Consider the following 288358-nt stretch of genomic DNA (forward strand, 5'->3'; position numbering starts at 1 on the left):
AAATCTAACAATAGTTAATAAGTCCTATCTTGGTCATCTTTTACTCTGTTTACATGGATCTGAATACAGTACATGCTTCAGCACCTGAACCTACTAATATTTGTGCAACTGATCATTTTTTAGAGCATGCTTAGAATGACTCTTTAGCTGTGGACTTTTAAAAAGTCAGAAATTTGTTTCAGTTAATATCACGCTTGGTCTTTCTACTCCTTCCCCCTTAAAGTTCCTTACAAAAGTATCTCCTAGGCTGCTCTAGATTTGATTTTGACAAATAGGGAAGAACTGGTTGAGAATTTGAAAGTGTAAGGCAGCTTAGGTAAAAGTGATTATGAAATGGTAGAGTTCTTGATTCTAAGGAATGGTAGGAGGGAGAAAAGAACAATACAGATAATGGATTTCAAGATGGCAGATTTTAGCAAACTCAGGGAGTTGGTAGATAAGATCCCATGGGAAGCGAGTCGAAGGGGAAAAACAGTTCAAGAGTGTTGACAGTTTCTCAGACATTATTAAGCAAACTATCCCACTGCATAGGAAGATAGGAAGTCTGGCAAGAGACCACCCTGGCTTAACTAAGACACCTTCAATGATCTGAAACCCACAAAAGAGCCCTACAAAAAGTGGAAACTAGGTCAAATTATGAAGGATGAATATAAACAAATAACACAAGTATGTCAGAATAAAATTAGAAAGGCCAAGGCACAAAATGAGTTTAAACTAGCTAGAGACATAAAGAGTAACAAGAAAACATTCTACAGATACCTTAGAAGCAAGAGGAAGACCAAGGGCAGGGTAGGCCCATTATTCAATGGGAGGGGGAAGGGGGAGAACAATAACAGAAAATGTGGAAATGGCAGAAGTGCTAACTGACTTTTTTGTTTCGTTTTCACCAAAAAAGTTAATAGTGATTGGATGTCTAATATAGTGAATGCCAGTGAAAATGAGGAAGGATCTAAGTTACAAATTACTTAGACAAGTTAGATGTCTTTAAGTCACCAGGTCCTGATGAAATACATCCTAGAATACTCATTGACTGAGGAGATATCTGAGCCATCAGTGACTATCTTTGAAAAGTCATGAAAGACGGGAGAACTTTCAGAGGACTGGAAAAGGGCAAACATAGTGCCCATCTATTAATAGGGAAATAAGCACAACCCGGGGAATTACAGACCAGTGAGCTTAACTTCAGTACCTGGAAAGATAATGGAGCAAATAATTAAGCAATCACTTTGCAAACACCTAAAAGATAATAAGGTGATAAATAACAGTGAGCATGGATTTGTCATGAGCAAATCATGTCAAACCAACCTAATAGCTTTCTTTGACAGGGTAATGAGCCTTGTGGATGGGGGGAAGCAGTTGATGTGGTATATCTTGACTTTAGTAAGACTTTTGATACTGTCTCGGACGACATTCTCATAAACAAACTAGGGAAGTACAATGTAGATCAGAGGTTCCAAAACTGTGCAGTGCGCCCCGGCGCAGAGGAACATTCAGGTGGGCATCGTGGGGCCTGGGCCAGCCCCCATGGGAGGCAGGGAAGGAGCGCCCCCCAGCTGCGGCCCTAGCTCCCGTCCCCAGCTTTGGTTCTGTGCCTGGCTACTGGCTCCTGCCGTTGCCCGGCTGCAGCTCCACTTCTGGCCTGCCCCCAGGCTTGGGCCCTGGCTGCGGCTCTGTTCCTGTCACCTGCTCCCAGCCCCAGACCCGCTCCCAGCCTCAGCTACCTTACCCCTGCTGCATCCCTGCCAGGGCCGGCTCTAGGCACCAGCGTCCCAAGCATGTCCTTGGAGCAGCACTTTTCAAGGGGCAGCATTTTTTTTTTGATTGGGGCAGTAAAAAACCTGGAGCCAGCCCTGATCCCTGCCGATTTTAATTTTTTAAATAATTGTACTCTTCTCATAGTTAAATTACTAAACTACTTTTGCTCAGACTTTAAATAAACAAAACTTGGACAGAGACCAGGGCTGGAAAATTTTATTTCCAAAGATGAAGTTTCAGAAAGCAATGAGCAACTGCAAACAGTATTTTAAATGGAAATGTTATAGCACATTTGTTACAGTGGTCTTTGCCAGTTTTTCTACAATGCAAATATGTTGATGCTTTTTTCTTGCAACAGTCTGTGATGTGATGACTATAAGCAAGCTTATTCATTTTTAAAAAACTTTTTATTAAGACAAAGTTACAATAAAACATTAAGTAATGCATAATGTAGTGGGTTCAGGATCAAATTCATATTCCAAGAACCTGGCTAAAGATGCTGGCTGGAGAGCGCGCCCCCCCCCCTCCCCCTCCCCGAGTATGCTAAAAGGGGTGACCAAATTTTCTAAATATCTCTCCTCTTTTTGGCACTTCTCTTTTGTATGTACTTGGTGTGAAAGCTTGTCACATGACAAGGACAGTCCACATTTTACTATACCACAATTTCACAGGAGGAAAACTCACATTTTTTCTGATAATATGCAATACAAAGTCTTTGCTGCTAACAATAAAGCAATTAATTTGCTGTCCTGTTTAAAATGTAGATCCTTCACTGAAGCATTAAGTAAGCAGGTCAGGGGATCTCTGGGAAGCTGGCATTTTGCTATTAGATGAATCTCTGATAATTTCATCTGAAAACCATCTAATTCCTGGACGCCACCACCACAGAATCGTAGGGTTTGAATGGACGACAGTAGTCATCTAGTCTAACCCCTTGCCAAGATGCAGGAGGAGTTGTATCTAAATCATCCAAGATAGATGGCTATCTAGCCGCCTCTTGAAAATCTTTAGTGAAGAAGCTTCCACAACCTCCTGTTCCATTGTCCTACTGTTCTTAGAGTTAAGAAGTTTTTCCTGAGATTTAATCTAAATCTGCTATGCTGTGGTTTGAACCCATTGCCTCTTGGCCTCCACTCTGTGGTAAAAGAGAACAACTTTTCTCCATCTTTTCTATGGCAGCCTTTCAAGTATTTGAAGACTGCTATCATGTCTCTCCTTAATCTCCTCTTTTCAAAACTAAACATACCCAGTTCCTTCAGCCTTTGCTCATATGGCTTGCATTCCATCCCTTTGATCACCTTTGTTGCTCACCTTTGGATCCTTTCCACTTTCTCCACATCCTTTCTAGACATTGGTGACCAAAATTGTACACAGTACTCAAGCTAAGGCCTAACCAGTGCCGAGTAGAGTGGTACTATCACCTCCCGTGACTTGCATGCTATGCCTCTGTTAATACAACCTAAAATTGCATTTGCTTTTTTTGCAACAGCATCATATTCCTGACTCATGTTGAGATTGTGATCCACCACAGCTCCCAGATCCTTCCCAGCAGCGCTGCTGCCAAGCCAGTTTTCTCCCCAATATGTATTTGTGCATTTGGTTTTTCTTCCCTAAGTGTAACACCTTACATTTGTCTTTTTTAAAATTCGTTTTGTTGTTGATAGCCCAGTTCTCCAGTTTATCAAGATCCCTCTGAATTTTAGCTCTATCCTCCAAAGTATTGGCAACCTCTCCTCCCCAGCTTTCTGTCATCTGAAAACTTGATCAGTATGCTCTCTCTACCTACATCCAGATGTCAAACAAGATGTTAAACAACACTTGACCCAGAAGAGATCCCTGTGGAGCCCCACTTGAGACCTCTCTCCAATCTGACATCATTCCATTAATAGTTACTCTTTGTTTGTGATTGTTTAACCAATTATGTATCCACTTAATGGTCAGTCTGTCTAGCCTGCATTTCTCCAGCTTACTTATCAGAATGTCATGTGGGACTATGTCAAAAGCCTTGCTGAAGTCCAGGTGTATTATGTCCACTGTATTCCCCCTATCCAAATCAGTTACCTTGTCAAAGAAAGGTACCTGGTTTGGCATGACTTGGTAAATCCATGCTGTCTGCCAGTGATCACCCCTTCATCCTCCAGGTATTTACAAATTCAATGTTTTATGCATTGCTCTAGTAGCTTCCTAGGTATCGAATTCAGGCTGATGGAGCTATAGTTCCCCGGCTTCTCCTTTTCCCCCTTTTAGAGATGGGTGCTACGTTAGCTTTTCTCCTGTCTTCCGGGACTTCTCCTGTCATCCGTGAGTTTGTAAATAATATTGCTGGTGGCACTGAGATTTCTTCAGATAATTCCTTCAGTATCCTTGGGTGAATAGCATCCGGCTCCGCTGGTTTGAATTCATTCATATTGGTCAAAAGATCTCTGACATGTTCTTTACTTATCTCGATCTGCATCCCTTCCCCCTTTATTGTCTGTGGTAACTTTGCATCAGTCTTCTCACAAAAAATAACATGTGACCGGATGACTAGCAAAGTAGGCATTGAGCAGATCTACCTTCCTAGCATTTTCTTTTATCAGCTTACCTTCTCCATTGAGCAGCGGGGCCCACACCATCCTTGATCTTTCCTTTTTTTCTGACATATTCGAAGAACCCCTTCTTGTTCTCTCCAACATTCCTTGCCAGCTGTAATTCATTCTTTGCCTTGGCTTTCCTGATTTTGTCCCTGCATGCTCATGCTATTCCCATGTATGCTTCCTTGGTGACATGCCCCCCCTTCCATTTGCTATATGTATCCATTTTGGTTTTTAGATAGCTCCTTGTGTGGACATTGGCTTCCTGTGGCTCTTCTAATCTTTCCTCTGTGTTGGAGTAGCTTGATGTTGAGCTTCTAGTATTATATCTTTTAAGAACTGCCAACCCCCTTCAACTCCTTTTCTTCCTAATTGTTTTTTCCATAGGACCTTGCCTACTAATTCTCTGAGCTGGTTGAAATCTGCCTTTCTGAAGTCCAGTGTTCTGGTTTTACTGTTCTTAGGTCCTGTTTTCCTTAGGATCTTGAATTCTATCAGATCATGACCACTTCCTCCCAAATTCCCGACCATGTTCACATTTGCAACTAATCATCCCTGTTGGGCAAAACAAGATCCAAAATTGATGACCTCCTGGGTGTTTCCTCAATTTTTTGAATCAGAAAGCTGTCCCCTACATACGCTAAGAATTTGCAGGACGTATTATGATTTGCTTCAATAGTCTTCCAACAGATACCAGGGAAGTTAAAATCGCCCATTAATACTAGCTCACTTGTGTGTTGGCTAATTTGTAACCTGCTTGTAGAATGAATCATCGACTTCCTCTTCTTGATTTGGTGGTCTATAGTAGACCCCCACCATAACATTGGTACTGTTCTTTTCTCTTGTTATCCTCACCCAGAGACACTCAGTAGGTCTGTCACTCATTTCCCCTTGGACCTCGGAGCAAGCGTATACATCCTTGACGAAAAGCAACACCACCTCCTCTTTTCAGAACAAGGTATGTCCCTCAGTGCTGGTTCTCCAATCATGGGAGTTGTGCTACCAAGTCTCTGCGATGCCAATAAAGTCATAATTTTCTTCATATACCATGACTTGCAGTTCATCCTGCTTGTTCCTCATACTTCTGGCATTTGTATACATCGTATACATTGAAAACATTTGTATACATTATATCACCTGTGCAAATATATTCATCTTTCCCCACACCTCTCCACAGAGTGCATCCTGAGTGGCGCAAAAAGGGTTATTTTTTGAGGTGTTTCATTTTGAAGATGGGTGTAATAAGGACCACTACAAAACTTTACAAGAAGACTTTTAGTAATTGTTAAAATACCTTCTCAATCACAGTAAAGCTCAAGAAATGTAAACTCTGTGCCACTCAGTATGAGATTCCCCCCCCCCCCCCATAGGGAACAAAGATCTACTTTGAGCTACTTTAAAAAAACCAAAACAAACAACACTACTTAATTATATGTATTGTCCTCTCATCTAGAAGGATTCTAAAGACACTTACAAATTCTATACTGTACATAGGGATCACTTACCTATTACCCAGGTTTTAGTCAGGGTGCATCATTTCCATTTTTGTCAGATTGGCACATAAATCCTATCTGTTCAACCTACATTATTATTCCTCTTGTAGGCAACTTCAGGCTAGTACCTGCATGCCAGAGCAGTTGGTACAGAATAGAAGAAGTTATCAGGCTTCCCCAAGGCCAGATTGCACTTTATAAAGGAGGAAAGGGAAGGGAAATCTTCTGTCTGCAGATGTTAAAACTTTGATAAAGATATATGGTACTGCATGAATCTGCTTTGGAACTGCTTGAGGGCAGTTTTAGATGCTTTCTGTTTTGTGGATCTCATAAGCGCATGGGGTAATGAGTCTTGAGTGATGGGCTAGAAGATGGCCATGGGTACCCATGATGTGCAGTGTACTTTCCAAACAGGAAAGAGATGGTTTGAATCTTAAAGAGCTTGGGTGGGGGGGGGGGGGGGCGTGTTCCTAAGGCCCCAATCCTGCAATTAATGGTGTGTGCAGTTTGTTGAAGGCTTGATGTGGCCACAGTAGTTCTCTTGCTTACAAGGAATTTCAGACCTTAATCCTGAAAATTCTTAAACATCTGAGATGCCCCATTGAACTTGTGTGTGTATATGTTAGCTGGGCTGGAATCTAAGGGTACGTCTACACTGCACGCTTGGGCTCTGATTCGGTTTGAGCCCAAGCCCACCCTTCCATCCACACACAAGTGAGTTTGACTCTGTTCAGCAAGCATTCAGGACCTGCTGGTGGGATGGGTGAGAGCCCAAGTCCCATTGAGACTCTGGTCCTAGCCCTGTTATTCTGGAGTGTGGATGCAGGTCAAGTTACAGATGGGAGTCAGAAGGCCTGTGTAGTGCAGTATGGATGCATTAGCATGGCTGTGAGACCTGGGTCCAGTAATTGTAAACCCACGTTTGCAATGCATTGTGGATGCCTGAGCGTATGCTTGGAAACACTGAGTCCACAGGCCCGAGTCCAACAGACCCAGTTTAGACAGACAGGTTCTCTTCCAGTGTAGACAGACCCTAAAAGACAGAGTGGATGAAGTGTGGAAAGGAAAGATATAAAACAAAGGGGTCTCACTCCTTTCAGAGTGGAGTGTGTGTTTTTGTAACCTTGCTTTTTGTATCTGCTGCCTTTCCCATTTTGTTGAAATAAATCATTACCTAATTTTAAAATGTTCTTTTTTTTTTTTTTTTTTTTTTGAAACCCCACATTTTTACTGCAGGTTTGAAGGGAGTTGCAGGAGATGGATCTTTGCAATTGGATCCCAAATACAGAAGTGTCTGTGGTCACATAGCTTTGGAAGACAGTCATAAGAGCAAGATAAAGGGTTATATGACTTTCACTAAAGCTTCTGTCAGTATTACCTGACTCTTATTGAGAGCATATAAAAAACAGTGTTACTGTCCAAATTCACGTGGACTACAGGGCAGCTTTCCAGCTGATGTAAATACTTGTAGGTTCATTACCTTCAATGGAGCTGTGACCATTTACAGTAGCTATTGTGTCACTTTGGACAATGAATACAGTAGCTATGGATCTACCCAGGAGCCAATGGTAACTCACAAGTCTGAGGCCTTCTCTATGCTATGGGGGGTAAATCGACCGAAGTTACGCAACTCCAGCTATGTGAATAATGTAGCTGGAGTCGATGTAGCTTAGGTTGACTTATTGCAGTGTTTGCACCGCACTGGGTCGATGGGGGAGAGTGTCTCCCATCAACTTCCCTTACGCTTCTCATTCCGATGGAGTACCGGAGTCGATGGGAGAGTGATCTGTGGTTGATTTAGCGGGTCTTCACTAGACCTGCTAAATCGACCCCCCTGGTACATCGATTGCCACAGCGTCGATCCACAGTAAGTGTAGACATTCCCTGAGTCTTCCACAGCATGCCCATGAGATCAGTCTCTGATTAATGGTAACCTATATTTATACACTTTAGTTGTTAGAATACTTCCCTTCCCCCACTCCAATAGAATTTCTTTAAAAAGCATGAAAACTCTTTAGAAAAATTCAATGACTTAAACTTGTTCAGGTAGAGCATTTTTATTTATTTTATTTTATTATTTAATAGCTCTCAAGAAATGTCATTTAGGGCAGAATTTCTATCATACTGTAAGATTATTTACAACATACTTTCCGGAGCTTAAGTAATTGGCCAAAAATAGTAGCTATACTTTAACCATACACACAGACTGAAGGAATTTGAAATGTTTAGACACAGTTGATTTATATATCTAATTCTATAAATGGAATATTTTCTTCCTTCCTAAAGGGCTACTACTGGATTAATAAGAGTCTTAAACTATGTTTATCATATCATTTTAGATAATTTAAACTGAATCTTAAATGTGCATTCTATTTTTTTTATTGTGTCAGCTTGGACAATGAATATAGGTTAGACAGGGTTTTTTTGTTTTGTTTTGTTTTTTGTTATAGTTAGTGTTTGAAGAATTAGAGTTTTATTAATAAATGTTGTTAAATGTTGATTTCATGATGCACATACAAAACCAAGATAAAAAATGTCTATCAATAGTCAAAATGTACAGATAGGCAAAGTAAGAAACATACTGCTTAAGAACTAATTAGAGTTTGATGTAAGCATATTTACTTAAAATATTTTGACATGTGATGTTGACAACGTGTTTTAACACTTATAAAGCTTTAACTTTTTGATTCTCATTGTGCACTGTCATTAAAAATTGTCTGACCCCTCCATGAATTCTCACAACTGTAAAAATATAAATCAACAGAAATAAATGCTTAAATCCATAATTTTTCACAACTATGAAAATGTAAATAGGTAAATAAGAAAGCTTAGAAATAAACATAAATATTTGTAAACATTATAAAAAATTGAATTCTACGAAACCTAGGTATAGTCTATTTCATTTTCTGGTCTCGCTGCATTGTTCTAGTGTATAATATTTGGGTTGCAAACATGACAGTGGATTTTTTTTTAAATGTTTCCAATGGAATTAAAATAAATAAACCTTAATTTTGGCCCATACTTAATGTCCCTCTAATATTTCTTTATGTAAGTTGTTGGAAAGATACCTTGAAGTACTCTTATGTTTGACTTCTGTTTATCTGAAAAAGAAAATAAAGTTATGGCTTCTTGTAATGTAATGTTACTATAATATTAAAGGATTCTTGGGGTATTCTAGACTTCATTAGTTTCAAAACTCATGACTAAAATGCTATAGTTTCCTCAGCAATGAAGAATGATGCATATCTGTCAGAGTTCATAAACTTTACTGGTCTCCAAAAAAAATCTTAGTCTGATTAGTTACTTCACTTCCCCATTGCTTTTCCCCACTGACGTATTGTGTGGCTGCCCAAGTTACACCCTTCTTGAGACCAGCCACATCACTGGAATGACATTGGGTTGTCTGAATCATGAACATCTTGGCAGCAGTACATCTCCCCCCCCCCCCCCCTTATTGTATGCAATTGACATTGTGTACCAATTGACTTCATTAATGTCTCATCTTCAAATATGTATAATTGATAACCTGAGCATTAGTGGTCATTAAATATCTTGAGACAGTTTTGGCAAGAAGTAATCTATTTTTCCCTGGCTAAATTTCTGGTTTGGATAATTATTTTGCCCACTTCCCCTGTTGCATCAAATGGATTTAGCATCTTTCACTTCTTCTTGTGTGGTCTTGTCGGATATTATTAAACAGGGCGAAGTGATTTCTAGATGCCTATAGGGTAAATCCTACCTTTTACCTCCAAACAACATAAAGTGAGGGGAAGATGTGTTGCTACAAGTAGCTTCTTATTCATTAGAGATCCTGTCAGAACAGAGTCAGCATCCATGAGTCAGGACAGCTCAATGAACTGGGCAACTTTTTAGCTGTCTTTCCCTATTCCTTTCCCAAGGAGACTCAATATGCATGTTTATGTTAAGGCTGATTTGTGCATGCTAGTAGCAGACCTGCCATGTTCTCTCTGTCCAGGGTGTACTCTTCAGCACGTTAGTTAAGAACATCTAGTGCACCTGGGAGACATTCTGTCTAGCCACTCCATAAGCAACCATGCATGAGTGTGGGGTTGCCTTTCTCAACCTTGTCCAATATAGAGGATGGTGTAGACTGTAGAGTATTAACAGAACCCTTTTGTGAACCATATTTCCAAAAGAAACAATATAACAGTATTTGTTCTGCATTTTAAAATCTCAAATTTCACTATTCCCCTTAAGTAGCTCAAGATTTTACATTGTTTATCTGTTTGAGATTTCCATGTTTTAAGTAAATTCCAAAATGGATATAGAGAGAGGCTTCAACATTTTGGCTTAGATTGTGAATGCAAGCACTACGTTCAGTGGGGAAAAATACCATTTCTTAACATTTTTTTTTTTCTGGGTTTACAGTTTACATCCTTGGCCTATGCAGAATTGCTACTTTTAGAAGAAATTTCATTATCTCTAGAGTGACTGAAGAAGAGTTTACTTCTGGAGTTTGCTTACTTACTTTACACTGGAGAATAAGCACATGTAGAGACTGTGCTTCTGTATTGTTGAGAGCCTACATCAGGAATGAAGCTGCCATCATGTCATCCAGAGACAGGAATGTTGATATCAAAGAATTCTTGGCCAACATCAACTTGGTGCAGTATCTTCCTTACTTCAAAGAAGCTGGCTATAATGCTGTGTCAGACTGCATAGGAATAAATAATAATGTGCTCCAGCAAATTGGAATATCACCTACTGGACACCGCAAAAGGATTCTTAAGCAGTTAGAGATCACATTTTCAAAAATGCAAGAAAAATCTGTGTCATCTGAAAATCTGAAACTCAAGGACTTGGAGGAAATAGGGGAAAGTCATTCTTTGTGCTATGCCCAGGTTTCCAAAATATCCAATTTAAGTTCCAACGGGGTTGCTAAAGCTAGTCCAGAATTTGTAGCATTGCCAGCAAGACTTTTTAGTAAAGAAAAGAGTGAATTTACTGAACATGAGTTATTGGAAGTGAAAGATGGTAGCTTTTCAGATTTGGAATCTTCTAGTTCATCGTACCAGAAATCAGATTGTTCAGGAGATGCTGTCAGCCTTAGTGGAAACATCGAGAAAAGTGCTAACTTTCAAAAAATACCTAATATGGATGTTGCACTGGAAAAATCAAAGGCACAACAAGGTAACTTGCACTTTGACAGCCATTCTGCATTATATGTCGAAGATCCAAGTTCTTGGTCTTCTTTTGCTGACTCATCTGAAACCAAGTCCAGTGAGAATGAGCATCTAACATTCTCAGAGGTGGACATCTCACCAAATGTCCTACCAGATTCTCCGTTCTTTGAGTTTAAAGGTGAAATGGTGGATAATGACTTGTATGGTCCTTGTAAGCAAAGCTGTACTAAAGTAGTTCCCAGAACAACTCGGTCATTTATGCTAAGACATCGGCCTGTTCCAGAAATCCCAGGTTCATCTAAAATTGCAGCTTCACCCAGGTAATAATTGAAAAACACAAATTGTGAGACTGATACTGTAACATTTAAAATTGGCCAACTTTGTCAGTGGCAGTATGTGTAAGTACACCTCTACCCCGATAGAATGCTGTCCTCGGGAGCCAAAAAATCTTACCGTGTTATAGGTGAAACCGCGTTATATCGAACTTGCTTGATCCGCCGGAGAGCACGAACCCTCCCCCCCCCCCCACCTCCGAGCACTGCTTTACCGCGTTATATCTGAATTCGTGTTGTATCGGGTCGCGTTATATCGGGGTAGAGGTGTATTCTTCTTGAAGAGTTCATAGACTCCTGGACTAAATGTAGTATGTGGGGGTGCATTTTTGTTTTTTGTTTTTTTTTTAACTGCTTTGCAATTCAGTTGTTTGCAGTGGCAGTGTAGCCATGTTGATTCCAGGATGTTAGAGACACAAGGTGGATGAAATAATATCTTTTTATATATCTTTAAGTCTGAAGTAAGCTCTGTGCACACTCGAAAGCTTGTCTCTTTCACCAACCCTAGTTGGTCCAATAAAAGATATTATCTCATCCTCCTCATGCAACTCTGTGTAAAACTGGTACATTCTCACTACATCAATCAGAACACACATACACCAAATTTAACTTAAGCAAATATTTTTTAAGAGTTTACTATTTTACAAAAAGAAATGAATACATGAATTACTCCTAGTAAGAATTAACATAAGGTATCTGTTTTTTAGACTTACTAATTTTTATAGCTTCCTTTTTAAGTATATGGATTTAATAATTGCTATGCTACTAGCTGCAAGCAGTCTTGAAATTGGTTCTATATTGTGTCTTTTTTGTGATTTTTATATTTCTACTATCTGCTGGTGTACCTACATAACAGACTTCTTAAAATACGTTATTAACTATGTTGTTACTACTTCTTGAGCATTTCACTTTCAAACTCAGGCACTTAGAAGCAAAGAAATAATTATGGGTGAAATTCTGACCCTGTTGAAGACGGTAGGAATTTTACCCTTGATTTCAGTATGGCCAAGATTTCATTCATTGAGTATAAATCCATATTTCACCACAACTGTAACTCTGATTTATAGGTTAAGTTTTATTTTAATGTATTACTTTTAGTATCTTGATTTTAATACTTTAAAGGGATAGTGCTAATGGAAAATATCAGTTACTATATTATAACAGAGAATACATTATGATACAAAATCAAGGAAATTACACCAACAAGCTACATTAAAAGAGTGTTGTATAGATTGCAAAGTTGAGCACTCAAAGGTCAGGCAAGGCCTTCCTGTGCTTTGAATGAGGTCGGAGTCCTGTGTGTGTGGGAGGGGTGGGGGAAGTATGTAATCATGTAATTAAATGCTGTAGCATAATGCATATGCTCATGGGGGCAAAATTAAGTTGCATGGGCACCTTAAATGTGGGATTTCCTAATTGTATAATGCTTGGATCTGTAACCTAAATAACATTCTGCTAACTTGTTTTGGTATGAAATTTCCTAGGGAGTGAAGGGTGTGTAAGGTTAAAAACAAATTTTGTTACTGGTGAGGGGTAAATAGGCTGCTGAGGCCATGTGCTGCATCTGAGAAAGTGTTTGGGGGAGCCTGGCCTGGTGTGCCTCTCCACCCACCCAAGTTGCTCTGCTAGAGCCCAACCATTCTCAGCACAGTGATGGCAGTGGTAGCAACTGCTTTAGTGGTGGTATGGGCTCTGCTTTTTTTGAGTGTTTGTTTTGTTACTGATTTGGCATTCTACCAATTTTTTCCTGTGGCAGGCAAGTGAGAGAAGGGGAAGTGACTCTTTTTTCTAACAGTTTCTCACCAAACCCTGAATGGAATTTCACTGGACAAAGAAAAGTACTTTTTCTAGCCAGAGGTCTTCCCCACTGCCAAATTTCAAAAGCCTGTTGCAAACAATGGAGGTGCGAGTTTCTCAAAGTCTGCAAGTGTCCTCATAATGCGACGTGTTAGGCAACCTAAATATAGATGTTGCTACTGCAACCCACACACATTCTGGGTGTGGTGTTCTGTCCCATCTACTGGCACTGAGACCACTTAGAGAGAGAGAGAGATAAAATGAGTCTGCTCTACAGCCTTAGCTTACAGCCAGTTGGCGGTAGAGGCTCATGCACTAAGTTCCAGAGGCCCCAGCTTCGATCCCATCTGCTGACGACTGGGGTCTGTTGGCATTACACTACCAGCTCTCCATATACCATATTCTCAAGAAACGGAATTGTATGCAGTTTAGTAGGAAAAACAACTTCTGATGGTATAAGATAGGGGAACTTGCATTTGAGTCAGTTTATAAATGTGCATAGATAAATTTCATCTTTCAAAACGACTGTGTTGAGTTCATATTTTGACTCTGTTGGTAAAAGAATTGTATTTAGTTTCATGTAATAAACAGTATTGTTGTTTTGCTAAAAGGCAATAGCAAATGGAAGATCAAACCCAAGCCCAGAACCTTAATCCCTTGAGGTTTGTCTACATTATGAAAATCTGATTACAACACTCTTTTTAATGATATCGTTACCAGTATGCTGTTGACCCCAGCTTTATGGCCTGTGTAAACAAGGATGAGCCTGACTACCGTTGGGGTTATTAGCTTGTCAGTGTGGTCTTCATTTCTAGCAATCATAGAGTTGTGTTATCAGCATGTCAGCTAACTGCACTATATTAAAAATAGTGTTTCTACAAATTTGTCCTGATTTTGAAAAGCTGGTGGTTTGATAGTCAAGGCCTAAGCTTAGCTAAGGCCATGTTATCTCCTGGCCATATCTCTGAGCCTCTCTGTCCACTAGTTACCTCATCTGTCAAATGTGCCTAATTACATTTTAGCACTTATCTAGTGCTTTTGTATTGTATGTCTCAAAGCAGGTTACAAAAGTGGGAGAACATTATCTCATTCACAGTTGGCCTGAGTACAGATTTATTTTTTTAAATACTTTAATATTCCTGTCCTTAAACTGCATCTGGCTTATTGAGCTAATGTTGAGCTTATTGAGCTAATACTTGTTTTTAAACATATGGCGATGAAAGGTATCCTCGGTGCAAGAGGATACCATTTCCATGGGAGGGAGCTCCAGTTATTAGGAAGAGACAGGTATTAGTAATGGGCGATTCAATCATTAGAAACATAGGTGGGTTTGCAATCACCTGGAGAACCACATGGTGACTTGCCTGCCGGGTGCAAAGATTGCGAGTCTCAAGACATCTAGACAGACTTATGTGTAGCGCTGGGGAGGAGCCAGTGGTCGTGGTACATGTAGGTACCAATATCATAGGGAAGGACAGGAGAGAGGTCCTGTTGGCCAAATTTAGGCTGCTAGGTGAGAGATTAAAGTCCAAGACCTCCTTGGTAGCATTCTCTGAAACGCTTCCAATTCCACATGCAGGGCCAGTTAGAGAGGCCGAACTGCAGGGTCTCAATGCATGGATGAGATGATGGTGTAGGTAGGAGGGGTTTAGATTTATTAGAAACTGGGGAAACTTTTGGGAAAGGGGGATCCTATACAGGAAGGATGGTCTCCACCTAAACCAAAATGGAACTGGATTGCTGGCACGTAACATTAAAAAGTTCGTAGAGCAGTTTTTAAACTATGGGCTGGGGAAAGCCAACAGGTGCAGTGGTTTGGACAGAGATATCCCTTAGGGGAGAATCTATTAATGGAGATTTTCTATATCCTAGTAAGGAGGAGAGGATGGAAGATGATAAAATATGGGTAGGATCTGATGAGAAACAGTCAAATGAAAGAGTCCCGTTCAATTACATCACATAATGGCAGACAGCTAAAAAGTGATGATTTTAAGTGCTTATATACAAATACTAGCAGTCTAAATAATAAGATGGGTGAACTAGAGTGCCTTGTATTAAATGAGGATATTGATATAATAGGCATCACAGAAACTTGGTGGAATAAGGATAATCAATGGGGCACAGTAATACCTGGGTACAAAATATATTGGAAGAACAAAGTAGGTTGTGCTGTTACGGAAGTGGCACTATATGTGAAAGAAAGCATAGAGTCAAATGAAGTAAAAATCGTAAATGAATCGAACTGTACCATAGAATCTCTATGGATAGTAATTCCATGCTCTAATAATAAGACTATAGCAGTATATACTATTAACCACCTGATGAGGATGATGATCATGACTGTGAAATGTTCATGGAGATTAGAGAGGCTATAAAAATAAAAAACCTCAATAATAATAATAATTAATAGGGGGTTTCAACTATCCCGTGGTACATGCCACCTCAGGATGGGATGCAGAGATAAAGTTTCTTGACACCTTAAATGACTGCTTCTTGGAGCAGCTAGTCCTTGAACCCACAAGTGGAGAGGCAATTCTTGTTTTAGTCCTAAATGGAACACAGGATCTAGTCCAAGAGGTGAATATAGATGAACCGCTTGGTAATAGTGAAAATAATACATCCGTGTGAGGGGGGCACAACAGCAGCCCACCACGGTAGCATTTAATTTCAGAAAAGGGAATTACACAAAAATGAGGAAGTTTGTTAAACAGAAATTAAAAGGCACAGTGCCAAAAGTGAAATCCCTACAAGCTGTATGGCAACTTTTTGAAAGCCCCTCCCCCCCAATAAAGGCTCAAATTAAATATATACCTCAAATTAAAAAAACAACAACATAGTAAGAGGAATAAAAAAGTGCCACCCTGGCTAAACAACGAAGTAAAAGAAGCAGTTAGAGGCAAAAAGGCATCCTTTAAAAAGTGGAAGTTAAATCCTATTGAGGAAAATAGAAAGGAGCATAAACTCTGGCAAGTGAAGTGCAAAAAAATAATTAGGAAGGCCAAAAAAGAATTTGAAGAACAGCTAGACCAAGACTCAAAAAGTAACAGCACATTTTTTTTTTCAAGTACATGTTCAGCAGGCTTCCTGCTTCCCAACCAGTGGGCCCCCTGGATGATTGAGACGCTAAAGGAGCACTCAAAGGGGATAAGGCCATTGTGGAAAACTAAATGAATTCTTTGCATCAGTCTTCACGATTGAAGATGTGAGGGGAAATTCCCAAACCCAAGCTATTCTTTGTAGGTGACAAATCTGAGGAACTATCCCAGATTGAGGTGTTATTAGAGGAGGTTTTGGAATAAATTGATAAATTAAACAGTAATAAGTCCCAGGACCAGATGGTATTCACCCAAGAGTTCTGAAGGAACTCAAATGTGAAACTGCAGAACTACTAACTGTAGTCTGTAACGTATCATTTAAATCAGCTTCTGTACCACATGACTGGAGGATAGCTAATGTGACGCCAATTTTTTTTAAAAAGGCTCCAGAGTCAATCTTGACAATTACAGGCCAGTAAGCCTAATTTCAGTACCGGGCAAATTGGTTGAAACTGTAGTAAAGAACAGAATTATCAGACACACAAATGAACACGATTTGTTGAGGAAGAGTCAACATGGTTTTTATAAAGGGAAATCGTGCTTCATCAATCACTAGAATTCTTTTGAGCGGGTCAATACGCATGTGGACAAGGGGGATCCAGTGGATATAGTGTACTTAGATTTTCAGAAAGCCTTTGACAAGGTCCCTCACCAAAGGCTCTTAAGTAAAGTAAGCTGTCATGGGATAAGAGGGAAGGGCCTCTCCTGGATCAGTAACTGGTTAAAATATAGGAAACAAAGGGTAGGAATAAATGGTCAGTTTTCATAATGGAGAGAGGTAAATAGTGGTGTCCCCCATGGGTCTGTACTGGGACCAGTACTGTCAACATATTCATAAATGATCTGGAAAACTGGTAAACAGTGGGGTGGCAACATTTGCAGATGATACAAAACTACTCAAGATAGCTAAGTCCAAAGCAGACTGCGAAGAGCTACAAAGGGACCTCACAAAACTGGGTGACTTGGCAACAAAATGGCAGATGAAATTCAATGTTGATAAATGCAAAGTAATGCACCTTGGCAAACACAATCCCAACTATACATATAAAATGATGGGGTCTAAATTAGCTGTTACCACTCAAGAAAGAGATCTTGGAGTCACTGTGGATAGTTCTCTGAAAACATCCACTCAATGTGCAGCAGCAGTCAAAAAAGCTAACAGAATGTTGGGAATTGTTAAGAAAGGGATAGATAATAAGATAGAAAATATTGTATTGCCTCTATATAAATTCATGGTATGCCCCCATCTTGAATGCTGTGTGCAGATTAGGTCACCCCATCCCAAAAAAGATATATTGGAATTGGAAAAGGTACAGAGAAGGGCAACAAAAATGATTAGGGGCATGGAACAGCTTCCATATGAGGAGAGGTTAATAAGACAGGGACTTTTCAGCTTGGAAAAAAGACGACTAAGGGGTGATATGATAGAGGTCTATAAAATCATGACTGGTGTGAAGAAAGCAAATAAGGAAATATTATTTACTCCTCATTACACAAGGGCTAGGGTTGACCAAATGAAATTAACAGGCAGCAGGCTTAAAAAAAACCAAAAGGAAGTATTTCTTCACACAACACACAGTCAACCTATTGAACTCTTTGCCAGAGGATGTTGTGAAGGCCAAAACTATAACTGGGTTCAAAAAAGAACTAGATAAGTTCATGGAAGATAGGTCCATCAATGGCTATTAGCCAGGATGGGCAGGGATGGTGTCCCTAGCCTCTGTTTGTCTGAAGCTGGGAGTGGGCGACAGGGGATGGATCACTTGATGATTACCTGTTCTGTTCATTCCCTCTGAAGCAGCTGGCATTGGCCACTGTCGGAAGATGGGCGTCTGGGCTAAATGGACCATTGCTCTGACCCAGTATGGCCGTTTTTATGAAATGTGGCATCACTGGGTAGACTGAGAGACTCAAAGAAACATTTGATACTTTGTATCAAATTATACCAAAGAGCTACTTTTATGTATTAATTAAAGAAAAGGAACTCCACCCATATCTTTTAAAAATATTAAAATGTTTTAGGTTGTGGAAAATTAGGCTTTTAACTATAAAAAGTGTGTGCTCAATTTTTTAAGAGAATCAAAATGGGCATGTTTTATGTTAATCTTAACTTTGGAATAGTTGTTCCCACTCCATGATGATAAAACACTCCTGCAGAGCTGAGACAGGAATCTGGTGTTTCAGCTCCAAACATGGGGGTATTGAGGAAAAGAGAGAGAACTGTCTATTATAAAAATACCCTTGTCCCCTCTCTAAGCTACAACCGTTCTGGACTCTCACCTGCAATAATGGAAGGGAACATATTGCACATGTAGTGCCCCATCATGCTCATACTGAAGTCGCCCCTGCCTTCCCAAAGCACAACCTTCCATTGATGTAGGATTGAGCCCCAAATTAGACGCTGCATTACCAACAATTTTTATTTGCTTAGCCATAGCCTAGTTTCTTCAAATTGATCTCCCTAAAATCGCATGTACTGGTTTATAACTGTGTGAAAATCATGAAGGGGTAGTAATAAGCTGTTTTGGAGGGAGACAAATGTTGTCAGAATTTTAAAACAGATATCAAACTTCACGGAACCATTTTCCTTTGCTCAGCAATTTTTAAAGCCAAAGTAATAGGATGATTAAAATGGCAACTAGATGCAGTCTTAAGTTTAATGGAGTTCATATCTCTCCTTGGAATGTTATAAAAAAGCATTCCCTCCTAATTGCTATTGAACGGTATTGGCTTTGTCCTTATTGCATCCTGTAGGGTTTTCACACATGGGTAGAAATCCAGCTTTCCCCTGGGAGTCTCAGCACTTGCTTCTAGACCTGGGCAGACTTCAGTCATGAAATCTGTATGGACAGAAGAGCTATTTTAGGCTCTCTTAAGTGCCTTCCAGCACAAAAAGTTAATACTGTGGCTCTCCTGACACCCAGTAGAAGTGCTGTGACTGTGTCATACTTTGTTATTACTAATAAAGCACTTACCTCCATTGCAATTACATGTGCTTCTCTGTGCTGCTGGCTCTCCTCTGCCACAAAACAATGTATCCTCTTTACCACAACATGACAAGTTTTAGAAGTTTTAAAAGTTTTAGTTTTCCTGTTCCTCAGAAGTACATATGCTAGGACTGTGGTCGTAAGGGGGCCTATATAAATATATGGTGCATGTAGGTTTTTAGATGGTGTTTAGTATAAAGGTTTTATTCCCAGGTATGTAGCGAATTAAACAATTCTGTCAAGTATCAGAGGAGTGGCCGTGTTAGTCTGTATCCACAAAAACGAGGAGTCCGGTGGCACTTTAAAGACTAACAGATTTATTTGGGCATAAGCTTTCATGGGTAAAAAAATACTTCTTCAGATGCATGGAGTGAAAATTACAGATACAAGCATAAATATACTGGCATATGAAGAGAAGGGAGTTACCTTACAAGTGGAGAACCAGTGATGACAAGGCCAATTCAATCAGGGTGGATGTGGTCCACTCCCAATAATTGATGAGGAGGTGTCAATACCAAGAGAGGGAAAATTGCTTTTGTAGTGAGCCAGCCACTCCCAGTCCCCATTCAAGCCCAAATTAATGGTATTAAGTTTGCAAATGAATTGTAGCTCTGCAGTTTCTCTTTGAAGTTTTTTTGTTGAAGTATGGCTACTTTTAAATCTGTTGTTGAATGTTCAGGGAGATTGAAGTGTTTTCCTATTGGCTTTTGTATGTTACCATTCCTGATGTCTGATTTGTGTCATTTATTCTTTTACATGGAGACTGTCCGGTTCTGGGGTAGTTACCTTGAGGTACTTAACTTTCCTGCCGCAACAGCCAAATACTCTTAACCCCTGTAAACAGTAGGTTGGCCCTCAAAGTTGTAACATAGAAATTTCCCCATTATGTTGTCTTGACCCGGACAGAAAAGGAAATACAATTTAGTCAATGTAAGGCATTCAGCAAATAAATGCCAATATACAAAGATAAGGAGTGACCATTTGCTCTAACCCAGTGGTGTCCAAACTTTTCCTGTTGTGCCCCTCCCCCTGTAATGGAATGTGTTCGTGTTCTTCCCTCTCACCCCCGCTTCCCCCCCCCCCCCCATTACTACAGTTAACTCAGCAGAGGAGCTTGGGCTGGAGCTGGGGACAGAACTGGGATGGGAGAAGGGCTTGGGCTAGAGGTGGAGCTAAATGAGGGCAGAGCTGGGATGGGGGCAGAGCAGGGGGCGGAGTGGAGCTGAGGCTGGGTCTGGAGATGGGCTGGGGACGGAGCGGAGCAGGTCTGGGCTTGGAGTGGCGCGGAACTGGGTGGTGCTCTGTCCCCAGTCCCCATGGAGTCTGGCTCAGGCCCCGCTGCGTGCCCCCTCGAATGTTCCTCTGCACCCCCATGTGGGGGCGTGCCCCACAGTTTGGGGACCACTGCTCTAATCCCTGTCTCCCAGGGCAAATAGTGTTGCAGGCTGCAGCAGGAGAGACAGAATAGCCCTTTACTCCTCCCTCTGCTTAAGGGGCAGGGCAGCTCCTTCCTATCCAATCATCATTAGAGCCAGAGGTGGGCTATAGTTAGTTGGGAAGCTGGGCTACAGTTACTTGGGAAGGGCATGATGCCATTGGCATGCACCCAGGTAAACAACACTACACTGCTCACAAGAAGTCCAGCCCAGCTGTTGCTTTTTCAGCCTGTCTGTGTGGAGGGGAAGGAGACTGGGGAAGAACAGGCACCCCGAATTATGTCTTGTATCTCTTGATATTGGAAGCTATTGTACCTGATGTGCTACGATGATGCACCAATGCAGCACCACTTAAACCAGTTAAACCTAAGGGTATGTCTACACTACGGGATTAATCCGAATTTATATAATTCGAATTTGGGAAACAGATTGTATAAAGTCGAATGTATGCGGCCACACTAAGCACATTAATTCGGTGGTGTGCGTCCATGTACCGGGGCTAGCATCGATTTCTGGAGCGTTGCACTGTGGGTAGCTATCCCATAGCTATCCCATAGTTCCTGCAGTCTCCCCCGCCCATTGGAATTCTGGGTTGAGATCCCAGTGCCTGATGGGGCAAAAAACATTGTTGCAGGTGGTTCTGGGTACAGCCTCACCCCTCCCTCCATGAAAGCAACGGACGGCAGACAACCATTTCGCGCCTTTTTTCCTGGGTGAACACTGCAGACTCCATACCACGGCAAGCATGGAGCCCGCTCAGCTCAAGACAGCAGTCATGAACATTGTAAACACCTCGCGCGTTCTCGTGCAGTTTATGCTGAACCAGGACCAGAAAAATGAGGCAAGGCGGCGACGGCAGCACAGCGACAAGCGTGATGAGGACATGGACACGGACACAGAATTCTCTCAAACCGCGGGCCTCGGTGCTTTGGAGATCATGTTGTTAATGGGGAAGGTTCTATCCATGGAACGCCGATTCTGGGCCTGGGAAACAAACACAGACTGGTGGGACCGCATAGTGTTGCAGGTGTGGGACGATTCCCAGTGGCTGCGAAACTTTCACATGCGTAAGGGCACTTTCATGGAACTTTGTGACTTGCTGTCCCCTGCCCTGAAATGCCAGAATACCAAGATGAGAGCAGCCCTCACAGTTGAGAAGCGAGTGGCGATAGCCCTGTGGAAGCTTGCAACGCCAGACAGCTACCAGTCAGTCGGGAATCAATTTGGAGTGGGCAAATCTACTGTGGGGGCTGCTGTGATGCAAGTAGCCAAAGCAATCACTGAGGTGCTGCTACGAAAGGTAGTGACTCTGGGAAATGTGCAGGTCATAGTGGATGGCTTTGCTGCAATGGGATTCCCTAACTGTGGTGGGGCGATCGATGGAACCCATATCCCTATCTTGGCACTGGAGCACCAGGGTACCCAGTACATAAACCGCAAGGGGTACTTTTCAATGGTGCTGCAAGCACTTGTGGATCACAAGGGACGTTTCACCAACATCAACGTGGGCTGGCCGGGAAGGGTTCATGATACTCGCGTCTTCAGGAACACTACTCTGTTTAAACGGCTGCAGCAAGGGACTTACTTCCCGGACCAGAAAATAACCGTTGGGGATGTTGAAATGCCAATAGTTATTCTTGGGGACCCAGCCTACCCCTTAATGCCATGGCTCATGGAGCCATACACAGGCAGCCTGGACAGGAGTCAGGAGCTGTTAAACTACAGGCTGAGCAAGTGCAGAATGGTGGTAGAATGTGCATTTGGCCATTTAAAAGGTCGCTGGCGATCGTTACTGACTCGCTCAGACCTCAGCCAAACCAATATCCCCATTGTTATTTCTGCTTGCTGTGTGCTCCACAATCTCTGTGAAAGTAAGGGGGAGACCTTTATGGTGGGGTGGGAGGCTGAGGCAAATCGCCTGGCTGCTGATTACGCGCAGCCAGACACCAGGGCGATTAGAAGAGCACACCAGGAAGCGCTGTGCATCAGAGAAGCTTTGAAAACCAGTTTCATGACTGGCCAGGCTACAGTGTGAAATTTCTGTTTGTTTCTCCTTCATGAAAACCCGCCCCCTTTATTGACTCATTCTCTGTAAGGAACCCACCCTCCCCCTTCCCCCAGCTTGCTTTCAAAGGAAATAAAGTCACTATCATTTAAAAATCATGTATTCTTTATTAATTGATTATAAAAAGAGGGAGAGAACTGACAAGGTAGCCCGGTGGGGTTTGGGAGGAGGATCAGAGGGAAGGAAAAGGCCACTAAAAAAAGGTTAAAAAAATGACAGCCTTTTGCTTGGGCTGTCCACTGGGGTGGAATGGGAGGGTGTACGGAGCCTCCCCCCCCGCGTTCTTACACGTCTGGGTGAGGAGGCTATGGAACATGGTGAGGGGGAAGGGGGGTTATACAGGGGCTGTAGCGGCACTCTGTTATCCTGCTGCCGTTCCTGAAGCTCCACCAGACGCCGGAGCACGTCTGTTTGCTCACGCAGCAGCCCCAGCGTTGCATCCTGCCTCCTCTGATCTTCCTGCCGCCACATCTCATCTTGAGCGTCTCTCCTCTGCTCACGTTGGTCCCTCCTGTCCTCACGTTCACTGGCTTCTTTCCTATACTTTGAAACCGTGTCCTTCCACTCATTCAGATGAGCTCTTTCACTGCGGGTGGATTCCATGATTTCTGCGAACATATCGTCTCGCGTCTTCTTTTTCCGACGCCTTATCTGAGATAGCCTTCGGGACGGAGGAGGGAGGCTTGAAGAATTTGCAGCTGCTGGAGGGAGGGAAAAAAGGAGAGAATTTTTTAAAAAGATACATTTTGCAGAACAATGCTTATACTCTTTCACAGTGACCAACACTATTCACATTACATAGCACATGTGATTTCTGTGCAAGGTCGCATTTTGCCTCTTAATATTGAGTGCCTGTGGCTTTGCTGATAGAGATCACAGACGCAGGTCTGGGCAACAGAATTCGGCTTGCATGCGGCCATGGTAAGCCATTGTCTTTTGGTTTCTGCGCCCTCCTTTCCCACATACCAAGCAAAGCCCGTTGAGTGCTGCGGTTTTCCTGTTAACCTTCAGCAGCAGAAAACAAACTAACCCCCCCCCCCTCCAATTCTCTGGATGATCACTTTATCCCTCCCCCCACCGCGTGGCTGGTATCAGGGAAGATCCCTGCTAGCCAAACGCGAAAAGCTCTGGGCCAATTCCCCCCCCCCCCGCACTTGGCTAACTGCAGGGAAGGATTTCTTTTCAGCCACAGGCAAACAGCCCAGTAGGAACGGCCACCTCTGTCCCCTTAATTAAATTCCCGTATTTCAACCAGGTTTCCACGAGCGATATCACTCTTCTGAGGATTACACAGCGAGATAAAGAACGGATGTTGCTTGAATGCCAGCAAACACCGGGACCATACGCTGCCAGGCTTTGTCATGCAATGATACCAGATTACTTGCTGCAAGCATGGCGTGGTCAAGTGTCCTACCATGGAGGACGGAATAAGGCTGCACTGCCCAGAAACCTTGTGGCAAGGCTTTTGGAGTACCTCCAGGAGAGCTTCATGGAGATGTCCCTGGAGGATTTCCGCTCCATCCCCAGACACGTTAACAGACTTTTCCAGTAGCTGTACTGGCCGCGAATGCATCCCAAGTCCTCAGGGCAAAGTAATCATTAAAAAACGCTTGCTTTTAAAACAAGTTTTATATTTTAAAAGGTAAACTCACCTGAGGTCCCTTCCATGGGGTCGTGGTCTTGGATTCTGGCTTCGGAGGGTTGGGAGGGTACTTCAGTCAGGCTGAGAAAAAGATCCTGGCTGTTGGGGAGAACGGAGTGCTGGGTGCTCTCCGCAAGCTCGTCCTCCTCCTCTTCCCCGTCCGCAGAATCCTCAGGTGTAGCTGATGAGATTATCCCCGCCTCGGAATCCACGGTGAGAGGTGGGGTAGTGGTGGCAGCCCCCCCTAGAACTGCATGCAGCTCGGCGTAGAAGCGGCATGTCCGCGGCTCTGACCCGGAGCGACCGTTTGCCTCCTTTGTTTTTTGATAGGCTTGTCTGAGCTCCTTGACTTTCTCGCGGCACTGATCTGAGTCCCTATTGTGGCCTCTCTCCATCATGCCCTTGGAAATTTTTTTCAAAAGTTTTGGCATTTCGTCTTTTCGAACGAAGTTCTGCTAGCACTGAATCCTCTCCCCATATAGCGATCAGATCCAGTACCTCCCGTACGGTCCATGCTGGTGCTCTTTTTCGATTATCGGTCTGCATGGTTACCTGTGCTGATGAGCTATCTGTGGTCACCTGTGCTCTCCACGCTGGGCAAACAGGAAATGAAATTCAAATGTTCGCGGGGCTTTTCCTGTCTACCTGGCCAGAGCATCCGAGTTCAGATTGCTGTCCAGAGCGGTCACAATGGTGCACTGTGGGATAGCTCCCGGAGGCCAATACCATTGAATTGCGGCCACACTAACCCTAATTCGAAATGACAATATCGATTTTGGCGCTACTCCGCTCGTCGGGGTGGAGTACAGAAATCGATTTAAAGAGCCTTTTATTTCGAAATAAATGGCTTCGTTGTGTGGACGGGTGCAGGGTTAATTCGATTTAACGCTGCTAAATCCGAATTAAAGTCATAGTGTAGACCAGGTCAAAGTGAAACTGTTGCAACAGCATGGAGGACAGGTTTGCAGTCATCTGTCTTTGAGAAGGTAACTCAAGTAATCTGCCAATCAGAAAAAGCACCAGTCTGTCTGGAGAGTCAGTACCTTAATTATTCAGAGGAAAGATGTGAAGTAGAATTAAATCCTAAAATAAGAGTTCTCAACAGGCTGCAGTATTTTGCCTTCCCAGTTCTAGAATTCATTTCATATAATAATTGTGTATTGGCAAACATCTAGTGTTTCATATCACATCTGTTTCCAAGTTATTTGTCAAACAGGTATTCATTAAGTCAGAGTAAATAAATGTATTTGTTCTGGCACTAGTTAGAATTATCTCAAGAATGTCTTACTTGTTATAAAGAGAGATTTTCAAGATTCTATTTCCAAATCTTATTTCTGATACTTGACTAAAGGCCCATTGTTTGCTTACCAGTGGGTGTCCTTATCTGAAACAAACAAAAAAGATTTTGGAGACATTTTGCAGCCATTTCCTGCCATATAAAGAAATTCAAGTAAAGGAAACTATATTTTTAATATGATAGGGTGCCAGTAACAACTAAATGTAGGTAGGAACAGTGAGTCATTGCCATTGCTGAGTGTTTACTTGCTCATTTCTAAATCTTTCCTCCTTCCCTCTCTCAAGTCAAACCAGTGACTCACTGTTTTAGACATTGTAGAGAAATGACTTTCAGTTCAGAAGAGCGTTTTATCTATTTCCATTTAATCAGTGTGGATATCAGTAACACTTAAATTCAGACTACACCATGTACTTTTTGCAGTCTTAAGTTGTGAGGGAAATGTGTTGAAGAGAGGTTCATATTAGGGTTTTTTAAAACCAATCTACTGTAAGGCTTAAAGGTTTTTGTCTGTTACTGTTATGTTCATGGAATATACAGAGAGAAGTTAGATGAAAGCATAAAGAATCTTCCTGGAAGGTAACACTTATTTCTTAGAATTCAGAATAACACACACAAACCTCAAAACAGAGAGACACAAAGCAGGTTGTTCCCTTAAATAGAAAGGCACATCTCACCCCACCTTACTATGGGCTTACTGTTTGCAGACCGACTACACAAGATCCAGACCACATGTTTTCCTATACAGGCCCCTAGATGCTAGCAGGACCAGCAACTCCCTTGAAATTTCAAGCGACAGCTTACAATTCTAACGTAGTTTTCAGTACAACACTGTTACCTCGATGCAGTGTAAACTGTATCAGAACGAACAAAATTTACCTGAGAGATCTTGTATTTTAGTGGTAAATGATAGAAGAAATGCACAGATTCTTATTAGCTTTTTAAAAAAATTAGAAGACTGGGTGAGCGATCACTTTAAATTGTATACCTGGAAAATACTAAGGTAAGATTGAATTTAACAAGTGTAAAATTGACCTTTGATTTTATTAAACCTTGTTTTTACTAAATATAATTTTTGGGCCTAAATTTTACAAATTTGTTTTCCTTTTTAAATTTTTCTAGGCTTGGGAATATAATTCTTCCAATAAAAATGTTAGCAAGTTAGTCTTAAACATTGATAAGAAGTTTCTTATTCCAGAGCAACAGGAACAAAATGTTATGGTAGTCAAGGAAGATGAGCAGACTAATTCCCAAAGAAATAAATATTGACCTAGAACTGAAGCAAAGTACTGCATGATATTAAGAGCATTGCTCAGCAGATGGGATAGGTGGACCGAGAAGACCAATAGGTTGCGTCTACACTGCACACTAGTGGTGGCGGTGTATAGGGCTTGTGTAGATACATGCCACAGCGAAAAACAAGCTGCGTCCACACTGTGGTATGTAGCTACATGCAGCATTGAAAGGCTTTGGTGGGGGGAGGTAGTGGGGAAAGGCTTCAGTGGCTCCCTGGTGGCAGAGCCTTTCCCTGTGGCACAGAAAGATTCCAGCAGTGGGATGCTAAACTGCTAAAAATAGCAGTGTAGAGAGGGGAGGCACTGTTTGTGTGAGTAGAGAGCCATGTTGGTATATACAAATACTTTATTTGCCTAAGCTGTGCCTTACCGTCTATACTGCTATTGATACCTGTTCTGGGGGGGAGAGGGGAGGTAGCTGTACACGTACTCTACACATCACTGTAAAAAGTGTGCAGTGTAAACATGCTATTAGGCTGTGTCCTTATCTTTCCTTACCGTGTTCCTCCCCTTGTCCCTGTTTGATTGTTAGAATTTAAACTCTGAGCCTGGGATTTCTGGTATTTTGATCTCCATATCTTACTTTTTCAAAACTGAAATATAGGGATGATTTAGTAGAACCGTGACATTGTTTGGTCCTTTTCATTTTGTAACTTATGTTCCCGTCTACAACAATTAGCTACTCCCAGCCATTCATAGAATCATAGAATATCAGGGTTGGAAGGGACCGACTGCCGCCCTCACTGCGACCACCCGTGGCTTGCCGCCCCAGGCACGCGCTTCCTGCGCTGGTGCCTGGAGCCACCCCTGCGACTTATACAGCCCAAAATGCCATTAACCTTCTTGGCAACAAGGGCAAACTGTTGACTCCTATCCAGCTTCTCGTCCACTGTAATCCCTAAGTCCTTTTCTGCTGAACTGCTGCCTAGTCATTCGGTCCCTAGTCTGTAGCAGTGCATGGGATTCTTCCTTCCTAAGTGCAGGACTCTGCACTTGTCCTTGTTGAACCTCATCAGGTTTCTTTTGGCCCAATCCTCTAATTTGTCTAGGTCCCTCTGTATCCTATCCCTACCCTCCAGCGTATCTACCACTCCTCCCAGTTTAGTGTCATCTGCAAACTTGCTGAGGGCACAGTCCACGCCATCCTCCAGATCATTAATGAAGATATTGAACAAAACCAGGACCGACCCTTGGAGCACTCCGCTTGATACCGGCTGCCAACTAGACATGGAGCCATTGATCACTACCGTTTGAGCCCAACGATCTAGCCAGCTTTCTATCCACCTTATAGTCCATTCATCTAGCCCATACTTCTTTAACTTGCTGGCAAGAATACTCTGGGAGACCGTATCAAAAGCTTTGCTAAAGTCAAGGAATAACACGTCCACAAAGCCAGTTATCTCGTCATAGAGGGCAGTTAGGTTAGTCAGGCATGATTTATTCATTATAAATCACCTGAGGACGAGGAACTGAGATCAATATATTGAAAATGACTTGATATACTAGATAAAGCTTTATGATAGAATGAACTAATTTCAACATAAGGTTATCTGCCCTAAAAAGGAAGAGTCTGTAAAGAACTATAATGGAGTGTTTTTTAGCAGAGTAAATTAACGACAAAATTACTAGCCATTTCCAAGACATGCCAAGTCTCATTGGATCTTGTGACTGCAGGTGAATGTTTTGACACTTCTGCATGATGGAGCTGCCTTTTCAACATGAAAATCTCTAAGGTCTTATTTTGAAAATTTTAAAGGATATAAGAATTTGGGATAGACTATCATTTTGACACATTAGTGTCTCAAAGGTGGATGATAGTGTTACATCCTGCTCCAGTATTCCACTGTATGGCAACTCCAATCTCTTGCAATTACAGGTTTCCATATGCTTCTATAGCTTTTTTTTTTTTAGATTATATTGGAGATATCCCATCTCCTAGAACTGGAAGGGACCTTGAAAGGTCATCGAGTCCAGCCCCCTGCCTTCACTAGCAGGACCAAGTACTGATTTTGCCCCAGATCCTTAAGTGGCCCCCTCAAGGATTGAACTCACAACCCTGGGTTTAGCAGGCCAATGCTCAAACCACTGAGCTAGCTACTAGGCAGAGTCCTAGTCACTGTTCCTAGCTCTGATCCTGTCAGGCAGACTGCAAGCTCAAACCCCCTTGTTTGCAACATGAGACTGCCGCCCTAGAAGTTACAAAGTGGCGGGACCTCCTACCACCTGTTGAGGGTGAGAAGCCCTGGTGGGCCAGCCTATATTCCACCCTTGTCCCGAGGCCCGCCGGGGATATCAGCTGGCGGCTCCTTCATGGGGCCGTGAGCACGGGCGTGTACTTGGCGCAGTTTACCCCTGTCCCAGCCACCTGTCCTTTCTGCGGCGTGAGGGAGACTCTGGCTCACGTTTACTTGGAGTGCGCCAGGTTGCGGCCCCTACACCGGCTCCTCACCAATATTATGTTGCGTTTTTGATTGCACTTTTCCCCTCACCTTCTCATTTACGCACTCCCTATCCGTGGCCCCACTAAGTCACGGGACTTCCTGGTCAACTTCCTCTTGGCCCTGGCTAAACTGGCCATTTATAAAACCAGGGAGAGGGGGTTGGCCGATGGAGGCTCCTGGAGGGGCCTGTTTCCGGTCCTCTGTCCATTCATGTATCCAGGCAGAGTTCCTCTGGGCAGCGTCCACTGGCTCCCTTGACACCTTTGAGGAGCAGTGGGCGCTGTCCGGGGTTCTCTGCTCGGTGTCCCCGTCAGGTTCCCTTCTTTTGACCCTTTGACCACACTCCTGTCCCTGTTTTTACGTTAGTTGTCCCCCGTAATCATTTGAGTTTCAGGCCCTCTGGATCCTCCCCTTAGGCTGTGGGGGGACCCTTTAGCAGTGGGCGGGCTTACGCCCGCCCACTTCCTGAAGCCCAATAGGTAGAAGTTAAACCAGTGCCTCAGACTTTGAATGCCCAAGAGCTCCGCTGTATCTGTGCGTGCTCTGGGCTTCTAGTTTAAACTTTTCAGGGACAATGTGGCAGGAAAGGAAGGAATTTAGGCTTAGCAAAGGAATTTCTTAACCACAGTAACTTTACCCTTAAAAGGATTTGAGAGTTACAGCTCTTTTAAAAATAACAAAAGTCCTGAGATGTCCCTTCCCCATGTCTGATCCTTCTGCGAGTCCAAGGTTTGTCAGCATTCCAGGCTGTACAGAGTCCCTCTTATGTTCTCTCTCCTAGGCATCATGTTTACATGGGGTGATGGTTGGCCCCCAGCTTAAAGCATCATGTTACTCTTATGGTCTGTTTGCTTGCCATTTGTTCCTCCTGAAATGTTTTAGCCGCCTCCCCTTGTCATGCTGGCACCAGCTGCATAGAAACCCTTTGTTCCATGGAGGTGGACCAGTAGGTGTGTCAGTCAAAGTCCATAGTTTCAGATTGCCTTCTTGATGGTAGTCCTTCAATGAGGTGTCAAGCACTATTCCTGGGTTAGGCTGTAGTATGGAATGGAATTCAATAGTCTTACCTTAGGCAAGTTTAGACATGTGTTCAACACACAATACAAAATAGAGTTCAAAATTTGATACACATATCGTCTGTGTCACAGTTAGCAGTTGGCCTGTAAGAGGAAATAATTGAACTTTGACTTCTTGATGAAGCAACGTTGTGGAAGTTATGAATGTAGACAGCATGACTAGTAGGACTTTGATAAATGTGGGGGAGAGCTGTAAACCAGGAATTTCCTTTTTTGGCATACTTGGTAAAAATATTGATCTTTATGGCTTTTGGATGAAAGATGCTGGTCTGAGAATTGTTAGTGTAATGCTTAAATTTTGTGTAGCGCTCTGAGAGCACTTTAAAAAGGCTAAGTAAGGATCCATATTATCATTTTTACAGATGAGGAAATAAAAGGATAGAGACACTGATTTTTACAAGGTCACAGAGCAAATTAGTGGTAGAGATTGCAATGCTGATGGAGAGTTTCCTGTCTTCACCAATATGAAAGAACAACCATGGTTTTCTAATGCAGGGTTTTTCAGAAGCTGCCCCTTAGCAAATTCAAAATCATAGTGTCGTGCAAATTATAATGAGGATTAATGGCATTCATACAGAGAATTCAGTAATATTGAAAATGCATGACTTTAGCAGTACAAAGATGACTATATACTCACATCTAAAAATCTGCATTCAAGTATTCATAGGACAGCACAGTAGTAAATATTACTGCATACAGTAATGTAGAATGCATATGAAACTATAATCTTGTTTGCCATCTAGGAAACCTGAAATGGCAGTCACGAGCATTATATTACAGTGGTTACTGATAGCTATTGCTATCTTTTGATTGCAAAATAGTTTAATTTATAACTCTGTCTTCAAATGCAAAACTTCCTGGAAAAGAAAATTACCTTTTGAACTCAGGACATTGAGCAAAATCCTTTCAGCAACTCAGAGCATGGGATCCTACTTCCTCTGTATCATGCAATGTCCATTTGATTTTTATTTAAGGCTAAGTTGTTAGTCTTTCTCTGAAAAATACCTGGCTGGAGATGCCACTCTCTTCTTGGGCTTGATCCTGTGCTCATTGAAGTCCATGACAAAGCTTCCATAGACTGTAATGGTACAGGATGAGGGCCCTAATACACTATTACTTAAATAGTCAATATTTGAAAAAAGTACAGAATTCTAACTGGATAATGTAATAAGGCCAAATTGAAAAAAAGTAAGGCTTATGCTAGGCTCAATAAAATATTCAGTATGATATATACAGAGAGGGAGTCTGAGTTGTTCTTTAATTTTTATATTGTTCTGGTTATTCTCCTCACCCCCCGACTTAGAATTAGAATTAAGAACACACAAGTGGCTGGCATGTTTTAAGTAGTTGTTTTAACCTGCATGTTATGTTGCTACATGAAAGTTATGTACACTTTCTGACAAACATTACTCAACTTCTTTGTTTGTTTCAAGTTCTCTGCTGGAAAGAAGAAATGTGGATGTTTTAAATATTTCTGAGAGCCCAACTTCTTGTACTGGGAGCCCAACTTCACAGAAAAGTGAGTTGAATGCTGTTATATTTATATTTTAAATTGAGAGAACAGATCTCATTTAAATAACTTACCAGAAATTGATATTGAATTATTATAGGAAAATCTGGTAAGCTGGAAAGGAAAGATAAATATAATGCCAAGCAAGTAACCATATCTATATGGTACCATATGTTTTATGTAGGGCTGTCGATTAATTATAGCTAACTCATGCAATTAACTCAAAAAATTAACTGTGATTAAAAAAATAAATTGTAATTAATCGTACTGTTAAACAATAGAATACCAATTGAAATTTATTAAATATTTTTGGATGTTTTTCTACATTTTCAAATATATTGATTTCTATTACAATACAGACTACAAAGTGTACAATGCTCACTTTATATTATTATTTTTATTACAAATATTTGCACTGTAAAATGATAAAGGAAATAGTATTTTTCAATTCACCTCATACATGTACTGCAGTGCAATCTCTTTTTCGTGAAAGTGTAACTTACAAATGTAGATTTTTTTTGTTACATAACTGCACTCAAAAAGAAAACAATGTAAAACTTTAGAGCCTACAAGTCCACTCAGTCCTACTTCATATTCAGCTAATCGCTAAGACATAAGTTTGTTTACATTTACGGGAGATAATGCTGGCTACTTTTTATTTACAATATCACCTGAAAGTGAGAACAGGTGTTCGTATGGCACTTTAGTAGCAGGCATTGCAAGGTATTTACGTGCCAGATATGCTAAACATTCATATGCCCCTTCATGCTTTGGCCACCATTCCAGAGGACATGCTTCCATGCCGATGATGTTTGTTAAAAAAATAATGCGTTAATAAAATTTGTGACTGAACTCCTTGTGGGAGAATTGTATGTCTCCCCTTCTGTTTTACCTGGATTCTGCCATGTATTTCATGTTATAGCCGTCTCGGATGATGACCCAGCACATGTTTGTTTTAAGAACACTTCCACTGCAGATTTGACAAAATGCAAAGAAGGTACCAATGTGAGATTTCTAAGGATAGATAGGGCACTCAACCCAACGTTTAAGAATCTGAAGTGCCTTCGAAAATCTGAGAGGGATGAGAATGCTTTCAGATGTCTTAAAAGAGCAACACTCCGATGCGGAAACTACAGAACCCGAACCACCAAAAAAGAAAATCAACCTTCTGCTGGTGGCATCCGACTCAGATGATGAAAATGAACATGCGTCGGTCTGCACTGCTTTCGATTGTTATCGAGCAGAACCTGTCATCAGCATGGACGCATGTCTTCTGGAATGGTGGTGGGGTGAAGGGACATATGAATCTTCAGCCAGGGGTGAAAGTAAGCTGGTACAGGCTGGTACGTTGTACTGATAAAAAGTGGCCGCTGGTACTGGCCTGTACTCAGCTGACGTTAAAACGCGACCATGGCAAAGGAGCCTGCTTAAAGAACTTCCGCGGCAGTGCTTTAATGTCATCGCCCCTTTTGCCCCCCTGCCTGGGCCGCCGCCGGGAGGGAGGGACAAAAGGAGCAGCTGCCCTGGTGCCGCAATTTAAAAGGGCCCAGGGCTCCGGCTGCTGCTACCGCAGTAGCGGCCAGGGCCCCGGGCCTTTAAATTGCTGCTGAAGCTCTGGGTGGCACAGGCCAGGCAGTGCGGATGGGCTGACTGGGGGACGCTGACCCCCAGCCTTGTCCCTTCTGTCTGAGGCGCGGCCCCTTCTGGGGGCCGGAGCCGGCCCCCGTACAGGTAAGTTTGGAATGTTACTTTCACCCCTGTCTTCAGCGCATCTGAAACATAAATATCTTACGATGCCGGCTACAACAGTGCCATGTGAACGCCTGTTCTCACTTTCAGGTGACATTGTAAACAAGACGTGGGCAGTATTATCTCCTGTAAATTGTAACCAGACTTGTTTGTCTGAGCAATTGGCTGAAGTAGGACTGAGTTGACTTGTAGCTTCTAAGTTTTACATTTTTATTTTTGAATGCAGTTATTTTTTGTACATAATTCTACATTTGTAAGTTCAACTTTCATTATAAAGAGATTGCATTACAGTACTTGTATTAGGTGAATTGAAATATACTATTTCTTTTGTTTTTTACAGTGCAAATATTTGTAATCAAAAATAAATATAAAGTGAGCACTGTACACTTTGTATTCTGTGTTGTAATTGAAATCAATATATTTGAAAATGTAGAAAACATCCAAAAATATTTAAATAATTGGTATTCTATTATTGTTTAACAGTGCGATTCATTTTTTTAATTGCTTGACAGACCGAGGTTTATGTCCTTGTTTATAAACTATTATCAGTTTTTAAATAAAGGGAAGTTAGGAAGTTTTTTTTTTTTTTTTTTTTTTCTCTTCCTCCTCCATCCACTTTTACTTGCCTAATCCTTGGATTTCAATGTATTTTATACTAAACAGTCAAGTGGTTATTTGTAAGCAGAAATTATCTTAGATGAAAAATGTATGCAAAGGGTTCACGTCTAACCCAAATAACCTAATACCATTTAATTAAGTTCTATAGGATTGTGAGGAAATAAGAACAAGAAGAATTTCTAGTGTTATACAGTTACACAGGAACAGGTTAGCAATGTTGCTCGGTCGCTTATAAACAAGTTAATTTAACTCACTGACAACAATTCCTGTGCAAGTTCAGACGTATTCATGTCAAGCAAATAGATCACACTGAACTGGAACCTAAACATTGTGCTGAAATTTGCCTTTGCCAGAAAATGAGGGAGCAGAAAAAAAGGGCTACTGATTGAAAACTAAAGAGTCCAAAGTCAGTTTGATAGATACTTTAAAACTGATATGTCCAAATGTCATTGATAGTGAGACAGTAGAATAAGTCAGAGGAAGATGATAACGACAGAAATAACTTGGAGAAAAAGAATTAAGATGCTGGATTTCAACAGGGGGCAGGAAAAATGTTCTCATTCTTTAGAACAATTAACGGATAGTCTGTAGGATAGAACTTCTATTGAAATGCAGCATCTTCATTCTCTTTTTCTGTAAAGAATAAACTATTATAAATTGTGGGTAGAACACACAAACTTTTGTATATTTTTTTGTTTTGTTTTTTAAATGTAGCACAAGTAGAAATTGTTAAGTATACTCCTAAAAATCTTTTCAGTTTTAAGATGCTTAAAATCTTCTAACCGTTTTTTTTCCAAGAAAACCCCCTATCCAATAGTGGGGCTTGGGTGAGAAGAGACTGTAGAGCGTAGTGCAACAAATTGAACATTGCCTTCACCCTAATTTTCAGATACGTTAGTCCAGAATGCAACATAAAGCAGGTCAACACAGAGACCTGCTCTGAAATAACAAAAGGTGTGTTTTAAAGCCGACTTAATTGTTCAGTGTGAGTCACTGTATGGAAACTCTCTCTGCCCTTCTTCAGAATAAAATGACTAAAGTTGACTGGGCTAAAGTTAGTAACAAACTAATCTTAGCTACGTTTACTTTAGCCATTTTTATTATGAATAGGCGTGAGTGTCCACAGACAGACTTGCACTGAAACAACTAAATCGACTTAAAAAACAGATCAGTACAAATTTGCACGTAGGACCAATCCATTCAAGAGTAAATTTTGCTTTTTATTTGCTGCAGTGTAAACAGAAAACATATTGAAGATACAGCACTATCCCATACAGATTTGAAGTACAGTACTACTTTCTTATTGATATAACTTTCTTTTTTTCTTTAAAGAAACCTCCAGTGAGGAAAAGCCATCTGTCATCTCTCCATATGGGGAAACTTTTCTTTTCAACAGCCCTGCAGATGCCAAGGTAAATTGAAAGGTCTTGGTGTAAATACTGTAGTGCAGTACATTATTTGTTGCCCATCCTTCCTACTGTATGAATGCGTGCGCACACACTACTTCATGAATTACTTGTACTACAAATATTTCATGGACTAGTAACTTTGATATAGTGAAGAGTGAGATGCACTTTTTCAGCAGTAGTAGGCCTTGCATGAAGTATATAAGGAAAGCCATACCAGATCAGGCTGGTGGTTCATCTAATCCAGTGTTTTTCAACCTTTTTTTGGGCAAAGGCACACTTGTTTCATGAAAAAAATCACGAGGCACACCACCATTAGAAAATGTTAAAAAATTTAATTCTGTGCCTATATTGACTATATATAAAGTAATTCTCTTGAATAGGAATCAAATAAACACAAAGAAAGTATTTTATAATTACTTTATTATGAAATAGTAAGTAAACAGAAATATGAAAAATTATAAAATACTTTATTCAGTGCGCAACCTGGGCCTGTTTGGCTGAACACAAAGCTGATATTCTGGCTGGAATCGAAGAAAGACACACACGTAGCTCTTCGTCAACAGCTCTCAGTCTCTCTCTGTATTTAGTTTTTATAGCAATCATGCTTGAAAAGCTCATCTCACACAGATATGTAGTGGAAAATGGGAGCAATGTCAAAATAGCTTTGTTTGCCAGAAGGGGGAACTCCTTGGCAGTATCCAACCAAAAACTGTCCAAAGGTAGATCAGCAAATCTTAGCTTGAAACCACGATTTTGTCTCAGTTCAGTTAGTTCCTCCTGCTCCTGTAAAGTCATGTCCTTTCCACCAACTGATGCTGAGCTATAAGGGTCCCTAACCCAGTCAAGGCATTCAGTGGAGACTGAAGAGAAATAAAATGACAACTTCTCCTCGAGAGTTTTTAAATGTTTAACTATTATCTCACACAGTGCAGCAGTGTGAACACCTTGCCATTGCTTGGTGAGTGTGAACATTTCAAGATTGCCACTTTCCACGTGTTGATGCCAGAGTTGCACCTTTGAACGGAATCCATTTATTTTATCTGTACTTGTAAGCAGGTTTTCATTTCGGCCTTGCATTCGTGTGTTCAGTTCATTCAGATGATGAAATATATCTGCCAGGTATGCCAGCCTTGCACACCACTCATCACTTGCAAGCAGCTTTGCGTAATCTGACCTCTCATTTGTCAGAAATACTTTAAGTTCCTCCCGCAGCTCATACACACGAACCAAGACCTTGCCACGCGACAACCACCGGACCTCCGTATGAAACAGCAAGGTTTTATGCTTCGCTCCCATCTCCTCACACAAAGCTGCAAATATGCGACTTTTCACGGGTCGTGACTTTACAAAGTTTACCATGCGCACAACATCATCCAACACATGAACTAGGTCTGCTGGTAAAGTCTTGGCTACGAGGGCCTCACGGTGTAAAAAACAATGCGTAACAATCACATCTGGATTTCTTTCCTTCACTCTGCTTACAAAGCCTTTGGTGCGCCCGACCATGGCTGCAGCTCCATCGGTGCAGACACTTGTGCAGTTTTCCCACTTAAGTCCTCCTTGTTCAAGGTATTCTGATGTGACCCGAAAAATTTCTTCTCCTGTTGTTTTTTCTGGCAATGCCTTGCAAAAAAAGAAGTTTTCTCTAATTGCATCACCATCAACAAAACGCACATTGGCCAAGAGTTGAGCATGTCCACTGATATCAGTAGACTCGTCAAGTTGCAATGCAAATTTCTCACTGATACGGATCTTTTCCAAAACCACACTTTCGATGTCTGCAGACATGTCATTAATACGTCTGGAAATTGTGTTGTCTGAGAGAGGGACTTTGGCTATTTCCTTAGCTGCTTCAGGTCCGAGCATCTCCTCTACAATAGCTTTGCAGGCGGGAAGTATTAATGTCTCTGCCACAGTGTGCGACTTTTTTGACTTGGCTATAAGTTCAGCAACTTGATAGCTAGCTTTAAGAGCTCTTTCATTTACCTTTGTGGTTTTTCTCATGAAAGTTGCCTGTTTCTCCGTGTTTTCACGCAGGCGAACAAAATAGTCCGCATTCTTGTTTTGAAGCGAAGGGTGTTTCGTTTGGAGATGGCGTTTAAGTTTGCTTGGGACCGTAGCACTGTTAGCTAGCTTTTCACCACACACCACGCACAGTGGAGTTGGTTTGTTTGCATCTCCGGTGAAAGTAAATCCAAATGAAATATAGCTTTCGCTATATTGCTTTGTGCCAGAGAATTTGCTTGAGCTAACCATCTTTGCTTTCTTTTGATCCCCACTCATACTTGGGCTCTCATCTGGCTCCAAATTTTGTTCAGAGTCCAGTTCTTTCCTTTTCAAAAACTTGTCCATCACTTCAGTATCTCACTGTCACTCAGTACTTACTGCGCTTGTCTCCTCCAGATAGCCGCTGTCCGTCACACTCAGCACTCTTCTGCGCATGTCTCCATCCAGATCCATCAGTCAGCGCTCTTCTGCTCATGTTTCCTCCAAATCCAGATCCATTGGCGCTCTTCTGCTCATCGGCGATCTACTGCGATGTCTCCTCCTGTCCTCCTCCTGTTAGTGTAACAGTGACACCGGAGCTATTTATAGTCCTTAACATCAGTGGTGGGATTCAAAAATTTTAGTAACCAGTTCCGACATTCAAGCATGGTTTAATATTTTTTTCCCACGGCACACCAGGCAACATGTGTACCCATCTATCAACCCAACAGTGGTTGAAAAACACTGATCTAATCTATTCTCTGTTGCCAGTACCAGATGCTTTAGAGGAAGATGCAAGAAATCTGGCAACAGACGTTTATAGAATAACCTGCCCCAATAGAAGTTTCTAACTCATCCCAACCAGTTGGCGTACACATTCAAGTGTGAAGCTGTCCTAGTATCTAATGTAACTATAGGTATTCTCATTATCAAATGTCTAATCCTTCTTTGGATGCTCTTGTCTTCAGTAATATATTGTGGGAATGAGGTCCACTGATCAATTGTGTGATATAAAAATATTTCCTTGTATCAGTATTAAAACTTGTTGCTTTTTTGCTTTTCCCTATCTGTTCTTGTAATATGCAAAAGGGTAAATAGTAGCATCTGAATTCCCTTATCTGAATTAATTTTTCCTTATACGTCTGTCATGTCCACTCTTATTCATCTGTGTCTTCTCATAGGGGAGTCAAAAGTTGTTGTCAATGGGGAATCCTCATTGAATGGAGTTATTTCAGGTGGGGTTCTGCAGGGTTTAGACTAGGCGCCAATGCTGTTCAACATTTTCAGCAATGATCTAGAAATATAAAATCACTGCTGATAAAATTTGCAGGTGAGGCAAAGATTGGTGGAGTGGTAAATAATGATGATGACATCCTACCTCAGTGCTCTTCACTATTTTTGAAGGGGGGCCACTTTGGCAAAAAACCTTCAGTGTGAGAGCCACATCAACTACTAAATTAACACATTGCTTACTACTCCTTAATGATGTAATGTTACAGAGCCACTCATGTAACTAAAACAAAGTCTACTTGTACAATAAAACGATACTCCTTTTATAAAATAACCAGGAAAATATATGGAATTAAAAAGGTACCTATGCAGGTAAACTTTTTAAGAGCAGAATAATGCAAACCTTACTTTAAAAACTGGATGAGCGAAAGTGTGCCTGTTCCTCCTTGACTTTGTTCATGGAGTATTTGTAATCTGTCATTGCAATCCTAGTAAGGCAGTCCAAATGTTGGTTGGTCAATTTGTTCCTCTGTTTTCTTTTCACCCCTGTGGGTGGAGCTGAGGATGAGGGGTTTGGAGTGTGGGAGGGGGCTCAGGGCTGTGACAGAGGGTTGGGATGTTGGGAGGAGGGCTCTGGCTGGGGATGTGGACTCTGTGGTGGGGCTGGGGATGAGGAGTTTGGGGTGCTGGCAGGCTGCCCCGGGGCTGGAGCCAGAGGACTCCCCCCTGCCCTCTTTTCCCCCCTGCCGGCAGGCAGCACGGAGCTCCGGGGGAAGGGGCCCTCTCTCCCCCCTGCCGGCAGGCAGCACAGAGCTCCGGGGGAAGGGGCCCTCTGTCCCCCCTGCCGGCAGGCAGCACGGAGCTCCGGGGGAAGGGCCCTTTCTCCCACCTGCCGGCAGGCAGCACAGGAGCTCTGGGTAAAGAGGACCCTCTCTCCCGTCCAGCAGCAGGGAGCTCTGGGGTCAGAGGAGAGGGCCCACACGAGCCCTGCAAGCCCCAACTTGCTCCCCTCCCCAGTTCCCACCCACCCCCTACCTCTCTTCTCTCCAGGTCCCTGCTGCGTGGCTCTTTAGAGCTGCAGTGTGGCTATTTATAGCCTGCTGCACGGCTGTGCAGCTTAGAGGGAACTTAGCAAGCTGCACTTAGGGTCGATGGGAGCCGCCACTGGCTCACGGGCCTTGCAATGAAGAACACTGTCCTACAAAGGGCAATGTGGATCTCTTGGTAAACTGGGCCAATTCAAACAAGATCTGCCTTAGTACAACCAAATGTAAAGTTATATATCTAAGAACAAGGAATGTAGACCACACCTACAGAATGGGTACTGTGTCTTGGAAAGTAGTAACTTTGAGAAGGATTTAGGGTGCATAGCGGACAAGCAACGAAACATGAGCTTCCAATGTGGTGCTGTGGCACAAAGGGCTAATTTGACCTTTGGATGTATAGATAAGGAGTAGGAACAAGGTAATTATTTTACCTCTGCGTATGGCCCTGGGGAGACTGATACTGGAATTATGTGGACAGTTCTGGTGTCAACATTTTAAAAAGGATGTTGAAAAATTGGACAGGATGCAGAAAAAGGTCACATGATTCAAAGTCTGGAGAAAATGCCTTATGGTTAAATACCTCTGCAAGTATATAACTATTTCTATATTTACATGAACTAAAGATAGAGTCATGTGGTATTTGCCCCAATTAGGAAGGGAAAGAAGTCACACAAATGACTTTTTAAGCTTCTTGCTCCCCCCCATCCCTCCTTATGTGCAGAATGTCTTGCTAACACTGATTATTTAATTTTGTGCTTGAGGTTGAAAATACTTTAAAAATGAACAAAATGCATCTTCTATACTTGTATTTAGCAGATGAAAAAGATTTCTAGCCTAAGTTATGCCTTTGCAGTATTGGGAGTGTTGAAACTTATCGGTAATGCTACTTACCCTGGTTAGAATAGTTACAAAATAGAATACAAAAACACACCTAGGATGGTTATCAACAATCTCCTTTTTATAAAGGCACTACATGTAAAATTATTCTACCATTAAACAGGCCATGTACATTGGATTATCTGCCTAATAGAATGGAATTGCTATTTCTTTACAAACTCAGATCTTATTAAACACAACTGTTTATAATATAAACATGAATAATGTTGAGTCTTTCTACAGACCAAAAATACGCTGGTATTCTGTTAGTGTGGGTAATCAAAATTTCCAAGTTGTTAAAGGTAACACATACTACTAATGTTCAACTGCATCAGAATATGGTTTGTGGTGGTGGGAAAAGAAAGATACTAAAATTTACTGAAAAAATCAGAAAACACTAGATATTCCAAATATCCTAGGAATGCATAAGAAAATACTATGTAGTTCTTAAGAAAAGTTTAATTATCAAAGTCTGTGTAACTCATATACACACACACGTAGCAAACTAGTATTCTGGACTAGTTAGGTAAAGCCTGATCATTGTATATTCTAAGTGGCTGGGTGTTAGATGTTACACCACTGGGACAGGAAAGATGTCAAGGGAGCAGCTGGGAAGAATAGGCTGCAGTTTATATGGGCAATGTCTGGGGAAACCATTAATCAGTCACTAAGGTGTTACAGCTGAGAGATGAGTCAACATGAGGGAGCTGGGAATTCATGTGGTTATCTGCACTGAAGATTGACTGGAAACCTGCCTGAGTTAAACCAGGGGGGAAGGCAGCTGATTGGAGTGGAGACGTCTGAGGAGCTGCCTGAGCAAGAAATGGTTTTATGTATTGATTAAACTATAGTACAAGTCAAACAATCTTGTTTTAGAAGCTACTTTTAAAAGGCGTCCAATCTGAGGAGTCAGTTATATATATGTATGCTGGTGCACTCTGCACATGCTCAGTTTATGGTTGTCCTGTCTCTTTCTGTTGCTGAGATACAACCTTCAAATGTAAGTTTGATGTACAGCTTCTCCAACCGCCTCCCTCCCCCCCCCCAGCAACAATAATGCTGGAAACTAAACCCTTCCTTTCCATCGCCATTTAGCTGGATATAAGTGCACTTCAAAGCTTAAATGGGTTCATTTATATGCTTCCATCATAAAACAGGAGCATATTGTGGGGTTTGGTTTTTTGTGTTCCAAAGGTTGTGGGAAACACAAGAAAACTGAATGTTAATGTAATAATGTAATAAAGTTGTCAGATCAACTTTTGGAAGTTTGTTTTTTAAACAGGGAAAAGTGAAAATTTGTGAAATACTTACCTTTAAATAATTTGGTCTTTATTTGGAAGCATTTGATATCACCTGTCCTTATATCGTATGCAAAGAAGAAGTGCTTAAATGTCAGAGTGGCACCTTTACTACTGTGGGTGTCGTGTTCCTGATTTTATATTTGCAAAAACATTGAGGTCATGTAGCAATCCAAAGCAAATGCATGTCTCTATAATTGATTTCTTTTTTCCAGGAAATCTGTGGAAATGAATTCTTGGCTTTTGAAGAAAAAATTGAAGATAAAGAAGTGACTGAAGAGCATTGTCTTCATGATAAATCACGGTATTACTTATGAATTAAGGACAAGTTTAAACCTATTCTCACACCTGTCATCAACGTCTTTATTGAAATACAGTAAAATGGTTGACTTGCATCCCTGGGATCACAATCAGGATGGCATAATATGTTTATGGAGATCTGACCCCTCCCCAAAATCAGTCTGAGTTTGTAGTCTATGACAATCTAGGAACATCTTCCCCCTGGTTCCTTAACTTTGTTCAGACTTAAGTTGATGTCGTTTGAATCACCTTGTTCTGCTGGCGGTCCCTCCCATGAAAGCAGGGAAATTGTGAACTTTATCTTAGATACCTTCTAGGGGGCCGTTGCCTGCATGCTACCTTCATCTTCCCTTCTCCCCACCAACGCCAGTACTTACTTTTGGGGTGGGGCTGTGATACTTACCTCACACTCCAGCCCCAATCTTCAACATATGGGAGCTGTCAACTGATGCCAATTTGCCCATTGAAGATTTTAAAGGGTTGACCTGATCTCACTTGGAAACAGGCCAGGCCACAACCCTAAAGACATGAATGGGGTCCAGTATGCTGGGGACAATGAATTCCCTTTGAAGTTCTGCAAAATGCATAGAATCATAGAAGATTAGAGTTGGAAGAGACCTCAGGAAGTCATTCCGACCTCCTAATGAACCAGTAAATATTGTGTTACTGCTAAACACAGTGATTGGGCATGGTAGGATTCACTCTTGGTCACTATTAAAGTAAATGTGGTTTGTTTCAGTGTAAGGTCTCTAACCTCATAGCAATTTAGAATGACTGTTTACAATAATAATAATAATTATTATTAGTTTTGTTTATTTATGCAATGTACTTATTTAATAAACCAAGAGTAAAATTCTGTTTTCTTCTAGTGTATTTAATATCCAGAAAGGGAAAGCATCATCTGAGGACCATGTGAAAAATGAATTGATCTCTCAAGAGGATACATTTATGTTACCAGAACAACTTGCTAGTGAATCTGAATATACTACTGTGGAAGAATGTTCTCCGTATTTAAGAACAAAAAACCATAAAGCCAAAAAGTATTCTTCATTCCCTACTAAGAACCGAAGCAGAAATCTGGAACAGTCTGTTAAAGAATCAATTTATTTTCTGCCATTTGGTGATAAACAAATTATCACCCCGAACGATTCAATAACACCCTATGCCTGTTTTTATGGATCATCAGTAAAGAAGGTTAAAGCAGGGTGGTTGGATAAACTGTCACCTCAGGGGTATGTAGTATTTTCTATTATTATTTAATACATCTTATGTTTGCATGTTATGAAAATGAGTTATATTAGTCCAAATAGTAATTGTTTTCTTTGGGGAAAAAGTAGGATTTATAGGGGAACAGATGGGAACATTAGTAATAAATATGGTGTAGGTTTTTTCTTTTGAATTCTTTTCAATTTTTGAAATAATGTTGCTCATTCCAGAGATTGATTAATAGGTGCACTTAAGGAAAGATACGTTTTTAATGAAACAGTTAGCAAGCACTTACGAATTACAGGTTGTGGATTCTGCTATAAATTGTTATTGTGTCTTATCCTGAAACTTTTTAGAAAAGTTCTTCATTGGACCACAATCAGAAATACAATGGACTCTGGTGTTGTAAGTTTCCATTTACCAGACTTGTTGTAGGTACATATAAAAATCGCTTCCTAGATTGGAAACATTGCTGAGTTTCTCAGGCTTTTTGGTTCCAGTGCTGCCCTATCTTCTGATCTGATTCATAGCTTTTTTTTTTTTTTTTTTTAAGTTCATGAGGCACAATTTATTTTCTGGTCTAACCTTCTGCAAAGCACGCACAAAAGAACATTATCCATCACCTGAAGCCCATAACTTCTTTGAGCTACAGCATGTTTTTTAGAAAGACATCTAGTCTTGATTTAAAGACCACAAAGGCTGGAGAATCCACTATATCCTAGTTACATTGTTCTAATAGTTAATTACCCTGTTAAAATTTGCAGCTTTTCATAATATGAATTTGACTAGGTTTATTTTTTGAATCATTGAATCTCTTTCCTTTTTACCTTTTTGTTCTATATTAAAGAGCCATCTGCTGTCATATAGCTCTTTTCCATGTATGTACTTGTAGACTCTAATCAGGTCACTTGTGAACCTTATCTTCAGTAAACTAAATACATTAAACTTCTTTAGTTTTTCACTTTAAAGCAGGTTTTCTAGACCTCTGATCATTCTTGTGTCTCTCTTCTTCTGAACTTTCTTCCAATTTGTCCACACATTTTTTGAAGTGTGGACACCTGAATGGGACACGATATTCCACTAATTCATAGATTCCCAGGCCAGAAGGGACCATTGAGATAATCTAATCTGACCTCTTGTATAACACAGGTCACAGAACTTCTCCCAACAAATCCCTACAGCACTTTTTTTTTTTTTTAAAGGAATAAATATCCAATTCTGATTTTTAAAATTGTCAGTGGAATCCACCACAACCCTTGGTAAATTGTTCCTATGGTTAATTACCCTCACGGTTTTAAAAACTCATGCCTTATTTCTAGTGTAAATTTGTCTAACTTCAACTTCCAATCATTGGATCCTGTTATACCTTTCTCGGCTAGATTGAAGAGCTGACTATCAAATATTTGTTCCCCATGTAGGTACTTCTAGTCTGTAATCAAGTTGCCCCTTTACCTTCTCTTTGATAAGCTAAATTGAGATCCTTGAGTCTATCAAGGATCTATCTATAAGACATGTTTTCTAATCCTTTAATCATTCTCATGGCTCTCCTCTGAACTTACTATTTGCAAAAGATATCAAACTGGCCATAACATTTAAATAGTTAGCAGAGCTGTGCAGAACACTTACGTTGTAATTCATGTACCAATGAACTGAGTCATGGGCCCTATTTAAACTCCAAGTATGTGTCCCACGCTTTAGGAAAAGCTGTGTAACACGATGCTAAATAGAATTTATACCCTGAGAATTCTATTTTATGTTCATTGCAAATCTTAAAATTAGAGCACAATTTTTCTCTCTCCACTTAATTCTCTAAAAAATATAAAGCCACTCAGTTTACTTGGTATATAAAAACTGAATTTCCTTTTTCCTCTGCACAGCATGTTGAGGTAGTACTTGTAGGATTTATTGACATTTTTAATGGAAACTGGATTTTACACTGGCCTTTTCAGGTTGAGAACAGTTATGATTTATTGTTGTCATAAAATACATGTTAGTTAATTAAACCAGAGCTGCTGTTATTTAATTAAAGTTTTGATAAACTCTCACAGTCTACTAATCTTAAAGCAGAGCACTCATTTAGCAGGAAGGGAAATAATGTTGGGAAAAAAGATGTTAGAGAGGAGTCTCATTCTTGCTTAATTAACTGTTTAATAGGTTTTAGAATTGAAACTCATATACAGATAACTAATGGGCCGTCAACATTTTTAATGAACAGAATGGACTATTTCAGGTTCATGTAGTTTTTTTTAAAGTGGTCTTTATATAGAGTTTATCATCTCTGTTTGCTCTTAATAATCATAGAATCATAGAATATCAGAGTTGAAAGGGACCTCAGGAGGTCATCTAGTCCAACTCCCTGCTCAAAGCAGGACCAATCCCCAACTAAATCAAAAATACAAATCATGTTAAATCACTCCAGTTAATAATGCATATTTTTTTTTAATGGAATTTTGTTTCATATATTGTACTTGGTAGTCCATGGCCTTGAGTAGGTGCAAACTCTGGGAATAGGGGTGTGGGTGGTAAATGGCTTGTTGGTCATGTGAACTGTATCCTGAAGTGCCCTTTTTGGGGGGATGGCAATAGGGTGACAGATGTCCTGATTTTATAGGGACAATCCCGATATTTGGAGCTTTTTCTTATATAGGCACCTATTACCCCCCCACCCCATCCTGATTTTTCACATTTACTATCTGGTCACCCTAGATGGCAATGAGCCAGTTGCTACAGGTTCTCAAACTTCTCTCTTGGGGCTCCAAGCAGGGGTTGAAAGTAAGCCGGTCTGGTCCGGTGTACCGGCAAGAGCCAGTATGCAGCTGACTGTACTGGCAGGGGGCAGCTTCCCCCAGGCCGGCGATTTAAAGGGCCCGGGGCTCCCGGCAGTGGCTGGAGCCTCAGGCCCTCGAGCCCCAGGGCTCCCGGCCGCCACCACAGCAACTGCTACCATGGGCCTCCGGCGGTGATTTAAAGGGCCCGGGGCTCCCAGCCGCCGCTACTGGAGCCGGAGCCCCGGGCCCTTTAAATCTTGATTTAAAGAGCCCGGGGATTTAAAGGCCCCACCTCTTTTGGTTTGAGGCCCCACCCCCTGCTCAGGACTCCAGCATATTGGTAAGTCCTTTAAGTTACTTTCACCCTTGGCTCCAAGGCACCTAAAACCTTAACTCTGTTTCCATGAGGAGCAGCCAATCCTTGATCCCCTGTACTTGTGGATCCTGTGTTCCTTTTCCTTATGACTTCTGGGAACACTGAAGATGGGACAGCAGCAAACCAAATCAGGGAACAGTCTCACTTTTGCTGAGAGATTCCCAGGAAGGAGTGTGTGCCTAATGATAGAGGACTGAAGGGACAAGGGTGCGTGCAAATAATTGGCATGAACCTGAGTACATGTTTGCCTGCACTAGTCCCTGAACCCATCTGGGACTTCAGAAATTTATAGGAGTCCTAGTCTATTGTTAGTCTAGTCTATTTCTTCCTATGGTTCTCATCCGAGAGAGGTTTTCTTTCCACTGTCTCTGTTTACTTGGCAACACTTCTTATGGTGAGCTCCCATTTTTCTTTAGATTAGGAATCTGATTTAGCATTCTTTGGATGATATCAAACATTTTGATGAGAGATTGAATAAAGGAGTACCGGATGTTTTCAGAGACTTCTGTGGCTTTAGCATGTACACATATAACTTTATGCGCAATAATAATTCTATAAAATGTACAATTGATTTGAGTAATAATTCATCAAAGGAGTTCATCTTGTGGTGGGAGCCGGAGGGGGGGCAGGCTTTTAAAGGGATGCTATCAACATAGAAGAATTTCAGACAGGTGTGGGTTTCTTTATTTGTTGTTACAAACACCGAAGTTTCTCTAGAACAGTTTTGGGAGAAATTGTTGTTTCTTCAATTTGCTTATTTTTTGCACTTGAACACTGTATATTGAATTACACTGTTTGTCCTGTTTAGATGGTCAGTTCCCCCCATTTGTGTGTGTGTCGAAACAGCAGCATGGATGACAAAAAGATGTAGGGTGAAATCCTGATTCCATTGAAGTCGATGGCAAAAATCCCATTTATTTCAATGGGTCAGGAGTTTGTCATTTTAAAAAGCAAGAAAATGTGGCTCTAAAACTGCAGAGTTTCAGAAGTAGTATGATTTTAACTTTTTTTTTTTTTTATATTACTGAAGATTAACTAGATAGTTTCTCATTAACCCTTGCAGTCTATTATTGCTGTTTATAAGCAGCAGAGATGGAATTTACAGACACAGATATTGGTTGTCAGATCCCTCCATTAAAGAATGACTTGCCACTCTGAAGTTCACCTGGGGACTGATGACAAAATATTTTAGCTGATCAGAACCATCATGACTGATCATAAGGAGATAAATAGTGTTAAACATCAATGTCCCAGGCCATTTAAGGCTTTGTAGATGATCAACAAGTTTGAACTGAACCAGAGACGCTTATGTCAGCCTTTTCCACATGATTAGTAGGCAACTGCATTTTGCATCAGTCCTAGCTTTTGAGGTATCTTAAATGGTAGATTCAGACTGGAAGCGATGGAGGCAAAATTACTTTGGCAGAGTCCATGTTGCAGAGGAAGGATTATGGTCTCTTGGCCAGCTGAAGATGGTGGTAAACACTCTGGGAGTATTTTATCAGCACCTCTGGGCTGTGGTAGAGTGTGGCTTATGCTCTTGAGTGGTGGTTTCTTAGGGTAATCTACACTATGAAATTAGGTCGATTTTATAGAAGTCGATTTTTAGAAATCGATTTTATACAGTCAGTTACGTATGTCCACACTAAGCGCATTAAGTCGGCGGAGTGCATCCTGACCACTATGGCTAGCATTGACTTACGGAGCGGTGCACTGTGGGTAGCTATCCCACAAATCCCGCCCATTGGAATTCTGGGTTAAGCTCCCAGTGCCTGATGGGGCAAAAACATTGTCGCGGGTGGTTTTGGGTACATGTCGTCAGTCGTCCCTCCCTCTGTGAAAGTAACTGTAGACAATCGTTTCGCGCCAGACACCAGGGCGATTAGAAGAGCACAGCAAGGCGCACTGCGCATCAAAGAGGCTTTGAAAACCAGTTTCATGACTGGCCAGGCTTTGGTGTGACAGTTGTGTGTGTTTCTTCTTGATGCAAACCCGCCCCCTTTGTTGATTTTAATTCCCTGTAAGCCAACCATCCTCCCCGCTTCAAAATAAAGTAACTATTGTTTTGAAACCATGCATTCTTTCTTTAATTATATATAAAAAAAAGAGATAACGGACAAGGTAGCCCGGATGGGGTGGGGGAGAAGGGAAGGACAAGGTCACATTGCTTATTATAGCCACACTAAAAATCAAACTGTTTGAATGACAGCCTTCGGTTGCTTGGGCCATCCTCTGGAGTGGAGTGGCTGGGTGCCCGGAGCCTCCCCCCTCCCCTCTGTGTTCTTGAGCGTCTGGGTGAGGAGGTTATGGAACATGGGGAGGAGGGTAGGCGGTTATACAGTGGATGTAGCGGGGGTCTGTGCTCTTGTTGGCTTTCCTGCAGCTCCAACAGACGCTTCATCATGTCCGTTTGCTCCCCCATTAGCCTCAGCATTGCGTCCTGCCTCCGCTCTTCGCGCTCACTTAATTCTTTCTTGGCCTCTGCCACTGAATGCCTCCATGCATTAAGCTGTGCCCTATCAGTGCAAGAGGACTGCATGAGCTCAGAAAACATGACATTGCGAGTGCATTTTTTTCGCCTTCTAATCTGAGATAACCTCATGGACGGAGATGATAGGGGGAGCATAGAAACATTCTACGCTCTACGATTCTGGGGGGACTGCATGGTCACCCGTGCTGCTGAGTTCGCCACGCTGACCAAACAGGAAATGAAATTCAAAAGTTCCCGGGGCTTTTCCTGTGTACCTGCCTAGTGCATCGGAGTTCAAAGTGCTGTCCAAAGCAGTCACAATAGAGCACTCTGGGATAGCTCCCAGAGGCCAATACAGTCGATTTGCATCTGCACTACCCCAAATTCGATCCAGCAAAGTTGATTTTAGCACTACTCCCCTCGCCAGGGAGGAGTACAAAAGTTGTTGATTTTAAGAGCCCTTTAGGTCGACGGAACAGGGTTGGTTATGTGGACAGTCATTTTTAAATCAACCTAATGCGGCTAAATTTGACCTAACCCCGTAGTGTAGACCAGGCCTTAGCTTCCTGTCCACTAGTGGGATGTACTGACATGGAAGTACAAGTAGACTTTGTCTGCAGGGATAGGGATGTGAGAGAAAACATCTTGCTTCTTCCAGATCCCCTGTGTGGTTTAAAATTCATTGCCTACTAAGTTGTAAAAGTAAATTGCTAAAAGTGCTTCAGTTTATATTTGTTAATATTATCAATATAACCAAAAAATGTGGTTATGATAGGGAAGATTATAATGTTGATAAAAATATGAAATAGATCATAAATAAATTGGCAACACTGCACCTAATGGTAGTGATCATTCTTTTTTCTTGTATCTGAAACCAATATTTTAAAATATTGGAAAGAGAATGTGGCTGAACTGAAAAATGAGACTGTTCTAAATTTGTAAATGTTTAGGCCTAAATACTGTTAGGCATGCTTCCACTCTTCCTATTGTTCTCTATTTTCTACTGGGAACTTTTCAATGTGGTACTACCTTTTTTTTATAATAATTTAAAAATATTTCATTTTTAATTTACAGAAAACGTATGTTTCAGAAGCGCTGGGTTAAGTTTGATGGAGACAGTATTTCTTATTACAATAATGATAAGGTAAGCATCTCTTTGTGTGTGTGTGTGTGTGTGTGTGTGTGTTTAAATAAGTATGTTTTGGTCTCCTACCATTTAACTGGAAAGGTAAAGTGCAGATGAGCTATGCTTACTGTAACATAAAAGAATTCAAAAATAAATATAAATTAGTATTTGTTTATAACTTGTTTCTAAATAGTATTTTCACTTGCAAAAGATTAGGATGTGACACTATATTAAATGTTTGAAGATACTATTGGGATCTTCAGCTAATATTTCTTTTTTTCTGATCCCCTTCCTGACCTTTCCAGAGAGGTATTCTCAGAACTTCTGCTTTTTTTGTAGAAGACATGTGTACTGCAGGATATCTGAAAAACTGAACAAGATCATGCAAACCATACTGCAGGGATCAAATTCTATTTAGCCGATGGTAGTGACTTTTGTCCTGGCTTGTCATGGCAAGCTGAGCATGATGGATAAGCACTGATAAGCTTGAAAAAGGGATTGAATTTGGCACACATCTTTTTTTCATTAATCAGTGTGTGGTTTCTGTTCCTGATTTTAACTTTCTTCTGGGAATCGCCATATTGGACAAGACTGACTAGCTTTTATCTGAATTGGCTTGTATATAAAGCCAACAATATTCTAAGCTGTATAGTGCTATGCAATTGGGGAGTGGAAAGAATTTCTTCCTGACGCCCACTGGCTATTGGCTTATACTTCCAAACCTGAGAATTGATGGCTGCTAAACTTTTGCCACAGTTAGTGTAAATGAAGCAGCTCTTGTTACTCCCACTACTGTCCTCTGTGTGTGTGTGTGTGTGTGTGTGTGTGTGTGTGTGTGTTGTCTTGTGTTGAAAAATCTTATTAAACTATTTGTCTTGGCAACTGTGAATTCCATAGGTAAGTTATCTTTTGATATATGTTGTACAAAATAACTTTTTACCCATTTTAAATTAGTTGCATCAGCTTTTCATCAAAAGACTTCTTGTTCCTTGATGAAAATTGGTTATATAGGAGTTTTATGTAACGTTTCACTCTACTACTCTTCCAAATCACTGCTAAATATATTGAACACTATCAGTTCCAGGACTCATCCCCTGGGTACCTAGATATTTTGTTGCTGAAAGTTGGCCATTTATTCCTGTTCTTTGCTTCCTATCTCTCAAGCAGTATTCACCCAGAAGAGGACTACCTCTTGCCCTATGGTTCACAAGATCCTGATCTTCTTTTAAGTAGAAGAAAATGAACTGAACTAAACTCCAGATCAAGACACACATTTGTGTGTGTGTATGTGTGCTGGGGCTGACAGTGTATGGATATGAGTTTATTTGAAACATCGAGAGCATTTTCTGGCAAAGAAACAATAGGAGTGCCTGGCTAAAACAAAACACCAGTGACCAAGGCCATCTCTCTTTGCAAAGACTGTGACTTTTCTGAAAGCTATGGTGGAGACCAATAATCAAAACTCCTGTAGGGGCTTTATATTATGATTATTTAGATCCTTAAGAACAAATGAGAAATGTATAGCACAGAATGGTCTGATATACTACCAGGGCATAAGGACTACACTGAAGGGGATAAGGAGATTAGACAAAAGCTGAATGATTTCTTTTCATGAATCTTCACCATGTAAATTAACTGGGGGTAAGGGAGAAGGCCTACCCAAGGTTACTTTGTTACACTCGATGTCAAAGTAAGGCATGATCGGGGGATGGAGAAAGTGATAGAATAATTTCAAGATTCAAATGGCAGTGAATCACTAGTCCTAGATGGCATTCGCTCAAGGGCAGGAGCTGACGAACAAAGTAAAGCCACTAACAATATAGAGAATTCAGCATTTGACTGAAGCATGGTCACCATTGTAACTAATGTGTTGAAGAGAAAAGGTGCTAAAACTGACTTTATTATCGATTATTGAGCCATACATCTGTACTAGGTAAAACAATTAAAAAGATAACTGAAGATAAATGCTTGGGATGAGAGCCTCCCTGCCACCTCAGCCCTTACTACATTTGGTGCAGGAATGGGAGAAGCCAGTCATAAGGATGCCTTCTGAGGATCCCCCATAAACCCCAGCATAGGTGCGAATGTGTTTTGAGGAAGGCAATAAGGAGCCTATAAAAGCCTGACTTAACATCTCTTTAGCCCCCTCTTCTTCTCACCCTTGGATTAGGGGAGCATGTTTTTGCTGGATACATATGTGAATTGGCCACGTGACATAGTCATACTTATGCAGATAATTGCAGAGCCTGCAGATCTCTAACTACACGAAATATCTTGACAATGAGGAGTCCGGTGGCCCCTTAAAGACTAACAGATTTATTTGGGTATAAGCTTTCGTGGGTAAAAAACTCACTTCTTCAGATGCATGGAGTGAGAATTACAGATGCAGGCATTATTATACTGCCATGTGAAGAGAAGGGAGTTACCTCAAAAGTGGAGAACCAGTGTTAACAAGGCCAATTCAGTCAGGGTGGATGTAGTCCACTCCCAATAATTGATGAGGAGGTGTCAATACCAAAAGAGGGAAAATTGCTTTTGTAGTGAGCCAGCCACTCCCAGTCCCTATTCAAGCCCAAATTAATGGTGTTAAATTTGCAAATGAATTGTAGCTCTGCAGTTTCTCTTTGAAGTCTGTTTTTGAAGTTTTTTTGTTGCAGGATGGCTACTTTTAAATCTGTTGTTGAATGTTCAGGGAGATTGAAGTGTTCTCCTACTGGCTTTTGTATGTTACCATTCCTGATGTCTGATTTGTGTCCATTTATTCTTTTACGTAAAGACTGTCCGGTTTGGCCAATGTACATGGCAGAGGAGCATTGCTGGCACATGATGGCATATATCACATTAGAAGATGTGCAGGTGAATGAGCCCCTGATGGTGCGGCTGATGTGATTGGGTCCTCTGATAGTGTCACTAGAGTAGATATGGGGACAGAATAGGCAACGGGGTTTGTTACAGGGATTGCTTCCTGAGTTAGTGTTTCTGTGGTGTGGTGTGTAGTTGCTGGTGAGTATTTGCTTCAGGTGGGGGGGCTGTCTGTAAGCGAGACCTGCCTCCCAAGGTCTATGAGAGTGAGGGATCATTTTCCAGAATAGGTTGTAGATCGTTGATGATGTGCTGGAGAGGTTTTAGCTTGGGGCTGTACGTGATGGCCAGTGGTGTTCTGTTATGTTCCTTGTTAGGCCTGTTCTGTAGTAGGTGACTTCTGGGTACCCATCTCGCTCTGTCAGTCTGTTTCCTCACTTCCTGACCTGCCCATCTACTAATGTGATATATGCCATCAGGTGCCAGCAATGCCCCTCTGCACTGTAGTATCCGGGTTCCTTCCAGTAGTGTATTGAGCAGCATGACTAAAATCTGTCATGTGTGTTTTAACCTCTCACCAGGGAGAAAATTATGTGTGTAGTGTTTCTTGTAGGGTTTTGTTTTCAGATTTAACTGCAGGCTGAGGATAACAGTGATAAAATGCAGTGTTTTATTGCCAGTAAGCCCACAAGTCACTTTTAATAGTTATTCCTTTATTTTAAAAATGATCTAAAGAGTTTGTGTATATATAGAGTCTTCTCTTCATGGTGGTGTTAACTAGAGTGTGGATAACTCAAACTAACACCTCCCAAGTTAACATAGCTCGGTTGAGAACAGTCACACTGCAAAACAACATTCAAGAAACGCAGCGTGAATGTTATTAGCTGCACAGAGTAGCTGAATTTCTCGGTCCAGAGCACTTGAGCTTTAACCCATACCCCTGACAGGGCAGCTTGCTCAAGTTTAAAGCACCACTTAACTTGAGCTAGAGATTTTTGACTGGTGTTGGGTTTAGGGAAACACACGAGTTATACCTGGAACCAACGCTGCAGTGAAGACAAGTGTTCAGTGTGTTCCTCTGTGCAATATCTTCAGAAATCAGGTTCTACTCTGACAGAGAATGTTTTCTGTATTTTAAATGTCTAGTTTCATACTGTTTTTCACAAATACGAACACAAATTAATAATAAGCAAATCCATATTGTGAGGTGCCGACCTAACCAGTTTTATGTAGCTACTGCTAGTCCTTGGCAGCTTTTAACTACAAACAGCATTCACAGAGGTATACTAACGCTGCGTAGATGCTGAGAAGTTTAAAAATATTTCTGTATTTTATCTTGGAACACTACATATGCTAAATTGCCTTGTCTGCTTCATTTTAATTGAGAACTTGCAGAAGGTGAAGGAGTGAGAAGGAGAAGTTTGCCAAATGGCAAATAAGTTAAAAGAAAACTAAAGGGGTTGGGGGGAGTGAGAGAGTTGTATGTTTGGCACCCCCACACACTTATACTCAGTCCTTCTAAGCATCAGGGTCTTACCGAGTTTTCTGAACCACTTTTCTCTGACCTTGTTCAGCAATATCAAACCAGTAGAGTGGTTCTCTTTTAATAAGTACACATTTTTCTTTCTCTCATACCCGAATATAATATATGAAGAAAAATGTCCAATTTCCTGCAAGCAGTCATTGACCTTGATACTGTTCTTCACTGAGCCACTGATGCTGCTCATTTCTTATACGTACACAGGCTTGAGCAAGCTAGTGTGGTGAGAGCAACATCCTGTGTGGTTACATCCTTAACTGAGTGTGGTTAAGCGGAGAGAGTTTTATAAAAGGAAAATGCAATCTGAGGCTGCTTTTCAACTACCAAATCTGCATGTTTTTTTGTCTCAATGTGCTGTCTGTTTTTGACATAAGGAACTACAATTCCACAAAACCTAAATTATAGTAAAGCAAAAATGTTGGTATGGTAAGGTTATCATTTCAAAAGTCTGAGGAGCTGGAACATATTAATTAGAGCTGTATTGAAAATGATAAATCCGTTTCGTGTATGATTTCAGAATCTGATTTCATTCTGATTTGGAATGAAAACAAAAAATATAAAAATTATATGCAAAACAGAATGCAGATTATTATTATTATTGAAAAGTCAAAATGGTTTGTTTTGATAGTTTTGAAACAAAATTCTGCCTACTGAGCTGAAGGAGAGCTGGGAGAACTGGCTACTGGCTCAGACATTGCTTTTGCCAAAGAGCCAGGAGCCTGGAAGCCGGGGCCCCCAGCAGTTCTCCACGCTGGCTGCTTAGGATCCGGCCAGGCAAGCTGTCAGGGAACCAGGGAAGGTTCTGTCAGAGCTGTGTCTGGGTTCTGTCAGACCTAAATCACAATCAAACCACCTCCAGAAAAAGGCTAGATTTTGATGAATCTGCCCTCTCTGACAGAAAACCATTCCATCTGAGAACTTCTGACCGGTTGTGATATTAATATGAGTACTTCTGGTGGGGAAGGAAATAGCTGAATCTTTCTCATTTGATTGCTTATTTAGAAAGGTTTCTGAATGGCTCGGAAATTGTCCTCATCAGAAAAGAATATTTTTAATACTAGGCGTTTATTTCCTGTGCATAAGAAGTAGCTATTGACAAACGATTGATAAACTATTCCAGTTTCATTGTATTTACAATATGTACAGAATGCATCTGGATGTTAAGTTGTGTTGATTTTGCACCGTGCTAAAGCTTTACTTTTCACTTTCCTATCAGCTGGTACATGCTCAGAACTTGTCATTGTTCCAACAGTCATTGTGTCTACCCACCCTCCAACACGGTTTGCGTTTCCCTATCTAAAAGCCAGATGAGCAAGCTCAATTCCCTCAGTCCATTGTGGACTTTCAGTCTCTTTGTGTAGGAGCTTCTCGTGCTATACCAGAGGGTCTCTTCCTCTCAGACGTTGTCACAGAGTCCCCGGGTGATGCTCTGGAACTGCTCCCCACAAAGCCAGTCAGGACTTTGGGGAGCCTCCTTTCCCTTGGAGCAGACTGTCTTCAGGGCAAGAAGCTCACTCGGATTTACCTTCCTGGGTCTGACCTTGGAGCATTCAGCATATGCCCCTCCATGCGCTTCCCACAGAGAGTCCGCCCAGGCGGGGTCCTGGGGAAGCCAGAGGGTTCTGCACCCCCCACTTCGCAGTCAGACGTGACTCTTAGCCAGCCAGTAAAACAGAGGTTTATTAGATGACAGGAACACGGTCTAAAACAGAGCTTGTAGGTACAGAGAACAGTACCCCTCCGCCAGGTCCATTCTGGGGCCCAGCGAGCCAGACAACCCTGTCTGCACTCCCTTCCCGTCCCCAGCCAGCTCCCAACTGAAAAACCCCTCCTTTCTGGCCTTTGTCTCTTTCCCGGGACAGGAGGTCACCTGATCTTTGTTCCCCTTTAGCTAACCCCTTGCAGGGGGAAGGCCCCCAGCCATTTGTTGCTAGGAGACAGAGTGCTGGCCATTTATTCATACTGGCCTTTATCCCACCACCTAGAGACTTAAGAAATGCATAGGGGAAACTGAGGCACCCACACAGTATTCAGAGGAAACATTAAGAACAGTCCCACTTCGTCACAGATGTAATAGTTAATGTAACAGCAATTACTTGAACTTCCTTAGAGATTTAAAAACACCCCATTAGTTTTTGTTAAATGCGTTGATCTTCTAGTGAAAGAGTGAAGGTGAGCTTTCAGCTGAGGCAGTCTGCAGTAACTTTAATTTTGGGATATTCTTCCTGTATTGGGTGAGACTGTGTTAAAGTTAGTCATTTGCTCTTTCTGCTGCCTCAAATTGAGGTGAATAGATAAAACCCAAGTATAACAAGTCTAAATTCAATGTCATGACCATGTGAGTGTGCATGTTTACCTTTCAACTGTGGTAGTCTATTTCAACTGAGGGTGGGGGTGGAGGTGGTAAGTGCAGTTCAGGTGCTCTGCGTGATATAATCTTGTATCACATCTAAGCCACAGGAGTCATAAGTGAGAAGGGTGTTCTGGGTAACTTGTGGCAGAGAGAAAAGAAGCATCTGTAGGATGTTAGTTTGCTATTGGTTGTGCTTCTGCTGCTCACATTTGTCCATCTCTACCTGCAAACACTTAGTAGCTGTATGTTCCAAATGTCTTAAGGTGAAAAAAGGGCTGGTTATGCCAACAAAGGATAAAGGCCTGGGGAAACATAACAGTGTAAGACCTATGTAAGTGTGCATAAAAAGAATGGTTTAGTGCATAGGGTACTGGACTGGGATTCTAAAGTTATGGGGTCAGTTCCTGGTTCAGTCAGAGACTTCCTTGGGCAAGCCGCTTCTTTATCTACTCTGTGTTCAGTTCCCCATATTTAAAAGTGGGGATTATATTTCCCAAACTCACAGGGTGTTGTGATGATAAAATCCAATACAGATTGTGAGGCACTCTGAAATTATGTAGTGAGGTCCATATAAATATCTGGAGTGATAGATTTCAGCAGCATTTGTATATTGTCCAGCATATGTATATTTCTGCTATGCAACTCAATAGATCAAAAGATTGTTAATCGATAAAAGTATATAGTAAGACAGCTGCATGGCACTCCAGTGCCTTCGACATAAAATACAAAAAAACAATAAACTGAAAGTAGTAGTCAACCTCAACAACAGCCCCAACACAACTAGGCCTTCACAAGTGTCTCTGCTCCCAATGCTGTCCTTTGGGATCCCTTCCTGTGCCCTCCTTCCTAAGGGCATTGTAAACCTGGATCTGTGTGACCTGTGCTTCTGGACTCGGGGTGTCCAAGCCCATGCTTTAGTGTCCACTCTGCATTGTAAACCTGGGTTTACAATTGCTGGGCCTGGGTGTCTCAGTCATGCAAATGCTGCACTAGCCAGACCTTTTGATTTGGTTCTGAGACTTGAGCTATGCCCTTGCTACAAAGTGATAGGGCTGGGACGCAAGTCTCAGCAGGCCTTGGACTCAGACCCACCTCCCAGCAGGGGCTTAGGTCCTTAGTCTTGAGTGCTTGCTGAGCTGAATCAGACATGTGTGGACGGTAGCAGGGTTTGGGCTCAAACCTGAATCTGGGTTTACAATGCAGTGTAGATATACCCTAAAGTCTGAGTAAATTGATACTCCTTATAGTATGCCCCATCTGTCAAAAAACCTGGACTCTTTTAGATAAAGGAGGGGAAACTTTCCAAAGTAGAAGGCCCCTGATGGAGAACATTCTGCCACTTCCCTGCTTCTTTATTTTTTTATTTTGAGGGAGCTGTAGTATGAGAGTCATTGTTGATTGCAATACTGCCAGCATGGCACATGGGGGAGAGAGTCTCCCATGTAGGACGGCTTAGATAACACGCATCTAAGGTTACCATCAAAATAACTAACTTGAACATAAAGGATGGGATGAACATTTTTATTTTATGTTATTTAATGGCTAGTTGGAGGGGATGGTTTTAACCATGAGCTACAGTGGTAAGAGGAAATGTAACATTTTAGCAATTTCTAATTGCAGAACTCTTTCCATCATCAGCCTGTCTTTTCTTGTATTTAGACCAAGTACAAGAACTTTCAGTCCCAAAGTCAATAGGAATAGAAGTGCTATCTCTAATCTGCCAGTAAAAAACACATAGTCTTACAGCAGCTGTGTAGCTAGTCATAGCTACAGCACCAGTTCTGGTAACTAGAGTTACCAAAGTCTTTCCATTTATAAATTCCTGTTCCAAGTTGCTCAGAAGTTCCTAAAATTTGACCTTCATTAAAATTTGCCAGGTCTGTTCTCTGCCCTGAAGGGGTGTATATTTTCAATTTCGGCAAAATGCATTTGTGTTTCTTGGTCCCAATGTCCAAAATGTGTTACCTGTCGGGGAGAGGAGAGAAACAGAGTACAAAGAAAAGTTATTTTTTAGCAAATACTATGAAATAAGAATAGTTGTTGGTCATATTAGCAATCTGATAGAGTAATGCTGCTACAATACCTAACATAGCCAGTAGATGCCTGCAAACACCGGAACATAATTATATCTGAGTGCCGTTAGGGCATCTGCTATTGGAATTTGTTACCTTATGATTCTATTTTGTGAACTGTAAAAAAAACTTTAATGCAGCACCCAATTTTTTCTGACAAATGAATAGCTACTGTGTTAAAATCCCTTTTCAAAGAAAATATACCCTTAATGATATGGTCCTCTGTGTGTAATCCTTTATTTCATTGTGCTGACACACTAAGATTAAATTACCAAAACAGTAGTTCTTCACATAATTGTAGAAGTGTTTGCTTGAAATAAAATGCATCATTTTTATTGCATCATTATATTTTTGATATATTGCAATTGTCCGAACAGACTTCATTGAATATATATGTATTTAAAAGGGAAAAACGTGAGACATGTAGGATGTATTTACATAGATCAGTAATACAGTGAATAAATAGAACATATATCTAGTGGGCGCTCAGCATTTAACCTTAAAAATGATACATTGAGTGCAGACACAGAGGATAATTTTATTATAAAAAGATCTAGGTGGAAAATTATTGTAACTAGAATTTTTTTGTGGGAAACTGATTTAACCCTTTCCAGTCAGAAATATGTTGCTTTCTCACTTGCTAAATCCCAGTAGCATATTTGGGTTCTAATCAGAAGGCAGATTGACCCAAGCATAGAGGGGTTGGAAAAACCCAAGCTCTGAAGCCAAGCAGTTTTTTAAAAGTGCATTCTAGATCAGGGGAGGGCAAACTATGGGCCACATCCGGCCCACCAGCCGTTTTAAGCCAACCCTCGAGCTCCTGCTGGGGAGCAGGGTCTGGGGCTTGCCCCGCTCCATCCAGGGAGCAGGGTCGGGGGCCGCTCCACGTGGCTCGCGGAAGCAGCCACATGGCCCCGCTCCAGCACTGCAGCCAGGGAGCAGGGTCGGGGGCTCCTCCACACAGCTCCCGGAAGCCGCGGCATGGCTCCCTTCTGGCTCCTATGCGCTTCATTGGCCCCCTCCAGCACTCCAACGGAGAAGGGACATGCCGCTACTACCAGGAGCCACTTGAGGTAAGCACTGCCCAGAGCCTGCACCCCTGAGCCTCTCCCCACACCCCAACCCCCTGCCTCAGCCCTGACCCCTCTCCCGCCCTCTGAACCCCTCGATCACAGGCCAGAGTACCCTCCTGCACCCCAAACCCCTCATCTCCAACCCCAACCTAGCCCGCACCCCCAGCTGGAGCCCTCACCCCCCCCCCCCACAGCCCACTCCCCCAGCCCAGAGCCCCCTTCCTCACCCTGAACTCCTCTTTTCTGGCCACACCCAGAGCCCACACCCCCAACCAGAGCCCTCACCCTCTCCTGCACCCCAACCCCAATTTTGTGAGCATTCATGGCCCACCATACAATTTCTATTCCCAGATGTGTCCCTCGGGCCAAAAAGTTTGCCTACCCCTTTTCTATATACTACTATCCTATCTGATTTCCCTGCATATGCACGCTCTCTCTCTCTCTCTCTCTCTCTCTCTCTCTCTCTCTCGAACTTGAATACCTGTGATGTGTGATCCCATTGGTGTAAGGGATGGCTTGACCTTTTTGTTTAAAAAAAGCAAACAAAAAAACTAGAGTCGTGCTAAACTCTGGTAGGCTTTCTCCATCACCCCACCTCTATTTTGGGCCTTCTTGTCCCAAACACTGTTGTGGAGCCAGAGACCGCCACCCCCACCTAATTAGAAGTATTAGGACTCCCAGACATTTTGCCATGTTAGAGAGAAGAGAACATCTGAGTCTAGAGGGAGGTTCCCTGGTTCTTAATTCTTTTGTTACTGTTCTGCTGTATGGTCCCTTCTATCTCTGTCTCCATTCCAATCCCAGGCTAAAGGTAAAATCTATGCATCTCCTGTTCTCACTGACCAACTATGTGGAAAATACCTTCCTGGTGTTATGTCTGGGGGAAAAAGTTGACTTGGTTCTTCCCTGACACTGTTCAATGAGTCAAGTTTATCTTGCTACTCTGAAACCTGTCAAAAAGTTTATCTGTGTAGCTGATGTTTCCTGAAGTCCTAGAGATACCCAAGACTGTGGTAAAACTAGGGTAAATTACAGTTGTCTACTGTCAGGCTGACAGTGGCATTTTGGAATACAGAGTTTCATAAACTCCATTTCAATTGGAGTTTATAAAATGTGGTTTTACTGTATATTGGATAATGTACCTGCATGGAGTCAGACTCCTTCTGAGAAAGGGGCAACTGTGGATAGCTACATAAGGGTGAAATTGGTGTTATGTAGCAAATTCTGAGGGGGCAGAAGTACTTTGGTAATCAATATGACTTATCAATAATGCAATAGACTGAATTAATATGTGAACTTTACAGGCATAATGGCATACATCTGAGTAGAACTACCTACAATTTTATGAAGTTGTATTAACTATTTTTATTGTTTTTTATATAGGAAGTTTACTCTAAGGGAATAATCCTGCTCTCAGCGATAGTTACAGTCAGAGTCCATGGGGAAAATAAATTTGAAGTTGTCACAGCTCATAGGACTTTTGTCTTCCGAGTGGAAAAGGAAGGTAAGCAGAGCACATATTTAAATGACAACTGTTAGCAGATCATATTGGTGGCTATAGGTAAATAACATTCCTAAAATCAATGTTTTTGTGTGCATGTTGTCACTTCCAGCAAGGTCACTGGGATCCAGCTATCTTGGGCTCATATGTTGTAGGTTTTTGTGACAGAACTTTATTCCATACTCCATGGATAGGTTACCTCCCAACTAGAGGAGAGACTGTTATCAACAGTCTTATGATTCCAAAGTTAGTCTAAAGGCCAAGTCATTGAGTCCTCTGTGCAGTTCAGCCCTAGGACTATTTGACAGTGATTGTCTTAGCCTGAGTTTTTCATTTACTAGAACCAAGTGCCTTTCCCGTAGCCCAAACTGCCTTTATTAAAGGCCTACTTTCCTAAAGCAAATTTGTGCTTTAATCAGATCTGCTGGAATATGCAGATTGTTTTATGTTGCTTGGTCAACTCTTTGAGGGACTTAATTGATAGAAATCCCAGTTTGAAGTACTGTATTGGTTAGGGGAAAAAAATAAAGGGTATTTTCCAGCAGGGTTTTTTTTTTTTTTTTTTTTTTTTTTTTTTTTAAGATGGCATAAAGCAAAATTTTTCTGGGTATTCTTTAACATTTATTAGAGCTACTTATAATCCCTGTACTTTCAGCCATCTGCTCTGAGTGACTGTTTAGTATAAAAATGACAAAGAGCAAAGTGAAGTTGATGGCTTGGATGTGGCGATCGAAGAAATCTGGCTTGGGTTTTCTGGTGGCTTATATTTAATGTCAAACGTGCAGTGTTTCCAATGAGGTTTTTGATAGTGAATAAGGTTAAATTAAACTAGAGGCCATAGTAATTTCTTGTAGATTTTTTTTTATCAACCTGTAGAGTGTATTATGCAAAATCAATACCAAAAAGTGTGTACAGCTTGAGTTATTTATGAAAAATCCAATAAAAATGGAATATTAACTAGAATTTATTTATTTATTTATTTACAGCAGTGTACACTAGCACCATTATAGTTAAAAGTCTGTCAGCATTTCCATTATCAACTCCAATTTTTTATGGAGTTATAGCTTGGCTATAAACATTTGCTCCAGGCTATAACTTTGAGTGCAGTATCCCAGCCTTATCAGGTTTGGCTCAAATCATTTCAGGCATTTTTACATTGTTGGCTGGCTTCAAAATAGATCTGCAATTTTTTTTAAAGATATTTTTGTTTTTTGTTTTTTTAACTGTTGCTCAAAAATATTTTCATTGTAACATGAAATTTTGTAGGGCCATAATCTGCTTTATGTACTAATGCCTTTGAATAATGAGAAAACAGATCAACTATTATTTTTTATTTATACATTTTTTAAAGTGTTCCTCTGTATGCCCTATGACAAACTTTTTATATGGGTTACAAATTGTATTTTTCTTAAATGTGCAACCCTCCCTTGACAGAACAGCCTGCTTAGGCATCTGTTGATTTACTGTTCTAAGTAGGTTTGGGACAAATAAAATGGTCCGTACCAATAACTAGAGCCATTTGAAGTATTCAGTAATGTATATACCCAAATTCCCTTTCCTGTATATGCACAAACTATTCTTGAACCAATCTCAACTTGCATGAATTTGTTCATGACTGAAAAATATTCAGGGGATGTTTCCAAGGGTTCCTGCCATTTGTGGCTTTGCATAAAGAATTCAAGAGCAGGATTTTTCAAATATATTTCAGTCTGAGGCTTGCTTGTGAACACTTCGCTGTGAGAATATCAAAGCATGAATGCGCTTTCTTTTTGGTCACCTAAGTCACATGTTGTTGTTTCTGTTTCTGGATTGGTAGACCATAATGCTTGATAAACAGAAAGTGGGCCTGAATAAATCATAGTTCTCTGATTCTCTCATGGCTTGTCTAAACAGGTTTTGCTTCACTTTAGTTAAAGTTAGGTGGGTAGACAATTCCCCAGGGAGGCCAGGAGCATTTTCTGAAGAGTTACTCTATGAAGACGTAAGTAGGCATAGGGCATTGAGGGTATTTTAAAATATTTTCCTTACCTACTTTCCACAGAAGTATTATGCTCTGGCAGACATGGATCCCAGGCTTTTGGGGGGAAAGAAGAAAACTGGATTTAAAAATGAGGGGAGGAGAAACTAACTGTGAAATAAGTTTTGTGAGCTGCTTACAGTAGACTTTGCATTCATTTTTTTTCTTGTTCCAGATGCACAAAGTTTGTATGTGAGCAGTACTAATCGTGAAGACTTAACAGTCTTAGTACTGGGACAGGAGGTTTAAGACAACTGTCTCACATGGTAAATGTACACTGCAGTGCACAGTTAGACATATGCACTAGCTCTGCTTGAGCTAGCATGCTCCAAATAGCTGTGAGGCTGGGTGTAACATGGGCAGCGGCTTGGGCTTGCTGTCAAAGTATGCCAGGGGTCCAGGCAGGTTTGTGCTTGGATGGCAGCTCAAGCTGCCACCCATGCTACCTCCAGCTACACTACTATGTTGAGCGTGCTAACTCGAGCACAGCTAGCGCATATCTGTCTACTTGTGCTGGGACGCCCGCTCCCAGCTGCAGTGTAGACATATCCACAGTTATGTTAATAAACAATGTCCCACTCCATTTTGAAATCTGAATATGATTTTATTAGAATTCAACGTTTGTGGAAAACTTTTTTTATATTAACTCAGCTCCATCAATGAGCTCATTGATGGAGCTACATGTTGAAATACCTTTTTTATGCACCTATTGATCTTTTGAACTATCCACTCTAAGAGATGTGCTTGAAACGCCTTTCCTGAGATGATCTGTCAAACTGCTATTCTGTCTTCTTTAAGATTCCTCCATGACACACCCTTCTAAGATGATGTTTATAAGAATGGAGTTGAACAGACATTCATGCCCCACCTTGCTGTGCACATACCTTTTGCTGAGTAACAACTTTTTGCTTATCTTTTTGCTGTAATCCTTGTTCTGCCTCCCATGTCTGCACCCTATTATTTTGTCACCCTCTCTTTGCATTCTTTGGGATACGGATAAGGTCTGTTTGGCTGTAATCTAGACTTATAATACATTTTTAGGTGCTGTAACATATTAGAGTTAGTTAAAAAAAATTGAAAATTCAACACTGAAATTTTTTTCTGAAAAAAGAAAAATAATCAGTTTCGTACTGTTTCATAACTTATTCTGTGAATTAAATCTCCCAAAGCAAATGGAGTTAAAGCTTTCATCATAGTCCTGCCACAAGTGGGGGCAAGTCTAATAATAACTCTCATAATATTCATCATTAACATACATCTTGATCTTGGTCCTGTGCAATAACTGGACAGAGTGGATGAGTGAAGGACTGAATAGAATTGTATTACTTCAAATACTTGCTTTTGTAGCTTTTGTAAGCTGTTAAATTAATAATGCATGCAAAGAGTATTCAAACAGGCATTTCCTAAATTCCTTGGATAATGCAGACTTTAACAAGGTATACCATAATGAAATAGACTGTAAATTGCAAAAATATTTTTGCATAAAAACATTAGCTATATTATCAGTATTATATAGGCCTAAATTTTCAGAAATTCCTGCTGATTTTGAATTCCCCAATTTTTGGGTGCTGAACTTGAGATATCTATCTTCGACCATATTTCCATAGTTTGGATTCTCAACACTTTCAGGAAATCAGGCCCTTTTAAGTTGTTTCAAGCTGGCCACCCAAAAATCACTAGTTATGTTTGAGAACGATGTGGGTGAGGTAATATCTTCTATTGGACCAATCTGTGTTGATGAGCGAGACATGCTGTCAATCTTAGGCAGAGCTCTTCTTCAGGTTTTTCCAGTTAAGAAGTGTTTCTCAAGCTTTTTGATACAAAGGACTGGCTTGCTGCCTTCCTAAACTGTGTCAGGGAGATCTCTGGGACTGGCATGAGTCCACGGACTGGCTGTTGGGAAACACTGTAGTAAAAGATATTACCTCACCCACCTTGTCTTGCTAATATCCTGGGACCAACGCAGCTACAGCACCACTGCATAGTCACATTTGAAAATTTAGGCGATAAAAGTATTGTGTTCTTGGAGAAGTTGAATGTTGACAATGGGAGTTACTGAAGTGCAGATTCTGTCTTAAGTCTTTACCTGATATATGTTCATGCTTATTTTTTTCATTCCCTTCCCTCATGGAAATATCCACAGTTAAATTAGGATAACCCCCCCCCAGGAAAATAAACCTTCATGCCAACCACTATCTAATAGGGTTAGAAAAAAACTTCCCCTCTGTCCTAGAATGGTCTAGAATAGTGATTCTAGCACTTATCTCTCAATCGTCTAATACAGACCATTGCCAAAGACAGAATACCAGGTTAGATGGACTGCTGGTCTGATCTGGCGTGACATTTCCTATGCAACACAGTAGCTTAGTCAAAAGAACTGGAGCACCTTCATGGGCATGTATGTGAAGACAGCGGGGAAGCTGCAACATTACAGGAACATGCTGCACTTGTCTAATTTCCTTTTCCTTTTCCTTAGATGAAAGGATTGACTGGATTAATACAATGCTCAGTGCCTTGAAATCACAGTCCAATACCTCTCAAACTCGAACTGCTATCACTCCTGAGAAAAGTGGATACCTTGAACTAAAAGGATACAAAACCAAAATCTTTACTTTACTTCTGGGGAACAATGTGTGGCTCTGCAAAAACGAACAGGTAAATGTTGTCATACATTTTTGTGAAATAATGCTTGTAAAAATGATTAAACTAGTGAGTTAGAAAATTATGCCACTTATTGGATGGTCACATTTTAGCTCTGTGTTTCACACAGCATTGTTGTAGTTCTGAAAGGGCTTTTAAAAGCAAAATGTGTGTCACCACCTCCATTGTACAACAGGGAAAAACAAACTAGTGATAAGCTCCGGATATCTTTATAGGTCAGTGGGAGAGATGGGGTTAATTTAGTAGATTGCTTACAATATACACATGTAGAGTAATCATAGACCGAGGATGTATTGTATGCAATGGCTTAATTATTCGGACTTTTAAACAGTACAGTATGAATAGTATGTACTTTTGATTATCTGTAGTATTTAAATGGTATCTCCACTAAATTTTAAAGAAATGTCTGTATTTTAAGAAGTTTGACTTCATCAATGTTGCTCATGGTGCACTACAAAATTTTAAATAAACAATATAAAATAACAAAATAGTAACTTGACACTTTAATTCCGCTCATATAATCCAGTGATTTATCCACAAATATTTCCTAGCATAATAATAGTACGGAAACATGGAGTTCCCACGTCACACAGAGATCTTGCTAGCTGGAATTGTTAGGAAAGCCCCAAGTGGCAGGGGGAAACGCAGACAAACAAGTTTTTGTTGTTGTTGTTTTGGTTTTTTCCCCCCTTCCTCCCTGCAGCCCCTACTCCCAGGGTGGTGCCTTTGTACTGTTACAATCTGACTCTTTTGTTCTCTTTCAATCCCTCCACCCCCCTCTGTCACTTTGGTAATGCATGCTAACCCAGACATGGTGTCAGAGCAAGCCTCATATGCAAAGCCTTGAGAGAGATACAATACCTGCTCTTTTTCCACTCAAGCTTCCATGTTTCAAATAGGAATCGGGACAGTCAATAAGGTTGGTCCGTCTGTAATTTACCCTCATTGCCTTCAACTTGGCCTTCTCCTCTGTGAAGCTACCTAGATTTGTGCTGGGGCCTATCACGTGTTTGGGATTAGGTCCCACCATTCTTTCCCAGGATATGGCTGCCCACTGAGAGTCGCGAAGGAATTTCCCTCTCTAGACCCATGTGCAGTACTTGAGGGTGTGTGTATGTAAGGAAGTCTGAGACTCACCAGATGCATTTTGTGTGGTTGGATATCAAAACTAATTGATTTGTGCACAAATTGTGGCCCAGTTCATTTGTTTTTTATCATTACCTTACTTAGGCTTATCCCAGTGCTAAACCATATTGTGGCTGAGATAATGAGTGGTAGCTACATCTTATTTTTAAGTTTGATATTTATTTTCGCTAGAGGGAAGGTTTGTCCTAAAGGGTGCCCTGAAGAGGAAAGAGTCTTGTTAGGTGCCCTGTGGGGGCATTTAGGGCCTCCATCATGATTCAGTCATGACCACAGTAGCTAGTTAGGTGCCCTGTAACTTGATATATTTATTTCAAAAAAGGTTAAGGCCAGTGGTCTGTTAAATACAAAAATTAGTCAGTCTACCAAGTAGCAATGGAAATGTATTTCATCTTGATTGTCTTCATTTCCCCCAGCAGAAAAGATGTTTTAGGTCCCAATCCTGCAACTTCTTTTTCATACCCATGATCTTCAGGGTGGTTCCATGTGGGTATGAGGTCTGCCTGAATGAAACAAGTTGCAGGACTGGGGCCTCTCATGAATCCTGTGGCCATCTACAAAGGTAATAGTCCAAGCAATGTCTTTGGCTAAAGCAACAGCAACACCAGCTGTTGAGAAACTATATATTTTTTCATATTCCAGTTTTCAGTCAAATACCTACTGTATTGTCCATCAACCTAATATCCTGTTTTGTTATCCAGATAATGTTGGGGGCATGTCTTTCAGAGTGAGTGGCATTGGTATTCTACTAGCCTCTTCCCCCAAGCTTTTAAGTGAAAAGTGAGGATAAGCCATCACTACATTGAAATGAGGAACAAATAGAAGTTTAGAGCCATCATCACTTATACCTCCAGGATAAACTGTTACTTAGAATTAAAACATTAAGCAGTTTTCAAAATGCTTGTGACTGTAGCTCTGCCTTTTATTTGGAACTGAGTTGTTTTTACTAAAGAGAAACAGCCAAACTTTTAAAAAAAGTATCTAACTTTTAACCTTCAAGCACAAAGCTGCTGATACATTTACAAAGGGAAATTGTACAAATTTGAGGCCAGACTTTGAAAATTGTGCAGCCCCTGCATTTGGGTCAGATTTTTGAAAGTGTTCAGGACTCAGTGGCTCACACAGAGAACAGCGGAAGCTCTTGGTTGCTGAGCTCTTTTGAAAATCTGGTCCTAGATGTTGTAACCTGTTTGCATCTGCAGTTGATTATGCCAGCAACACTGGAGTCCTGGTTTGATCCCCCTTCTACAACTTGTTCTTCAGTAGTTTTCTATTAAGAATAGGAGAATATACAAAGCCGCAAAACCCTCTGTTACATTTATTTAGAATATCAAGAATGAGTCTTCAGAAAACATTTTTCTAGCCATTATGTTTTATTCATGCTCTAGCTTACTGTTCTTTTGGGTGGTTTTTTTCCCCCCTGTTTGTGGCTATAATATTCTTTTTCAGACTTCTTTTAAATCACCTCATTTTCCCAGATTTTTTTATGCTGTTTCTTTGCTTGACTGATTTTTTTATGCTTTTTTTCTTCCCTCTTTTCTCATTCCTTCTGATGTTTACTACATTCTCTTACTTATTTAATCTCTCATTCTTTCTTTCCTATATAACTTATTTTTATTTTTTTCTTCTCTTGTTTTTTCCCCATCAGCCAAAAGTCATTTGAAATAGTGCGAAAACAAGTTGTTGTGCTGTTTCTTTTTCTTATTATATTTTTCAGTGGCAAGACAGTTCCCACTCTTGCATCACAGGGAAGGAAATTGTTTTAAGGAATGGAGAGAGTGTGGGGATTCCATGAATATAGTGCATCATATACAAGTATAAGGAAAATAAATGACTTAACTAGAAGAAGTTAAATGGTTGGATGGAACATGGCTATCTTCATCTGGAGCTCCTTGGTGTCACAAGCTGACTCAATCTTCCTCTGACAGGACACCAATCTGTTGAGTTGGATCTAAATGCAGGATTCCATGTGTTTCTAAGCCCCTGAATCTGGATAGTGATTTGTCACTGTTCCTAGATCTGGGTCTCTCAGGCATACTCCCAGATGCAGATCCTACATTTGAAACCTTGGGCAGTAAATTCCCCCCACAGCCTAGCCACCTTAGATCTTGGAACCAGTGCAACAACCCTCCTTAGCCCGCAGTTGCTTATAGACTAAGGCTTTGTCTTCACTACCCGCCGATCCGGCGGGTAGCAATCGGTCTATCGGGGATCGACTTACCGCGTCTAGTGAAGACGCGGTAAAATCGATCCCTGATCACTCTGCCGTCGACTCCGGAAATCCACCTCGGCAAGAGGCGGCAGCGGAGTCGGCGGCAGCGCGGCAGCGGTCGACTTTCCCGCGTCCTCACCGCCAGGTAAGCCGACCTAAAATACGCAACTTCAGCTACGGTATTCACGTAGCTGAAGTTGCGTATCTTAGGTCGGACCCCCGCTGTAGTGTAGACCTAGCCTGAGTTCCATGTCACCTTGGGTGCCTTGAGCTTTGCAATTAAAGCTTTCAGGGACATTTGGGCAGATAAGCAAAGAATACTGGCCTAGCAAGGGAATTGCTCAACATCAGGCATTCTACTCTTAAATAGCACTAAAACATACAGATTGTTGAAAAACAACAAACAGTCCTGCATACTCTTCCTCTGACTCTGATATCACCCCTCCTGTGAGTCCTGGATTTCTTCAGTGTTCGTAGTCACTAGGCAGCCATTCTTGCCTTTTCCCTCCTTAGCCTGCTCTACTTGCATGTGGTGGTGGATGGAAGCTTCCCTCTTTTAAAAACAGTCTCGGTCACCCTTTTGCCCATGTGCTTCAGGCCAGTGATTCTGGGCACTTACTCCCACCCCCACAGGGCTGGCTCCAGCTTTTTTGCCACCCCAAGCGGCGAAGAAAAAAAAAAAAAAGGAAAACCCGATTGAGCTGCTGCCAAAGGGCCGCCGAAGAGGAAGAGAGGAACTGAAGGACTTGCCGCCGAAGACCGAGACGTGCCACCCCAATAACGGATGGAGTGCCGCCCCTTTCTATTGGCTGCCCCAGGCACCTGCTTCCTTTGCTGGTGCCTGGAGCCGGCCCTGTGCCCCCAGCTGGCTTCTGTGTAGAGTCATTACAAGTTATTGGCCTTACTGATAGCAAACCTGTTGCTCCAGTAGGAGAGTGTCATTGAACACTGTGGTTGCATCATAGCTTCTCAGCCATAGTCTTTCTTCCTCTAGGCATCAAGCCCCTGCAGCAAAATTGATGCTCTAATCCACAACTGCAATACAACGTGAAAGCTGCAATACAAAGTAGAGCCTCTGAAACAAAATGGGGTTTACAAAACAAAATGACACAATTTAACACAGAAGCAAACATGTCCTCAATCTGTCACATGCACTCTAGTATTCCTGAGTCCAGAATTAAGAAAAAGCTTGGGAAATATGCAGTGCAAAAACAGGTTGGGCATATGGCCTATTTCAGTCATTTTAGTTATTAAGAATTTAATGTGAAGAAAGTCTTTTGTAGTTGCTTTGAAAGACTGTCCTTCTATTCTAATGTTTCTTGGGTATTTGGAAATCAAGAAGGATGGCTTCCCTCTTTAAACATACTACTTTTCTTTTTTGTACTTCTTCCTTTACAGGTAATCCTTCCATTTTGATTTAGTTTGAAGTTCAAACACAAATTATTCTTCATTACTTTTCTTGCAGCATTTAATTGAAGAGGAAAATAAATAATGCAGCTTTGAAACCAGTAGAGTGCTCTAGTGTTCTAAAAATCTGTCTCTTTTGAAAGAGACAGTATTTTACCCAATAATTACCAGGCAAATATGCTCAGGGATGTCCTCGTATCCTAGAATTCACATCCATACTAGAACTACATCCACAGTGACTTACAGGGGTTTATTATAACTGCAGTGCTAAAAGAAGCTATTTAGACACCTTACTATCTTGAAATGAGAGCAGATCTAGCTGATTTATTGATTTCTATTAAACTTGATAGAGAAAAGTCCAATGGCACTTTACAGGATTTTTCCTTGTTTTTTAAAAGTAGAGACCAGTCTGAGCCAAAATGCCAGATCCTAACATAACCATCATGAACTTTGTGAAGTTCAGATTGAGATCAGAACTTCATGTCTCAGGTCTATTTTTCGTTAAAAAGTGATTGGTTTAGCTAGAGCTTCTGGCAGTGATATACTGCTACTATGAAACCATCAATTTCTTAGACTGCGTATGTAGTGTGGATTTCTTAAACTTCCTCAGTGGAGCAAAAGTGAAAAATAGAACATACAGAATCTATTTACTCAGCCCATAACTTACAGAAATTCCCATTTCTGTTTTAAAACCGTTCGTTCATGCACAAATTGGTGTTGTGCTTGATCCTTTAGGATGGCTTAAATCTGTGTTTGTAATGTCAGTCTGCTGTGATTGTAGTGTTGGTGACCCCTTCTCTCCACTGAGCTGTAGGAGAAGATTCTGGCAGACACTTGGACAGTTGGCTCTGTCAGGGAGAGCCTCCAGCTGTATCTGTGTGGTGAAGAACTTTGTCAGTGGCTTTGAGAAAGAGTTTAGTGGGGTTTTTCTCCACCTTTTATCACTGCCTCAAATGATTCCAGACTGTGGCCCTGCGACTGGTGACTTGTGAGGTTTGTGGAGCTCTTTTTTCCTACACTCACAGGGATTGTGGAACAGTGTGTGACTTTCTGTGTGCAGCTGTGTGTGTCCCTTCAGATTAATGTCTTCAGCTTAATGTTTGAACTTCTCTCTTTGAGTTCAAGATTCTTTATCAGTGGGTCTTTTTTATTAAAAACTTTTCATATTGATTCCTTGGGTTTGTGTGTAACAACTTGTACCTCTGCTTTAATTTTCCCATTATGGCTTAAATGTTGTAAGAGAGATGGTTAAATGTTGCATATGAAGCAAATGTTTTTGATGAGTTAGCAAAAATGGCAATGAAAACTATTTAGCATCTATTTAGTGCCAGTACAAATACCCAGTAGTATTACTTGTAGAGAGTAAGACGAAATGGATGAAGGTGCAAGTAGAACTGAGTTTGAACAAGGCCTTGAAGGTGAGGAGCCTGCACTTGGCGTGGCAGGAGAAAGGGAAGCCATATAAAATGGATCAAAGGAGTAATAGACTATGACTACTTTGATTAAAAACATAGCTGCCAATTAGACTATGAGGTGAGACGTAAAAAAACACAAGGAACCCAGAAAGGAGAAGGATTGATTATGCTTAGTGACGATTTAGCAAGTATAGATGAGGGTTTTAGCAGTAGAGTGATGGGGAAAGGATGACTAACAAAGGAAAAGGTGATAGGACCTACTGAACGAAGGAGGTCATGATCCCTTTCTGTGTGATTCTGGTTCATCCACACCTGGGATATTGTATTCATTTCTGGGAACCACTTTGCTGTTAACAGATATGGGGAAGTTCAAAAAGCACAACAAACACGATGAGAGGGTGGAGGGCATTGACTCTTACTTAGTTCCTTTAGACTTCTCTCCATAGTTTGACTGCATGATGATTAAGGGAGAATGTGAATCAACAGATACTAGAAACACCAAGAATGGAGAGGAATTCTTTAGTGCAGTATTTCAGGTTGTAAATAAGACTAGATAAGGGAGAGAGAGGGGATGAGAGATGGAATGAGAGAGGACAGGGAGTGGGAGGAATTGAGATCAGGGGATAGGTTGTAGGTATGAGGTGGGAGATAAAGAGAAATAATAGAAGCAGATAGTAAAAGGGAAATGCCTGATCTAGAAATTGGCGAGAACCAGGGCAAATTATCATTAGGATTGTGGTAGAGGGAAGATAATTTTTTTTACTGGATAGCACGTGTGTGGTTTTGGAGATCTTGTGCTAGTGTTTCTGAGGTGCTGCATGGATAACGGAAAAGGTCTAGGTCTGAAAGAAAAACAACTTTGTTGGTGGTCAATACTATAAACATATAAATAGGTCACTACCAAATATCAGTGTATGAATTTATCTAATTTAATATGCCATAATTGTGAAGGAAGTGGTATGAAACTAAGTGTGTTTTGTTTTAGTTCATTCAGTCTTTGGACTTTATTTTAAAATTATTCAAGTCCTGTAGCAAGATATAAGTTGTGCTTATCTCAAAGTCCAGAAAATCTGTTCCTTTGCATTCTTTAAGGTCAAATGTGCCATTGACTGGAACTTGTTCTATTGAAGTAGAAGCACCAAACATTGAATGTGATCCAACCAGGGAGACAGTTTAAGTGACAGTGTTGCTATCAAAATGTAGCTGTGAGGATAAATTAAATCTATGCTCCTGGTCTTCCAGCAACTCCTCAGCATCAGATTGATTTTTGCCATGTTTTGGGTATTCAAGACGAACAGAGACTGCTCTTAAATCAATCGGTGTTTATGCAATTAAAAACTCAAAGGTGTATTCTTGAAAACTTTCTTTTTACTAACAGTGTAGCACAGAATGATCCATGAAAAGAAATTATTGAAGTGCTTTGCCCTGAATGAAAGTGCTCCATGCAGATTTAAACTATATACTGCAAGTGCCAAAAATAAGGCTGAAAATAAAAGCTAAAAGAATTAATATTAATATACAATAGCTGAGCATGAGAAATGACACAGTGACTATAAACATCCACATGGGAAGAAATAGTCCTATTTAATACCAGTGATTTCTACACCTGAAAATAATGTTGCAGAATTTTGTATCCAAGTTATTGAAGATGTCATCCAAGAGTACAGAGAAACGTATGGCAAGGAGGTCCCATCATTTGCTCAGACAACAAAAATTAAATGAAAAAGATGAATACTTCTCAGGTGCAGGCATCCTAAACTTCTGACTCATGGTGTGATACTATTAGGATCTCATTTGAAAAAAAAGTAACACCTGACACAATCCTAGAGTTTGTTATGGAAGTTCAAAAACTCTTCCACTATGATCGAAGGCCTCATGATGAATTGGTCAAAAAAAGAAAGATTGAATCCCCAGCTTTCTAATGGCATTCTGTGGAATTCAGGTAGACTTTCTGTATGTTTGCATCTAACTACTATGATCATGTTAAAAATTTCAATGAGCAGAAGGATGACTCTGATCAAACATAATGCACAATAAGAGTATGTTTACACTGCATCTGGAAGCAAGCATCCCAGCCTGGGTCCACAGATGTGCTAGTGGAGCTCACACTATGTGGCTAAAAACAGCTGTGTAGATGTTGCTCCGACTCTGTGGCTTAGTGCTTAGGCTCTCAAATCTAGGGAAGGAGCAGGGCCTACTACAACATCTACACAGCTATTTTTTAATATGCTAGCACAAATCTATTGACTCAGGCTGGGTGGCTTGCTCCCAGATGCAGTGTAGACATACCCTAAGGGACTCTATGGAGAGGCACTAAATTTACAAAAATAATTGTAGGAGGTTTCAGAACAACTTGACAGGGTAGAATGGTACTACCATCTCAATCTATACTTTCTCTAACGAGAATTGGATCCACACCTAAACAAAATCCTTGGCCATATACACCTCTACCCCAATATAACGCTGTCCTCGGGAGCCAAAAAATCTTACTGCGTTATAGGTGAAATCGCGTTATATCGAACTTGCTTTGATCCGCTGGAGTGCGCACCCCTCCCCCCCCAGAGCGCTGCTTTCCCGCGTTATATCCGAATTCGCGTTATAACAGGGTAGAGGTGTATGTTTTTGTTTTTTAAAATAAATAAGTGTTGCTTTGCAGAAACCAGTGGCTTTGCATCAAACATCGTATTTTAAAATAAATCATTGAAATCCAGAGTCCTAGGAATAGTTAGCACTGCACCAGTACGTGCATTTTTATCTGCCATAGTGCTAAGGACAGAACACATCTGCATTTCTACCCTTAAGTTTATTTTCTAATTGCACAAGCCAGACAGTTCCACATCTAGTTATCCATTATGGATTATACAATCCTTTAACATTCACATGTATACATGGGCTTATTTTATATTTGACTATCTAACAACCAGTTTTAAAACTACAAGAATTAAAAAAAATCACTTTCTTTTTTCAGAATAGTGAGACAGCACCATTTTTAATCTGTTCTACATACAGGAGAGCATACGAAATTTAAGTAGAACCGCATTGGTACCTTAGTCAATTCCAGCTAATCATGGTGATGTCAACCTTTATAGGAGAGGAGTGTTTGTAAACTTCAATAAATTGTTTAGGTTTTTATCAAATTAGAGGTAATTCAGAACACATTTGCCCAACCCCAAATAAAGAAGTAGCTTTTTGAGGTACCAAAGAAATGACACCAATTCCTTCCCTCTGTATGCTTTTTCTCAGGTATGAAACTGTTTTTCATATCAGAAACACTCATCTAATGCCTTATATGAATTTGGTAAAATTACAGTGCCTTAATCTCAAAATTCATTCTCTTTGAGAATTGAGAGTAGGGCTTTTGTTTTGAGGATTACAACAACATACCATGTCTCTAGGAAACATTCTCTGTGCATATTTTAATTTTTAAAAAGACGAAGGAGGAACAAATTTCTTTTTATATTGACTGCTTTGTCCTGGGAAGGAAATAGATCTAAGAGTGTCATGTTACTACAAGTTTTGGTTATTTAAAAGATATCTTTCATTATTTAACTGCCATTTGTGAAGAGTTTTAGAATACAGTATTTTAAATGCAGTTTTTGTTTAGGCTGTTAATTCTACTTTGCACTTTAGCACTTCCAAGCGCTATACAAAGAATCTGTAGGACATTACAGTTTTCTACTAAAAAGAATGCACTTACTGGACACATGAGACCTCAGGGATTTGACCCTACTCTTTAGTTCCTGATCCTACAATTGACGTCTTGTGTCCATGCAGAGCCCCATATGAAGTGTGTGGATGAACAGGTCTCCCCATGTGGACCTGATTGCATGACTGGAATTTTGCTTTTTCACTCAGTTCTGACACCCCCATTCAATAGAGTCACAAAGTTGGTGAGGTGGTATTTTTTTATTGGACCAACTTCTGTTGGTGATAGAGACAAGCTTTTGAGCTTACACAGAGCTCTTCATACTCCCATTAATTATCTAGTAACCATTTTTTTAATTAAGATTGGTGGTGCTGTTGTTGGACTGATGGGAAAGCAACAGGAAAAAGGATGATCCTTTTCCTGAAATGACTTAAAGACTAGGCCATTTGAGTTTCCATCAGCTAAGAGTTGGTCTACTTTGAGGAAGATCTTTGGAATTGTATTTATTTAAACTACTACGAACATTAATCACTGAATGATTTAAGGGATGTGTTGTTTTTATCTTTTGAACTTCTATACGTGATTCTTTGATTGTCCCTGCTGTCTTTTTACGTACATGTATTTTATATCACAAGATGCAGTTCCAGTTGATAACTTACCGTATATAATTATTATTATGTCTTATTTTCTAGAGTGGATGTTTCTTCCAATGTCCACACTTCATGCTAAATAAATAAAGCACTCATTGCTTGTGGAGGGGATATTTAAGATATACAGCATACTAACAATAAAGGGAGTACCATACTGTGCTTTCTCAGCAATAATCCAGGGCTCTTGCTAGTAAACTGCTTCAGCAACAATCTTGAACTTTATCAGCTCAAACTGAATGATTGCCTCATAAAACACTGCTGTGCTAGCACTATTACTTAAATTAAATGTATCTCTTAATATTTTTGCTCATAATGTAGTGCTATCTCTAGCATTCATAACTTGTAGGTTTTATCCTTTAGCTTGCATAACCAGTTGTACTTTATAATGAGAATGTAAAGTAAAAGTGGCCATAGATTATTTTTTTTTTAATTTTAATCTAAAGAATGTAATGGTTAGCTAATTAACTATAGTCACGATGATGCCTTTTTGACTTTTGATATTTTAGCCTATAATCAACCCTTTTAAGGATCACAGGATCATCCATTATTTAATGCCATTGCATAATTAGAGTATTACAACTTTTTTTAAGCACAGCTCAGGATATTTTAAATAAGGATTCTTCTTCAGTGGCTGTGGCTCAGTACTGGTGAGATTGTGGCTACAGACTGTATCTGTCAGGTCTTCCTGATACTGAAGAATTTCTTTCCAGTTCTCTAACTGACGAGATTGTGGCAAAATAGGTTCTGTTGTATTTAATTAGACCTAAACAGCCATGAGAGATGCTTCCAAATGGTGAGATGGAAATAGTTGCACCATGGTGATGAATTCATGATTGAGTTAAAAATACACCATGAGGAAAAGATCAGGAAAGGGGAGTAGTTGAACAGCTACTCTGGCACGTCTTTTCCGGTTTAGTTAGTATAGCTGGCAGAAACATATGCAAAGTTTTTAATGCCACTTGAAGCAGCATTAAATTCATGTGAGCACACACATGAGGAGAGGGAGAAGCCAGTGGTAGCCAGCCATACCGCTGGTGCAGAGAATAGCAGAGACCACAGATGCATGAGAGTCAGACTACCCAATATTTTTCCACATTATTGATGTAACTATGCTTCTGTAAGGGAAAAAAAAAAACTAGTACCTTGGCGAGGTCACAATTTTAGCTGTGTTATGTTCTCTTCTGCATGTCTTCATATGCAAAGGGATGTTATAGCTCTGAGTAAGTACACTAACTTACCCTGTTAAGAATATAAGAACGGACATACTGGGTCAGACCAAAGGTCCATCTAGACCAGTATCCTGTCTTCCGACAGTGGCCAATGCCAGGTGCCTGTTAATGTCATCTTTCCATTGTTTTCCAAACTTCCAATTTCCCCTCTTCCTCTTAAAATTAATGGAGTAAAGGCACAAATATTGTAGTATACGGCCCGTTGTGACAGGGTTGGGACTCACCCCCTGGCACCTCCTATTGGTTGTCTCGGGAATTAGCTCTGTCCAGTGGAGTGCCCCCTCCTGCTGGTGTCCCGTCCGTCGTCTTGCCCTCGGTTGGCATGTGGACCCGCATCGCTCTCGGGCTTGCAGCGTCCTCTTCTGGACCACTGCCCTCCGGCAGTGCCCCTTAGTCCATCCACACCCCCTTCCGGGGGGGGGGGGTTAACAGGAGTCTTTGCACTGGCCTCAGCAGCCTGCCACAACCCCCAAGTCTAGCCCCTCTTACATCAGGGGGCAGGTTGCAGCCTGACTTGGCCACTGCTCCACAGCCAGGTGCAGCACAAGGGGGAAAGGGGGGGACCCAGGCCCGCCTGCTACTCTGGGTCCCGACCCAGGGACCCTCTAACGGCAGCCTCTCGGCCCTCCTTCTCTCCCCTTGCCTTCAGCCTTCCCTGGGTCACTTCCCCTCTGACCCCATTGTACCCTCTAGGCCCTTCTACTCGGGGCCAGCAGTCTGGCAGGTATCAGGCTGAAGCTCCACTCTGCTTCCCTGAGCCTGCCCAGCACTGCGCTGTCCTGGGTGTTGGTCTCCTGCTCAGGAGACGGACCTTCCTCCCTGAAGGTTTGGGACAGACTGACTCTCCTCTCTCAGAGCAGCCTATTTATAGGGCTGAGCCTGGCCCTGATTGGCTGTCTCCAATCCGGGCCCTGATTGGCTCCCAATAAGCCCTTCTCTTATTGGCTGCTGGGCTGTACAGGCGCCCTGGCCTGCCACAGCCCCCTCTAGCATGGGGGTGGGGCAGATATCCCACCACACCCGTCTACTTGCTTAGTCCATTTTCACTATTGGCATCTATTAATAATGTCCAATACACCAGCCTTTCAAATATTATTTCAGGATGATCTTAAAAAGAATATACCTGTGTTTATAGTTGGCACTAGCAACCAACCACTCCTGGAAAAAACTCTCAGAAATAAATTGTATGAAACTTGAATGGCTTCACTGGAGTTCTTGCTGCTAAATGCTAATGTTGGAACAAAAGGTGTTACATTAGCACAAACTCTATTGTTGAGTATTCATTATACTATTCATTTTCATTCTTCGATTCATACCAAGGTATAGTATGTCAGAAATATGTCTCCTCATATATGCAGGAGTAACTCTACTGGAATTTAGAGAGAGAAAAAATAAAAGGTGAATAGAGTGCATCTTTGCCACAAAACCAGAAAATGTTATCACATCACAGTTCTGCATGACTCTTTGGTTCTAGCTATTCAGGTGTTTTAGTTGTACAGTTCTGTCATCTATTGATTTATAGATACTAGTGCATGGAGATTTACTTAAAAATTAGCAGAAGGCCTATTAGGGTTATTTCTGTATTAACTTCTTGCCCTTCTGATTGTGAAGGCTTGAGGCTCTACATAGTTCCTGTATGCACAATGCAGCCTGAATGGAGTTTTGTAGGATTGGGGGCAGAGGCTTTGCCATTGACTTCAGTTGGGCCAGGAATTCATCCCTAAATTCTAGGTCAGCTCAGCATTTGAAATGACAGGACCCTGCTGTGCAAAGTATATTGCCTGCCCCTTGACTGTGTTTACAGACTGCATCTGTCAGGTCTTCCTGATACTGAAGAATCTCTTTCCAGTTCTCTAACATCATTGTAACACTTTTGATAACCTCTCCCTGCCAGTTGCTACAAAATGCTGTTGCTGGGATTCTGAATACCGAGTCATATAACTCTAATTCTGGCTCAGCATCACCACTTGCAAGATAATCTCTTTAGGTGATCTGTTTGATCTATAAAACCTTCACAGTTTTGGTCTAGCTTGTCTGTCTAACATGGTGATCTGTTGTACCCCAAGCCCTAAAGGAGGTCATGATAATAATCTTTTGTATAGTACCTAACCATGACATGCAGGAGAGTTGTTGCTTTGTTTAAGACATTCTGTTTGGTATCCAGAGATATCAGGGTGCTGCCGCCATTTGTCTCTAAATCAAAACAGAAGACTTTATAATTTGGCTGTTGCTGACAGCAACTTGGCATTGTAGACTATTAGTTTATTAAATCATGCTGTTGTGTAAAGTACCTTGAACTATCTTGGCACAAATACTGAATGATATATTTTCAGAACAATGTCAAGTGCATTAAAATTGTTTACCTACCCACGTTAATAAATATTAAGGTGTGTGATACAGCAGGGCCAGGGAGCAGTGGAAGAGTGATTGAGGGGAGATATACAAGCCCTAGGGCTAGGCTAATTAAGGTGTGGTTCCCTGTAGATTAGGGAGGGTTACTACAGGTTAATTGGAGCACCTGTAGCCAATTAAGGCCCTGTCAGGAGCCTAATATACCCCCCACCTGGTTCAGGCAAACAGTGTGGAGTGAGGGAGGATTGGAGTTTGGAGGTGTGTTGTTGAGAATTGAAAGGCCAGAGAACCGCAGGAAGAGAGACCCTGCCCCAGCAGAGCAGGGAGACTCCCTCTCCCAGCGTCAAAGACTGAGGGTAACTCTACACAAGGGGGAAGAGGGTAGGAAATCTGCAGGGGTTGAGCGGGGGTGGGGCTCAGAGTGAGGGGCAAACCCAGACCCCTTCCCTGCTTTCCTCCTCTACCATCTTCCTGGGTCACTAGCAGAGCCCTCAACCCCCACAAGAGCAGGGACAAGGGGTGGCATCCTAGTCCTCTGCCAAGTAAAGGGACCCACCATACCAACATCGGCCATTGTGTGTCAAGTGGTAAATTTGAAAAGTTGAAAAATGCAAAAGTTACACTTCCATTCACTACATTAAACAGTTCGTATTAATGCTCTTAAAGGAATCTAACTAGTGGTCAAAAATACCACATACTATATGCGCTGAAGCAGAGTTAACATTGGCAACTTTTCTTGTCTTTTTGAAAATTCAAATAAGTTTTTGATTCCCACCTCCCTTTGTGAAAGCAGCTGGGGAGAAAGTGTTGAGACGTGAAAGGAACTAGGAGACAGGTAGAATTGTTATGCTTTGAGGGGGTCACAGTTCTGTAGCTTATCCTGGGTTCTGCAAATCTTTCCTGTGTCCCTATTCATAAAATGACAAGGGGGAAGCTCCATGAAATTAGTGGCAGATAAATGTAGAACAAAAAAGAAAAGGGGAAAAAAAAAAAAGAATACTCCTTCATTCAACGTTTAATCAGATTGTTCAATTCCAGTTACTGAGTAGCTTCTCACAGTAGATTTTGGAAAAAATGTCTTGCTAGTTTGATTTTTAGAAATGTTGTAATATTTTTAAAATAAAGGGAATAGCATCTCGTACTTCAGGAGTAAGCTTATTGTGTGTGTGTGTGTGTGTGTGTGTGTGTGTGTGTGTGTATATATATGTATGTATGTATGTATATGTATGTATATATATGTATGTATATTCATTCCATTGGATATTTTATCTTCTTTGTCCTCAGCAGGAAATGTTTCAGTTCCCCCATGTCTGATTTTTGGTTTTTAATTGGGTAAAATATTACACTCATACCTAATTTGACTTGGTTTGAAATGAGTTGATTTGGAGAGTTTAAGGAAACCATTCAAAACAAACACAAAAATATTGGTCCATCAACTGCAGCACAATTGATTCAGTTCAGTAATGCTGCATTAATTTAAGGTGCAGTCCTGAAGTTTTGAGGTTGGCCTGTTCAGCATTGGACCCATATTTTATTTTTGGATTTTTTTCACTGCAAATTCTTGATATTAGCTCTTCTAATATGGAAGTTATGGAAGTTATTCACTGTCTTCCACGTTTTGGTCAAACTTTATTGTTAAGACAATAATAACTTTGAAATTGTAAAAATCACTTCCACTATGAGAATATATAAGCTTGTGCTAAGAGCAAATAGTTGTGCTTTTATGAACCCAGGGAAAAATAGAATATATAGGATGGAAATGGTGACATTTCACTAAAATTATATAAACCCATAATGTGCTGGGTATAAATCAAAACTTTGTATTATGTGATAAAGCAATAAATGGCTTAATGGTAAATCACTTAGATTTGAGAAACTTACATTGTGCTTTACTCTTTTATATGTAATCCCATTAACTATCAGAGAGCAGTTAGGATGAAAAGTGCGAACCAACATATTTGCCAATCTTTTTGAAGAATCACAATATACTTTTAATATAAGAATTTGTCTGTTATCTAACTTGATTCTCAGAAGGGCTATCCAGTGCACTTGGATCAAAAATCATTTTGAGTTCAAAGAGGCATCTCTAGAGGTTCAGGAGACTTATAAGGCCCAGGGGCGGCTCCAGGCACCAGTGCATGCCTGGGGCAGCAAGCCACGGGAGGCGGCCTGCCAGTCCCTGTGGGGGCGGCAGTCAGGGAGCCTTCGGCGGCATGCCTGTGGGAGGTCCGCCAGTCCCGCGGCTTCGGCGGCAATTTGGCGGGAGGTACATCGAAGCCGCGGGACCGGCGGACCTCCCGCTGGCATGCCACCGAATCAGCATTACCAGTTGTACCTCCCGCAGGCGTGCCGCCGAAAGCTGCCTGACTGCCGTGCTTGGGGCGGCAAAATACATAGAGCCGCCCCGATAAGGCCATCAAAGTTCTCTGTTCAATGTGTCTTGGTGCGGCCACTTTACTAAAGCCCAAGTCCCCTCCTGGGCTGGACTGGAGAAGAATATGTGGATAAACTTTGTAAAGCTACCTTTTGGTATTCCCTGCAGTCTTTTATGGTACATGCTATCAGCTGTGCATCTGTGGATGGAGCCCTTGGTCACCGAATACTTAAAAGAGGGTTTCTGAGACTCTCTTTTCAGAAGTTCCCTTTTCCCCACTCGCTTCTAGTTCAACCTGAACTGAGCTAAAGAATGCCAATAGCTGCAACTATAGCTGAACCGCTTGCTAATGGTGACCATAATAAAAATGTAATATCCCTGTAGGGGGGAAAATACCAAAGAAGGCCAACACTGTAGCATTTAATTTCAGAAAGGGGAACTCCACAAAAATGAGGAAGTTAGTTAAACAGAAATTAAAAGGTACAGTCCCCAAAGTGAAATCCCTGCAAGCTGCAAGGAAACTTTTAGAAAACACCATAATAGAGGCTCAAATTAAATGTACACCACAATTAAAAAAAAAACACAAAAAAACATAATAGAGGACCAAGAAAGTGGCACCGTGGCTAATCAACAAAGTAAAAGAACTGATTAGAGGTAAAAAGGAATTCTTTAAAAATGTAAATCCTATAGAGGAAAATTAGAAAGAATAAACTCTCGCAAGTCAAGTGTAAAAGTATAATTAGACAGGCCAGAAAAAGAATTTGAAGAGCAACTAGCCAAAGACTCAAAAAGTAACAGCAATTTTTTTTTAAAGTATATCAGAAGCAGGAATCCTGCTAAACAGTCAGTGGGGCCACTGCTAAAGGAGCACTCAAGGGTGATAAGGCCATTGAGGATAAACTAAATGAATTCTTTGCATCAGTCTTCACGGCTGAGGATATGAGGGAGATTCCCAAACCTGAGCCATTCTTTTTAGGTGACAAATCTGAGGAACTGTCCCAAATGGAGAGGTCATTAGAGGTGGTTTTGGAACAAATTGATAAATTAAATAGTAAAAATCCTCAGGACCAGATGGTATTCACCCAAGAGTTCTGAAGGAACTCTGAAGCACCTGGTATTGGCCACTGTTGGAAGACAGGCTACAGGACTAGATGGACCATTGGTCTGACCCAGTATGGCCATTCTTATGTTCTTATTAGTTTTCCTAACTCCCTTCCTGTTGGCTTGGCAAAGACTCCCACTCTGCCAGGCTTTCTAGTCTCAGGCTTTGACAAAATAATAGTTTATATGTAGCGATACCTTTGAGATCAGAGGGATTCAAACTGGAGAAGTCAAAGAGGGAGAGGTAGAGATTGGGAAGTTTGTGTAGTGTTTTGTCGTCATCGTGTCAGTGAGTAAAGCAAAGGAACCCAGTATGTGTGCTGTCTTAATCAAAGCATAGAAAGCAAATTAGCCAGTAACTGGGGAATATAATTTTCCTACTTGAAGGTCCTCTTAGTTTTTCAGTACTTCCTCTGTCTATGACACTGAACTAAAATGTGTGGAAACTTTATCTCTGGTCTGGAGATTAATTTAATGCTGGTGAAGAGTCCCAGCAGCAAGTCTGAAGTATTTAAAAGAAATATTTTTTGAAAAGGGAGGAAACTTCTGTTATCTCATTTAACTGTCCAGGTAGTTGTGTTGATTGTCTAAGCCAGTTTACATAAGAACATAAGAACAGCCGTACCGGGTCAGACCAAAGGTCCATCTAGCTCAGTATCCTGTCTACCGACAGTGGCCAATGCCAGGTGCCCCAGAGGGAGTGAATCTAACAGGCAATGATCAAGTGATCTCTCTCCTGCCATCCATCTCCACCCTCTGACAAACAGAGTCTAGGGACACCATTCCTTACCCATCCTGTCTAATAGCCATTAATGGACTTAACCACCATGAATTTATCCAGTTCTCCTTTAAACGCTGTTATAGTCCTAGCCTTCACAACCTCCTCAGGTAAGGAGTTCCACAAGTTGACTGTGCGCTGCATGAAGAAGAACTTGCTTTTATTTGTTTTAAACCTGCTGCCCGTTAATTTAATTTGGTGACCCCTAGTTCTTGTATTATGGGAATAAGTAAATAACTTTTCCTTATCCACTTTCTCCACATCACTCATGATTTTATATACCTCTATCATATCCCCCCTTAGTCTCCTCTTTTCCAAGATGAAGAGTCCTAGCCTCTTTAATCTCTCCTCATATGGGACCCATTCCAAACCCCTAATCATTTTAGTTGCCCTTTTCTGAACCTTTTCTAGTGCCACCTTCCATTGTCTCTGACTTGTTTTTAACATATTCATACAGAATAGTGTTTGATTTGTCTTTCACCTTACAGAGTATGCTTACCTGAACAGTCTTCCTCTCTTTCTGAAGAGGAACTCTGTGCACCATTTCTGCTTGCTATACTACAGGAAATAAAATCAAACTATGAGTTTGCTGACATAGAGTAAACAAAAATCATTCATGTAAAGCTATTGTCACCCATCAAGTAGGCAAATACACCTAAAAAGGAAGGTAATTTGCCATATTTTATGATTTGATGAGGATATTAAAATATAGGCAGACATAATTTCCATTATATATTTCAGAGGGGACCAATCATGGTCATTATATTTGAGGCTATTGTCTGTGGCATAAAAACACAAGGATACAAAAAAGATGACTGTTCTTCTGCAGCACAGACTTAGGACCCTGAAATCAGCATTGCTAGTTTTGGTTAGTAACCCTCTTTACTGGAAGAGGTGCACACACAAAATACATTCCATTAGTAAATGAGATTTCAAAAGCCCCTGCACTTAGCAAGGCTTTCTGAAATCACATGGAAGATGTGATATGCTAGTGGTTTTATGCCTGTTGGAAACCTAGTTTTGAAAAAAAAGTAAGACTCAAACCACCAACATCTCAGCAATAATTCCCCCCTGCTCCGAGTGTTTTTTTTTTTTTTTTTTACCCCGTGGGCATGCCGTACTTTCATCGAACTACGTTCAAAAACTCCATCTAAAGTGCATCTTTTCACTTTTTGATTCTTACAACAGGTCTGCTTTTTTTTTTTTTTAATTTGGAGAGGTTTTAAAGACCTGTCAAATGGGGTATCCCAGACCCAATTCTTAACTAAACAATCACTAGTGCACTTCTATAATAAGGCTTGTTTGTTGATGACCTACACACTTCCATGAAAATATATATTTTTATATTGAATCCTATTTGGGTAGTACTTGCCATTAAAAGTAAGTAAATAAAAAGATGTATGTAGATGTGATGTTCTTGAAAAGAAAAGTTCAAACTCAGTCCTGTTACTTATTTTTATGCCTACTTTGCAAATATTTGGAATCTCATAGACTATTTGGAGATAAATAAAACTTGGGGAAATCCACTCAATTGAGAAGTGTTGCCAGTCCGTTTATTGAAGAAAAAAAAATCCAGTTTTTATTTGTGAACTATGAAACTAGTACATTTTCTTCTTGCCAAAGCAGAAGAAAAAATGATTTGACTATAAAATTACTTTTATGTGTAGAAAATGGGTACTAAAATTTTTGAAACTTCTCTCTCTGCCTTTAAGAAATGAGTAAAAGCACTGTGCTTTCTAAACAAAATTCCAGCTCACTGGGGTGAATATTTTTTGTACAAATAGCTTTTGGCTTATTGGTTTAACAATTCAATAATTTATTGTGGAAGCAGGAACTCTACCTTCTTTTGGGCTTATCACTGAGTCTTGCATTACATCCAACTACTGCAATTGAAGGAGTTATAGAGAGGAGGGGCACTAGCTTTGCATGATCCGCAATCTAGATCTCTTAGGGTATGTCTACATGGAACAAAACAAAAAAACGCGTTGGCGAGTAGTCTCAGGGACTGCGTCAAATAACTCAGGCTCGTGGGACTCGGGCTGTGGGGCTAAATATAGCAGAGTAAACATTCCGGCTTGGGCTGTGAACTGGGCTCTGAAACCCATCCCATTGCTGAGTTTTAGAGTCCAGTCTCCAGCCCAAGCAGGAATGTCTGGTCTGCTATATTTAGCTCTGTAGCATAAGTCTCGTGAGCCTCAGTCAGTTGACCCAGGTTCTTAGACTAGTTGCTGTGGGTGTTTTTGTTTTGTTTGTTTGTTTTCTCAGTGTAGATGTACCCAAGGCACTTAAGATCCTTACTCAAAGCTTTCACTGACTTCTCTAGCAGTTTTGCTTGAGCAAGGCAGGCATAATAAAAATCCTTTAAAACTTCAGCACCAAAACATGACTACACACGTATGAGAACTTAGGAAATCATGATAGAGCTTGATACCTTTTAAAAGTGGTCTCAAGAAAACGGGCTTGATAAATATATATGCAAAATTCTAGGTTCTATTTTAGCTTCTGTTCTCCAGAAGTCCAGATGGCTACTTGAAATGTTAATAGTAACAATGATATTTGTAAATTCCCTTGCACACCAAGGAGTTCAGGATGCTGAACACTACAAGATGGATGCTATATGTGACATAAAAATAGATAATCAAGAAATAGATGGAAGAGCCCTAATACAAGGTAAAACTGAAGGCAGAGATAATAAATGAATTTCCAGATATTAGTTAAGTGTTGAGGTGTGGTCATAATAAAATCGCTCTTTGGGGGGGGGGAAATATTTAAAGTGGGGAATGAGGAGTGAGATGGATGTTAAATGGGAGCAAGTTCCACATCATAAGACCTGTGTTAGCAATGTCTGTGACCTGATACATGATGACAAGATTTCTTAAACAGTGGATGGTGTCAGAGTAAACACCCTTTGGGCAGAGCCAAATGTTGAATGTCTTGAATATATCCTGGGCTTTCTCTGTTAAAGGCTTTTTTATATTTTTATTTTTATTTTGTTTAACTAGCTGGATCATCTTAATTCCATTTCATAGCTTTACAGGCAGCCAAATGGAAAGAACACAGGACAGGCATAATATGATCACAGTTGCTCATGCCCCTCTCCCCCCCCCCCCTTCACCATTTATGTAAAACTGGGGAGATACGATGATGGTTTGGTCTGCGGCGCCATCAGTCTACCTTTGACATACAGCTCTGTCTCTCATTCATGGCACCCAGATGGTGTTAGGCTGTTTTGCTTTCCTGGTGCCTGGCAGAGAGAGAGTGAAAAGTGGTAGAGAGCAAGTGTGGCTGGAATGTTTGGACAACTACTATCTATTGTTATTAGCAACTACTATGTATAATTATTAGCAACCTCCCCTTCAGTCTAACTCATCATAAAGTACAAGGCAGGATTGTGTCCCTTCAGGACTTTCCAGAAAACATCACAGTCGATCCCAGGACCACTTTTCTTTAACCCCCAAACTTAATATTTTACTAATAGCTTCTGATTGCTTTCAGAGAGAGAATACCACATTGCTTATTATATGAGTATTTGCATTTCATACAGTGCTTACTTAAACAGCATATGTACAAAAGAGAAATGAATGGACCATCCTTAAACTACTGTAGCATTGTCTTCTCCCCATATCGGCTTTTGTCAAGACTCTTTGCTACCTGTGTAAACAGCTTCTTGTAATAACTGCATGATTTGTAATTGCTACATCACAGCTTGAAGGCCTTTATTATAACACTTCTTAATTTTATTATACCCAAGTGTGGTGACTTGTTGGAAACTGAGCAAAGCAGTTGTTCCACCCAAAGTGGTGTGTTTGGGTTGCAGGGATAGTAAATTTCTATGGCTCTTGGTAATCATTATTAGACTATATCTCAAATTTTCTATTTTACTTGGTAGTATTAGACTACACTGAAACAAGGGCTACACCATCTCATCCCCCAAGAATCAAAACTACAACTATTAAAATGCTTTTCAGAGATAATCATAGATGCGTTTGTTTGTTTGTTAATGGATCCTTACTTATGTGCTTTGTCAAGCTTTCTCCCCTCCCCCCCCTTTAGGCAAGGTTCCCCAAGAGAGGCTATTATCTAACTTTCCCCACATTGCTTTATTAAGTTGTCTGTTTCCACAATGATTCAGGATCTTGTTAAATGTTGGTTTTGTTGGGTTACTCTTTTCTAGTAGACAGACTGGGTTGAAGTTAACTGTTGAATATCTTGGGTGTAAGCTAATAAGCTAATGAAATTCACCTGAGTAGCGTCTTAAAAATAAGTATCAGCGGGGTAGCCATGTTAGTCCGGATCTGTAAAAAGCAACAGAGAGTCCTGTGGCACCTTATAGACTAACAGATGTATTGGAGCATAAGCTTTCATGGGTGAATACCCATGCGTCTGACGAAGTGGGTATTCACCCATGAAAGCTTATGCTCCAATACATCTGTTAGTCTATAAGGTGCCACAGGACTCTGTTGCTTTTTAAAAATAAGTGACACACATGACTGGGATCCTGGAAACAATAATCTCCCTTACTACACAACCCTGATTCATCCCCAGAGCAGGTCCCTTTTGTTCTTTAAATGTGGGATCCTTTTTGGTTGGGACTGAGAATGTGATCATGTGGTTAAAGATGGCATCATAATGCATACACACTGTGGGGATGATTTAAGGTTGCACAGGTAGCCTTTATACTGGTATTTTCTAACTTTTGAATGCTTGACTTTTAAACCTTGAAAATATTCTTTTAACTTCCCTTTTGCGTGTGTAGTATTTATACGTATACCATGTGCTTTGTTGACATTCTAAAGCATCAGCAATAAAAGGGTATAAGAAACTGTGCCTATGTGTTCTCTCGGTGCTCAATTAAAATCTAGGTTTAAAAGATTTTAGGCTGAAATATGAATGGCTTAAATCTTAAAGGCTTGGAAAACCTGATGAAATACAACTGGGGAGACTAAAGCAAAGGATACCTTTTAAAAGGAGACAAGTCAGTATAGCTTTGTGGAGAAGAATTAATATAATCAAAGTGATTCCTAGACTACTGAGCAATTATATTTTTCAAATTCTGGTGATACATATCTTAATTTTCTTTCATTCCATTAATATGGAAACAAATTTCTCAATCTCTACATGGTGGAAATAACTGCTCTGCTCCAGCTGAAAATACTAAACTACACTCTACCTAAAAAATAAGGGAGTTTTAACTGCCTCATCTGAAGGTACTCCAGCTACTAGCTTTTAATCTATTTGAAATTATTTGGCTGCTAGAAAATCAAATAATGTAGGGCTAATATAGGCATAATATGGAAGGTCTAAATCATGTTAAATTGCTAAGGGACTTCTTAGTTTTCAGAAGGAAGCCTTGCTGTAAATTCCACAAACCTTGTGACAACTTGCATAAAGTAAACCTCATATGAGCTACTCCAAAAAGCAAAGGTAAATCTAAGGAAACATGCAAGATCATACTTTTGAAGCAATGAATTGATTAAAAAAGATTAAAGGGCACACACTCTACTGGGAAAGGAAAATTGGAACTAGAATGGTTTCACAAGTCTAGAAGACCATATTTTAGACTGGTTTGGAGGACTGTCAAAAAGGTGAACTGCAATCGCGAGAATAGTTTTATTTTTACCCTTTGGTGCTCTTTTACAATGTCAAAGAGACTTTGAAGATTTTTTTCCCTGGTATTTTTTTAAATACAGTATGTATTTTTAATCTTTTAAATATCAAGTGTTGAATTCCAGGTTTTTACTGGACTTTAGGATTGAACAACTTGATAAGGACAGCAGTATCACAACAGACTGAAACCTGAGCTGCAGCATTCCCAGTCTTCCGCTGCCAGTGGAAGGGATGTTGAATCTTTTCAGAGAGCTATGCTCTCTCCCCCGTACCCCTCGCTCCATTTTGTCATGACTTTGAGTAAAGCAGGCTAGAACAAAAACCCGAAAAACATGTCCTTTTATTCTCATTCTGCTGTAACCCTCCAATCTAAACATTCCCCTCTTCTCTCAGTAAAGCTGCTGTTCAGTTTTCAGTCTTCTGTGGTGTCGTCATTATGCCTCTTGTCCTCCAGCAAAAAGCGGAGGAATTTAGGTCTGATATTTCTAATGCAAAAATTACCAAGTAGAGTTTGATTCTTTAGAATAAATGTTTGAGGTTGTCGTCATACATCATAAAGAAGCAATAAAGGGCACATGTTCTGGGGATTTTTTGCTGTGCAATTTAACTGTCTCTTATAAGTCTTTCAAGAGACTACACCACACAGCAGTAACGGTATGTTCAGTAAAAAGTAGAGCACACTGGAACACAGCTATTTATAACTTTTAAATAACCTTACAAAACCACTTGCAGAGTTTAAAGAGGTGGTGAAACAAATAAATCGGAAAGGAGGTGAAAATGTTCACACTTATAAGAAAGTTTCATGGTATCTAATGTGAAATGAAATACCATAAAGAAATCCAAGAGTGTTTTGGTAAGGAACCTTCTGTGATATTCCTCCAAGTGCTGTGAAGTGCCTAACTTTTACAATATCTACTGTTTAAGCAAGAGTGTCTTTTGTGAGGTGGTGAAAGCATAAGAACAAAAAAAGGAATCATGTCACTTTCATATTTATATTTATTTCCCTCTATCTATGATCTATAGTACTTAGCTGGCCCCCAATTACAAATTATCAGAGCATCACACAATCTTTAATGTATCTATCCTCACAACGAACCTGTGAGGTTGGGCAATGCTATTATCCCCATTTTACGGCTGGAGAACTGAGGCAGAATCAGAAGTTAGGTGCCTAAATTCCTTTGAGGACCTGAGCCTAAGTGACCTGTCCAAGGTTATATAGGAAGTCTGTGGTGGAGAAGGGAATTGAACCCTGTGTCTTTCTGATTCCTTTTGAGTGGCTTCATATTTGAAACTTCTGTTGTTGCCTTTGGTAATATGGGCCATATTAATTACAGTGGCCAAATGTATGGGAAGGGGGAGAAATAATTAATTATGCAAAAGGGCTGGGGAGTGGATAAGTTGATTCCCCCCCCCTCTGCTTTTCCACCTTAATCCTTCCCCATTCTCCTGCCCCTCACTCCCTCTTTTTTTTTTTTTTTTCTTCCCCATTGGCGGTTGTAAGAAGTATGGATAAAGCACAGTTAACCTGAGATCCTGACTGGAGGGTATGTCCTCTGAAATCCTATTTCTCATACTTCTTCCAGTCACTCAATATCCATTCTCTATTTAGCAACCAGAATTGTGCACAATTCTTCAGGTGGGTGCCGTTTGTTCGCTCAGCTCTGCCTTCTTATGAGTTGTTATAATCAACAAATCATTTAGTTTGCTTAAAAGTAAGGTAGTGAAGAAATGATAGCCTTTAGTTTCTTGTTGGCTATCTTTCTATCTTGTTCTTCCCATGTGACTTAACCCATCATAGCCACTGTAGCTCAAAACTAAATATTTGCTTTTTTCAGACACAATGGTGTTTTTTTTTTTTTTAACTTTTATGCATCAGGCTTCTGTTAATTTAACCAGTGAAGTCGGACTTTAAGAATACTTCATTGCTATAGAACATGCTGTCAAGTCTATGCTCAGAAGTGATTATACTCCTCAGTCTGTGCCCATAGAACTGATCAGAGAGGATGAATTAGTCACTGTGTAGGTTCCTCAGAGAGCTTTTGGTCTTCTCTAGAATAGGTACATCAGGATCAAAGTCATTGTATTAGAAGAAAATGTAAGGAAGTGGCGAAAGTGAAGAAAAATAAATGCAAACATGTTAGAGGCATAGAATTAAAGTAAAGGGAGGGGGGAAATGGCTAAATCTAAAAGGTGAAAAACTTGCATTAGAAAGAGTTTGGCAGGTTTTAAGGGCATATAGTGAAATTCTTAGTTTGAGAATTAATTGCCACAACGGTTTTTGGTAGCTTCAGTTTTGTTGTTGATGTACTTGAAATCTAACTTTAAAAAATTACATGGAACAACTTTAAGGGGTAGTTTTGGTGTCAGTCTTGCAGGAAATCATAAACAGTTTTTTTCCCCCTACAATCAATTAAGCAACTTTAATTGAAATAGAGTCTCAATGCCTCCATACTGTTTTAGGTTCTGCTCTAAAATGAAGATTATAAATTTTTTGGGGTAGGGACTCTGTTACTATATGTGTCTACAGTGCTAAGCCCTTTGTTTCCTACTGTGATGCAATTATTACTTAACATTTATGATACAAACATATGAATTTATTATTGTTATGAATTTTCATTTTCTTGCTCAATTTTGTTTTTAAAAATGGAAGCAAGCTCATGTTCAGCATCTCTAACAAGACCACAGATCCTACTATTAAGCATTTTGTCCAAAGGTTATTTCAAAGGCAAGCATTACTGTCCCCAGTTTATAGATTGGGAAACTGAGGCACAGAGAGGTGAAATGACTTGCCCAAATTCATTCAACAGATCAATGGCAAAACCAGTCAAATGTTCAAGAACTAGAATTTTATAAACGTTATGAAAGCATTGTCTTAGTATTAGAAATGCCTAATATATATATGCAGCACTATATATATAGATATAGATATAGATAATATGTATAGTGTTGCACTGTAGAAACCGAGGTTATCAAAAACTGAAGTATGATTTAATCCAGTGAATCATGTTTTAAAATCGAGATTTCTCTTAGACCACTTTACCTCGCATTAAATTGCATAGAACATTTACCTGCCCACTTGTGATCAAATAACATCCGTCTAGAAACTAGAGGAATTATTACATAGAAAAGTAATATTAAGAAAGTATTTAATGTATTTTAGCCCTCTCTCAATGCAGTCAAGAAGAGCTTGTTAATCGCTGATTTAATAATTTTGAATCTTCTGATTAATGAAGAATGAAATCTTTAATTTTTTTCCTTTTTTTTTCTGCTAGGATTTTAAGACTGGGTTTGGTATCACTATAATCCCTATGAATGTGGCGAATGTAAAACAAGTGGACAGGACAGCAAAACAGTCTTTTGAAATAATCACTCCCTATAAAAGCTTTAGGTAAGAGCTGTTCACATTTTTATGTATAAAAATTTTCAGTGCTGGTAGTAAATTCTAGAAATGTTTGCTTGACATTAAAATTAACCTTACTCGCTTTTGGTAAAAATTGCAGTAATTTAAATATGATGATTCAGTGTTTTTATAAAGTTGTAAGATGTTATTTCTTTGGCTGACTTGTTAATCTATTACATCCCTTTCCAAGTACAGTGTCTACTAGATATCCCAGGCCTTACAAATTCTTATTTTTATAATATAAGGATGAATTGAGTTTGTGTGTGGTTTCATTCTAAGCAAGGGTAAAGAAAAAGGAGAGGTCACTGTAAAGTCTTTTTCTTTAAAATAAATAAATAAAAATGTCAGGTAAAATAGGTACCGAAAATAATACTTTGTCCATGTAATTAGCTATCAATTTATTCCAAAAAAGGATCATATGACACCCCTTTTAAGAACTTCCCATTGAAGCTAGTTGCAAGTTCATTATGTTCCATGGTGAATGATATTGTAAACAAAAGCATGAATACTAATAAAGATATACAAACCTTTTTATGGAATGTCATAGTAAACTATTGCACTTTAAATGAAACTGCAGTAATATAGAAAAATGATTTTCCTTTTCCTATTCCTTTCCTTGGATTTCTGGATCTTAAGCTTGGGACAGGCGACTGAAAAGCAAGCATAATTTTCAGTTTCATTGGTGACCTGTCTGATTCTAATTTCTAGCAGCATAGAACTGCAGGTAGATTGGTCATGATCAATGACTTGAGTCTGTGGCTAACTGGGTCAGATAGTGAGTATTTTACTTACACTAAACCAACAACATTAGATGGTCTGTGCAAAGGAATATCCTATTTAGAGCTATTACCTATGGGATAGTCCATCTCTACTGTTTAGTAAATACTAATAGCTCCTTTGACTATATCTTCCTTAGTCATTTGTGATACTGTGGCTTAAACTCAAGTTTTAAATCTGATTTATATTGAGTAAAAAGATTGTAAGCAACTCTGGAACGAAAGTTGAGTGTGCCAAAAACTACTATTGCATTTAAATAATTTAGCTTATAAAGAAATTATATGTTGGAATTTTAAGGGAGTTTTCATTAAGCAACAAAATGAAAGAATATATCTTGTCTTGATATTTAAATCTCTAGGGAAGTCAGATTTTTGAACAGCAATTTCATTTGTAAATTAAATGCATAAGAGGAACTGTAGACCCTGTTTAATTGGGCTTTAAAATAAAGATCAATAATGCAGAAAAGTCAATTGTTTCAGCTTTACAGCAGAGTCGGAAGGAGAGAAACAAGAGTGGATTGAAGCATTGCAGCAATCGATAGCAGAAACTCTCTCTGATTATGAAGTAGCTGAGAAGATATGGTTCAATGAGTCAAACAGGAGCTGTGCTGATTGTAAAGCTCCAGATCCTGACTGGGCATCCATCAATCTCTGTGTTGTCATTTGTAAGAAATGTGCAGGTAGAGTAATTAAAAATAGGCCGTGGTGGTTCTCCAGGATGTCATTTGCATACCTGTGCATGTCCTTGCATTGTTTTTGTTTTGCTTAAAGTGCCATTTATAACATGTCCTTGCAAAAGTTTTGAGGAACAGAAATTAATGGAAGTTTGTGATATTTTTAAATTGAAGTATAGATATATTTCATTATTCTAAACCACTTCCATGTATGAATGTGTCCAATCCTCTAAGTTGTTCAGTGCCCTTGAAATGAGTAATTCATTGCGATCAGTGGAAATTAAGCCTCCTTAGTGTCTCTGTAGAGGCACTGGGTACCTTTTAGCCGTATAAATAAGGACTTAGGAGCTGGCATACTGGGTCTGACCATGGTCCATTTTGTCTACTATCCTGTCTCTGCAGTGATCTGTACTAGAGCTACAGGGGAGTGTACAGAACAGGGCAATTTTGGAGTGATCCACCCTCTTCTGGTAGCCAGAGGTATAGGGTCACCCTGAGCATAATATTGTGTCCCTGACCATCTTGCCTAATAGCCATTGATGCACCTATCTCTTTGAACCAGTTATACTTTTGGCCATTACAATATTCCATTCCAGTGAATTCCACAGGTTAGCTGTGCATTGTGTGAAAATGTACTTCCTCTTGTTTGTATTAAACCTGCTTCCTATTAATTTCATTAGTGACGCCCTAGTTTTTGTATTGTGTGAAAGGGTAAATAACATTTCTGTTCATTTTTTTCCACACCATTTATGACTTTACTGAACTCTATTATATCCCCCCTTAATAGTCTCTTTTCTAAACTGAACAGCCCTAATCATTTTAGTCTCGCCTCGTATGAAAGCGAGATGCAGCAACCAGAACTGGACACACTATTCATGGTGTGAATGCACCAGGGATTTATATAGTGGCATTATATTTTCTGTCTTATTTTCTATCCCTTTCCTAATAGTTCCTAACATACTGTTAACCTTTTTGACTGCTACTGCTCAATAAGTAGACGTTTTCAGAGAGCTATCCTCAGTGACCTCAATATCTTTCTTGCGTGGAAACAGCTAATTTAGAACCCATCATTGTTTATGTGTAGTTGGGATTATTTTTTCCTTTGACCTTGTCAAAGGATTTCTGAAAATTGGAATATATTATATCGACTGGATCTCCTTATCCACTTGCTTGTTGACTCCCTCAAATAATTCTAATTTCCAAAGAATTGCCTATTTCAGTTGTCTGGTACAGAGGTTGATGTCAGTATTCGGTTACATACTACAGTTAATAGTTCTGCAATTTCTTATTTGAGTTCTTTCAGAACTCTTGGATGAATACCATCTAGTCCTGGTGACTTATTACAGTTTACCTTATCTGTTTGTTCTAAAACCTCTTTTACTGACACATCAAATTGGGACAGAACTTCCGAGTTGTCAGCCAAAAAGAAGAGCTGTGATGCGTGTATCTCTACATCCTCTGCAGTGAAGACCAATGCAAAGAATTCATTTAGTTTCTCTACAGTGGCCTTCTCTTGAGTGCTCCTTTAACAAAATCTTACGAGTAGACATTGCAAAGTAAACATTTCAGAAATTATCTCCAGAACTTCAGTACATATTTTATGGTTACCAAGGAAATATTTTTGAGATGTTAGTAGAAACCTACTTTAAAATGGCAGGTAAAACAGGATTTTTACATTTGCAGTAAGGGGGGGGGGGGGAGGGATAAAAATTCCAAGTAGTTTAACAAAAAAAATCTTTAAATGTCCCCTGTATCAGAAAAAAATCGGTGATTTATTAAATATTTAAAGAATTGCATAAAGGTAAACAGTACAGGTTGAACCTCTCTAGTTCGGCACCCTCAGGACCTGATTGGTGCCGAAACAGAGAATTTGCTGAACCATGGGAGGTCAATGCAGAGTGCCAGCGGGTCTCCATAGGCACGGGAAGTAAGAGTGCGGGGGGGTAGTGGAGCACCCCCAGGCTTTGTGCCCAGCATGGCCCCCCGCCTGGGGGCCCTGCTGTGGCCCGGGGTCCCAGCCACCGGCACCAGGTCCTCATCCTTCCCCTCCCTCTCGGATCTTGAACGCCGTGAATCAGCTGTTTGCGGTGCTCCGGAAGAACTGGGAGGGAGGAAGAGGAGTTGGTAAGCACAGGGCCGCCGGTACGAGAGAGGCACAGGGGAAGGGGTCAGTAGGGGGAGCTTGACGGCAGTGGATGCTCTGCACCCACTAATTTTTCCCAGTGGGTGCTCCAGGGCTGGAGCACCCACAGAGTCGGCCCCTATGCTGGACCACGTATATTGCCGGACCAGGGAGTGCCGGATTAGAGAGGTTCAACCTGTATTTACATAACATGGAAAATACATCATTCCTATTCCAAAGAATTTACAATCTTTTCATAATTTAGGATGCTGCTTTTATTATAATGTGAATTGCACAGTATTGTAATTATCTAAAAATTTCAAACTTCCTGCAGTTTGACCAGTCTGTGTTGAAAACAATCCGCATAATAACTACTGTCTTTATTAAAGTCATGTTTTTGTTATTTGTTTAACACAAAAGGCTCAGTTGAAATTAAATAATATTTTTAAATAATTTATTTTTATTAAGGACAGCACAGATCTTTAGGGCCCAGAGATTCAAAGGTCCGGAGCCTAAAAATGGATGCCAGCATTTGGAGCAATGAGCTGATTGAGGTAGGTTATGTGATAACTGAACTTCTTGAGATACTGTGAAAAATATGTTAGACCTGTGTGATTTTTGGTATAAAAGTTGCTTTCTCATTTGTGTTTAAAGGTTCAGCTCATTAAAATAAATGTATAAGCCCTATTCTTGCATAATGTATTTACTCTTGAACAGAATTGCCAACCCAAGTATTCAAAAATCATCCCCCCCCCCCCAATTCATGAGATTGGTTGAACAGTCATTTAATTTTAAGAAATAATTATTATTGGGTTACTTTTAGGGCTGTCGGTTAATCACAGTTAACTCATGCAATTAATTCAATAATTAATCACAATTTTAAAAAATTAATCACGATTAATCGTAGTTTTAATCACGTGTTAAACACTAGAATACAAATTGAAATGTATTAACTATTTTCGGATGTTTTTCTACATTTTCAAATATATTGATTTAAATTACAACACAGAATACAAAGTGTACAGTGCTCACTTTATATTATTATTTTATTACAATATTTGCACTGTAAAAATGATAAACAAAAGAAATAGTATTTTTCAATTCACCTCATACAAGTACCATAATGCAATCTCTTTATTGTGAAAGTGCAACTTAGAAATGTATATATATATTTTTTTTGTTACATACCTGCACTCAAAAACAAAAGAATGTAAAACTTTAGAGCCTACAAGTCCACTCAGTCCTACTTCATATTCAGCCAATTGCTAAGACAAACAAGTTTGTTTACATCTACTGGAGATAATGCTGACGGTTTCTTATTTACAATGTCACCTGAAAGCGAGAACAGGCATTCGCATGGCACTTTTGTAGCCGGCGTTGCAAGGAATTTACATGCCAGATATGCTAAACATTCGTATGCCCCTTCATGCTTCGGCCACTATTCCAGAGGACGTGCTTCCATGCTGATGACGCTCGTTAAAAAAATAATGCATTAATTAAATTTTGACTGAACTCCTTGGGGGAGAATAATGTGTCTGCTCTGTTTTACCCTCATTCTGCCATGTATTTCATATTATAGCAGTCTCAGATGATGACCCAGCACATGTTGTTCATTTTAAGAACACTTTTCACAGCAGATTTAACAAAACGCAAAGAAGGTACCAATGTGAGATTTCTAAAGATAGCTACAGCACTCAACCCCAGGTTTAAGAATCTGAAGTGCCTTCCAAAATCTGAGAGAGACAAGGTGTGGAGCCTGCTCTCTGAAGGCTTAAAAGAGCAACACTCTGATGCGGAAACTACAGAACCCGAACAATCAAAAAAGAAAATCAACCTTCTGCTGGTGGCATCTGACTCAGAAGATGAAAATGAACATGCGTCGATCTGCACTGCTTTGGATCGTTATTGAGCAGAGCCCATCATCAGTATGGACGCATGTCCTCTGGAATGGTGGTTGAAGATGAAGGGACATGTGACTCTTTAGTGCATCTGGCACGTAAATATCTTGCAATGCTGGCTACAACAGTATCATGCGAACGTCAGTTCTCACTTTCAGGTGACGTAAACAAGAAGTGGGCAGCATTATCTCCTGCAAATGTAAACAAACTTGTTTGAGTGACTGGCTGAACAAGAAGTAGGACTGAGTAGACTTGTATGCTCTAAAGTTTTACATTGTTTTAATTTTGAATGCAGTTATTTTTTTGTAGATAATTCTACATTTGTAAGTTCAACTTTCATGGTAAAGAGATTGCATTACAATACTTGTATGAGGTGAATACAAAAATACTATTTCTTTGTTTTTTAACAGCACGAATATTTGTAATAAAAACAAATATAAAGTGAGCACTGTACACTTTGTATTCTGTATTGTAATTGAAATCAATATATTTGAAAATGTAGAAAACATCCAAAAATATTTAAATAAATGGTATTCTATTATTGTTTAACAGTGCGATTAATCACAATTAAGTTTTTTTAATCGCTTGACAGCCCTAATTACTTTTATTTCCTTTCCGTTTTTTCCAGCTTCACGCCAAAACCATGAGGGCTGAAATATTTCCCCACTCTCCCCTCAATACATTTTTTTTTTAACAGAAAGTTGCATGACTCCAGGAGCTGGGGCTTTAAGAAATACATTAAATATTATCCTGAGATTAGCAATACAATCATAATTTGGCAATACTGCTTTAAATACTTCTTAATGTTGCGTAAATGATTTTGATAATTTTGATATAAATTAGATATGCAAAGCCAGACTGTAGCTGGTCTCTACAGTGGTCTTCCACCCCACACACACTCCTATATCCCCACACTGAGAATCAGTACAACTGCAGTCCACCCTCCAGAATGCAGTCCATTATCCAGCAGTGACGGCTCCCTGCTAACATTAACTGAATGCAGTCCACCCAGTGAGGGAGCATTGCTTTGCTATGACTTCTTTGGAAATGTTCTTAATGGGCCCTTAATCTAGCCCTAAATTGGACTCCTCCCTATTACACACTTGTAGGAAAAATTCAAGTTCAGTTCAAGAAAAGGAGTGAGTGAAATTTTAAAGCTATTCTCTCTAGAATAATCTTCCTGAGAATCTCCTGCAGTAGTGGTGCTTAAAATATTATTTTGTTTTGAGAGACATCCAGCAATGTTTCCCCCTTTTACTCCCAGGGAATATTTATCCAACAATAAAATCTTTTGAAAATGGGAGACATTTTTTAAGAGTAACCATATCTGTTCTCTACAATGAGATTCCTCTTCATCACCTCACATCTTCCTTTTGCTGTGAGAAATTAGTTGGTTACTTTGACAGGTAAAAGTTGGTGTTTACTCCCAAGTTTATAAGGAGCACTAGGCTGGTACACTGTGCTTCTGTATATATTTGCCTATCCTCTGTTGCTAACCTTTCTACAGATCTTGCCCAGTTCCTTTTGAAATACTGTGTCTGAGTAGCATTGTTAAGCCTCGGTTGTTACTGGTGATTAATCATGGACATAGAACTCTGGACTCTTTCATTATTTATCCACCATTTTACAGGACAGCATAAGCAATGATTCTGTTGAGGCTTCCATTGTTTTTCCCCAGAGTCAACTCCATTTTCTCTAATCATCTTTCACTTTAGCAGATTAAAAGATTTTATAGTTTACCTCAATATCTTTTGCATTGAATTACCTTTTCTTTTTCTTTGGCAGCTTTTTATTGTCATTGGAAATAAAAGGGCAAACAGTTTTTGGGCAGGAAAACTTCAACCAGAAGAGGAATTGCATATGGACTCCCCTCTAGAAAAAAGGATAATGTTTATTACACAAAAATACAAAGAAGGAAGATTCAGGAAAACTCCTTTGGGCTACAAAACCAAAGAAGAATTAAATAAGGTAATATTGTGGTAAACTAAGTCCCGCCCTCATTATTTGTGAGTGTGAATGTGTGTAGTTAGAGATCCCTCCCAATCACTCTACCTAAGTTCTTGTATAACCTTTTTTTAGACTGGTAGGAGACAACGTCCTGGCTAACATACTGCCACTAACAGTGTTATTGTCCAAGGCTACATGTGAGCTATTAGAGTCAATAATGACAGATACTTTTTATCTGTACAGTCCACTGCATTATCAGTATGTAGCTCTTTGCTTACTCAAGTAGTAAAATACCTTCATCATAAAAAGTCCCCAAATTTTAATTCCATAGCATTTAGCCATTATTTGGGGGTAGAAATGATTGAATGATCTGTTGTGATCTGTGGTTGATCTTCTGAAGGGTATGGAGTTAACTGGTAGCACTCAGTATATGCTGCCTCTACACACAAGTATCTTGAGAGGCCTTTAATAAAAACTTCTCAATATATTGTGTTAAATTAAGCCTGTTCACCTTGCATTTTAGGTGCAGGTCATGTTGTTTGATACTGTTGTTTGGATTATGCTCTTGCATGCAACAAATCATATGGCATACAGTACAATTACTCTTAAATGACCTCGATATGTTTCATACTTTTGATCTTCTGAAATATTTCCGATATGTATAATGTCTGTTAATAGTTCTTAAAACTATGACCCATGTTATTTTTGTTGCTGCTTTTTCAATCTGTTTCTTTGTGTTTGTAAAAGATGATGGTATCTCCTGTTAATATGCCTATTCACAACCATACATTAAATCATGGATTTCTAATTTTCAAGTACATACTTGGCAGATTGAAATTCCCACTGCAGTGGTTTGTTTCTTCTACTACAGCCAATGTAGTATATAATGCATCTGACATGTAACATCATTCTACTACATTAAATCATGGAGTGTTATCAAGTGTGAAAGTAACTCATGTGCACTCTCTTATATGGTAGATTGTACGCCATTAGAAGAGAAGCAAGCTGGAACAAATGAAATGAGAAATCTAGAGCTCTCAGTATTCCTTTTTACACAAATAGATTGTCATCAATTATTAGATGGCATATTTAAGATTAACTTTTAATTTTTGTATAGCTTTCTTGATATCTAGTATTCTGTCTCATAAAGGAGACCTGTGCTTTCCATTGATGATTTGAGCACATAGTCACATGTACTGAGGACCATGGATAGGGAAGAAGTGCTGTGGTCAGGGTTAAAATACACAGAGATTGGACAGATTGCATATTTGATTACTTCTTAGTCAGACTTGGGAAATGTGTGTACATACACACTATTCAATGAAGTGGGGGAGCGGGACAGGTGGGTTGGGTTTAGCAAATAAGAGTTAGCAAAAAGTGATTTTGCTCCCAACTGGAAAGAGAGGAGCTCACTTATTGAAAGGAGAACTTGTCACTGTATTAAAGAAATAGCTATATTTTATAGTCCTGTAGCCATGAGAATTTGCAACAAATGCATATTCATTTCATTCAAAGACAGTCAAAGGCATCCAGCCCACCCACAGTGTAACCTTACTGTTTGCCATGGACTTGACTAAATTCTATCACAAACCCTCTGACTTCACCACAACAAAAACTGATTCCTTATGCTTCATGTGGAGAGGAGTGAATTTCACCCAAAACTGCTTAGGAAAATAGAATGCTCTATTTTCATTGTGTAACTTGTCTGTAATAACCAGGTAATAAATCAGTGGCTATATGGTAACTGTAAACAACAGAGAAAAGTTGTAGTTGTTTATTTCTGTTTTGTAATCTTTATTTTTCTAACTACACCTCTACCCCGATATAACGCGACCCGATATAACACGAATTAGGATATAACGCGGTAAAGCAGCGCTCCGGGGGCGGGGGGTGGATCAAAGCAAGTTCGATATAACGCGGTTTCACCTATAACGCGGTAAGATTTTTTGGCTCCCGAGGACAGCGTTATATCGAGGTAGAGGTGTACTAAAGTCTATAATTGGTGTGTGTTAATCACTTAACTACTGGATAACTTCAGATGCAATTATCAAGTGCTCTGCGGGGACATGACATTATTTTGTAATTACTTGGCCATTGCCAAGTAATTATAGAATCATAGAAGTGTAGGACTGGAAGGAACCTCAATAGGTCATCTAGACCATTATTGGATTATACATGCCTTGTAAAATAGAGTGATAGTATAATCTCTTTTTAATTGACCCCAGTCTTTTCATCAGAAAAATATAAAATATATATGGAGATAGTGATTTTATTTATAAATAAATAAATAAATAAATGGAGATATCTTATCTCCTAGAACTGGAAGGGACCTTGAAAGGTCATCAAGTCCAGCCCCCTCCTTTCACTAGCAGGACTAAGTACTGATTTTGCCCCAGATCCCTAAGTGGCCCCCTCAAGGATTGAACTCACAACCCTGGGTTTAGCAGGCCAATCCTCAAACCACTGAGCTATCCCTCCCACCCCATAGTTTAGTCGTTTTGTGGGGGGAGGGAGGGAAGGGAGATTCGGTCAAATGTCAGTTAAAAGTTCACAGTATCAGTATTCAGAAAAAGAAATCAGCTAGATAATACAGAGTCCTGCCTAAGTACTGGAGACTGGACTAGATGACCTTTTGCGGTCACTTCCAGCCCCTCAGTTCTATGGGTCATTTTCACTCTTTTATAGTAACATAAAGTCCTTTCATGTATACTAGATAAACACATGTTGACTTATGCAACTGGCATGATAGAATTGCTCAATGCAACAAGAGTATTTTGTCTTTCATTTCAGAGAAACCTGTTTGTTAAATAGTTCAAATAAATTTATATTAAATGCACACTAAATCATGGAACTTAAACTGGTGCAGATTGCAGAAATCATGTACCATAAGTTCTCTTGATTTAAAGATGTGGATCAATATTTTCAAAAGTGATTTGATTTGACTAATGATTGATGTCACCCAACTTCACACTTGTTAAAGGGCCCTCATTTTCAGGAAGTGCTAAGTACCCACCCTCTGAAAATCCGGCCCCTTTTAAGTTATCTCAATTTGGGTGCCCTAAAATTGAGGTGCCCCAGAATCATTAATCACTTTATCAATCAAAGACATGATTTTCAAAATACAATCTGTTAATTTCACTTAGCATAGAGTCTTGGGACCAAATTCTGTCCTTTCAGTCAACCCCAAATACCAGGGACTTGACAGCAAGAGCTTTCTGTAGAAGTTTAGATGTGAGAGGGAGAAATTCTCTTAAGGCTATGGAGGGAGAGGGTTAGTGGAGTACTTCCTATATGCAGTATGTTACCTCTACAAGCATATCTGTTGACTCAAGCCAGCCAACCCTGTGTAATAACTTCACACAGCCTTCCTTCCTCTGCAGAACATGGAGGATTCAGACCCCACTGCAGGGGCGTTAGAAGGATCTCTAACTATTACTCCCTCTCCCGCCTATTACTTTCCACTATACGCAGAATCGGTGAATGAGGGTGTGGGGGTTTAGTTCAGGGACAACGAAATTTGCACCTAAATAAAAAAAAAATAATACTTACTCCCATTCATTTTCTGTTTTAAACTGACTTGTCATTTCCCCCCCTACATGATTAGGCCCTGTGTGCTGCAGTAGTTAAACAAGACGTGTTGGAAACAATGACATTGCTATTTAGTGGAGCTGATGTTATGTGTGCCACTGGAGATCCTGTTTACAGTACTCCTTACTTACTAGCCAAGAAAGCAGGACAAAGGCTGCAAATGGAATTCCTCTACCACAATAAATTCTCAGGTATAGAGTTTTATTATGTCCTCTTCATGTTTTTAATGTTTTTAAACTCTCTTTATGTAACAAGCTAATGGAGAAAAATCTAGAACATCGGTACTGGATTGAAAAAGTATAAGTCTTTGACAAATGTGCTTGGCGTGGTGTAGGAACATGGGGTGGTGGAATTAGTTAAATTTCATTTTTGCTAAAATACAATTGTGTTTTTGACGCTACTTCCTTTGCTAAAACATGGTGCTTAAGGTCTCACTTAATCGAGAAAAAGTCACGTGTAACTTGCATGCTTGTTGGTGGAAATCAAGAGTCTTCATATTAATCACAGAGAGAACCTGGAGAGACCATATGATAATGATTGTGGGACTTTTACTTAAGTATCCATTTAATTTGTTCAAAGCACATTTCTGAGGCTGTTGGTGCTTACTACAAGCCTTTGAATCATTAACAGTATCTGCAACACACAGACTTATCCATCTTTCACAAAACCATCTCCCAAAATATAGCTCATCCTTTTAATCAAGTCAGCATAAAATAACAGCATTACTCCCACCAAACCATCCTGGTTCCTTCATCTCATGCCTTCTGTTGTAGCTCAGAGAAAAGAGAGAAACCTTAGAGCATGCCTTGAAAGTCAACAACTCTGGACTGATCAGGGAGAGGAGAGAGTTCAAGGATTCTGGGAAACACTGCCATTAATACCCTCTGTCTTAGATCAGGTCAATATTAGCTCATACAGCTCTGAGATGTGGTCTCAGGCAGTGAGTTCCCAAATTATTTAGGGCTTTGTATTCCTTATATTCCACCCAGACATTAATCAGAAGCCAGTGCAGACTCTGGTGCCTGGTGTAATGCGCACTCTCACTTAAGAAGCAGCCATATTCCATTCAAAGGCAAGTGGTGCAATGAACTTAAGGCCCCAGATAGTCAAGATGGGAGTCTTGCAATCTGCTCTATGTCTCTGTTCCCCGCAGTGCTCAAGCCAGGATAGCTATGTAGTGTGCCTGGCATAGGGCCCTCCCTTCCCAGAGTAAGGGGAAACCGGGAAAGCTGATGGTGACTGTCACAATCTCGTTTTGCTCTTTGCTTTGAGCTTGCAGCAAAGGCATGATTGAGACTGGAGGAAACAAATTCTTTGTTCAAGTATATTAAGTGAAGTTTAGTAAAGCAACTATTTTACCTTTTTTTTTTTTTTTTAATAAAAGCATATGGTGCTTTACATTTATCCTTGCTGGATTACAGTAACATCGCACCTAATGTAAGTATTTTAATTCACACTTCATTATTTTACTTAATATATGCAAGAAATAATTCAATTAGAGCAATATATAAAATACTAGGAATATAATTTAAATCATGCATAGCATGAGGTGAAGAAAACTGCATACACTATCAGTTATGTATTCAAGAAATGAGACGCAGGAGGTCAAATGGCTGTAAATGTTAATAATGGAAATTCTGTGTGTTGTTTATTGTCTTTGTTCTCTGCATAGATTTCCCAAACTATGATACTGGTTTTGAAAGTGGCTTCTCTCAAGATACTTCACATTCTACTTTTCTTTGCGAATTTTTATACAAAGTTTCTTATAATGCTGCTAAGCTATTTACAGACAGGAAATTGAAAGAAGGTAAATATCTTTTACTTTCTGTACTTGATTGATTCTGTACAATGGATGAGTTTAGTGTCTTAACGTCTAACAATAGACTTTTAAAAGTTCTGTAAAGACAAACTACATCTCTAAAATGACACCAGTGTTTAAAGAAGCAAAAGAAGTTAGTATTCACTCAAAGAAAATCACAGTAACCACAAATCTCTCTGGTCAGAATTTGCTGGAGAAGAAAAGGAGAAAGACAAATAAACGTCTGAAAAGTAAAAAGGTGGGAAGAACATTTAGGTTACCAGAGGGAAAGACTGGTGTCCCAACCCCCAACCACTGCGTCTTTAATGGACTTCATACAAAGGTTTTGCTAAAAGTTAGTCTTTTAGCTCCATAATGGGGCGGGACGGGGGGGGGGGGGAAGAGGGGAGAGGGAGGGGAGAAATATGGCTGTTCATTAACAGTGTAATTGGCCTTGCATTTCAACAATCACTGAGAAATCCTGAATTTCAGGTTTCTAGTTTTCTGAGTAAAATCACCAGTACATCACGAGCTAAGAAAAGGAATAAAAAACAGCATAGGTCCAAGCCTCAGCATTCAGATTGCATCCAAATATACCCAGTGTTCAACTGTTTCAAATCCAATGAGATTCAGCCTATTACAGGCAGTTCAGGAATATTGCTTGAGTTGCTGCAATTTTCCCTCTTGACCTCTAGAAAGCCAATGTGCTGCATACAGCCTTAGTGGCTGTCACAGTACCGGGGCATCCCTATGCTCTTTGAGCACCCAGAGCATTGTTCAGTTTCAGCACAGTGGAGCCATCCCCTCTCCAAGTTTTACAGCAACAGCATCCTTATCCCAGCCCACCACAGAACAGTGAAGGGGAGTAAATGGAGGCAGTAGCCCAAGGGAAATTTGCTACCTACCTGGATAGAATTGAGAGTTGGTGACTGGGAGCTGCTGGAGCCTTCCGGAAATTGGAGGCTGAGGGAGCTGGGGAAACCTCTGAACAGTGGGATGGAGGGGAGTCATGGACCCAGGGGCTACATTTTTGGTATGTGATCATTCTATTCAGAGACACAAGATGGGTGAGGTAATATCTTTTTTTGGACCAACTTCTGTTGGTGAGAGAGACAAGCTTTTGAGCTTACACAGATCTCTCCTTCGGGTCTGGGAGACTTACTCAGAGTGTCCCAGCTGAATACAAGAGGGAAAAGATTGTTTAACATAAGTAGTTAACACATGTTTCAAGGGACCATTCAAGGTGACGAGGTCCATTGATACCCTTCCAGTGAGACGGGAGGAAAGGGGCAGGAAGCATCTGGGGGAGTTGTTAGTGGGTTATAGATTGCTGTAATGAGCCATAAATCTAGTGTCTCTGTTTAGTCTATGATTTTTGGTGTCTAGCAGAGTAATGAATTTAAGCTGCTAGGCTGGTCTTTTGAAGATATTGTGCGGGTTTCCTTTGAGGATGAGGCCTGATAGGCCAGATATGGAGTGATCACTTTGTGAAAAGGTCATATGTTGTTTTTGTCTTTTATCATTTTTTCTGTGAGAGTTCATTTGAGAGCATAGGGATTGTCTGGGTTCATCCACATAGTTGCTATTGGGGCATTTAGTACACTGGATGAGGTATACCACATGTTGTGATAGGCATGGATCTTGAAAGGTGTGTTGGGGGATGAGGGCGGATCATTGTAGCAGTGAAGCTATGGGTACAGGTTTTGCATCTGTTGTCCTGGCAGGGTCTGGTGCCGCTTTGAGTTGATGTGTCCTGGTCTCTGGGGAGCTTGCTTCTGATGATAAGCTTGAAGAGGTTGAGGGGTTGGGGTTGTTTGAAAACTAGAAGAGGGGGTTCAGAAAGATTTCTTTCGGGATGGATCCCCATTGAGTATGAGTTGTACTTGTTTGATGATACCCATTTAGGCTGCAGTGTGGGGTGCTATGTGACAGCTAAGGATGTGCGGTTATAACAGAATTTATTTCTGCTGATTTTTCTTAAGTTATTTGGGTAGTCCATTCCAGGATACGGTCTACTTCTCTGGTGGAAGGGGCTACAGAGAGTCCTGAGGCACCTTATAGACTAACAGACGTATTGGAGCATAAGCTTTCGTGGGTGAATACCCACTTCGTCAGACGCATGTAGTGGAAATTTCCAGAGGCAGGTATAAATATGCAGGCAAGAATCAGTCTAGAGATAACGAGGTTTGTTCAATCAGGGAGGATGAGGCCCTCTTCTAGCAGTTGAGGTGTGAACACCAAGGGAGGAGAAACTGCTTTTGTAGTTGGCTAGCCATTCACCGTCTTTGTTAAATCCTGAGCTGATGGTGTCAAATTTGCAAATGAACTGAAGTTCAGCAGTTTCTCTTTGAAGTCTGGTCCTGAAGTTTTTTTTGCTGCAGGATGGCTACCTTTAAATCTGCTATTGTGTGTCCAAGGAGGTTGAAGTGTTCTCCTACAGGTTTTTGTATATTGCCATTCCTAATATCTGACTTGTGTCCATTTATCCTTTTATGTAGGGATTGTCGAGTTTGGCCGATGTATATAGCAGTGGGGCATTGCTGGCACATGATGGCGTATATTACGTTGGTGGATGTGCAGGTGAATGAATCCCTGATGTTGTGGCTGATCTGGTTAGGTCCTGTGATAGTGTCGCTGGTGTAAATATGTGGGCAGAGTTGGCATCGAGGTTTGTTGCATGGATTGGTTCCTGAGTTAGAGTTACTATGGTGCGGTGTGTGGTTGCTGGTGAGAATATGCTTAAGGTTTGCGGGTTATCTGTGGGCGAGGACTGGCCTGCCTCCCAAGGCCTGTGAAAGCGAGGGATCATTGTCCAAGATGGGTTGTAGATCACTGATGATGCGTTGGAGAGGTTTTAGCTGAGGACTGTGGGTGATGGCCAGTGGAGTTCTGTTGGTTTCTTTCTTGGGCTTGTCTTGCAGTAGGAGGCTTCTGGATACACTTCTGGCTCTGTTGATTTGTTTTCTTATTCCCTCGTGTGGGTATCGTAGTTTTGAGAATGCTTGGTGAAGATCTTGTAGGTGTTGGTCTCTGTCTGAGGGGTTGGAGCAAATGCGGTTGTACCTCAGCGCTTGGCTGTAGATGATGGATCGTGTGGTGTGTCCGGGATGGAAGCTGGAGGCATGATGGTAGGCATAGCGGTCGGTGGGTTTTTGGTATAGGGTGGTGTTAACGGGACCATCACTTATTTGTACCGTGGTGTCTAGGAAATGCACCACCCGTGTAGATTGCTCCAGGCTGAGGTTGATAGTGGGGTGGAAGCTGTTGAAATCGTGGTGGAATTCTTCCAGAGTCTCCTTCCCATGGGTCCAGATGATGAAGATGTCATCAATATAGCATAGATAGAGAAGGGGCGTGAGTGGATGAGAGCTGAGGAAGCATTCCAGGTCAGCCATAAAAATGTTGGCATATTGTGGGGCCATGCGGGTGCCCATAGTGGTGCCCTGGGTCAGGAGGTGTGTATATATAGTCATCAAATTTGAAATAATTGTGCGTGAGGATAAAGTCACAGAGCTCAGCAACCAGTTGTGCTGTGGCATCATCAGGGATACTGTTCCTGACAGCTTGTATTCCATCTGTGTGTGGGATGTTTGTGTAGAGAGCCTCCACATTCATGGTGGCTAGATGGTGTTTTCTGGAAGATCACCAATGCATTGTAGTTTTCTCAGGAAATCAGTGGTGTCATGGAGATAGCTGGGAGTGCTGGTGGCGTAGGGTCTGAGTAAAGGGTCCACATATCCGGACAGTCCTTCAGTGAGAGTGCCAATTCCAGAGATGATGGGGCGTCCAGTATTTCCAGGTTTGTGGATCTTGGGTAGTAGATAGAATAACCTCGGTCGGGGCTCTAAGGGTATGTTGATTTGTTCCTGTGTTAGTGTAGGGAGTGTCCTGAGGATGCAGTTTCTTAGTATATTCCTCAGTGGGATCTGAGGGAAGTGGCCTGTAGAATTTGGTATTGGAGAGTTGTCTGGCAGCCTCCTCCCTTGGTGTTCACACCTCAACTGCTAGAAGAGGGCCTCATCCTCCCTGATTGAATTAACCTCATTATCTCTGGATTGATTCTTACCTGCATATTTACACCTGCCTCTGGAATTTCCACTACATGAATCTGACAAAGTGCGTATTCACCCATGAAAGCTTATGCTCCAATACGTCTGTTAGTCTATAAGGTGCCACAGGACTCTTTGTCGCTTTTTACAGATCCAGACTAACACGGCTACCCCTCTTCTCTGGTGGAGTGCCCTTGTTTGGTGAAGGTGGTTTTAAGTGTGTTACGGTGTATATCCTGGATTTTCTCCTTGGAGCATATTCTGTGGTATCTGAATGCCTGGCTGTAGATAACAGATTTCTTGGTGTGTTTGCGGTGGTTACTGAATCTATGAAGGTAGGTGTGGTGCTCCATGGTTTTCTTATATATAGTTGTCTGTAGGGTTCCATTGCTGAAGCTGATCATGGTGTTCAGGAAGTTGATGCTGGTGTGGGAATGTTCCAGAGAGAGTTTAATAGATGGGTAGTGTTTGTGATGAAAATCTCTGAGGGAGTTTGTCATCTGTCCAGAGGATGGAAATATCATCAATGTATCTCAAATATATTATTGGTTTTGTGGTGCATTTGCCGAGAAATTCTTCTTCAAGTAGGTCCATGAAGAGGTTGGCATATTGGGGAGCCATCCTAGTACCTGTGGCTGTTCCCATGGTTTGGCTGAGCAATCTGTTCCATCTTGTATTTAGCTGTGATACTTAGAGAAAGTTTTGCAGGCCTGAAGAAGAGCTCTGTGTGAGCTCAAAAGCTTGTCTTTCTCACCAACAGAAGTTGAATTTCGTCACCCACTTTGTCTAATATCTTGGGACTGACATGGCTATAACACAGCATAGAACATTTTATTTATGCATATAAGGTTGAATTTTCAATTTGTAGTTGCACATTGTGGAGTGTGCAGGGGGAGTTAAAAAAACAGAAGACAGACAAAATTCCATCACTGGTGCTTTTTAAAAAAAAAAAAAAAATTCTGAGTTTTGGGGATTCTGAATCATATTCTGATATTTTGGGCGTTGGCACTAAAACAGTTTGAAAGCTTTTATCAAAGAATTCCAGGTAGTTCCAAGACTGAATTATATTAAGTGTCACTTTTAATTCCAAAATGCAAATACCTGTGTGATGGCTGCTATTTTGGCCAGCACACTAGGGATTGAACTAGGGACCTCCAAAGCTGAAGAGCCAATTCCTATAGCAGAAACTGTAACAGACTCTTATCCTCTAAGGATTGAGCCCAGAGGGGAACCGATAACCCACATTCACCAGTATCAGAGGGGTAGCCGTGTTAGTCTGAATCTGTAAAAAGCAACAGAGGGTCCTGTGGCACCTTTAAGACTAACAGAAGTATTGGAGCATAAGCTTTCGTGGGTGAATGCCCACTTCATCAGACACATTCACCAGTGGGTTATACCAACATTTTCAAGGACCATATGTGAAATACAGGTCTGGATCCAGTCTTGAGCAGACCAGACATGGTGTTTGGATTTCTGTATGTGGAATAGCATAGTTCTGTCCTTTTTTTTTTTTTTTTTTTTCCCCATGGCACTTATATCCCTCTCACTGGCAGAGAAACAAGGATATCTTTGAAATCTGAGCTGCAGGATTTTAAGGAAATGGATATTTTGTCAAATATGTTAAAATATGCCAATAATGCAATGTATTATTAAAGGGTTGTAGTGCATATTTCCATTCTTGAAGTTTTACTAAAGTTTTGCGACTTTAATTCACCTCTAATATAAAATTACTACTTAGGTCCTTTAACAAAATAAATCTGTTTACAAGAAGAGAGACTGTGAGCATCACGCCAAAGTGTTCTGTAATGGCATCCACTACTGTGAATGAGAGCTTTATAAAGAGTAACTTTTCAGAGGAAGGTTATGCATTTAAAACCTTTTTGATTTTGTTGTTCAACTAAACGAGAATTTTTACACCTATTTTTCTGACCAGCATGAAAATTCTGATAGATGGCTCTCTTCCTACCAAAAGTTCTGCTTCACTTTATTTTCACATATTATTTAGTTACTTGATTAAGAAAGTAAATAGCAAAGTCTTGTTTTAGTGCTATGTGATGTTTTGGATTAGCAAGATTATAGAAATATACTTGAAACATATCGAGAGATTCAGAATTTCCCAATAGTAGTAATTACTGAAAATTCCCAAATGTTTCTCTCAGTCTTGGAAAAGCCCCAAACACTTCATTGAAATGCTTACTACCGGCATTTTACTTAAAGAAAAACACCATAATTGAAAAAGAAGCAGATTTTTTTTCTAGTTGCCTTCAGCCTCTGAAAAATTCCCTTGTAAATTTATACAGTATATGTTTGGTCTTGAGCCTTGATTATTTATTCGGAGTGATTTAAAATTTGTAAGGCAAACTGTTTATAAAATTCATTAGTATCTAATTACACTTAAAAAGCAACAGAGGGTCCTGTGGCACCTTTAAGACTAACAGAAGTATTGGGAGCATAAGCTTTCATGGGTAAGAACCTCACTTCTTCAGATGCAAGTAATGGAAATCTCCAGAGGCAGGTAATTTACCCCACTGTAAATGACTCTGATAATTACACTTAAACTTTGTTTGCCTTCTTTTACTAAAATCACTAATATTAAAGTACTTACCAATGGAAAACAGAGGCACAGAGAGGCTAAGTGAACTGCTTAAATTCATACAGGAAATCTGTAGTGGAGAAGGGAATTAAACCCAAGTGTCTCAAGGATAATGTCCTAATGACTGGACTATTCTTCATTCCATGAAAATGGCAGATTTGTGGATTAAATAAGTATGAATTAGTGGCTTTCTACTGTGTTTTAGATACAGGAGAAGATGGTAGGCCTGCTTTTTGTGTACTTCTCATCCTATTACCAGCACTGACTTCAGCAGGGATGAACAGCATTTGGAGAAGTGTTTGTTTAGTTAACAGCTGTTAATAAGCAATGAGAAGAGCTCTCAAACATTGCTACTGTTCTGGTGCAATACATCAAAGAATAGTGTTTATTTTTTGTAGGGGAGAAAAAAAAGCTGGGTTATGGGTGTCTTCTAAAACATTTAGCATTCCAAAGCCATTCTCCGCAAGATTATAATAATTCAGCTAAAATTCTGGTCCTATTAGTGTTGAAAATCTCTTAAACTCTACACTGAAACTTGGAATTTTGCATAGACAGGCAATTGTTTAAAAATGAATGATCATATTCCTTTTTAAAACTGATTGTATTCAAGATTATATACCAAGTTGTGAAACTAAGCTCACGCTGCGCTTCAGACAGTTGCAAAATCTTTAAACTTGTCAATACGTATTTTAAGCCGCCGGATGTTTTCCTAGGTCCTGGTTATGAGAACTGATCTGTTTTTTTCACTTTAGCTGCGTTTTACTATACAAGAAAGTGAAGACTGATAGCAGTGGATGGCATAACCAAACAAACTGTAGGCTAGTGATGTTTTTTTCCCCCTCAGTTATCTTATATGTGTGTCAGCTATGTCCTGTATGAACATTCCTATTCTAGGGCCAGTTAAATGGAATAAGAACAGGAGTACTTGTGGAACCTTAGAGACTAACAAATTTATTAGAGTATAAGCTTTCGTGGGCTACAGCCCACTTCTTCGGATGCATATAGAATGGAACAGATATATCTCCTCAATATATGTTCCATTCTATATGCATCCGAAGAAGTGGGCTGTAGCCCACGAAAGCTTATGCTCTAATAAATTTGTTAGTCTCAGAGGGTACGTCTACATTTACCTCCGGGTCCGACGGCAGGCAATCGATGTTCTGGGATCGATTTATCGCGTCTTGTCTAGACGCGATAAATCGATCCCGGAAGTGCTCGCCGTCGACGCCGGTACTCCAGCTCAGCGAGAGGAGTACGCGACATCGACGGGGGAGCCTGCCTGCAGCATCTGGACCCGCAGTAAGTTCGGACTAAGGTACTTCGAATTAAGCTACGTTATTAACGTAGCTGAATTTGCGTACCTTAGTCCGAAGTGGGGGGGTAGTGTGGACCAGGCCTAAGGTGCCACAAGTACTCCTGTTCTTTTTGCGGATACAGACTAACACGGCTGCTACTCTGAAACCTGTCATTAAATGGAATAGTTTGTGGTGAGGACATATGTTCATTGTGAAGAACTTAAAACCAAGTCCTATGAGGAGCTAAATATGCTCAACTCTCACCTGCAGATTATTTTTATCCTGAGGTTACTTCTGTCTAAATTTTAGTGTTTCTCATTTATAGCTTGTCCTGGATAGGACCGCTGAGCCTAATAATAACAAATTCTTGCTTTACCTATTCAAACCACTGTACAGACATTAATTAAAACACAAAGCTATTGTATGGTCCTGATGTCTGTGCCCACTGGAGAAAATTACCTGAGCATAAATCCTTATTAGCCAATTGGATCACAGTTGTTGGCAGAGCCAGTTTATGAAATGGAAGAATCCAAGAACAGGGTTTTTTTTTTCTACAGCCTACATGCAAAATTACAAGGCTGAGAAGGTTCTGCAAATCCAGCAGTATGGCTGATCATCCCTTAGGACCTGATCCTGTGCAATACTGAGTCCTTTCACTCTCCTAGTGGAACGTAAGAAGCATTCCTAAGATTACCTAGAAATATATAGAGGGACACAAAGTTTATAATATGTTATCTCTTAAACAGTGTATGTTTTTTAGGTTTCTGAAAGATAGGAAACATCCAATTTTAATAAATGTTTCCAATAATGGTGTAAGTTGCTTAAGTTATCTATTTAATAAATAAATGTATATGGTAGCTTATGGGTATTCCTATCTATGCTTTGGTAATTAATTCAGGATAAAATGTGGATTAACTCAACCTCTTATAAATGCTATGTATTGTTAACATTACTATATTGCCACATGTTCACAGCATTGTATGCACATAAATATCATCTAACCTCAACCAGAAACTGTTCCTAGTACATTTATCCTCCAGACACAAACATTTGTCTGTGACACTTAAAACCTCCTCAACATTGTATTTGTTAAAGAACTGTTGAACATGAGATCTTCTAAACACCAGCATAGTTACAGTGTATATACAATATACCCCACTGTAAATGACTCCATTGAATTCCATGGAGTTTCACTGTTGTGAGCGAATGGAGAATCAGGCTCATAATACATAACCCACTCTCGTTCCTGTCCTCCTAAAACACAAAGCAAACTAAAAATTGTATTCGATTAATGAAACAATCCTTCGTGTGTTCTCTGATTTGACAGCATGAGTTGCTAGTCTTCTGGGAGCAAATTTTTCATGTTTTCTTGATCACTTAAAATAATAAAACTTTTGACACTGTTTTTCTTGTTGTGTTCTGTAGTCTGCAATGCATATAAGTTCTAGACAGTACAACCATTCATGTTTTTCCTAGAATCTTTGAAAGGTTTAGATTGTTTTCCTTAGCCTTCTGACATTGAGTGGGCACTGTAGCATCACCTTACAGTGGAAAATGGATTGACTCTGTGTTGGCCTCTATTTCCAGTGTTCATGGAAAAAATAGCAGCACCTTTTCTCTGTTGTATGCTATGATTCAACTGTTCATTTTGCAATCAACTGTTGTCAAGATACATTATTCCTGAAACTTTCAATGTTTCTAACTTTGGAGGTTTTTTTAATTCTATATCTTATGGTTCTGTAACACCAAACAAACCAAATTCAGTATTAAATTTAAAAAGCAGCAAAGAGGAACTTGTAAAGCAACTTGATATCTGTACTTCTAATACTCAGAAAATTTAAAACGAGTGCATTATGCTCACAAATATCTGGTTGAAGTACCATACATTAATATTCTTTCTTTAGGGTTTTGCTATATGAGGTATAGGTATTGCTGTATGAGCGCTACAGGTGCAATCCCAGCCCTATTGAAATCAGTGGAGAAGTCATTCCTATAGCTATGTATCTTATATAATATTAATGATTGTAGTATCCTGTGACATACTGAATGTCTTTTTAACCACAGACTGCAATAAAAGGTGGTGTACTTTGGAAAGTGGCTTCTTGAGTTACTATGAAAATGATAAAACAACCACTCCTACTGGTATGATTGACATCAGTGAAGTTATCTGTCTTGTGGTGCACAAAGAAGACTCCTTTTTAAATACAGGGTAGGTTCCAAAATTAGTCATTCAAAATAAATGAAGACATTTTCTAGCCTTTGTCCTAAGAAGTGACAGCGTGTTCACTATTGCTTCACATGTTCCTGGACTCTTACAAAAGAGCTGAGCTGTTTTATGTGGGTGACAAGAAATAACTAAGTGGTCTTTGGCAATTTTTTTTTATTAGTAGACAATAAAAATGTTATGCAGGGTAACTTTGAAAGGGCAGCATAAATTAAAGTAAGGAAGTCCACATTTTCTGTAAATGGAATTTATCCTTAATATACAAATTGCTAAATGATGATAAATTGAAACATTAATTTCGGAGACTGACTTCTCCCCCAGGCCAAAACATTTGGCTTGTGCCTCTCTTCCTGCAAATAAAGGAGGGCAGTTCAGAGATGTCCAACAGTCTCTAGGGTTTGATCATGTATCTTCCAACCCAGGGCTCACTTCTTCTGAAATGAACCTCAAAGCATGACTATTGAAGAGTTAAATAATTTCTGAACAGGATGTACTTTCCAGTATAATAGATACTGTCCTAGCCACTTACAAGATTTCCACTCTATTGATTTATGCAAGAGTCTGGACACACATCTCCTTCAGGTGTCAACTCAGAGAGTGAACAGCCTAGAAAGCCAGGCATTCTTGATCTTCTGGATTTCTTACACCGTAGGTTAAAACTACGTATCGACATATCTCTGTGTCAAACACCATCATGAATGCAGGCTCATCTAAATCCCTGGTAAATGTCTCTACGGTAATGGGTTTCCTTAAGGAAACATATATTCAAATGAGCAATCAGGCCTAACTTCCCTACTTTGGATCTACTCACAGTGCTACAAGTTGATGTGAACCATCCATTCAAATCAATGGCATATATAACTCCCTTAATTCCTTTTCCTAAAGCCCTGCTTCCTGATCACAACTACATTTTCAAAAAGTGTCTTCAAAATCTGTGTCTTGGAAAACGTGACCTTTACTGGGAGACTCTGTTGCCTAGTGCATAGAGCCCTGGACTTGAACTCGAGAGATGTGGGCTCTATTCCTGGCTCTGCTACTGGTCTGCTGGGTGACCTTAAGCAAGTCACTACCCTTCTCTGTGCTTCAGTTTCCTCATCTATAAAATGAAGCTAATGATGCTGAACTCTGCTATAAAACACTTTGAGATCTACAGATGGAAAGGGTTTGATAAGAGCTGAGTGTTCGCATAATGGATTGATTAAATGAACCCTTTGAGATGCCTTCCACCCCTACATTTTTATGATTCTCATTATTATTTATTGTTTTGTGAGGACAAGAATAGTCACATGGTTTAGGTTCTAAACTTGGATTTGGGGAATACATATGCACTTTCCAGCTCTGTCAAAAGACATCTTGTGTAATTCGGTTCCCATCCTAGTGAATAGGGATGATATTTCTGCCCTGCTTCTGTTGTATTTGAGATTTTCAGAAAGCACAGTGATGGGAACATACATGTATCTAGATTGACAGTAGAACTGGTCGAAATCATTTCAAAGGTTGGGGGGAGGAGGGAGAAATTTTTTCCTGCTTTTTGACTGACAGAGATAGAAAAGGTAGTCCATTGTACTCCAGAGTCTTTCACCACAGAACTTTAACTCTTCTTGCCCTAGATCTTAGGAAATCATTCTATCCTCATTTTGCCCAAAGCCTTAACACACAGGAAAAAAACACATCATGCAATACAGTGAAATCTTGGCTTCATTGAAGTCAATGGCATAACACCCGTGGACTTTAGTGGTGCCAGAATTACACCTTAGATGTGTGAAGAGAAGTTAAAGGATACCTTAAGCAAGAAAAACTCCCTCACATCATCTTTATCTAAAACATCCAAAACCTCCAGAGGAAGTGCCAGTAGTATTGTATTATGTGAAGCCACAGACACACTGATTCCAAAAAGAATCAAAACCCATTCAGCAAGTTTCAGGACAGTATCCTGGGCGGAAAGGACATTGAAACCCACAAAGGAAATCTATAAAGCTGACACCTGCTGATGCATGAACACATTCATAAACTGCTACAGGCTTGGCCTTTGTTTTTTTGCAGAAGCATTGTTTGGCAGGAAGGTGCTCTACGGGGCCCAAAATAAATAAATACTACTACTACTACTACTACTAATCTCTCCCTAATTAATTCTACCTTACCAATTGTATCTGCCTGGGTGGAAGGTCTAGAGTTGAAAACTTCTTGCCTCATTTCCTTTCTGGGAATGATATTTCCTCCAGTCCACCCAACCTGAGAAGTTTGTTGGGTGACTATATGATGGCCTATTTAATTTCATGTCTGTTCTTAATGGAGTGGAATAAGCTGTTACTGTTGAGATGCTTAACCTACTAATAATACGAATTTCCATATAACTTTGGAAGTGCTCACTTGGAATGAGGGTGGAGGGGCATGAACAATCTGCAAAGCTTGTAGACAAATCTGAACTGCCTCCAGTATTTGCAAGAAGAGTCACAACCCAAATGTGTTGGACTGGGGGAGAAATCTTGGCTAGGAATTCAGGCTGATTTTCTTTGATAATGGCAGCATCATTATTTTTATGTTACAATTAGCAAAATGTGAATTTTGATTAGCCAACCTTTAAAATATTAGGTATGTTTTAATATTAGTAAGGAATCATTTGCAACATCCTTTTCAGTGGGTAAACAGTCTGTTTATATTCAACAAGCATAATATGTTTTAAATGTATTGCAACAATGATTTGTCCTGAAATTACATAAAATTTCAAGATCAAGTAATACTCTTCCAATGAAATTTTCATTTCAACTTAATTCAAAGCCCAATATGCAATGCCTTCACAAAAGGTATTGACCTAAAAAGTACTGTAACCATCCTGCTATGACTGCATAATATAAACGGTTTTATAGTATTAGCTACTTTATGTATGTAACATTAAAAGAAAAATGCAGATGGATTTCCATAGGAATGAGAGTATGAGAGAGAGAGAGAGAGAGAGAGAGAGAGAGACAAAAAAAATTGAGCTCTTGGCTATTTCATATTATCCTAAATACAACTTTTTTATTCTCTTGCTTGCTTTAGGGCCATTTTTACCTTTGAAATCTACTTACTGACAGAACGTGTTTTTCTATTTGGCGCTGAAACCGCACATTCACAGAGAAAATGGACCTGGGCAATAGCCAAGGTAATGCTGATAATTATCTGTGCAAATTAGGCCAAGAGCCTTTACATAAGATCTAAAGTGGCATTGTTAGCTTAGAATCGTCTGGGAAACCGTTCTTTAATGTAAGTTGATGAATACTGAGCTATCTGGTGTGCAAAGGCTTTCTGTGCAGCAGAAGAAAATATATACTGTAATGTAGATGTGTATTGAGATAATGCAATGAAACACAAGGAGAATTGGGATGCAACATTCTAACACTGACCTTAAGAATACGGTTGTATATGTGCTAGTGTCTCAGTAGGTGTTAGTATCAATGGATACTGATCCCTGCAATAGGAGCTTACATCAACTGAGCAGTATGGCTACAATTATGCTTCTCACATATTTTCTACTGAAATAAAACAAGGTACATAAAGGTTACATTACTTATAATAAAAATAGATCATTGACTTTGCAAGCTTAAAGAGACCAGAATTGGAAAAATGTACTATTCCTGATTTTACATTTGGTCTTAGGATTTAACGTATGTATTTATTTTTTATCCTTATTAAGGGGTGCAATATCTATCTATATTGTCACCTCATCCCCATTTAATACATATGCATTATTATTTTGTGTATGTATAACTTTGGTATTTGCAGTGCCTTATTTTTTCTCATTTTTCTTGGCAGCATTTTGTTCCCTTCATGGCTGAATGTTTGTTAAAGAGAGACTATGATCTGATTGGCCAGCTGTACTACAAAGATTGCCATAATCTTGATCAGTGGAGAAAAGGCTGGTTTGCTATAGATAAGTCAAGTCTACATTTTTGTCTTGAAATGGAGAATGCTCAAGAGGATTCAATACATCTAAGGAGACTGCAGGAGCTAAGTAAGATTTCAGAGAATATTTGAAATGTATTAGCGTGTGTTCTAAGAAACTTATTCTGATCCTCGCTTTTGGGAATATCTGTATAACATTAAAATCATGAATGTCAAGGAATTCAATGCACACATCCCATTGCATGCACCAAATGCCATCCCCATCCACTCTCATACTGTGCTGTCTATCTATATCTGTTTCTCTTTTTCCATTGGTTGCCCAGATTAAAGCTATTTTCATAGCATCATAGTTAGTAAACCAAGTCTGGTCTAGCTATAGTGGTATCTTTCTTACAAGAGTGCAGGATCATAGAATAATATATGACCTATTGGGTCTGTTGTCTTTTTTTTCCTGTCAATGCAGAAACATTCAGTGTGTATTCATGAGACGATTGACTGGTCTAGTTTAGAAGTATGCAAATTTACTGGAAAATAATAGTCCTCTTGGAAAACTATTTCACCATCTAGTGTTTTTCACTCTTCTGTTACTTTAGTATCAAATTTTCCTTTGCTCAATTTCATGATGCGAGGAAGATAGGAATATATTTATTTAATATATTCTATAGTAGATTACACTGTGCTCCATAATAGAGTAATTAGATTTTGGAGCCCTCTTTACTTTTATAATATAATTATACAGAGCAGGACAGCATGGAATATAGGGCAGGGGGTGGAAAAGGTTAGAAATTATGCTTTTCATAAATTTTATTATCTCTTTATATATAGTTCTTCATACATGCTATCATTCTTATCTATTTGTAGCTCTATCCATCTGCACAGCTATTATATATGAGACTGTTTTGCACTTCAAGCAAGATGTAACTTAAAAGCCAGCAGACCTCTTGGCCTCCTTTAATTTCCCCATCAGTACTGTGAAAGGCATCTATTTCTTCATGAATTCACATACCTCTGGCTCTCGTTTAATCTTTGGAATACTTTCTGAGCTTGACTTACAGTTGTCAGGTCTGTGGTCATCAAAATCTGAAACAATTGCATTGGGATTAGTTATATGAGAATTCAGAATTTCAGGGTTTTTTGGCTATGCATTTGCCTGTGCAAGGATGCATGTTGGCCTAATTTTTGAATATTGGTCCTTCGGCAAGTAGTATTGCTTCGATTCTGATGATGGAATGGACATCGTGTAATACTAGTCACATAATTCCTTCTGAATTCCTAGGTACCCAGACTGTCCATCCTCCTTAGATTCTGACTTTTCAATTGCCAAAAAGTAAGGGTCTTTCCTACTAATGAGGAAATTGAATTATATACTGGTCACTGAAGTTTGCAAAATAATGACTCTTCAGAGTCACTCGCCACTTTTTCTCCCATCTTCCATGTGTTCAAGCAACAGTGAATTTAAATGAGGTATTGTGTATATGTGACACAAAAATGGAAGCTACTGGCATTTGATTCATGCACCAGGATACGCTTATTGAACTTGATTGAAATTCAAGATTTTGCTGTCTCTTGAGGTGGATGGCAACATGAAGATATTCCACAGACTCTTTGAAAGAGATTACCTATTCAGAGAGCCCAGTTTGTAGATAGACACAACAATGCTTCAACTGAGTTTTACCTATCAAAGCTTTTACTGATTAGATAATACTGATTATAAAAATATAGTGGAGTATGTATATACTCGATATGTACACTTTTATATAGGCGGGTGTCTATGTACATATGTATACTTACGTACACCTATATAGACACACACAATATAAATCAACATAATCAAGAGTGGAAATGGTCTTCACACTACACTAGTGAGTTTTCCTCCATAATATGATATTGTAAATATTCACAGCCATTGGAATGCAAGCAATGCAAGGTTCAAGAATACTTATGCACCTGTACAGTACTGTAACATGCTTTTTTTCCAGGTCAAGGTTAATTTGATACAGCAAAACAGTGAGGTGGGAGTTACATTAAAAATCTGCTTATTTTTACTTGGTTATTATCCAGGTTGTTTTTCTTGATATACTTTTGGATCTATTGTAATTTGTTTTTATGCTTTAATAATTTGCCATATGTTCACTTTTTCAAAATGCATGCTAAATTTAAAACATTTTGATGAGCTTCATGTTCCTTTGGTCATTTAAAATTTGTTACACATATTTTCAAGAGGAAAATGTCATTATGTTTTGTTTTCAGCAATCAGCAGTGTGATTCAAAATGGAGAAAAAATAGATGTCTTGCTGCTTGTTGAAAAAGGAAGGTAAAGTGTTCATTTGTATATTATCAATTTTAAAACTCTAGTAGACGTGGTCTGATTTTTAGGCTGATTGGGTGGTAGGATTCTTGCTTATCTGTCATGTTTTTTGCAGTTGTGGTTTCTAAGTAAATTGTGGCCTTTTAAAAGAAAAAAATTGCTCTGTTATTAAGTAAATCTTAAGTTTGAGTCAGAAAATGCTAACTGTGTATTTTAAGTAAGTAAAATTTTCATATTGAGAGATTATTCCATCACTCATATCTAGGCCTCTTCAGAAAGCCCTAGTTTTCTTTCCCAAATAGACAAAAAGAACAAGAACCCCTCTAAAAATTTCACACTGCTTCTGTCTTCACATGACTACTATATCCCAGGTTCTTTATTTAAATCAATTTAGAAGTAAGAGTAGAAGGTGGTATGTGTGGTTCATCCTTTTTATTCTTAATTTAATGCATGACTTTAATCAGTAACATACTGGTAGAAAAAGGACTTTTTGATACTAGTTGCAAGGGAATGTTAGTGAAGCAATGTCTATTTCAAAGTAGAATTTTGTAGTTTTGCTATCTAAATTGTGCAATTTTCCTTGTACAGACAAGGACAAGTATGCTCAATAACTGGTCAAAGCTACTTGTTGACTGATGTGAAACCTTTATAGAATTAAGATGAAAAGCTTTCACATTCCTTAGCTATGGTTTAGTTGGATAAAACTAAGTGAAGGATGGCTTACCCACGCCGTTAGCAATTTCCTGCCAGCAAGATAGCTGAAGGAAAGCAAGCGTGATGAAAACAAAACTGACAAGATAGTGATAAGGGGTGTGAAAATGAAAGATTCTTTTCTTTATGCAAGGTTCAGACCTTAGGAAAACAGCACTGTGTTGGAAGTCTAAAAACATTCTCAGATTAAGGGGGAAAACCCTCATCTGATAATGGGACTGTTGATAATTATATGATATTGAGGGAGTGAACAATGTGCAGGTAAGTACAGAAAACAATGATACTCGGACTAGTGGACCGTTTGGACATCTGGTGATGGCAGAAGATAGGTTGTTTTCTCTTTCATTTTTTGTGTGTGTGTGGGAGACAACAATTGCAAAGTTGCATTTATGAATGATTTGATTGCCATTTATAGCAAACCTCCAATATCCTAAATACCTGTTACATCTATGTCCCAAGTAAATTATTGTCTTACTCTAGGAAACTCATCTGTGTCTCCAGTATCTTAATTCTCTCATAAGCACTTTTTAATTTCCTAAAAATGTATTGCACATCATAACTGAATATGGCAACTCAGATGGAAAACTAACACCTTTCCCTGAGCCTTTTTTTTAAAATAAACATATTGAAAGGCTCAGTGATAAAACACACAGCCCAACTAGGGACAGTGGGTATGCTATTCAACCATAGTCCAACAGATTATACCATACATATAATTTCAGAGATATCAGTGCTCGGAAAAGCTTCTAGCTCTAAGTCAGATTTTATTATTGCTTTCATTATAATATTTCTGTCAAGCAGAGACAAGTTTTCCCTGAACTGCTTTGATAGTTTAATGGAAATTCTGAACTATTTGGAAGTAATTCCAGCAGGGGCATCAACTGATTTTTTTTATGGTGAGCATGAATATGTTGAATTTTTCTCCACTTAAGTCTGCCACACTAAATTTAAATGCATAGTGTTCGCATTATCTGAACCATTAAAAGCCATATGGATATAAGAGCTTTGGCATAGTAATGGTTTCTTAGGATATTACTCCATAATTATCCAGGTTTTCAGCATGCCTGCCAGATATTGTCTCTGTTAGTGATAAGCAATTTATTGTGGCATGATTTTGAAGAGTTGAAAATACTACTTTATTATGGTTTCTATTCAGCTTTGATATATGAAGACAGCAGATTAACCCGTTAGTACATCTATATGGAATTCCTCAATATTAGTTAGTATTGACCAAATGTGTGGTGGTGATGAAACAGCAAAGCCTGCAGACTTTCATATTATGTCCATCAACTTGTGATCATGTTTTTGTAGTGTACAATTTGCTAAATGGAGTTCCAGGGGCTTCTAGGCATGATGAATCTATATTCTGCTATATTGAAATCCTTGGTATTACTTCATAAGTCATTTAGAGAAAAATTGCACAGTCCAAAGTATCAATAAGTAGCTAATGGGAATGAGACAAGATGAGAAAAGTTTGTTACAGAACTATTAGAACTTCGAAAGTGAACAAAACACTTAAAATTTATTTGCGTCAGTGAATGAATCAAGATGGCAGATCTCCTGCCTCCTCTTTTTTTTTCTTCTCGAATACAGTTGGGGGAAGTAACGAAAATAACTTGGGTGAAATCTTGGCTCCAGTGAAGTCAATAGGAGTTTTGCCATTGACTTTGGTGGACCAGAATTTCATCACTTGTTTATTTGAATGGTTCATGTTTTCATAAGTAACACTGGCAAAGAAAGGATGGGGGGTGGGTTTAACCGCTTGCATAATTACTTATGAATCTTTATGCCTTAAATTACACTTAAAATATACGTGTGCTGTCATAGCACAGGAGGTTTGGTACATAAAAATGATTCATAATGTGACAATCTAAAAGTTTGCTGACAAATTTGACCTATAAAGGAAGGACCAGGCACAGAGTTTTATTAATCTTGATGATATTCTGGTCATAGTAATAAAGCTGCATGGTGTTATTAAGTCTTAAATTATGTTACCTGAGCAAACCCTTTGCTTATTTCAGAGGCTTAACTTAGGCTCCAACCCACACTGAAAAGGAGGAAGGGACCTTGCATGTATTTGAACTTTGAGAGAGCCTTTGATAAACATTCTTAAGCAACCTAAGCAGTCATGGGATAAGAGGGAAGGTCCCTTCATGGATCAGTAACTGGTTAAAAGACAGGAAACAAAGGGTAGGAATAAATAGTCAGTTTTCAGAATGAATAACAGTAAATAGCCATGTCCTCCAGGGACCTGTTCTGGTATCAGTACTGTTCAACTTATTCATAAATGATTTAGAAGAAGGGGTAAACAGTGAGGAGGCAAAGTTTGCAGATGTTACAAATTTACTCAAGATAGTTAAGTCCAAAGCAGACTGTGAAAAACTACAAAGGGGTCTTACAAAACTGGGTAACAAAATGGAAGATGAAATTCAGTATTGATAAATGCAAAATAATGCACATTGGAAAACATAATCCCAACTATACATACAAAATGATGGGGTCTATATTAGCTGTTACCACTCAAGAAAGAGATCTTGGAGTCATTGTGGATATTTCTCTGAAAACATTCACTCAGTGTGTAGCAGCAATCAAAAAAGCTAACAATGTTAGGAGCTATTAGGAGAGGGATAAATAACAAGACAGTAAATTCATAATGCCACAGTATAAATCCATGGTATGCCCATATCTAAAACAGTGCTCGCAGTTCTGGTCGCTCCATCTCAAAAAAGACACATTTGAAATGGAAAAGGTACAGAGAAGGGCAACAAAAATGATTAGGGGTATGGAAAGGCTTCCATATTAGGAGAGATTAAAATGACTGAGACTATTCAGCTTGGAAAAGAGATGGCTAGGGAGATATGATAGATGTCTATATTATCATGACTGATATGGAGAAAGTGAATAAGAGAGGCTTATTTACCCCTTTACATAACACAAGAATTAGGGGTCACCCAATAAAATGAATAGGCAGCAGATTTAAAATAAACAAAGGGAAGTACTCCTTCAAAAAATGCACAGTCAACCTTTGGAACTAAATCAGAGTCAACTGTTCTCAGAGTCTATAGTATTTCTCTCTTTAAATTTCTAGCTCCTTGAAAAAGATTTGAGTGAGACAGTCCGTTAAGGCAAAACTCCAATGGACTAGCCAAATTTACAATCCTTTAAACCTATAAAACAAAAAACAACCACTTGAAATTTATTTTGATTTAACATTTAAAAAAAAAAAAAAAAAAGCTTGGAACACAGAGGTGTTTTGGTTTTACCTGGTGACATTCAGTAAGACACAGAAACTGAAGCAGCAATCCTTTTTCCATCTCCTGTATCTGGAGCGCCCCACAGTCACAGTGTAGCCTTATACTGTAGCTACACATACATATATATTTCATCCCTCCTGTTGGTTCCCGCATCCAGTTTGCTCCTTCATGCTATATCCCTAGTTCTCTTACAGCCCAGGCACTACCCATTTGGCAAATCCATCTCCCATTCACTCCCTGTTTCCCTTGCTCTCCCACTACTGGGTGACTGATCAAATTGGGTTGGAGAGTCTTGGTGGCTTGCTGGTGGACTGTCTAGTGGGGAGAGGAATAGTGTCTGTGAACAACTGTAGATGAGTAATGGAGCATATATTATAAATTGTAACATAAACTAGTATAATTATTATTGCTGGGGTATAAAAGATATTGTACTGTAGAAACTATTGGTCCGGCTCAGCATTTTTAAGAAAAGGAAGTATTCGTCTCTGGAAAAGTTTATGCTAAATCACTGGAGTTTTCCTTTAAGGAATAATGAGTTATTATATAGGCATATTTTTATTAAAGGTGTTTTCTTCAAGAGACACTTCCCCACCTCCTCTTAAGTGTGGGTGAATATTTTCAGACCAGAATGTGATCCAGATGGTGCTTGTTTCTCTTGCCCTTTTCTTGTACTTAGGGTGTTTTTTCTTATTTAGATGATAACCGCTTCCTACATCATGGTATAATTTAATTATACTGATGGTTCATTACTTACATTGCTTTCTTGGTTACCTTTTCATGTCAACAATAAGACTTTTTGTGAAATACAATCATGAGCATAAAATGGGGTGGAAACTACTGACATCTAGGGGTTAATCTAGACATAAAACACAAAGTTGTACATAGCTGAATGGATGTTCTCAGTGCTACCATCATGACGTTGTGCAGGGGTATAAAGACCTTCAGTTGCCATTTGAAAGATTGCTGAACTTTGCCCCTTGTTGTTATACTTGTCTGATTCTGAGCAGCTTCTTCACTTTTGTCCTCTTTCAGTTATCCCCTTCCAGTTAAATAAATATAACAATCTTCTTGGTAATTTTCCACACATACTGATTACTAAGTGCCAGCAGAAAGAATGTGAATGCTTAGGCCATGATCCTGCAAGCTGCTCCATGCTGGTGGATCTGCTTCCAACAGCCCAGTCCTGCATTATAAATTTCTTGGGGCAGGGACCATTTCACCTAAAATGAAACTGCTCACAAGACATAAAATTTGATCAGTTTTGTTTACTGGTAAAGGGAAAAATAGATTAAGAAGCTGTGGTTGACTTGCAGCACAGCTCAGTGCCCTTTATGACAGGTGGACCCTGGCTGAAATCTGATTCTTATTCCAATAATAAGCATTACTTAGATAATACAGCATTTGCTTAGTGTGTTCCATTGTTAAAAACCTTAATTTGTACAAACCACTTACCGTATATACTCATTCATTAGCCCTTTCGTTTATAAGCCGACCCCCCAAAATGGATAGGTAAAAATAGCAAAAAACTGTATGACCCTTTTATAAGCTGACCCTATATTTCAGGGGTTGGAAAACTTTGGCTCCCAGCTTGTCAGGGTAAGCCGCTGGCGGGTTGGGACGTTTTGTTTACTTGGAGCGTCTGCAGGCATGGAGCCCCTCAGCTTCCTGTGGCCACTGTTCACCATTCTCAGCCAATGAGAGCTGCGGGAAGTGGCGCATCTATTGGCTGGGAAGGCGAACTGCAGCCACAGGGAGCTGAGGGGCTCCATGCCTGCAGATGCTCCAGGTAAACAAAACTACAATGTATTAGATCAGGGATCGGCAATCTTTGGCACGCGTACTGCCAGGGTAAGCGCCCTGGCGGGCCGGGCCGTTTTGTTTATCGGCCAGTCGCGGCTCCCACTGGCCGCGGTTCGCCGCTCCAGGCCAATGGAGGCGGCGGGAAGCGGCGCGGGCCGAGGGATGTGCTGGCCACCGCTTCCTGCCACCTCCCTTGGCTGGAGCTGCGAACCGCAGCCAATGGGAGCCACGATTGGCCGAACCTGCGGACGCGGCAGGTAAACAAACCGGCCTGGCCCACCAGGGTGCTTACCCTGGCGGGCCGCGTGCCAAAGGTTGCCGATCCCTGTATTAGATATTCTATTAAATGATTCCATAGAATTTAAAATCATCAAATTTTGATGTAGACCCATTTATAAGCCAACCCCCGGTCTTTGATGCCTCTTTTTTTTTACCAAAAATATTCGGCATATGAACGAGTATATACGGTACTTTTTTGAGTAAACTTTTTAAACCCTTATTGCAAATCTGCTATTTTGATAGTATATTTTCTTAACTGTACTTTAAAATGTTTGTATACAGTATAGGACATTTGGAGAGCATTTCATATCTAAGTTGCTGTGCAAAATAATTGTCAGTTTGTATGAAGGGCAGTCATTTATAAACATAATAGAAAAAGGATTTGTTTTCAAAGATTGAAATTTATAAAAGAAATAATGAAGTCCATTTGAGTGTGTTATTGACAGGTGATTCAGTCGTGAGCAGAATGAGACACCAGCTCCTTTTACTGTTTACTGATTTACTTTGTCTTAAGCTGTGACTGGATCTCTCTCTAGTAGTGGGTTTTGTTGCTTTTTTGCTGCTGTTTGCTGAAAAATGTGTGGGCAAAGAGATGAAAGTTACATCAATAGATGATGCTAGAGCTGCAAAGCTGTCCCCCCAAATATATATAGTACTATAGAAAATCTTGTAAACTGTATTACACTTATTCCCACATACTAGGGGGTGCTTCGGAAACACTTTCCTCTTCATACCACCTTGCCGTTGGTTTGTAACATCACATTCTTACAGACAAACATACCAAATATGGCTTAGGGTTAGTAAAATGTTTCGTCTGATGTGTCAGGAAAGGGTAAATTAAATCTTATTCGAGCGCTTGCTCATGTCGATTCCATTCTAGGTGTGTGCGCGCCCATGTGCACAGTCGTCAGAGATTTTTGCCTTAGTGATAGTCTTAGGGTCGGCTGTAGCGCCCCCTTGAGTGCCACACTCATGCATTGGTATATTAGGCGCTGCCGAACCTACGCCCTCTCAGTTCCTTCTTACTGTCTGTGATGGTTGGTCGGAGTGCCTTGTCTCGCATCGCAAGAGCATTAGCAGTTCTTACAGTCCATTGTTCTGTCTTCTTTATTGTTAGTTGATATGTATTTAGCTAGACCTAGACCTTTAAGTTAACTGTTAGCATAGTAGTTTAGGCATTGGAGTTCCAGTGGGGTCCCAGGTCGTATCCACTGTCAATGAAAGGACCAGGCGAGTAGCACACCAAAAAATAAAGATGCCAACAGGATGGACTTGTTTGGCAAGAAAATTTATTCGACAGCCAGCCTGTAATTTTGGGAGTCTAACCATCAGCCCCTGCTAGGCCTCACACCTCAACTGCTAGAAGAGGGCCTCATCCTCCCTGATTGAACTAACCTCGTTATCTCTAGACTGATTCTTGCTTGCATATTTATACCTGCCTCTGGAAATTTCCACTACATTCATCTGATGGAAGTGGGTATTCACCCACAAAAGCTGATGCTCCAATACGTCTGTTAGTCTATAAGTCTTTGTTACTAGGCAGGAACAATTTCAACCTGTGGGACTCCATCAGCAAGTTCAAGGAGAGTCTCCCACAGGACCGAGCCCAGGAGTTTGCTGCCTTGGTGGAAGAGGGCAAAGCAGTGGTGAGAGGTACTCTCCAGGTGGCCTGGGACGGTACAGACTCAGCGGCCTGGGTAGTCACCCCGGTGGTGGTCATGAGGTGCACCTCCTGGTTACAGTCTTCTGGGCTGTCCCAGGAGATGCAGACTACCCTTCAGTACCTCTTGTTTGAGGGAGCAGGGCTCTTTTCAGAGCTGACTGACGCATGGCTCCATGGCCTTAAAGACTCCTGTGCCACCCTCTATTCCTTGGGCCCACACACCCCTCTGCAGGCTAGAAAGTTGTTGCGTCCCCCACCGGCTCTGCCTCCATCGAGGTCCTGGGTGCTCCCTGGTACAGCTCCTACTGGAAGAAGGACAGAGACAAAGGATTTAAACAGCGTCACCCTTCATCTTCCCATTCCTCTGCCCAGCCTGGTTCTTCCGGGGCGAAGAAAGCAAGAAGCAGATGTTTTGAGGATGCGCCCGAGGATGGTGCCCCAGTCACTTCCCAGGATCCACTCCCCTGTTCTTTCCTCAACCGCCTACGCCCCTTCCGGTTGGCCTGGTTGCGACTGACCTCAGACTGTTGGGTGCTCGACATAATATCTTTGCCCTGCGATTTGTGGCCGACCCTCAGTCCCACCCACCCCCATTCCCTGTCCCTCTTCAGGGACCCTTCTCATGGGCAACTCCTCATTCTGGAGGTCGAGAACCTCCTATGCCTGGGGGCGGTAGAGGAGGTCACCCCAGACTTGAAGGGGAAAGGGTTCTACTCCCGCTACTTCCCAATCCCAAAAGCAAAAGGGGCCTCAGACCCATTCTGGACCTGCGCTTCCTCAACAAGTCTCTCAGGAATTAAAATTTTACATGGTCTCTCTGGCCTCCATTATTCCCTCCCTGGATCTGAGAGACTGGTACACTGCCCTTGACTTGAAGGACGCATGTTTCCATTTTCCCAGGGCACAGACATTTCCTCCGTTTTATGTTGGGCCACCGCCATTTTCAATTCACGGTGCTGCCATTCAGGCTCTCGGCAGCCTCAAATGTTTACAAAGCGCATAGCTCCAATGGCCACTTACCTGAGGCACCGAGGCGGCATCTCAATCTGATTTTCTCCACCTGTCATGACCTAGGGCTTTAATAAACAAGAAAAAATCAACCTTCATTCCAGTACAACTCAGAGTTCAACAATGAACTCAACTCGACTCTACTCAGGCCATAGCCTTCCTCCCCGAGGCTCAGTTCCAAGCCATGGCAGAACAGGAAATGCCACTTTTTCTGCTTGATCCGGGGGATTGACAGAGGCTCCCTTTTGGATGCTTTTCTGCTCCCGTGGTAGGAGGCTCTGTTGTACGCCTTCCCTCCAGTGCTGCTGATTCACAGAGTCCTCATGAAAATCAAGTAGGACAGGGCGAAGGTGATCCTCATAGCGCCAGCTTGGCCACATCAGCACTGGTTTGGCAAGCTGCTGGACCTCTCGGTGGCTACTCTATTACAGCAGCCGCTCAGGCGGGACCTGCTGTCCCAAAACCACGGCAGTCTTCTGCATCTGAACCTGACGGCGCTGCATCTGACGGCTTGGCTACCGCATGGTTAAATGTGGAGGAGCAGGAGTGCTTGGCTGCTGTCTAGCAGGTCCTGTTGGGCAGCAGAAATCCCTCCACCAGAGTGACTTACATGGCCAAATGGAAGTGGTTCGCTTGTTGAACCTCGGATAAAGGTATTTGGCTTGAGCGAACCTCGCTGCAGTTGATCCTGGACTACCTTCTGCATCTCAAGCTCCAAGGCCTGTCCCTTTCATCTATCAAGGTCCGTTTGGCCACTATTTCAGCCTCCTGTCTGCCGTTCAAGTGTAGGTCAGTTTTCACCCAGAACATGACTGCCAGGTTTTCTGAAGGGCCTTGAGCATCTCTACCTGCACATCAGGTACCCTGTTCCGCCATGGGACTTCAATCTTGTGCTCACAGGACCCCCTTCAAGCCTCTGGCTTCCTGCTCTCTCCTTCTCCTGTCCTGGAAGGTCGTGTTCCTAGTTGTGATAACATCCGCCCGCCGGGTAACTGAGATTAGGGGTTTTACCTCAGAACCTCCCTATATGGTCTTCTCCAAAGACAAGGTCCAGCTGCGGCCGCACCTGGCTTTCCTGCCCAAGGTGGTCTCAGTTTCTTACGGGCCAGGACATTTACTTACCTTCTTTTTTCCAAAGCCACATTAGTCGGAGGAATGTAGATTGCATTCCCTAGATGTCAGGAGGGCGCTAGCCTTCTACATTGAAAGGACCAAGCTATTGCGCAAGTTGACGCAATTGTTCGTTTCAGTGACCGTCATGATGAAAGGTTGTCCAATGTCCGCTCAAAGAATTTACTTTTGGATAACCGCCTGCATTTGCTACTGCTACAATCAGGCAAAGGTGCTGCGTCCGACAATCATAACTGTCCATTCATCCAGGGTGCAAGTCTCTTCGACAGCTTTCCCAGCCAATGTGCCTATCCAGGACATCTGTAGGGCGGCCACCTGGTTGTCCGTCCACACGTTCACATCCCATTACACACTTACCAAGCAGGCCCAGGATGATGCTGGCTTCGGTGGAGCAGTACTGTAAGCCGCTAGGCTATGAACTCCGAGCCCACCTCCAAGGATATTGTTTGAGAGTCACCTAGAATGGAATCGACATGAGCAAGCACTCGAAGAAGAAAAAATGGTTACCTACCTTTCCGAGATGTTCCTCATGTCCATTCCATTACCTACCCTCCTACTCCTCTGTCGGAGTTGCCGGCAAGAAGGAATTGAGAGGGCGTAGGGTCTGCAGCACCTAATATACCAACGCATGAGCACGGCACTCAAGGGGAGGTGCTACAGCTGACCCTACCGATACCGCTAAGGCAAAAATCTCTGACTGCACGTGGGCGCGCACACACCTAGAATGGAATGGACATGAGCAACACATCTCAAAGAACAACAGTTACAAAAAGGTAGGTAACTGCTTGTTTTTTTTTTTAAATACATAGATAGCACTGTTAGCTGAACACACATTTTGACTGTCTCATAAGATTTAGATTAGAGCTGGACAACAAAAGAGTTTGTAATTTAAGTAAGTAAATTAATTGAAAAATACATTTTTTTTCAGTGAACCAAAACTATTTGCTAATTTGGTGAATAGTTTTGACGGAGGAAAAAACCTGAAAAAATAATAATTGTAATTTTGTAAACCTCAAAATGTTTCAGTTTCAACATCTCATTTTGAATCGAGATTTTTCTAAACAAAATGTCATTTTGAATTGACGGTTTGGTTCTAAAACGTTGTTTGAACAAAATGAAATTAAAAACTGGGGGCGGGGGGAGGGAGAATAGTTTTGGTTCAAAACAAACTGCATTTTTTTCAGTTCGCCCACCGAACTGAAAAATCAATTACGTGCTCAGGTCTAATTTAAATGCAACTTTAATCCTCCTCTAGGTCACCACTCCTCCCTCAGCAAATATATTAGAGTCCAGTGATTTTTTTGGGGGGTGGGGAGCGGGGCAGTAGCCATGGCTGGATTTCATTTTCCCCTCTCTCCCTGTTTGGTGCTGCTATACATGCTGAAACTGCTTCTCCAGCTACTCCTGCCTGCTTGGCTGTCTCTGCCCTGGAGTTTGGGGTAGGGTCAATGTTATATTTTTGAGAGAAGCTTGAATACCTACTTTCATACACTCAGAGTTTAAGGCCAGAAGGCACTTCCTGCATAACATAGCCCAATGCCCTGTCCAGCAATTGCAGCCAACTTCTGCTGTAGTAGCAGAATTTTCCAGCCGTGGAATCCTGGAAACCACAGGGCTGTCATCAAAATATAGCTCTCCTTTTTTCCTTCTTTGTTACAAGGAAGCCAATGCCACGTTCGCTCCTTTCTTAGAATTAGGATCTATTATGACAGCTTTCAAATTTTAGAAAACAAGGTGAATTATCAAGTTACAATATATTTTTGTATGCCACTTAGTGACTCTGAGCTGAGTGGAATAACTGGAAGACATTGAAAATATTTGTACCTACAGTATGCTGCTTTCCTATGTGTATTAGAATTCTATTATTGAGGTTTCTATTCACTTCCTTTGAGCGACATTCAACCACAAGATAAATCCCGTAATTTTTCAGCAGCAAAAAGAATGAATAATGCATAAGTGTGACTTTGCAGAGAATGCTGTGCCCATCATATTGGAAAGGAACTGAAAGGATCCTCCCCCTCTTCACTAGCATTCTGAATGGCTGCCAAAGGGTACTTGGGAGCAATGCATTATCTCCTGTCAACCTCTGCCCCCAGAGTCCGAGAGCACGGCCCCTGCAAAGCTCTCCCTCTCTTTGTGCCCAGTGTGAGACAGACCAGCCTACTCGTTTGCCATATGGTACAGTGTGTGCTATCAGATAAGGACAGGTGGTGAAGCAGTACTTCTGAACGAGTGGTATTGGGAGCCAAATTCTCAGAGAAGCAGTTCAAAATGGTGACTATAGCTGCTCACCTTTCCGCAGCCCCAGAATGATTTGTATTTTCATAATCCCTATTGGAGCACATAGGGAGATTTAAAATCAGGCCAGATAAGAGCACGTCTATTGTCTGGGTACAGATTTGAAAGAGGTCTCCAAGATGCAGGGCTGCTTCAGTGCCTGCTGTGTTTTGCACCTCTGATCCTGCCACAGAACCTGGCAGGCCTGAAGGCAACTGAGGCATCACTTGGCTGGTCTTGGCTGTGCTGCAACGTGCTATGAATGAACTTGGCACAAAATATTGTAAATAAATAAAATGTTACTAATTCATAGAGTTCTGTGCTAAACAATCACAATAAATCTGGTTCATATTCTCCTCCTGCTGGTAAAGGAACGAATCTGGGAACGGTCATTAGATAACTGAACACTTTCGCTATACGTAAACCATTAAACAAGTCTTGGAGCTGCCTCCCAGGAGCCAAAGCTAAGTAAGGACAAACAGAGTGAGGATTTTTACAGTCAGCTTAAATAACAGCCAAACTGAATGGTTCAGGGTAAGGAAATGAATACAGAAACTGGCTAAGTTACTTTTCCGTGGTGCTCAGAGTTTCTTCTCCCCACTCTGCTTCCCTCACCCAGATCTATAAAATTCCTGGACAATCACTGCTGTGTGTAGCAGAGAGGATGGGGGAAGGGAATTAGTTCAGGTAGCTCAGCTTCCTCATAGGGACTTAGGGTGACCAGACAGCAAATGTGAAAAATCGGGACGGGAGTGGGCGGTAATAGGACCCTATATAAGAAAAAGACTCAAAAATAGGGACTGTCCCTATAAAATCGGGACATCTGGTCACCCTACAGGGACTTCCTCCATCCACACCCTTGGCCTATATTGTCTCCAGTTCTGGATCTCGGGGAGAAAACAGAAAAGAGAAGGATACCATTAATTCATCTTATTAAGTTGGGAGTGAGGCTGTGGTCTCTACTGAACTGTGACTCGGTCCTGAGTGTGCACTGCAAGAGTGGGTGCACAAGAGCAAAAAGAATAAAGCATTAATAAAGGCCCCATCCCAAATCCTGTGTCAAGGTCCATGGATTCTAGTCTGTCTCTACTGTAACACATGCTGGCACCAGTATATAATACTTGTACTACTGTGGATAATATTTTGCTGGAAAATGAAAGCACTAAAAGTAGAATAGGCCATTACAACAGCCTCCTGTAGTATATTTAAGTCAGGTGCTCTGATGGCTTATTCCAAATATTACCTTGAGCCTTTGAATCTATTTGCGTGTATTCATTTTTCATGAGAACTACTGTGCTGCTTCGGAAAAGTGAGAAGTTTTCTATCTTCTTTCCCTTATTACTGTTTCAAAATATTTTCCAACTTTGCAGAACATTATACATCCATGGTCATACAAAGTTGGATTTCACGGTCTGGCATACTGCAATTGAAAAAGCAGCACGTACAGATGGTAATGCCTTACAAGATCAGCAGCTCAGCAAAAATGACGTTCCTATTATAGTGAACAGCTGTATAGCATTTGTTACACAGTATGGTAAGTGGAGTAGAGATTTTATTCAACTCGCTGAACTCCTAGGATCATTCATATAATACTTAAGAAGCATCTCTATCAGATTGCATTGAATGAGTTTATGTGCTACTGTAGCTAAAACCCATACTCGTTTATTAACCCTGTCACTGCTTTCAGCAGGTGCTTTGTGTTGCAGTAGTTTTTGATGTGTTAGAGATGTACAGTGCAACGTACCTGATTATAAGTGAAACTTTGGGAACTGCAACTTGAACCTGGCTGGCAATCCATGCGTCCCCTTTATAATTTTATGTTGTGGAGTTTGATTCACTGCATGGTTAAGCCCGAACTTTAAGCCCCATATGGCAGGAAATCTGCCACATGCAGTTGTGCAAGGTCTCTGCAACCCCCTCTGCACCTGAGCACCCAGAGCTGGTCAGCTGATCCCAGGAAGTGAATAAAGTCAACCAGGATGAAAGAGCAGGCTGAGCATATATCCTGAGAGATCTCCACAAACTGGGATCCCAGACTGTATTTTTAAAGCTACTGCTCCCTCTCCGACCTCTTTCACCACCTGGCAGAACAGCCAAAGGAGGACAGGGGCATCTATCCTCTACTAAGGTAAATCTGTCTGGAGCACAGTTTCCTGTAGAGGGTGTGTGCAAATTGCCTTCACCCTTTGCACCATTGAGAATTAATCAAGCCTAGTGTTCTGAACCCTATAAAGACATGCTTCCAGAATATGACAGTGTCTGTGTCCTCTGTCAGCATGGAATAGGTTTAATGAAGCGTGCTCCATACATACATATTTTAACACTGATGGTTTGTCTAGCTGAATAACTTTTGTTTTGAATATGGTAATGCTGTCTTATGGTAAACCGTGGTATCCCAAGGTGTAGTGTTCTTGGCTGAAACCAAGAACAATTGTTTGCTTAATTATTTTTGATTCATTTGCAAGCTGAAGAATTTTTATAAATAACATTTTATTCTCCCAAGTATCATAATCTAGTTGTATGTGTTTAACTGTTACTGAAGCATGGGAAGTGTGATGCTGTAGTTATGAAGGAGAAGGCACGTTTAGGCTAATCCCTTGTTTTCAGACATTTTTAACGTCCCTTTCAAAAATTAGCCTCAGGGTTAAAATGCTTGTTCTTAGCTCAGAGGTATATAGTGTCCTTTTTAATGGGATGATTATGATAATTAGTATTCTGAGTGTGAGAGAAATAAAGTGTACTCAGCTGAGACAGTTACCAGATGCTTCTTTCTTGCTAGAGTAGTGGTTTATACTTAAAATATTCCTGAAAAGGAACAAATTGCCATAAATGAATTTACCAGGCCCCACACCAAGGTTAACAATGCAGAACCACTATCAGATGATAGTGCTTTTAGATAACACAGTAGAGGTGAGTTTGAAGGAGAATGTAAGCTGGTGATTTTCATGGATTTTGACAGAGTTTCCCTCCATACATAAAGGGTGCCATGGAAGAAAGCAGGGATGCATTTGTTGGAAACATGAACTAGCTGGCAGCAGAGCTGGCATGGTTGGCAGCATTTTTAAGGAGAAGCAAGGGAAAAGCAGCCTCTACAAAGAGAAACAATTAAACTGACTACACACACAGTGCTGTCAAATGCACACATTTAACAAACTTAATATAAAAGGCTTTATTTATCTGTAGTAGTCGAAGGTGACGTTCATAACATATTTTCAGGTGTTTTATATTTCAAATTGGCAGTGTCTCTTTAAGCTTCCAGTCCACCCATGGGAACAGTGGAATTGCCAGTGGCTCCCTTGTGGTGTCTGGAACTTGTCCACCTGAAAATGAGAGAGAATCAGCAGTGCCGTCATTAAGGCCTCGGGAGTCAAACATCTCAGAACAAACACACACATTAAAATAATACCTTTGGATTAGTCTCGAAGGGTCACTGGGGGAGGGACAGAAGTGCAGATATATTAAACTGGAAAGAAATCACCTTATATAAAGAGGCAGCGCCCTTTCTCTTTATCACCTCTTTTATGATGATTATAAGAAGTCCATAAATGATTGTTGGAATTTGTAATTTTAAACTCTTCCTGAAGTAGTGCTCATAGAACAGTTTGACATTAATAAAAATCCACTAGAAAGAGGCCTATGTTAACTGTAACTGGGTTTGGTGGTGCTAGTCAATGTTGTGTAAGGAATAATGTTTTGATTTTAAGAAAACACTTGATTTTTCCCTTGTGTTCCTGTATTTAAGGTTTAGGTAGCAAACATATCTACTCAAAGAATGGCGATCCTTCCCATGTGAGTGAGCTGCTAGAGAGCTTCAAAAAAGATGCAAGAAGTGTTAAACTGAGAGCTGGAACACATCAGCTGGAAGATGTGACTGATGTACTGAAATGTTTCCTGTCTCAAATAAATGATGCACTTCTCACTAAAGAGCTTTATCCATTTTGGATCTCTGCACTAGGTAATACATGCAGGGCAAAAATAAATAAGTCTTGTTCATAGCTCAGAAGTGATCTTTTAGGAAAAGAACATGTAAATGTGAACTCTTATTAACATGTTTAATACAAAATATTGTATTTTATATTTAATATATATGCACAGAGCAAACATCAGATTATTGAATAATCAATAAAAGGATTCTATATATATTATTTAAAAATCACTTTGAGAAATTATGGGTGAAATCCCAGCTCCACTGAAGTCAGTAGCAAAAGCATTAATTTGTACACTCGGACCTGTAAATAATGCTCTTTGCCTGGTCTTCTATGTCTACTGCTTGCAAATATACAATCTTGTGTTGTGTTCCAGTAAGATCTCCCAAGCTAAGTAAGGTTAGTCAATAGCTGGATGTGAGGTTTGCAAGTAACACACACGTGCTGGAGAAAGTGGCACTGGAGTTCCAATAGAGGCCATGTATTTAGTAGGTGGTGCCTCTTCCTCTGAGTACGTACTGAAGAGCCCTGGTGGTTAAGGGGCATGATACTAGTGATGCGATATTCCAGGGGTGGCCAAACTTACTGACACTCTGAGCCACATACAACAATCTTCAGAAGTTCGAGAGTCAGGGCGCGCCTGCCAGGATTTAGGGCTTAAGCCCCAAGACCATCCTCCCCGCTGGGCAGAAGTCAGAGGCAATGTGTGAGGGGGACACATGGCGTCATGTGCCCTCCCAGATTTTTGCCAGGGTTTGCTGGCCCTGCTTGGTCACCTGGTACCACTGGGCCTCCTCCCTGCACGGCAGCTGCAGGAGCCGGCAAGCTGAGAGCTGCGCCTTGGGTAGAGACAGCGGCAAACAGCTGGGAGTTGCAGGGAGAGTCGCTGCTTTTGCTGCTGCCTCTCCCCAAGGAGCTAAAGCAGAAGCCCCTTCCTGCAGCTTCCATCTGTTTGCTGCTGCCTCTCCATATGAAGCTAACACCTGGGAGCTGCAGGGAGGGGGGCACTGAGGGTAAGAGGGGAGGCATGCCTAGGGGGGTTTGATGCAAGCTGTTGGAGGGGCCAAACCTTTAAATTGTGTGCCCCCCCCCAACTCACAGCAGGCACCAGTCGTCACTGGCAGAAGCCCTTAGCTCCACCACCCCACTGCATGGCAGAAACCCCGAGCTCCCTCCTCCCAGTCTGGTAGGTGGAGAATGGGGGCTGTGGGAGGCTCCGGGAGCTGCACTTCAACTGTAAACGAGCCGCATGTGACTCACGAACTGCAGTTTGGCCACCCTTGCCATATTCTGCATGAGACATATATCAAGCTCTTGACACCTGCAGTCGTTAAAGATCCTTTGGCTTAATTAGTTCTATATGTGTGTATATATACACATCAGTATGGATATATGTGTGTTACTAAATCTGTACTTGTGCTGTTGAGTAATTTGTTGTTTATATATGCCTCTCTTTAAGAAGTACAAATCAAACAAACTTAAACATTAAAGAAAACAGTGAGACTTCAACCTAAACCCAACTTCATCTTATTTTAGAAGCCCAAGGATATGTCTCTCCACCTAATAGAGATCAGGATCAAGTCCATAGTCACATGTTAACTGGGTTTAAAATTAGAGTGGTTGGTTGAAAGGTTTTTTGGGGTCCTTAATAGTTAGGAAACATATAAACACGCATTTATCTACTCTGTAAACAGTGCTAGCATTATACCTCCTGGTATAATTATAGGAGGTGAAGATTTTACTATTAGGACCTTGACTTTTGTTGAGGTCAACATCAGGGTTTATTGACCTTGGAGATAAATATTGACTGAAATGAAAATAAATGATGTTTACCTGCAGGGTCAATAAATCTTTATATTGTTTACAAATAAAAGTGAGTAAATATAATTAAGAATTATGATAACATAAATATTAACACCCTTGTAGTTTAAACTTTTGAGGTTCCCCCCCCCCCAAGTACGGTACTGGAATTGTAGATTCCTTTCAGAAGAAGGATGGCCCAAGTGGTTACATTGCTAGCCTGGGACTTGGGAGAGACAGATTCAATTCCTTTATCTGCCACAGATTCCCTGTGTGACCTTGGTCAAGTAGCTTAGTCTTTCCATGCCTCAGTGTCCTATCTGTAAAATGGGGATAGTAGCACTTTGCTACCTCACAGGGATGTTGTTAGTATAAATACATTAAAGATTGTGAGCTGCTCAGGTACTATAGTAATGAAGCACACAAGATTGATACCACTGTAGTTCACTTACATGACACAATCTTATTGACTATAAATATGTCCAGTTTCATTTTAAGAATAAAACATTGAATTTAAAAAGTATATAGCAGCATTAATTGCTCTCTAACTTTGCAAAAGATGGAGGTAAATAAAGAAGTTTGATGAGTATTGGCCATTTGAGAACTTGGCAAATTCATGGGAAAGATCGCACCAGTAACTTAGAGAGACAATGTGGGTTAGGTAATAGCACATATTGTAGGAGACCATTCAAAAAGAAGGAGTTAGTAGGTTACAGATTTTTGTAATAAGCCATAAATCAACAATCTGTAAACCACTAACCCCCTCTTTTTCTCCTATGACTGCAGAGGTGTTAATGGGCCACTCTACCTTGAATGGTCCCTTATACTATGTGTTAACTACTTATGCTGAACAATCTGTTCATCCTTGTATTTTGCTGTGAAGATGGGATTACTTTTCCCAGACCTGAAGAAGAGCTCTGTTGCTGAAAGCTTGTCTCTCTCATCAACAGAAGCTGGTCCAATAAAAGATATTACCTCACCACCTTATGTCTCTAATATCCCGAGACCGACATCGCAACAACAACACGGCTTAGTACCAGTAACTGGCCTTTGACCTCAACTAAGACGAAGTGTAGGGCTGAATTTTGAAACGTAGATTGCTCTCATTGAGTCAGCAGTCAGAAAAAGTTTCATGAGCAACATTTTAAATTCGTTTTTTCAGGGAAGGTCCATAATGAAGTCTCATTGACTAACATCCTGGCTAGTGCATGTGACTAGAACTCTGTTCCAGCTTTGCAGCAGAGACTCTTGTAGTTAAATATTACCAGGAGTACTTGTGTGACAGTTATAAATAAGTGAGAGAGGATAGGTACACGAGGTATATGTGGAACAGAAATTTAAATCAGTTTTTTATATTTTCCAAGTAGTGAAAAACTATATGCAACAGTGCATTATATTTTTATGTAGTATTCTTAATACACCATTTTGCTAAACGCTTAATAGAGATGGTTAGTTATTAGCTGGAGAGAACAGAAAATTTGCAAAACAAGCTTTGAGGCAGAAACAAAGAGGAGGGGAAGAAAAGCATGATATGAGTTAGTGGTTTTATTCCTGAGCCTGGCAAGGTAGGCAGCAGGTTCGGCTTTAGGCACAATGGAGAGAGTCAAGGTAGATGCAGGGTAGAGAGCAGAGTAGATCAATGGATAACACACTGGACTCAGGAGACTGGATTCAGTCACTGGCTCTTCCACTGACCTGCTGTCTGATCATGGGCAAGTAACTTCACCTCAGTGAGCCTCTGCTTCTCATTTCACCATTCATCTCTCTTGTCTGTTTAGATTGTAAACTATTTGGAGCACTGTGTGTTTTCACCCCAGTTGGGGCTTCTACATATTACTATAATAATAAGGTGCAAAAAAAAGTATATTCTCTCCAAATCAAAGCAATTTACAAACTACAGACACATGCACTCTCTACATATTAAGGCATTCTTTGATGAAAAACAATTTGTTGCTTTCTGGAGGCTGATTGGTTGAATTGTAATTTTAAATGACTAGATGTTGCCATTGTAGTGGATCAGTATTGTTCTTGTTTTGGGACATGCATTGTGGTGAATGTCCAGTGACTTTTTGTTTCCTCCTCCATTAGATACACAGAATGAAAAGGAACGAGTGAGGAAGTATGGAACTTTTATTCAGAGCCTTCCACCAGTCAACAGGGCAACTTTGGCAGCTTTAATTGAACACCTTTACAGGTCAGTGTGTCAGCAGATCGACTCAGATTTCGCACCACAGTAGAGAACACTCAATAAGCATTTTTTACTTCACAGGCATGACTGAAATGTCATTAACACTTCATATATCGATAAGTACCGTTCAGAGCTATTCAACTAGTCATGGCTAATTTTACTGATTCATAAATAGGATTAATAGGATTTGCATAAATTTGTAATCTATAAACTGTATTTTTCTTACATTTTAATTTTAACTATAGATACCAACACACTTTAAAGAACAATCTTGCACTGACAGGAAGCTGCAGATATATAGTGAATTTTAAATGAGCCGATTAAGACCATGCTACCTGAATCTGTCATCCTCCAAAAGAGATGGGGCAGAAAGACCTAGGGAGTTTTAAAGGATTTTTAAAAGCCCTTTCTCATAAGCTCCATCATGCATAGCAGTTCCTGAGAAGAGAAGACTCTGAGGGAGAGTCTAATATGTATGATGGCTTTAAGAATTAATTTTCCTAACTATGTTTCATTACTTTTTAATTTTGCAAGTGTAACAACCCGGGGGAGTGTTTGAAACCGTAGACTGAAGCACGCAGCAAAACCCGTATCTCTTTCTAAGTAAGCTGTGAAGAGTGTATCAGAATTGTACAGCTTGGATGCTCCTGCACAAGTCAGACTGAATTAAATGGTTCAGTGTTAATTGTTGTTAAATAGATTTTTGTTTTTTTTTGGTAGTAGCAACTGAATACGTTCCACTAATATTTGTCATAAACTAGCTGAATATCTGAAGTGGGGGTTCTGGAATGCCTGCTTCAGTACAATATGCGGAGTTGAAGAATAAAGCTACAACAGAGGTTGTCCTTAAATTATTCTATCAATATAAATAACAATTTTTAAGTCTTTAGTGATAATTCTTTATTCTTCTTCGAGTGATGGTCCCTATTGTCTTACATTGTGGGTTATGCATGCGCACCATGCTCCCGCAGCTAGAGAATTTGAAAGCAGTTTCTGCTGGTCTGTGGATGTGTCCTGGCTCATCTCGTGCCCATGATGAAGAGGATAAAGGTTGGGGCAGACCAACTGCCTCTTCAGTTCCTTCTCACTGCCGCCACATGGTCTGAGTCAGATACTTTAGTGTCCTCAGCTTTGGCTTTGTTCTACAAAATAAAACTTTTCAAACTAGATGATTTTTAACAATTTTAATAGTTTTTACTGTTTAGTTTCCCAGGGGGACCTTTCCACTGACTTGTTCCCTGTTCGGGAACTGGACTATGCCCAGGACTCCAGGCTTCAAACTCAGTGCTTCCTACTCATGATCCTTCTCGATCAGCAATGACCACCAACGCTGTTTGTACTTCCTTGGGGAATCTCTCATTGCAGTGTGGTGCAGTATCTGCTGATTGTTCCCCAGCTGTATCCGAGAGAGGCGGGAACTTCATCTCCACAAATATCTCTTGGAGGACCCAGGCAGGGGTTCACCCCTGTACATTAGCCTGATTCAGCAAAAAGTGCACCTCCTGCTGCAAAGTCCGACGCTGACGCAGGAGAATCTACCCCGACAGACCCCACGGCAGGGTCTTATTGGGAAGCTAGGAAGCACTGTCATAAGCATGAGACTAAATCTTCCTGTAAGTCCACTTCATAGAAGTTGGACTCAGCTGTAAACAAGCCCATCGGCTTGACCCATGAGGATTTAATATGTCCTAAATCCCAGCAGTACGACAAAGTCCATAAGCATTGGACTCCACCTGTACCAGACTGTATTCCATCAGTACCATCCTCCCTGGCTTCTTCCAAACCCCAGGATCCTCCAGGACTGACTAAATCAGATCACTGCCAACTATGGATACCACCCTCCTCATAGGCTTTGGTGGCCTGGACAAGCAGAACCCCTCTCATACCAGGGAGATCTGTATCTGTTGACCGCCTCACAGGACATTTTTGCTCTCCCAGATCCGGAATCTCCTTCTCCATTGGGCCCCTCCATTTCCAGGGACATATCACCACCTCCGGGAGAATCAACTGCTGGAAGGAGCTCATCACCTGACCCATCTGCAGAATACATCTCCCCTCCAATGGCACCAACAGTACCACCACTGGCACTGGAATCAGCCTTCTCCTCATCAGGAGATTCTGAGTCATCCAATGAACTGCTCTTCCGTTATCCTGTGTGTCCTCCACCACTCAAAAGACCCTCACTGGCTTGGGAACAATCTCTACCTCATCTAACTTTGAGCTTCTGCTACCCCATGCCATGGGGGCCCCTGTGACCACCTATCAACCACGCCTACTGGTCTACTCCCCCTGAAGAGTTGATCCAATTTGCCAGGGAGACACCCCTTGCCTCTCCGCTAAGGGGATGCTCAGATCTGCTCCCGGATATGACAGAGGAGGAGGAACATTACGGTCCTGAACTTGTAGTTCCACTGGAACCAGGAAGGCTGCCATCATCATCCCTGGATAAAGTGGTGACTTCTAGCCCCCCTGCCTCCTGATGACTTCAGGCAGTTCTAGGACCTTCTCTGCAGAGTTCCTGGAAAGTTTCAAATTTCTTTTGAAGAGATCCAGGACTCCCAGCACAAACTCTTAGACATCTTGCATGCTTCTGGAACCAACAGAATAGCTCTCCCTGTTAATGAAGCCATACTGGAGCCAGCTAGGACAGTTTGACACACTCCTACCACCTGCACTCCTACCACCAAAGGGGCTGAGAAGCACTATTATGTGCCGGCCAAGAATTTTTGTTTTCACTCCCCTTTCCCAATTCACTGGTGGTCCATGCCTCTTCTGAAAGGGCTAGAAAGCAGCATCCCCCGTCTACTCCTGCTGACAAAGAGGGAAAATGCCTGGATCTGTTTGGAGGAAAGATCTTCTCATCATCCAGCCTCCAGTTCAGGATAGCCAAATACCAAGCATTACTGGCTTAATACGTTTTCCTGAATTACACCAAGTTTGTGAAGTTTGACAGCCTTCCGTATCAAGGCAGATCTCTTTTTCAGGCTCTGACAGACAATAGCAAACTGGTAGCCAGGACCACCCTCCAATCTGTAGTCGATGCTGCCTCTAGAGCTAAAGCTACCGCCATAGTCGTGCGCAAGGAGTCATGGCTCCATGTGTCAGGATTCGCTAAGGAGTTCCAGAATATCATTGAGGACCTCCCCCTTGATGAATAGGAGCTCTTCCACCAGAAGGTGGACGAGTCCTTCTATACCCTGAAGGTTTCCAGGGTTGCCCTCCACTTGCTATGGATATGCCTGTCACTAAGAGGAAGTTTCACCACCCACAGGTCACATCTAGATTTATGGCTCAGCAATTTTTCTATCAGAGCAACTTTGAACCAATACATAAGAGACCAAGAGTTCAAAAGTCCCACTTCCTTACACCCTCGGCAATAGGCTTGGCATCTCAATCCCTGGCTCAATGTTATTTTTGATGGGAGCTCAAGAGCCTCAAAACACTAAGCCCAACACCTCCCGCCCCTGCCCCACAGTATTTGGCGGTCATCTGGAAGTCTTTTTCAACACCTGGAGTGTGATGACAATGGATAAGTTGGTGCTTAGCGTCATCCACTCTGGCTATACAATACATTTTGCAACACTACCTCCTCCAGAAACCTCCTCCCCGGCCCTGGGGGAAACTCTCATGTGAGAGTATTCTCAAGAAATGAACTCCTTATTGCAGCGAGGAGCAATAGAACCATGTTCCCCCTCAAGACCAAAGGAGAGGGTTTAACTCCACCTACTTCCTAATATCCAAAAAGAAGGGCACTTGGAGACCAGTGCTTGACCTCTGCCATCTCAACTGTTTCATTCACAAACTCAGATTTTGCATGGTCACATTGGCAGTGATAATTCCATCTGTAGAAAAGGCCATGTGGTTCATGGCTCTCAATATGAAGGATGCATACTTTCACATAGCCATTCATCCTGCCCATAGATGCTCTCTCAGATTCATGGTGTGCTTCAACCATTTTCAATAAAGAGAACTTCCTTTTGGGATAGCAACTGCCCCTAGAGTCTTTACCAAGATATTTTCAGTAGTAGTAGCAACAAGGCCTGGCTTACACTGTGGGACAAAAGGTATGGCTTTTTACAGAACACCTCTGCACAGACAGACCCTCTCAGAAACTAGACCACCACTTCCTTGGCCTGTATCGGATCAACTTAGTAACCTTTGAGCTTCAGTTCCCTCAGTCCCTTAGGGACCACCTTGTATTCCGTGTGTCACTCCTAAAACCTTACACTGAGAATACATTTCCCTATAGAGCCTAAGCTCCACAAGTACAAGGTCAAGCGGGGTAAATTGTGATACCTGATTGACTGGGAAGGTTACAGCCCAGAGGAATGAACTTGGGAGCCAGCAGAGAATGTTCATGTTCCTGCCGTGGTTCAGGCCTTCCATAGGAGCCACTCAAGAAAACTGGACCCATGTCTCCCAGAGGTGCCCCTAGGGGTGGGGGTTATGTCATGATGCACAGGCCTTGAACCCAGGTCCACAGGGTTTACAGGAGCAGACATGCTGCAACCCTCCACTGGACCAACTGCTGATCCAGGACTCATGAAGCCCAGTCCCAGTTTGAGGCTCTGCCTCTGATGCCCCATTGGTAGAGCCCCAGAGCAGCTGATTGGCCTCCTGGCCCTACTTATGACAGCATCAGGAACAGGAAGTTGCCTTAAAAAACTGGGATCCACCTTGTGCCTCCTGCTTATGCTCCCCCTCCCCCCATCCCCTGGCTTGACTTCCTGGCATCCTGACTCTGGCTTAACTCTGGACTTCTGACTTTTGGTTCTGATCTCCAGTCTGGCTTTGGTTTCTGACCTTCCAGGATCCTGGCCCAGCTGACTTCTGACTGTGGATTCCAGCTCCTACCACTAGGTCTGGCTGCCCATGACCCGGCCCTGACAGCAAGAACATACCTGTCCAAGGATAGGTTCTAGACCATAAATAATACCATAGCTCATGTGTCAAGCAACCCTTGAGTACCAGTCAAAACATCTCTCTCTCCTAGGTCATATGGCCTCATGCACCTATATCACCCTGTTTGCAAGACTCCACCTTCATTGCCTTCAAACTTGGCTACAATCCCTATACTCCCCACACCATCATTCCATGAACCTCATGGTGACAGTTCCAGCCAAGCTAGTGTCTTCCCCTGCTATGGTAGACAAATCCTCTTCAGATAAGCACTAGTGTCCCTTTTCTCCCTTCCCTTCCAGACAGGAACATTATTACAGACACATCCCTATTTGGTTGGGTGGCCACATGAATAGCCACCGAGCACAAGGCACCCGGACATCTCGAGAGTCCAGGATGCACCGCAGTATCCTGGAGTTGTGAGTAGTCTGGAAGTCATTCAAGTCCTTTCTTCCATTCATCCATGCTCACCATCTCCTTATAATGTCAGACAATGTTACAACTATCTTCTACATCAACAAGCAGTGGGGACTGAGATCCACTCCCTGTCAGGCCTCTGGAACTGGTGTATCAGCAATCAAATCACCCTACTGGCAGCCTACCTTCTGGGAAAACAAAATGTGCTTGCACATTCCCTCAGCAGACATTTTACAATCGACCAAGAGAGGGCGATCCATGATTTGGTACTGCACAATATTTTCACTCTATGGGGACCCCAACCAGGGATCTGTTCACCGCTTTATAGCAAACAGGAAGTGCATCATGTATTGCTCCAGAAGAGCCCTAGGATGCCACTGTTAAGGTGACACTATGCTTTTTCCTTGGTGGGACCAGTTCAACTGTCTTCCCTCCACTACCACTTCTGCCACAAGTTCTACACAAAATCAGTGCAGGTCATCCTGATAACCTCCTTCTGGCCAGACAGTTCTTGTTTCCTAATTTCCTCCTCATGTCAGCCTCACCACCAATCATTCTCCCAACATTCCATGAGCTCCTGACCCAGTGGAAGGGCAAGATCAAGCACCTTGATCTGCATCCGTTCCACCTCAGGACTTGGTATTTCGATAGGCATTATCCGTAGAATGTTCATGCTCCACAGCCATATGAAACATCCTCTCTAAAAGTAGAAAGGATTCTACAAAAAATGTTACCTAGCTAAGTGAAAGAGCTTCTCTTCTTGGGCGCACCAAAGAGGCATTCACCCAGAGACTACAAATCTTGCTTTCATCTTGGAGTATATTCTCTCTTTTTGAAGACAACAAGTTTGTCCATGAGCTCCTTGCGAGTCCACTTGGCGGTGATCAGTGCATACCATCCACTTTCTTAGGGCTACTTGGTCTTCACACATCCACTGACCAATAGATTCTGGAAAGGCCTAATAAAAACCTTCCCACCTGTTCAGAAGCCTATTCCCCAGTGGGACCTAAACCTTGTTTTCTCAGTACTCACAAGGTGTTTTTTTTTTCTTTGAGCCTTTAATTATAGTCCATGTCCATCCTTTTCATGAAGGTTGATTTCCTTGTGGCCATCACCTCAGTAGAAGGGTTGGCCAACTTGGAGAGATGATGGCCGATCCTCCGTACACTACATTCCATAAGGATAAGGTTTCTTTGCATCTGCACCCCAAATTTACCCCTAAAGTAGCTTTGGAATTTCACCTTAAACAAAACATTCACTTACCTGTGTTCTTCCCAAAACTGCACACTTCCACACAGGAGCAAAGACTCCACTCCCTCAGTGTTCGGTGGGCCTTGGGTTTTTACCTACAGAGAACAAAACAAATCAGGAAATCCCTAAGACTTTTGTCGCTATAGCGACTGAGTCAGAGGGCACGTCATCTGCACCCAGAGAATCTCCAAATGGTCTCTGGCTGCATTCTACTCTATCAGCTTTCGAGCCTCCCCCCCACTCTGCATGAGTTAAGAACTCATTCCACCAGAGCGCAAGCAACACATATGGCATCTCTTCAGGAGGTAGTCCTCCTCGAAATCTGTAAAGCGGCCACATAGGGCTCCATTCACACATTTGCAAGACATTATGTCCTGGTGCAGGACTTTTCTGCTGATGCCTCCTTTGGTATGGTGGTACTCTGCTCAGCCCTACCATCTACATCCTCCTCCTACTTAGGTACTGCTTGTTAGTCACCCACAATGGAATACAATAGGGACATCACTCGAAGAAGAGGAGATTACTTACCAGTAACTGGAGGTTCTTCGAGATGTGTGGTCCCTATCTGTATTCCATTATCCACCTTCCTTCCCTTCTGCTTTAGAAGGAACTGGAGAGGTGGATGATCCGCCTCACCTTTCACTCCCTTGGTTGGAGGCACAAGATGAGCTAGGGCATATGCACGAACCAGTGGACACTGCTTTCAAATTCTCCAGCTCTGGGTGCATGGTGCGCATGCATAACTCTCACCCGAATACAGATAGAAACCATGCATCTCGAAAAACCTCCAGTTACAGGTAAGTAACCTCCTCTTCCAAGTATAGGAAATGCAGGAAATAAGGTTAAAATCAGTAAATTGTGAGTTTTTAAGGTGCCCATGTAACCCCACACCACCTGGGTGTGGTGCTCTATCCCCTCTAGTGGCACCTCGACCACTTAGAGCTTAATGAGTCTGCTACAGCCTTAGCTAAGAGCCATGTGGCTTTTAGCTCATGCAGTAGAGGCTTATGCATTTAGTTCCAGAGGTCCCAGGTTTGATCCCGCCTGTCGGTGTTACACTCACTTTAAGCAGATATAGCAAAAGTTGGCACCTAGTGCCCTGTGGTATTTTAAAGAAATGGTTGTTTCTTAAAGAATCATGTAGAGCATAATGTGCTTAAGCATGTATACGCACATATAGCAGTGACTCTTAAAAAGATTTGGAGATTGTGGTGGAAGCATAATCAGTTGAACACGAGCTCCCAATGTGATGCTGTGGCCAAAAGGTTGTGATGGGTTCTCCATCACTGACAATTCTTAAACCAAGATTGGATGTTTTTCTAAAAGAGATGCTCTAGGAATTAGTTTGGGGAAGTTCTGTGGCCTGTGTTATACAGGAGGTCAGACTAGATGATCACAATGGTCACTTCTGACTTGGAATCGGTAGGAAAAAAAAAACTAGTACAATTGGTTAGAAAATTTTAACAGCACTATAGAAACAAAAATGTTTTAAGAGTTTCATTATCTCTTCCCCCATTTTCTGACCATATCTAACTTATACAGATCACAAAATGAAGTAGTAGTATGAAAATGATTATTGACATGACACCACTCACTACCATAGATCAGAGGCAGAAAGAAAGCATCAATTAATGTTTGTGTAAAAGTACATGAAATCATTACATACATGTAAAAGACTAGATAAAAATAGGTTAATAATTTTGTTTAATAAAACTATACTGTTGAAAATACGGCTGTTGGAAAAGCACTCTGTGTCCTTGAGTCGAGCATGAGCAGTGTCAAGAACAATGGAGTATTCTAAATGGATTTATTCTCTTTCAAACAGGGTGCATAAATGTTCAGAAATCAATTATATGAACCCGCACAATCTAGCCATGGTGTTTTCATCATGTTTATTTCAAACTAAAGGACATACCAGTGAAGAAGTCAATGTCATAGAAGATCTAATTAAAAATTACGTACAACTCTTCGATGTAAGTATCTTACATAATGTAGTGGCCTAAGTGCTCTGGTAATAGAATTTTGTAAAATGTCTGAAAATCTCTATGCATTTCATGATCTTGCACAAAGATGTTGTCTTCACAAATGTTTTTTGTGCAATGTTGGTTCCACTGCTTCACAGTGTGCAGGATTCTCTGATGCTTTAGCTCTGTGGCCATTGCTTTTTATTTGGCTGCTTTTAGACATTAATTCTGAACTAGTCTAGACTGAAGAGAAAAAGCTGCGTTTAGAGAGTTGCTGTAAATCAGTCTTTTCCAAATGAGTGCACACAACTCTTCTCACTGGCATGAAGATGGCATAGTTTTTAACAAATTCCTAGATTGTGATCTTTGAAAGTGGTATGTTTGTTCACCTATTATGGTTCTTGTGTTGCAGCTAAGGTATTCCCAGACTTTTGACTCCGTTAATGATGATCACTTCAGAGAGATACTGTTTTCTTCCAAAGCTCTTTGCAGAAGAACTGAATCCAATTGAATTTGAATTTATTCATTACTAGTGACTAATCTTTGTGACCCATTATGCAGCATTCTTCTTTTTTATCTGGGGTCACAGAGGAAATGTGTTGATATTATAAAGAGCTCAGCGGTATGATGGATTTTATGGAAAAATCCTCTTTAGATTTACATTCGGTAAAAAATAGTGCCTCTTGTTTGATACTAGAAAAAATCTCTCAATCAGATAAAATACATTGTAAGTGTAATCATTCCTAACAACCCTACTTGATTTTCTTAGTGTTGTTAGCCATTATAAAGAATCCACTAAGGATGATAAAGCATTATGTTAGTTTCCCTCTAACTTACCGAAATATCAATTTTTAACAGATAAATGAAGATCAGGTCAAACAAATGGATACAGAGAACAGCTTTATTACCAAGTGGAAAGACACCCAAGTAAGTGGTGAAACTCAATTGATTTGGGAATGATCGTAACAAAAGAATATTTTGTTGTCATGTAGCAGTTTTGTATTTCTTTATGGTGATTTGCATAATGTACCCATTTCGAAAAGAGACATAAAACAGCAAAGTGAAACAACTGTGTCTATGCAGCGTTGTTCCCATGAAATTATGATCTAACACATAATGGGACTATATCTTACCTATATATCTCACTCAGATTTCAACTTTAGATGTATTTCGTTCCATATGTTTTATAAACTGTAGGAAGTAGTGATCGGCATTGTTAGGAAAACATTTTGAGCTCCTATCTTTAGGATAGAATTCTCTGTATGTATTGGAGTTTTATAAAACAGGCTTATCAATAGATAATGGCGTGGTGTGAGCTTGGGCACCTCTGATTATCTTAGTGTTCAAACAGAACACACAAAAAAGAGGCCGTTTTCAATGCAGGGAGGCTTCAAACCATAACGTTTATTTAAAAAAAAAAAAAAACCACTTTGAATTGTTCTGTGAAGTTATTAGGAAGCTGTTGCATGTTATACTCTCTGCAAGAAGAACTGTTAAGTGAGTAGCTACATGCTTCATTAGCTAAGGTTTGAGTAGTGTTCATGTGTGGTCCCAATTAGAGCACATGGCAGTGATTCTAAGACAGGAGCTGAACCTTGGGAAGCTGTTGCTCAGGTGGGCAGCTGAATTAACCATGACAAAAGGAAACCTATGGAACTTGTGATTTATGTAGGAGATCTGAAATAAGGTTGGGGAGAAGCCCTGGGAAGTTTGGGAATTTAGTAGGGCTACAGGAGTTAGTGTGAGGGAGACACATCAAACTATAAGTCAGTATTGGTGGCTGCCCTTCTCGGTTATGCGTGTGGTGTAACACGTAAATCTCAAAGTACCTTAATTCATCAGTAAAAGTAAGTTTGTTATGGTGCTCATGGAAGTCAGATGTTCCATGATTCTCTGTATTTCTGCTGAGCTGTATTACTTTGTCTCCTCCCCTTCTGCCATGGATGTCAAATTTCATTGCTCTGGGGAAAGGTGCTGTTGTATGGCCCTTTTGTGGATGTGCATGTATGAAAACTTGAATGCCTCGTGTGTGTGTGTGTGTGTGTGTGTGTGTGTGAGAGAGAGAGAGAGAAAATTCTGCCTCGTGTGAAGATTGTGTTGCCACTGGCCTCGTTCATGCAATGTGTGCACCTGACTTGCCAGTGCAAAGGGCTAAATATAATACCACCACATGCCTCCTGCTGGCAAGGGACTGAAATTTACATTAAAAAAGAAATACGGCAACATCTTATCTCTATTGCTTTTGAGTGGTGATGCTATTGAGAGAAGACTTTTGCTGGGAGGAATAAAGTCTTGATGCCTAAGATCTAGGCGCGTAGAAAGTTGGAGAAAAGATAATTTTTCTACCTTCTAACTGTGTGATTTCCTGGAGACTTAGCACCAAGAAATGCCTGCAATGAACAGTCCCTTTCAAAGGATTTTATCCCCATAGGAAGTCATGGGGGAAGCTCCAATGGCTATGGTGCTATTTGCAGTTTCTCCTGGTGTCACTACTGGTACAGCCACTGAAGCTAAGAGCATAAATGAGAGAAGTGCCTTGGGAGTGATTCCACTGGTACTTCCATGTGTTTGGAGTTGGTGGAAAAGAGAAATAGAAGGCGTTGGGCATGGGTGACCAATTTGGGAGCTCTGGTTGCTGATAGCTGAGTGCATTCAGCCAAAACTACAGTTCTGGACAGAGCGGAATGCTAGGAAGAGGCAGATGTGATGTTCCATGTTTTATTGGAAAGATCACTATGGCACTCTCTTTAGGAATTGGTTCTTGTTCTGAATGCTATTTTCAAAAGGAAAGAGGCTAGAGGCTTGCTTTCTCATTTTTAAAATTGAAGTTTAAGCTTCCTGCAGTCATTTGGTGTCATTTAAAAAAAAAAAATCCATTATGATATACCTAATTTTCCCACAGTAAAACCAAAGTGAGACAGACCCTTGTGAATGATTGACCAGTTTATGTGGGGACTTTAGTAGTTGCCGGGAAGAAGAATTGTGAGAAGCCTGAATTGTGTTTCTATTTGTTTTCACTTTCTTGCAACAAATTCTGCTCTATTCATAATCAGACTTCATATGTGATTGTTCCACCCACTGCATTTTATAGCCCCTGGCTTGAGTCTCATCAACCTATCAATAGCTGAGTTTAAATTCTTCCAACAAAAAGCACTTTTATTTCAACCTTAACACAAACAAACAAACATATTCAACCAGAAATTTCCAGCTCGCAGCTGAAGAGTGATGATTTGTAGTGTAATGTGATATTTAGATTTTTGAAAGTAGTAGAGACAATGCTTCCATTTAATTATGTATTTAATTGTCAAATTCTCTTCCTTCTTATTTATTTTAAAGAATATTTGAGTCACTACTCATATTTGTGTGAAATGTCATAGTTTCTATGTATGTATGTGTTGAGACTCTGGGAAATAACTTACAGTAACCTACACAAAAACTAGTTGTTTTTAAAGAAATACACTTCTAGAATTGTCATATTCTATTTTTAAAATCAAAGACAATACTCATTTCAAAGGTTTTATAAAAATAAGGGAAGCTACTGCCTAGAGATTATATTTACTTTAGTTTAAGGAAAAAAATGAAAAAAAGTATGCATTATGCGTTTAAATTAACCTGTCCAGATGTCATTTTTAAAATCTGTTTTTCCTTCAATTGCTCCTTTTAATGGAAAAAAGAACTCCAAAAAAGTGCTAATGCTGGGTAATAAAAACTGTCAAATCTTCATGAGGCCCCACCTGAGGTAAAGTATCTTGCCGTTGATTTTTCTGTAGATATTGTCACATTGCTGTTTAATATTGTAACTGTAGATGTATCCTGTTTATCAGTAAGTGCATGTCCTCTTTCTGCAGTACCATCTCAGAGAATTCGTGATGTATTGTACAGCTCCAACACATATGTGATCTCATCTTCACTCTATCTAGCTCTTTTTTGTACTGTACTTTGTGCAGCATTCTTATTTGTATGTATTTGCTTACCCCAAAGAGAAACTCTTGTGGAATGTAGACTTTGTTCTCAGTTCTAAGTAAAAAAAATCTGCTTTTCAGGAAGTACTATTTCAGTTTCCTCTTCCACAAACAAATGGCAAAATGTATCAACAATATCTGTGTTTTGGCAAATCTCACTCTGGAAAGAAATAGATTTTTTTTCATGGATAGATTCTTACAGTAAATTACTCCTCCTCTTTTCACTCTCTCCAGAAAGTACTTTGTTATGCAAGTCTGGGCAAGTAGAATTTTGAGTCCTCTTATTCACTGCTTGTGGGTGAAATGGATGAGCGCTATACATTGTTTTATGGCTTGATCATTTAATATAGTGTCCTCAGACTATTGTAGTTTTGAATGGCTTAATGGCATATATTGTACAAAATGCAATTCTTCTCAGTGATTTGCAAGCAGTACAGATGATCCTAGCTTAAAGCAGTCATTGCTGTTTTAGTTCTTCTCTCCATTTCTAGGAAAACAAAGTGTAACATTTCATAGAACTACTTTGGCCATTTGGGGAAATAATATTTGGCATGCAGATTTTCACTATCCAATGTAAAAAATATTAATGGAGCTGCAATGTTTAATTAAGTCACTGTCAACACAGTGTACACAAAACTCTAATGTACTGAGTTTGAGTCACAAAAACAGAGCAACACTATAGGTTGATTTTCTAAGTAATAATCACTGAGTGGAAAGTCATTTCATACCAGTGACTTGCTGGGAAAGCCAACAGACCTTAACTCAGGTAGCCATTGGCAGCTTGGAAGTGCTTGCTGCAGGGGTGGCTGTTTTTGTTAACTTTATAAAAATGTAAAGGAAAAAATAATTACTTTTTCAACAGTTGAGAAGATAAAGTTGAACTGCATATTGCCGGGGATACAGTGTTCTTTTTACTGTACCAGTCTTTTCCTTGCAGTTAAAGACCTGTGTGGTAGATAACAGGAAAGTAGAATGACATTGTCTCTGTGCTACTAGGATTATAAAGATGACTCGCATGCAATATTTAGCAGACTGAGAATTTGACTGGTAGAGAGGTTCTTAAACAAAGGTGGGGATAATAGCCCTATTCTCCAGAACAGTCAAACTCATCACCATAGAAATCTCTTTCAAAACTTTCTCCAATCTCATTTATATTTTCTAATAATAACTATTCATAGAGGAGAAACTACTTAAAATGTAATACATGGTATATTTATTATTCACAGTTAATAGACACTGAACTGCTACAACATTTTTTATTTTGGTTAAAATTATCGTACAAAGTAAGGCCTGATCCTGCCATATTTATGTGGAAGTTTAACTTCAGCAGACAAGGGCACAAATTCTACCTTTGTTTCTCACCTGCATGAAGTTAAACATCCCCACTTGAAAATACTCTGTCCTCTCATTCTTTGTAAAACATAGACTGCAAACGCTCACCAATGGCTGATTTTATTGCTTCATTTTGAAAGCTTGACTGTGGGCATTTTTGTTTTAAAGATCAGATTTAAAAGTTCTGAAAATTTGTGTCCCAGGGGTTAATTTGTGTTTGAGTTTGGAGTTGTTCTGAGCAGGAAAATCTTCTAAAATAAAGTAATGTATCCCTGCCCCTTTCTCCTTTACCAGCGCTGTCCTTACGTTTGGTTTTAGTAAGGCAGGAAATAACCTGATACCGTGTTAAAATGTAAGGAGTGCTCCTATCTCCGTTTCATTTGAAGTCCCTCTGATATTGTTCCCAAGACTTCGATGGCCATATGTGGCAATTCGGTTGTCAAAATTAATACATTTTCCCTTCTGAATTAGGATTAGTCTCTGTGGCCAAGCAGCAACTGAGTCTTGTGGAACTTCTATGTGTCAGCAACTGCAAAGAGTAATTTTTGCTGGATCAGACGCTTCTAATATATTACTGTGATGTCTCAGCTTTAAAGTGAACCTTTTTGAAACTTGCTATATGTATCTCATGCATATGTAAATACACTAGTGTATTCATGCACTCCTCTGAGAGCTGTTTTGTGCATGCATGGAGAACAAGGTATATAGACTGCATCCTCTCCATGGAGTGTTCTGCCTGCCTGCCTGCCTAAAGCACAGTGGCTCCAGAAACTTCCTCTAGGGTACTGTGCTTCTATCCTACCTGCTAAATATTCTAAGTGGGATTTTCAAAACCACGCAGCACTGGCCTAACTACTTCTCACAGTCAACCTATTGAACTCATTGCCAGAGGATGTTGTGAAGGCCAAAACTGTTATAATGGGCTTCAAAAAATAATTAGATAAGTACATGGAGGATAGGTCCATCCGTCAATGGCTATAGCCAAGACTGTCAGGGATGCAACACCATGTTCTGGGTTTCCCTATGCTGACTGCCAGAAGCTATGAATGGATGACAGGGGAATCATGCAATGATTGCCTGTTCTGTTCATTCCCTCTGAAGCATCTAGCAATGGCCATTGTCAGAACACAGAATACTGGGCTAGATGGACCATTAGTATGGTGGTGCTTATGTTCTATTGAAATTAGAGGGTATTACCATGGACTTCACTGGGAAGAGAGTTAGGTCAATACTGAGTGCTTTTAAAAAGCCCAACCTTCCTCTTTAGTATTATGAATGTGACTTGCAGCTGGCTGCCAACTGACACTGCATAAGGTACACGGTCATCTAGTCCTTTGAAATTGTGTCTACATCTAAACTTGGAGCCAGAGGCGTGTGTGATTCTCATCTCACGACAACCATGCACTGGCTCTGCTAGAGCTAGCATGCTACAAAAAGTAGTGTAGCCGCGGTAGCATGGGAGCAGCAAACAGCAGCATGGATTAGCTGCCCTGCATACGTAACCATAGGTAGAACCCTGCTTGGATACAAAAATACGGGTCCGCATCCGATCTGCATCCACAAGAATCCACTTGTGTCCAACTCACGATCTGCACTCTATCTTTTATCTGCATCCACACCACACCTGCAGCAGCAGCGTCTGTGTGCGTGCGTGTGTACTGTATATAGGATCTCAAAGGCGGGGGAAGCAGCTCTCTGCAGCTCATAGCCTATGAGGCTGCTTCCCTGCCTTCAAGACCCTATACACCCCTTATACAGAGAAAGGGGAGGTGATAGATCAAGAAAGGCAGCAAAATCCCCCATGCTCCTATCACCAAAGTTTAAGCAGACAAGCAATTTAGGAAAACTCTCCCATCTTCATTGCTGAATCAGGTCAGTTGGAGAGGGAGGCAGCTGCTTCTGCAGAGTGAGTCAGTAGCCTATGTTTCCACAGCTATACTACTATTTGTAGTGCATTAGCTCTATGAGAACTAGCATGTCTATGCGAGCTGGGAATCACACTCCAAGTTTAGGTGTAGCCTGAGTGAGAATCTTATTTCAATTAAGATCTGAGAGTCAAAACACTGCTCTCTGGAACTATAGTTGTTGTTCCATCATAATACATTCATGTAGGAGCTAGAGCAGGGAGACTAAATAATGCAGGCACTTAAAATGAACAAACGTAAAGGGGATATAGAAAACTGTATGGAAAAGCTAACGTGCCCAGATTTCTTTTGCAACCCAAGAAAGGTCTCATGTCTGAAATGTCACTTAAGATGATCTCGTTTTCCATTCCAGTTGGCAGTTCATTAACCACTCTTTGTGTTCTATCTGCCAAACATTTTGCCAGCTGTTTGTAATTTGCAGCACATTTCTTTTATGTACAGTTGTTTACATAACCCCAGTAGAAATCAAATGTCAACTTCGTTCTTTCTTGCAACCCTATTTTGTAATATCTAAAAAGCAAACTTTACCAGGAACTAAGATTTTCAGAGTCTGTGCCACTGTAATTAAGAAGCTTTCTTCAAAGTAGCTTCATGTTTTCCCTCACAAATGCTTCCATTAGTTTTCTATTCTCAGAAGCTAAGCTAACTTTAAAGTCACAATTTCTCCATTATGTCAATGTTCGTAGAAATTGAGTGACGCAGTGTATTTATTTTTCAGTCTCTGTAAACTAATCAAAATATTTTTTCATAGCTTCCCTTGTTACCTCATTATTCTACTCAATATCCTATTACATACACTATGAAGCTTGAATCTGTTTGCCCTGTTCAGCCTCCTCAGGTTTTAACCCATATATATGCATGTAGGTGTGTGTTGTTTAGCATGATTGTGTCTCAGAATTGTGACCCAAATTATTGTACTTACCATCATTTGGATGCTAGTCTTGATATTGGATCAAATATGAAAGGTCCAGTTTTTTTCAAATTAACTATTAACCTCCCCCTTTCCCCACACTCTTTTCATTCTCTTCCATATTATATCTTCCCTGAAACCCTGCTACTGTATACACAATCACAGGATTTCAAATTATGCCCCTTTAAATTGGCATATGACTATCTTCTTAAGAGTGTAGGTTCTGCACCTAGCCTCAGTACTTAAGTCACTTGATATTTTCTCTTTGGAACAATGAAATTTGTCGTCCACAATGTAGATGGCTTTATGGTTATGAATGAGCAAGCCAGATTCCTATAGAAAATTCTCTATCTGTTCATTTAAAAAAAAAAAAGAAGAAGTTTGGAGTTTTTATATATCCCACTTGGTCATCATTAAATTCTGTTTTCACCTTACTTCCATAATTATCAAGTCCTTAGTAAAGGTCTGAGTTAACAAGAATGTTACAATTTGTATTTCTGGATATATGAACTAATATGTAGTCAACATAAAATCAGTTTATTTAATCTTATCATAAAAAAATTCTGCTTATTAGCACAATATTTGCCAGACCACTGGCCCATTAAACTTAGCATCCTATTTTCAGTGTTGGCCAATATCTGATGATGGGAGTGAAAAAAAATATCATTGAAGGCTTTAGCCGATTGCCCAAAGCTGTCCATGGAGAGTGTAAATGTGTGGGGGGCAGAATCCTTGTTTTATTTCTGATTGGAAGCAGATGGTTTGGTTACACTTAGTATGCATAACCGCAAATGCTATTAATGATCACAGATTTTTTTTTTAAAAGATCTTAATTCTATCTTAAAACTTTGACTTTTGGAACAGTGAATTCCACAAAATGATTACACGTTGCATGTAGAAATATTTCCTTTTGTTTTTCTGTACATTTACGTGCCATTATTTTCACTGAGTGACCTTTTGTCCATTTTATCAACTTGACCACTTACTAAAGTCATACATATTTCTAAAATATATCCCCGTACAAGATTACATAGGTACCATTAAAATAGACTTTTACTGACCACCAGTCTTTACCATTATCAGGAATTTGCAGTATTCACTATACTTTTCATTGCAAACAACACAAACCCCTCAGTTAATGTAAATACTGAAGGTGATAAATATCCTATTTTTATTGGTGTCCACTGTAAATAGAATTTTTTTTGATCGTATTCTTTCATGAAATAATTAACAAAGCAAAAAAGTGTGTGTGAGCGCTAGGGGGGATTGAACTTTAAATGTTGTTTTTAAACTATTTTAGTTAATAATCAATTAATTTCTAATTAATTGTTGCCTTGTTTCTTATTAAAGTTTGTCCCACATTCTCCCACCACCACCCCCAAAATCCAAACCATTGGCTTTCTCATATAAAGAGCTATATATTCTCCTTCATCCTGTGAGGGGAAGCAAATGAATGATGAACTAAGTTGAAAGGAAAAAAGAATCACATCAAAGTGTTATAGTAGCATGTATGCTATGTCTTCTCCAAAGCCCAGACAGGTTCTTCTTCAGCAGTAATTTGTGATGTAGATAGCAAAGGTACAATGCTGGAGAGCAGATGCTCCAGGCAGCCTCATACCCTAGGAAAACAACCTAGAAGCTGCAGATGGACTATCATTAACTTCCACTGTCATATTAAGGCAGAGAAGTTTAATTTCAGTTCCATTGACTTTGCCAGGAATCATGCTCAGGAACATCAGTTGTTTTGCAGGTGCAGCAATAGGGGACCATATGACAATATGAGCTGGCTGTGCTGCCAGGGTGAGTTGCATTAACTCCTGTCTGGTTTGTGGTTGTGGATGAAGAGTTTAAAATCTCTGAGAAATAGAACTTTTGCCATGCAAAGGGCATTAGGAGCTTTACGAACTCTTCCCTACCCCAAGTTGTTCTTTTATCATAGTTGTGAAATGGGTTTATGTTGGTGAGTGAATCAGGTAAATTTGAGATCAACTTCTGACCATACAGTTTGGCTAATACGACAGATTAAATTTCCAAGCTTGGACAACTAAACACAGATCTCCTCTGACTTGCACTCTGGAGGTGGATCTCTGAAGCACAGACTGTCTTCCCGATAATGTTCACCCATGACTGGTCTAGCTAGAATTCCTGTTCCTGAACCTATACTTCAAAATTCATATGCATTTTGATAGATATGATCATGACTGCATTAGTCAAGTTCATATTTCTTCCTGAATCAGTTGCCAACCCTACAGTAGAGACTTCCTATGATTAAGGCTACAATTTAGTCATGGGTATTTTTAGTAAAAGTCACGGACAGGTCACGGGCAATAAACAAAAATTCATGGCCCGTGACCTGTTCATGATTTATACTATAAATACCCCTGACTAAATCTTGCGGAGAGAGAGGGGAGTCACTGCTGTGCGATGGGGGGTGGGGCCAGTGGCTGCCCCGGCCACCCTGGGGACCACTGCCCGGGGCTGCCTGAGCAGTGCCTGACCCCGGAGCCAGCTGTTTGGGCGGACCTGGGGACAGCCATATTGACCACTGCAGAAGTCACGGAGGTCGTGGAAAGTCCATGTTTTCTGCAATCTCCATGACAGACACAGAGACCTATCTATGATTGATCAGATGGATGCTGGTGCTTTCTGCAGCTTAGAAAATGGAAGAAGGTTTGTGTATTGATAAGACTCTATTATTGCTGTGAAATAATGATTGTATTTTCCCAATTATGAAAAAAGCTATATACATTTTAATACATTTTAATTTTTGTAACTTATGTGTTTTGTTTTAGGTTTCCCAAGCTGGAGATTTGTTAATTGAAGTTTATGTGGAAAGAAAAGAGCCAGACTGTAGTATTATAATAAGGGTTAGTATGTAAAATTGTTATAACTTGTTGATAAACTTTTTTTATGAAGTGAAACAAATTTGTTTTCTTTATATGTAGTTTTAGCATGTCTGTTGTTACATTTGTGTTTATTAGTTCATGTCTTTTCCCATCTTTATTTATTTATTTATTTATTTATTTACATTCAAGCTGTGGCTTAATTAAAATTTGTAAATAGTATTTCTCTTGTACTTTTAAGCAGAAGGCTATGGCATAATTTTAAAGCAGAGACCTCCACTTTCAGTTTTATGGCAGGGTACAGCAGTATTGATGCTCACAGCGACACCACTGTCCTGCTGCAGTAGATAGGAACACTAACAATTGCCTAGTGATTTCTGCAGTTTATTTAGCAGCACAAGGTCGTTTAGAAGGCCTTCCTCCTGATGTCTCTTTCTGCCAGAGGCTGTCTGCCTTGCTTAGGTGCTGAGAAGCCTAACCTCCCCACTCACTATAATTGAGATTTCCAGCCTCGGGTCTAATAGCACTCCTGAAAAGTACTGGACTCTAAGCAATACTACTCTAATGCTCAAATGTAAAGGAGAACATTAAATGTCTGCTATAATGAAGGGTGGATATGATTAGAAAAGCAATTTTAGCAAGATACCTATTGACCTTGTTAAGGTTGTCTAGTTCCATTTCATTATCATTTTATGCTGCATGGGACATATCAACCAAAAAACTCTGGATTTTTTTTGTTTTTAAAGACCAAAAAATTCAGTATCATTGACTGGGATGGGAGAGGGGCAGAGAGGGAGAACTGTACCAAAAAACATAGTGTGCCTGTAGTAATTGTTACCTTTCAGATCACAACATGCTCTTTCTGTTTCACATGGAACTGAGCTGTAGTGCTTTAATGTTGGGGGAGGAAGGGGTGAAGATAAAGGGAAAGGTTTGAAGTTACAGTTTTTAGCTGAAATAACTTCCAATCTGATGCAACAAAGTTGATGAAAATGTACTGGCCAGCAATTTGAGAAATAATTATTGGATTCACAAACTTGGTATTTCTGTGATTGTGCTTAAAAAGAAAAAGTTGGACTGTTTTTCCATCACAAAAGTATAAAATGTCTGCACAAGTCAGAAGCCATTAGTACTTCAGAAACTATTTATTAAATTCTGAACTGCTACAATCTGTATCACAGGTATCGCCTTTGACAGAGGCAGAAGAATTAACTAATGATGTATTAGGAATAAAAAACATCATTCCCCACAAGGATGAGATCTGGGCTGCTTTTGAAGTGATTGAAAATGGAGAGCTAGGTTAGTGACTTTTTTTTTCAACAATATTTGTGTGTTTTCTTACCATATTATTGGTTTCGTTTGGAAAGTTAACCAAATCAAAACTCCATAGTTCTTCTTCGAGTGATGGTCCCTACATGTATTCCATACATGGGTGTGGATGTGCACCAGGCACCTAAGTCTGGAAGTTTTCCTTAGCAGTGTCCCCTTGTGCTCAGAGATGAGGGTATAATATTTCAGGCGGTCAATGCCTCTCCGGTTCCCTGTTACTGCCTGTAACAGCATCCCTGCAGGGCCCACCTGCCCCCGCTGGGCAGAGAAAGTCACACAGAGACCTTTAGGTGCAGTGCCCACCTGGTGCTTTTATTTACAGGCTGTGTTCCCACCACCTTTCCACCATACAAGTAGTTCCCCTTCTTGCAGTCCACCAGCAGGAGAAAGGGGGCAAGCTATCTCTCTGTGTTTTTCCTCTACTGCACCTTTCCTCTTTCCAGCTCCCCCCTGACTTCCTTCCCGTGGGGCTCTTATCCAGCCCCAGCCTGAGGCAGCAGCTGTTCAAGCTTCCCCGATGAGGGCCAGGTGGTCTACCCAGCTCCAATTCACCTCCCTTAATTGTAGCTGGAGTGATAGAGGGTGGGCTAAGCAGTTTTCTGCTTAGCACCCTGTCACACTGCCATATGGCCTTAGTCAGAACCCCTGTTCCTTTGCGCTCTTAGCTTTTGCTATGACAGTGGCTTCTGTCCATTTGTATATAGTTATAGGTGTAGATAGTAGTTCCTTTTGCACTTCGCTGAAACTTTGTAACCATTGCTGACTGATCCAAGGGCCAAGCCCTCTGCTCCCAATGAATCTCCAAATGGGTCTCCAGGTGCATCCGCAAATGCTAAACAATCTAATGTGCCACCACCTGATGGAGTCACAGTGCACTCTATATGAGCACAAGCAGCCACATCAGCCTGCCTTGCAGATGTCCCATGGCAATCTGTTGTGCACCCTGGAACTCCGTCTCCACATTCACGTCGACCAAGCGATAGCTGCAGATTCCGCTGTAGGCCATGCCGTACTACAGATTGCAGTTCCTCTCACATCCACCTCCATGCTGATCACTGCTTGCTACTCACCCACATATAGAATACATATAGGGACCATCACTCGAAGAAGAAGAGGAGGTTTACTTAGATGTATGGTCCCTATTTGTATTCCAATACCCATCCTCCATCCCCTCTGCTATGGACTGGACTACTCAGCGGTAAGGACACTGGAGAGGCGTCGACCCGCACTACCTATTATGTGCCCTCGGCTGCGAGCACAAGAGGAAGCACGATGCACATGTGGGTCAATAGACACTGCTAAGGAAAACTTTTGGACTCAGGAGCATGGCACGTGTGTGCACCCATGTATGGAATACAAATAGGGATGACACATCTCTAAGAATCTCCAGTTCCCTCTTACTTGTAGTGGAAACCTAAAACAAAAAGTCAAAACATAAAGCCTATAAATATAATGAAGGTCCATTCCACCTCTTTGGGCATCAGAATTTCAAAGTGATCCTTTCCTCCAGTTTGGTTCATTAAAAACTGATTTAATAAGTTGGCTTGAAGGCTCATAAATAGGTGGTAGAAAAATGTTGTTGGATCTTGGTAAACTTGGTAAACTTATGGCCCATACTTCCAAAAAAAAAATAACAATAGACTCATATAATAATGTTTCAAACACAAAATGTATTCAGAATGGAAGATCAGCATTTGGTTCATAAGTAATACTGACTTTTTGGGAGAAGATGCTCGAAGAAAGTATGCAGTTCTTTAGAGAGAATGCACTCTTGTTAATTTTTTTCAGTCAATTTACTTTTAAAAAGCTAGAAAAAAACACAAGCAAAAGTTGTATCATTTTACATTTATCACACTGGGCTGTAAGATACATAATGAGGTCTTGGAACACTGCTGTAAACATAACTGTAAAGCTGACAACACCAAAGGCCAAAAGGTCACAATATAGTTCATAAGTTATAAGGAGAAATAAAAAAAGTGTTGTAAGTACTGAATCTCTTCTACTAATCCAACACTTGGAGTGCAGTTTTAATGCTGGAACTCACGGTTAAAATGACAGAAGTTATTAAAATGAAGGTACATTCTGTTATAAATTTAAACATAGTAAGAGAAGGACGGCAGCTATGCCATCATTGACATATTATTACTAATATTTTGTATCTTGTCACCCACTCACTTACCACAGGGGCCATTTTGAAAGATATACATAGTCTTAGGGAAAAAAACATGTATAGTGTGTACAAAGTAAGGTTTATAGAGTTTTTACATTTCTGTGTGTTTGTGTGGTATAGAATAATGTGGTACCTATATAGTTTGGTCGTCTTCTTTGCAAAGTGTGAAATAATTTGTTTCTCTGACATGGGCCATTCTTTATTAAATTTAAAAACAATAAATTAAATGGGAGGAAAGTTGTGAAAACTGGGATTGTCAAATTCTCTGGATTGCCGTGGATAATCCCCAAATGCCTGATCTGGAATATAATTTTGAAAATCCCTTAAAGCAGAGGTTCTCAATCAGGGGTCCGAGGTCCCCTGGGGGGGCTGCAATAAGGTTTCAGGGGGGCCGCCAAGCAGGGCCAGCATTAGACTCACTGGGACTCAGGACAGGAAGCTCTGCCGCATGGGGTGGAAGCCCAGGCCCTGAGCCCCTTCACCCGAGGCTGAAGCCGAAGCCTGAGCAATGTAGCTTTGCGGGGGCCTCTGTGGCATGAGGCCCTGCTTGCTACCACCTAACGCCGGCCCTGGCTTTTATGTGCAGAAAACCCATTATTGTGACACAGGTGGGCCGTGGAGTTTTTATAGCATGTGGCAGGGGAGAAGTGGGCTCAGAAAGAAAAAGGTTGAGAACCCTTGCCTTAAAGAATTACCAGAATTGCTGCCATACTTAGTGCTGGCCTCGCAGTATCAGCAAACATGATGGGATTGAATCACTACTTTTCAATTAAATTAAGTGTCAAAACTTTCCTCAACATCTTAGAATGCATGAGCATTGGTTGGCTCCAAAGAGGTTGTAATGGCATCAAAGACTCTTACCTGTAATGCAGCCAGAGGGATCACAAAACTTTGGCATTTTATTGACCTATTTATTTTGACTGATTGTGATGACAAATGATGAATACAAACAGATTATTTATTATTTAGATAGTACCTGAAATTTACTCATTTGCTGAAGTACTGAAATGGAGTACAAATTTGGCAAATGAGGATTTAAGGGGATATGAAAGGAGGGGGTGGGGGTAGTGGAAAGAGATAAAAGCAAAGACGCTGGTAAACTAGGTTTTTTCATGAAGTTGATGGATTTCCACTCCACCTGGTAAACTAGGTTGTGAAGTATTTTGGATGCAATGACGAGTACAGCGTTGGCCTGAAAGGCTGACTGAACTAGTGATGTTGGAGGAGGTGTAAAACCAAGTTTAGGGGGAGACCCTACAAGCCCTGTGTATGATAGGGGTCTGGGGGAAGCCAATAAAAGCCAGAGATTCACAAAGTTCAGGGAGTTAACAATAAATAGGGGGCAAACTAAACACAGAAGACCTGATTCAGTGTCTCGGTTAAGTCAACAGAAGCCTGTATGTTTCTATTGTTTGAAAGTCTTCCTGAGGGACCTACTGGTACAAGCAGCCTGTAATCCCTACTCCTCAGAGTTGAGGGGGGGACCTGTGCAATACAGGAAGCGGGTAAATTGTTGGAAGTGGGGGATGAGATTAGTAAACCCAGGAGAGGCACTTGTTCAGCGGAGATTCTGTGGAGTCCTGGCTAAACTTAAAAGCAGTTCTTCCCAAGGTTGAAACTAAAAGCAAAGACGAATGGAGAAAAGTTACCATGCAAGAAATACTGCCCCTTATATAGTAAATACAAAAATAGCTAATCTTTAAATAACAGAAGAGAGGAGGAAAGGGAAAGGAGATCAGAAGCAAAGTGTCACATTTCTTTTGGCTTTAATATAATTTCAGATTAAAGAAAATTAAGATGCCCAGAAATTTAATTTGAGACTTCCATTGAGACTTGAAAATAAAGGCAACTTTATATTAATTTATGTGCTACAGAGTACTGTAGTCTACAGAAGAGGCAAATTTGATATATTGGCCATGCAAACTAACAAAATATTATGGTATGTGCCAGGAAATTCTGAGAAGTAAGGCTAAAATACCTTGATTCTAGATAGACATAAACATCTAACCCAAACTGAACATAAGAACATTTATTGAAAAAATAATAATGGGTGTAGAGAGGTTCTTCAAATCAAGATTGGATGCCTTTCTCATGGATACACTTTAGCTAAATACAGGTTATTTGGCTCAATACAATGGTAACTGGGTAAAATGTAAAGGCCTGTGAAATACAGGAGGTCATATCTAATGTTCCCTTCTGGCCTGAAACTCATGAAAGCTAGTCTGCCACAAATTTAACTATGGTCTAATCCTGATATAGGAGTAGGTGGATACGCAGTGCCTCTCAGGATCAATCCTTGTTTTAGAAGTTCACATCACAGCGCCAGATAAGGCCTGACCCAACTTCGATTAAAATTAATGGAAAGACTCCCATTGACTCCCATAATGACCTCAAAGGCTCAGATCTCATTATCATCGCTTCTCTAATTTGCCTGAAATATATATAAAAAGTAATTGGGCTAATATATATATATATATAATGCTACAGCTAAAACACGCTTTACTCCTGGACCCAAACTGGGGAGATAAGAGCCAACAAAATATATTTGGTCTCCAAGTTGCCTTTGTTAATGTTATTATTTAATACATTTGTTTGTCATGCTGTGGACTGTGCAGTCCCTGTCCCAAGGAGCTTAGTCTAAAAGACACAAATAAGAGAAGAGACTGGGAGACCCAGATGATAAGATTTGCTTGTTTTGCTTCAAATCATGCTGATGATCACAACTTCTTTCAGACACATCAGTACAGAAGATAAAGTATTTTTAGCATGTATCATTGTACTTGTCTATTGGCACCTGTCCAGGGCATTGGGAGATTCAGTTCATTAGAGTCTACCCTGCAGTCTCTGGGGAGCTGCACTTTTTTGTGTATTGTCAAACAATTTCTTGGGCACCATGCTGAAAATGAACCCTCAGAAGTCAAGAAAATTAACATCTTGTATTATCTGAAATGTAATTTCCTTCTCATTATTGCTGTTTCAGACCAAAATAACTTGTTCTGGATATTTACCAGCAAATGCATAATGACCTTAGTAACAGGGTAATTGGAAGTATATGTTGACCATTTGATGTTAGAAATACTGAAATTACAATATTAAAAATCAACTAAATTATTTACATATAGAACAGTTGAAATAATTGGTAAAATTATCTGGCCTTTTGCAGAGAACTCATAGTACCATATGCTATTATCAAATAGGATCAATGTCATTTTTTAGTAATATTTGTGAGATGGATAGCTTGTAAAGGAGGTATGTTGCCAGCAAAATAGCTAATGCATTTTAGCATGATGATTTATGTACCATATAATCTATGATGACAGATGGTCTTAAATGTAGCTATAAATAAAAGAGTAGGTGTTTACTTTGGGAGCATTTATATTCTAGGAAAATGTGGTGATGTGCCAGGTTCATCTTGGCTTTTTTTTGTTTTTTTAGGTTTTTTTAGTTTTGCTTTAGGGTGGATTTTAACTCTTTTACAAAGGAAATGAGTTGGTTTAATGTTATTACATTTAAAGGACCACCCCACTCCTAAATCTCTTCCAAAGTTAGGGTTACTTTAATAAAAGTTCCTGTACAGGCACAGTTTTAAAGGGACTATTGAATTACTGACCATAGAAGACTATTGCTAATCTTCCCCATAATCATCGTTTCTGAACAATTACAGAAAAGCTTAATAACTGGGTTAATATGCCTTTAAGTAAATCATTTATTATGCAAAGCTAAATTATGCCTCCCACTGCACTGTGCTGGTGGATAAAAGAGATGCCATCATACCTCTCTCCCAGTGGGCCATTGTGCAAGAAAAGAGGTTCTACTAGTGCAGTTTGCAGTACTGACCAACCCCAAGGGTGTTACTGCAATGATGTGTCCATATGCATGTCTGGCTGCCTGTGCTTGCATAGAATACTCCTGTTCTTTTTTTAAAACGGGTAGCAAGACCTTCTAGGTGCCATGCTTCTCCCTCGCTGTTTAGGAGGCAGACGCCTTTTAGAGATAGAGGGCTGAACTTTCTGGCCCCAATTGTTTCCTGAGTTTCCAAACCTGAGTTTCAAAAGAGTTCAATGCCCAATGTGTGCCCAACCAATTCTTCTGAAAATCTGACTGCTTTTTTGGTGCCTTAATAGGAGCTAGGCACTTTTTTGAAAATCTGGTTTCAGTTGTGGGCACTGAGCTCTTCAAAATTCTGGCCTTAATGACTCCTGAGCACATTGTTTAAAGGGTGCCATGTTGTCCTCTCCCACCACAGCTCAGCCTACTGAGCCTACATTCCATTGAATCACAATATATTTATTTGTTTAAATTGTTGTGACAATGCAAACCGAAAACTTGCTGTAATTAGTTTATATAAAGTAGGATAACATTATACATTCAGATTAATATTAAATCTAAGAAATGTTACTGGGGGAAATTAACAAATGTTTATGAAAATGCCTTTCTCAAAACGTCTCAATATATTAAAATATTTTCAAAAAGTCTCCTAAGTCACCTAGGCATTTTATAAAAAATATACCTATATTGATTAGGCACCCAGGATCATGGAAACCTATCCATGCTAGGGATAATATGAAGGATTTAAAACGATAGGCCTCAGCTTTATTATTTTTAATATTAAATGGGGTGCTGATCTTCCTCCTTCCCAAAAACTACCAGACATTTAATTGAGTCCAGTACAGGGTTAAATCACAACATACAATTAAAGAATTAAGCTTGCCCCCTTAGTTAGATACCCACTAACAAATTCATAATTTAGCCAGTTGTTGAATTACACCACCTTTGTGCCAGAGGGAATGAAGGCAGAGATGAAAGGTTGCTCAGACTGTGAAGACTGAGTCTTGGGGGCGAGGGGAGGACTTCACAGGCTCTATAATTTCCTTCTGAGTCCAGTGCTCAGGTTTATCCCAGGATCTGGCCTCTTGAAGCCTCTTAGTCACTCTGGACACTGACTCCAAGTTACAGTGACACTTACTAATTTACTAACTTTTATTACCTCCTCCTTTTTTGGAAGTGGGTTACTATCCCTTTATCATCTCCACCTACCAGGGCAATAGCATTTTTAGGAAGGTAAAAAAATAAAATAAAAACCCACCAGACACCTTCCCAATCTTGTCAGAGGAAAAAATTATTTCCTGACCCCTAAAGATAATCTGATTAGGCCCATAGGAAGCCTGGAAACCCAGGTGTGATAATGACATCATCTATAGGGTAGAGTGGATGAGACAACTTTCAGCAGCAAGAAAAGGCTGCTGCATGCCCAAGAATGCTTAAACACATAAGAGAGGAGGGTTTGCTGGAGGCCATCAGCTCCCAAACACCATCTGAATTGGCCAGTGGATGGGCAGGGGATCTGTGTTTGTGTTTTTACCTTTGCGGTTCCGTGATCCTTGGGTTGGCCAGGGCCATATTGACTGTGTGTAACCATTTGATGCCCCTAAAGTGCGTTTCTGCCTTCAGGGATTACTGAAATGCATTGACACTGTGCCCACGCCCTCTTTTATCATGCTATATCTCCTGTGCCAGGGTCGGTTGATTTCCTGGTTTGATAAGCCAGCACTGCATAACTATTTTGCAAAGGGAACGGAGTGGGGCCAAGAATTTGGCCCAATATCTGTTTGTGTCCTTTTTAATGGATAATTTAATTTATGCCAATAAATTACTACAGATTGTGATGATGAGAAAGAGGAAATTATTTGCCATAACTGAAATTTTATATTTATAGTTTAGATTGCAAACTTTTGGGGGCAGAGAATGTCACTTTGTACAGTGCCTCGCACAATGGGGCCCAACTGGGCTGGCACCATTGGTGTTACCATAATAAAAATATTAAATTATGTTTAAATCTAACTTTTGCATTAGATAGTATGTAGTACAGTTATGTATTTTATGTCCTTTCAGAAGGGTCCATTAAGAGTTCAGTATAATGAGTTCTTTTAAACACTTTGCTGATGTTCATCTGGGTATGCACTGCATTGCATTGCTTGAAATTGAAATTTATTTGGAACATAGCAGCAAAAGTGTTCGGGTAGAGGTAAATGCTTAATTGTAGAATTCACTTGAACAACCGACGAGGTAAGGTTCCATGTTTTAAAGAGATCCACATTAATACCTAGGCTTAGGTAACCTACCAGGACCTGTGGTTTTGTTTTTGTTGTTTCTTGTCTGTTATGTTTTCTTTTTAACCCTTTTGACATTTTTAGAGCGCCCTCTACACTACACAGAGAATGTGTTGGAACAAGTTCTTCATTGGAGTTCATTACCTGAGCCATGCGCTGCGTATCTTGTAATAAAGAAGTTCCTAACAGCAGATGCAGTAAAACTCTACAATGGTACGTACATTTATCTTTTGAAAAATTAGACGTTTTATGTCAAAGTACCAACATGGCATAAACTCGCTAACTGTTTCAGTGATTGTTCTGTGTGTGTGTAAAGTACCACTGAAATATCTGAGAAAGTCTCCGGTACTACACAGTATAAAAATCAGAGCTCTACCAAAGGTTCCACTGAATTTCTCTAAACAAGTGGGTTTATGGGTGTTCTTTTTTCCCCAAACTATAAAATCAACTGTTTGAGTATATGAAAACATCCAAGGAAAACTCTGTGGCAGCAGTTCAGAAACTGGTCTGCATACCACTGTTGGCTCACAGAGCACTGCTAGATAGTCCATGTGTTGCTTGCTGATAATTGTAGTGCAGTTAAGGTCTATCCAGATTTTTCATAGCCCAGTCAAGGCCTAACTAGATGTTTCTGATGATGTTTTTGACCAATAAAAACAACATAGAGCCTCTCTACCTTGGGTAATGTCCCTTTGGTGTAAAATCTTGGACTGTGTATCCTGATTACTCCAAAATGGAGCACTAGAGCAAACATAGGACAACAGAACCAAACTGTAAAAGAGAGTAGGGCAGTGGAATTCACAGGTAAGAAGAGAAAATTAGGTCTGACACCCAGGGAGTAAACATAGCCCAGATGTAAAATGAGGAGATGTGATCTAGCAGTTGCAGCCACAGCCATCTCATGTGTTAAGTTAATTGTTTACTATAGTTGTTTCAGGGAAAATGGGGGATTGGAAGGTGGATTCATGAGGGGAATTTCTATGTTGCATGTTTTACAACAAAAAAAGATTGAAAACCAGTACATTATGGATTCAAGTTGTATGAGGGTGGTATTTGTGGCAATCAAACCTAGTGCTGATTTTTTTCCTGATAGACTTGATGAAATATTAAAACTACCTATCAACATATCCATATAAATATTCTTTTCTTTTCTGTCACTTCCAGTTATACAAATACGTTAATCTTTCGTCTGTCTGTCTGTCTCAGTGGTGGAGCTTCCTTCCAAAAAGAATCAAGGATGACAAGAAAAGGTCAGATGCATATTGTCCTTAAGGTGGCAAACTTTTCTTGTCATCCTTGGTTCTTTTTGGAAGGAAGCTCCACCACTAAGAACCCATTGTCCACTACTTTAGGTAGTTGTATTCTTCAGTTCCACCATCCATGAGAGTAGCAATTTATATAGTTGCTGGTGGATGGAGAGGAAGAAGTTAGCTGGGCCCAGCCTGTTGAGAGTTTAGAATATCAAGACAAAGACCTTGATCCCCAGTTAGTGTTTGATGCGTAGCCAGTGAAGTGAATGAAGCATGAGAAGAAGGTGCTTTCATCTGCCTTTGTTGGTCATTAGGTGAACCACTGTGTCCTTTAACTAATGGAGTTTCTTCAGTGTCTGAGGCCTGGTCTACCCTGTGGCAGGGGGGATCGATCTAAGATACGCAACTTCAGCTATGAGAATAGCGTAGCTGAAGTAGACGTATCTTAGATCGACTTAGGCTTGGTCTACACTTACCCCCCAAGTCGAAGTAAGGTACGCAAATTCAGCTACGTGAATAACGTAGCTGAATTCGACATACCTTACTTCGAACTTACCGCGGTTCAGACGCGGTCCACACGCGGCAGGCAGGCTCCCCGTCGACTCCGCAGTACTCCTCTCGTCTAGCTGGAGTACCGCAGTCGACGGCGAGCACTTCCTGGTTCGATTTATCGCGTCCACACCAAACGCGATAAATCGAACCCGGAACTTCGATTGCCAGCCGTCGAACTACCGCGGTAGTGTAGACATACCCTTAGGCCTGGTCTACACTTACCCCCCAAGTCGAAGTAAGGTACGCAAATTCAGCTACGTGAATAACGTAGCTGAATTCGACATACCTTACTTCGAATTTACCGCGGTCCACACGCGGCAGGCAGGCTCCCCCGTCGACTTCGCGGTACTCCTCTCGCCGAGCTGGAGTACCGCAGTCGACGGGGATCACTTCCTGGTTCGATTTATCGCGTCCACACCAGACGCGATAAATCGAACTCGGAACTTCGATCCGCAGCCGTCGAACTACCGGGTAAGTGTAGACTAGCCCTTAGAATCACTTACTTTGCGTCCTCGCAGCGCGGGATTGATGGCCGCCGCTCCCCCGTTGACTCCGCTTCCGCCTCTTGCCGTGGTGGAGTTCTGGAGTCGACGGCAGAGCGATCGGGGATCGATCCCTGATAGATCAATCACTACCCGCCGATCCGGCGGGTAGTGTAGACATACCCTTCGGGTTCATTTCCAAATATAAGTCATTGCAGTAATTTAACCTGGAGGTCTGCAATTTGCACTTACTTCAGAAGAACTATCCTTACTTTTTATTTATTTTGACACCTTTTTGTGTGTGCTATTGTAACACCAACAAACCCCGGTCGTCGGCAGGCAGGATCGAACCTGGGACTTCTGGAGCTAAATGCATGAGTGTCTACTGAATGAGCAAAAAGCCCCGTGGCTGTTAGCTAAGGCTGTAGCAGACTCATTAACCTCTAAGTGGTCTCAGTGCCACTACATGGGACAGAGCACCGCACCCAGGTGGTGTATGGGTTACATAACTCCTCTTTGCTCGTCTCTGTATGTTCAATTGGAATGGATCTCCATTATCTGATAGGGTAGTTTGCCTCAGAGCTATGCATTTTGACTTGGGCCAGATACATTGGTTTTGTGGCTACGATGCTCGTTGGTTCAGGTCTTCATTTTATTTTAATGTTGCATATTGATTTAATGGTACTGTATTTAGATGCTTACAGGCAAGCATCTTGTAAATTAATTGGGGATATTCAAAGTAGTTTAGATGTTAAAGTAATAAAAGTGTATTTAAGAAGCAGATTTAATGAGTGCTCTTGCTTGATTTGGATTCAGAATATTTCTGCAATGTTGCAAATTGTAGTCTTAATCATGGCAATATTATCACAGCTAAATAATCTCTTGCATTACTGCTGGATCTGTTCTTGAATTTAGGATTGCCATTTTAAGAAGCTTTTCCATGGTGAATACGTTTTAGTGACTAAAACCCTGAGGTGTTTTTTTTTCTCTCTCCTTAATTGTGTCTTGCAGCAACCAACTTGTAAATACTACTTATGTGGAGTGTACTTGGTGATAGATTTGGGGTAGTTTACTTTGTCTCTGTCTGAACAAATGTCTTCCAGATCAATCACAATGACTACCAACTCCAGTATCAGAGGGGTAGCCGTGTTAGTCTGAACCTGTAAAAAGCAACAGAGGGTCCTGTGGCACCTTTGAGACTAACAGAAGTATTGGGAGCATAAGCTTTCGTGGGTAAGAACCTCACTTCTTCAGATGCAAGTGAAGAAGTGAGGTTCTTACCCACGAAAGCTTATGCTCCCAATACTTCTGTTAGTCTCAAAGGTGCCACAGGACACTCTGTTGCTTTTTACCAACTCCAGCATTACTGCTACATTCATTACATCCGATACACCTTAACATTGGGATCTAAAAAGGAAATAATGAAAGTAAATCAAACGTGATTTAATGTCAATTTGTTACCAGCACAACAGGCACCATTTCAGAAATGTTCACGTTTTGCTGTTCATTGTAAAAACTGAAAAATGCTAAGGAATATTTCTATGGTTTTCGTGCCTTGTCTTAATAATGAAGCAGAGTCAATGATACAAGCAAAATCAACTGTAACTAGGTTTTATTTTAATAAAAGTAAAGAAGTTAAGCACTAGGATGTTAAAAATAAACACTGCTTTAAAGAAGTTTCATTTTGCAAGAGTTTTAACAAGTCTCATTGTAATTCTTAATTTTTACCAGAAACATTAGCAATAAAAGCAGTAGAGAGAAGCTAACATTTCTCTTTAAATGTGTAAATATTAACTGCCATAAAACAAATAGTAATTAAAATATTGGCAAATAAAAAAGTATATATTTAACAATTTGAAGGGGTTTAAAACTTCTTAAATGTGGAATGTGTGTTGATGTTTATGCACTGTAGCCATTTACACACATAACACTTCTGTTTCTAATCTTATGTGTAAATCCATGTATACATATTGGTAAATTACAAAAACAAATTTTGGGAGCCCAGGTACTATCCTTTTGCTAATGGTTCTGATTCATCCCCCAATGTCCCTTTGCAAGGAAGGGAGGAACATTTCATAGAATCATAGACTTTAAGGTCAGAAGGGACCATTATGATCATCTAGTCTGACCTCCTGCACAATGCAGGCCACAGAATCTCACCCACCCACTCCTGTATCAAACCTGTGCCTGAGCCATTGAAGTCCTCAAATCATGGTTTAAAGACTTCAAGGTGCAGAGAATCTTCCAGCAAGTGACCTGTGCCCCACGCTGCAGAGGAAGGCGAAAAACCCCCAGGGCTTCTGCCAATTTGCCCTGGAAGAAAATTCCTTCCTGACCCCAAATATGGTGATCAGATAAACCCTGAGCATGTGGGCAAGACTCACCAGCCAGACACCCAGGAAAGAATTCTCTGTAGTAACTCACATCCCACCCCATCACAAGCCATTGGGCATATTTACTGCTAGTAGTCAAAGACGAATTAATTGCCAAAATTAGGCTATCCCATTATACCATCCCCTCCATAAGCTTATCAAGCTTAGTCTTGAAGCCAGATATGTCTTTTGCCCCCACTACTCTCCTTGGAAGGCTGTTCCAGAACTTCACTCCTCTGATGGTTAGAAACCTTCATCTAATTTCAAGTCTAAACTTCCTGATGTCCAGTTTATATCCATTTGTTCTTGTGTCCACATTGGTACTGAGCTTAAATAATTCCTCTCCCTCCCTGGTATTTATTCCTCTGATATATTTATAGAGAGCAATCATATCTCCCCTTGGCCTTCTTTTGGTTAAGCTAAACAAGCCAAGCTCTTTGAGTCTCTTTTCATATGACAGGTTTTCCATTCCTCGGATCATCCTAGTAGCCCTTCTCTGAACCTGTTCCAGTTTGAATTCATCCTTCTTAAACATGGGAGACCAGAACTGCACACAGTATTCCAGATGAGGTCTCACCAGTGCCTTGTATAACGGTACTAACATCTCCTTATTTCTACTGGAAATACCCGCCTGATGCATCCCAAGACTGCATCAGCTTTTTTCACGGCCATATCACATTGGCGGCTCGTAGTCATCCTTGATTGGACCAGCAAGGGAAAGCCACCCTGTGGAATCCTGAGAGGAGTGGAGAAGGGAGGGGCTGGCTTGGCTTCTCTGCGGCTTTCCTACCCAGAATGTGCAGGGAGATTATTCCTGGGCAGGGGAGGAGGAGATAACTGGTGGGATCCATTAGCCTGGAGGAGGAAGGAGAGACCTTATGTCTTTGCAGATTAAGGTACCATTCATGTGTACTTTCATTCATGGTTATGGATTAGATCCTAGCAATTATGCTGAAGGGTGGGGGGCAACCCTAACTATTTGATATTTGGCATGAGGCCATTTATTTGTATTGGGCCCAAATAAATGCCAGGTATTTTCAGTGGGCATATGTCTTCTTTTCTCTTGCTCCCTTCTTCTTCTCTGCTTACAGTTAATAAAGATGAAGCCTTCACTTTAACATTAACATTATTACTGAATCTGTTTTATTTTCTGGTGTGGCCTGATCAAGCACCCAGTGTTTCATCTTCATCTGGCTCAAATTTCTTTCAACCACTTTGTACTCAAGGAGGGATTCCATTTTTTTATTTGGAGTTTCTGTACTGTGTGCCTTATTTTTGGCATTTGTAGCAGTGACGTTCCTAGCATAGGTCAGACCTTGTAATTGGCTCTGTTAATTGCCCTTAATGCTGTAGCTTGGCTAAACTTCATTTCCATTTCTTTGGCAATTGGTTATAATTGGTCTGATGAAACTTTGATTTACCATCAGCACTAAATGATATGGACATGGAAGTATAAATAATGGTTCTGAAATGTTGAGAACTTAAGTCAATTTAGTTCCCTTTAAAAAGCCAACAAAAATAGCATACTTGTACATCTTCAAAGAGTTTCCCTAATGTGAGTGTGATTCATAGCAGAGAAGGTTCCCCACTTCTTCTAACAAAGGTTATAGTAATGAATCCTACACTTGAAAATTGGTTTGGACTAAAAATAAAGAGGAGGGTGGAAAGCAGCATATAGAAAAATCATGTGAGTGGCCTCTTCTCACCTAGGCACCATTAAACAGGGGAAAATATACAGCCACTGGTTCTGTAGAACAAAAATAAAATGAAGAGTGGGCTTAGTATCTTTTCCCAAATAACCAAACCAGGGGAATTTTAGTTATTAACTGAGACAAGTCCTTTGGGAGCAGAACTTAGAATTTGGATCCATTGTGCAAAGTTACCAACAACAGCAAATATACAAAGGGCTTGTCAATGGGGTGCAGTCCAGATCAGTGAAAGGTTGTCACCGCTGTAACCTTGGGTGCCTCATGATGCTTTGTTGCTGTAGCTGCCAACCTGGGTTTCTCATAAACAGCCTACCAGCATGCAGGTCACATCCTGAGTGTCTGTATAGTGACAACCCTGGTCCAGTAGCTCTGACCCCTGCAGCTTGCCAGCAACACACCAGTCACACTCAGGCTTCCAGAGTTCTTGGTTACTATTAACAGAGTGACCCCAACACACTCCGAGTCCCAGATTTTCCCCCAAAAACGTGTGTTCTGCAAAGTCCAGCCCTCTCCTGGACAGTTCGGTTATTAAGATCCCTTGCCCCCATAAGGAATCAATATTCAGCAGTTTATTAATTTAACTGCAGTTACCAAACAGTTAATTTTCAACATTGCACTGGATTACACTAAAAATCAAATGTTTATTAACAAAACAAGGTAGGATTTTAAGTGAATTCAAGTATAAGGGATAAAGTTAGAAATGGTTACAAGCAAATTAAAGTGAAAACATGCATCTAAAAGTCTAAAATTTAATCTAGCAAGGCATCATTTAAATTGGCCTTTCTCACCTACAGTCTTTCGGTAAGATAGTTACTGACCCTTTCTTTGGTTGGAGAGGGCCAGAGGTGCTGATGCTTTTGTCGTCTTAGGTGAAAGAGAGAACTGGGATTTTCTGCCCCTTTCTTTTATATTCCAGTGAACCTTTGAAGTGGATTCTTCTGAAGGTTACTTCTCAAGCAAAGTTTTTCCAAAAAGTGAGGAAGGTGACATGGAGTCTGGTGATGAAGGAGGTTCCATGTTCTTCCTTTCGCCACTTGTGTTTGCTAAAATATAAATTGTTCTGTTTTCTGCCATCTCCTCCTCCTGCTGTATTGAGAATCCTGTTTACCACTTACATGTAAATATGCACGTGTATATATATGAGGTACCATTTGAAAACTAATAAATCGTTAGCGGTGGTACCTCTCAAGGCAGATTTTGTACAAAGATTATTACAGTGGCGCATAGGGTATGAATACCCGGATGCTTTTCGTCACAGGGATTCAAAAAAACAATTCCATGACTCTCTCAAATGCCTTTTTTGGCATCTATAAAACTAAAATTAATTTCAGCTCAGAGTGTTTGGCACCCAAGTTATTCATAAGACTCTTTTGACGTTCCACTTTTGCTGAGCCCTCTCTGTTTATGGTATATTAGATTCAGGAAGAGGTTTTTTTAGCCATGTCACCAAAAGTCTGCATTTACCAAAGAGAGGGGTAAGGTTTTTAGATATAAAAAATGCTGTATGTAATAGAAATTGATAGTATTGAAAGATCCAGGAAATTACTTATCAAAAACTGCTTGATACATTTGAAAGAGGTTAATTTAAAAGTTATGTTTATTAATATGTGCCAAAATCATTTGATATGGAGGCTTTATCATTTAATTTTCTTTTTTGTGATGACTAGCCTCCTTTATATCTTGTTTGCTGATTGGGCCATTCAGAATTTTCATTTGTTCAGACTATAAAGACCGATGGTGTTTATATTTAAAAAAAAAGAAGAAAAAAAAAGAAAAAAAAAAAACCTCCTACCTTTGGTCATGAGTTTGGCAAAGTTTTTTTTAACAGAAAGAAGCAAATGTCTGTATAATGTCCTCAGATTTTTATACATGGAACCCACCAGAGATTTTAATTATGGATATATAGTAATGTCCTTGGTGACCATTAGTTTTTCCTTCTCTGTTAGCATGTCTAATAAATTTAGACAGCAGAAGGATGAGGTCTGTAACAAGAGATAATCCAGGTCTTTCAAATAGCAAGGAGGAAAACCCAAGTGTGTGCTGTAAGTATTTTTTTTTTTTTTTTTATGACGAGATAATCAGTAAGGCTCACTTGTATTTAATAAGTCTTTATTTCTTCCTCTAAAATGAGAATTTCCCATATTAAGACAAAAACTGAAATTATTTTAGGTTTAATTTCAGCATCAGACACCCAATTAGTGGCAGGCAAAGAATATAGAAAATAGTCAGTTCAAGGATAAATTATGTGGTACAGAATTGAAGTAATTTCCCTTAAGATTTGGATAAAAAGCTCCATGTGTCAATCAGTTGATAGAACTGAGAGAGAGATTTTGACAGGTTTGTTATGGCAAGAGGGTTACTGATTTTAGAACAAGTGGTTTTATCAGTTTAAAGACAAACTTCAGAACAAAGAAATAATCCTGATTATTATGATTTATTGTTTGTATTACTTTTGTGCCTAGGAGCAATAGTCATGGACTAGGACCTCATTGTGTTAGATGCTGTACAAACACAGAACAAAAAGATGATCCCTGCCCCAAGGAGCCTACAATCTAAGTATAAGACAAGAGACAATAAGTGGATACAGGCAGAAAGGGAGTACAATATTGTCTCATTGTTTACTTGGATTGGTGATAGGCAGCAGTCACAGCAGACGAGCGACCTAATATCTATCTATTTTTTGTGGTTAAGTTATGATCATGAAACAGTTGTGACCATTAATTTAAATCCTCTTGCTATGGAGGGAGTTGAGTATCCTCTATATTCAAAGATTTAGATAATGGTGTAGAGAGTACACTTATAAAGTTTGTAGACAATGCCAAGCTGGGAGGAGTTGCAAATGGTTTGGAGGATAGGATTAAAATTCAAAATGATCTGGACAAACTGGTCTGAAGTAAGTAAGATGAAATTCAATAAGGGCAAATGCAAAGTACTCCACTTAAGAAGGAACAATCAGTTGCACACATAGAAAATGGGAAATGACTGTCTAGGAAGGAGTACTGGGGAAATGGATCTGGGGGTCATAGTGAATCACAAGCTAAATATGGGTCAACAGTGTAACGCTGTTACAAAACAAGCAAACATAATTCTGGGATGTATTAGCAGGAGTATTGTAAGCAAGACACGAGAAGTAATTTCTTCCACTCTACTCTCTGCTGATTAGGCCTCAACTGGAGTATTGTGTTCAGTTCTGGGCACCACATTTCAGGAAAGATGTGGACAAATTGGAGAAAGTCCAGAGAAGAGCAACAAAAATTATTAAAGGTCTAGAAAACATGATCTATGAGGGAAGATTGGGGGGAAAAATGGGTTTGTTTAGTCTGGAGAAGAGAAGACTGAAGGAGGACATAAGTTTCCAAGTACATAAGTTTCCAAGTACATAAAAGGTTGTTACAAGGAGAAGAAGAAAAATTGTTCTTGTTGATCTCTGAGGACAGGACAAGAAGCAATGGGCTTAAATTGCAGCAAGGGCGGTTTAGGTTGGACATTAGGAAAAACTTCCTAACTGTCAGGGTGGTTAAGCACTGGAATAAATTGCCTAGGGAGGTTGTGGAATCTCTGTCATTGGAGATTTTAAAGAGCAGGTTAGATAGTCACCTCCTGCCTTAAGTGCAAGGACTGGACTAGATGACCTCTTGAGGTCCCTTCGAGTCCTATGATTCCTATTATTTATTATTAATATAATTGTGACTTTATGTTCTCTCAATTTGAGCTGATGGGTGAGGGGATTTAAGTTATTGTTGAATCCCAATGTCATGAATATAATTGTAATAATTTGTCAATTCCATTTGGATTGGAAGAGTGAGGACTGAATTCCTGTTTATTCCTAGGGTTGCCAGGCGCCCGGTTTTCGACCAGAATGCCCAGTTGAAAAGGGACTCTGGCGGCTCCGGTCGGCACTGCCGACTGGGCCATTAAAAGTCTGTTCGGTGGTGCATTGTGGGACCAGGAGTAAGGCAGGCTCCCTGACTGCCCTAGTGCAGTGTGGCTTCCGGAAGCAGCCGCCAGGTCCCTGCAGCCCCTAGATGCATGGGCAGACAGGGAGGCTCTGCACATTGCCCCCGCCCCGATGGCCAGCTCCACAGCTCCCATTGGCCAGGAACTGCAACCAATGGGAGTTGTGGGGACGGAGCCTGTGGGTGCGAGGAGAGTGCACAGAGCCTCCCTGTCCACCGATGCATCGAGGGGGCCGCAGGGACCTTGTGGCTGCTTCCTGGGAGTTGCAGCCCGGAGTCCCCTCCTACACCCAAACTCCCTCCCGGAGCCCACCCCCCCAACATCCCAACCACTTACCCCCAGACCCGTCCTGCACCCCAAACGCCTCATCCTTGGCCCTACCCCAGAGCCCACATCCCCAAATGGAGCCCGCACCCCCTCCCACACTCCAAACCCCTTGGCCCCAGGCCAGAGCCCCCTCCTGCACCCCAAACACTTCATCCCCAGCTCCACCCCAGAACCTGCACCCTCAGTTGGAGTCCTCACCCTCCCCCCCCCTCCCCACCCGGAACCCTTCATTTCTGGCCCTACCAAAGCCCGCACCCCCAGCCAAGGTCCAGATCCTGAACCCTTATATACTCACACTTCGCCCCAGTGAAGTTGATGGAGATTCACATAAGCCTGAAGTCCATCCATGTGGACCCAATTACAGAGTGCGTGTGCGTGTGTGTGTATAGTTGTCAAGCAATTAAAAAATAGAATACCATTTATTTAAATATTTTTGGATGTTTTCTACGTTTTCAAATATATTGATTTCAGTTACAACACAGAATACAAAGAGTACAGTGCTCACTTTATTTTTGATTACAAACATTTTCACTGTAAAAAAGAAACTTCAATTCACCTCATTGAAGTACTGTAACGCAATCTCTTTTATCACGGAAGTTTAACTTACAAATGTAGAATTATGTATAAAAGAATAACTGCACTTAAGAATAAAACAATCTAAAACTTTAGAGCTTACAAGTCCACTCAGTCTTACTTTTTGTTCAGCCAATCGCTCAGACAAACAAGCACAGCCAATCGCTCAGACAAACAAGCATTCAGTGTTGGGGGAGGACAGGGGAGAGGGGAAGTAAGCAGTGACTTGTGCAGGAGGAGGGCGTGGGAGGACGGGGGTGACAATGGGGAGGAGCAAGCAATAACTTGTGCAAGAGGAGGGTGAGGAAGGTGTCTTGCTGCTGCTTCTGGAAGGGTTCTTTCTGATACTGGGCTCGCGAGGCTCGCCTCCTTTTACTGAGCTAGGTGGGCTCCATTTAGCGGAGTGAGCCCTTGTTTGGAAGGGAGAGTAGATTTTACCTCAGGGATACTTTATTCTGTGCTGTAATTGAAATCAATATATTTGAAAATATAGAAAATACCTACAAATATTTAAATAAATGGTATTCTGTTATTGTTTAACAGCACGATTAATCGTGATTAATTTTTTTAATCGCTTGACAGCCCTAGTGTGTGTATATGTATATATGTGTGTGTGCTGTGTGTGTATATATACACCGCTACCTCGAAATAACGTGACCCGATATAACACGAATTTGGATATAACATGGTAAAGCAGTGCTCGGGGGGGCTGCGCACTCCGGTGGATCAAAGCAAGTTCAATATAACGCGGTTTCACGTATAACGCGGTAAGATTTTTTGGCTCCCAAGGACAGCGTTATATCGAGGTAGAGGTGTATGTATATGTGAATATATATATATATATATATATATATATATATATATATATATATATATATATATATATATATATATTATTAATATTAATTAGTTTGAAGGTTTTACTTATGGAAACAATTTTCCTCATTTATTAATATATGATATAAATTTTTAAAGGACCCTTAAAAAAAAAAAAAGAACATAAAGAAGAGAACAGACATTGAAAACTGTATAGTTACAAGCACTGCTGCAACATATACAGACAAGAGGCAAAAATGAGGAATTCCATTTTTCTGCACTCCCCATCACATTCCCCCATATGTATAACAGCACTGATTGTTACATATTAAGATGGTAAATTATTTTCTCTTCCTAACAATCCAACATAAGTACCCATTAGCTTCTGTTTTACCAACAATTCCAGGTTTTTTTTAGTATGTTTTAATGTATTGGATCAGGTATGCCAAACTTGACTCATTTTAATGTAAAAATAGTCTTATAAGCAGTGAGTATGAGACAAATATACAGTATGAAAGCTCCTGTTGAAATATTAATAAAAGATAGACATTTCCTTGTCACATGACTGAGTTACTAAAAATATTGCAAAATTAGGAAATTATAGTAATTTTGGGATTACTGGGGAATGTTGAAGAAATGTAATGGTGCAGTAATTTCTCTATATTATTAGAAACTGTATTGGACCATGCATTTTACTGCCTCCTTCAATATTACAAGTAGATTCCTAATTCTGGCTTATCAGTTGTAATACCAAATTTTTACATTTTGTGTCATACTTTGATATCATGATTACTTGTACAAAGGAATGCATGCATATAGAAGAATTAGATGATTCTGATCATGATATAATGTAGGAATCACTAGTTCCCAAATATAATTAACTGTGTAATTTGCTGTGAGGCATTGTTCTTTAAGTATCACCATCTTTGTAACTAAATGTTACCTACATATGAATTAGTTCTCTTTGCTGTATTCCTGATTAACTTTCATGTATGATTTGCTTAAAACTTTTTTGAGAATTTATTTCAAATATTATGTCCTTTCCCCTTATATTTTACAGCTATATTATTCTGTGTCTTTTCTTGATAAATTGCAATTTGTGTATCAACTTTGCAAAACATAAATCAAAATTTTATTGAAAACAAGTCAACAATGTAAAAACATATAACATAATTGTTTTTTCCACTAAAAAACATTAACAGTATAGTTCTACAGGTGGTAAACAAGAGCAGACACGTTTTTTAAATAACTAAAAGCATCTAAGAAATGTGTAAATTAAACAGAAGAAAAATAACTGCAAAAACTTGACTCAGTTTATAGAGTGGTGGTATTTGAGGATAATGGAATTATTAGCTGTTGTTACCAAGATATGACTCCCTACAGGGGCTGAAGTGTGAAGGAGGGAATGAGGGAGCACTGCTGCCCATAGTCTCCCTGATTACTCCCCTTCCTTCTTGGCAATCTGCTTTAACTACTGGTCACCCATAAGCTGCTGGCTTCTGTATCCTTTCAGTGAGTCTTGTGGCAGTAACTTTAAAAAGGAATGCCAACTCCAGCAGTGTCCCAGTCACAGGAATCTAGGTTTGCTGTACAGTGCTTTCACAGTAGTTTCCAGATAAAAGGCAGAGTACCCTTTGTTCATCTAAACATGACTAGCCACAATGTTCACTGTTGTCTTGCTCCCCCACATTCAAATTTGTTGCTGTGGCAGCCTGTAGCACCTATAGAGTTACATTCTAGATTCCCACTTTACATCTCTCCTCAACCCACTGGCATTTTTTGTAATTGCTTTTTACTTAGAAAATATCAGTCCCGATGGAATTTATTTAGCAGTTTCATTCAAATTTAGCCTAGACATTAGTGACCCAAAGTCATTGCCAGCTGACATTTGACCTACCTGAAATGAGTAGAACAGGTTAAATAAATAAAAGATACTTGCAAAAATGTCAAACATTTAAAGTTGTTTCCCTTGCACAGGGTTTGAGATATACCTATTTTCCTTTTTCCATTTTTTTAAAGCACTTTTTAATCAGTTTTTCAAAAACATAACTGAATTGACACAACACACAATTTTTGGCAGTGAAAATTTTTGACAGTGGTTTGGATTTTTAAAAAGCCACAAATTCTCTCACACTCACACACACACACACACACACACACACTCCTAAAGCCAACATATTTGCAAAACTTTTCAGAAAAGGCAGGTTTTTACCCACGCCACATTACATTCAAAAACTGTTGACCAGCTCTAGAAATAAGTTGACTACCATAGTCCAGCATGACAAAATACATTATTCAACAAAAAGTATCAGTTAGTATTAGACTCATTGAAGAAACTAAGATCTAAATAAGCTTTGGGATATTCTTTCCTAGAAATTTACTTTAGTCTCTCCATGTTCATATTGAAGTATGTTGATGAGACAGTATAGACAGCTTACATGGCCTCTGTCTGTGCTATCAATAGGACATCTTTCAGCACCAATATAGTCATCATAAACTTTTAAATAAGAAAGTTTAGAACAATAAAATTCTGGTATCATTGTGTTGATACATAATAATGCTAAGCACATTAAAATTCAGTACTCTGTGATTTCCAATATTTAAAAATACTGTAACCAAATGCTTTTCATCTTCTTGACAGAGAAGAATGTAAAAGGTAATGTGAAAGCAGGCTATCTGAAATACAAAGAAGAACCATCAAAATTACTGTCTGGAAATAAATTTCAAGAGCGTTATTTTGTATTACGGGAAGGAAATCTGCTTCTTTACAAGGATATGAAGGTATAAACACATACTCTGCACCCTTCTAATCATGAGCAGTTAAGCTTTAAACTCCTTTCCTTTACATATGAAAAAATGAACACAGGTTGACAGGCAAATCAGCAATTGTTATGCTTGCCTACGCAATTCAGGCATTAAAATAAGAAGAGAGATTTTTTGCTTTTGTTAGAGTTGTTAAAGTGGAATAAACTGAGAAAATATAAGAGCTCATTTAGCTATATTTATGTATTGTGATAAACTTTGTTTTAATTAAAACAACTTTTAGAAACCAGTATAGTTTAGAAGCCAGTATAGAGCCTATCTTTTATGTACAGAGCTTGTTTAAAGGCTAGGGTGTTGTAAGTATTATAAAGCTCCAATAACTGCTTATTTGTTTGCCCTGCAATTTCAAGGCTTTTAGAAAAGACAAGGTACAAGAGCACAATAACTTTTTTTAAATTATTTTTGTTAAAAATGTCGTGATAGAAGAGTTTTGGAAAATAACATCTTTCACTATAGTATCTTCTTTCTTTTCTGTGTACTGTTTTGTGAATGTTATCTTTTTTCCCTCTCTTCCCTATTCCCCTCCCCTGCCCCTTCCGAAAAAAGTATGAAGTTGTAACTTAACTTTTTAATAATAAAAGCAGAAAAGTAAACCTATATTATTGATTTAGGCCCAGTCCTGCAAACATACATGTGCTTAACTTCCTACACATGAACAATTTCATTGACTAACAGGGCTAGTCACATGTATAAAGTTAAGCATGTGTTAAGAACTTTGCCACTTTGGGTCCATAATATATCAGAAGTTTTTAGTGCTTTGCAGAATCCTTTGAATGTGTGCAATTTATACAAAATTATAAAATTAAGTATTGTATTTATGATTAGTTTTATTCGATTCATTTTAACATTTATAGCTTCTGGTAAAGAATACCTTTTAAATAAAGTATTGCTTTTTTGGTCTTGATGCTGTTTTTGTCTGTGCAGCGGATTTATACATATACTGTACTTTCCTTAAAATACCTTGGGGGAATATCCTCCTTTCCTTAGAGAAGAGTTTAATGCGTTAATAGCTAATGTAAGATTATGTAGACGAAATATTATGTCTCTTTTTTTATGAATCCTTAGATATATTTCGTAAGTAGAATGACCACAGGATGTCAGAAAGTGTCTAAATACTTAGTGCTAAAAACTGAAATTGGCACATATGTGAGCATTAATTAATGCTCCTAAAACCTTACTTAGCACCTTGACAATGTGGCTTTATGCTCCATGTATGAGACACTCAAATGTGCCTCTTTTTTTCTACTGGAAAATTTTTCAACTTCACTTCAATCTCCTAGCCTCAAGCTGGAGCTGTGAAACTCATATACCTTATACACATATATAATTATACTAGGTCTGTAAGAAGTAGTTGATTATTTCCCCAAAGGTGATAGGGGGGAGGTAGAAAAATTAGAAATAGTGTCCCATAATGAAAAGATAAGAATAGAGAACCCCCAAAGGAAGAAAAAAGGGGATTGGGCTTTTATAAACCATTCTGTTTTGTAAATTTCTAATGCAGTAATTAGAAACTTATGTTCATTCACAGACTAGCAAACCTGAAAAAGTGCTGCCCCTCAGTTCACTGAAACTTTATCTTGGAGTGAAGAAGAAAATGAAGCCACCAACAAAGTAAGATTAGAAAAGAAACGGGGTTATGTTCTGTATAGCAAAATACTAGAGTTTTGTGATGGAACACCACACAGACGCACACGCACAGACACACACGCACACAAAATCAGGAAATCAAGTGAAGTCTGTCCCTTATTCTGAATGGAATTGCACTCCATAATATTACTTGTTCTGATGCTGTCTGGTCCTGTGTTCCGTGTTAACTCTTCTGTGTTAGAAAATTACTTTATTGATTGGTTTTCTTAATCTGAAGTGTGTTTTCTGTTGTGGCTGTAATTGTTACTAGCTCAATTTAGTCTTGTAGCATGTATCCTGCATTCCAATGGTGGGCACACCTTTAGTGTGCCAAAAAAGATTACTAGTCCTGACCTTTGGTGCCAGTCCCTGGGTCCTCAATGAAGGATTTTCCTTCTCCAGGTTCCACATTGCTGTGACTTTTCTTTGTATTTAAGCCAGTTAGTGGCACTCCTGACCGAGCCAGGTTAGTTGCTGCAGACTAGTAGGTCTCCTATCTTCAGAGGCAGAGCACTCTGTCCCTTAGCGCACACCCAGGCCCAGGGTCGGTGCAACCATTTAGGCGACCTAGGCGGTCGCCTAGGGCACTAGGATTTGGGGGGCGCCATTTTCTTCGGCAGCAAGCGCGGCGGCTGGAACTTCGGCCGCCCCGGTCGCCGCTGGCATTTAGACGGAGGGAGCTGGGGCAGTGGAGCGCGGGGAGGGCCGCCTGCAGCGGAGGGGGGGGCGGCATGCAGGGGAACTCCCCGCCTCAGCTCACCCCTGCCCCGCCTCCTCCCCGAGCACGCCGTGGCTGCTTCACTTCTCCCGCCCCCCAGGCTTGCGGCGCCTAAGCTGATTGGGTGGGGGGTGGGGAGCTGCCGCAGGGGGGTGCCTCAGGGCAGAGGGGGGGAGCTGTCGCGGGGGGGTGCACCTCAGGGCAGGGGCTCGGGGACCGGGGGGGGCGCAAGGTGGAAGTTTCGCCTAGAGCGCGAAACATCCTTCCACCGGCCCTGCCCAGGCCTCAGAGGTGACAGAAGCTGGCATCAAACCAAGGTCTCTCACTGCAGAGCTGCTCATATGGTTGTCCTCTTAACTTTTCTGCCCTATTGTGTGTGTCAGTGTGTGCATGCGGTCGTTTGCTCTCGCTGACTTTGTCTTTCCTTCTGTTTTTGCTCATTCTGCCATCTTATTGTCTGGTCCCATTTCGCCTTTCTTTTTTTTGTCCACTCTGTGATTTATTTTTCTTACCCCAGGCTTCCGGGTCACTTACAAACTCTCAGCTGATTGATCTGGTCTCTCACACCACTGGAAATGGGGCAGTGCTATATATTAGATTATATTGCCTGACTTCATTCTAGAAACCAAGTCTTCACTTGACTGCCCTCACTAGTTGCCCCACTTGCTTCAAATCCATGTCCCTATCACTGCTAGTAGGAATACTTTGGCCTGTTATAGCACCTTCACCAAAGGATCTCAAAGTCCTTCATTTGTGTTTGTAGAGGACTAAATATCAGTGTTCCTCTTGAAAGTGAACATGTAAAAATGACATCTCTTGTCTCAGCTGTGTTCCTTGTGTGTATTCAGTCATAGCTTTCCTTACTTTAGTGACAAAAATGCTTTTTTTAAACTCTCAGCAGCCCTGCAGAACCTACACAGCTAAGGCCTAATGAGCTGGATTCTATTCCATTTTGTATATCATCAGAGAATTCCTAATAAGTTACATTAGTTCCAACAAATTACCCAAGTACAACTCCATGAGGTTGCATAGGTGTTACTGAAACTATAAAATGTATGGGGTAGCACAGACATAACTGAGAGCATTTGATCTATGAAACTTTGTTGCTGTTTTGATGATTCACGAGGTAAAAGGAGCCCAGCTTGACTGAGTTGGCAGACCTGCTAGTTAGATGAAAAGGTCCTGTCACAACTTGTAAATAGAGCATAGTTGATATCAAAGCATTGAGACAATAAACATGGAACCCCATAAGGCCATTTTAAATGAAAATGCTTTTCAGATTAGAATCACATATTAAACTTCTTGCAATAGCTTTTGAGGTGTAATCTCCATGTAAAATTAACTTCCCTATGGAATATTTGGCAAGCACCCCGAAGTTAGCATTCAGTTCTCTTTTATGGCTTTGGTTTCTGGTAAATAAATAAATATTTATTTTTAATGTGGAGTTTTATTTTTTTCAGCTGGGGTCTTACAGTATATTCTGAAAAGCACCACTGGTAAGTAACCAACACCAACAAATGTGTGTTTGCCTGTTTAATGTCAACATTTTTTAAATAGTGTGCTTGAAACCTAATGTGTGTGTTTTTCTTGTTTTTGTTTGATTTTTACCTGTTACCAAAAATTATTGGTTGATTTGTTGCAATAACGTTTAGTTTAAGCTGTCAGTTTCATATCCTTGCTAAGATCCCTGTTCAGCAAAGCCCCAAAGCACAGGCTTAAAACTGTGATTTGAAATCCCAGGAACTAAGCACATGCTTAAAGTTAAACAGGTGCTTCAGTTTTTGTAGAATAAGGACGGATTCCTGGATTGGATCCTCAGTCTTTTCATAATATGCATTTAATATATATTTTAGAAGTTCTTATGTGTAAAATGTAAATAATAAAATACTAACAACCAGTGGCGGATTAATAATTTTGCCGCCCCTGGGCCGGGAAATAATTGCCGCCCTGGCCCCGCCCCGACTCCACCCTTTTCCCGCCCCCATTCCAACCCCCTCCCCAAAGTCTCCGCCCCCTCCCTTCCCCTATTGGATCCCTTCCCCAAATCCCCGCCCCCGCCTCTTCCCCCAGCGCGTGGCGTTCCCCTCCTCCCCCCTCCCTCCCTGCCCCGCGAAACAGCTGTTTCGTGGCGCAAGCACTGGGAGGGGAGAGAAACAGGACGCGGCGGCGCGCTTGCAGAGGAGGCGGAGGTGAGCTGGAGCAGGGGGGCGGGGCACGGAGGGGAGCTTCCGCCCCTGCAAATTTGCCGCCCTAGGCCTAGGCCTTGTTGGCCTAGGCAATAATACGGCGCTGCTAACAACATTAAATAATTAAGAGAAATCCAAGTAGGTTTTGAATGTCAAAACAAGAACTGCTTCTGTGGTATGTGACAATTACAGTTCGATACTTCATTAATCTGTTTATTTTAATTATACCACATATTGTATTGTAGGTACATGTGTTGTGATGGACAGGATACACAGATGGAGTGGATGACCAGTATTTTCAATGCACAGGTAATACTTTGGTCAGAGGAAATAAGATTTTTAAAAATTCTCTACATTTCATATTTAGCGGTGAATCGCTGAGTTTCACCAGTAATTTGTACTTATCTGCAAAACAATTAAATGTATGGATGGATGTTCTGAATGAACCATACATTGTAGGAAAAAGAATAATGCTGTGAAGCCAGTAATGTTACTGAAATGCTTGAGGTCATACAACTACAAGAAGATGTGGACTTAGCCCATCTATGTGCTATGTGTTATTACCTATCACTCAAGTGCTTAGAGTGATAGGTAATAACTGCTTAACGTTTGAGCTGTAGTTTTTTTGGAGGAGTTCATAGAGTTCTCCTGGGTTTTCTTTTGTGTTGCAGAGAATCTGGACAAAGAGAGGCAACCCACTTGCCCATCACCTGTAAACATATTGGGTGAAATCCTGGCCCCAAATAGCGAGATACCTGCTACTAGGTTGTAGGGAAGGTGGGGTATGATTATGAGTGGCAGCTCAAGAACACATCCATACAAAAGGATTTTAATGTGCTTGGGTAGTGGTGAGAGGGACTAAAAGAGATGGTGGAAAATTTCACCCAGAGTGGAGAGCTGTACACGCAGCCATTTAGCGGGAATCTTGAAAATGGTGCTATATTTGCATCAGAGTTTCTTCTACTTTTTTCCATGAGGATTCAGGATGTTTCTTGGCAAAGTCACTGCCGGTAACAGTTGACAAATGTTGACTTTTGCGATTCCTTCATAAGGAAGTATTAAATTTTACATATTAGGTCACTGAGGCTCGGAAATATCAGACAACATTTAAATTTGGGTGCCTGTATCCATATTTGGGCAGCTAGGTGTTTTTGATCTCCAGAAGTGCCGAGTATTGGGAGTAGCATGTGTTCAGCACTTCTGAAAATTTAGCTATTTTTCAGAAATAGAAAACTTTAAGCAAGCAGTTTTGAAAACGTTGTCCTTAGCCTTTCTCAGCTTTATTCTCCTAATGTGACATCTTCAAAAGTGCATAAGTCGCATGTTCAAGAGATGTAGGCACTTAGAACTGTAAGTCCAAAGGACACTAAGGCCTGGTCTACACTAACCCCCAAATTCGAACTAAGGTACGCAACTTCAGCTACGTGACTAACGTAGCTGAAGTCGACATACCTTAGTTCAAACTTACCGCGGTTCAGATGCGGTCCACACGCGGCAGGCAGGCTCCCCGTCGACTCCGCGGTACTCCTCTCGCCGAGCTGGAGTACCGCAGTCGACGGCGAGCGCTTCGGGATCGATTTATCGCATCCAGACCAGACGCGATAAATCGAACCCGAAAGTTCGATTGCCAGCTGTCGAACTACCGCGGTAGTGTAGACCTGGCCTAAGTCACTTAGACACTTCTGAAAATGTCGCCCAGCGTAACAAATAAGATAATACTTACTTGTGGTGAAAATAAAAATTCAACAGGGCTAAGAGAAAATTGATATTTTAGATGCCAGAGGTGAGGTGTTTGCAAATGTCATCCCTGTATTGAGTGTGACCGTTTTGTCTGCCTGTGGCAGCCGGTGTTTAAAATTCTGTCCGTTTTCAGGTTTCACCGATGCTAAATATCTTCATAACCCCGATTAATTGATGGGTATAGAACTTGAGACTTCCTGGCTTCCAGTCTGGTGCACCATGACCATATGGGGGGAGAAAATGCTGCCTGTTTTGCTGGGGACTGTTGTAATGCTAGTTAGAGCAAAATGCCCATTTTCTTTTTCAAGAAAGTATTGAAAAAGACGCAGCAGTCACACCAGCATCACAGTTAGCATCACACCACATCCAGGATTTCAGCTAAAGCCTCTACAACTTGCATAACATGGTTGCAGTGCAACCAGCAGAGGATTTCAAGTGGATTTTCCCCTACACCACTTTAAGTAAAACTGTCCATTGGCTTACGTCCAGTGCATTTCACCAAGATGTGGCCATGGAGGGCATGCCAAATGCTTATGAGGCACCTTGCGTGGAACCACCCCAGAGATCTGGCACCCAAACTGCCAAATCTTTCTTTGCCCTTTCCTTATGTGAGAGATGATGAGGTGCCTCTTTCTGTGTAAGATGCTGAAGCTCTTTCTCTCCCCCCCCTCCCCCCCAGCTTGCGCAGCAGGCCCGCTAGCCAGATGTAGCCCATCTCCCACTCTGGATTGCAATGGCAGCTCTGATCCCTACTACCCAAAGAACCCACACTGGACACCTGCCGTGCAGTTGTAATAAGAAAAATAAAATTTGACAAAATAAACTCTCTCTAGCTAATTTTCCCAAGTTTCTTTGGGTGAAGGGAGGCTAAAAACCCACATTCTGCTCACCAGTTGGAGGGACAGAAAAAACCCTTCCTGACTTTGTAAAAAGGGCACCAACTGAACATAAAACACTGAAAAGAGACACATCAGCAGCAGCAAACCAGTGCATAGCCAAGGGATAAATGGGATGTGGATAGTAAGTAGGTGCAGAAATGGCCACCTACATCTGGGATATTTTCATATCCAGTTATGTCCTTACACCACTAAGTGGGATTTTGGGTAGGTATTTCCTACTGCCCCAACCCCACATGAGATGGCCCCTCCCCTGCCTCTACTGACAAACACCCTCTCACTACCCACACCATGGCTGAACAGAAGGAGAGGAGATTTTCACAGCTAATAAACTTTAGGATGTGACATTTCTTCTTCCAGTGATTGCTCATATGTATTCCACAATAGATGTGCGTGCTCACCACGTGCACCGGTGCTGGAAGTTTTTCCACTAGCAGTACCTGTAGGGGAGCGCTCCAGCGACCCCTGGAGTGGCGCCTCCATGGTGCGGTATAAGGGGCGCTGCGTGCTCTCCCCACCCTCTGTTCCTTCTTGCCGCCAGTGAAGGTGCTTCGGAACTTCTCTGCTCCAGCTTTGCTGTGGCTTGTCCCCAAAACTGCTTGTTCGTTCAGTTTATGGTACCTGTAGTTAGTTAGTTAGTTTAGTTTAGCTAGAGCGCCCAGGCCGGGGCATGCCCCGGGCCCCAGGTTTTAAGTTGTGCAACACTTGTAGGGGATCTATGCCACTGAGTGATTGGCACGTGGACTGCATACGCTGTTTGGGGGAAACCCATCTCAGCGATCGCTGCAAGATTTGCAAGTCGTTTAAGCCTCGGACCAAGAGAGAATGGGACATTAGGCTGAGGGCTATTCTGATGGAGTCGGCGCTAACCCCGGCACGCCGCTCCGTGTCGGCACCATGGTGTCAGTGCACGGCAACCCTTCAGCGCCATCGACTAGCTGGCACCACTCCCCGTCCACGGGGAACGCCAAGAAGGCTAGGAAGAGGCCTTCTTCACCGCAGCACCGTAGTAAACCCGGGACAGAGGCTAGACCCATGTCGGGCAGTCCTCGATCCCCACCACCCTCTAGGTCTCCGACTCAAGTTGAGTGGAGTAGCCCAGCCCATTCGGAGCAGGCCTCTCCGGATGTCCGGATGCCCTCCACACCGGAGGCCCTGCAGGCGGCCTGGGATGTTATGTCCATGCTGGTACCAGGACCACTGCCGATGTTGGCCCCGTGCTCCAGAGGCAAGCCGGCGCTGGGATCTCTGCAGTCGTCCCCAGCTCGGTACCGGTCTCGGTTGAGGGAACGTTCCCAACCCCGTTCGCTGCCCAGTGACCGTTCAGGGCAAAGTCCATGTAGATCGCCTTCGACGCCCACTAGGCTGTCTGGTTGGGTTCCGTCTGACCGAGACTCTTGGCACCGGTCTGCCTCGAGGAGCGAACACCGATGGGACCGAGGCAGATGACGCCAAAGGTCCTCGTCTCGGAGGGGCTATCGCAGCTGGTCACGGCATGAACGTCAACGTCGTTCCGTTTGGTGTCCCGCTCCAGGACCCCGCCACGGCACCGCCTCCGCAGCCCCAGGCGCTGATCACCGGCGTCTCGCTGTCACGGGTCTGCCTGCCGGAGCCGATCACAGAGCAGCTGTTACCGATGGTACCAGTCCTCCACTTTGGGATCGCGGTTCCATGGTCGGCATCGCTTCCGACGACGCCACGCCTACAGTGCCACAGGTGCAGTGGCACCGGGCCCCATGGCGGTACCAGTGGGCATCGTGGCCCCTGACGCAGACCCCGGTGGGAGCTCGCTTGGTGGCTGGAGCCTCAGAAGGACTATCGGCCTCCCTCTCCAGACCTTCGAGGACATACATCCTCGGCACCGTGCCCGGAGACCGACGAGGTGGTGGACCCTCTGGTGCCGGTGGACACATACAGTACCTCACCGGCCTCCTTGCCCTCCCCGGATGAGGTGATTGGGGACCCTCCTCCCTCCGTCGCGCAGGAGGACTTTAGGGCCCACCAAGAACTCTTAAAAGGGGTGGCATCAAGCCTCCACCTCCAAGCAGAGGAGATGGAGGAGCCCTCGGACTCCCTGTTCAATGTGCTGTACTCCTTGGCACCGGGCAGGGTGGCCTTGCCTCTTCACGAAGGGGTGGCAAAAATTTCAAATGCCCTGTGGCAAACCCCGGCCTCATTGGGCCCCCATCTCTAAGAGAGCGGAATGCAAGTATTTTGTACCCGCCAAGGGGCATGGATACTTATACACCCACCCTGCTCCTAACTCCCTGGTGGTCGAGTTGGTCAACCACAGGGAACGGCAGGGCCAACCAGCCCATACCCCGAAAAATAAAGATTCAAGGAGGCTGGACTCATTTGGAAGAAAAATTTATTCATCCTCGAGCTTCCAGTTAAGGGTGGCGAACCACCAGGCTTTCCTGGGCCGGTATGAGTTCAATCTGTGGGGCTCTCTGCCCAAGTTCGAGGACTCCCTCCAGGAGCACGACAGGAAGGAGTTCAAAGCGCTGGTGGAGGAGGGCACAGCAGCTGTCAGGGCAACCCTGCAGGCAGCTTCAGATGCAGGGGGCACGGCCTCGCGGTCCATGGCCTCCGCGGTGTCCATGAGAAGGGCGTCATGGCTCCTGCTCTCAGGGCTGTCCAGTGAGGCGCAGACCTCCCTGCAGGACCTCTCGTTTGACGGCAAAGCTCTGTTTGCAGAACAAATGGATACAAAGCTGCATGGCCTGAAAGACTCCTGCACAACTCTCCAGACTCTGGGTCTCTGTGTTCCGGCTCCGGCTAAACCTAAGTTCAAGCTGCAGCAGACTCCCGCTCAGGCCACCCAGTCAAAATACGAGACCACTTATAAGAAGTCGCAGGACTATAAGAGGCGCCCACAGAAGCAGTCTCGGCCTGCCCCCCAGCCTGGGTCCTCCAAGGGCAAGGAAGTGGGGAAAAGGCGGTTTTGACGGGACACCCGGGGGCACCCTGCCAGTTTTCATCAGGGATCCACCCTCAATAAAGCTTCCCTTCTCCAATCGGTTGTGTGCTTTCCTCCCGGAGTGGTCACAGCTGACCTCGGACCGATGGGTCCTCAACAACATCTCCCGGGGCTACACCCTCCAGTTTACCTCCCCTCCCCCCCCCCCCCCCGCCCAACCACTGCCTCCCCCGTCCCTCCTGAAGGACCCCTCGCACGAGGCTCTGCTCAGGCAGGAGGTGGGGCGGCTCCTGGGCCTAGGAGCAATGGAAGTGGTACCGGGGGAGTTCAAAGGCAAAGGGTACTACTCCCGCTATTTCCTTATCCCGAAGGCCAAAGGGGGGCTCAGGCCATCTTGGACCTGCAAGGCCTGAACCAGTACACGGTGAAGCTCAAGTTCTGCATGGTCTCCCTGGCCTCCATCATCCCCTCCCTGGATCCCAGGGACTGGTACGCCGCCCTCGATCTGCAGGACGCGTACTTACACGTTCATATATTCTAGAGGCACAGACGCTTCCTCTGTTTCACAGTGGGGCAGGAACACTACCAATTTACGGTCCTCCCATTTGTCCTGTCCACTGCCCCCAGGGTATTCACGAAATGTATGTTGGTGGTGGCAGCCTACCTCAGGCGCCGGGGGGTCCAGATCTTCCCCTGTCTGGACGACTGTTTGGTCAAGGGCAGCTCCCGGTCGTAGATGTGGGATCACGTGGCACTCCTTCTGTCCACGTGCACCACTTTGGGCTTGTTGGTAAACAACACCAAGTCCACGTTAGTCCCGGTACAATGCATAGAGTTTATAGGGGCGGTCCTGGATGCCTCGTTGTCCAGAGCCTCCCTCCCACCGGACAGGTTCAAGACCCTGAAGGGGCTCATTGACACGGTCACAAGATTTCTGGTAACAACCGCCAGAGTGTGCCTCCAGCTCTTGGGTCACATGTCGGCGTGCACGTATGTGGTCCGTCACGCCAGACTCAGGATGAGGCCACTCCAGCTCTGGTTGGCCTCTGAGTTCTCCCAGGCCATGGACAGGACGGACAAAGTCCTCACGGTGCCCAAGCCAGTTATCACCTCCCTATGGTGGTGGTCCTCCCTGAGAAACATGCTCCAAGGGGTTCTGTTCGGGGCAGGGCCCCGTCACTGGAACTGGTGTCTGACGCATCGGACCTGGGATCGGAGGCCCATGTGGGGAACGTTCAGACCCAAGGCCTGTGGTCGGCTCAGGATCTGACCCTCCACATAAACGTCAAGGAGCTCAGGGCGGTACGGCTGGTGTGCATGGCCTTCCGCTCGCACCTGGTGGTCAGGGTCCTCATGGACAACATGGCCTCGATGTTCTACATCAACAGGCAAGGTGGGGCCCGATCCTCTGCCCTCTGCCGCGAAGCCCTCAGGCTGTGGGACTTTTGTATAGCCCACGACATCTGCCTACCGGGTGTCCAGAACGCGCAGGCGGATTGCTTGAGCAAGGACTTCTTCTCTTAGCACAAGTGTTCTCTCCACCCAGAGGCAGTGAACAGACTTTTCCAAGCATGGGGAACTCCCCAGGTGGACCTGTTCGCGACTCGGTAGAACTGTCGCTGTCCTGGGTTCTGCTCCGGGGGTGGGGCTGGGACGGGGCGCTATCTCCGATGCCTTCCTCCTGTCCTGGTGAATCCAGTTTCTCTATGCCTTTCTCCCGTTCCCACTGATCGGCAAGGTCCCGGAAAAGATAAAGATGGACAAGGCCCGGGTCCTTCTGATTGCCCCGGCATGGCCCAGGCAGCATTGGTACGGGATTCTCATGGGCCTGGTGCTCCCCCTGCCGTGGCCATTGCTGTCCCGCCCGGACCTGCTCACCCAGGCCGCCGCCTCCACCCCAACCTAGCGGCACTCCACCTCACGGCGTAGCTGCTCAATGGTTAGGTAGGGAGGAAAGGATGTGCATGGAAGGGGTTCAGTGCGTCCTCCTAGAAAGCAGGAGGCCCTCCATGCGCCGAGCCTACTTGGCAAAGTGATCTCGGTTTTCCAGATGGGTGGACGAGCGGGGCGTTTCCACGGTGGCCGCTCTGATCAGCTTATTCTGGACTACCTCCTTCACCTTAGAGCCCAGGGCCTGGTGCCCTCGTCGGTCAAGGTGCACCTGGCGGCCATATCGGCCTTTTATCCGCCGGTGCAGGGCCACACGGTATTCTCCCCTGCTATGACTGGCCGATTCCTTAAGGGGTTGGATCGCCTCTTCCTGTATGTTAGGCCCCCTGTCCCGCAGTGGGACCTTAATCTGGTGTTGGCCCATCTCACGGGGCCCCCGTTTGAGCCGCTAGCCACGTGCTCCAGGTCACACCTTTCATGGAAGGTGGCCTTCCTGGTTGCGATCACGTCTTCTAGGCCCTGACCTCCGAGCCCCCGTACACGGTGTTTCATAAAGATAAGATCCAGCTCTGCCCACACCCTTTGTTCCTCCCGAAGCTGGTCTCCGCCTATCACATGGGTCAGGACATTTTTCTGCTGGTCCTCTGCCCCAAGCCCCAAGCCCCATGCGTCCAGTGAGGAGCGCCGCCTCCATACGTTGGATGTGAGACTGCCTCTGGCTTTCTACCTGGAGCGGACTAAGCCATTCAGAAAGTCCTCGCAACTGTTCATCACCTCGGCCGAGCGCATGAAAGGTCGGCCGATCTCCACTCAGCAGCTCTCCAACTGGATCACTTCGTGAATCTGTACCTGTTATGACCTGGCGGGAATCTCTCCACCGCCAATTGTGAGGGCGCACTCGACTCTGGCGCAGGCCTCATCGGCTGCCTTTTTGGCCCATTTTCCCATTCAGAACATTTGTAGGGCTGTCACGTGGTCTTCAGTTCACATGTTCACCTCGCATTATGCGATTGTCTCTCAGACCAGGGAGGACGCCGGGTTCGGAAGGGCCATTCTCTGTCCCAAGAGTTTGTGAACTCCTTCCCACCGCCAACAGATATAGCTTGGAATCACCTATTGTGGAATACACATGAGCAATCACTCAAAGAAGAAAAGACAGTTATCTTTTCCGTAACTGGTGTTCTTCAAGATGTGTTGCTCATGTCTATTCCATATCCCGCCTTCCCCTCTGTCAGAGTTGTCTGGCAAGAAGGAACTGAGTGTGGGGTGAGTGCGCACTGCCCCTTATACCGCGCCATGGAGGCGCCACTCCATGGGTCACTGGGGTGCTCCCCTATGGGTACTGCTAGGGGAGAAACTTCCGGCACCAGTGCACATGGCGAGCACGCACACCTTTTGTGGAATATACATGAGCAACACATCTCGAAGAACACCAGTTACGGAAAAGGTAACTGTCTTTTCTAATGTTTACTATTTGATCAAAGGTGATTCTTTTTTTAACCTGAAGATGGTCTTTGGGACTTTCTGTAACAAAGGTAAAGCTTTGTCTGTGCAGAGCTTTCTCAGGAGCTGACCCAAGAATGAAGCATGAGCTCTCACAGGAAGTAAGGACCATCACAAACCTCACCACCTTCCCCTCTAAATGCAAGGCACATTTCTTTGACCTTTCCTTCTCTAATATAAACATATGGCAATGTGTGTGTGTATATAAATTTCAAACCAAAACATTCCACTGCTCCCCTGGGGAGAAGATGAGAAAATAAACATGTGACAAATGTGGAAGTAGACGTCGCTGTTAAATTTGGCTTCCTTTTTCTTCATGTGGAAGTTGTTATACAGCCATATCAAACAATATAATGCAGTATATTCAAGGAGATATGATTGCGGAGGAAGTCGTAAGTTGTTTAGAATGTACTGTGTAGTGTGCACTTATGGCAATATTAAAGTTGAGAATGTAATAGCAGCCCTCACAGGCTGCCATTCTATTAAAAAATTATTTCATTGTTAATGTACCTTCTTTTATAAAAATATATATATATATTATTATCCTGCTTGTGTTCTGAGTATATAATACAGAATGGACACATGATTATTGCAATACATACTATATAATCATAGACTTTGAGGGAGAGTCTGTCTTTGACCTTTGTAAATAGTGGAAGTGGGATGTGTAATGCACGTCTCGGAAGCAACAGACTTTTCAAAACCTTATCTTATTCAGCTCCTCCAAGCGAAGTAACTATTGTAGTTTCCATGGAAACAGCTACCAAATCAGAAATACATCTCATGGGGATAACAAGGGTAGTGTCTCAATGAATAGGTTCACAGGTTATTGACATAGGTTGCTTAAAAACAACTCATCCAATGCTTAGTAACTCTGTTCAAGTCCTATTGATGCAAGATCACAAGAAAGATAATGTTACAACTCTGACCAGCAAGTATGGAGTGAAACGTATTTGTTTAATCAATCTGGAATGAAGACTTACAGAAGCAGTTAATATCTTTTGTTTAAACAGAAGAATGCACGTTGCTACTTTTTTTTTCCTTCCAACTTCAGCATATTCCTCAATTATTTTTCTTTGAAAACTGTCATCTCATTACTCATGATTAAGGCTAAGATTTTGTCACAGATATTTTTAGTAAAAGTCACGGATAGGGCACAGAAAATGAAAAATCACAGAAGCCTGTGAACTGTCCCTGACTTTTACTAAAAATATCCATGACAAAATGGGGAGCCTGGTCAGCTGTGGGCAGGCTGGGAGCTTCAGGGGCCCCCACCACCCCTGGGGGCTCAGAGCTCCAGGGTCCCTCTCTGCTGGCTGCTCCGAGCTGTGGGAGTCCTCCCCGCCTTCTGCAGTGGCTAGGAGCTGCGGGAGCTCCCCCAACCACTCACAGCGGTCGGGAGCTCTTGAGGTCCCCACTGCCGCCTGCCCGCAGACAGCAGGGGACCCTGCAGCTCCTGGCAGGCACTGGCTGAATTCACAGAGGTCTTTGAAAGTCACGGATTCCGTGACCTCCATGACTAAATTGCAGCCTTGCTCATGATATGCAGTATATAAATTAACAATATTAACAGGCTGTATTAAGTGAACAATTTTATTCAGCATTCTGGTCTTTAGCAGATGTAGCAACACCATGAATTATTTGTGCCATTAGGCGGTAATGAGACACAACTGATCTATTTTTCCATGGTAAAATATTATTTGCTGTAAAATCAGTACTTGAAGATGTAAAATCTCAGAATGCTTTGTACATGCAAGTGTTTGTCTCTGGTATGAAGTTAATCCTCATCACCACTATAGATTAGAAGAAACATTGTAAGTATGTAAGCTGGATTTGTTATCCTGAATCAGCATTTCAATGATGACCATGTTTAAAATTATTCTGCTTTCTGTTCTTATACAAGACGCATTGGCATGGTATCTGAACACATTTCTGTGGATAGAATTTTAGACAGTAGGTTTCATTTGTTTGAATGATGTGATGAATCTAGATTTGAACTTCAAGATGAATGTAAAGAAGGCATATATGTGTCAAGATTTTGCATTAAATTATCCAAAGGTAGAGTCTTTGCCATTAGAAGTGGAAGAAGCCTAACTTGGTGATGGAGACCCATTTTCTTTTACTCCATAGAAACTTTTTGTGTTTAGCTGAACAGTGTAGTATTCAGGGAAGATATTACGTATTAATCCTTTTCTTTTTCCCTCCTCTGATGAGGTAGGTACCATAGTGTTGTAAATTTTATCTCACTACAGACGCTCCCCAACGTACGCAAGCGTTCCGTTCAACTCAAATTTTGCGTAAGTCGTAAACATATACCCGACCATTACGCCAAAAAAAAAAAAAATTCTAGCTTACAGAACTTTTTCCGTAAGTGCGGATTTGCGTAAGTCGGGTTTGCGTAACCCGGGGGGCGTTTGTATAACCTAATTATTCTAGTTCTGTGGCTTCAATTAGAGAAAGTTGGGTTAGTATGGAGATTATTCATTTTGTATTTTGATTAGTAAACAGTAAAAAAATGCCTGAAATAGGATCATTATTTTGTTTATGGTCATCCCATGGGATATGGTTCAAGCCCAGTCTTGAATTTAATAAAACTAGTCTGGACAAAAAGCACTTAACACAGCTATCTAGGAAATATGGTATTGATGGGAAGATGAGCAAAAAAGATCTTTTCCAATTCTAATATCTGTGTGCATGTATTCCTCTGAGCACATCATGGGGCTGACAAATAAAGCCAAAATTAGCACCCAGATGAAGATACACCTTCAAGTACATGGGCAGTAATTCTTCTGCTTAATACTTCAATTAAGGGAGCCTTGTTTCTTTGCTTAGAAAGAAAATTTTGTTATTTGGAGTGGTTTAAGGGTTCTTCTCTACAGACCTCTTTATGAAAGCCAGTTGAATCTGTGACCCTTTTAAACTAAATAAATACATGCAGAATTCTTGCAGTGTATTTCATGGAGAATTTCAGAAATCACTGTAAGTTGAGCACCAAATATTCTCTCTTCAGTTGCTTTGAAACAACATTCTACATCCATCATGACAGCAGTCATTCTCGGATAAATGCAATGCAAACACTGCCTGTTTCTCTGAGCTCAACCTTCCCAGAGGCCTTCCACCTCATTGAATCCATCAAGGACTAATGGCATAACTGAGGAATGGTTACAGTTCTTTAGTTATAATATGCTGTGAAGGAAGAAGCTGCAAGATTTGGGCATGTCAGAAAGGAAGAGTCGAAGATGATCTCCAAGTTATAAGCCTGAGTGATAAATATATCTTGCCCCCCTGAATTTAGAGGCCATGTACTAATGGCAGCATACACATACTCTTTCTCTTATCCCTGTCGCTTTGTGCTTTGCAAGAGCAATCTACAGACTCTTCGCTCTTGAATAATATTTACAAAATGGACTTGATATATTATATGTTCTCTTCTGAAAAGACAAAGATATTTTGATATATTTCTGTTGACAAGAGCCACCTAGATGAGCCAGAACTGTGAATAAGTACATTTTAATTTTGCCTAATGAGTTGCAAATATTAATAATGTATTATTTACCTTCAATTAAAACTGTTACAGACACTCAGGGTGGGATTCACAAAGGAGACTTAAGCACTGAAGTCCCACATTCAGGCTCCACCTGACCACCTTAAATTCACTGGTTGGGCATGCACACAGCCATCTAACTCCTGCCACTGCCCAGTGCCTAACTCTCAGCAATTCACAAAATAGGCATTTCTCCCCACACTTGTCTTGCTTTTGGGGCCCGTTCCAAAAGACATGCGCAAAGTATGCCTAAACCCACACAAAGCAGGAGGAAGAGGTGGTGTATCCGTTAGCCCAATGCTTAGAGCACTCAGGATGTGGGAGACCTGGATTGAAATCTCTGTTGGGCTGATTTGGAGCAGGGATTTGAAATGGGGTTTCCCACCTCCTGGGCGTGGTCACTAACCACTGAGCTATTGGCCATGTTGGGGTGGGTCTCCCTCAATCTCTCTCGTTAAAGCTGTCTCACTTTGTTTAAATAATTAAATATTCATTGGGCACCAAGAAAATTAGTGCGACTCTATAGCCCAATTGTTAGGGTACACACCTCGCAGGTGAGAGACTCAAGTCCTCCTGCCTCAATGATTATTTCTACGCAGTGGAAAAGCTTCATCAGGAGAGGTCTGAAACCAGGTGAGTGTTGCAATGCCTAAATCTCCCTAGTAAATCCCACCCATAATTCTTTACACTAAAATGTAATTTATCCATTCACCCAAAGAAGTGGTGTGTTCTACTTGCTGTCTACCTCTTTTTATGTTTCAACCATGAGGAGATTACATGTTGTAGGTTAAGATTTTTAAAGATTTTCTACTCAGTACATTTAACTCTTTGGGATGTGGGGAAGATGTATGACTAAATCCCCTGAACTTCCTTGGAAGTCTGAACCATAACTGTTATGATAACTAACTTACAGTAATAAATGAATAGTATAAATGTTCCCTTATGTTTAAACATTTATTTTCATATTGGTCAGATAATTGCATTTATATATACAATTTATGTAGAATTTTGGAGCTAAAAAACAAATACACCACTACCTCGATATAACACAAATTCGGATATAACGCGGTAAAGCAGTGCTCCAGGGGAGCAGAGCTGCGCACTCTGGTGGATCAAAGCAAGTTCAATATAACGTGGTTTCACCTATAACGCAGTAAGATTTTTTGGCTCCCGAGGACAGCGGTATATCGAAGTAGAGGTGTAGATACATTTGTTTTCCTAAATATTGATTTTTGTTCTATTGCCAATAGATATGTTTTGATACTTTGATATATAGTGTGGAGGAACACCTCTGGAACATAGACAGTGTACTGAGACCTTAAAGCTCTATTCACTTAGCATCTTGCAGTCCTCCAGCAATACTTCTGATGCATTTGTAGAAGCATCAACATAATTATAAAAAACACTCTCCTGTTATCTTAAAAAAAAGTCAGTTTTATGTGGAGCGATAGTAGAGCATAGTATATAGTCTTACTACGAAAATTTTGTATGTAAAAAGCAGTGTATATATCATAATAAAATTGCATGCCAAGAATAAGGAATTTTATTTCTACAGCACAGTGATATATGGCCACCAGCTGGAAAAGCAAGAAAACAGTCTATAACTAAAAATCCAAAGATTGGAGGCTTACCTTTAATTCCCATTCAGCAGGAGAAAAATACTTCTAAAACCAGAGGAAATGCAGAGGTAAGCTGGTGGTTAACATTGGTGTTGAACTTTAATTACAATGCTATATTTTGTTGTCCTTTTTATATAGTCAAGGAGCAATTATCTCTCTGGAGTTGGATAAATGTGAGATGTAGATGTTTCTAATATTAGTGTCCTTTGTATTGTTCTGCCATTAAAGGAATAGTTAGGACAATGTAATTAAATGCATAATGAGCTAGCCCTGTGGCAAGTTGGTAAATTAACACTGGGGTTTTTTTAGTAAGAGCCACCCATTTGAATTAAATGGGATTTTTACCATGAATGTTACTAGACATTAATAAGGGTGTTTTTTTTAAATAAAGTCCTTGATGATATAGCTTTGTGTGCATATTGTACCATATCTTTTCCTATCTCCAAAGCAGTTTTGAACTTTTAGGTAGCTATCCTACAATATTAGTAGCAATGAGCTCCATTTGCAAATTAAGTTAAGATGGAACTGACTGCTGTACATTTCAATTATAGCATTATTAGGCTTAAAGAATAAGAAGTCTGGAGCAATGGTGTTTGCACTTACTCAAGTGCCACGAGACTTCTGGGATGAATGGTGTTTCTCAGTCCTAACATAAGTGACTTATCAGATGAACCATTAGCACCCCAAAAAGGAGCACTGAGGTGCTCCTGCACGCACATTGGAATGGGGAACATTTTGAGTGTGGGAACAGAACAGTTGCTATCATTGACTCTACATAATAGTAATAACAACTAGCTGTTGTATGTTTTTCATCAGTAGGCCTTAGAGTTACCATATTTCCACAATCAAAAAAGAGGACGGGGGAGGAGCCCCGCTCTAGCCCCGCTCTAGCCCCGCCCCTGCCCTGCCCCACCCCCATCCACTCCCTCCCACTTCCCACTCCCTGACTGACTCCCTCAGAAGCCCCAACTCCCCCCTGCTCCTTGTCCCCTGACTGCCCCCTCCTGGGACCCTGCCACTAACTGCCCCCTAGGACCTCACCCCCTATCTAAGCCTCCCTGCTTCTTGTCCCCTGACTGCCCCCTCCTGAGAACCCCCTACCCTAACTGCCCCCCTAGGACCCTACCTGTCCCCTGACTGCCGCAACCCTTATCCACACCCCCACCCCATATTTACATCCCCGCCCCCAGACAGACCCCTGGGACTCCTATGCCCTATCCAATTGCTCCCCACCCCCTGACCGGACCCCCAGAACTCCCAACCCATCCAACCCCCCCCCCCATCCCCTCACCAGGGCCGGCTTTAACAAATGCCCAGGAATCGGGCTGTGCTCCGGCCGGAGCTCCGGCCGGGGTCGCGGGGCTTGGGTCCGGGCCGGAGCCGCTGGGGCTGGGGCTGGCGCGCTCGGCCGGAACCGGGGCCGCCGCCCTGGGGCCCGAGCCGGGCCAGAGCCGCTGGGGCCGGGGCGCTCGGACGGAACCGGGGCTGCCGCCCTGGGGCCTGAGCCGGGGCCGGAGCTGCTGGGGCCGGGGCCAGAGCTGCTGGGGCCGGGCCGGGGGTGCTCGGCCGGCGCCGCTTGCCCGGGGCCGGGCCGGTGCGCTCGGCCGGAACCGGGGCCGCCGCCCTGGGGCCTGAGCCGGGCCGGAGCCGCTGGGGCCGGGGCCAGCGCGCTTGGCCAGAACCGGGGCTGCCGCCCTGGGGCCCGAGCCAGGCCAGAGCCGCTGGGGCCAGGGCGCTCGGCCGGAACCGGGGCCGCCGCCCTGGGGCCCGAGCCGGGGCCGGAGCCGCTGGGGCCGGGGGTGCTCGGCCGGCGCCCCGGGGCCTGAGCCGAGCCGGGCCGGAGCCTCTGGGGCTGGCCGCGCCTCCCTGGAGCCCTCCTCCTCGCATCACCCCCTCCCCCTCGCCCCAGCTTACCTGCTGCTGCTCGCCTGCCCCTGCTTCTTTTCAGGCTTCCCGCGAAGATCTGATTCACGGGAAGCAGGGGAGGAGGAGCAGGGGGGCGGAGCGTTCAGGGGAGGGGAGGAGGGGGAAGACAGCTGCCGGCCCGGACGGCGTGCTAAGGCTGCAGGGGATGGGGGGAGCCGGGAAGGGGCTTTGGCTGCCGAGCGGGGCTTTGGCTGCCGAGCGGTGCTTGGCCGCCGCTTTTCGATCTATAAATAGCCGACCGGGGGAAATCCCGGACATTTTTAGATTTTTAGAAATCCCCCCCGGACGGCTATTTATAGATCGAAAAGCCGGACATGTCCGGGGAAATCCGGACGTATGGTAGCCCTAGTAGGCCTCAAAGTGCTTAACAAAGGGGGTAACCATCCTTTTCCCCATTTTACAGATCAGGAAACTGAAACACAGAGAGGTGAAGTGATTTGTTCAAGGCATCCCACTGACAGAGCTGAGAATAGACCCCAGGTCTCCAAAGTCAGAGTTTAATGCTTTATCCACTAGACAGTGCTGCTTTCCTGAAGCAGATGCATGTGTGATACAGTTAGTCAGTCTCTTCAAGCAGTTGTGATATTGCTTCCTAAATGGCCACTGAGTTCTGTTAACTCTTCTTTTTTTTTTTTTTTTTTTTTTTTTAATTCAGTCTCCTTTCCTCATTCAAAGACCTCCTTTAAATTTACCTTGTTTTACAGTTATTCAATAACCTCTCTTACTCCTACCATTTAAAATATTTTTCCTGTAAAAAAGACAAACTTATCATGCAATTGAAGGTACCCCATAATCTTGTTTTCATACTTTCTTTTTGCTTGACGTTACAAGTGCAATGTAATGTTTATTATATTATCTTTAAGCTAGCTTCAGATTGAGCATTTCTTGGAAGTAAAGATTTTACCTATCTTTCTTGAACTGCATAATTTTGAATCTAAACATTACCAGGGCCTTCTTGATTTTGTTGTGCCCTGTTGGCAAGAACTCCATTATGTCATGCCAAACATGTGACAGTCATATCAGAAAAAGGTTTGCAATTAGTGCTCATAGTGTTGTGAAACTCTGCCATAAAAAAGAATCGAACTTGATATATAAAAATAGATCTACACAGGTCCTGTTTGAATACCTTAAGAAAATTAGAACAAAACTAAGCATTGGAAAGAGTAAACTAGCATTTTTTGCATATATTGTTGGAATCCAAATTAGTCTTGTCCTGAAGAAGTATGTAATTGAGATGGTTCAAAAAGAGGAGGAGGAAAAATAACATTTCAGTTTAACCAACAGAGGATTTGATTCCAAACTTATGGAGGTAACCATTTCAGTGGTGGCATGCATTTTCATTCCTTTTGATACAATAGATTGTTAAACACATGATGGTAATGTCCTCAGATCTGTATAAAGAATAGCTACAAACTTTCCCACCTCATTGTTTGCTCCCTTTCTAGATCATTTATGAATATGCTCAATAGTACAAATCGTTGAGGCACCCTGCTATTTACCTCTTCTTTTGTTTTTCCATTCTGAAAACTGACCATTCCTATCCTTTGTTTTCTATCTTTTAACCAGTTAGTGAACCATGAGAGAATTTTGCCTCTTATCCCATGGTTGCTTACTTTGAGCCTTTGGTGTAGGATCTTGTCAAAGGCTTTCTGAAGGTCCAAGTATGCTATATTCACATGCTTGTTGAGACCCTCAAAGAATTCTAATAGATTGGTGAGGCATGATTTCCCTTCACAAAAGCCATGTTGACTCCTCCCCAACATATCGTGTTCATCTATGTGTCTGATAATTCTGTTCTTTACTATAGTTTCAACCAATTTGCCTGATACTGAAGTTAGACTTACTGACCTGTGATTGCCAGGATCACCTCTGGAGCCTTTTTAAAAATTGACTTTACATTAGCTATCCTCGTCATCTGGTACAGAGGCCGATTTAAATGATAGGTTAGATAACCCAGTTAGTAGTTCTATAGTTTTGTGTCTAAGTTCCTTCAGAACTTCTTGAGTGAATGCCATCTAGTCCTGGTGACTTATTACTGTTTTAATTTATCTATTTGTTCAAAAACCTCCTATATTGACACTTCAGTCTGGGACAGTTCCTCAGATTTGTCACCTGAAAAGAATGGCTCGGGGTAAAAATATCCCTCACTTCCTTTGTAGTGAAGACTTATGCAAAGAATTCATCTAGCTTTTCTGCAGCAGCCTGGTCTTCCTTGAGTTCTCCTTTAATACCTTGATTGTCCAGTGGCCCCATTGATAGTTTGGCAGGCTTCCTGATACTGAAGTACTTGAAAAAAGAAATTAATTTAATAGTAGTATAAAGGTAGCAGAAAGGTGATTTGCTAAGAGACCCATAGACCAATCAAAAAAATAAAAAGGAGGCTATATTAGGGAAATGAATATCAAACAAACTGCAGTACATAATTTTCTGCACTGATTTGTATTTGAAGGAATTTTTCTGTACATGGACAAATAAAATATGTAGCACAAAATATAAATGTTTGAAAAACATTTAGTTAATCTTTCACATTTTTAATTTAAACTTAACTAATGTTCAACATCTTTAGCAGTATGTGCTGAAAGCACTAACTTATCATAATGTTTTTAAAAGTTTATTACACTTCATCAAATAACTAAAATCAAAATATACCCACTTAGAGTAATTAAGCAATTATTAACCAGATTTATGTTCCAGCGCTGTTGCAAAATAGCTATGATATCAGCATCAGAACAGGATCTGGACAGCTGTGTCAGCGATGAGTGCTGTGGGTACAAAAGGGAAAAAATAGGTGAAAATCCTGTCTCCATTTTAGTTGATAGCAAAACTCCCATCAACTTCAGCAGAGCCAGAATTTCACTCTTAATATTTAGTGTACTCGGTATCACATAAATGGTAAAAAAATTGTACCACCTTCCTCAAAGGATCTGCTCTCTGTATGTATTTTGAATTGTGTCTACTTATTTGGCTGATTAAAGTAAGGTGGGTTTTTTGGGTTTTTTTGTTTGTTTGTTTGTTTGTTTTTGTCTTGTTAGCTTTGAAAAGCCAACAAAGGTAAAAGAGAGACTGTAAGATAGATTTGTCCATTCTTGTGCATCATCATCAGAATTATTACTAAATTGAAAGGTATACCTCTGCAATCCCATTGACAGAAATAGTATTGCACAGATGTAACTGAGGACATAATTTAGTCTGACCAATCTTTGTTACTGGTGATATGCAGAAGGAAAAAGTTCGACTTCCAGATTATCATAATTACACCCATATTGTTTTTGCAGAGCTGGCAGTTAGGGGAAAATATCACTTTATTGTAAAACAGTTACATTTTGATATGGAAATCATTGGGAGAACAATATGGTAATTCTGATCACAGGTCATCTTACACTAGTGTTTGACACACATTACTGGTATGGGAAATCGCTTAGCTCTGTATCTTCTGTATAGTCTTACGTCGTGCTTTACTTTGTACAGCTGGTTTCATCAATTTCATGGGTTTTATACAACGTGCAAATTATAAATCATCCATGTGCTGAGCCTATACCAGTGCCACTGAAAAAGTTTTCTGTGTGAGTGGTATGCCCCGCTTTAAGTAGAAGGAATATCTATTGATCTGCTAGTTTATTTCAAAAGAGAAGAAACTTTTCAAAAGTGATTATTGTTTTAGGCCTTTTTCAATTTCATGTAAGAGCAACTTTGGGAGAGAACGTCAGGAAAAAGGGAGCTCACTGTACCCAATTTAGCAAGGAGCTATATTGGGTTTTAAGAAATGTAATCACTATTTTGCTTCTTAGAAGATGCAAAATTGAAACATGGTTTTACTAGGGGTTGTAAATAAAGTGCATTCTTCCAGATTGAATTTCAAGGCAGTAATTTAATACCATGGCTTACTGACATTTAGAAAGCCCTCCAGCCATGTTACTGCATCTTCTGATCAAAATCGAACCCCTTATTTAAAGAGCCCCAGGGAATACACCTAAAAGTTATTTTATATGTATTTATGAAGATTTTCTTATTCAGGGTCATCATACTTATTAATTGAACTCTATTTTGTTTGTAGAGGTTTGCGGAATTACTGTTCAGACTTTATATTCTTAATATACATGGAAAATGAGAACGTCCATAGCTATTAGACAGGGTAGCACTACTGCAACACTGAGGTTTTGGGGCAGCTTCTGAACTCCCTTGCACACTTGTGTAGTGATTCTTGGCCACTGTCAACACGAAAACACATTACAGCCATTAACCGTGCTATCACTCCTTATTTCTGTGCTGGCCTACAGAGAGCCAAGGGTAGATCCTTAACTGGTGTAAATTGCCGTAGCACTGTAGAAGTCAGTGGAGATATGACAGCTTACACCAGAAAAAGATCTGGCCCATGTATATAAGCCAGTTTTAGCACGTGCAGGGGTATGAAGTCCCCATGCTTGGTCATTCTAAGGCTGACCTTCCCCCAGGTATCAGAACACCAAAGTTCCACTAGCATCCACAGCTCAGTTGCTCCTGGGTGAATTTCACTCTTAATGAATGAGAACTACACTATCAGCAACCTTAACTCTCAGTTCTTTCTTAGGAAAAAAATCTATTTTAAAATGTCATTGGTTTATTTTGCCCAAATGCAATGACAAAATAATATTATTCTTTTAAATATTGTGTGAATGTTGATTCAGCTGAAATTTAAGAAGTTGAGTAGAGACTACTTCAGTAGATAAAGAATGCTGGAGATGGGAGCTCACTTCACTTACTATGTATTTTGTTCCTTTTCCCTCCCTTTTGCCCAGTTAGGGAACTGGAATACATTTTTCAAGAGCAACTAACCTATTCTTGCTCTCCACTTGACTGCACCAACCAGACAAACAAGCTGTGTACTGTTGACAGTGGCATGTTCAAATCCCCTACACCAGGGGTTCCCAAATTTTTTCCCTGAGGCCCATCTGTGTAACTGCAGTAGGCTCTGTGGTTCATTATTAACACGTCTTGAGGAGAATTATTAATTTTAATTATTACATACATATAAACTGTGACACTGTAATAAACAATGTACATGTTTACTTTTCATTTTAATGTAAATAGTTGTGATGCTAGAAATCCCTAGCAATATGCACTCAACGAAATAATTGAAGATCTTTGAAACCAACCTGTTTTAGTAAAGCTACACTTTAAAAAAAAATGTTGAGAGCAAAATGTGTGGTGTTCAAACAGGAAAACACGATTTTCTATAAAACTGAACAATAAGCAACACAACAATTTTAACAATTTTGTTAAAAATGCATATTTCATTTTAAAACAAAATGGTTGTCCAACTTTGAACATTATATTGTGTTCAGTTTTTTTAGTGTAAAATGTTTCTCTGCTGTGTAAGTAAAGACCCAATCCTATTCTCAACTAATTAGAAAAGGATCAAATTTTGTAATAAAATATAAAATAACTTCCGGACAAGGAGTCTTCTTAATGGGATGGATGTGCCTGCTTCTCCTTGCAGTTTTTCCAGCTGGGGATATATGTTAGTGAGGCTCAACCTGATCTCATCTTCACTTTTCAGCCTTTCAGCCAGCTCAGGGTGCAGGCAGGGGGTAACTAGGGGCTGTGTGCAGGCAGCGGTGTAGTTCAGGGTGCAGATGGGGGTAGCTAGGGGCTGTGTGCAGAGACAGGGGTAGCTCAGGGTGCCATCAAGGGTGTAATTCAGGATGCAGGCAGGAGGTAGCTAGGAGCTGTGTGCCAAGAGGGGTCTGTCTAGTCAGGATGCAGGGGAGGGGCTGAGTCTGAGGGAATGCTGCTGCTATGGTGCCTGGCCATGTGCTCAGTCCCTGATTGGCACAGTGGGGGCAGCTCCACTCCTTGGGGCTGTGTGCATGCTGAGTCGGACCTGGCCATGCCTTCCTACACCATAACTGTGGCCAGAACTATTAGCTATGCTGCCCCAGCTCTTCAGCAAAATTGATTTTTCTTGTAAGCTGTTATGTAAAGTAATGAGCAAAACTCACAATCTCAATATTATTGAATATTGTGTTAATTTGAACCATTCTGTTTCTGATTTCTTGACTTTATTCAGCATATTAAAGCTGGAAAGCTGACATTCAGTGAACAAGATGAAAATGACATTGCGGAAGAAAAAAAGAATTTAAAAGAAAGAGCACATATCGTGGCACAATGCCTAGGGCGCAAGGAGGAGAAAATGAAAAACCACGTGAAAAAACATCGAAGCTTGATCTGTGTTGAGGACACAGGTGCTGACATTGCTGACTTACACCAAAGTCCCTATAAAGAATCGAGGACACTGAAGAAACATGAGAACAAAACAAACAAATCTAATTTGGAATCTGATAAGTTGCCACCAAATGTTATCCAGGAACTAAATACAGTTCTGCAGAAAAACAGAACCCTCAACGAAGAAACCTAAAGCTGAATTTGTAAGAGACAGATTTCAAAAAACCTGATTATTCCAGGCAATAAATAGCTTGTTTGTTAAAGTGCGTGTACAGTTTGTACAGTGTAGAGACTGTGAAATGTGTTTATATACAGCTGCTGATTTTTAAATGACAATTATGTATGTGCTGGTAATATGACATAATTTAAGATTAAACAGAGACATTTACGTGTATAAAATTCCTGGTATGAAATCCTGGAATTTGAAGCCAGTGGGAGTTTTGCCATTGACTTCAGTGGGGCCAGGATTTCACCCATCATTTTGAATGCAGACTTTGTTAGTGTTCTAACCAGAGTACTTCAATTAAAAAAGACGGTTTAAATGTTAAGTACAGTTTGCTTATGCTCTGTATGTCCAGAACCCTTTTCTAAGTACAGGAGAAATCTTCTTGTAAAAAGAGACCAAAGTGCACATACATACTGTGGTTGTCTAATGATATATAAGAATAAGTAACATATGATCTAATCTGATGACAAATCTTGCAGGATCTTCTCTCTGCTAAACAGGTTGAAATTAATTTAAAGAAAGTGTATCCAGGGGACTGGCTAGCTCATATGATCAGGAATGTGAGGCAGAACTTTCATCTTTAGATCCCTCTTTTGGACGTGACTAGCTTGCTAGTGACAAAGTTGTTATCTGATGGCTATTCAGTAATCACATGCAAAATGAATTTCCTTATGAACAGATGGCCCAATCACAAAACCACCCATCAAACTGTCTCTAATTCATCCTGTCACAGAATGGCCAGGAATGAAATGAGCATGAAGACAAAATTATCCTTTCACCCTTAGAGGTGGTCCCACCAGATCAAGATGGAGCAAGACATTGATTGAGGCTGCAATTTGTGCTATAGCTCTTCTGAGGATAACGAGAGGCTTCAGGCTCTACCAATCTAGAACCCTTCAGGAGCACTAAATTCATTAATATTGAGGAGGGAAGGGAAGCTGCCATATTTCATCAAGCTTTATAAAGTGTAATATTGGCCTTATTTAATTAACAAGCATATTTTCTGATTGTTCCCTGTTGCCATATTTCTGTGCGAACAGAAGCAGTGTCCTCCGTAATTAGCTTGTTCCTATTTTCTGATATGAATGGATGTCATAACTGTCATTGTGATGTCACAGTTACGTCTCATGGTGGTTAGCACTGAACATATCAGTCTGGAGGAAGTTAATTCTGAAAGAGAAAGCTGCCATCTGAATACAAGTGTCTTGGTAATCTGTATGTTCTGAAAGGAAGGACAGAAAAGCTATGATTTAATGGGTTTCTATAATGTTTTGTTTTTAATAGTTTGCTGGAATGTAGCAGTAGCAAGGGTTCCTCTGTCATTCACTTTGCACTTATTCTGTTTGATCAACTGTAAAATCTAAAAGCAAGTTTGTAATTTTTTTTTATTTTCCCCAGTGCACTTTTGATTATGTTGTTAGTCTTAATTTGTAGCATGGGCTTAAGTCCCATTTACTTAAGAGAGTGCTGAATGTGAAATACATTCTTAAATGTTTTCCTGAATCAGGGCCTATCTTTGTGGGAAGGAGGATATTTCAGCAAAGTGCTTATACTGTCTGTCTGAGGCACAGTTGCTGCAAAGGGTACTAAAAATGTAAAGAAAAAAGTTGCTTACTTGAAAAAAATTCAAACTAAATATTGTTTACTTTTCAGTTGTGGTTAAACTATCTGAATTTATGGCTACTGAATTATCAGTGAAAATATTTCACCTAAAGTATAAATAAGCTTTCAGTGTTTTCTACATGTGTAATACATATTGTTTGAACCGTGGCACTGTTTAACTTAAACACAACTTCTGTAATAAAATGGAAGTGTGATTAAATTCATTTAAAATTCATTACCTGTGAGTCTCTGATTTCGATTCAAATTATTACCTGATGTTCAATCAGTATTGCACTAAGCACTGAGAGTGGTCTAAGAACTGAAGAATAAATGTGTATCATCTGTAATAGTGTCGTAATGGCTGCTGTGTTTTGTATGTCATCTATTCTGGAATGGGAAGGAAACTAATTTCGAGAGAATAAATATTTTCTTTAAATTGTGTTGTGTAATCTCTTCAGGAAAAAAAAAATCATCAAGCCAGTGATAATTGTTGTAGCAATTATTTCTACGCATATCTCCATACCGTTGCTACTAATCCTTGCAGTACCTTTGTATGGTAGTAATTAGTTATCCCCACCTCACAGATGAGGAAAGAAAGGCACAACTAAAATAAGTGGTTTGCACAAATCATAACAGTGTCAGAGCTGGGATTAAAATTTAGGAATTAGTAAATCTCAGGTCCTTTATTATATTAGATTCCTCCAGCCTCCCTAGTTAGAAAAGCCAATAAATATCAATACTGTTTATCCACACAATGTCAGTTCTCTGTGCATTTTCAAGCTCTACTGAGAAGTTTTTAAAATAAGAACATAGGAACATAAGAATGGCTGTACTGGGTCATACCAAAAGTCCATCTAGCCCAGTATCCTGTCTACCGACAGTGGCCAATTTGGCCAGGTGCCCCAGAGGGAGTGAACCCAACAGGCAATGATCAAGTCCATCCATCTCCACCCTCTGACAAACAGAGGCTAGGGACACCCTTCCTTACCCTTTCTGGCTAATATCCATTAACGGACTTAACCTCCATGAATTTATCCAGTTCTCTTTTAAATGCTGTTATAGTCCTAGCCTTCACAGCCTCCTCAGGCAAGGAGTTCCACAAGTTGACTGTGAACTGTGTGAAGAACTACTTCATTTTATTTGTTTTAAACCTGCTGCCCATTAATTTCATTTGGTGGCCCCTAGTTTTTGTATTATGGGAACAAGTAAATCACTTTTCCTTATTTACTTTCTCTACATCACTCATGATTTTATATACCTCTATCATATCCCCCCATAGTCTTTTTATACTTTTAGCTCATCCATTAAAAGAGCCACTGAAGAGTTAGCTAGATGCTGTTCTTTCCTAGGAATAATCACCAAACTTACATTTCCAGGAAGTGAAAATGAAGACTATGTCGGAAGGTATGTTGTAATATGGAGAGCAGCTTTCTCAATATACTTAGTGTTGCATATCTTAATTACTTTATAAATCCCTCTGGAATTATTATGGAAATGCACATTTATATTCATAGATTCTAAGGCCAGGAAGAACCACTGTGATCATCTAGTCTGACCTCCTATATAGCACAGGTCATAGAACTTCCCCAAAATAATTCCTAGAGTATATTTTTTTAGAAAAAATCCTACCTTGATTTAAAACTTGTCAGTGATGGAGAATCCACCACAACCGTTGGTAAATTGTCCCAATGGTTAGTTACTCTCACCATTAAAAATTTACACCATTTTCTTCATTGAGATCAGAAAAATGTTCTATGCTATAAGATTTACTTCAGTTCATGGCTGATCTTATAATATGTGCTGTTCCTGGTATTACAGAATACGTTCACTTGGTTATATGAACAGTAATCCTTTTTTTTCTTTTAGAACTCAGTTAGTATTGATTTATCTGGTACTGCAGACTACTGTGGAACTACCAATTTAGAATAAATTTGAGGTTTTCCATCTATATATATGAATAGATTTAATAACTAGTCATTTTCTTTCCTATCTTCATTTCCAATACGTACTAATTAAAAGCTAATGATGTTGGTGTTTGAGTAGTTCTTCTTTATATGTGCATATTTAAATTTTGCAATAGCTTAACAATCTTCACTTGGGTGTCCTGCACTGAACTTTTTTTGCTGTTTATTTTCCCTTTGCAGGCTATTTGCATGCTCAGGCTATCCATTTTAATTATTCAAATCCATTACGATATAAAATATCTTGGGCTTGCTCAGTCTGTATTTTTAGTGTGGTGTCTCTCCAGCTTTAAGAAACAATAAATAAATGATTGCATCTGAAACTTTTTTAATTCATGAAAGATTGAGTGTTCTAGATAAAATAAATATACTACTTTGCACTCAGTAAAAGCATCTAAGAACCACATCCTACCAAGTATCGGGTTTCACAGTGCTGACTAGTCTCATCTGTTTAATGGTCCCAGTTCAGTAACGTATTTCGCCATGTGCATAACTTTAAGCATATTGACAGACCCATTGACCTCCTTAGTAGATAGGGGCCAATGAAAGCTTCAGGTGTTTTGTCCCTCAGAAACTCAGACTGTTTTCATTTAGATGCTTAAATCTTCTTAGACTTCAATTCTTATAAGGTAGCTAATTGTTTTCCCTCCCTCCAATAGTGATATTATAATACAGATTTTAACAGGATACTCTGATAAGTAGATATTTAGCAATTCTTCCAGAAATTACAGATGACAATTTCAAGTCCTTTCAGGACTTAAATGCAGAACATATTTTAATGTGAGGGTCTTTTAAATAGCCCTACAAATTGTCTCAACCTGGGCAACTTTTCTTACTAGTGCCTTCCCTATGTGGGTGCTGTGGGTACTTATACGCACAGCCACACTTTCACATGTCCCAAAAAATAAAATATAGTAAGGCTGGGATATCTCCCACCTAATAAAAACAAAAGACGAAATATAGAAAAGGGAAAAATGTGATAACTAAATGGTAGGGTGTTTATGAACTCTTCAGCTCTTGTAGTCTTCTAGACTCTTGAGCACAGGCTCCAGAACTAGAGAGAAGAAACCAGACAGTTATAGTCTATTGGCACAGCATTTCTTGCTTATGGACCAGCTATGAGTGCTGGGATAGACTGGTTAAGGCTGGCATGGCCTGTTTATCAATGTCATGATTAGGGCTGTCAATTATTCACAGTTAACTCACATGGTTAACTCCAAAAAATTAATCATGATTTAAAAAACTAATTGCACAGTTTAATAATGGAATACCAATTGAAATTTGTTAAATATTTTGGATGTTTTCCTACATTTTCAAATATACATTTAAATTACAACACAGAATACAAATTGTACAGTGCTCACTTTATATTATCTTTTATTACAAATATTTGTATTGTAAAAATTATAAACAAAAGAAATAGTACTTTTCAATTCACCTCATACAAGTACTGTAGTGCAATCTCTTTATCTTGAAAGTGCAACTTACAAATGTAGATTTTTTTTTATTTTATTTTTTTTGGTACATAACTGCACTCAAAAACAAAACAATGTAAAACTTTAGAGCCTACAAGTCCACTCTTATTCTGCCAATCGCTAGGACACACAAGTTTGTTTACAGGAGATAATGCTGCCTGCTTCTTATTTACAATGTCACCTGAAAGTAAGAACAGGCATTTGCATGGCACTTTTGTAGCCAGCATTGCAAGGTACACCTCTACCTCGATATAACGCGACCCAATATAACACACATTCTGATATAACGCGGTAAAGCAGTGCTCTGGGGGGGCAGGGCTGCGCACTCCGGCGGATCAAAGCAAGTTCGATATAACACGGTTTCACCTATAAAGCGGTAAGATTTTTTGGCTCCCAAGGACAGCGTTCTATCGAGGTAGAGGTGTATTTACATGCCAGATATGCTAAACATTCGTATACCCCTTCATGCTTCGGCCACCATTTCAGCAGACTTGCTTCCATGCTGATGATGCTCATTTAAAAAATAATGCATTAAGTAAATTTGTGACTCAACTCCTTGGGGAAGAATTATATGTCTGCTGCTCTGTTTTACGCGCATTCTGCCATATATTTCATGTTATAGCAGTCTTGGATGATGACCCAGCACATGTTGGTTTTAAGAACACTTTCACCGCAGCTTTGCCAAAACGCAAAGAAGGTACCAATGTGAGATTTCTAAAGATCGTTACAGCACTCGACCCAAGGTTTAAGAATCTGAAGTGCCTTCCAAATGTGAGAGGGATGAGGTGTGGAGCATGCTTTCAGAAGTCTTAAAAGAGCAACACTGATGCAGAAACTACAGAACCTGAACCATCAAAAAAGAAAATCAACCTTCTGCTGGTGGCATCTGACTCAGGTGATGAAAATGAACATGCATGGGTCCGCACTGCTTTGTATCATTATCGAGCAGAACCCATCATCAGCGTACACGCATGTCTTCTGGAATTGTGGTTGAAGCATGAAGGGACATATGAATCTTTAGCGCATTTGGCACGTAATTATCTTGTGACACCAGCTACAACAGTGCCATGCGATTGATTGTTCTCACTTTCAGGTGACATTGTAAAAAAGAAGCGTGAATCATTATCTCCTGCAAATGTAAACAAATTTGTTTGAGCAATTGGCTGAACAAGAAGTAGAACTGAGTGGACTTGTAGGCTCTAAAGTTTTACATTGTTTTGTTTTTGAGTGCAGTTATTTTTTGTACATAATTCTATATTTGTAAGTTGAACTTTCATGATAGAGATTACACTACAATACTTATATTAGGTGAATTGAAAAATATTATTTTTTGTTTTTTACAGTGCAAATATTTGTAATAAAAATAACTATAAAGTAAGCACTGCACACTTTGTATTCTGTGTTGTAATTGAAATCAATATATTAGAAAATGTAGAAAACATCCAAAATATTTAAATAATTGGTATTCTGTTATTGTATAACAATGCGATTTATCGTGATTGTTTTTATTTGCATCATTAGTCACAATTTTTTTAATCGCTTGACAGCCCTAGTCATGACTTCTCTGAGGTTCTTAGTCTTGGAGATTCTGGAATGTGGCTTATTGACTGAGCTGGCAAGCCTACTCAGCCTTGCTTTTGATTCTTAAGTATTTTTAAAAAAAATTCACTCCACCTTGCAGCTTATCCCTCTAGTCTCTTTGGCCAGATCAGCTTTTTACATAGATTGGAAGACCTGAAGGGGACCACTGTGATTGATCATCTAATCTGATCTCCTGTATAACACGGGCCATAGATATTTGCTTGTAAGGGACTGGAGTGTAGGCGGTGTGGCCTAGTGGTCACAGCTGGGCTGGGATCCACATGTCAGGGATGGCAGTCAGTCAGCAGGGGTTGGAGGAATTGCTAGAGCCGGGCTCAATAAGCAACCATCGGGGGCAAAGTCAGGCCGATTCGGAGATCAGGAGACAAGGTGAGCTCTGGACTTGCCCCAAGCCTGAAGTCTGTGTGGTTGCCCAGACAACTTCCTTGGGCACCCTCCAGGGTTAAATAGGATGCTTGGCCAATCAGAGGACCACAGGGTGCTGTCATTCTGTGTCTGTTGGGCAGTACTTGCTGTGGCACTTACTCTCCAATATGCTCCTAGACCAGTGGTCTCCAAACTTTTTTGATCATGCACCCCATCAGTAAAAAAATTTTGAGCACGCACCCCCTGCTCCCGGCCAAACTGTCGAAGCAAAAAAAAAAAAAAAAAAACGCTCGGACTCCTGGCCGAACTGCTGAAGGGGGGGGGGGGAAAAGCGGCGCTGCTCCAGCGGTGCTCCTCCTGCCACGCACCCCGAAGGATCCTCTTGCGCACCCCCTAGGATGCGCGCACCCCACTTTGGAGACCACTGTCCTAGACTACAGGTCTGCAAGGCCTCCTGGTGGCACTATGGGAACATCAGCTGTCCCAGGTTCGGCACATCTGGGTTCTAGTCTCTGACTCCTTACGTTCCTTTTGAACTAGAAAACATCATTTAAAAATTACTAGGGATGGAGAACCCACCATGACCCTTAGTAAATTGTTCCAATGATTGATTAGGTTTGAGGCCTACCTTGAAACCATGCAAGTCAGTCCAATCATGTGTGAAGAATTGTCATTGTTTAGTGGGTGTCAGCTTGGAAGAGTCCCTCTTAAGCTACCAATATTAGGTATGTTCAGTATCACAGACTGTTGGTCTAGTGAAGCACCTAAAATATCAAAAATCTGGACAAACAAAATGACTTTTGAGGAAGTTGGTTTGGACTATTCTGGGTAAAAGCTCTCAAAAAGACATTATCAGTTTTAAATATAAAGAGCTAATAGGAAAATAAAGCCCTTTCCCAAGAGTGAGTCACTTAATATTCATTGGTCTCCAAAATAAAAACAAATTTTTTTTTAGGATAAAATTTATTATCTCCACTTCTCTGCTAGACTAAAAACAGACATGTTTTTAGTTTTCTTATGAACAAGTCAATTATGGTAACTTTCCTGTTTTGAAACTGGACTATAGTTCAAGCAGTTTATCTTTGAGTTCTAAATGTTGTGGAAAAGCTACTTTAAATCTCAAAATGAAAGCAATTTGAAATATAGTTTTATACAAGGGCTATATGCCTGCACAAGCTATTCTCATCACATCAGCATTAGCTTCCTTAGTTCTCTTTAAATAGTGGATCTGTATGAATACATAATTTGTGACTATTATTCGACATATTTTTCCTGTCAATCACTAAATAATTTATTAGCCATTGTTTCAGTATTTGACTGGCTTCCTTAACTACACATATGTAACCTTATAGAATCTAGAACTGGGATTTTCAAAGGTACCTAAATATTTTTGAGAATCTGGACCAAAAATCCAATTGAAATTTAGTGGAAGTTGGATACTTTACTCCTTTGAAAATCCCAACTTAGAATTTGGCCAATAGTAAGATAGTATGTACCAGCAGCTTGAAGTTTTTGTAGTTAACTTGTTAATCTGTCTCCAGATGAGCCTTTGGGAATATTTCTGCTTTGTTTTAATAGCTCACATGGAGCTATTTTGGGTTGGAATGGGGAGGATAGTTTTCTGCTGACATTTTACTATCCTTAACTTCTGTAGAATGCAGCCAGGTCAGCATATAATGACACAAATAAGAAATTTCATTTTTATTAGCATTACAAAAAAGTCTTCATTAACTGGTCAATGGTGCATTCACATACGACACTGACATGAGCACCCAGGATGGCTGGTTGCATTGCCATGTACTGGCATATTGATAAATCAGGGCAGATACAGATTTTAGCTGCCTTGTACTGCACCAAGCACTTGATTAGTTTATAAATGCATAACAATGAGCTCAGAGATAAAATTCTTAGCTCAGTTTTCCCATAAAAACATGGTTGGGAAGCACAAAATTTGCTCAACAATAGACATGCATGGTGAGTGGCAGCATTCATGTGATCTGCTGCTTTTTTCCAAGCGTTTGAGGCAATCTTTGTTGCATCACAAGATTGGTGCAGGAAAAAGGTGTCCCTTCATGTTCTAAACATGCATCAAGAAATTATTCCTAAATTTCTAAAACAAAATTCCTCCACTTCATGGGACTGTCTGTACAAGCCTCCTCTGGCACAATATATCTTCTTTGAGTAGATGCAGTCGTGCATTCCACGTAGGTGTGTGCGAGCTCAGTGCACTGAAGCCAGACAACTTTGCCTAGCTAGCAGTACTTGTAGGGGTGGCACTTGCACCCTCTGGCCTTAGCTCCTCCTCTGGCTACATAAGGGCAGTGACCCCCCTCAGTTCTATCTCCCTGCCCACAGCTAGAGTTGGAGCTCTGTATGGTGGTGTCACTTCATGTGTTCAGGCTCAGTTTTCTGAGAGTTTTACCTCTAAGTAATAATTAGTTGTACCTTTGGTTTAGTTTAGTGTAGTGTTAGAGTAGTTGGCAGCCCCGTGTGATGCCCTCACCAAGGTTCAAGCATTGTTCATCATGTGTGGGGGTAATCCCCAATAGTGATTCCCACACGAGGTTCTTGTGTCTCTTTGAGGGACATATTAAGGAATGGTGCTCCATCTGTAAGTCATTCAAAAAGAGGACTCCGTGAGGGCTTTGTGGCTGAAGCAGCACCTTCTGGAGCAGGCCATGAGGCCTACTTTGTACTGAGGCCCCCTGTCTGATCAGTAGTCACCTTTGGAACTGGCAAGTGATGCTGCTCCATGTTTGAACTCTGGCATTTCCCCAAGAGGAAGAGGAGTCCCGTTCTCGCCTCAGGTGCAGCAAGGAAGAGGGCTTGGGGAGACTCTTCCTCATCTGCTGACTGGCCCCATACTCCTTCCAGCACACAGAATGGAGCAGGTCCAACTGCTGCCCGGTACTGTGCTGAGATCAGTGAAAGCCTGTACCACTGACTTCAGTTGTTGCCATGAGGCATCTGTTCAGACCAGTACCAATGACATCAGCACCAACGCTGTCTCCAGGTGTATCAGGTGACGTATCAGACCTGCTTTTTCTCTCAGTCTCTGGGGTGCTATAGTTTCTATCTCCATTGTGCCCTCGGTGGTGTCATAATGCTGCTGGGTTCTTCAGCTCACACCATGCAGGTCCCAGATTCTGGAATTGAGTCAAATGTTATGCCTGCAAGCAAAAGCCCCATTGTTGCTGGTGCACCCCTGGTACCATCATTGCCCTGGCAGGAGATCCTGTCATCGAGTTTGGTGCTGCCCTTGGCCTCACTGCCAGTGCCTTTTCCAGTACTGGGTGGGAGTATGTTTCACTTGGTACCACCAGTGCTTGTTCCCTATTTGTCTTCAGCACCAATGCCACCCCCATTTGGGGCTTTGGGTGAATCTGTTCATTTGTCCACCCCATTTGGGCTGGCTCCCTGTTGAAACCTGAGAATTTCTGGGACTCCTCAAGATCCAGGTCGGTGTCAACCTTTCCTTCATCATCACCTCATAGATGCCAGAATCCATCCCCAGATTACCCTCGGAACTAAGATCAACATCATTCCCACAGCTGGGATGGAGTTCTTGGCCCGGTCTTACTGGCCACAAATGCCATATCTATTTTCCCAGTGGCCTCCTTGGAATCCTTGGGATACTCCTCATTGTTGAGGTCCCATTCTTTGGCCTGCTGAAGAGTGAGATCTCTAGTCCAGTTCATGGTAGCCATTCCCAAACCATCTCATCTATAAGTGACCACAGAGCCCATTCCCTCTGGACCTCCAAGGTCATCCCAACTGGATCCTGTGATTCAAGAACAGGACCCACCATTGGTGCAGTAAATCACTTCTTCATCCTCTCTGGAGAATTACTATGTTGGGTTCTTCCGCTCCCTCACTGCCTGAGGACTTTAAGGCATACGGCAACTGCCTTAGGCATAGAAGCTGAATTTATACAGGAGAATGTACCTAAACTGTTGGATGTTCTCCAATCATCCGTTCCAGGGAAAGTAGCCCTTCTGGTAAATGAGTCTTTTTGGAGCCTGCAAAGGCCCCCTGGAATACTACTTTGTTGCCTCCCACAACAAATCCTGTGGAGAAGTGGTACTTCATCCCCAGGCAAGGTTTGTCAGGGTTTCTACGCCCATGTGGCCCCCTAATTCCTTGTAACTGCAGCAAATTGCAGGGTATAAAAGGAAAGATGTAAATCTACTCTTAAAGACTCCAAGAGGATGGAATTTATGAGGAGGAAGATTTATACCTCCTCTTCCTTGCAGCTGTGTATTGTGAACCAGCAGGCATTACTTGCTAAATATGACTTTTTGAGCTGCCATGTCTAAGTTTGCCCACAAGTTGCCAGATGCCTCCAGGGAAGAGGTTAAGGCATTCATTACAGAGCCAAGACTTCGTTACTGTCAGCTCTGGACACAGCATATGCCTCTGTCAGAATTCTGGCATCCACTCTGATCATGAACTGCACAATTCAACTGCAGAATTTGAGCATTGCACCCAGAGTGCAGCAGACCATTGAGGACTTACCTTTTGATGGTCAGGATTTGTTTTTGGAAAAAGACTGACAAGATCCTGCACTCTTTTAAGGATTCCTGAGCTATTTTGGAAGTTTATACTCCAGCTGTAAAGAGATGCCACTATAGCAGGCAACAGCAATACTGCCTACAGTATTTCTTTGGCTAGTTTTCCTTTCCTGTAAGGCAGCAGGACTAGCCTAGGAAGGATCCTAAATCACAGAGATGAAGGCCCTCTGATTCTGGATTTAGCCAGCTGGCTTGTCCTACCAGAGCATCCAGCAAGCACCCATTTTGACTTGTCTGTCTTGGGCAATGATCCAGTGATAACCTCTCCATCTCCATTCTCCATCTTGGAAGACAGGCTGGCTCCTTTTCACAGTGTTGGGGACTTAATTACAGTGGTCAGCTGGGTCCTAAGCACTGTCAGATTGGGTTATTCTCTACAGTTCCTCTCCATTCCTCCTCCTCCCCACCTCCTTACTCTGTCACTCTTCATGGACCCCTGTCATGATATACTGCTTTTTGAGCAGGTTCAGTCTCTACTGGCTTTGGAAGCTGTAGAGGAGGTTTCCCCTGCAGCATCAGGGACGGGTTCTACTCCTGGTATTTCCTGGTTCCCAAGCCCAAGGGGGAGGGATGAGGCCTATCCTTGACTTCCATTATCTCAACAGATCTGTCAGATACATGAGGTTCTATATAGTCCCCCTAGCAACTATTCTCCCTGCATTAAAACACAATGACTGGTTTGCTGCACTGGATCTACAGGATGCTTATTTCCGCACAGCAATTCTCTGGAGCCACAGGAGGCTTCTCCGGTTTGTTGTGGCAGACCAGCACAATCCATACACTATGCTCCCTTTTAGTCTGTTTTCTGCTCCTTGGATTTTTAGCAAATGCATGATTGTGGTGACAGAATACCTCTGGAAGAAGGAATTTGTTTTCCCATATCTGGATGATTGGTTACTGAAGGACCAATCCAGAGACAAAGTCCTTGCTCGTGTTCAATTCATGCTAAGCTTTGATCATTCAGGTCTCATCCTAAACAGCGGGAAGTTGACTTTGGTTCCAACTCAAAGAATCAAGTTGGTTGGAAGCCTGCTAGACTCTATGAATTTGAGAGCATTTCTGCTGAGTGACTGATTCCATGGGATTTGCCACCTATGTCTGGAACTGCAGCCTCAACCACTGCCTAAGTATACCTTAGGATGCTAGGCCATTTGACCGCAAGCACCCCGGTAGTCTAATATACCAGGTTGTACCTTTGTCCTCTTCAAATGTGGCTTCCTGTGGTTGGAACAGAAATAGTCTCTGCTTATCAGTGTCCTGGAGTTTCATGCCATCTGCAATGCCTGTCAGGCCTTTCGAGATCACACCAAGGACTCAGCGGTACACATCCTTACCGACAGTATCATGACAAGGCATTATGTGAACAGATGGGCCAAGCACACTCTAATATGCTGTGTCAGGATGCGATCAGGCTCTGGCAGTTTTGCATCAGGTAAAACCTTACCCCTGTGGCTGAACACTTACCCTAGGCTCCAGAATCACCTGGAGGATCGCCTCAGCAGAAATTTTTCCCTGAATCACAAGTGGTCTCTGAAGCCCAGCTTCCTGCAGTCCATCTTTATGGTGTGGGGCATCCCAATGATGGACCTGTTCTCCACGAGTGAAAACAAGAAATGTTCTGCTCTCAAGAGGGTCTCAGTCAGGGCTCCTTGACCAATGCTTTGCTTTTCACCTGAGCTGGGAATTGACTCTCCTGTATGCTTTTCCTCCAACTCCAATCATCCCATAGGTCCATCTCAAGCTGAAATTGGATCATACCACATTCATTCTCATTGTTCCAGCATGGCCATAATATTGTCTTAATGGCTCTTATGGGACATCCATTAGAGCCTCTGGCAACTTCTTCTTTTTGCCTTCTATGTCAGAAAACTGCTGTCCTTGTAGAGAAAACATCTGCAAGGAGAGTGTGAGTTGCAGGCTTTGATGGGAGACCCTCCTTATATGCAATTTTCCAAAGACAAAATAACCCTATGGCTGCACCCTAAGTTTTTACCTAAAATAGTTTCTCAGTTTCACTTGAACCAAGTTATAAATCTACTGGCATTCTTCCCTAAGCCATATTCAACCCCAGATGAGCAGTATCTTCACACATTGGATGTCTGGCAATGTTTAGCTTTTTACCTGGATAGGACTAAATCTTTCTTTTCTTCATCTTATCTGTTTGTTTCATATGTGGACTGAATGGAGGACCAAGCAGTCTCTTCACAGATGATCTCCAGGTAGATAACTTCCAGTATCATGATAGTGCAATCTGAGCTACGTTGTATGCTTTCTCAAAGGGCTGAGGTCATTCTGTGAGGTCCCTGGTAACATCGATGGCAATTCTAAGTGACATTCCTATATCGAATATTTGCAGGGCTGCCACTTGGTCCTCTGTACATACGTTTACAAACCACTGTGCCATTACTACTGAATCTAGATCAGATGCAAACTTTGGGAAGGCAATCCTGCAATCCTTGTTTAAATAGACTCTGAGCCCCACCTCCTGTGAGTACTGCTTGTGAGTGACCTACAGGAAATACACAGCTGTATCTACTTGAAGAAAAAATGGGTACTTACCTGTACTGTAACTTTGTTCTCCAAGATATGATGCACACATTATTTCACAACCCACCCAACATCCCCTTGCATTAGAGTCTGTACTCTTCATGTTCAGTGTGAAGGAACGTATATAGCCAGGGGAGGGGCTAGGGCAACAGAGCACAAGCACCGCCCCTATGGGGTACTGCTAGGCAAAGTTCTCCAGCTTCAGTGCACTGGGCATATGAACACCTACATGGAATACATGTCTACTTCACATCTGAAAGAACACAGTTACAGACAGGTAAGTAACCAATTTTTGCAGTTGACCATTCTTCTGAATCTAAGATGTTGGCTCACCAGGCCCAGAAAAGGGAAATGATCAAAGTCAATTTACCTTATAGTTCATGCAAGTGTCAGCAAGTCTTCTGCCTCTCTAAAATAAAAATGACAAAGTGACAGGAAGGGAAGGGAGGGAGCTACAATACAACAGAGTGACATCCAGACTAAAATTCTTTTATTCTATTTGCAATATTTGATACTGTTGATCTTGAGATAGTTCTCTCTTGGAAGTGGGGACAGGAGTCCAAGGAAGTACTTTAAAATGGCTTGCATCTTTCTTCTAAATTCAAATGGTAGTGATGGGAAATTGCACCCTTCACTTGTAGAAGACTATGAGGATCAATTCTCTGTCTCCAGCTCCATTAAATACTTACATTGTAATTGCAAAGAGAAATGATAAGGCCCAAAGGTACTCAGGCAGGTGGAGTTCAGGAGCCTCCTGCCTCTTACTCCACTCTTGTGGACACTTTAGAAATCTTGTTGCCATGGGCCCAGCTGCACTGGTGGTGAATCCATGCCCACAAATTATCTACAGTCTATAGTTAAGTATCAGAGGGGTAGTCTTGTTTGTCTGGATCTGTAAAAAGCAACAAAGAATCCAGTGGCACCTTAAAGACTAATAGATGTATTGGAGCATAAGCTTTTGTGGGTGAATGCCCACTTCATCAGACGCATGGCAAAGTGGGCATTCACCCACGAAAGCTTATGCTCCAATACATCTGTTAGTCTTTAAGGTGCCACAGGACTCTTTGTTGCTTTTTACAGTCTATAGTTAGTATTTTTTCTGGACTCTTTGCTGATGCTTGGCTCTTATCTGTGAGAAACTCTCTCTACCTAGGAGATACGTCTGAACCTGGCTGATAATGGCCTCACCATGATAATACATGTCTTTACTGTGATGCAAGAACCTATTAATGCTGACAAGGGGGTCACAGGAATATCCTGATTCTGGTATGTATATTCTGGTTCACCAAAGAATGTGATGTGAGGTCTCAAATGAAAGCCAGTGTTATTAATGTAATTGTGAATTGTAGTTACAGATACTATGTAAAGAGTTATGTATATATAAGGAAAATATGTTCTTGGAGTCTGTATCAAGGTATTAATCACCAGCAGAGGTGAAAAACAGTTGTTTTTTCAGACGAGGTTTTTGTTCACCTAGCTCTCTGTTGGGATGTAAATTAAACATTGTAAATTAACACAGTAGATGCCTATTGAAATACAAAGTCAAATGTTAATGAAGAGACGTGAATTCAACAGGAAAGGAGCACACAGGAAAAAACAAGTCGTGGGGGATTATCCTGTCTGAGTAAAGACAATTGTATTTCAAGAAGGCAAAGAAGGCACCCTGGCATCCTGTACCTAGGAAGTAAACAGACAGTGTGTTTGCATTCATGAAAGTGGGGTCTCGGCTAGCTTTGGTTGAAAAGGCTGAAGAGGACTTTGGATAAGATAAACTTCTTTAAACAGGAAGCTAACCTGTTAGTTAAGTTTAGTCTCTAGACAGCATGTTTAGTCGTATATGTGACCAATGTCTTTGCTATCACCTGTCTAGTCTTTGATGATAATTGTCCTTTTGAATTTTCATTCCGTCCTCCAAATTGTTTGCAATTCCACCCAGCTTGGGGTCCTCTGCAGTTTTTTAAAGCATATTCTCCACTCCATTATCCAAGTCGTTAATGAAAATTTTGAATAGTACGAGACCCAGGACTGACCCCAAGGGATCCCAATTTGACAGCAAACAATACTCTTTGTGCATGGTCTTTTAACTATTTGTTTATCCATCTTATAGTAATTTCATCTAGACTACATTTCCCTAATTTATGAGAATGTCATGTGGGACTGTATCAAAAGCCTTACTAAAATTAAGATATATCAAGCCTATAGCTTCCCCCACAACCACTAGACCAGTACCCCATCAAAGAAGCAAATTAGGTTGGTTTGCATGATTTATTTTTGAGAAATCCATGTTGGTATTATTTGTCACCCCATTGTCCTAGGTGCTTACAAATTGATTGTTAATTTGTCCCAGTATCTTTCCAGGTATCAAACTTCAGCTGACTGGTCTGTATTTCCCAGGGTCCTCTTTGTTCCTCTCTGTAAAGATACATACTATGCTTTCTCTTCTCCAGTCATCTGGGACCTCACCCATCCTCCATGAGCTCTCGGAAATAATTGCTAATGGTTTAGAGATTGTTTCAGCTAATTCTTTATGTATTATAGGATGACTTTTGTCAGGCCCTGCTGACTTGAATACATCTAACTTATCTAAATATCCTTTAACCTATTCTTTCCCTATTCTGGCTTCCCCCTTGTTATTAATATTAGTTGTGTTTAAACATCTGGTCACAATTAACCTTTTAACAGAAGCAAAATAGGCATTAGACACTTTTTAGTCTTTTTGGTGTTGATGATTAGCTCTCCTTGCATGCAAAATGGTGGGCCCACACTTCTTTTGTCTTTTTCTTGCTCCTGTTGGATTTATAGAACTTCTTATTGGCTTTTATAGCTCTTCCTAGGTGTTACTCATTGTGTGCCTTAGCCTTTCTGATTTTATCCCTACGTGCTTATGCTATTCTTCTGTACTCATCCTTATCAATTTGCCCATGTTTGCACTATTTTTAGGCTTCCTTTTTGGTTTTCGTTAAAGAGCTCAGATGCAGCCTATTGACCTTTTACTGTGCTTCCGATCTTCCCTTCACAATGGGATAGTTTGCTGTTCTGTCTTTTGATACTGTCTCTTGAGGAAAGTTCCAGCTCTCCTGAACTCCTTTTACCCTTAGATTTTCTTCCCACAGGACTCACCAGTTCTCTCCAGTTTGTTGAAGTCTTTTTTTAAGTCCTCTGTCCTTATTCTGCTCTGTTCACTCCTTCTTTTCTTTAGAGTCATATTCTGAACACCTACACAATCTATTAGGAATGGTGTCTCAAGTGGCAGAGTTTCAGTACTTCTTTCCCACTTCTCCCACAATTTGCCCATGGGCAGGGAGTGGGTGAATGGAATTTATGATCAGACCCTTGATTTAGTTTTTGAACCTTGGAAGGTACTTGGATACAATAGTGCTGGGTACAAAATAAGAATCAGAATAAAATAGAAATCTCCCACTGATATAAGTACATGCAATCCTATGAGAGTCAATAGAGTTGTACTTGGAGTTTAAACTGGACTTTCAGTGAGAGTTGGACAACTAACTCCTTTATGTGATATTGAAAATCCCAACCTTAGACCTGATCTGACCTTGTACTTTCTGCAATTTATGGATAACATGGGTCGAAAGCCCTTGGCTAAGGAAGGAATGGTTAAAAACTATCTGAAAAACTCACTCTATGCTTGCAAAGGAAGAGTGAATTCACGTTTGAGTCTGTCTTACGGTCTTACCCAGGTCTGGACTCCAAAGAGGCATAAAAAAATCACACTTTGACTGTATACTATTTTGTCAAAGCATGGGTGATTATCATTATGGCTGGCTTTTTTGTAGACATTACTGCACCCTGAAGTCAAAAGATGGTGGTATGAGGCTAATGTCAGTTAGCATTCCCTTAGGTACAGTTTGTTTTGAGCAGACTTACTTTAGTTTAATTCTGCCTGTTAAAAGCTAATACAAAATGAAAACTTCATTTAATATAAATAGGACCTCTTGAATTGAAAGAAGCATGGAAAGTCTACACTTATCATTTCTCCCCCATCCACTTAGTTTCAACCAACTTCATCAGGATTTGGGGCTTGCTGCAGCCAGGGGTAGCTTTAATGTGGAGCTCATGTGGCGCTCATGGCATTGCACCCACTGAAATCATGAAACCCAAGGTGCCAAACCTGAGTTGCACTGTGACCCTGTGTGCCAGGTTGCAATGCCTGAAGTAAGGAGCCAGGCCCAGCCCTGTGGGACAGGAGTCACCACTGTGGGGTCAGTGCAGGGCAGGCTTGCTCTCCAGCTCTCATCCCCAGTCCCACCCTGCTGGGTTCTCCGTCCACACTGGGCTGGGATTATGATTGTGGTGCTGGGGCAGAGGGTGCTGCTGCAGGCAGGCAGTGTCCCCCTTGACTACACCTCAAAATCATGTCCAAGAGGAGATTAGTATAATGCATCTATTGAATCAGAAGGCTACATCCACCCTGGCCTCCACTATCAAAATCAGTTTTGCTTTTAATGGCCACTACCACTTACCTTGTTCTACTTCTGTGATGTTTCACTTAATATCCATGATCAGTCTCTCCTTTGACCCTGTCTGTCCTCTGTCAACTTGCACTTCTGCGTTGTCGTTGTTGTTGTTGTTGTTTGTTGTTTTTTACTGTCATAAAATTAAAGACAGACTAGATGCCCTGTTTGCCTCCAGAGGTACAGTAAGTGACCTGCTCTCATAAATCTTGTCAGCTTTCTGGATATTGCTGCTCACTTTTCCCTTCTCTGATGTATCATTAGTGAAAAGAACACCTACGAGTAAATCCCACCTGCCTGCCCTCCCAGGACACTATTGAAAAATGACAAATTCCTTTCTTTTAGGCAGCTCACTTTCAGTTAATTGTGTTTGTAGCACTACAAAACAATGATAAATGTACAGTAGAATTTGCCATGAACATTATGTGAAGCAAAATCCAGGAGCTGTTCATACTCTACATGTATTTAACAGGAGTTGCATGCATAAGCAATTAAGGAATTTAACTGGATACTAGCCTATAGTACAGATACCTCAACAAGGACTTTGTTTCCATGATGTGTCCAGTTTTCCGTACATGTGGCACTATAAGAAAATAGACAGAGATCTACCATTTTAGGTTTTTGTCTATGCTGAACACATGTATTCTCTGATATGTGTGTTACTTTGGGCTTGTCTACATGGTGCAGCAAAGCATGCCAAAAGGTGTGATTTGTAAAGCGCTATAACGGACTATGCTCTAACTGTCCCCTGTAGACCCTGCTGGTGTGCTTTAAAAGGTACCTTGTTCTTGTTAAAATAGTCATGACTTAGTTAACACAAACTAGATACTACTTAGAGCACTGCAGCAGGGTCCACAAGGGCCAGTTAGTGTGCAGCACTTGAGTGTGCTTTACAAATCCCCTTCCTCTGGCACACTTTGCTGCACCATGTACACAAGCCCTCTGTGTTTTCAGTAGCAAAATCCATTCCAGGCTCTTTGAAAGCAGGAAACTTAATTTATCTTGTTTTAAGCAGGGGAATGGTCCCAGTATCATGGGGAATTTTCCTACTTTCTATTCTACCCTGGTGGAATCGGATGATCAAAGGATCTGAGTCCCTGCCTCCACTCCCTTTACCTGGATACCTGCCTGACTTCAAGGACTCTTCACCATGCAGTGGAGTCCTTGTAATCCTGATAAGGCTGGGCCCAGGATTCCTAGGAGGCTTAACCCCCAGTCCCATTGTGGGTTATTCAGCACAGGCTAGGGTGTCCACACTCTGAGGTATTCTCTCTACTCACTGGCCATTTCCCTAACCCAGTGAGCACTACATTGAGTTTAAATCACATACATTTTATAAAATAGCAACTGCAAACAAGGGCAAAATTAAAAAGGTTAAAGGATCAAGGAACCCCGCATGATGGGCACTGTGAACACTGTACACAATAGTCTCTCTGAATTTTCTTGAGTTCCAATCTATTCCTCACTTGTCCCAGACCTTCTTCCCAGACCCTGGATGTACTGCGATGATACCTGCTCTGGTGATAGCTACACACCCTCAGGCTCTAGGTGGCAGGACACTTCTCTCCAGTGTCACGTTCACATCCCCGCCTCCGAGTCCGACCTTCAAAGCCCTCTTGTCTGGTGACATCTCCCTCTTCTGGGCCCTCTCTCTGCCCAGGATCCCCACCTCATTCTCATTTACTTGCAGAACGGCGTACCTTCCACTACCTCGGTTCTTGTCCTGTGGCTCTCCACTGTAACTGGGTTCTAGCTGACCGACGTCAACATGGCTGGTCTCTGCTGTTCCAACTCCCTGACTGTGAGTGGCTGCTGCACTCCCTGCAGCTCAGATCTCAGCCACTCTCCCTCTCATGACTTATGCTGCCCTGGCAGCCCCAACTCACACGGAGGATGGGCCCTGGGCTCTCATCACCCTCATTGGCCTGCCTGCCTTGTCAATCTGGTTGACTTTTAGTGCTGGCTTCTCCCCACTGGCCCTGGGGACCTTTCACTTCCATGATCCTGACTCCTTTAGGTCCTTCCCCTTTCTCTGTACTGGGAGAGGGCTAACCAAGAAAACCACTATGTTTCAGTAAAGGGCAAAGTCAGTTTACCCACTTGCAAAGAGTGTGTTGGGCCAAGGTGGATCATTAACAGTCTTGACAGCAAATAAAGATCTGAAAATAATTGCTACTGTATTTTCAAAAAAGTGCAAGGTAATTTTGGCCTGGCCTATAATTTTGTTCAGGCCCCTGAAAGTTAATGTCCAGCACTTTAAGCATGTTATAATTGAACTGTTGAGAAACAAATTAAAATTTTAATGAACTCTCTTCCCTTTGGAGGTAAATTTAGGTTCCTTATAACCAGTGCTGCCAGAAATTCTGATATTATTGTCTAATCAGCACTTAATGGGCCACTCTCAGTGCCTCTAATTTCACATAATTAATGTGAATATAAAATGAACCTTGTAAATGTTTTCTGTTCATATACCACATGCTGAATAATGTAAACAAGCTATTATGTGTTGTTTTACTTTTACCGCTTCAGGTTCTTGGTTTCAGAACTTTGCATTAACACGATGGGATGGAAGTCCTTGAGAGCTAACTCTGTTGGAACATACATCAACAGAAACACTGAAGAGATTGTAAAAAGCAAATGACTAGACAGGTTTATTTATAAACCAGAATATTCTGATGAATTATAGCAATTTTCAAATAGCACACAGGTAAATCCACACCTAGGCTATGCTGAAACCACTTTGTGCTGCCCTGGTGATAAAAAGGGGGCTTAAAGCTGAAATAACTGGAGGATCTTCATTTTGGGGGTAACCAGGACTATACCACCATCAGTGCTATTTCTTGATCTCATCCTTTCCCCTCCCTCCAGTGCGATCCTCCTGCAATCCCTGGCTGGCATAATGACTCCATATACTGCTGTTACAAGCTAGTGTAATTTAGTTGAACCATTCCCCAGTTGCATTTACCCTCTCATCTTAAATTGTTCCAGGAAAAGCTTTGGCACAGGCCGCTGAAGAGGATCTAGACCCTGATTCAAACACGCACTTAAGCAAATGCTTGTCTTTAACCATTTGAATTTAACCAATTGAAATTAAGCACATACTCAAGTGCTGTACTGAACTGGGGCCCTAGTAAGAACAATATAAAATATAGTTAAAGTCTGCATACGATTCATCTAGGTCAACTAGTTAATAAATAATATAGAATTATTTCATGGGTGCTTTTCATTGTCTTATCCTTTTTTTTTCTTCTTATTTTCAAGTTGCCCATTGCATTGCCTACAATATGATAAAGTCAAGCTTTACTAGGATCCAGGAGTTTGGTTTTCTGGAGCTAATGAGCTAATGGAAAATTCTGTTGATTCAGTGAAGGAAAAAAATGAGTATTACCCTTTAAGAGGAAATATGGAGATCCCTGTTTGATTGAATATATGTGGCATCCAAACATAGGTTGTTTGAAAGCGGGCTTGTCAGGTGGTAGATTCATCCTCTTTCCTTCACTATACAAGTTTTAACACTGAAAGGGTAAAGTGCTCCAAGCATCTGAGCTCTTTGTGTATTTTGGCTTAGAAAAATTTGCTACTTGTTGACTTTCTCTCCCTCACTCACATGGTCACACTTACACTTGTGCACACGCACTCATGCTTAAACACACAAATTGGTCTTGCACTTATATGAAATATTAGGCTAGTTTATTTAGTTGATAGTGAACAGCTTACCATACATCTGCTATATTAACTTTGTTGAAAGAAACTCACATTCCATTGACTTTTCAATTTATGTAAATTGTGAGGGGGAGTTTTCTCTTTGGCTCTATGTATTGTTTTCTTCTTATAATATTGGGTGGTATTCCTTATTCATATATCATTCCAATCTAATTGTGATTTTAATGTCTAAAGGGAGCTTACAAGGACAGGACCTTCTTGCCCACTTTCTGAGCAAAACTTTTGCTGTTTGCATCACTTACAACAGTATGTAATGAGAACACAAATAAAATATACAATTTAATATTAATAATAAGATAATGTATATCAATGTAATTATACTGATGACCTCGTAATACAGCAAACAAGGTGTTTTCTATCTATAAGCAGGGATGAGTTTCGAGATTATGAAACAGTTAATTTACTAACCAGACTTTCCTGTCGCATTTGTGAATTGGGAGCTTCTCTTTTTCCTTTTTGTGGTCTGTTTGATATGGCAGTACAGAATGATGCCTTAAAGTTAACATATTTGATGGTCAAGATTGAGGAAATAAAACCTGTTTTTGTAGGTAATCAAGCTTATATAAAGAAAAAAGGGTGATTACGTTTGAGAAACTTTTAATGCTTTTTTCATAAAAAAGGTTAATGTACCCTAACCCTTACTCAGATAAAATGCATAGATACCGTAACAGTCTCTTAACAGTTACCCTTTTAATAATCTTTTTCCCAGGACTGCTTGTAATATACAATCTGTTTCATGGAAATCAGATATGGTCTTCTTTCATTCTCATTGCCGTTGAATGGGGTCTGCTTATCAGGATTCTGTAACATCTTTCCTTTTCAATCTCTTTCTTTACCAGCTGCTACTAGAAATTACATAAAGGTTTAATCTGGGTTCACTGAACACTCTGGCAGCCCGGGTGCCTCATTTTTTTATTATTTATTTTTCAACATAATTAAAACAAAAGAGGGAAATAAAATAGAAGAATATTATTTAAGCCTAAATGCATTAATTTTGGCCATAATTTAAGCAAGATTGAAGCTATCACTGAGGATATATATTAGAAAGAAGAAAATGACAGGAGCCTGACCGTGGCTTCACAATATATTTCAAATGTAAGTTCTACTTGGTGTAATAGAATATACATACTCATGCAGATATCTTAATGTCAGTCCAGTGCAGTGTCATTTTCCCCTCCCTAATATACATCTCTACCCCGATATAACGCGGCCCGATATAACACAAATTTGGATATAACACAGTAAAGCAGTGCTCCGGGGGGGCGGGGCTGCGCACTCCGGCAGATCAAAGCAAATTCAATATAATGCGGTTTCACCTATAACGCGGTAAGATTTTTTGGCTCCTGAGGACAGAGTTTTATCAGGGTAGATCCGTAATGATAGGCACAATCTTATTTAAATTGGGGGTGAGTATGTGGGTATGTGCATAATATAATCATAATATTTTATTTTAAAAAAACCTAGCTCTGACTAAAGTAGAAATTGAATTTCAAATATATTGTGGAGCCATGGTCAGGGCTTCAAGTTTTTCTATCGAAGTGGTGTATAAGTAAGTTACTGAGGAATGTCAAAAACTGGCTACAGGACACCCTTAGCTGCAGTCAGACCTGGATGCTACTTTGGGCTTTGGAACCATTAAAAGTCAGTGTAAGTCAAAGCACACCTCTAGCTATTCTACTTTACATCTAGGATCAAGGCTTTATACCACCTTTGTACCCCCAATACTGTGTTCCTTAGCCGTAATTGAGGAACTGGCCTTAAAGTTTCTTTGGAGTTCCCTTTAACTTTTAAAAAAAAAATCTTCTTAAGGCACTTTCAAACTTTCCAATTAGTTAAAATCTCCATGAAAACTGGTGCCCAGGAAATATTTGAAGAAAATTGCATTTAAATGTTAAAAAATGGAAATTTGACCGTTAATAATCTCAAAGCTGGATTTATGGCTGAGACTACATATCAGTAATGTAAGGGTTAAAAAAGTATAAGAAAACTAAAGTGAATATAAAAAGTGGGAGGGGGAAAGGACATTGAGGGTTAAATTTTAGTTTAAAAGAAACTCAAACATTTGAAAATATTGAAATACACAGTAAAGGCACCCGACAAAGCTTAACTTTGTCCCTTTGGTGATATCAGCCTCCCATCTTCCTTTCTTTGACCTTTTCATATATATTATATTATATTTATATATATATTTATTATATTTAATGGAGATATCCTATCTCCTAGAACTGGAAGGGACCTTGAAAGGTCATCCAGTCCAGCCCCCTGCCTTCGCTAGCAGGACCAAGTACTGATTTTGCCCTAGATCCCTAAGTGGGCCCCTCAAGGATTGAACTCACAACCCTGGGTTTAGCAGGCCAATGCTCAAACCACTGAGGGCCTGATGATGAAAATCCTTACTCATGTGAATATGGGTTGATAAAATAATGCCCATCGAGCTTTAAGAAGTTCACAGTCTTCAACTCTGGATATCTTACATTTGGAAAAGCCACTGTATTGATACACCAGCGACCATAACTCTGCCATCCTCTTTTCTCATAAAGAATTGAAAAAAGTGGCAGCCAGTGAATGCGGAAATATTAAACTAGAGAAGAGACTGTACTTTTACAACTTGTACAGATGTGTATGTGTGAGTATAGTTTAAAGAGTGATGCTTTGTCAACACAGTAACTGTTACTTTTACATGTAAGTTTTATGATCTTGTACACAGGAAATTTACATCTATTTTCTCTCTCTATATATATATATTGTGTGTGTGTGTGTGTGTATATATATATATATATATATAGAGAGAGAGAGAGAGAGAGATTAGCACTTTACTCAAGCTGTCTTTTTGTTCTGTGTTGTACAGCGCCTAGTAAAAGAAGTTCTGGTCCATGACTTGGCTTGCAGGCACTATGAAAATGCAAATAGCAAATAATAATACTTACTGACATTTGTATAATTGATGGGACATCAGTTATATTGGCATTTAGCTGTAGATAGGCACTTTAGGAAAAAAATAAGGCAGACATGACATTCTAATGAATAATTGTGAGTTGCTTATTTAATGAACATTTTGTAAAAGTCTGTGTCCCTTCTGTGGCCTATGTATAGTCATGAAGAAGGCTACCATTTACTTACCATTATTCTATTAAGATGAAATAATTCTAGTGTTCTTGGTCACTCCCAAATATCAACTATTTTATTATGAATGGAAAATATTGTTTGAGTTGACTTATTTCTCAAGTCAGTGCTACAGGTGCAGAGTGAAAGTTATCTGGGTGTTGTTACTGTGTATTTCTATACTTTCAAATATTTGAGTTTCTTTTAAGCTTAATTTCTTGGGCATCTATTGCTTTGGGTTTTGTTTTGTTTAACACCAATACTCTTGTCAGTATTTGAACTTAAAGGTACTGATCATGTGGTCTCAATTTTAACTCTAGCCTAATGAAAATTTTTTAGGCCTGTGACACAGCCCATCTGCTCCAGCAGAGCAGAGAGGGAACTTGTTCCATGAGGTGTGCTCTGAAAATAAACACCCTGTCCTGAAAGGGTGAATGGACAAGATAACCCTGCCAAGATTTGAACCTCTTAGTTCAGGGGGACTCAATTAAGTATTCCAAAGTCATGTAATGTTTAAACTTCTCAAAGGAAGATGTTCATTGTTTTTCTCTTAAATGCTTTTCCGCCAGTGCAAATATAGTTTTAAAAAAAAATCACAGTGCAATGTGCTTCAAATATTTCACCTAAAAACTATAGTTGGACAAGATAGAAGTTGCAAAGATCTTACAAATACAACTGGGCTTGTTCTACAGTAACCATATAGCTTCATAGATAAACCCTTTGTTCCTTATATAGATAAGTGAAATGTTCCTTAAACTTAGGAAGAATCTGTAAGCCTTTAGAAATTATATAGGCAGATAAGATATATAATTGTAGCACAGCTGCTTGTAAATTTTCAGTTACAGGTGTTCTAATATGCATTTATGCTATGATCATATTTAATACGACACATTCATGAATGCTGTTGTTTGCTAAGCTTAATATGTTAAGAGACTTGATCTACTTTTACTTTATAGGTAACAAACCAAAGGGGGATTGTGATGTCCTGCCATAATTAGGTATGCTGACAAGAGTGACTCATCAATCCTGCCTTCGACCCACAGAAAATAGCAACTTCGATAATTTCATGGTCAAAGGGAATCGTTATACTACTGTGAGCTGGTCTCTGAGTGCACTTCCATTTTGGAACACTCTTCAGATTTGCTGTTTCTTTGAATATAAACTAAAAGCAAAGAAATTATTTGGCAAATAGGCAGTTTTGACTTATTAATGCTGAGTGGGACGGAGAGGAAAAACAGCTATTGACAAGTGAAGATAAGGGTCCCACCATATGGATTCTAACATTTTAATTATTTTGTTCTCTTTCTTTTTACGACAACTCTTAGTGGTAATAATTTTTCAACTAATTAAAGACCAGCTGCTACTTAGCAAGCTAGACACCCAATTAGGAATCCAGAACCTGGTAAACAACCTTTACTGCCAGCCAGCTAGTTGAATCACCTCCTGTCACTGGCATGGAAGTCATTATTTTTTGTTTTGAAAATGCATGTTGTTGTCATACTGACTGGCTCTTTTGAATGCTTTTCTTTGTGACTAGCTGAACAATCTGACATCATGTTCACATATTATTATTTTGAAGCCTGAGATCTCTAGTGGGTTTTTATATTTTTTAAGGTTATTGTCAATTATAAGACTTTGGGGGGAAAGTTTTACCGAATACAAATATATAGTTCCTGAATGCGGAGAGCAACTGTGTGCAGTAACTAGCTGTTACTTAATGATCTTGAAAGGATTTGTTACTGCTTCAGATTGCAGATTCCATTTTTTCTATGCTATTTTAAGTGAGAGTACAGCACATGTTTATTATATATTGAGCAGTATACTGGATGAATAATATAATTGTATCTTGAGTTTATAAGAGATAATCATTAAAGACCATTCAAAGAGCAGCAGACGTGAAAGCTCTATGTATCAGTGAGTTAGAGTAAAGAGAAGTCCACTGTGCAACCTGCCTTGGCTTATCTCTCCAAGATTAATCTGAAAATAGACACCCTTAATTTTTTTAATGTAGTTATTAATGACCTGGGAAATAGGGTGAAGACTCAGTTGGCAAAATCTGCAGATGATGAAGAATTATTTAAGTTAATCAATACTTGTAACGACCTTGTGGAATTTTGGAGTGATTTAATAAAGTAATGAAATTGCAGATGAAATTTAAGGTTAACAAATGCAAGGTGATTGACATTGATATGAATAATTTGAATCACTCATACGTGTTTATGGGTTTTATTTCTGAATTAACTGTAACCACTCAGAAAATAGACTCGGTATAGGTGGAGTCAGCTTTGTTCAATGGTCAAAAAACAAACAAAAGGTTAGTTTGTGTAAAGAATGGAATAGAAAATAATATGGAAAATATTATATTGCTGTTATACAAATTGATGGTTCTCCCTCACTTGGATATGGTGTTCAGTTCTGGTACCCCATCTCCAAAAAAGACCTAGCAGAAATAGTGTTCAGAGAGGAGTGACAAAAGTGTTAGACATATGAAGGAGATTGAAAAGATTGGGACTGTTTAGCTTAGAGAAGAGATGAAGGAAAATAATAATGAAGGAACAAGAAAATAATGAATAGCATGAAGAAATTAGATCAGGTTCTCCTATTTGCTCATTCTCAAACTAGCAGAAAAAAGGCCATTCAATAGAACTGAAATGCAGCAAATATAAAACTGATTAAAAAAATAGTTTTTTTTGCCTGACTGATGATATGTGGAACTCACTGCCACAAGACATCATAGAGGCCAGGATTTTAGTATGAGAAGCATTTTGTCTACTAAGAGAATATCCATATTTACATTATTTGGAAAAGAAAAACAAAAGAAAAAAGCTTAAACAGAAACCCTTATGCATAGTAGCATGCACTTTTGCTTTTACTCAGAAAGAGTCAGATCTTGGAGGTAAGCTTGAGAAATCCCACAAAATTATGAATTTCAGATGAAATGTGTGACATCAGACAATTATGTACCACACCTAGGATTGGACTCTCCTAAATGCCCTCTGTACCACCCAGTGTCCAGCTCCCTCACTGCCATCTGTACATTCATTCTCCCATCCTGTAGCTGATGCAGGGGATGAGGGAGGAGCCACCATAACCATTTTGGCCTCCCTTCTGCTATGTGTGGAGGCTGGAGCTGGCAGATCTCTGCGCCCCTCCTTCTCAGCTGGTCTGGGTGAGAGATGGGGAGCATCACAGACTGCACTAGAGCTCCCCTTACTGGCTGCATGCAGTTTCATCTGTTTTGCCACTCTTTCCCCATCATCTTAACAGGGACTCCTGGAAGAAGGAACTGTTGAGCCTCTTCCAATGACAGCAGGAATGAGGATAGGAAGCAATGGCAATGTTGTTCCACCCAGGTAAAAAGTGGCATGGGACAAATCCTGCCTCTCTCTACATCCATGACTCTGGGATACTAGAGAAGTGATACTATACTTTTCTGTGCTAGGGTGATGGTTGAATTACCCAAATTTCACCAAGTCATATGAAAATATACAGTCTGGTGAGAAGTTATTTTTGGTGGGCAGTCTTAGACCAAGGTGTCAAATCGAATTTCAGTGGTCACCCAAACATGCCACAGGTTGGTGCGTCTTCTCAGCAGATTTTAGACAGCACACATTCCTATTTAAGTAAATGGCATAGTGGGTTGGGGTTTTTTTTACACAAAAGTATAGTATTTATACATTTGACGAATAAATATTATTGATCATTTTGAATACTAAGCAAGTATTTTTCAAAGTTAAATATCTTCGCCATTTCCCATCATTCTTTTCTAAGAACCAGAAGAGGTTAGTCTACTTTATGGTTTTACTGCCAAAAAAAGAAACTTTCTTTCTTTCTTTCTTTCTTTCTTTCTTTCTTTCTTTCTTTCTTTCTTTCTTTCTTTTACAGGGATTACCACAAAACCATCTGAAATTGCAGACAGATCATGTGTTCTTTTTCTTTTCATTATATGAAAAAAGTGCAGCCTAGTTCACATATCATTTAATTACAGATTAAAAATGCAACACCATCTCTGATCCACATACACCCAATTTGACCCCAAATTTTATTTTAATGTGATTTAAAATTTAAAATGCTTTTTGCACTTGACTCTGAAAATTAGGATTAACAGGTATATTCTATTCTGTTGTATGCACTTAACCTTCTTTTCCTATGAGTGAGATCTATTTATTATTATTAATTGTCTGGTAGCTGTGCCTAGAAGACCCAGCCCAATTGTTATAGGCAATGTGCGCACACACAACAAAAAAAGTATTCATATAAAATGTGCATCAGTAGTAGAGTAGATAGAGTAACTAAGGACTACAGTGGTGCTACAAGCACCAATATAACAACTGAGTGAATATCAATTTACTAATATTTTAAACATTTTGGGCCAAATTCTGACACTTTTTGGCTTTGTGCATACAACAGGCATGTCCTAATTCTGCAAAAGTAAACATGACTGTGAGCCCCTATTTTGGTTGGTCCCAGTTCCCCACCCCCACCCTGGCGAAAATTAGAGAGGCAGCAGAGTATAGTGGTCAGAACCAGGACTGTGAGCGAGACCTGATTTTTCTAATCCTGGCTTTGACACAGAATGTCTGTGTGACCTTGGACAAGTCACAGAAACTCTCTGTACCTCGTGTATAAATGGCAACAATCATACTCCTGAGGTAATGCTTGCCCGGATGCAAGGTTTACTTCTTTTCTCTTTCTCCATGCCTCTCTTGTCTATTTAGATTGTATGTTCTTCACAGCTGGGATTGTCGCTTACTATATGCTTGTACAATGTCTAGCACAATGAGGCCATGATTCCAGGCCATGATTCTAGTGAATGTTTACGTCTGGTTGAGGGGAGCTGGAGTCTGGGTGGAATATTTCTACAGCACACTCCTCTCTCAGGCTCTGGCATTTTGGGTGGGATTGACTTAACTCTGCTCCTATTGAAGTAAATGCCAGTTTTACCATTCACTTCAATAGGAGCAAAATTAGGCCAACGTTGAGTGCGTCTGAATGGACCAGCCTTTATGTGCATGCATTTACACTTCCCAGAGCCAGAGTCTAGCACCAAGATGAGTTTAAAACAGGATGAGAATAGACATGCAAATCCTAATGTATTGCTAGACATACGAAAGTTATTGGAAACCTTATCTGTAATTTTATAGGAAGAGCTTCTAATACCTTTATAAATGTATACTATTTGATATATTGTTTTTATTACCTGACAAGTGCAGATAAAGAGTATAATATTTGTTTTCCTTGTGATCACAATAGTGGTTAATTTATTCATACTGGATTTTGTAATCATAAACTCTAATGTTTCTTTCTCAGTTCCAAGAAACTTCACTTCTCTGAATGCCAAGTGACTAGAAAAATAAAACAAAACAAACATAATCTACCAAGAATATTACTCCTCTTATTAAGTATATCCATCCCAAAGGAATTTAGGAGAAAAAGCTGATAGCTAATATTGGGTGGAAGGTCAAAATTTGCATTTTGATAGGAATATTTTGGCAAGTATTCTGCCATTATGAGACCATAAACTTTGTGCATTTTGTTATAAAGATTAAATGAAGGCAAAACAGAAACCATGGCTATTTTGCATTCATAAATACATAATGATAGTGCTTCCACTGTATACCACTCATGCTATGGGTTTTTATTGGGTATAAAGCAAACAAATCAATAATTTGCTTGGGCACATTTGTTTGAGGAAAAAGTACTCTCCTGCTTTGATAGGTGGTAGTCAGATGAAATTATCTCTTTTTAGTCTTTGCTCTTTTAGCACACGCAAGTGACAAGCATTTGGTACGTGTGTTCAGCTGACAATAGAGCTTTGTCATTCTGATGCGAAATGAAAAAGAAGAATTGGATTAATTTAGTTATAAAGAGATTTACATTTTGCTTCTTCTAACACGTCTTGGTGAGAGTGATGAATAAGAAATGAGATAAGTAATTCCTTCTGAAGCCACCATTTCTGAGAGAGTTAGAAAAATTCCACTCACTGAAATATGGAACACATCTCTGGCAGGTAAACCCAAAGAAAGTTCTCCTTTGTTATTAACTAAACTCACAAGAGAGAATAGAGTCTGCAAGATGTATGGTCTTATTTCTCTGCTGGAGCACAGGGACTTTTAGTATGCAGTAGTGTACAAAATCTCTTGTACCCCCGTGGTACAGTTAGGGTTAGAGAAGTCGATATTGTGATCACTTGCAAATCTTTGGTACTTTAATATCATCTGGAATGGTTCTGAGCGACATCATTTGGATTTTTACAGGGTATAATAAACAGTTCAGAGGCAAATTGCTTCACATATTTTCTTAACCGTCACTTTTCATTTCCTATCCTTTGACTACTTTTATCGTCTGTTTTTTATGTAGTAACATGGATCAGCAAAATTCAATGGTGCTTTGGTTAATGGTTATCTAGAGATATGAGGGATCATTCCCCAAATATACAGGTAACATTACAAGATCAGCACATCAGCAGAAAAATGTATTATTGGACAGGGAGATTGGGGAGAAGGAGGGGAAAAACAATATTTCGGAAGAATAAGACTTCACTGAAACAAAACGATAAACAAAAGCATGCAAAAAAAATGGCAGTTAGCAATTACACTAATAACTGTGAAAGCTGTTGTTGTGCCTCCCAACGGGTGGTCAGACATGACAGAGCAATTAAGTAATTACCAGAGTCCTCCATCTGCTGGCTTCATTCACTGGGTCAAATTCTGCCCACTGATACACACATTCTGCCAGACCTTACAATACCCTAAGAAGCCAAAATGTGATGTAATGTATAGAAAAACAAGTCCAAGGTGAAGGATGCAACTCTGGAAATGATGCTTTTTGAAAGTTATAAAATAACTGGGTTAATTTAAATTTGCTATGTCTCTTCTTCGGGGTCTTGCTGCCCTGTCTGTATGCGCTTTCTGTTTATTTTTGTCTAACTTCAGCCTTAGAATCACTTTCTTGTTATAGGTTTGTTTTATCTTTTGCTCTTTACAAAACACTAACTGTGTGCACTAACTACACAGGCACACTGGAGCCCAAATAACCTTATTCACTACATATACACATTGTCTGGCTATGCCAAAAGAAGGACAGGAGACATTTGACATGGGTTTAATCATGCTGCAATTTTATTATTAGATGTTTGGGACTACCTGGCAGATAAAAGTGTACAGTGCAGGTAATCCCATGTCTATTCCATAATTACCTGGGGGGCTTTTACCAGCTCCCCCTCTTTTTCCATCCATGTCCCTCCAGCAAATCCATTGCCAGGACCTTATCCTCCCCCCCCCGCCCCATCCACGTAGGAGGGTTAAGGTGGGCTATAAGAATGGGGGGTTGGCTCCCTGCTGTACCAATCATAGGAGTCCCCAACTGCCCCCTGTTCATTCCTTTAATGAACACTTCTTTTTAAGTCCTTTTCCAAGCCATTTATTAGGTCACTGTATACCTTTCCTGTGGACTACCTGCACCTGCCCTACACTTAAATAATGAATTGTGACATATGGCCTACTTCCCGTCATGCCATGCCATGCATGAATAGAGTCTTTCCTGAAACCCACTGTGGGGAAGGCGAAAACCCCCCCAGCAGTACCCAAGCTAATATGGTGGTAAGGGAAAAATGCCTTCCCAGCCCCCCTAAAAAAGGGGCAGCTAGTGTAATGCCCACAGTAGGTGTTGACCAAACCTGGTATTTTACCACCTAAAAGGGAGGGAGGATGGGTCCTGCTTCAGCCTTGGTAAATGTTGGTAAATGTAAAAGGGGAGGCTTCAGGCACCGAGCTGCCCCTTTTAAACTCTGCATTCCCAGGCAATGAGTCGGCAACCATGCTCACCTTTTTGTTTTTGCAGCAGTTTTCATCTCCCCTCCCACCCGCCCCCAGCAGCCATAAAGCACTGTTCCCTTCATTCGGACAGCCAGCCAATGCTCCCCGCTTAAAGGTGCAGGGCGGGCAAACATGTCAGACCTAGATACATACATGCTTCTGCTCTGACTGGTTTCTGGCAGCTTCTAAAGCATAGAACACAGTGAGCACCACTAGAGGCCTCACAAACTATTTAAGGTTGGAGATACTACCTTATTCCAAGGCTCAATATGCAAAAGGAGTTAGGCATCTAAGTCTCTATTTTAGGCTCCTAATTCCCAGGTTTGGTTCCACTGTGATGCACAGAACTACTGCCTAACCTTTGTAGATGCCTAAACTCATTCAGTGCCTAAATTTTCAGGGGAAAAGTTCCTAGGCACCTATGCTTCTGTCTCTGAGCATGCATACTACTGCTTCCCTATTGGCATCTGGACTAGAGTGGCCACTCTCGCATTCCTTAGAATGCTGAGTATTTAGGTACTTCCAGGAATGGTGTAGGCCCACCCTCCCATGAGGTCATGCCACATGGGGGATGCAATTTTGAAGGGTGTGCCACTCCGCTCTGCCCCTGCCATTGTGATTTCTCATGGTGGGTGTGCAAGGTCTCACCAGTGTGGACAGAGTAGTGCACTCTTCAAAAATGGAATTTGCTGTCTGATATGGGAGAAAACCACATCTGGTTTTGTATCTGTACCAGACAGGGAACAAACCACCCAAAAAGAGAACTGTCTAGCTTATAACTGAATGAATGACCTGCCTAGTCTGGACATCTATCTCCTGCCTAAGCCCCAGAGCTATTCACAAACCAGGGGAAGATGTGTGTGTTCGACCTGGCACAATCCAGTAGGTGTGCTCAGAGGCCAGCTACTGGATAGGTCATAGTCAAAACCATCCACCTTAAAACTTTTAGTATGGTGATACACCCAATATAACATTTAGCCAGTGGTTAGGGCCCTCAACTTGGATGTGGGAGAATCAGGTTCAATTCTCTACTGAGGTAGAGGCAGAGAGAGGATTTGAACAGGGGTCTCCCACATCTCTCAGGAGCATGCTCTAACTTCTGATCTATGAGCTAATCTGATGTGAGGATCCTTCTCTCTCTCCTGTTGAAGCTGTTCCACTGTGGATAACATAAGAGTGATTAGAGCAGGGAGGGGGGAGGTTTCCAAGCAGATGCACTAACACCTGGGTTACAGAGTCATTCTCTCTCTCTCTTTCTGGCCCACTGACTGTTTCACTGTGGATAAAAACTTAAATATGAGAAACAAAGTTTTAAAAGGGCAGAAGCAGTTCTGCTCAGGGGCCGTTTTCCTTCAGTCCTTGAAGGCGGAGCAACCCAGCATTTGGCAAACCATGAGCCAAGCACTGAAGCAGAAGGATTCTTGACAACCCAAGGGATTTCTGACTACAGCCCAAAGATTGTCCTGGAGTGGTAAGAAAACTAAGCCAGGGGCATGAATGTAGTGTTTATTGTATATGATTGATTAAGTAAAGGAACAAAGATGTTGGAATCTGTGCAAAGAGTGTGAGCAAGTAGAACCAGCTTAGCCTCGGTTGCCTTGCTTTCCAGGGGACCAGGTTACAGTTTGTCGCAACCTGCATGGAATGTGGCAGGAGGAGCACAGTCTGGAGGAGGCACCAGCAACTCAGTCTGTAGGCACTTGACTGGAAAGCTAGCTGCAGTTGCAGCATCTCTGTAAATAGCCAGTTTTCTTTGTCAAGCTTGGTGTCCTTCATGTTAACACCCAGAACGCATGTTAACAACCAAACACAAGAGGAGCAAAAGATTACTATATCATATTCTCAAAGCTGAGTTGAAGGGAAGTAAACACATCTTAGTCATAAATACACACACACACAGAGGAAAATATAAATATTTGCTTTTTTTTTCTGATGGTTGTTCATGTCCATGTTATTTTTTGCGCCTATAAGGAACAGTGGGGTTGGCTTACAAACAACTGAGAGTAATGAAAAAAATAACCAACTATAAGTATGGCTTGGCAGTAGAGCTGCATGCATAGCTTATAGTAAGTAATGTATTTGATGAAGGTAACTTTTTTTTGCTTTGTGATTTGTCTGTGTACAGCGTACACTTTTCTCCATCTTATCACTTATTTGAAATTATGCACTGAATTATTTCTTCAAATCTTTCTTTGCCTGTAATTTGTTCATGAGTAGTTCATTGGTATTCAAGATTCTAGCTGTTTTGGTTGGTTTTTAACTTGATGCATAAGTCACATTGTATTGTTTATATGTTCTGATTGCAATAGGTTAGCCCCTAGAATCAGGTTTCCAGTGAGAATATCCATGCCAACCTCAACATTTGCTTTCCTCAAACTTTCCCTAATATGTCCATAAAATTCACTTTATCCTTGAATGTTCCTACCATCAAACTTGTTCACTGGAATATTTGTGGAACGTGAACAGAAAATGGTCAAGGACACTGCTCAAGTGAATTCTATATTATCTTTTCTATCCAATAGAGTAAGTTTTCTGCCCAAAGTCCAGTTTGTTGCAGAGCTGGCTGGCTACTGAGGAACCAGGATCCAGTCTTTCATGAAACACATGTGCTCAACAAGATGTCTCTTCAGTGAATGGATACATAGTGTCTTTCTCCATCCTGTGTTATACTGAATCACTCTTTTGTCTTTAAAAAGCAACAGAGGGTCCTGTGGCACCTTTAAGACTAACAGAAGTATTGGGAGCATAAGCTTTCGTGGGTAAGAACCTCACTTCTTCAGATCCACTTACTTCGTGGGTAAGAAGTGAGGTTCTTACCCACGAAAGCTTATGCTCCCAATACTTCTGTTAGTCTTAAAGGTGCCACAGGACCCTCTGTTGCTTTTTACAGATTCAGACTAACACGGCTACCCCTCTGATCTTTTGTCTTCGTACACAGACAGGTGATCCCCTGTCTGTTACAATTTAGCTTAACAAAGAGAAGGTTAAGGGGTTATTTGATTACAGTCTATAAGTACCTACATGGGGGACAAATATTTAAAACTGGTCTCTTCAGTGTAGCAGAGAAAGGTATTACATGATCCAATGGGTGGAAGTTGAAGCTAGACAAATTCCACGGCTGGCATGTATAATAGGCAAGGGCAGGCAACGCACAGCCATCCCTGCCGCCTGACACCTGGGCCGTGGTGCCCTCCCCCCCGCCTCTTCCCCTCCCTGCTCTGACCCTTCCTCGAGACTCCCATGGCTTGTTGCTGTTGCCTGGGATGAGTCTTCCTCCTCTCCTCTCCTCTCTTCCACCCCGTCCCCTTCCCCCCCTCAGAGGTCCCCGCAGCTGCAGGCCGCCTCTCTCCCCACCAACTCCTCCCCATGGTGCGCGGTGTGTGTGTGTGTCGTGAATGCGAGCGGGGAGTCAGTGGCAGACGGGGGGAGTGAGGAGGCGAGTGGAGGGGATCCCTGAGTAACAACACAGTGAAAAATCCTTCCAGAGACCTAGTAGCAAAGATCTCTGAAACTGTTAAAGAGCCATTAAAGTGGCAATGAAGCCATTTAACAGGCATCTGCCAATGCCCAGGAAGCCTTTGACCACATTCAGCTGGCTTTATTATTGTAGGAAAATGTGTTATTGGGGTTAAAAGTGGTTTCCAAATAATGACCCTTCAGTTACTGCTTCTGGGTACAGAGAATAATTGCTAACCTGGCTCAAGGAGGAGCTGACATAGCCAGTGAGTTTATTTCTTGATCTAATCATTTTATTCAAACCCAGTTTAAGTAAACGAGTCTGGCAGGGAATTCTGTGTAAGAAAGGTGATTAAACTGCTGCCTGAATGCAGGCTGTCAGTGACAAGCACTTTTTCAAAAGGAGAGATTAGGCTTCAGGTTGGCGCAGGTAGCCTAGCTTTTAGTCTCTCTCTATACAGCATACACCGAACTCCCTGCCATGCAGAGGAGAATCTATCTGGTAATTAAGCTATACCTGTTGCCTGTTCAGTTCCCTTGGGGAATGTTGTTAGTGCTTTAAGGTGAAAAGGGGAGAGGGTATCACGGGGTTGGGGATTAGCAGGGTGAGTGACTATAACAGGGTTCAAAAAAGAACTAGATAAATTCATGGAGGATAGGTCCATCAATGGCTATTAGCCAGGATGGGCAGGGATGGTGTCCCTAGCCTCTGTTTGCCAGAAGCTGGGAATGGGCAACGGGATGGATCACTTGATGATTACCTGTTCTGTTCATTCCCTCTGGGGCATCTGGCATTGGCCACTGTTGGAAGACAGAATACTGGGCTAGATGGAACTTTGGTCTGACCCAATATGGCTGTTCTTATGGTCTTATGTTATGCTCTTATGTGAGGTGGCGAGCCAGCTGCACAGCAAGTGGGGGTGGGGGTCTCGTGGTGGGCGGGGAAAGGGTCTGGTCAGAGCGGGGGGTGAGGAGGTGAGCAGCAGTTGGGCGAGTGGCAGGCAGGTGAGGAGGTGAGGGGATCTCGGGGGGAGGTGAAGAGGTGAGTGGCAAGTCAGTGGTGGGTGGGGGCGTGGCGTGGGGCAGAGCAGGGGTGGAGTGTGGGCGGGGCTGTGGGCAGAAGAGGCAGGACAAAGAGATTGCCTCCCCCAGGGGAAGTTTCACCCACCACCCATGACAAATTCAGAATAGAACTAAGGTGTACATTTTTTAACAGCGACAGTAATTAACTACCACATCCTCCAAATCTTTTTAAGAGTCACTGTTTCCCAGGATAGAGCCCTCCATTCTGTAAGTACTGCATACATTCTTTTGTTCCTAGATATATACATTAACATTTAGCCACATTAAAGCACATATTGTTTGCTTGAGCCAGCTTACCAAGTGATCCAGATCACTCTAAAGCAGTGACTTGTCTTCTTCATTATTTACCGCTGCCCCAATTTTGTGTTATCTGTAAACTTTATCAGTGATGATGCTATGTTTTTTTCTGGGTTATTAATAAAAATGCTAATTAGCATAGGGCCAAGAACTAATCCCTGCATTATCCTAACTGAAACACATCTATTCAATGATGATTTCCTGTTTACAATTACATTTTGAGACCTATCAATTAGTCGTCTTTTAATCCATGTAATTTGTTAATTTTATATCTTTTTAATTTTTTATCAAAATGTCATGTGGCACCAAGTCAAATACCTTTCAGAAGTCGAAGTATATTATATCAACACTATTACCTTTATCAACCAAACTGTATCTCATTTTGAAAGAAAAAGATATCAAGTTTGTCTGACAGGATCTATTTTTCCATAAACCCATATGGTATTAATTATATTACTCTCTTTAATTCTTCATCCTATCATATCCATAAAAGACTGTCAAAATAATTTTTCAAGGATTATAGTGATGATGGAAGCAATTAATTTAAACAATTATATTTATATCTGTTTAACTAAGTATTTATATCACATTTATCACCACCTCTGAGGGCTTGCAAATAGATTTGCCAGGCACCTAACATCAGAAATGATGGATGATACACCTTTAACATGTCTTCAGTGATCCCCGTGATGAAATTAAAAATCAGATACAATAGTATTAAGGATCAGATAAGTACCAGAGTGATGACTAGATTATAAGTAGTCTGCCTTTCTCCTATTATGGAAGAAAAGATGACTCTCAGGGAATAGATCCTAGCCTTGAAAAACTACTAACAGTGGCCATGATCTGCTTGTTTATGATATCAAAACAGCAAGCAAAGACAATAACATTATCATAGCAAGTAATCAATTTGTTGGTTGTAAAAATGTGTCATAACTTGTAGGAGTATCTTTCCAGGTACTGAAGATAGGCTCACTAATTATAGGATCTATAATTCCCTGGGACCTCCTAGACTCTAAAACACTTTTCAGGATGAATGAACATGCACTACTTTTTGATTGAGGCTAAGTTATAAAAAGTTAAAAATATCATGAATCATTTGCTGTCCATATGACAAATGTAGTTATTGTCTGTCTAGAGACATTTTAAGTCAAATTCATCCCTAGCATTCCTGGCTTCAATGGGACTATTTGTGTTTAAAGTTAAGCTTGTGTGTGTGAATCTTTTCAGGATTGGGGCCTTAGTTTTTTTGTTTGTTGCCCAGCATTATGGTATCTAAACATTGGTACCCGAGAGGTGAATGCCAATCGATCCACAGAACAGTTATGTTTTTTTCTACCATGCATCCTTGCTAACATACTTCATCCTTATCTCAAGGGTGGGTAGGTCATTCTCTGTGAAAATCATGGCCAGATGCTAAAACTTTGTTGCTCCCAATCTGGGCTGGATTCAGATTGGCTGCCTAGAAATGAAAGACTGTATAGTCTATTACCAGTACCTTGAGTTATCCAGTCCCCATTGAATCAGGGTTATAATTACTACTGTTTCATTATAATTTTATACTGAATATTCTATATTCCACTATATTAATAATACACACCTAAACTATGTGTTTCTAATTCATAATTAGAGAAGGACGTGGACCACAGTAAAAGATTTAAATAAATTATTTGGAAAGATGGCATTGCAATGTCTGTGAAATCAGTTTTGAGCTCTTTGAATGCACCTTTTTTCTGAATTTCCATTTATATTTCATGCAAACTGTGATCATTTATCTACAAACTAATCCTAATGAGGAGCTTTCCAGGTTTTCTGATGTGCAAAATTATTTTTGCAGAAACTGAAGCCCCTCAGACATAAATTTTTACTTACCTGATATCAGTGGTGGGTCCTGTGATACTAAAAATGAATTTTTCACATCTGATTCTTCAAAGCACTTGCTAGCTGAGTAATAATGTTTCCAGCACCCGCAAATGGTTTAATAGAAACACTTTTATGATCTTTTTTTTTTTTTTTTGCACCAGAAGACTCACTTGCTCAAAATCTTTAGGATTTTCTCTGCAGTCAATTTTACACTCAGTAACCCAATCTATCCATAATATTCCCATTTGTATAACACTGAATTTCTAGACTTCCCTCAAGTATTAGAGAATCTACAGGTATGAAAATAAAATTATAACTATTGTTACAGTAGGAAATATGATTCCCTGATATGTCAGCCCATTGGCACATTTTCTTCCACTAGAAATGAATATATTTGTTTTGACTGGTATTGCATTTATAACCATTTTTTTCCTTTTTGAAAAGATTGCCCATATTTTGTTTTAATAGTTCTTTGCCAATATAAGAACCTTAAAGAATGGGTAGATTGACATGCCTGTAATTTGTAAGATTGTAATCAGCACTGTAAATTAAGTGTTTATTCTTCATGTTAAATCTTATTTCTAAATTTCATTGTCCAGAGTGTTTGTATGTTCCTGGTTGTATTATTTCACATGCTCAGTACCATCATGACAAATATTGTTTATGATTCTCATTAAATGCAAGAAAATCAAATTCCAATAATTTTCATCAAACAAAGGAAATCAAATGAGGAAATGAAAGGAATACTCAAATTGCTAAATACCATGGCTGTCAACTGCAGAAACTTGCCATCTCTGTAAGTGCTTAAACACTGCAGTAAAAAGCCTGGTATAAACAGATAAAGTTGTTAGGGAAACTCATGCTCGAGTGAGTTTCACAAAATAAATCAAGTGCTTTCCTGGAAATAAATCTGCATGACCTATAGACTGCACTATTTTATCACCTGTTGACTAATTTGAAAGGACATAACCACTTTTGAAACCTACACAACATGAATGTTTGATTTGTGTTTGGTGTGTCATTCAGGATGTTTAAGTAAGAAAGAAAAAATAGTTTTCTAATGTATGCCAAGGCAACAAAGAATTTTATAAAAAGAATTAACCTTTTGGATGGAATCCTGATTTTCACAAAGACAGAGAAACTTACCTTGCAAAGAATAAATAGTGTGCATATTATATTGCTCCTTTAGAAACATTTTTATTTGAACTGTGTATTTATGTATGCATAAAAACCAGAAAATCTATTGTCCTTTGACCTCTATTAGCAACTTTTGTTTTGTTATAATTTTTGTTTTTTTCTATAAGTAAATACTTTTTGTACATTAATATCTTTGTATTGTAGGCTTTTTTATCTCTATTTGAATTAATTTATTCATTATTGTTATTGATTTATTATTATTACTTAATATTTGTAAGACCACAGCCCATTGTGCTAGGCACTGTATAAACACACGATAGGAGACACTTCTTGATCCAAAGAAGTTACAAATCTGAAAGTAAAATATTAATATTCCCATTTTACAGGTGAGGAGCTGATGCATGAAGAGATTAAGGGCTCAGTACTGTATCACTGAAGTCAATGGAAGTTTTGCTATTGAAGTGTATGGGAGCAGGTTCAGAACCTAAGAGTCTGTCTACCCTAGATTATAAACCCAGGTTTGTGGGACCTAGTGGACTTGGTGTTTCCAAGCCCATGCTTGAGCATCCACTCTGCATTGTAAACCTGGGTTTACAATTGCTGGACCCAGGTCTCTCAGCCATGCTAATGCATCTGTAGTGGGATGATTTGGTCGGTCAGCATGCCTAGTGCTTTGGGCCTCCGATCTTAGTCCTTATTTGAGTTAAATATCTCCTTTACTCTCTGGATAAGATCCCTGATGGACTGGCTTCTTTGCTGATAACCCCTTGCCCTGCCCTTCCTGGGGCCAGGAGTCAGGATTCTGGGCTGCGTATGGGGACCCTGGATCTTCCTACTCTACTGGTTCCTAGCCAAGGACCCTGAAAGTGTAGTGGCATGGGATAACCTGGGTTTAGCACACCCCTGTTCATGTTCCCCTGGGACACTTCCTATCACACTCAGTGTCTCAGTTTGGAGTGTGGCCACAACTGAATAACTCTCCTTGCCTCCAGACCTCACAATCTAGGGCCAATGCCTGAGACCTCTGAATTGGTTCTACCTTTGACCCTCTCCCTCTCCCTCTAGAGTAGAGTCACAAAAGGGGAAGGGGGTTAGAAGCAACAAATCCTGCATCTTGGCAGAGTGTTAGACTAGATGACCTTTGTGGTTCCTTCTAACTCTATGCTTCTATGATTCTATGACCTACAGCCAGACCCCCCCTTAGCAGTGGTTTCTTCTGCTGCTGCAGAGTGGTCTTCCTCTAGGAAATCTCTTCTCTCTTTTCTTCCCTGTCTCTGTGGCTGCTGAAGCTTCCTTATACTGGTTCTTTCCCCAGGAGTATGCTTGGCAGTGCCTTAGAGGCAGGGCCTTCTGAGCCCAGTAATGCTGCAGACCTTCCCTTGCCTCAGCCTTATTGTGGGGTCTATAAACCCCGTCACAGCATCCATACTTCACTGCACAGACCTCCTGATTCTGTCCCGTGGCTTGAGCTGCATCCACACTGAAAAAGTACAGGGCTTGGACCCAAGTCCCAGCAGGACTTCGGGTCTGACCCACACTTCTAGAACCCAAGTCCTGAGTGCTTGCTGACTTGAGTCAGACTGATTTGTGTGTGGGTGGAAGGGGGGTTTGGGCTCAAACCTGAGTCGGACACTACGCTTAGTGTGCAGTGTAGACATACCGTTCATGACTTGCCCAAGGTCATATCCAAGTGTGGGGCAGAGCCAGGATTTAAACTCAAATTTCCCTGTGTAATACCTTTATCACAAAACCATTCATCCTCTCTCTATATTTTGATACTTGCTACTGGTTAGCATTTGTTGATTAGCAATCAACTGTGGGAAGTCATTTTAGGGCACAGATTCTACAGATACCTTAGCACGTTGGTAATGTATTTATATTTCTGATAGGATAGTTACTGAATATAATCAGCAGATTTAAATATTTATCTGAGCTGTAATTTGGCTGAGGAATGTATCGCACATTGAGCCAAAGCTGAACTTTCAGTCCTTCCCATGCAACGTCACGTGACTTTTTTTTCTGACTAGAAAATGGGGGAAGAGGAAGCAAATTACCATGACAGAACATTAGCATGTTCAATTCAGCACCAGAAGCAGCTAAATTGCATACTTGGCAGTTACCTGTGCTGTCTAGCCTCTTAAACAATGAGGTCCTCTGCGCTCAGAATGTAGTCCTATGGCAGATTTCATAAGAGCTGGTGTCAGCGAAGGAAAAGAGAGATCAAGCCAGCATTGTAATTTTTACTTGTGGGAGTACTGGCTTTATGTACTAGTATGATGCAGGCCATATCAGTTCCTGGAGATGTATAGGTACATAGTTGTGTTTTTGCTCTTGTGTTCTTCATGAAGTTAAAATGTTCTCTCCCATCTTTCCAGGTCTAGGTGTTGCACACTGATTATCTGGCTGGCTGCCCAATACTCCAAAAGTGGCTTAATTTCAGCAGTGCAGTATCTATATAGTTTTTGTGTGTTGGGATCAAAGGTGTTGTCTAAATATAAAATACTCATTTATTTTACAATACCCCTTCAATATAACTAATCTGGGTGTATTGCAAATAACAGAGGCTACGTCTTCACTACGGGGGGGGGGTCGATTTAAGATACGCACATTCAGCTACGCGAATAGCGTAGCTGAATTCGACGTATCGCAGCCGACTTACCCCGCTGTAGGGACGGCGGCAAAATCGACCTCTGCGGCTTCCAGTCGACGGCGCTTACTCCCACCTTCGCTGGTGGAGTAAGAGCGTCGATTCGGGGATCGATTGTCGCGTCCCGACGGGACGCGATAAATCGATCCCCGAGAGGTCGATTTCTACCCGCCGATTCAGGCAGGTAGTGTAGACCTAGCCAGAGGGGAAATGAGATTAGCGAAAGAACTCTGCAAGTTTTACATGTTATTAAAGTATTGCTCTTTTCCTCATTACCCTATGGGATATTTATTATTAATATTTAATATTTATACTGGGGAAGCTGATGAACTGATCCAGTGTATCACAGCCTTAGCTCTGCTCCTCTTCCATCCTTCCGCGCACACACCTTTAATAGATTAGTTTCCCCCCAATATTAGTAACTGAAGAAATTTGGTGAAGTAGTTGTGCTTGAAACAGGTAGTTTGGTAAATGGACATGTGCAGAAGTGCGGAGTTAAATTTGCAGTGTGTCATCTATGATGTATGTTAGTTGTTTGTAATGATACAGTTTGTGGAGGAAGAGAGCATATATACTGATAAAAAGCAACAGAGGGTCCTGTGGCACCTTTAAGACTAACAGAAGTATTGGAGCATAAGCTTTCGTGGGTGAATGCCCACTTCATCAGATGCGTCACCCATGAAAGCTTATGCTCCAATACTTCTGTTAGTCTTAAAGGTGCCACAGGACTAACACGGCTACCCCTCTGATACTATATACTGATAGGTGGCTGTAGTTTTCATTTTCCTGCTTTTACTGTTCTGTGTCAGGTATGCTGTGGGTGTGACAGTCCTAACTGCTTCACAACAACACATTTTGCATATTAATTTTCTGGGTTGTTTAATGTTTAATTTGGGGGTGGATTTGACAAGGCAGGTGGGTCAGACCTGTGGGATGTAGAAGTGCAGCAGCTGATAGTGTTTTATCCATCAGCAGTTGTGCATGAAATTTCTCTGTTGTGGATAACATCTGATAGAAAAGTGTAGGTCCTGACATGGACAGTTTTATGAGTCTGAACCAGGAGTACTTTCAGCTTTGCATGCAATTGTCCCCCATCAATCAGGCTGGGGTACTCAGCCCATACACCTTCAGTGAAAACTTGAATAAAGGCAAAAAATTATTCTGAATCCATTCAAAAAAAAAAAAAAATCCACCCTACCAGTTGTACTAGGATCTACTCAGGATCCACCTCCCTACCAAATGCTATGTAGTGTAGATAGTGATTTTTAAACGCAATTAGTGAACAATGAAAAGAGAGACTGCGAAGGAAAACTTTTAAAGTTTTAAAGTCTTCCTGTTAAAATTTTATGAAAAGAAACCAAACAACTACATAGACAATTCAAAGGGCAAAACTAACCCTGTGTGAAATTCTACACCAATAGGCCACTTACTTTTAGAGAAAGATGGGTCTGCAGGCATGTGCCATTAGGCTCTCTAAGGATGAATAATGCAAATAGCATCTGGCTGGTGATAAAGGGAACCAGAAGATAACATAATAGTTGTTAACAAATTCAACCCTAGTTTTATTTTTTTCTTTAAGTGTCATTTTATCCCCCACTTTTTTGTATGTGTCGAGGGCTAGGTGAATACAAATTAGCAAGAATATAATATTCATTTTTATGCTTTCAGTAATAGGTGATACTAGCAATTTCAAAATTTGCTGCAGTCTGTCTGTGTGAACGTGTACACACATCAGAAAGTTCATTTCCCAATATCAACCTGACTTTGAAATAACTGATAAATAAATACAAATAATAACAAAATAATGTTTTATCTTGTAGAAAACTATTCATAGCTGATTAATAATGTATTATTCTTAATTATTCAATATTATTTAGTGAAATTTTTATGTCTACTGGAATATGAATGTGATATAAACAAATGTAAATACTCCCATTTTAATTAAAATACTTTAGCAAAAGTTGCAAGAGAAAGTTTTGATGCATACACAATATTGACAAGGAAAAACAATCCATTAAATTGCAAAATAAAGACAAGGAAATGTCCGACTGTTATGAAATTACAGTAGAATTATCCATATAAATCACATAGTATTTTTTGCTTTCTAATATCATTATATGTAGAAATCATATAACAAAAGCAATTCTGAAAATACATCTCTTTTCTATTTATTTTTCATGTGCTATTTACATATTTTTATTTTGGGGACACTAGGCTATTAAAAATAGAACAGACTCCTATTCAGTGCTATAGAATGCTGATCAAGTCACTAGGGAAATTAGATTTCATTTTAAATTGAAAATGTATACTCCAAAGTAAACTTTTCAAATTAAGTGTTCCCATCAGAATCCATGAAAATATTAACTGTCTTCAATAAATATTTTACAAAAGTATTACCATCTAATGAGTGGATAGTTCATGACACGATGGAGAAAAATAGCTAATTCTACCTGGAATTATCATGAGTCACATATTAGTAAAACTGAAAGTCACTAATCAAAGAGCAAGTTTTGTGATTTTTTTTCTTACGAATGTCTTAGTACTTGTTTTGTAACAGTATATGATGAATTTACTGTTTGCCTTCTTTCACTCTGAATGCAAATGGATCATTTCTATTTCTGCCTGTTTGTTTAGTTTATCTGGGATTCCATAAACACCTTATTAGTGGTCATAGAATCATAGAAGATTAGGGTTGGAAGAGACCCCCGGAGGTCCTCTAGTGCAACCCCCTGCTCAAAACCCAACTAAATCATCCCAGCCAGGGCTTTGTCAAGCTGGGCCTTAAAAACCTCTAAGGATGGAGATTCCACCACCTCCCGAGGTAACCCATTCCAGGGCTTCACCACCCTCCTAGTGAAATAGTTTTTTTCCTAATATCCAACCTAGACCTCCCCCACTGCAACTTGAGACCATTGCTCCTTGTTCTGTCATCTGCCACCACTGAGAACAGCCTACCTCCATCCTCTTTGGAACCCCCCTTCAGGTAGTTGAAGGCTGCTATCAAATCCCCCCTCACTCATCTCTTCTGCAGACTAAATAAGCCCAGTTCCCTCAGCCTCTCCTCGTAAGTCATGTGCCCCAGACCCCTAATAATTTTCATTGCCCTCTGCTGGACTCTCTCCAATTTTTCCATATCCTTTCTGTAGTGGGGGGCCCAAAACTGGATGCAATACTCCAGATGTGGCCTCACCAGTGCCAAATAGAGGGGAATAATCACTTCCCTTGATCTGCTGGCAGTGCTCCTACTAATGCAGTCCAAAATGCCATTAGCCTTCTTGGCAACAAGGATGCACTGTTGCCTCATATCCAGCTTCTGATCCATTGTAATCCCCAGGTCCTTTTCTGCAGAACTGTCGCTTAGCTAGCTGGTCCAGCTTTTCCTCTGAACCCTGAAAAGCTAACTAGCTAGGTGGGAAATCAGAGCTGCTTAGGGAGAAAACGCTTTCTTGGGGCAGAATAGAAAATGAAGGGAGGTCTTTTAAGGTTCTTCTTGATGTTCTGTAAGTTCTCTTGAAAATCACTGGTGGCATGGTTCTATGGTGAAATCCTGGTCCCAAGAAGTCAATGGCAAAACTCCCATTAATATCAACAGGGCCAGGATTTCACTCTATGGCTGAATTTTGCCCATTAGCAGATGAGAATTGCACAAAATTTCTTCCTAGGGCTGACCACATCTGGGATATCTGGACACACATATGTGAAAAGGGGGAAAGGATGGAATGATAACCATGAAGTAGCCTTGAAGGTATCTACAGAACTTCTTCTTTCACATCATGGTAATACTGCTATGTACTGGAATGGCAAAAATATATGAAAAAACTGCAGCATGCAAAGTAAGGCAAGGCTGTGAAGTGAAGAAATCGATATTTTATAAATACCTTTCAATATGTGGACTAGTACAGGCATCACACAATTTGGAAATTCATAATTTGTCTTGTCAGGTGATGTTAACAATAATATATGGGGCTGGTGGAAAATCGTAAATATAATATGTGGAAAAAATATTTTTTTGATGTTTCAGTTTGTCACTTTCCCCCATTTCCTCTTTAATTCTTTTTTTCTCAATGGAAAAGAGTGGAAAAAGGAAAAAAAGTGGAAGATGGGGGCTGGGTGGAAGGGAGGGAATGGAAAGAAAGAAAGAAAGAGGATGAGAAAACTAAAACCTGGTTTTGAAAAAAAAATCCAGTTTCTCAGTTTGGGGGAGGGGAGTTAATAAAAAAAATGTAAAATTAAGAAATAGAGAGAGAAAAAACTGCTATTTTCAGAAATTTCCAATAAAAAAATTATTGACCAGTTCTAATAATATAGTAAGTCTGGAATTATTGACAGGATGAAGGGAAAATGTGGGAAAACCTCTTTATCCTTTTGGTTGCAATATTTTTGTGGGATTTTGTAGCTTATAGACATTGTGACAGACCCAGACCAGTGGGGTACAGGAGTCTGGTAGAGGGCAAATATACTGGTCACTGGATGAGTAGTTTTCTGTTCCCTGAGTGACCAGACCTATTGGGATCCAGGAAGTGGGCGGGCGAAGCCCGCCCACTGCTAAAGGATGCCCCCCAGCCTAAGGGGGGGTCCACAGGACCTGGAGCCCAAAACAATTACGGGGGACAACTAATAAAAGAACAGGGACAGGAGTGAGGTCAAAGGGTCAAATGAAGCGAACCAGACAGGGACACCGAGCAGAGAACCCCGGACAGCGCCCACTGCTCCTCAAAGGCGTCAAGGGAGCCAGTGTACGCCGCCCAGAGGAACTCTGCCCGGATACGTGAAAGAACGGAGGACCTGAAATACGCCCCACAGTCACAGGAAACTCCATCGGCCAACCTCCTCACTCTGGTTTTATAGATGGCCAGTTTCGCTAGGGCCAGAAGGAGGTTGACCAGGAGGTCCCGCGACTTTGTGGGGCGACGGATAGGGAGTGCATAAATAAAAAGGTGAGGAGAAAAGTGCAACCAAAATCTTAACAAAATATCTGTGAGGAGCCGGAATAGGGGCTGCAGCCTGGCGCACTCCAGGTAAACATGCGCCAGGGTCTCCCTCACGCCGCAAAAGGGGCAGGTGTCTGGGATAGGGGTAAACCGCGCCAAGTACACACCCATGCTCACGGCTCCGTGAAGGAGCCGCCAACTGATGTCCCCGGTGGGCTTCGGGATCAGAGCAGAATAAAGGCTGGCCCACCGGGGCTCCTCACCCTCCAGAGGTGGCAGAAGGTCCCGCCACTTCGTATCGGGGCGGGACGCGAGGGTGAGGACATGAAGAACATGGAGCACGAGCATGTATAGATGTTTCCTTGGCTCGGTCCGGAACAGAACCGGCTGCAGATGGTGCAGCCGGCTCATGGCGAATGGACAGGGAGGGGGCTGGTTGGGTCCACGGGGCAGGGGCCCGATGAAAAAGTCTGGAGGGCTCAGAGTGGAGGGTGGGCGGGGCGTGCCCTCTCGCAGGACCCGGTCGAGATAGTCCCGAGCAGCAGGCGGCAAAGCGGCCCTCACCTCCTGAAGTACGCGCCGGGGAGTACGAGGTCTGGAGAGCCCCATGCGCTGAGCGAGCGTCAGGGGATCCAGCCAGTCTCCCCGGTCGTAGTCCAGGAGGTCTCCGACTTTGGTGACTTCTGCCAGGACCAACCTCTGGCGCACCATGGGGGACTCCGCCACCTGCACACGAAGCTGGGGGTTGTGTAGCAGGGGCTCCGCGAGGAGATCTGCCCCCACGGTGGCCGCCACGGACCTGGTCACTGAAAACAGTTTCCAGGTCCGGAGGAGGTCCTGGTAGAAGACCGGCAGCTCGGAGAGGCCTCGCGGAAGACCTCTCGGATGGAGACAAAGGAGCTGCCGGTCATATCGGAGCCCTCGGAAGCGGCGCAGGAAGGCGTGCGCCAATATGCTCCATGCCGGACTACCTGCACCATAAAGGAGCCTCTGCAGGGCCTGGAGGCGGAAGACGTGGACCTGAGCGTGCAGACACTTCAGGCCCTGCCCTCCCTCCTCCAGGGGTAGATGGAGAACCCCCGCAGAGACCCAGTGCAGTCCTGACCAAAAGAACTCCAGAATCAACGTCCGGAGGGTGGTCAGGAAGCCCGGGGCCGGGACCAGGGTGTTGAGCCGGTACCAGAGCATGGACAGGACTAGTTGATTGAGCACCAGTGCTCTCCCTCGAAGGGAGAGACACCGGAGCAGTCCTGTCCATTTCCGGAGCCGCTCAGACACCCTGCCCTCTAAACCTAGCCAGTTCTCCGGCGGAGACGGATGCGTGGCAGAAAGGTAAACGCCGAGATAGAGCAGCGGACCTGCGCTCCACCGGATGGCCTGAAGCGCGGGTGGGAGGGAGCTCGCCTGCCACCCATCCCCTACCACCAGGCCAGAGCTCTTGACCCAATTGACCCGGGCGGAGGAGGCCTCCGAATAGATGGTCTGGCAAGCCTCCACCCGCACCAAGTCGCCCGGGTCCTGGACCATGAGGAGCACGTCGTCGGCGTACGCCGACAGGACCAGCCGCAGCTCCGGCTCCCGCAGCACCAACCCTGCCAACCTCCTACGGAGGAGACAGAGGAAGGGCTCGATCGCCAGAGCATACAGCTGGCCCGAGAGGGGGCACCCTTGAAGTACTCCTCGCCCGAAGCTGACCGATTCGGTCAGGGTCCAGTTGAGCCTGACCAAACACTCTGCGGAGGCGTACAGCACCTGGAGAAAACCCACAAACTGGGGCCCGAAGTCAAACGCTCGCAGAGTGCCCAGGAGATACCCGTGGTCCACCCTGTCGAACGCCTTCTCCTGATCCAGGGACAGGAGGGCGAACGACAGACCATCCCTACACCCGAGTTCCAAGAGGTCCCGGACCAGATACAAGTTGTCGAAGATGGTGCGGCCCGGGACGGTGTAGGTCTGGTCTGGGTGGATCACGTCCGCCAGCACGGACCCTAGCCGCAGCGAGATGGCCTTCGCTACGATTTTATAGTCCGTGCTGAGGAGCGAGATGGGACGCCAATTCCGTAGATCGCGGAGGTCCCCCTTCTTCGGCAATAAGGTGAGCATGGCTCGCCTGCACGAAAGAGGGAGGACCCCGCCCTGCAAGGACTCGGCCCAGATGCTGACAAGGTCCGGGCCGAGGATGTCCCAAAACACGCGGTAGAACTCCACGGTCAGCCCGTCCATGCCCGGAGATTTATTGGTGGGCATGCGGCAGAGGGCTTCCGAGAACTCGGCCAGAGTGAGAGGCCCTCGCCCTCCCACACATTTCCGCCGGATCCGTGAGGGGGATGCCGTCCTCTGCTAGAAGGCAGGTGACATGCTTCTTGGCCCCCCTCTTTTTCTCCAGGGTGTAGAAGAAGCGGGAACCGCGATCCATCTTCCAAAGGAGGCGGATGCGGGATCGAACAAAGGCACCTTGGGCCCGATGGTCCTCGAGGGTCCGGAGCTCTTCCCGCTTCTCCCGGCACGCTCCGCAGAGGGATGGATCACTGGGGCTGGCGGCCAGACGCCTCTCCAGCTCTAAGACCTCCCGTTCCAACTGCCCTATCGCCGCATCCCTCCGTCGGCTGGCGCCCCGGGTGTAGTCACGGCAGAAGAGCCGGGCGCGCACCTTCCCCAGGTCCCACCACCGCCGCACCGAGGGAAAAGCACGCCGCTGCCCTCGCCAGGCCAGCCAGAACTCCCAGAAGGACGCCACGAAGCCCACATCCTCCAACAAGCTATTATTAAAGTGCCAATAGGCCGGCCCCGGCCTCTTCGCGCAGAGAGAGGCTGTCACGGTGGCTAGATGGTGATCTGAAAAAGGGGCCGGACGGACGCTGGAGGAGTGGGCCCGGGAAAGATGGAAGCGTGACATATAGATGCGGTCCAACCGGGAGTGGTACGACCGATGGACCTCCACCCGGACAAAAGTGAATGTCGAAACATCATCCGGGTGGTGGTCGCGCCAGACGTCCACCAGGGAGTGATGTTCGACGATCTCCCGGAGGACATCCGCGGCGGCCGGGTGCTGCTCGGTCCCCGAGCGGTCCCGTTCCTCAAGGGTGGCGTTAAAGTCCCCGCCCAGGACCAGGCACTCGCGAGGATCCAAGGTGCCGAGGAAGGCGGACGCCTGCTGATAAAAACACAACCTCTCCGGGCCCAATGTCGGGGCGTAAACGTTGACGAGATTAACCACAAGCCCCTCCATGCGGACCCGGAGGTGTAGCAGGCGGCCTGGCACAGCCTCGGCGACCCCCAGCACCTCGGGCCGTAGGTCAGGGGAGAACAGGGTCGCCACTCCAGCCGTACGAACTGTGAGGTGGCTAAAATAGACCCTGTCCCCCCACTCCAGCCGCCAGCTAGCTTCAGCGGCCGGATCCGTATGGGTCTCCTGCAGGAAAATGAGAGTACCCCCCCTCCCGAAGGAAGGAGAGCACCTGGCTCCTGCGGAGACCCATCCTACAGCCTCGGGTGTTTAATGTTGCAAAGATGATCGGTGCCATAAGGAGGGCTGGGGGGGATCCTCACCGGCAGAGACGCTCACGGCCTCCGTCGGGCCGCGCAACAATCCGTGACCTACCCCGTGGGCGATTAAGGAGTCACGGAAGAGGCGGACCCATTGGTAGGCCGCAGCGGCCTGCCTCCCGGTCCTCTACCCTCCCCCATGAGGGCCCTCGCGGCCCGGAGGATCTGATGAAAATCCCCCCCATCGCTGGAGTGCAAGCTGTACCTTATTGCGGGAGCCACGGACGTTCTCAAGGAACTCCCGTAGCTCCTCTCTCAGCGTATGGGGGGGTGGGGTCACTGATCTATGGCTTTCCCCCAGTGGGGCCCCTGTCACAGCCCCGTGGCCCACCGAGACGGGCAAGCAGGGGGCAGACCCTCGACGTGGCGTCCGATGGGCCGACGCCACGTGGCCCGCCTCAGATCCTGGCTCAATGGGGGGCGGCGGAGGGAAAATAGCAGCCCCTGGTGGGTCGGGACAGGGAAAAACAAAGGCCGCTCCTTGGGGGTCATCCTCTGGGATATAGAAGGAGACAGCCCCAGGGGCGGCAAAAGCATCACGGGAAGTGGAGGGGACAGGGACGGGGTCAGTGTCAGGGGTAGGGCTGGAATCAGGAATAGGGACAGGGGAAGGGGCGATATTGGGATCGGGGGTCCCAGCAGCCAGGCCACTGGGTGGGGGGGGGTAACACCCCACAAATGGGCTCAGGGATTTGCGGGGAGGGAGGTGGGCCCTCGGCGATGCCGGGCTCGTGCTCCAAGGCAGATGGTAAGGCCACGGCATCTGTAGGTGGAAAATCAACGATGGGGCCCCCACCTGGGAAGGAGGTTGGCTGCCCCTCAGCCACGAGGGAGTCTCCTGGTGACTCGGGTCCCGGCTGCGTGGCACTGGCCGTCGCCTCAAGAGGCTCGGTGGCTGCTAGCGGGGTGCCATCTGCGGCCTGGTTGGTGGAAGAGTCCAGGGGCCCCTCGGAGGCGGGAACGGAGGCAGTGGATAAGGGGACGGAACACGGGGAAAGGGGGGCCGAGGCGAGGTCGTTCAAATCGAGGCCCACTGGCAGAGGGTCGTCCTCCCCCTGGGTAACCGGGGTCAGATCCAGGGCCTCGATCTCCTCATAAATGGAGGGGAGATCACCTTCCACCACCCCAGGGTTCTCCCCGCCAGCACCCAAAGCGACGCTTGCCTTGGTGCTTGCAGGGGCTTCAGATTGTAAGGGGGCGAGAGGGGCCTCAGCAGGGGCCTCCATAGGAAGGGACTCCGGAGGAGGGGCGATATTACCTTCCAGTGCTGCCACGGCATCTCCAGCCGGCACCATTGAATTGGAATCGGCAGGGGGCAAAGCGGAAGGCTCGGCATCGGTGCCCCCCTTCCTGGTCTTCCGGGGGGCTACCGCATCAGGTGGGAGGAGCGGAGCTCGAGCCTTCCGCTTGCCCCGCTTCCCCTGTACTAAGGACCAGCCCTCCATGGCATCATCCGGGGGTTGGCTAACAGGGTTCGGGTCAGGGAGCAAGGACGAAGGCTCAGGGACTCGGGGAGGCAATGGTGTGGCAGCATGTAGGAGGGAGGAGCCACCCTGGGGCATGCCCTTTTCTATGCCCGGCGGTATCCCTACCTCACCCTCCTCCACAGGCCCCGCCAGATCGCAGGCGGCAGAGGCGGGACCCTCCCGCTCGTCTGGGCTCACTAGGGGAGATACCTCTTGCCGGGGCTCGGGGGTCCCAGATGCCCCTCCGTGCCGGGCCAAGGGGCAGTCCCTCCGGACGTGCCCCATCGCCCGGCAGAGGTAGCACCGGGCCTCCCCCGTTGAATAATGCACCCGGTAGTGGGCCCCCTGGTAGGGGACCAAGAAGGACCCCTCGAGCGCCTCACCGTCACATGCCGCCGGCGACAGTTGTAACTGTACCTGCCGGCGGAACGAGAGGACATGACGGAGGGCGGGGTCTTTGCAGCCCAACGGGAGAGGGCTGACCACGGAGATCGGCCTCCCCAGGGTAGAGAGGGCAGGTAACAGGGCGGCATTAGGAAGGAAGGGAGGGACAGAAGTCAGGACCAGTCGGGCGCCCAGGTCTTCTAGCGGCTCCAGGGGGACGAACACGCCCCCCACCGCCAGGCCCTTCTCCACCGCCTCCTGGGCGGCGGCCTCCGATGCTAGGAAGAAGACTACCTTTCCGTACATCTTGGAGGCTGCCACAATGGCCGTGGGCCCCACCACCCTCGCCAACGCCCGCACATAGGTTTCCACGTGGGGCGAGGCAGGTACCAGGAGGCAACGGACGCCGTGCTTCCTAGTCAAGATGGGGAAGGGGCCCCGGCCACTATAGATGGTAGCAGAGGCAGTGGTTGATTGAGATGATGATGCAGCGGCAGGCGGGGGGGCCGCCGCTACCTGGGCATATGCCCTGGGGGCCGGGGGAGGGACACCTACAGAGCTGGTGGAGGGAACAGCGGGGAGGGATGCCGCGGCCGATGGCGGGGCCGTGGCAGTGGGGGCAGCCCCCGCCATGGAGGGCCTGGCCTTCTTGGCGGGGCCTTTACCTTTCTTTGTGCCCTGGCCCTTCCTGCCGGCTGGGGGGGCTCCACCAGAGTCGGAGGGAGCGAGGGACGTGGCAGCAGCGGAGGTCACCTCGGTATCTGCCGCTGCCGGCACTCCAGCAGGGGCGTTAGCAGGTGGTACGGCAGCGGCGGTTGAGGTAGAGGCTAGGGGGGACGATGGTGGGGCGGGTGGAGGAGGGGCAGCAGGGTCTGCCCAAGAGGTCCCACTCGCCTCGTCCCCTGCCATAATGAGGACGGGGGCAGAACAAACACCGGAGGGGGCAGGGAGAGGGGAAGCAGGTCGACCACTTCTCCCCGCTAGGCTGCAGGCAGGGGAGGAGGGCGCCAAAAAGGGGTGCGCTGGATGGGAGCGGGACTATCAAGGGCTAGAGGTCAGTCACTGACTTGGGGAGGGTTTCCGGCTCCTCTAGTCGCACCAAGGAAGGGGGAATATAACAGCATTGGGGGGTGCAGTGAGACAAGGTCAAACTAAAACGGGAAGGGGCACAAGTGCAAGGGAGGGGACATGGGTGCACGAGGGGAGGGGCTAATCAATGCAAGGGGACTGCAGGGGAAGGGGAACAATCAGGCTGGGAGTGGGGCAGAGGAACCACGGGGCTAGCTTCAGAGGCTGGGGTGGGTCAAACAAACAAAGGCTGCAGAGGGAAAGGGCGGGGCAGGCAAACAAGCTGGAGCCAGCGAGGGGTTGGGGCAAAGGGGAGGGGTAAAAGGCAGCAAGGGGCAAATGCGTAGGCAGCAGGGGCAAAACTGGGGGTTTGCTGCAGGGGGGAGGGGGTCAGTCCAAAAGGGGGGCACGTGCACCCACGTGCGCTTGCAATGAAAATAAAGTCTTGTAAGGTTGGCTGCTGTTTCAGGCCCAATGGTGGCAACAGGGCATGGCAAGCCTAGGTGAGCAGCTGAGTCCCAGAGGTAGGAGTTCGAGGCAGATGGTGAGTAGCCGGTGGGGGTGGTGGAGGGGGCAACGATGATGGTGGTGGTGGGGATCGGGGGGAGGGGGACACAGATGGACCAGGGGGCAGGCTCCACGCCACACCCCCTGTGTCCCCACAAACACAGTCTAGATCCCCACCACAAGAGCACAGTTCAAAAGTTACTCAGTCCAGGAGGGCCCCCTCCACGGTGATCTGTATAATTCCTACGTGCTCCCCCACTGGCAGATGGTCCTCTTCTTCTCCTCAGGGCTCCAGCAGCTCCCCAGCAGCAAACGCAGCAGCTCCAGGCGGCAGTCTGGTGGCCAGCAGGAAGGACCCTTCTCAGGAGGAGGTGGTGGTGGCATCCCCAGCAGCAGGAGCAATGGCTGGGGTCTCTCCCTCCCCTCCTCTGGGGAGTGGGCCAGCAGCCCCCCCCCCCAAGGGGCTGTAGCTGGAACAGCAACAACCAAGGGTGTGGGTGGGTCTAGCAGCCAGCCAGCCAGCAAGCAGGTAGCAGAGAAGAGGAGGAGCAGCCCCCTACCTACCTTCCTCCAGGCCAGAGGGCTACAGGAGAGTGATCTATTAGTCCCAGGTCAGACAGGGTTTCTGTTCCCTGAGTGACCAGAGAAGGGGCTGCACTAGAGTAATCAGGAACCTGCTAGAACCAGTTAAGGCAGGCAGACTAATTAGGACACCTGGAGCCAATTAAGAAGAAGCAGCTAGAATCAATTAAGGCAGGCTAATCAGGGCACCTGGGTTTTAAAAGGAGCTCACTTCAGTTTGTGGTGCAAGTGTGAGGAGCTGGGAGCAAGAGGTGCAAGGAGCTGAGAGGGTGTGCTGCTGGAGGACTGAGGAGTACAAGCGTTAACAGACACCAGGAGAAAGGTCCTATGGTGAGAATAAGGAAGGTGTTTGGAGGAGGCCATGGGGAAGTAGCCCAGGGAGTTGTAGCTGTCATGCAGCTGTTACAGGAGGCACTATAGACAGCTGCAATCCACAGGGCCCTGGGCTGGAACCCGGAGTAGAGGGTGGGCCCGGGTTCCCCCCAAACCTCCCAATTGACCTGGACTGTGGGTTCTTCCAGAGGGGAAGGTCTCTGGGCTGTTTCCCAACCCACATGGTGAATCTCTGAGGCAAGAAAATCCGCCAATAAGTGCAGGACCTATCAAGATAGAGGACGAACTTTGTCACAACATCTTCATTGTATGTGGCTGGGTTTCTATTCATACTATGCCTATAACTAGTGCTTGTTATGGAGTATACTAACCCATAAAAAGGGGCAGTTAGCCAATATGGGGGCAGCAGTTGGAGCTCAGTATCCTCAGCTATTGGAGAATACTGTAGGTGAGGCGAAAGACTGCTTGGATAACCGTGGTAAGTATGAGCATCCTGAGTAGAAGGTGGGCCTGAACATTTGCATTAGAAGTCCTGAGGGTGACCTGCCTGAACTGTATTACTGATTGCCAGAGGCCACTTGCCAGATGGGAAGCTAATTCCTAGCTTCCATTAATTAATTTTTCTTTTCTTTGCATTTTGGGGGAAACTATGACAGCCCTGAAAGGGGTAGACTTCTGTGGAATCTCCCATGCCTAGGCCTATGCTACTGACTGCCTGGATCCAGATAGCAAGGGCTGAGTGAATACAGGACCCTGTCACAGTCTAACTTTAAGCACACAAACAGTCCTACTGACTTCAATGGGACTATTTGTGGGCTTAAACTTAGGGCATGGCTACACTTGCAGATGTAGAGCGCTTTGAGTTAAACCAGCCTTCATAGAGCACAGTAGGGAAAGTGCTATAGTCTGTCCCCACTGACAGCTGACAGTGCACTGGCATGGCCACATTAGCAGCTCTTGCAATGGCCACAGAGAGCAGTGCATTGTGGTAGCTATCCCAGCATGCAAGTGGCTGCAATGTGCTTTTCAAATTGGGTGGGATGGGGTGGAGTGTGACGGAGTGTGTTGTGTGTATGTGGGGGGAGAGAGAGTGGGTTTTTGGGGGGCTGAGAGCATGTCAGCATGCTGTCTTGTATATTCAGACAGCAACAGACCTCCCCTCCAACCCCCCCGCCCCTGTCTCTCTCACACAGCATTCCACAGTAATGGTTGCTTTGTCTTGGAGCAGATAAGCATGCCGGCTGTCAAACGGAGCTTTCAAAGGGTATCCAAAACAATGACAAGAGTGGCCACTTGACTTAAGGGGATTATGGGACATTTCCAGAGGCTGATCAGAGCGCAGTAATGCAACACCTTGTTCACACTGACACTGGGGTGCTCCAGCGGGGGTGCATCAAACGTTATTCTACTCGCTGACGTGGAGTACCAGGAGCGCTCTAGTCGTGGAGTCAGAGTGCTCTACGTGCCTTGCCAGTGTGGACGGGTAGTGAGCTAGTGCACCCGGGGCTCCTTTAATGCGCTGTAAGTCTCAAATGTAGCCAAGCCCATAGACATCTGCATAAGTGCTTGCTGAAAGGGGCCTAAATGTAGTTTAATGATAGAAGAGGGAGAGAAAACAAAACCACTTGGCGTGAAAGGATGTGACAAAGGTGGAGAGTAACCCAAGTGAAAAGAAATGGTATCGGGCATTTCTTTCTCTTCTGACCTAAGAAAACAGTACTGCTCAAATATGTCATTGTTTTATTGCGGAGTGAGAGATCCCTTTTCTTCAGACAGTAGTTTAGGCTATGTCTACATTTACGGCAGCGTGTAGAGTACAGGCACCATATGTGTAGCTACATGCCACAGTGAAAATGCAGCTCCAGCAGCAGGGAATTGCATTATTTTGGTTCCCTCATTGTCAGTGGTTGTGATTTCAACCTGACAAAACTGATTAGGCTTTGCCTATACTAAGCAGTTGCCATTGGGTGGCCTGGAATTAGAGAGAGACATTAAGATGGCTCAAGAGAATGGCCATTTGGAGAAAAAAGCCAGCAGGTTGAAACAGATGTTATGTATAATGTTGGAAGAATGATCAATCCTTCCCTATTAATATTGGCTGTGCTATCCAGAATATGGTGTACACTGCACCTGATCAACTATTGTCATAGTATGCATGCTACACAGTTAGGCAGGAGTTGCTTTAGTGACCCATGTGTATTTTGTATTTGTTACATGAGCTCTTGCAATTTCTTTTTTCAAAAATATTTTATTATGCTTTGAGCCAAATCAACATATCTCAGATGGTTCAAGGTATCAAGAAAAACAGATGCGAAAAGAACTAGTCGTATGGGTCACCAGCTGCACAAAATGTACAGAAGCAGTGAATAATAGCTGATAAATATAATAGTTAAAAACAAAATGCTTTTAAAAGTCAGTCAAGCAAACCAGATGAGAATTGATAATGTGTCTCCTGCAATTTCCATCCAGATTTTTGTGATGGGATTTGTTACCACAGGCTACTTCATGATCCTCCAGGAAAGTTGAAGGATTTCTGGGCTTTGCAGTAATGCCTTAATGTCTAGCTGAGAATGACTCTCCAGTCTCTGTAACCACACACAAATCTGAATCCTGCCCCCTCACCCTCACTTCCCGCATTATGTCCTAATGGTCATCTATTTTTGAATAAGATATTTATAGAAAAATGAAAATGACATTTGTTGCACAATGCAGAAGAGCTGCTGGGTTTCCTGTCATTAAGGTTTAAATTCATAAATACTGTAGTTATAGCTAGCAGTAAGCAACATGATCAGGAAGCAGATCTCCTCATTTAAATCCTGCAGTTTGCATATGTGGAATACGCTGAGAATTCTAATTTAAGGCTTTGAGTCACCTCTAAGATAGGGAAGCAGACTAGTTTGTTATTAAAGGAGGCACAGTACTGTAATTGCATTTTTATGCCAATGTCAGCATTTTTAATAAGTAACTCTATTGTGCTCAGCATGGGTATTAAGCTTGATGCAATTCAGACATGAAATAAAATGACACTTCTTTTTGTCCAGTTTTGGCCTTTGGTTAAAGCTCAACAGCTAAAAATCTTATATTCTAAGGGTGAAGGAGAAAATATACACCTGCCACTTATTTGTATCATTATTACTTTCAAGATACGAGAGCCAGGCAAGCATGTCTGTATAATTCCTAACGTTCTTTTTTTTCCCCTTGGTCACTTATATGTGGAGTCATGCATAGTGGGTGAAATTCACACTTGGGTGGGGAGATGACACAAGGTCTGTGCACCAACGAAGCCTTCAAAATAAGACTTAGGTGGTTCTTCAGTGGTGCACAGGAGTGCATGACATCTGTTGTGCAAATTAAAATTCACATAAAAGATGTGGAAGGAAAATTTTGCTAAGACAACTGGAAATAATAACAATTATAATTAAATAATATGGGGGCGGGGTTGGTTCTGGTGTTTTTTAGTAATCCAAATAATCTAGAGTCTAACTGTGCCCCTGAGATTTGTGTGTGGAGGGTACCCATCCTGGGCCTTTGTGTGGGCGGGACCAGCCACCTTTGTGGCACTGTCACTCATTCTCTGTTGTGGCAGAGATCCATGAATACAGAGGGAGTAGGCAAAGGATGGAAGTGAGTCCTGCTTGCACGGCTTGGGGGAAATGACACTCAATGGCCTTCCCAAGCACTGCTGCAGATCCAGGAAAATGTTGCTGCAGCCTTGTGGCTCTTCTTTGCACTGTAGCACCTCCCTTTGTGGGGAGTCCTGGGACAGCCCCCAGCAGGGAAAATCCTGGCAGTGGAGTTCCAAGGGATTGTGTCAAGGTACAGGGACTCTCAGTAAAGGCAGTTAAAACAGAACAACACTTCTTCACACAATGCACAGTCAACCTGTGGAACTTGTTGCCAGAGAATGTTGTGAAGGGTTCGAAATGATAACAGTGTTCAAAAAAGAATGAGATAAGTTCACGGAGGATAGGTTCATTAATGGCTTTTAGCCAAGATGGTCAGGGATGCAACCCCATGGTCTAAGTACCCCTAGTCACTGTCAGAACCTGGGATTGGATGACAGGGAATGGATCACTTGATGATTGTTCTGTTCATTCCCTCTGAAGCACCTGGCACTGGCCACTGTCGGAAGACAGGATACTAGGTTAGATGAACCCTTGGTCTGACCCTGATGGCCGTTCTTATGTTCTTAATTAATGCGCCAGAAAAATAGATCTGTTGAAATGTTCCCCAAACCAGGGATCAGAGACAGATGTGGCTGTACCCTTCACTTAGGGGACCCCCCTTTGTACAAACACTCCACAATTAGGGTGTGTTAATTACTGTAGTGAATTATGATGGATTATCAAAAACACCAGCAGTAAATTATTTAATTTAATTGATCTAATGGTGGTTCTTGTTCTTCAGCATAAGTTCCATTCACCTTAAATAGCATAGGTAAACCGCTGGGAGTGGGGGTGGGGGGATTAAAGCCTGGTTCTGTTTTTCTCCCATTTACACTGGTATAAAGTCTGAGTGTACAACACTACAACCAGTGTATGCGGTGGAGAATTCTGATCTGGTAGCAATTTACTCCTTCTTTGTGCTCACTTTGCAAAAGTGTACATGACTGCATAAGGTCCAAAAGCAGTGGAGAATCAGGTCCATGAAAGTTATTAGTTTAGATGCTGGGAAACATTTCATTCAAATTCTGAACAGATGTTCACTTTGATCATATTTCTGCCCCCTTTTTACTTGCTATTTACAAATATTCATGTGAATGTATTGTTCCCATTGGTAATAACTGTTCTTCAGATGGAGACATGTATGTGCATGCAAATAAGTGAATTTCTATCCCCAGAAGATTATTCATTATTTGTTATTTTCAGATTTTAAAAGCTTGAATCACCCAATCAGGAAACAGAAACTATCCCTTACTACTTAGGTGACCAATGACACTATGAATAATAAGTAGCACATGACTGAAATAAATAGTTAATGAACCCACGGAATGACTTTTATTTACATAAGCTGTTTGTCAAACAAGTCCAAATAATCAATACATCGAAACAGGGGCAAAACTTATCACAGAAATTGTTTGCTATGAATGATTTATCCAGCTCTTAGAGACCCTGTCTCCTCCTGTAGAGTTTGTGAACATCTTTGGCTTTTGATGCACAATGAATACTATTAACAATCAGAGATTAGTCTTTACTAGATATAACTAGAATATCTTTCACATTTTGGTTCTTGTGCTCTGTGTTCCTGCAGTATGTAATCTCACCTCTTCAAATCATCACACTCATTCACTGAGGTGCTGGAAGTAGCACAGATAATAGTATCTGGACAGATAAAAAGGTTCTCAATGGCTCCATTAAAATATTAGTGACACTGCTGGACAAAAATGTTCAGACTTGTTCAGTAGTTCTCAGATCACAGATGAAAGTACAAACTATCTGATCCTATTCACATGGTGAGATCTTTGATGAGTACAATAAAGTCTTTCTGCTCTGCTTGTACGGGTATGCAGGAGTACAACTCTAGGCCAATGACTGATTTTTGCCAATGTGTTTGTATTTCCCTTTGCAGTATGAAAAGTAGCATTATATTTGTTGTAGTTGTAAGTCAGAAAAGTAGGTAAACATTTATTTTTTCTTTTGAGTGGCAACAAAGACATTAGAAGATGTTGCTTTTACTTGAATTTGAGAGAGATCAAGACCACACTTACTTAGTCTTTCATTAAATTAACATGATCTCATTCTTTGTGAAGTGGATACCTTTTATGGCTGTAAAAAGCAGGAATTAAAAAACTCTCTATTTTGCCTTCTAGCACTTCATTTGTTTTGGGGAATCTATTTTTCATGGCCTGGAAGTTTTATACATTTCTCAGATCTTTGACAGATTTGAAAGTCCTCCTTGTCTTTACCTTGGAGCATTTGGATTTTATACTCTAAAAACTGTTCTGGTAATGAGAAAATGTGCTTTGTACACTCCTGGTGCTGCCAGTAACAGCTTTAAACTATAAATTAATTTTTAAGCACTAGGCTTCTGTGACCAGAGCACTGTTATTAAACTCTTTCTGGCACAATCTCTGGCTTTCTTCAGTCACTATGCTGCTTTTCTTTTTTTTTAAAAAAGCTGTATTTATGGTACATGTTATCTTTTCTCCTCAAATTAATATTTAATACAAAGTATATTAGAAAATAAAGAAGCATATTAAAGCTTAATAATCTTGGACAAGTTAGTGTTTGTGTTTTCCTTGCAAAGGGCAGTGAACCTATAACCAGAACATAGAGGTTTAGCTTGGCTCAGCCCATTTACACCTCTGAGGGCTAACACAGGGTTCCCAATTCTCAGGTCCCTTACATTTCTGTTCTGTTGCTCTGCTGCTGAAAAAAGGCCATAAAGTTACCCTGAAACTGTGATAGCTAGATCTGCTAACTGCACCTGTATTCCCCCTCCATAGTCTACTCCAGGAGTACCCAGAAAGGTCTCGGGTCTCCACCCATCAGATATCTCTGGGTAGAGACCCTTCTCCCACTCCATTCTGTTTGAAAGCTGCCTTTCCTCTTGCCATACATTGTGATATCCTCAGCAAGCCAGTCTGCCTAAAGGCGAGCACCTAAGGCGCTCATGGAACCCGTCCAGTTGACTTGCCGCTGCCGGGGGAGGGGCGCGCCATAGATGCCGACTTCCCCTCTAGCCGATCCCACGCACCTCCGCCCCCACTCCACCCCTTCCCCCAAGTTATCACCCCCGCCCCGCCTTTTCCTGCTCCTGCTCTGCCACTGTCCTGCCTCCTACCCTGAGAGCGCCCCATCCCCTTCCTCCCGGAGCTTCCTACATGCGGTGAAACAGCTGTTCATGGTGGGTGGGAGGTGCTGGGAGGGACGGGGAGGAGTTGGTCAGCAGGGCCGCCAGCAGGTGAGAGGCGCTGGGGCGAGGGGAGAGCTTGGCTGCCAGTGGGTGCTGCTGAGCACCACCCACTAATTTTTCTCTGTGGGCACTCCAGCCCTGGAGCACCCACGGAGTCAGTGCCTATAGGGGCGCCCCTCTCCCTGCCCCAACTCAGCCCCAGACCTGCCATGGCCAGGGGAGGGGGAGCCCAAACCCAGCCATGGCCCGGACCAGCCGCGGCCAGGGGAGGGGTGTCTACTTCGTGGCCCCAGCCCCGGAGGTGCTGCGATGGGGAGAGGCACCTCTCCCCCTCAGCCCAGGTGCTGCTGCAGGGAGAGAGAACTGGAGGCAGTTCTCTCTCCCTGCCGTAACCCTGGAACACCCTCCTTCACCCCAAACCCCTCATCCCCAGCCCCACCCAGAGCCTGCACCCCCAGCCAGAGCTCTCTCCCACCCACACCCCAACCTTCTGCCCCAGCCCTGAGTCTCTCATCCTCGGGCCTACCTCAGAGCCCACGCCCCCAGCTGGAACCCTCACCCTCCCCGCACTGAAACCCTCTGCCCCAGCCCTGAGCCCCTCATAACCGACCCACCCCAGAGCCCACACTCCTGCACCCCAAACCTCTGACCCACCTCTGAGCCCCCCTCCCACACTCTGAACCCCTCACCCCCACCCCATGAATTTTGTTATGTGCACGAATATGAAAGTGATGTGTCATACTCCACCTCCATATTGGTGCACATAACAAAATTCATCCCGCACATATGTGGGAAAAATTAGAGGGAACACTGGCCAGCACCTGGGCTATGCTTACTGTCCAAGGGCAATGACCTGTGTATTGCCTGCAGTTACAAGTTATCATGCAGGACTTCCAAAGCAAGCACATTTATTCTTAGGGCAAAAGCATTACAGAAAAAAATGTTTTTTAAAAAAGTTTCTACATGCTTACTAGCAGCTTACCAGAGGTCATCCACCATCTCCAATATAGGGCTCTGGTAGGTATCACTCTTTCCAGCCCAGCAAGGGTTGTGGGTCCCCCTGGGACCAAAGACCATGTCAGGTTTTTTTAATCAAAAGGAAGACCACCTGGCTGTTTAAACTCCTTCTTTTATAGCAAAACCCTTCCTCTGTCTGTTCTCTGAATGAATATATGAAAACCACTCCAGGATGTGGTACCTCTCTGGAGTTGTTGTTTACACTCTGTGCAACTCATTTTAATCACCCTCTGCTGTTTTCAGTTCCTGGAGAAGCTGTGGTAACCCTCTCCCCAGAGAGCAATACACAATCATATATAAACCGTCCATAAATTTCATATAATGGTCCCCAACAGATAACTACAGAGGGTTGCAATTCTGTCACAAATGACTACCTTACAGCAGAGCATGAATTATACTCCAGTAGGCCCTGGAACTTGGAAGCCATGAAAGTATCCTAAGATTCACTCACTCCATCTCTGTCTCCAAGCCCAGTGCTGAGCAAAGCTCAGCCATGCTTAGAAATCAAGAAAGGCCCAGCATTTTAAATTGGATGAGCTTTAAAGGAAAAGCCTTCCTGACTTCTCTATCATTCTTTCTTAACCTAGAGGGCAGTAACCAAAGCTAAATGTTTACACCAAGAAAAGTAATCATGAATTCCATCATCATTTTTTTTAATGTGGTATTACTTCTGCTGCAAATTACCATACTAGATTTAGAAAATGTGATATAAGCACACAAGATATTAAAATACTACCCAGGCTGTTTAAACTGCATGTTTATATGGAAAGCATGGTCATTATCTGTTACCCAATGAATTCCTTTGTGATAAGTGCATAGACAAAGCACAACTTTAATATATACTTTATATACACACACACACACACACACACACACGACACAACTGGGAGTATGAAGGACTTGAGCTGAAATCCTGTCTCCACTCAAGTCAATGGGAGTTTTGCAATTGACTTCAACTGAGCCAAGATTTCACTCCTGATCTAGAACTTGATGAAATCAATGAAAGTCTTTCTTTTGACTTCACTAGACTTTGAATCAGGCCCTAAGTAAGCTGTTACAGTGACAACCCTTTGTGCTAAGACAGAGGTCGGCAACCTTTCAGAAGTGGTGTGCCGAGTCTTCATTTATTCACTCTAATTTAAGGTTTTGCGTGCCAGTAATACATTTTAATGTTTTTAGAAGGTCTCTTTTTGTAAGTCTATAATATATAACTAAATTGTTGTTGTATGTAAAGTAAATAAGGTTTTTAAAATGTTTAAGAAGCTTCATTTAAAAGTAAATTAAAATGCAAAGCCCCCCGGACTGGTGGCCAGGACCTGGGCAGTGTGAGTGCCACTGAAAATCAGCTCGCATGCCGCAGGTTGCCTACCCCTGTGCTAAGATATTGGAAGACAATGTGTATTTTATCTTTAGCTTGGATTTTTTGGCTTTTCAGAAATCAGACAGCAAAACAAGGAACGTGGGAGTGAAAATACAGAGCAACCATATAGGAAGTTTTCGAGATTTTTGTTGTTGTTGTTTTAACAAATGAAACATTCTTTTGATATTTTCCTTCCCAACATTGGACTTTTCATGCAATGGATACTTTGAAACCACTGCTACCAAGGAAGTAAGGTAGTTCCCATTTGTGATTTTCATTTTTATTTTGAAAGCAGATGATTAGAGAATAGAAGTATGCAACAAACCCATTCAAGGGTTATAGTATGAGCTGAGACTCACTTCAATCATATGGAATTCTATGGAAAACAGTGATATGTTATAGATATTCTGTTTTTATCCAAACAATGCCAGAAGCAAATGTGCTTATAATGGGAACTTGTGTCATTCCTAATCATAGACTATCAGGGTTGGAAGGGACCTCAGGAGGTCATCTAGTCCAACCCCCTGCTCAAAGCAGGACCAATCCCCAACTAAATCATCCCAGCCAGGGCTTTGTCAAGCCTGAGCTTAAAAACCTCTAAGGAAGTAGATTCCACCACCTCCCTAGGTAACCCATTCCAGTGCTTCATCACCCTCCTAGTGAAAACGTTTTTCCTAATAAAAAAAGTTTTCCCCAGGACATTAGAGAGAGAAGGACGGGGGGAATGAGGTAATATCTTTTATTCAACCAACTTCTGTTGTGAGAGAGACAAGCTTTCAAGCTACATTGAGCTCTTCTTCAGGTCTGGGAATGGTACTCAGAGTATCCAGAGTACACAGAGTACCTTTGCCAGACCTGAGGAAGAGCTCGGTGTAGTTCGAAAACTTGTCTCTCTCATCAACAGAAGTTTGTCCAATAAAAGATATTACCTCACCCACCTCGTCTCTCTTTAACTCTTTTTAAATTTCCCCCACTGCTAACTACAACAATCTAGTGAGGATTTTTACATTTTAGTTACTGATATATACTCTCAACCCTAACTCCAGGGTAATTAAACTTTTTTGTTTGGAATTGTGAAGGTATGAGGGATAGTATTCCTTTAGGGACACAGCCTGCACCTGGTTGGCTGACTAATTAGCCCCACCTGCTGCACCTGGGAAAAGACCCAAAAATTTAATTGGGCGATCCCCATAAAATCAGGAGCAGGAAATGGAAGGTAGGCTGCAATACCTGCCAAAGCCTGGAGCAACTGCTGGGAAGAATGGCTCTAAGAAACAGATGGACAGAAGGGAAACTGGGGACAGTCCTGTTATCCCAAAAGCTCTGAGGTAAGAACCAGGAACTTTTGGGTTGATGAACTTGTGGGGTGAGGTGCAAACTTGGTGAAAGGGACTTAACCTGTTCACACTTTCAGGGGAAATACTGTGAAGCTTTGATACTGTTTTCATTCAGAAGCCTTGAAGTAAAATCCACAGCAATTAATCTGGCTGGGAACTACCTTCCCTGGATTCTGAGAGGGCTCCAGGCTGACCTTCCCCGGGGAGGGAGTGGGCTCAGCAGGCACAAGCCTGCATCCATTTGGAAGGGGATGCTATTAGGTAGGCTCCCAATCCTTTACAGGGATGTATGCATATAGTACATAATATTAAGAATAATACTAAAAAGATAACATTGTCGGTAGAAAATATTATTGTGTTGGTTTTTTTAAATATAACTAACAAGGTTCCAGAATTTTTCAGTGCCAACTCTCAGGATCTTAAATATTTTGCGGCAACATTAAAAGTGAAGGAAGAAGGGTTTAACTCACCATACGACAACAATTTTAATGCAGCAACCTTTTCAACTGAAGCTAAGACATAAAAAGTACTTAAGCTTGCCTGGGAGGCTTATTCAGCATTGTGAGCCTGAGCTCTGCTGGATCACAATGTGATGATGCAAAGCAGCCTACAGAAAATTAAATTAAAAATAAATAAATAAATAAATAAAAGATTCTGAGCCCACAGTATCATGAAAAGTTTTTAGTATTTGGAACAAAAGAAACGTTGGAATAAAGAGTTATGCTCTGAACTATATCATACTTTGTTGTTTTAGTTTATACTCAACTTTAATGAAACCAGAGTCCAGGAAAGATGAATTAGATCATTGCGTTTTTCTGTGGTTAGAATATAGGAATGGGAGTCAGGACTCCTGGGTCCCTCTTCCTGCATTACCCTGATTTACAGCATAAGCTTAAGTAAGATGCTTGCCCTCTGTCAGTTTAGTCCTCTGCCAAAAAACAATACTACTTGAAGAAAAACCAAGTAGTATGTAAGCCTTTAGCATGTAAGCATGTAAGTTTTTTGGAGAGAGTTAATTATTTTAATTTATTTATTCTTTTAGGTTATTTGGCTCCTATTGACAGCTATGAGTACCTCCCAAAAATCAAGCATGTCATTAAACATCTAAAATTTATTAATACAATATTTAAATTGAAGATTCTAGTCCGACAAATTTCAGTTCATACACTCACCCACAAAACAATACCCAAGGACCCACTGCCCAACCATAATGTGAGATCGCAACTAAATAATGTTTGTAAAATGTATTGATGTCTGTTTACCTTAGTTTCTATAATGTCCATCACCACAGTATCCAAGAACTTACTAGGTCAATTAAATCTGCATGGTGAGATCCCTAGTGAATTTCCTGGATATTTCTGCTCTTCTTTGTGCCTTGGTTGAAGGAGGTTCTGTTGGGATATTTTTTTTTAAAAGAAATTATCATCATGCTGCATATGGTGGAAATACTTCATCACTGGGGAAGATTTTGCAGTGTGCTCTGTAGGTGGTTAGATTTGGGAGAGGGAGGAAGGAGCAAGTTGTGGCTTGTGCTTATGACACCACATAGGGGGCAAAGGGAGAGCAAGTGGGATTATCTTGGGTGGGCAGGAGTGGGGAATAGGCAAAGCCTTGGTTCTGCTCACACAACTTGCTAGCCACTGTCTATTCTATTCTATATAAGTTCTCATCACAGTGGTAACCAAGCACCTTCCAGTAGTGCATTATGCGACATGACTGACCTTAGGCACATGTTTGTTCTTTCATCCTTTTCTCCAGGGGTAGAAGTGTGAACAGTGGATTATCTTGTTTTGGTAGGGTGTTTGTTATGGTTTTTGGTGTGTGTGTGTGTGTGTGTGTGTGTGAGAGAGAGAGAGAGAGACAGGGAGGTTGTGTTTTTAATACACACTGCTTTGTATTTATATTAGAAGGCAAGGCCAAAGAAATGTGCCTGGCACTTGGAGCCAAGAGCCAGATTGTGACTTGCTGTTGAAGGGGATCAAAAAAGAGAAAAGGAAGTTCCCATTGTGGACTTTCTTCCAAGTTCTTCAGTTGGACAAATTCTGTTCTTCTGTGGAAAAAGCAAGGTGTTTAGCTTCCAAGTCCCATGAATCTGAGATTCCGTGTGTACATGGGAATACTCATGTATTGACCCTTTGCCTCACCCTCCTCCCCACGCCCTGATTCTTCCTCAGCTACCTTGCAATGCAGGTCTCATGACAGCAGCTACCCCTGGAACTCCTATCACAACCCCCACACCTCAAAGGTGTGGTTCCACAGCACAGAGGGAATTTGCTCGGGAATTAATACAGCCAAAGACCTTATTAGCTCCTAAAAAGTAGTCCCTAGGGTCTGGGATTGGGAACAATGCACTCCCCACTCATGGAAACCCTCCATGAAATGCCCTCCATGGTCTCTGTGGAAGAGCAAAGTGGTCCCATGCAAATGGCTGACTCATCCCTTCCCATGGAAACAAGCAGATAGGTGTGTTAAAAGGCTCCCTATCCATTCACCCTAAGGACAGTCTTGGCTCCAATGTGCTAAGAAAAACGTGAAATATTTGAAGGGTTGTATGTCCAGAAAACTAAAAGATCTCTATGGACTATTGAAGTAAAATTTTGTATTAAAAACTACATGTGTTCTAAGACAATTTCTTAGTGTTCTGTCAGAATGGCATGGTTAAATTGAGTCAGTTCCTGAGTATATTTAATATATTAAGTGATATTAAATATCAGCAGTGAGATTTCTTCTGCCATGTAGGCAAGGTAATTACGCATGTCAGACAAGCAACGAGAAAGGCAAGGCATATACCTATTGCAAAATTTCTCATTGAGGGTTTAAATTCAAGGACTTAGGCCCCTTGTAAGGTCAACTTTTGCATAAGTTAGACAGGTAAATTGTACAATATGTCCCTCTTCTGTAACTTGAATGAATCAGCATGGGTTACTTGGCATTTAATGAGAGACTCAGCTGAAATACAGGAAGAAGATGTATAAATAAAAGGGATGAAATATCAAACAAATATATAATGGCAGTGGCACAAATGCCTAAGAAATGGTAATGACTAAATGCATTTCTGAAATATGAGAGCCTCACATTTAAAGCAATCCCTTTATGAAAGGGAAAATGAGAAGACCTTCCATTCCATTCTCCCTCCTTTTAAACTCTCTTCCATTCTCTAGAAAGCATTATCTTTCAAATTGTTTTAACCTTACAAGTTATTTTAATTAGTCTAGTGCACCTTTTAATTAATGATTCATTGTGGCATATAAGCATGATTGCAACCCCCTAATGCTGGCCCTGCATTTGTGACCCCCAGGTAGAGAAGCACTGATCTAGATGAGTCGACGTACCCCTGGAAGACCTATGCATACCCCTGGTTGAGAATCACTGGATTAAGACAGTGAGCAAATTCCTGTTTTGCTGGTCTACAATTTTTGAGAAGTCGTCTGCTTCAGAGACAAAATGTGCTATTTATTATGTATTTTGATGTGCTGAATTCAAATATGACAATTAAAACACCTGATTGGCTACTGTTTCTAAGATATTTAAGTTTTTACATTTTATGTCTATGTATATTGTGTAGATAGTAGAGTTTTAATCATAAATTGTAAACCTAGGTCTTTTCATGTGTTTATGGTTGCTTTACATGATAATATTTCACCTGTCCTGTTTATGTAACACTTTAAAAATCAGCAAAAGGGTTATATAAATAACATTTATTATGAAACAAAAGGCAAAAAACTATTCTGTACATAGTTTAGTCCTATTCAGTGTCTACTCGGCGCTTCTTGTATTCATTAAATGGAGCATCTCTTGTCACTGTCCAGCAATAGTCTGCAAGCATTGATGGGCTCCATTTGCCCTGATAGCGTTTCTCCATTGTTGCAATGTCCTGGTGAAATCGCTCGCCGTGCTCGTCGCTCACTGCTCCGCAGTTCGGTGGAAAAAATCTAGATGAGAGTGCAAAAAATGTATCTTTAGTGACATGTTGCAACCAAGGCTTTTGTATGCCTTGAGGAGGTTTTCCACCAACAACGTGTAGTTGTCTGCCTTGTTGTTTCCGAGAAAATTTATTGCCACTAACTGGAAGGCTTTCCATGCTGTCTTTTCCTTGCCACGCAGTGCATGGTCAAATGCATCATCTCGAAGAAGTTCACGAATCTGAGGACCAACAAAGACACCTTCCTTTATCTTAGCTTCACTTAACCTTGGAAATTTTCCACGGAGGTACTTGAAAGCTGCTTGTGTTTTGTCAATGGCATTGACAAAGTTCTTCATCAGACCCAGCTTGATGTGTAAGGGTGGTAACAAAATCTTCCTTGATTCAACAAGTGGTGGATGCTGAACACTTTTCCTCCCAGGCTCCAATGACTGTCGGAGTGGCCAATTTTTCTTGATGTAGTGGGAATCTCTTGCACGACTATCCCATTCGCAGAGAAAACAGCAGTACTTTGTGTATCCAGTCTGCAGACCAAGCAAGAGAGCAACAACCTTCAAATCGCCACAAAGCTGCCACTGATGTTGGTCATAGTTTATGCACCTCAAAAGTTGTTTCATGTTGTCCTAGGTTTCCTTCATATGGACTGCATGACCAACTGGAATTGATGGCAAAACATTGCCATTATGCAGTAAAACAGCTTTAAGACTCGTCTTCGATGAATCAATGAACAGTCTCCACTCATCTGGATCGTGAACGATGTTGAGGGCTGCCATCACACCATTGATGTTGTTGCAGGCTACAAGATCACCTTCCATGAAGAAGAATGGGACAAGATCCTTTTGATGGTCACGGAACATGGAAACCCTAAGATCACCTGCCAGGAGATTCCATTGCTGTAGTCTGGAGTCCAACAACTCTGCCTTACTCTTGGGTAGTTCCAAATCCCTGACAGAGTCATTCAATTCACCTTGTGTTATGAGGTGTGGTTCAGAGGAGGAGGATGGAAGAAAATGTGGGTCCTGTGACATTGATGGTTCAGGACCAGAAGTTTCATTCTCTTCCTCGTCTGACTCAAGTGAGAATGATTCTGGTGCATCAGGAACCGGCAGTCCTTCTCCGTGGGGTACTGGGCGTATAGCTGATGGAATGTTTGGATAATGCACAGTCCACTTTTTCTTCTTTGACACACCTTTCCCAACTGGAGGCACCATGCAGAAGTAACAATTGCTGGTATGATCTGTTGGCTCTCTCCAAATCATTGGCACTGCAAAAGGCATAGATTTCCTTTTCCTGTTCTACCACTGGCGAAGATTTGTTGCACAAGTGTTGCAGCATATGTGTGGGGCCCACCTCTTGTCCTGATCTCCAATTTTGCAGCCAAAATAAAGGTGATAGGCTTTCTTAACCATAGTGGTTATACTGCACTTTTGTGATGCAAAAGTCAGTTCACCACAAACATAGCAGAAGTTATCTGCACTGTTCACACAAGTACGAGGCATCTCTGCTCACTTTGGCTAAACAGAAATGTGTCCCTTTGCAAAAATCAAACACTGACAAATAAGAGACCACGACACTGTATGATTTCTAGAGCTGATATAGGGCAATTTGTTCAGCAGAGTGATGTAAGCTTCGTTATGATTGCATCATCCATGACTTCTAGGAATAACATGATGCAATTCATATCATGTATGACGCAATACCAGCTTCAGACTGCATCATTCATTGTTTTGCCTAAAAAGCAAGTACTGTCCAAACCCAATCATAGATTTATTCATAGGTCCAGTCAAAGATGTATTTTAGTCATTTCTGGTTTAAAGTGAGATCCCTTCCCTTTATAACTCACTTATCCTCCGCCATTCCCAAGTCAAGGGTCGTATATACTGACCCAATAGCATATCTTGAAAACTAGAGCCAATCAACAATTTTAAGCATCATTTTCGTTCTCAGTGACCCAGAATTAGTAAAGTTTGACTACATTTATTTCAGAAGCATTTTGGCTGTAGAGCAGTGTTTTGCAAGAATCTCTACAAACAGCCTCACCACAACATAACATTTCTCCAGACTGCTCACATACTAAGAAAAGGAACCACTTGCAGACTACTTCCATAAGAGCATGTATGTTTAAAAAATGGTAGAAAAATTATCCCCCATTAAATTGGTTTGGCTGCAATATAGCAGTCAGAGGAACTAAACAAGAGCCTCCCCGCCCTCCCCCCCCAACACAATACCTTTTTGTTAAAAATGAAAAATACCCTTTCTGGGTTAGGCCACCATGAGCATATCACCCCTGTGCTTCAATCCCACACAGGCCCTCAGTTTTGCTTTCACTGCCAGTTCAAGGGCTTCATCCTGAATTTCAACTTTCTGGACATTAAAACATGAGTTCTAATCAATTGTTCTCAAAGCTACACAGGCGAACAATAAATATCTCATAGGTAACTGATTGTATACATGAGTAGGCAAAGTAGGCTACTGTGTGCATTCTTGGAATAACAAAAGATTAAAATACCTGTGAGGATAGGACGTGTTTCTTATATGTTGTCAGTCCACTGATGGACAGGAGATTAAGTTCATCCTCCCCTTTCATCTATACCATGAAACAAATAGGGCTTCATTGTTTTCATAGAGTAATGTTGCATGGGAGTGGCAGGGGAATGGGAGTGGGAGGGGAACTGCAGATTAATTTGAGAACAAAATCTGGATCTGCAGGTTGGGCATGTGGGGGTGATTTTACTCCACCTTCAGCACTGCCTAACATTTTGAAATGAGGCTGGGCCACTTTCATTTAGTTCCTAGTGATATAATCCACTTGTTTGCAAGATGACCTAAATTCTGAGTTTAACAAAGAAGGGATTGGGGGCGGGGGAGGAGAAGGCAGAGGGATCATGTAGTTGCCCCAAGTAATTTGTGTGCATCTTATCAGTGTAATAGGTTCCATAATGTTAGTTCCCCTCACCCTCCCCCCCATTTTTTAATATAAACTGTGACGCTATCTAATTCAGCTGCTGTCTGTGGTAGGTTTAGGACACCCATCACCATAATATCTGAGCAACATTATAACTTTCTAAATTGTCTTCATTTGCCAGTCAGTTTGGCTATGCATAATACCCACAGCATCATCAAATACAAGCCTCTCTTAGAGTTGTACAAAGCCCCAAACTCAGCTGTGCTGTCTACTGTACATAGTATTACAAAACATTAATGGGGGAAATGCAATATTTGGTTATAGGTTATTAAACTAGACTTGCTTAAGAGTTGTTCCTTTCATGCAGAAAGCATTATGTATAGAACTGTTAGAAAATACAGCTTTAGTAAATGTACTTCTATGACAAATCAATTGTCCACTGGGTGCCACTGTTGATCCATGCGGCCTTGTACTGAATACTTTCTTTGGCAGTATAAATGTTTCTCTTGTTGTGAACAGCAGGTGCTCTCTTAACCGTT

The 288358-nt window shown here is 41.6% G+C and overlaps 1 protein-coding gene across 1 annotated transcript; it reads left to right on the forward strand.

Moving 5' to 3' along the window:
- Window positions 1-10389: 10389 nt before the first annotated feature.
- On the forward strand, window positions 10390-213852 carry ARAP2 (ArfGAP with RhoGAP domain, ankyrin repeat and PH domain 2). The gene is made up of 32 exons (XM_065405009.1): window positions 10390-11285; window positions 31859-31944; window positions 35635-35714; window positions 42363-42451; window positions 43317-43679; window positions 50342-50411; window positions 61617-61737; window positions 66228-66406; window positions 93599-93714; window positions 94983-95182; window positions 97767-97852; window positions 100982-101164; window positions 104748-104922; window positions 106404-106538; window positions 116531-116675; window positions 119730-119832; window positions 120483-120681; window positions 122823-122886; window positions 136374-136537; window positions 138746-138958; window positions 142818-142923; window positions 151310-151457; window positions 152307-152375; window positions 162370-162444; window positions 163602-163719; window positions 172114-172242; window positions 186709-186848; window positions 188419-188501; window positions 190695-190730; window positions 191666-191729; window positions 205469-205600; window positions 213505-213852. Exons 1-32 carry the CDS (start codon window positions 10390-10392, stop codon window positions 213850-213852), a joined length of 5115 nt encoding a protein of 1704 aa, XP_065261081.1.
- The last annotated feature ends 74506 nt before the right edge of the window (window positions 213853-288358 follow it).

Source organism: Emys orbicularis, chromosome 5 (genome assembly GCF_028017835.1).
Source record: "Emys orbicularis isolate rEmyOrb1 chromosome 5, rEmyOrb1.hap1, whole genome shotgun sequence".
In the NCBI taxonomy this organism is placed as follows: Eukaryota; Metazoa; Chordata; order Testudines; family Emydidae; genus Emys; species Emys orbicularis.

Coding starts and splice junctions, on each gene's coding strand:
- ARAP2 (XM_065405009.1), top strand. CDS start 10,390: ATGTCATCCAGAGACAGGAATGTTGATATCAAAGAATTCTTGGCCAAC. Junction 122,887..136,373: donor CTGCTTGTTGAAAAAGGAAG/GTAAAGTGTTCA, acceptor CCAACTTTGCAG/AACATTATACATCCATGGTC. Junction 190,731..191,665: donor TATTCTGAAAAGCACCACTG/GTAAGTAACCAA, acceptor ATTGTATTGTAG/GTACATGTGTTGTGATGGAC.